Genomic DNA, 239828 nt, shown 5'->3' on the forward strand with positions numbered 1-239828 from the left:
CACCCTGTTTCGTGTTAGGTGGTTGTGTTCCTTTTTGTCTGATGACTCCCACTGAGGTCTTTGTCACAGCTTTGCTCTTGGGGATCTCAGTGGGGCAGTAGTGAGAACACAGGTGGAGAAGGGGCAGGAGGAGGAACCAGGTCCTTATGTCACTTAGCATAATGTCCTGCAGGTTCATCCATGTTGTCACCCATGGCAGGATTAATCTTCTTCTTCTTTTTTTTTTTTGAGACAGAATCTCTGCCGCCCAGGCTGGAGTGCAGTGGCTCGGCTTACTGCAACCTCCTCCTCCCAAGTTCACTGGGGTAGACGGGGCAGGAGAGGGAGCAAGGGAAGAATAAGAAAGGCATGCGCGCGCGCGCGCGCACGTGTGTGTGTGTGTGTGTGTGTGTGTGTGTGTGATCTGATTGATCCAGTGTGTGTGTGTGTGTGTGTGTGTGATCTGATTGATCCGGCTAGAACTTCCAGTGCGATGTTGATTAGAGTGGTCTTCCTGATCTTAAAGGAAAAACTTTCAGCTTTGCACCATTGAGTATGGCGTTAGCTATGGTCTTGTAACATATGGTAAATTTATCGTGTGGTGGTACGTTCCTTCTGTGCCTAATTTGTTGAGAGTTTTTATCAGGAAAATATACTGAATTTTATCAAGTGCTTTTTCTCTGTCTATTGAGATGATCATATGGTTTTTGTCCTTCATTCATTAATGCAGTGTTCACATCTTTGTTTTGGTTTGGTTTTTGATTTTGGGTTTTTTGAGACACAATCTTGCTCTGTTGCCTGGGCTGGAGTGCAGTGGTGCAATCTTGGCTCGCTGCAGCCTCCGCCTCCAGGGTTCAAGTGATTCTCCCACCTCAGCCTCCTGAGTATCTGCGACTACAGGCATGTGCCACCACACCCGATTAATTTTTGTATTTTGGTAGTAGAAACGTTTTTGCCATGTTGGCCAGGCTGATCTCGAACTCCTGACCTCAGGCAGTCTACCCACTTCGGCCTCCCAAAGTGCTGGGATTATACTGCACCAGGTCCACGTTTATTAATTTGTCTATATTGATCCAGCCTTGCGTCCCAGGGATAAATCCCACTTGACCATGAATGATCCTTTCAATGTGCTGTTGAATTTGGTTTGCCAGTATTTTGTACCTATTCTCATCAGAGATATTGTACTGTAATTATCTTTCCTTGTGTCCTGGTCTGGCTTTGCATTCAGGATAATGCTGTAAAATAAGCTTGGAAGTGTTCCTTCTTCTTTATTTTGGAAGAGTTTGGGAAGGATAAGTATTGGTTTTTCTTTAAATGTTTGATGGAATTTCACTGTGAAGCCATGTGGTCCTGGTTTTGTTTTGTTTTTTGTTTGTTTGTTTGTTTTTTGAGACAGAGTCTCAGTCTGTCGCCCAGGCTGGAGTGCAATGGTGCGATCTCGGCTCACTGCAAGCTCCGCCTCCCGGCTTCACGCCATTCTCCTGCCTCAGCCTCCCGAGTAGCTGGGACTACAGGCGCCCGCTGCCACGCCCGGCTAATTTTTTGTATATTTAGTAGAGACGAGGTTTCACCGTGGTCTCTATCTCCTGACCTTGTGATCCGCCCACCTCGGCCTCCCAAAGTGCTGGGATTACAGGCGTGAGCCACCGCGCCGGGCCTTTTGACACTTCTCAAAAGAAGCCATACAAATGGTCAACATATATATGAAAACATGCTCCGCATTACGAATCATCAGGAAAATGCAAACTAAAGCCACCATCGGATATCTCCTCCCACCTGTTAGAATGGCCAGTATGAAAAAGACAAAAGAGAAGTGTGGGCCAGGATGTGAGAAAATGGAACCCTTATGCGCTGTTGGTGGGAATGTAAATTAGCACAGCCATTATGGAGAACAGAATGGAGGTTCCTCAGAAAACCAAAAATAGAATTGCCATATGATCTAGCAATCCCACTGCTGGATGTCTATCCAAAGGAATTGAAGTCAGTATGCTGGCGAGATGCCTGCACCCCCGTGTTCATCGCAGCACTATTCACAATAGCCAAGACATGGAATCAATCTACAGTCCATTCACCTGTCCACCAACAGATGAATGGATTTTTAAAATGTAGTGTATATATACACAATGGCTAAAAAAGGAGGTTGTTGGGAAGCTGAGGTGGGCAGGTCACCTGAGGTCAGGAGTTCAAGACCAGCCTGCCCAGTGTAACAAAGCCCTGTCTCTACTAAAAATGCAAAAATCAGTCAGGCGTGGTGGCAAGTCCCTGTAATCCCAGCTACACAGGAGGCTGAGGCAGGAGAATCGCTTGAACCCGGGTGGTGGAGGTTGCAGTGAGCCGGGATCAAGCACTCCACTCTGTAATACAGCAAGACCCACTCTCAAAAAAGAAAAAAAGAGAAGGCTCACATTATGTATTATCTTATTTTCACACCATTTTTCCAGGTATCAACTCCTCAAACCCTCATGACAGCCTTCCTCTTTTAAAAGCAAGGAAACTGAGGCTCACTGGGGCAAAGCAGCTCACTGGAGAACACCTTACCTGGTAAACACAGGATCCAGGATTCACACCCAGGTGTGTGCAGCCCCCAAAGTCTTGTCTTCTTCTGTCCTGTTTTACCTACTCACAGGTGTGAGCACCTAGGGAATAGGCTGCAAGGAACAACATGGACAGTGCCTACTGTGTGGTCTTGGACAAGTCCCCTTCCCTCTCTGGGCAAAGAGGTTGCTGGTTTGGGATCCGCAGCCCTGGATCCTGTGTTCAGTCCTGTCGGCTGTGCATAGTGTTCTGGGTGATGGGTGCTACATGCCTACCGCTCACTTCTGACCAAATAGCATCAATAATTTAAGCTCTCTTTCTTTTATAACCTGGGAAAATTGGTCCCCTGGCAAGACATGAAAAATAATTTCATGCTCTGTTATCTCCCCTCTCAAGATCGCCCCTGACAAATTGTCTCTTTATTGTCTATTGCTCTAGCATCAGCTCACATTTGGGCTCCCATTTTTTATGGTTGCCAGCCTTAGTCCTGGCTCTGACTGAGGTGGCTCCTAAAAGGATTACCACCAAATTTCAATTTCCTTCCTTCCTTCCTTCCTTCCTTCCTTCCTTCCTTCCTTCCTTCCTTCCTTCCTTCAGCAAGTATTGCCTGCTTTGCCCCAGGGACCTAAGGCTTTCCTATGAGAAGCTCCATAGTCGTTCATACTACAGTGTGAAGGGCTCCTTATTTATTTATCAAATTTTTTTCTCCTGAGACAGAGTCTTGCTCTGTCACCCAGGCTGGAGTGCAGTGGTGCGATCTCGGCTCACTGCAACCTCTGGCTGCCCGGTTCAAGCGATTCTCCTGCCTCAGCCTCCTGAGGAGCTGGGATTACAGGCACACACCTCCACGCCTGGCTAATTTTTGTATTTTTAGTAGAGACGGGGTTTCACCATGTTGGCCAGGCTGGTCTCAAACTCCTGACCTCGTGTTCCGCCTGACTCGGCCTCCCAAAGTGCTGGGATTACAGGCATGAGCCAACATACCCGGCCCCTTACTTAACTCTTTTAAGGGAGCACATGAACCCAGCAGCTTATTGTTTATACCTTTTATTTGTGCCCATTATATCTTTCATCCACCCCTGAAAACCTTGCACAACCTGCAGTGGGCTCAATGGTCCTGCAGGCTGGGTGGTCGCAGGCAAGTTGCTTGAACTCTCAGAGCCTCTAAGCCTCATGTCTCTGCTTTAAAGAGACAACAATTGCATCAATAAGTTACTGTGAGATTTAAGTTATATCACATGTGAAAGGGATAAACACAATATGTATCATCGATATTACTATTATCATCACTATTCTGAGAAAGGTATGCTTGGGTAAAAGGTTTTGGGTGGAGATGAGGGAAGATGTCAAAGCAAAGGGACCGAGAAAGGTACAATGATACTAATAACAATATTAAGAATGATACTAACAATTTCCATCAACCTTTACTGAGAGCTTACCAAGGTTTTTGTGTGTACCCTGGGCACAGACATGTATATAATACATCATTTAAGTTTTTGCAAGCAAAGAGATGAGAATTTCTCCATTAAAAGATGAGGAAACTGAGGTTGCATGCTGGTAAGCCCAGGAGGCAAACTCAAACCCATGATGGCCTCTTCCTGGAGGCTGGTACCAACTCAGCCTTCCTGTCAAAGTCAAACAGTGGCATCTCGGTGGTAGGCACAGTAGAGCCCTCTACATCCAGTGCCTGCTAGGGCCTCAGGGGCTCAGAGTGAGGACACTTCTAGCTGGAAGATGGTGGCCAACCCCAGCCCTCATTCTAGGCCTCAGAGTCCACAGAGATTGACTCCACAGGCCTCTCTAAATTGTCCTCAGCCCTATGTCTGCCTAATCCCCTTTCCCTAGGACTGACTATGGGACCACTTCTTGGACAGTACCCCGACCCCTACAGCAACACTTACAACTTCCAAAGTCCATTTCCTAAAGCCCGTTAGGAAACTAATTCATACTAGGCTGTGAGTGGCTATCGCAGCTAACTCTAGCATTTCCTACCTTATGTTCCACAGACCACTCATAATGCAAGGTGCTCCACAAAAGAGAAATAAAAAGGTCATAATTCTTCCATGGTCAAATAAATTGGAAAACTCTGAATATTCTATTCTCCTTTCCAGAGATTCACAATACATGTTAAACTATTGTAGGTGCTGAGAAGTCCTGCAGTGTGGACACCAACAATACCCAAAACTAATGCACATGATTTTTTTTTCCCAAAGAACAATGTTACAACATCTGTGTAACAGTCTGAAAAATCCTGACTGAGTAGCCATGGAGGTATAGGGGAAATATCTGTACCCCCAGGTGATTATATAAATTCCCCAAGGCAAGGGATTTTATCTTTGTTCCCTATTAGATCCTGGAACCTGTAACAGTGTTTGGTACACAGCAGACGTTTGATACATGTTTAATGAATGACTGAACGAATGAACAAGGCTGTGTCTGAATCCTGGCTTTACATTTAACTTCCTGTATGGCCTTGATCAAGTCCTCACACTGGGTTTCCATTTCCCTATATGTTAAAAAGGGATGAAGGCCGGGTATGGTGGCTCATCCCTGTAATCCCAATACTTTGGGAGGGTGAAGCAGGCGGATTGCTTGAGCTCAGGTGTGCGAGACCAGCCTGGACAACATGGCAAACCCCGGTCTCTACAAAAAACAAAAAAACCTGGGTGTGGTGGCATGTGCCTGTAGTTTAGTCCCAACTGCTTGGGAGGCTGAGGTGGGAGGATTGCTGGAGCCTGGGAGGCAGAGGTTGCAGTGAGCCAAGATTGTGCCACTGCACTCCAGCCTGGGCGACAGAGCGAGACCCTGTTTCAATCTGTCTCTCTCTCTGTCTCTCTCTCTCTCTCTCTCTCTCTCACACACACACACACACACACACACACACACACACACGAGATGAGATAAAATTATGCATTCTCAATATTGTTAAGAATGTTGTTGAAGCCCCAACCCCCAGTACTTCAGTAGGACCCCCAAGAGGTGAAAATTCATCTTGGGAAGCAAAAAAACCATCTTACTCTTTATGTATAAAACACAGATATATATATATGTTGTGTGTGTATATATATATGTTGTATATATTATACACACAGAGTTTGTACAGACATATATTACATACTTTATATTTGTGATACTAAAACTTCATGGGGTGGGGTCAGGTGTGGTGGCTCACACCTGTAATCCCAGCACTTTGGGAAACCAGGGTGGGAAGATCACTTGAGCCCAGGAGTTCAAGACCAGCCTGGGCAACATGATGAGACCCCGTCTCTAAAAACAAAACTTCATGGGAGGAGGTGATTAGGAAAATAACGTCTAAAAAGACTCTCTAGGGGGATGACAAGGAAAGACAAAAGGTTGGGAAACGCTAGACTTGGTGATCTAGAAGGGTCCTTGTTCTAGATCCAAATCTAGAAGGTCTGACGGTCTATGAATGTAACTCTGCAGGAGAGTGTTTGTGGGAATAGCGGAGGGAAGAGTGTTCTAGGAACAGGGAACAGCACAAGCTGAAAACCTCAGATGGGAATGAGCCTGGGTTATGGGCTGGACTGTGTGCCCATCTAGCAGCTGAAATAGCTCAGATGGGAGAGTGTTTGACCGAACTATGTCCCCCTAAAATTCATGTGTTGAAGTCCCAACCCCTAGTACCTTGGAATGTGACTGTATTTGAAGGTAAGGTGTTGAAAGAGGTGATGAAGTTTAAATGAGACCATTAGGGTGGGGCCCTAATCCGACAGGACTGGTGTCCTTATAAAAAGAGGAAGAGGCAGCTGGGATGCATGTGCATAGCAACAAGACCACATGCAGATACAGGAAGAGGCTGGGTATGGTGGCTCACACCTGTAATCCCAGCACTTTGGGGGACTGAGGCAGGCAGATCACCTGAGGTCAGGAGTTCGAGATCAACCTGGCCAACCTGGCAAAACCCTGTCTCTACTAAATATACAAAAATTAGCCAGGCGTGGTGGCACATGCCTGTAATTCCAGCTACTCGGGAGGTTGAAGCAGGAGAATCTCTTGAATCTGGGAGGTGGAGACTGTAATAAGCCATGATCTCACCACTGCACTCCAGCCTGGGCAACAGAGTGAGACTCTATCTCAAAAATAATAAAAATAAAAATAAAAGAAGATGCAGGGAGAAAGGGGTCATCTAAGAGCCAAGGAGAGAGTCCTCAGGAGAAACCAGTCTTGCCAACACCTCGATCTTGGTCTCCAGCCTCAAGAACTATGAGAAACATTTCTGTGGTTTAAGTCACCCAGGCTGTGGTATTGTGTTATAGCAACTGGTGCAGACTCATACACTTGCTGTCTTCTTCTTCTTCTTTGTTTTTTTAAATACAGAGACAGGGTCTTGCTATTTTGCCCAGGTTAGTCTCAAACTCCTGGGCTCAAGTGATTCTCCCACTTCAGCTTCCCAAAGTGCTGGGATTATAAGCATGAGCCACTGCACCTGGCTTTTTGTTGTTGCTGTTGTTCTTTCGGGGTGGTTTTTTTTTTTTTGATACAGTGTCTCTCATTGCCCAGGCTGGAATGCAGTGGCACCATCATGGCTTACTAGAGCCTCAACCCCTCAGGCTTAAGTGATCCTCCCACCTCAGCCTCCCAAGTAGCTCGGGCCACGGGTGCACGCCACCACACCTATCTAATTTTTTAAATTTTTTATGTAGAGATGGGATGTTACTCTGTTGCCCAGGCTGGTCTTGAACTCCTGGGCTCAAAGGATCCTACCACCTTGGCCTCCCAAAATGTTGGGATTACAGATGTGAGCCACCTGGCATCTTTAAAGAATAATCAATACAGGGACATGAGATCAAAATAGGTTGTGGGGAGAGCGGGGAGATGCAGATGGTAACAAGCTTCATAGGACTGGGAATAATATTGGGGTTTTTTGTTGTTGTTTTCTTGGCATGGGATGGGGAGCACGGGAGGACTTGAAGCAGGAGTGTGACAAGATCTGCCTTACATTTCTAGCAAGACCTCTCTGGGTGCTGGGCAGAGAGCAGATCACTCATGGGCAAAGACGAAAGCAGAGGGACCGTGAGAAGGAGAGAGAAGAGGGTGGCTGGGACCAGGATGGCAGCAGTGGGCATGGTGATGAGTGGGTTGGATTCTAGTACGTATTAAGAGTAGAGCTAGTGGCTAGGCGCTGTGGCTCACGTCTGTAATCCCAGCACTTTGGGAGGCCGACGCAGGCAGATCACCTGAGGTCAGGAGTTCGAGACCAGCCTGGCCAACATGGTGAAACCGTGTCTCTACAAAAAAACCCCACAAAAATTAGCTGGGTGTGGTGCACACACCTGTAATCCCAGCTGCTTGGGAGGCTGAGGCAGGAGAATAACTTGAACCCGGGAGGCAGAGGTTGCGGTGAGCCGAGATCGCACCACTGCACTCCAGCCTGGGGACAAAGCAAGACTCCATGTTTAAAAAAAAAAAAAAAGTAGAGCTAGTAGGAATTGGAATTGCCAATGGATTAGAATGTGGAGGGATGAGAGAAAGAGAAGGGTTATGGATCATTCCAGATGTTTAGCCCGAACAACTTGAAAAGTGCAACTTCAGTTATGTTTGGTCTGGTTTTGTTTGAGATGTGTATTAGACATTCACATCGAGGTGTCAAGCAAGTAGTCAGATGTTCAGGGGCAGTCTGAGTAGAGATAGGCACAAGAAGGATCTGCCCCGTAACCCCATGCTTCCAACCCACAACCCCCGTCACAGAATATTTGCAAACAGGTCTGCACTTGTCTGCATTCATTCCCCATTAAACTGAGTGAGAGAAAAAAACTTTATGTGTCATGTTTACCATTGTACATCCCAGGCAAATGATCTGTTGAATAAATGGGATGATACAACAAGGAGTTAAAATTTACTGAGGCACAAATGTTCCTAAACATTCCCCTCCCCTTCCTGAGCCAAATAATGTTATCTTTTCCAGCAGACTGTTCAGGTCCCCACCCTTTCCTGTCCCTATCAGACTGATCAGGGACATTTGTGGGCAGAGGAAGATGGGCCAAGAGAGCCTGGAACAAGAGCTAGAGGGCTCATGAGAGAAGTTTAGACAATCTATAAAATGCAGAGCCAGGAGAAAGTAAGGAGGGGAGGAGAAAAGAGAGATAGAGAAGAGACCAATCCTACCACTCAGTCTGCACGTGGAACAGGGGTTTCTTTGTTTTATAGGCTTTCTTTGGAGCATGGAGGGTGTTACATGAGAGACTCCAGGGTACTGTGTGTGTGAGAGAGAATTGGGAAGAGACAAAAAAGGTATGAGAAGTTTTGCTAACGGAGAGGACTGACTCTCTCCATGAGTGGCTTTGAAAACCACAAGCTAGGAACAATTTATCAAGAAGACATAACAATCATAAATGTATGTACACCTAACAACAGAGCATCACAATTCCTGAAGGAAAAAAAAAAAAAAAACAGAAATCAAAAATAGACAAAACTAAGGGAAGAAACAGATAAATCCAAATAACCAATAGCTCTTTCTATGTAATTCACTAAAATTGATTTTTTAAAAACAGCTGCGGTGAACTATGATTGTGTCATTATACTCCTGCCTGGGCGACAGAATGAGATCCTGTCTCAAAAAAAAAAAAAAAAAATCAGCAAGGATATAGAATAATTGAATCAACACTGTTAACAAATTTGATCTGACATGTACGGAACATTGCACCCAACAACTGCAGAATAGAAATAGTTTTCAAGTGTACTACCAAGCCCATCAAAGATAGACCATGTGGCCAGGAGCAGTGGCTCAGGCCTGTAATCCTAGCACTTTGGGAGGCTGAGGCAGGCAGATGTCCTGAGCTCAGGAGTTCGAGACAAGCTTGGGCAACATGGCAAACCCTGTCTCTACCAAAAGTACAAAAATTACAGGGCGTGGTGGCACGCACCTGTAATCTCAGCTGCTTGTGGGGCTGAGGCAGCAGAATTGCTTGAACCTGGGAGGTCGAGGCTGCGGTGAGACAAGATTGCACCACTGCACTCCAGCCTAAGTGACAGAGTGAAACCTTGTCTCATTAAAAAAAAAAACAAAAACAAAAAATAAAATAAAAATAAAAAGACCATGTGCTGGGCCATAAAATAAGTCTTAATTCATTTCAGAAGACTTAAATCTTACGGAGTATGTTCTCCAACCACACTGGTCTTTAAAAGCACACCAATAACAATAAAACACCTAGAAAATCCTAAAGTATTTGGAATTTAAATAACATCCCTTTAAATAACCTATAGGTCAAAAGAAAAAAAAAATCACAAGTGAAACTAGAAAATATCAAACTGAACAATAATGAAAACACATCAAATTAATATTTATGGGAAGCAGCTAAAGCCATACTTGGAGGGAAATTTATAGCTAAATGACTGTACTGGGTCGGGGAAAGAGAGGCCTAAAATTAATGACCCAAAAGTCTGCCTTAAAAAAAAGCTAGAAAAACTAAGAACAAAGTAGGCCTGAAATAAATAAAAGAAAGGAAATACTGAAACCAAAGAGTAAAACTCAGTGGAATAATGATAGAGAAAACAAGGCTAAAAAAACCGGCTCTTCGAAAAGATTAATAAAATTGAAAAGCACAGCTAATACCGGACTTTCTATTTTTTATTCGTTTGAGTTTTTTGTGCTGACTGTGCATGGACAGGTTCACATGGGTGCTGGGTTCACACGGGTTACAGGGGGAGGCAGAAGGAGAGAGCAGGCCACAGCCTCCAGAGCGCCTCCATTGCAGACAAGCACGCATGCGCTCCTCCGTGCCGCGCCCCTGCTCACTGCTGGATCCTGCGGATGCTCTGCACCTGGAAGGTCTGGGCGTGAGAGCCCCACTCCCGGAAATGCTTGTAGTCACCGGAATGGTGATCGCTTTCCAGCACATACTGAAATCCACGGTAGCCCGGAAACTGGGAGCAAACCCAACTGAAAAAGAGAAAAGGCAGACGGTTACTCTACAGAGACACCAGCATGATGATCGACACAGGGGCAAAGGGATCTATGCACACGCACACAATTCTAGCCATCCTGGCCTTTCTTCAGTGCTCACAATGTGCCATGCTCTCTCCCCTACCACAGGGCCTTTGATCGTGCCATTCCCTTTGCCAGAAGCACCATGCCAGCCCGTCTTTTCCTAGACAAGTTGTATTTGTCCTTCATGGCTCAGCTTAATTATGAGGGCAATCTGACTCGTTCCCCAAATCAGGCCACAGTCCCTTATTATACCTTTGTAGCACTCATGTAATTCGACGGTTTTCAAATTATTTGTAAAATATCAGCCTCCCCTGCCAGCAGGTAAACTCATGAGTGTAGGAACGTGTATGCTTTGTTCATCGTTATCTCCACCTGCCTAAATTTATAAAAGTCTAGCACAGAAGAAGGGGGTCCCTAAATATTTGCTGAATAAAAGAACAAGTGAAAGAATGGGAAGTCTTGTTCTTTCTCCGTTCCCCCTCCTTCCTTATCCAGAGGCACTTCCAAGAAAAAAGCTATCACTTCAGTGCATTGATTTCTTCTTTCTTTCTTTCTTTCTTTCTTTCTTTCTTTCTTTCTTTCTTTCTTTCTTTCTTTCTTTCTTTCTTTCAGGCAGAGTCTCACTCTGTTACCCACACTGGAGTGCAGTGGGGCGACCTCGGCTCACTGCAACCTTTGCCTCCTGGGTTCAAGTAATTCTGCCTCATCCTAGTGACTGGGACTACAGGCATAGCCACCGGGCTAATTTTTTGTATTTTTAGTAGAGACGGGCTTTCACCATGTTGGCCAGGCTGGTCTCGAACTCCTGACCTCAGGTGATCCGCCCACCTCAGCTTCCCAAAGTGCTGGGATTACAGGCGTGAGCCACTGCGTCTGGCCCAATTCATTGCTTTCTACTCTGTTCAGGACAAGGATTGGTGTCTGGTTTTCCAAGCCTCCATTTCCCTTTCTGTAAAAGAGGAAGTGAACTCAAGAATCACAAGGGGTCCCTCTTACTCTAAAATAACATGATTCTTTGGTGGTTCCTGAGAAAACCAAAGCAAAAAAAAAAAAGGGGGGGGGGAAGATGAAAAACCCTACCTCCCATCTTTGCCCCCTGCCTACCAGGAGCCAAGGGGCACCTCAGAAAGTGGCTCTGGCCGGGCGCGGTGGCTCACGCCTGTAATCCCAGCACTTGGGGAGGCCGAGGCGGGCGGATCACAAGGTCAGGAGATCGAGACCACGGCGAAACCCCGTCTCTACTAAAAATACAAAGAATTAGCCGGGCGCGGTGGCGGGCGCCTGTAGTCCCAGCTACTCAGGAGGCTGAGGCAGGAGAATGGCGTAAACCCAGGAGGCGGAGCTTGCAGTGAGCCGAGATCGCGCCACTGCACTCCAGCCTGGGCGACAGAGCGAGACTCCGTCTCAAAAAACAAAAAACAAAAAACAAAAAAACAAACAAAAAAAAGAAAGTGGCTCTGATGTCCTCCCTAAATAAGAATCTCACACCTTAGCCTTCACCTGCCACCTCCTGGGTGGAAAGGAAAGGACCAGTCAATGCTGAGTTTGAAGCTGGATTGTTACCTACCTGCTGATGGACTTTGAGCAGGTTGCTTGAGCCACACCTGTTTCTTTATGGCGGGGGCATTCATTCTCCCTTCTCCTGGCCATAGACCCTGTTGGCTCTGCTCTCAGCCAAGTTGAGAAAATGAGGCTGAATCTAGCAATGACCACGTGACCAAACCTAGCCAATCAGAACACCCCATTCCTGTGCACATGGTGATTGGTTCAGAGTTAGCACAAGACCCAGCTGGACCAATGAGCACCTTTCTTGGAAACTTTAATAGAGTCACTGAGACCGGACACTGTCTTTCCCTATGGCCGGATGTAAAGATGAAGCTCTTTACATTCTCGTCTAAGAATATAGCCACACACAGGCAGGCAGGGCAACAGGTGGGGGGTTGTGGAGGGGAGACAGATACCTGCTGTAGCACCTGGATCCAGTTGCGCTTGAAGCTAATTACAGGGGCCGATAAATATCTTTTGGGCTTAAACCCAGTTTGATCTGCATTTCAATCCCTCAAATTCTGCCCGATACCTCTCTGTGCCTCAGTGTTCTCCTCTGGAATGTGGGCATCAGGGCACAAAAGTCCCCAGCACACAGTTTTCACAGGAGGTACCCCTATCCTTCCCAATATTCCCTCCCCTGCCAGGCAGAGACTTGGATACACTTACGCCCCAGAGTGGACGTGGAAGGACCCTACTTCATTCCCTTCCCACCCCATGGCCTGGAGGGAAGGATAGTCATCGCTCAGCTCTCCTTTCTTGCCCAGGAAGTTCTCTTGCTCGAAGATTGTCAGCCTCGAGTCACGGTGGTTCTACAGGAACAGGAAACACAGTCAGACCACCAGGCTCCCAGTTGGAAACCCAGGAGCCTCTCCTGGCCTCCACACTCCCTGCCCTTGTCTCCCAAATCAACCTTCCTTGCAAACCTTTTGGAAGGGCAATAAGGCAACAGGTACCAGAAACCTTACCATTTGCCCTTCCAGAAATTTCCACAAAGAAAATAATCATGGAATAAATAGGCTGCAAGAATGTTCATCATTAACAGTTTTTTCAAAAACAAACAAACAAAAAGAAATCAACCTTTACGTCCGAAATTGGGGATCCAGTGGTAAGCTGAGGTATTACACTGTGGTTAAGAAAAAGGGTGTAGAGGCCGGGCACGGTGGCTCACGCCTATATTTCCAGCATTTTGGGAGGCCGAGGTGGGCGGATCACCTGAGGTCAGGAGTTCAAGACCAGCCAGACAAATATGGTGAAACCCTGTCTCTACTAAATACAGAAAATTAGTCAAGCGTGGTGGCGCATGCCTGTAATCTCAGCTACTTGGGAGACTGAGGCAGGAGAATCGCTTGAACCTGGGAGGCAGAAGTTGCAGTGAGCCAAGATTGTGATATTGCACTCCAGCCTGGACAACAAAAGCGAAAACTCCATCAAAAAGAAAGACAGACAGAGAGAGAGAGAGAGAGAGAGAGAGAAAGGAAGGGTAGAGATACCATCTCAAATCCTTCCTATCAGGAAGCAGCTGCCACTTACCAACTGATTGAGGTTAGACAGGATTTCTGAGCCTCTGTTCTTGTATCTATAAAATGAAACTAACCATACCCATTTTTCAGGGTTCTTTTGAGAACTAAATGAATTCAGAAGTTGGAAACTGCTGAGAATGAGGGATTGTATCTGTTGCAGCCCACCACGGGTCCCCATATTAGCACAATATCTAGACTGGTTGCAGAGTAAATGAACAAATGGACTTATGCACAAAACGGAATACTAGGGAGCTATGAAAAATGATGGAAGTGAGATTTAATCACCTAGACTGATGATTGTGATATATTTGCTCAGTGAGAAAAGCTAGTTCCCAAGCCTTAGACTCATTATGATTCCATTTTTGTGGCAAAATTATGTGTGCAATATAGATAAGATATATAGATTATATAGATATAGATGTAGATGTTTATCTGGATGTGTATATACATAGAGACATAAATGTATAGGTTGAACATTCCTAACCTAAACATCCGAAATCCAAAATGCTCTAAAATCTAAAACTTTTTGAGTGACGACATGACACTCAAAGAATGCTCACTGGAGTATTTCAGATTTTGGGTTTTTGGATTCAGGCTGCTCAACCGTAGGTATTATAAATATTACAAAATCTGGGGAAAATATTCACAATCCAAAACACTTCTGGTCCCAAGCATTTCAGATAAGGGATAATCAATCCTGACCATACCAGGATTTTCCTTCAGAATTTTGGATGGTAAATATGGTGCCTTATGTCATTTTAAATTAATAAGAGTTGAAAAATAAAATACACTTTTTTTTTTTTTTTTTTTTGAGACAGAGTCTCACTCTGGTGCCCAGGCTGGAGTGCAGTGGTGCGATCTCAGCTCACTGCAACCTCCATCTCCTGGGTTCAAGTCATTCTCTTGCCTCAGCCTCCTGAGTAGCTGGGACTACGGGCATGTACCACCACGCCCAGCTAATTTTTTTGTATTTTTAGTAGAGACGGGGTTTCACCATGTTGGCCAGGCTGATCTTGAACTCCTGGCCTCAAGTGATCCACCCGCCTGGGCCTCCCAAAGTGCTGGGATTGTAGGTGTGAGCCATTGTGCCCGGCCTAAAATATATCTTTCTGAGCCTCAATTTTTTCATCGGTGAGATGGCAATAATAATGCTCACCTCCACCCACACTCCAAAAACAGCAATAAAATGTAAAATTAGGAGCATTGATATCGAATTAGGAGCAAGAAATGAAACCCTTCATCCTCACTGGGCCCTACCATCCCTGGTACCCAACTTCTCTCAGGGTCCCTGAATCACAAAAAAAAAAAAAAAAAAAAAAAAAAAAAAAGGCACAAAGCTGGCAGGGGCTCCTGTCAAAACCAGGGCTGCTGTGAGCAGAGAGTTTAAGGTGGGCTCTGGCCAGATGCTATATGTTCTTCTTCCCAACAACATTGGTACTATTGCCCCATTTCAAGATGAAGAAACTGAGGCCAAGAGAGGAAAGAGACTAACAGCCCTTGTCACACAGCTTGAAGTGGTGACATGAGAATTTCAGCTCTGGGACATTTGATTCCCAAGTGCCCACGTGAGGGGCTCGGGCCTCCCCGGGACGCAGAAGTGGTAGAACTCACAGCACAGGCCACAGGCCGGAAGGAGGTGAGCCTCTCAGAGGGGTAGGCCGTGTTGCCACCCCAGGCATCCCAGCTCGGGTATTCGCCCCGTTCCAGAACGTACTGCTGCCCTTGGAATCCAGCATGCTCGAAGCCCACCCACCTGCAGACAGAGGGTAGAGTGTGCAGGAGGTAAGCGTCCCCTTCACCCTGCATTCTAGACCAGCAGATGGGTATAGAATGGTCACAATCACAACCATTCAGGGGTGATTGTGCCCCCAGGAAACACTTGACAATGCCTGGAGACATTTTTGGTTGTCACGATTAGGAGAGGGGCTTGGAAGGCCATCTATCAGGTAGAGGCCAGGGATGCTGCTAAACATCCCATAATACACAGGCCAGCCTCCACTGCAAAGGATGATCCAGCCAGAAACATCAGTAGTGCCGAAGTTGAGGGACCCGGCTCTAGACCTGACTTGCTGTGTGTCCCATAGGTAGGGAAACTGCTTCACACAGGTGCCCTGACAACATTGCTCCTCTGTTGGTTTCCACAGAGGCCGCAGAGTCAAAGCTGATCACAGACTGACCTCACCTTGGTGGAATTCCCTGTGATCCTGCCAGGGTGTAGGAGACGGGCCGTTTTGTGAGGAGCTACTGCAAGGCCATCTCTTATATTCCTCCCTCTCTTGTGAGAGGCTTCCACGAGGCAGTTCCTCATCTGCCTGTCTGGCCACTCAGACGTGGGGCTTTCCACCTCACCGCCCCACAGGTGACAATAGCAAGCTATCGTTGAAGCATGGAAGCAGTTCTTCAGACACAGGGTTCCCACCATTCCTGCTGCCTGTCATTCGGCCCCCTTTGTTTTGGTGTCATCCCGTAGGACAAGGGACACAGGAAGCTGACACCATGCGCACCTTGCCTTTGCTGTCTGTGTAAGTAATAAACTGTCTGAATCTATCCGAACTCATTATCTGCTTACTGGCTGAGTCTGTCAGCCTGCTGGACATACCCCTAGAAAGTCTCTGTTCCTATCTGACCCCCATTCCCCACCTGCACAAATCAGAAGCTAAAAGAGTATTTACTAAAGCATGAGATGTGTAAAAATCACCCAAGATGACCTCAGGTGGCACTCACAGGCATAGGATTAAGTGACTCCAAATCTCCTATCTACTTTCCAACCTTCTAGAACCTTCTATCCAATATGGTAACTACTGGCCACATCTCCTAGCTACTTTCCAACCTTCTAGAACCTTCTATCCAATATGGTTGCTACTGGCCACATCTCCTTTCTGTCTACTTTCCAACCTTCCAGAAATTTTTTCCAATATGGCAGCTACTGGTCACATCTCCTTTCTATTTACTTTCCAGCCTTCTAGAACCTTCTATCCAATATGGTAGCTACTGGCCACATCTTTCTAACTACTTTCCAACCTTCTAGAGCCTGCTATCCAATATGGTAGCTGCTGGCCATATCTCCTTTCTACTTGCTTTCCAACCTTCTACAACCTTCTATCTAATATGGTAGCTACTGGCCACATGTAGTTAATTAAATTTAAACTTAAATAAATTAAGATTAAATAAAACATTCCGTTTTCTAGTCATGCTGGCTACCTTTCAAAATCCTTAATGGTCACATCTGGCCAGTGGCCCTGAAATGGATGGTGCAGATGTAGAACATCTCCATCATTGCAGACAGGTCCACTGAATGGCACTGGTCTAGAAAGTCTTGGTGTGTTATTATTGTGTCCTTAACACCTCTCTACATCTCACAATCTCTCTCTCTCTCTCTCACTCTCTTTTTTGTTTTTTAATTTTGGTTTTTTGGGTTTTTTTGTTTTGTTTTGTTTTGTTTTGTTTTTTTACAAAAAATGATCGGGCCACATGCTTGGCAACAAGACTGTTTAGCTAAAAATTAATAGCATTAAAACATTATATTCATTTTTATAGTTACCTTCTACTTTTGGTGAGTGATGTTGGCTTTCAATTTATGGCTAGGAGGGACATTTTTAGATCCAACCCTGGATTCTAAGGATCTTCTCCCGCAGAGCTGCCTCATCCAGTGGGCAGGGTCTGGGTAAATGATACCCTCCCACTGTTGGGCCGTGCACAACCTGCATAACCTTACATGGCAGTCCTGCACACTCCTCAGCGCTTCAAGAGGGCACACTAGGAAAAGAGGACCTAGAATAGCTAAAAGTCCTAGCACTCATCTCTAGGTCCCTTCCTGTCCACCCTCTACCCCAACTCAGTATCCCCCTAGACTCACGCTCCACTCAGCACTTTCAAAGATCGCACAGTCTCGAAGCCAAGCTCCAGCACACTGGGGCACTCGGCCGTGAATTCGTGCCGCCGGCCCTGGAAGCCGTCCTCATCCCACACCACCATCTGTGCCAGGAAAAAAAAAAAAAAAAAGAAGGTGGAGATCCGCATCAGAGTCCCATGGAGGGTGAAGGGTTGAGGGCTCACCCCAGGATCTGGCAGGTAAAGCAGGGATTGCAAACTCAGATGCCTCCAGGAGCCAGGCAGGCAAGGACAGTGAGGACTGTGAGACACTAGAGAGCACAGGTGCCAGGTAGATGGGTGGCCTCTTCCCAGTGCCACCAATGGTTGCCCAGTGGGAATGCAAGCCAGACCTTCCAATTTCTCAATACGATCCCTAGATCTGGACTTTTATGTGGTTCTTCTAGGCTTTTAAAGGCTGATGATAAATCCAAAAGCTTTATAAAACAAACACACACACACACAGATGGTCAAAGAAATCATGCCCAAAGACTGCAATCTCTGCCAAAGAGTGTAACAGGTCAACTTTGGGAACCAGAAGACCCAAGTTCACATTCGACCTCCCTGTATGTGACATACAAGTCCCTTCTCGACTCTGAGTCTTGATTGCACCTCTGTGAAATAGGCATTTATAATACCCTCCTCCTAGGATTCGTGGGGACTTGAACCCTCCCCACACCTCCTGGACACGCCCTCCCCATGCCTCTTCCTACCTTCCAGTGTCCCGCTGACTTGGTGCATTGCAGGGTCATCGTGGCCCCTTCCTACAGAAGAGAAGAACATCATAATAGTCCACCCTGTCCCTCTGCTGTCCTCTTTATGTAGATGGCTGGCTTAGACCTGGTCAGGATCCACATGGGGAGTCTAGGAGTGACTGGGCTAGGGGCAATGCATGGCTTTGGCCTGTCCCTCTCCTGTCCTTTCCATCTGTCACCAGTGCCATCTTCCATCCTATCCCCATCTCAAAACTCACCCTTGCTGGGTCTCATTGACTCTAAGCCCCACTCTGTATTCTCTTATCTGCTTGTTATGGGAAAATTTCTGTGGCTGTTGGTGGGTAGGTACATCACCCCAGCAAGTGCTAAAATGACAGTCCTTCCAAAGACAACGCCTAGCTCAAAGAAGTAGCTCTAATGGTGGAAATTTAGGCAACAGGGCTACAGGAATAATTTTGTTTTTAAATGAGGGAAGCAGGTGCTGGTCTTGATGGTTGGGGCTCATCATTGGTTAGGTGAGGATGGCATTCAGGATGACACAGTGACATCCCTAGGACTGGGGACCTGGGCTCCTCACCTCCCAGGATGCTCACTCAGAACTCTGATCCCATCCCTCCTCCAAACCTGGGACTTACCGAGATAGGCCCAGGGAACATGTCAGATCTGAGACCAGCCGAGGTCAGGCTCTTATAGGCAGGGAGGGAAGAGGGGCCCCTGGGAGACAAAGCCCTGACTCAGCAACTGGGCCACAGAAACAAAAGCCAGCCCTGGCTGAAGAGCCAATGGCAAGCTGTCAGCAGCTCTGGCTTTAGCAGGGAGGGAATGGACCAGATCACCACCCCCAGGGATCAGCCACCAAGAAGCAGAGAGGTGGAATATTGGCCCTCATTAGCCCCGCAAGGTTCCTGACTAGACCAGGAGAATGAACACTAGACGAGGAGTCCAGAAGCATCCTTCCTAGCTATGTGAGCTTGAGCAAGTCATTTCCCCTCAATTTCTGCCTATAAAATGCAGCAGAAACAAACTATATCACAGAGTTGTTGTGAGGTTACATAACACACCTGGCACAGAGTAAACATTCAGGAAATGTCTATTCCTTTCCTCCTCTCATTCCCCTTTCTCTTCCAGTTGAAGCAATCAGGATAGGCTGCCTGTTGGAGGAGGCATTTGAACTAGACTCTGAAGGATGAAGAAGATATGTACAGAGTTAGACAGAAGCAGAGGCATTCTAAGAAAAGTTCAGAGGTGGGAACTTGGGGCACGTGTACAAGAAAGAGCTGGTACGGCCGGGCGCGGTGGCTCAAGCCTGTAATCCCAGCACTTTGGGAGGCCGAGACGGGCGGATCACGAGGTCAGGAGATCGAGACCATCCTGGCTAATATGGTGAAACCCCGTCTCTACTAAAAAATACAAAAAACTAGCCGGGCAAGGTGGTGGGTGCCTGTAGTCCCAGCTACTCGGGAGGCTGAGGCAGGAGAATGGCGTAAACCCGGGAGGCGGAGCTTGCAGTGAGCTGAGATGCGGCCACTGCACTCCAGCCTGGGCGACAAAGCGAGACTCCGTCTCAAAAAAAAAAAAAAAAAAAAAAAAAAAAAAAAGAAAGAGCTGGTAGCCCAATTGGCCTGGAGCTCAGGGGACCTGAAGGGAAGTGAGGCAGGAGAAGAGGTCTAGGCCAGGGCCTGCCAAGTCCACAAAGCCCGAAGATGAATCCAGATGGCTCTGTGGGCAGCATAAAGGAGCTGTTAGTTGCAAACATGCTTTGCAAACTGTAGCACACTTGCCAAATATCCAGGACTTGTACAATTTGCTGTGTGCCTCTTGTCCCTAAACCCTGCCCTCTGAATTGGCCTATGAGGGGCCTCTTACAGCATAGGAAAAGAGCATGACTGGAAACCAGATCATCTGAGATGAAATCCAGCCCTGCTGCTTTTACCATCTGGGTAACCTGGAGGATATCTGAGTCCTGCTCATGACCTGTAAAGTGGCCACACCAGTTTCCTTTTAAGAAGGTGAAATGCAGCTCTATCAAATGCATGACTTTGGGCCAGGCGTGGTGGCTCATGCCTGTAATCCCAGCACTTGGGGAAGTCAAGGTGGGTGGATCACCTGAGGTCAGGAGTTCAAGACCAGGCTGGCCAACATGGTGAAACCCCGTCTCTACTAAAAATACAAAAATTAGCTGGGAGCAGTGGCAGGTGCCTGTAATCCCAGCTACTAGGGAGGCTGAGGCAGGCGAATTACCTGAACCTGGGAGGCAGGGGTTGCAGTGAGCCAAGATCACACCATTGCACTCGAGCCTGGGTGACAGAGCAAGACTCCGTCTCAAAAAAAAAAAAAAAAAAAAAAAAAAAAAAGGAATGCATGACTTTGACAAAGTGTTGGCATGAAAATTAAAGGTTAAGAATGCAACCTCTACAGCCAAACTGCCTGGGTTTGCATCCCACTCTTGCTGGCTGGGTAACTTTAGGCATGTTACTTAATCTCTCTGAGTCTCAGTTTACTTGTGTATCAAATGGGTGTAACAAGATAAGTTACGGCTAGCCTAAGAGACAGGGGTATTGTGAGGATAAATGTGAACTGCATGTGAACAGCAGCTGGAATTGCTCCTGCAACATAAAAAATTACCGTATTTCCATCATCTTCATCATCATCATTGCTAATAATAAAGATGATTACTATTAATTATTGATCAAAAAAGCAGGAGTACATAGGTTTTAAGAGCCTGGGTTCATGAGTAAAGAAGATGTGAGTTCCAAGTTCATTTTGCATTTCCATTTTTATGAGAAAGTGAGCTGAGAGAGAGGAAGGAAAGGGAGTTGCTTCAGTTTCCTTATCTGTAATTGGGGTTAGTCCTAAAACTTCATCCGTATACTGAGGAGTATAGGAAAATGCAAAAAAAAAAAAGAAAAGAAAAAGAAAAAAAGAAAAGAAAAGAAATTGGCTCCATAAGACAGGGCAAAAAAGAAAAAGATATAATGAAGGATACAATAATAATAATAATAATGATAAATGGTCTGAGTGGAGCCACCAGCATGGTGAGCCATCCCCCTTCTCTGCCCCCACCCTCTGGCAGACAGCCCATTCCTGGCGGGGGTTTGGGGGGGACACAGAACTGCCCCAGATGACCTGGCTTTGAAGCCTAGACTGGTGGGTGGCCCCCACCACAGGCATCTTGGCCCCAGTTCCAGTGGCTACCCCATCTTGCAGTTCCTGCCCACACCCCACCCACCAAGTCTTGGCCCAGGATGAAAGGCCAAGGAGGGGCTGGGAAGCGAGGGGGTGCTGGGTGGGTGGAGCGACAGAGGCAAAGCTGGCTCCAGGCCAGGGAGAGCTCAAGACAGAGCTGGGTTCCGTGGGGAGCCCAGACCCCCAAAGAAGAGGCAGGAGCCTATCCAGAAGTCCCCTCCATACATCCTGCCTGGGACTGGGGAGTCGACTGCAGATGACCTAGCTGAGCAGCTCCCCAGGCTCCCTCTGACCCCAGCTCTAGTGTGAGTTCCCAACGTGTGACTGCTGAAGTCACTTGTTCCACTTGGGCCTCGGTTTCTCCACTTGTGAAATGAGAGGATTGAGCCCTGTGATTTCTGGTGTCTGTTCCGCCATCCTGAGGCTTGATTGCCCCACCTTGACCTCTGTCTCTCCGTCTCTCGCTCCTTCACTGTCCAAGTCCCTTGCGCCTCCGTGTCTCCGTCTCCACCTCTCTTTGTTACTTCTCTCTATCTGCCTCCCTACTTCTCTCTCTTTGCTTTGGTTTCCCTATCTCCCCTGTACCCTACCTTTTGTTCCAATCCATCAGAACCACCATTTAGTCACCAGCTATTGACTGAGAACCCACTATGTGCTAAGCCCTACCTAGCCAGGCCCAGCTAGGTGCTGGGGCCAGTGGTGAACAAGATGTGGTGGGCATCTGGGGCTTCCCAGGGCAGGAGGCTCTGAGACAGGCAGTCATATTCCTGACCACCAGCACCGTCCCCCGGGTAAGATAACGTGGCCTGGGTAGAGGAAGGGAAGGGGTGTGGCAGGAGGGGTCACTATTGATAAGTCAGGAAAGGATGGGGTCCAATGTGTGTAAAAGGAAGAGACCCAGGTCTCCAATATCCAACCCAGCTGAGCGCAGTGAGACTCGCCCATTCCCACCCCTACCTACAAAGAGGAAGTTAGGCCAGGGGGCCTCAGGCCGAGGTCAAGGCTGGACAGCAGGAGAAGGAAGCACACAGGCCCAGAGCCGGCTGGCCTGTACTGTCGCTGACCTCTCTGTGCCTTTGCTTTCCTCTTCTGTGAAATGGGCATAATGAAAGTACCAAATAAGGCAGATTGTCCTGGGGACTGACCGAGATAGCATGGGTTCAGCCTACAGTAAGCACTCTGTAAAAAACGCTGTCCATATCAAACCCACATCTGCCTTTACAAAATGCTTCTATGCTCGTTGTCACCATCTTTTCTGTGCAGCATCCAATAGGGACACGTGCCCACCTTATAACTGCAGACACAGAGGTCCCCCTAGGGGTAGAGACCTACCAAAAGCCACACAGTGTATAGTGGCTGAGTCAGGATTCAAACTCTGGTCTCCTGCCTCCCAGGGTCTTCCCTTTTCCCTGCCCCATGTTGGCAGCCAGCAGGGACCCTTTTGGGGACCCATTCCCTGGCTGGGGTTATCGAGAGAGGAGTCAGGGTAGGGTTGGAAGGTGAAGCTGCTGTGGCCAGGGTTTCTGCTGTGTGTGCTGGTCTCACAAAGGAAAGTGCTGCTGTCTGCAGTGATCCAGGCGAGGTCGGGGCCCCAGTCCCCCACTCCCTGCCCGGGTCTGCTGAGCCAGCTTCCCCTTTGTGCCACAGACTATAGGGCCTGATGTCTGCCAGACTATAAAATGGGGGGTCGGCCTCTAGTCACCCATAGCACCTGCCTGCCTGCCTGTCCTCCAGCAGGAAGTAGCAAGTCCCCAGGTAAGAGGGAACCCACAGCACAGCTGAGAGCTGAAGGGGAGGGGAAGAGAAAAGGGAGGCAGAGAGAGGGAGGCAGAGATAGCAGTGCCATGAGAGTCAGAGAGGCAGGGCCGCGGAAATAAAGACAGAGAGAAGTGGAGAGAGGAAGAAAGGGATGGAGAAGGGGGGGGGGAGAGAGAGAGAAATAAACAGAGAGAGAAGTAAAGATAATTAAAAAGAACAGATAAAGAGATAAGCAAAGATACAATGAGGGTGAGATAGTGGGGGAGAGAGGAACAGAGGGAGAGAGAGGAACAGACAGGAAGATAGGCAGAAAGAGGGAGCGAAGTAAGAAACAGATAGAGAGGCAGAGAGGGAGGAGAGGAGGAACAGAGGGAAAGGGTGAAGTGGGGAGAGAGAGAGAATGAGAACATCTCCAGGAAGGCATGAGTCCAGCTGCCAGCCCTGGGGGAGTGTTTAAAGCCACAGATGTGGCTCAGATGTCTGGCCTCCCTGGTGAACAGGACACCCCAGAATATGCACAGCCTTCCTGGAGGAGGCTGGGGGAGGGAATCTGCTTATCCCAAATAGTTCCTCCTTACAGAATGGGTTCGGGAATCAGCTCGACCAGAGGGTCTTAATCTGTGCTAGCAGGGGGTCCTCAAATCCCTGAACACTGTCTCCAAAGTTAAAGGGGGCATTATTTTTGTCTGAGGACAAAGTTGGGGTATTCATCAAACATTCAAAGGAGTCCATGACCCCAAAGCAACAAGGAACCACTGGAATTGACCAACACCCTCTCCACGCAACGCCTACCCAGCCAGTCCTCATTTTCAGAATCCTCGACATGCAGTAAATACATCCTCTTGGATCCTCCCGTATGCCCCAGTCCCCGGCCTGTATTTGCACCCATACACCAACCCCCTAGAGAATCCCAGAGGAAGCGGACTAGGAAAGGAGTTGGGAGCATGCATTCATTCCTTCTCTGAACAAACGTTAATTGGGCATCTCCTATGTGCCAGGTGCAGAGCAAGTGTTAGGGATGGATGGTGAATAAAGCAGATTAAGCAAACGGCAGAGCACTTTAAGAACCCAGTTGCTGGCCCCGTTTGCTTGAGTTGAAATCAGAACCCTACCCCTTAGTAGCTTTTGGGCCTGAGCTGGGCCCCTTCCTTCTTCAGCCCCCTGCTGCTCAGGGGGGGATCATGATGGCAGCTACTCCATGGGGTTAGGGTCATGGTCAGACGGGTTAATTAATGTATGTCACAGTGCCTGGCATACCTTAAGTACTCCGAAGTGGGACCTCTTGTTATTAGTGTGGGGAGGCAAATTGAAGTTGTACAAGCAAATCAGTGTGATAAGCAGTGTGGAAAATTGCAGGGGCCTAAGGAAGGACCTAGCGGGGTAATGGAGGGTGGAACAGCTGGTGGAGGGAATCGCATGGTCAAAAGCCTGGAGGAAGGATATATGCGGGATGAGTGGTCCCAGAAGGGAAGATCTTGGCTAGGGAGTGGGGATGGAACGAAAAACTTCCAGGCTTACGTTTCAGAAACAGATAGAGAGGAAACAAGCTTCAAGAAGGATAGAGAGGAAACCAGCTCCGAAGGAGGCTGAAAGCACAGGGTGTGGGGCTGTGAGGGCAGGAGGCAGTTTGGGGGTGTCATCCCTGAAGGCCAGGATTTCTTTACAGACTTTCGCAGGCGGGAACCATGTCTCAGGCTGCAAAGGCCCCGGCCTCGGCCACAGTGGCGGCGAACCCAGGGCCTGATACCAAGGGGAAGGGGGCCCCACCTGCAGGAACATCCCCTAGTCCCGGCACCGCCCTGGCCCCAACAACCGTGCCTATTACCAGTGCCAAGGCGCCGGAACTGCCTCCTGGGAACTACAGGGTAAGGACCTGGGGGTGCGGTGGCTGGGTGCCTTCTCTCCTTCGCTCCCTCCTCCGCCTCCTCCTCCTCCTCCTGCTCTTCCTCTTTCACCTCTTACTCCTCCGCACCTCTTTCTCCTCCTTTTTCTTGGCTGATTTTCTCTCCTTTCTATTTACTCTCCCTTTTCTTCTTCACCTCCCCAGGCTCTCATCCTCTGTCTCTATTCTCTTTTTCCCTCATCTTGGTCTCCTCCTCCCTCCTCCTTCTGGGACACAAGTGGGGCCCAGCCAATCTGGGAGCCCATAAAATAGCCAAGGGTTCTGACATACTTGGAAAAAGTGGGGCTGGGCGCAGTGGCTCATGCCTGTAATCCCAGCACTTTGGGGGGCCGAGGCAGGTGGATCACCTGAGGTCAGGAGTTCGAGACCAGCCTGGCCAACATGGTGAAACCCTGTCTCTACTAAAAATACAAAAATTAGCCAGGTGTGGTGGCGGGCACCTGTAATCCCAGCTACTCGGGAGGCTGAGGCAGGAGAATCACTTGAACCCAGGAGGCGGAGGTTGCAGTGAGCCGAGATCGTGCCACTGCATTCCGGCCTGGGCAACACAGTGAGACTCCATAAAAAAAAAAAAAAAAAGAAGAAGAAGAAGAAGAAAAAAAGCAAAAGGGGACCTGTTGTGGAGATGTGCAATAACAACAACCAAAACATAACACTTCACAGCTGAAGGGACACCTGGCAATCAGGCTACACCTGCACACGCACATGCTTAGAGTTCATCGAAAGCAAGAAAAAAAAAAGGAGAAGAAAAGGAAGTGGGCTGGCTTAGCAGCAGGGAACAAGCTGTCCTTGGAGGCTCAGTGGGGCAGCAGGATGGCCTCAGACCCTCCTGAAAATTGCTCGAGGTGGTCTGGGCTGAAAGAGATCTTGTGGAACAAGGTGTCCAGTCCCCTGGGATTTGGTTTGGTGCGGTTTCAACCTCAGGTGCACAGAAGTAGGCCATTTTGCAACCCCTAGTTCATGACACATTCTCATGTGGTCTGTACGTGGCTGGCTTTTATTTATGTACCTATTTAATCATTAGTTTTATTTAATTTTTAATAATGCAACATGCACCTACAAACCCACCACCCATATAAAAACCAGGACTTGGTTAAAAACTGTCTACCTAACTTTAAGGTGTCTCCCTTGAGCTCATCATTTTCCTCCCCAATTCCAGGAAATACCATCCTATCCTCAACTTGTGTCTCTAATCTGCTTGTTTGCTTTTGTATACAATTTTATACTTTATTCCTTTAAAACTGTATACACACATACACATGTATATTTATTTACTCGTTTTATTTATTTATTTTGAGACCAAGTTATGAGACAGGGTTTTGCCATATTATCCAGGCTGGTCTCGAACTCCTAGCCTCAGCTTCCCCAAGTGCCGGAATTACAGGTGTGAGCCACCACAACTGGCCGATTTATTTGTTTTTAACTGACCAAAATATGCAATGTGATTATTCTGGGTTTTTCTTTGTACTTTTCACTTACTATGAGATCCCTAATATCCATCCGTATTGTTGCCCATGACTGCAGGCCATTCATTCTGGCTGCTGCATGATATTTCAGAGGGTGACCATCTCTTTCCTGCTAAGCACGATTTCAGTGGTTGCCAGCTTTGCTCTCGTGAACAGAATGGCTTGGACTTTCTTATCCCTGTCTCCTGGGGCACACATACAGGAATGTCTCCTGGGTGAACAAGGGTAGAAGTGGAAGTGCTGGGTCATGGTTATATGAACCTCCTCCTCTTACAGCTGGGGAAACTGAGGCTCAAAGAAGGCAGACGATTGCCTCGGTCCATGTGAACGGAAAAGTTGTCCCAACTTGGAACAGCAAGTGGACAAGGAACCAAACACGAGGCTTAGTGAGGAGAGAAGATTAGCTCAAGTTTTCCCCTATGTTGTGGAGGGTTGGATTTGCAAGTGTCCCCTGAGCATCAGCTCTGTGGCAGGTACTGGGGCTGGGGCTGGAGATACAGAAATGGATCAACCTCAGGCCCTGCCCTGGAGGAGCCCTTGGTCTTTGGAGGGGCTGGGTAATGGGAGAGAGGGAGTGCAGAGAGAGAGGGAGACCCCAAAGCAAAACAGCAGTGACTGTGTGGTGGGTTAGTTGTGCTGCTAATGGGGAGAGAGAGCACAGTGGGGGATGCTCAACCAAGGCCGATGGGGGAGGGGGCAATCAGAGAAGGCTTCCTGGAGAAGGTGGCGTCTGAGCCTAAAACAGAATGTCAAGCCTGGAATGAGTTAGCGAACTTCAGTTAGGCTGTGGAAGCTCTAAGCTGGAGATGTGTGGTGGAGAAGGCATTCCAGGTAGGAGGAACAGCATAAAGAAAGTCCCGAAAGGGAGGTTCATAAGTTCCTACTGATGGTGCAGATCTTAGCTTCAGAATTAGGGCATGAGGCCAGGTGCAATGGCTCACACCTGTAATCCCAACACTTCGGGAAGCCAAGGCAGGCCAATCACTTGAGCTCAGGAATTCGAGACTAGCCTGGGCAACATGGCCAAATCCTGTGTCTACAAAAAATAGCTGGGCATGGTGGCGTGTGCTGGTAATCCCAACTACTCGGGAGGCTGAGGTGGAAGGATCGCTTGAGCCTGGGAGGCAGAGGTTGCAGTAAGCCATGATTGTGCCACTGCACTTCAGCTGGGGCGACAGAGTGAGACTCGGATCTAACAACAACAGCAACAACAACAACAACAACAACAACAACAAACAGTAAAGAATTGGGGAATGGGAGGACAGGATCATTTCACAAACCATGGCTCATCATATTTTTACGTGACTCCTGCACTGCCTGCCTTTATTTATATAGATAATGAAGTTTTTACTCCCCCTCACTCTGCCCTCGGCATGGGGGCTTCTCTCCTGCAGCTGGTGGTCTTCGAACAGGAAAACTTCCAGGGCCGTCGGGGAGAATTCTCGGGGGAGTGCTTGAACCTGGGAGACCGTGGCTTCGACCGTGTGCGCAGCATCATTGTCTCCTCGGGACCGTGAGTGCTAGGCGGAGGAGGGGCACACTCTCTGCCACAGTGAAATGACCACACAACAGTAGCTGCCAGTTCTCCAGCATCTGCTCTGTGCCTGCGGCCGTGCGTGCTCCTGGCACATATGTTATTTCCAATCCTCGTATCAAACTCGAGAGGGAGGAATTGTTCTCAATCTCATTTTACAGATGAGGAAACTGAGGCTCAGAGAGGTGATCCAATTAGCATAAGACCACACTGGCAGTAAGCCATGATTCTGGGCTCTGGAGAAACGCTGCTTCTACTGTAGCAAAAACTCTAGCCCATCACTGAGGGCAGAGAGAGGCCAAAGAGTGAAGTGTCCACTCGCTGTCCCCTTTCCTGGGCGTCCAGCTGCCTGGCAGTGATGATAAGCATCTGTGGAGCACCCACCAGGTGCCAGGCACTGACTCGGGACCGCACCTAGATGATTCACAGTGCTGTAGGAGGGAGGGGCTATTCTTATGCCCACTTGACAGATGGGAGGACTGAGGCTCAGAGGGGGTAAGTCTCTTGCCCAAGGTCACCTATCGGTAAGTGGCACAGCCAGGATTCAACTCAGGTTGATTGAGTTCATTCCTAAAGCTCTTAATCACCATGCTTCACTGCCTGTTCCTGTCTCTGTGGGCGTCTCTGGGCCTTAGTGACTCCCATATAAAACAGGGAGCGTCATCCTTGGGCAGAGTGTTTGCCCTATGTCAAGCCTGGTGTGCTGAGGTCACGGTAGAGGGGCAACCCCAGGACAAGATCCACGTGGCTCGTTGGCTCTTGTCTCCCCACTTTGAAAGCCTGCAAGGGTTCCAGTCATCCTGTATTCTGAGCCCATTCTGAGATGGGCTTTGAGGTCAGACAAGCCTGGGTTTGAGTCCTGACTTCCCCTGTTTGCCCTGTGTCCAAGCCTCAGTTTCCTCATCTTTGAAGTGGGGAAAATCATGGCCCTCACCACTCCTCACAGGATTATGTTGAGGTCTGAGGGAGATCATGCAGCTTGGGCCTGTCACCTCGTGGGCACCCAGACACGGCAGGTGATTCTGATGGTCATGTACCCACCTCCCTGCCCTGTGCATTTAGCCAACTTATCCTGGAGCCTACCCAGGACCATCTCTACCTCCTGCACCCACTGCACCCTCCGTGTGGTCAACGCAGCCTCAGCTCCACCCTCAGCGCCAAAAACCCAGCTGGAAGCAGAAGCTACCGGATGTGGCCAGCTTGGGTTTTCAGGCTTTTTTTGGTACCAGTGACTCAAACCCAGAGTATTTCTCCTCAAACAAAGATGCAGCTGGTGTCTGACGTGTGCCTTGGGGCTGTGCCTGATGGGCATGGAAATGGGCCTGTGGTCTGGGGGCCTGGGTCTGTGTGGGTGCTGGCAGGGCCATGGGAAAAAAAGAATGAAGAGGGTGAGGTAGGCATGGGGAAAGTGAGGAGCCCTGCCTGCCTGAAAACCAGGAGACTACAGCCTGACACCTGACACCATCACATGACCTTAGGCTGGGGACTGAACCCCTCTTAGCCTCAGTTTCCATATCTTATAACTTAAAATTCCTGCCCTACCCTCTCTCCTTGCTTGCAGGTTTAAATGAGCCATAGGAGATAAGAAAAGGCATAGATGTAAACATTTAAAATTTAGATCCTCACTGTTCCTGCTCAAGAAGATAGGGGAGATTTTAGGGGGACCTTTGGCATGGTGGCAAGACCACATCAGTGTCTGTTCTTCCATAAGCCTAGACCTCCAGTTCCCTTCTGCATTTAATCATGAACAGTATTAATTTGGAGGCTTACTCTGTGCTGTATCTGTTCCATGCATCCCCTCTTTTAGGCCCTCATAATCTCCCAACAAGGTAGATGCAACAAAGTAGATGTATCATTTCTTCTCTGCTACTAAAGCTTAGCAAGCCTAAGTGCTGCCCAAATTCATGCAGCAAATAATCAGCAAGCTTGGATTAGGACTCAAGTGTGTCTGTTTCTAGGGTCTGTCCTCTTAACTCCTGCATGAAACCACCTTCCAAGGCTCCCTTCTTATTCACCCATGCATCTAGCCACCCATTTATTCATCATCCATCTATTTACCCATGCATCTACCCATTCATCTATCGATCTATCCATACATACATCCATTCTCCATTTATACATACATACCCCCGTATGTTCTCCATCCCCCACCCATCCATCTATAAATCTATCCATCTACCCACCCATCCATCTACCCATCTACCTATCCATCCATTCAACCATCCCTTCATCCATTCCTTTATCCATGCATTCATTCATCCATCCGTCTACCCATCCACCTATCCATCCATTCAACCATCCCTTCATCCACCCATTCATCTGTCCATCCATCCATCCATCCATCCATCCATCCACCTATTCTCCCATTTATTTCTCTTCTACTCCAGACCAGACAGGGCTGAGGCAAATTCAACTCTATTCTGGGAAGACAAATATATCTTTAATTTACCCCAATGTGGTTAACTCATCTCTCAGATAAAGACCTGAGGCTCCTCTGATGTATTCTCCCTCGGCCCACGGTGATAGACCCTCATCCTCATCTCCTTCTGGGGAGAGCAGGGTCCCACTAGCCCCCTGGGAGAAGGTGCTAGTGTCAGTGTCCCCTCATCCCTCTCTTGTTCCCTGAGAACTCTTGAACATACAGGGAGCAAAAGTCAAGGAGTTCCTTAGTCTCAGCTTTCTCATCTATGGAATGGGGATTGTCTTATCCACCCCACCTGCACTGCCATAATCCCTGGTCCCTCTGACACAAGCTCACTTCTTATCCTTAATCAGTCTTCCCTGGGAAAGCCAGGTAAATCTTCCATCTAATTTCAAACCTCTAATTAGTCCTTGTAAGGAACCTAGCACCCTCATATGCATTATCACATTAACTTATCACAGGTATCTGAGGGTAGATATTACCATCATTCCCTTCCTATTGCCCCGTACTAGTTACTGAGTGTCTCCTGAATGCCAGGCCAGTCTTTACCCAGCAAGGATGCAAACACCTGTATCAATTTTTCCCTTACCCCTGTACCTCCAAGATTGTCGTTCATTTAACATATTTCATTTAAAATGATCCTGCTAAACACAAATAAACACATTTTTAAAGAACCTTTAGGCCGGGCGCGGTGGCTCAAGCCTGTAATCCCAGCACTTTGGGAGGCGGAGACGGGCGGATCACAAGGTCAGGAGATCGAGACCAGCCTGGCTAATACGGTGAAACCCCGTCTCTACTAAAAAATACAAAAAACTAGCCGGGTGAGGTGGCGGGCGCCTGTAGTCCCAGCTACTCGGGAGGCTGAGGCAGGAGAATGGCATAGACCCGGGAGGCGGAGCTTGCAGTGAGCTGAGATGCGGCCACTGCACTCCAGCCTGGGCGACAGAGCGAGACTCCGTCCCAAAAAAAAAAAAAAAAAAAAAAAGAACCTTTACCTTTACACCACTTTTTATCAATGGAAGGCTAATATTATTTCCTATAAGTCAAAGGTATCCATACAAAATTAACAATAAACACAAAAGTGGTGTTATTATGTTGCTATTACACCATTGTCTGCTGGAGATTCTGGGCTAGTGGCCTTTTCTCCCTTTGTTACAAAAGAAAAAAAAAGGAGAGATTAGTAAGTGTTAAAAGCACATTAACATCAAACAGAGACTTTCTCCTAGCTGGAGTCAAGTTTAAAATGTCTACGTGTTCCTCGGCTCCAAGTCCTGATAGTACTTGAAGCATGTATGAACCCTACATCTAGAGAAACAGTGTGCTCAGATAATCACACATATTTATCTCACTCAATCCTTCACCAGCTCCAAGAAAATAGGCATATGAGTATAGATGAGAAAAAGGCTCAGAGAGGTAGTTACTTGCCCATAGTCACACAGCCTGTAAGTGTCATAGCCTAAAATCAAACCCAGACATGTTCAGCCCCCTTTGGACTTTCCTACTGGCCTCAAGGCTGCCTTGCCAGGGGAGAGAGAAAGGCAAGTAGGGAGTGGGGGCTTCTACTAACCATTTGTCCCCTGTCTGCCTCATGGTCTTTCTTGTGTCCAGCTGGGTCGCCTTTGAGCAGTCCAACTTGCGCGGGGAGATGTTCATCCTGGAGAAGGGCGAGTACCCTCGCTGGGACACATGGTCGAGCAGCTACCGCAGTGATCGGCTCATGTCCTTCCGGCCCGTCAAGATGGTGAGTGGCTCTCTGGCTGGGGCTGGAGAATCAGCCAGGCGGGGCAGGGCAGGGGTAAGTCTGAGATGTGACAAGGGCAAAAAGGAGATGATGGTGGGTGAGGAGGTGTGGCAGCCTCTGAGTTGTCAAAGGACAGTGGATTCTTGAGCTCATCAATTCATCAGTGTCCTTAACACACTCACTACATACCCAGCTAGGAATCCTGGGCAAATGGTAAACACAAAAGCTTCCAAGTCAGAGCTAAAAACTTCAGCATCTTCCTTGATTCTCTTGACATCCTTGGCTGCACATTTAGACCTTCCTGGGAGCTTTGTTTTTTTTTTTTTTCTGAAGATAGGGTTTTGCTGTGTCCCCCAGGCTGGAGTGCAGTAATGTGATCATAGCTTACTGCAGCCCTGACCTCCAGGCCTCAAGTGATCCTCCCGCCTGGGCCTCCTAAAGTGCTAGGATTACAGCTGTAAGCCACCATGCCAGGCCTGGGGAAGCTTTTCAAATTTCAGTGCCCATTCAAAACACCAAACATGTTGGTTGCAGATCATGCAATGGCTAAGAAGAGGGATATTGCAGCAGGGCATGGTGGCTCACGCCTGTAATCCCAGCACTTTGGGAGGCCGAGGTGGGCGGTTACCCAAGGTCAGGAGTTCAAGACCAGCCTGACCAACATGGCGAAACCCTGTCTTTACTAAAAATACAAAAATTAGCTGGGCGTAGTGTCACATGCTTGTAAATCCCAGCTACTAGGGAGGCTGAGGCAGGAGAGTTGCTTGAACCCAGAGCTAGAGGTTGCAGTGAGCTGAGATCACGCTGTTGCACTCCAGCTGGGATGACAGTGCGAGACTCCATCTCAAAAAAAAAAAAAAAGGAAGAGGGATACTGTAGAAACACAGCTTGAACCTCTTAATAATAAGACAATATACTGAATTAGTTTCTTATAATATTTAACTAAGTCAACTTCCAGAAGATTCAAGGTCAAAATGGTGGTGATATCCCCAAGTGATTCACAGTTTTTTCCAGAATTAAGTTGATGATGAATCATGAACCAGCTACATCTTACTCACCAATGTTAGTTGCTGATGGTAACCGACTTTTGTCTTCCATGACGGGAACATTTATAAGAATTTTCATGAGTGTGCATTTGAGGCTATCAAGTGCCAACCACCAGCTGTTTTGACATCACCAAATTTATCTTAATGGATTATTCAAACAGATCATTCCCAATGCTTTTCACAGAATGTAAGACTGAATTATTTGCCTTCATGATGCACTCTCTGTAAGAATCCACAGATGTCTCTCTCAATCATTGAATGGTTCTTATATGCCAACCTATGTTAAGGGGTTTGTTTGGAAGAATGATCAACCAGGGCATTTCCAGTAGCTTCTAGAAGCTTGCTATTCAACATAATAGGAACTAGCCATATGTGGCCATTGGACATTTGAATTTTGGCTAAATGGAGACGTGTCATAAGTGTAAAATACACAATAAATTTTGAATACATAGTAAAAAAATTTTTAAAGAATGTCAACAATGCATTGATATCATTATATTGGTTACACATTGAAATTATAACATTTTAGGTATATTTATTTAAACAAAGGATGTTATTAGAAAAGTTTAGAAATCTCAAAGCCTAGACCCCACGCCAGACCAATTAGTTCTGAATCTCTGGGGCTGGGACTCCGGCACTGCTGTTTTTTCTATGCCCTCTAAGTAGTCCGTCTGTGCAGCCAGGGCTGAGATCCAATGGTCTAATTCAGGGGTGCCCAATATTTTGGCTTCCCTGGCCCACACTGGAAGAAGAATTGTCTTGGGCTACACATAAAATACACTATCACTAATGACAGCTGATGAGCTTTAAAACGATTGCAAAAAAATCTCATAATGTTTTAAGAAAGTTAATAAATTTGTGTTGGGCCACATTCAAAGCCATCCTGGGCCACATGTGGCCTGCAGGCCGCAGGTTAAACAAGCTTGGTCTAACCCTTCATCTCTCTGCCTTGCCACAGTCCTGGTCCAGGCCACCATCATCTCTGACCTGGTCAGCTTCAGCTCTCTCCGTGCTGGGTTCCCTGACTCCTTTCCAGCCGCCTATCCTGGGAAGTTAGAGGGATCTTTTCAAAATAAAAAAATAAATAAACCTGACCATCTTCTACTTGAAACCAGGCATTTCAGTTGGCCTGTTTCTATTTTCCGTTTTTTTTTTTTTTTTGAGACACAGTCTAACTCTGTCGCCCAGGCTGGAGTGCAGTGGCATGATCTGTCTCACTGCAACTTTCACCTCCCTGGGTCAAGCAATTATCCTGCCTCAGCCTCCCAAGTAGCTGGGATGATAGGTGTGCACCACCACGCCCAGATAATTTTTGTATTTTTTGTAGAGACGGGGTTTCACCATGTTGGCCAGGATGGTCTCAAACTCCTGATCTCAAGTGATCCACCCGCCTGGGCCTCCCAAAGTGCTGGGATTCCAGGCGTGAACCAATGCGCCTAACCAGTTGGCCTGTTTCTGCCAAAAGCTCTGGTTCTAGGCTCTGAGCGCAAAACTATGCATCAAACGGATTAGGTCCCTGTCTTCATGGGACTTAAGCTACCCAGGGAGGCAGCTATCAAATACCTAATCATGGAAATCCATCTACAATTGCAAATTGTGGCGAGTGCTACACAAAGGCGGTGCAATCTAACTAGGAGAGCAGAAGCAGGAACTGGGGGCTCAGGTATTGTTAGAGGTGGGAGTGGTCAGGGCGTGGTCAGGGAAGCCAGCTCCCAAAGTTTGGAAACTAACTCAGCCGTGTGAAGAGCAGATGGTAAAGCCTTCCAGGGAACAGTGTGTGCAAAACTCCTGGAGCAACGATGGACTGGTGGGACCAAGAAAATGAAAGGTGGCCAGCAAAGCTGCAGCAGGGGGAGTGGAGGAGAGAGGGAGGCAAAATGGGAGGGGAGGTGCTGGTGGAGGCCAGGGTTTTGCAGGGTCTCATCAGTGATGGTAAGTTTAGTCTTGACGCCACTAGCAGTGGGAGCCATTGACTAACAACTTTCCCAAGGCCCTCAAGACTGTAACAGTAATAAGTAATTGTTATTACCACTGATTAAGTCCTTTTACCGCTGACTGGTAATTGCATTAAGGGCATTTGTCTTGCCATGTCCCAAAGGGTCCCCTGTGCTTCTATCCCTGCCTGACACCATGCATTTGCCTTCCTGCACCCTGGTCACACAGATATTTTCTTTGCACACTCCCACCCCCCAGCTTTTGTCTATGCCTTCTCTGCCTCAGTGCCTTCCCTCAAACCTCCTTACCTTCTCAGCATTGTGCACTCCTCCTTAACCTCCAAGGCCCCTCTCAAGTGTCACTTCTTCCATGAAGCCTTCCCTGATCTGCTCTCCTTTCCTCTGGAAGAATTAACAAGTTCTTTCTTCATCTATAATCTTCTACTGGAGTCTTTCATAGAAGGATGCACTTACATCCTGGGCTCCTCTTCCTCCTAGTGGTGGTGAATAACAGTAGATAATCACAGCGCCCATTTTTAAGCACCAACTACGTACTGGGTATATTACCTGCCTTTTACATAATCCCTACAACTGTCCTATGCGACAGGCTATGATAACATGCATTTTAAAAGCAAGGAAACTGAGACTCAGAAGTAGAAAATGACTGGCCTAAGGCCACACAGCTGGGAGTTGCTGGGGCTGGGATTTGAACCCAGGTCTGTAGGTTTGAACCTAGACACTGAGGTTGGCATCACTCTGCTATTTCCTGTTCATCTCTTTGGCTTTTCAAACCTTTGGGCCTAAAACAGTGCATGATGACTTTTGAAAAGATAGATGATCCCTGCCCTCAGAAATAACAGACAAACTTTAAAAACAAGACACAGGGTCATGAAAGATTAAAAATAAGTGCAAACCAGAACTGAATCATGTGCCCAAATTCAAGGGTGGGCCTGGTTTTTTATTTGTTTGTTTGTTTGTTTTTTGAGACAGAGTCTTGCTCTGTCACCCAGGCTGGAGTGCAGTGATGCAATCTTGGCTCATTGCAACCTCTGCCTCCCAGGTTCAAGCGATTCTCCTGCCTCAGCCTCCTGAGTAGCTGGGACTACAGGCACGTGCCACCACGCCCGGCTAATTTTGTTTTTTTGTTTGTATTTTTAGTAGAGATGGGGTTTCTCCATGTTGGTCAGGCTGGTCTCAAACTCCTGACCGTGTGATCTGCCCATGTCGGCCTCCCAAAGTGCTAGGATTACAGGCGTGAGCCACCACGCCCTGCCGGGCCTGTTTTACAGTTAGCACTCAACCATGAGTTGAGCAGCCATGACAATCCCACGAACCAATAGTAACCCCGTTCTTTTTTGTTGTTGTTGTTTGAGACAGAGTCTTGCTCTGTCACCCAGGCTAGAGTACAGTGGCGCGATCTTGCCTCACTGCAACCTCTGCCTCCTGGGTTCAAGTGACTCACCTGCCTCAGTCTCCTGAGTAGCTGGGATTACAGGCACCTGTGACTGCACCCGGCTAATTTTTGTATTTTTAGTAGAGATGGGGTTTCACCATGTTGGCCAGGCTGGTCTCAAACTCCTGATCTCAGGTGATCTACCTGCCTCGGCCTCCCAAAGTGCTGGGATTGCAGGTGTGAGCCACCATGCCTGGCAGTAACCCTATTCTGTAGATGAACAAACGGAGGCTCTGAGGGAGGCAGAGTGAAATGTCCAAGATCACCAGTGCATAAATGTCAGAGGCAGGATTTGAACCTAGATCTGTGTTCCACCAATGTTCCACATTTCACCTGGTTTGTAAGAAGCATTTACAAAAGGGCAATTGTTTAAACTCCTGATGGCACAGGGACACTGATTGATTGGGCTTAGGAGTGAAATGTTTCTCTGACAGGTTCTGCCCCTCCCTGGCTGTGTGATGTTGATCGATAAGCTTGACCTCTCTGAGCCTTTTTGTCCCTGACCATAATTTTAAAAATAATAAATTTTTTTTTTTGAGACAGGATCTTGCTCTGTCACCCAAGCTGGAGTACAGTAGCTCACTGCAGCCTCAACCTCATGGGCTCAAGCAATCCTCCTACCTCGGCGTTCCAAGTAGCTGAGACTATAGGCATGTGACACCGTGCCTGGCAAATTAAAAAAAAAAATTTTTTTAGAGATAGGATCTTGCTATGTTGCCCAGGGTGGTCTTGAACCCTTGGCCTCAAGCAATCCTCCCACCTGGGCCTCTCAAAGTGCTGGGATTACAGACATGAGCCATGGCACCCAGCCAATAAATGCATTTATTGAGCACTTGATGTATGCCAGGCATCATGCTCAGCGCTCTATATGGATGCACTCATTTCATCCTCACAAGGACCCTATGACATGGGAGTTGTCATCCCATTTTCCTTATGTCCCCTTCCAGAATAGACAGCAGTGGTCTCTGGAGAGTCCCCCAGCGGCCTGAACAGGTTCAGCTCTCTCCCTCCACACCCCGAAGGCCCCGCTAAGTTTCTTCCTTTTGTCCCATTGGTACTTCACACACCTGACCTGGCCTCTCTTTCCCCAGGACTCCCAGGAGCACAAGATCTCCCTGTTTGAAGGGGCCAACTTCAAGGGCAACACCATAGAGATCCAGGGGGACGACGCGCCCAGTCTCTGGGTCCACGGCTTCAGTGACCGCGTGGGCAGCGTGAAGGTCACCAGTGGAACGTAAGCATCACTCCTGCCAGGTCCACATCCCCTGCTTCAAGCACAGGCAGAAGCAGAGGCTGCTCTCCTTACAGGTTATAACATCAGATTCCTATAGAAGGCCGTGGCCCCTCCCACCGTCTCCCAGTGCTGGTTCCTGGGATTCAGCCAATAGAGCTTTATTCCTCTGGGGAATAGAGTCATACTTTGAGGAATTCCAGGTCAGTGTAAACAAATCAGATCTAAAGAGCTGTTAGATGGAGAAAATAGGAGCTGCTAAACCTAGTCGGGGTTGAAGGGATAATCAACTAAAAGAGCTGGCGCTGATGTGGATAGATGAGGCCGGATGCATCCAGGGACAGGGAATATTCAGGGAAATCAGGACCTTCTGGGAGAATGAACAGAATGAGTTCTGAGCAGTTCATTTGCCTCGTGAGATGGGACCGACCCTGGTACTGACATGATAAGGAACTTGAGTGAGCCTAAACACCTCTCCGCCTCTCAGTCTCGCCAGTTAGGCAATGGGCACACAAAACTCCCTGATCTAAGAGTGCCCTTTCTGCTCTGAACGCTCAGGATCTGAAGCTATCAAAACAGAGCCCCATGACCTTATGTTATGAGAATACATGGAAGGGCCGGATCAAAGGAGTCACTTTATCCATCCCCCTGTCTCCAAATGACCATGCCGGACACCCCTGATCTCCTCTAGGTAAATGTAAGGCTCTGTCTCTCCATTCCCAGACTTGTTCTGAGCTCCTGTAACACCATCAGGGCCATGGCCTTTTTCTTGTTCCTTTCTGCCTCCCTGAAACCTATATCCCTGCCATTCAAGCCATCTGAAATATACTGAGCCTTGTCTGTGAGCCAGGCACTATGCTAGGTACACTGGGGAAAGCAGCAATGAATACAGCCAAGTTCCCACCTTCAAGGAACTTATTTGGCCTAGCAGGGGAAACCCAGATATACCTGTGAGATGGTGTCCAACAATACTAGGTAAAGAATGGGCGGCCGGGCGCGGTGGCTCAAGCCTGTAATCCCAGCACTTTGGGAGGCCGAGACGGGCGGATCACGAGGTCAGGAGATCGAGAGACGATCCCGGCTAACACGGTGAAACCCCGTCTCTACTAAAAAATACAAAAAAATAGCCGGGCGAGGTGGCGGGCGCCTGTAGTCCCAGCTACTCGGGAGGCTGAGGCAGGAGAATGGCGTAAACCCGGGAGGCGGAGCTTGCAGTGAGCTGAGATCCGGCCACTGCACTCCAGCCTGGGTGACAGAGCAAGACTCCGTCTCAAAAAAAAAAAAAAAAAAAAAAAAAAGAATGGGCCAGCCAGGGCAATTGTGTTGCTGGAGGTCAGAGTAGGAGAGAAGGCTTCTAGGATTTGGCTGTGTATGTTGGGGTGGAGGTCAGGTCAAAGGTTTATCTGAAGAGGCTGGAACTTACATCAGGCTTTACAATAGAGGGAGGGGGTCTGGGAGAGGCCTGGAAAGACCCTCTCAGCAAAGATAATGACAGAAGTTAGAAATTAATCACTGAGGCTAACTTCTATTGAGTGCTTACTATATACCAAGGACTGTGCTAACCACTTTAAATGAATAGCTGTTAAATCTGTATAACAAACCAAGGAGGTCGGTGCATTATCATCCCCATTTTACAGACAGTACATTGAGGTTCTGATACCATATCCACCTAGATTCTCACAGCTAGTAAATCAATGGCAGAGCTAGGATTTGAACCCAGGTATGTTTAATACCAGAGTGCGTGTTCCCAGCTGCTACACACTGATGCACTTACCTACAAAGAAAACCAATTTTTTGAAATAACACTTCCTCTCTTTCATTTGCTTCATTGCTAACCAGTCCCTAAGTCCTATTCTTGCTTCCTTGGATTTGTTCTCTGAGCCCTGCATCATCACATTTAATGGGATGTGTATTAATATTCCTACCATGCACAGGCAACATGCTTAGCAAACAACTCGAGGTGCATTCTCCATTTGGCCCCCCGCAACACTCTTAATAAAACCAGGCACGGTGACCATGCTCACTTCCTAGAAAAGGAAACCGAGGCCTATCAGAGAGGCAAAGTCCTTGCCCCAGGGCACAGAGCAGGAAGGGATACAGCCAGGACAGAGGTGAGGGATAGAGAGCAGCAGACTGCAGGGATCAATGAAGAACAGGCCGGTCTGGCGTGGGTCTGGGTGCCAGGCAACGAGGCTGGCTGTCTCCACTCTGTTCTCACTTTCCTCTCAGATGGGTTGGCTATCAGTATCCTGGCTACCGCGGGTACCAGTACCTCCTAGAGCCTGGCGACTTCCGGCACTGGAATGAGTGGGGGGCCTTCCAGCCACAGATGCAGTCCCTGCGTCGCCTGCGTGACAAGCAGTGGCACCTTGAGGGCTGCTTCCCTGTCCTGGCCACAGAGCCCCCTAAATGAGTCCACACCTCACTCTGCTACCTTGCCCCAACCCTTCTTCATGTTCAATTATTTCCCCATTTTTCCCAAGCAAATAAAATTCCCTAAAGTCAAAATGTCTCCTGGATCTGTAAACAGATGTGTGCCTTGAGGTCCCCCACCGTTACTGGGATGTGACTTCCTCGGTCTTAATAATTACAACGATCATAAAAGCAGCAAACACTGAAAAGTTCTTCCTGCCCGTTATGTGAGTCTACCAAATGTGGAGGCCGAAATGAATAAAGCCAAGTTCCTGCTGTCAAGGAGCTTGCTCCGCCCAGCAGGGGAAACCCAGATACACCTGTGAGATGCTAGCCAAGGATACTAGGTAAGACATGGTCCAGTCAGGGCATCTGTGCAGGAGGTCAGAGGAGGCAGGTTGGTTTCGGGGTCCTGAATGGATGTGTTGGGGTGGAGGACAAGCACTTGGCCTTACTCATTGTGAAGACTCATTGTGAAGGAGGTTGGTATTATACTTATTCTCATTTAGCACGTGAGGAAATTGAGGTTCAGAGAGGGGAAGTGATTTTCCCAAGGTCACACAGTTAGCAAGTCAAGACTTGAATTCAGGGTCTCTGGCTCCGGAGCCTGCACTCTTCATGACAAATCTATAGATTTTTTCAAACTCTAGCCCTTTGAGCATCTCCCTCAGGAGTTTTTGTACTGTCTGCATGCCACCTGGTCTACTTTTGACATTATTTTTATTTAAATAGACTTTTTTTTTTCCTTAAATGCACTGATGTGTAAATAAAGCTTTATAATGCTACAAGAAGTGGAAAATCAGTATCATATACATAGAAAGCAATCACATAGGCCAGGCGTGGTGGCTCGCCCCTGTAATCCCAACACTTTGGCAGGCTGAAGTGGGTAGATCACTTGAAGTCAGGAGTTCGAGATCAGCCTGGGCGACATGGCAAAACCCGATCTCTACAAAAAATACCAAAGTTAATCGAGCATGGTGGCATATGCCTGTAGTCCCAGCTACTAGGGAGACTGAGGTGGGAGGATCACTGGAGGCTTCAGCTCAGGAATTCGAGGCTGCAGTGAGTCATGATCATGCCACTGGACTCCAACCTGGGCAGCAGAGTGAGACCCTGTCTAGAATGAAAGAAACAGAGAGAGAGAGAGAGAGAAAGAAAGAGAGAAGGAAGGAAAGGAAAGACAGAGAAAGGAAGGAAGGAAGCAGGCAATCATATAAATAAATCAAATGCAATTTAAAGAAGACCAAGTATCAAATTTCCAGCAGACACCACTGCCTGCAACCTGCTCACTCTTTGACAAAATGGGAGATTAGCCAGTGTTGAAAAGTGTGATAGAGGGCCGGGTGCAGTGGCTCACACCTGTAATCCCAGCACTTTCATTGGCCAAGGTGTGCAGATCACTTGAGGTCAGGAGTTCGAGACCACCCCAGCCAACATGGTGAAACCCTGTTTCTACAAAAAAATATAAAAAATCCAGCCAACATGGTGAAACCCTGTTTCTACAAAAAATATAAAAAATTAGCCGGGTGTGGTGGTGAGCGCCTGTAATCCCAGCTACTTGGGAGGCTGAGGCAGGAAAATCGCTTGAACCGGGAGGTAGAGGTTGCAGTGAGCTGAGATTGTGCCACTGCACTCCAGCCTGGGTGACAGAGCGAGACTCCATCTCAAAAAAAAAAAAAAAAAAAAAATCCCAACCAAAAAAAGAAAAGTGTGAAAGATGTTTGCACCAAACTGAGACTTTTTCCTCCTTGATTTAACCAATAAATGTTGAAAAGAGCATCATTTTCTTGTATCTGATTCAGTGTTACTCAATCCTGGGGCTGGGGTCCATCAAGAATCATCTCATTTGGAAATCTCTGCCAGACACTATTGTTTCCCAGATCAACAGTTAATATTGATTGATGTTATTAATCATTAATCTATGCAGACAGCTTGGTGGAATGGTGTGTGGGGGCTGCTATGGATATCTTCCTGGAGGAGGGAATATCTGAAGGGGGCCTTGAAAGATGGAGCAGGAGCTTGCTCGATGGAGAACAGGGGAGATGATATTCCAGGCAGAGCAAACAGCAGTGTCCCCGCTACCCCATATGGCACCTTTGTGCAAATGATAAAAAGATGCCTCTTCCTCAAGACATTTTGCTGCCATCTGCTAGAAATTATTGGTATAAATCTGGGATGTGTACCATGTGAATGTGATACCCTTGTGTTGTGCACAACGTGCACAGCTGTACTTGGCAGCCCTGGAGCACCATGAACAAAGGCATAGAGGCTGAGAGAGTTGTGGTGGGCCCCAGTGAAGCTTATTGAGGTTGGAACATTAGCTTGGTGGTTGTGTGGGCAGAAGCACAGGGTGGGACCGATACACTCATACGTCAGGAGATAAAGCTGGCAAGAAAGATAGGGCCTCATGACACCCCACCCTGTGGTTTTGGTGAGCTTCAAAGCTGAGACACCATCTCACATAATCTTGCACAGGTCTCACTCACCTTTCCTCGTCTCGCTTTCATTCTCCCCACCTCCACACTCTTGGCCAGCATCTTGGACTAGAAGACAGGGCTGTCTGCGGACCAGGATTCCTGGACAGAAATCAGGAATATAAGGGTATTAACCCTGCTGCACTGTTGGAAGTTGGAAAGAACTAGGCAAATTGCTTCCATTCCCGGGGACTTGTTTTTCCCTTCTATAAAACGACAGCTCAAATATCCATCCAGCCCCAAGATTCTGAGGTTCCAAAGTTTCATGACTCTCTAAGGTTCTGATAATTTATCTCCAAGCTTCTGTGATTCTCTGATTCCAAAGCCAAGCCACATGGATTCTCATTCTAAGTTCTTAAGGTCTGTGAGTAAAGCTCTAAAATTCGACTGCAGTGGAGTCCAGCTTCACAATCATATGAGCCCCCTGAAATTAACTTCCATAGTTCTTCACCTTCAAGGTCCTATTGTTGGTAAGATGCACTATGATTTTATAATTCCAAGAGGAAAAAGAGAAATACTACTGATCAAAATATAACACAATTGTTTTCTGGTCACTCAGAATTTTTATACTTATTGAAAGAATTATTTTCAACTTATTTAGACATAACAGATATTTTTCTGGGTATCAATCTGATAAGTCCTATAAAAGGTAAACATGCTAGAAGTCCATCAGTTAAGTCAGTTCTAAAACCTCTTTGTGGCCAGGCGTAGTGGCTCATGCCTATAATCCCAGCACTTTGGGAGCCCGAGGCAGGTGGATCACTTGAGGTCAGGAGTTTGAGACCAGCCTGGCCAACATGGTGAAGCCCCACCTCTATTAAAAATACAAAAAAATTAGCTGGGCATGGTGGTGCGCACCTGTAATCCCAGTTGCTCTGGAGGCTGAGGCAGGAGAATAGCTTCAACCCAGGAGGCAGAGGTTGCAGTGAGATCATGCCACTGCATGTCAGCTTGGGCTATAGAACAAGATTCTATCCCAAAAATAAAATAAAATAAAATCTCTTTGCATTTATAGTCCAGATTCTGGTCTGGCATGGTGGCTTATACCTATAATCCCAGCATTTTGGAAGGCTAAGGTGGGAGGATCACTTGAGCCCAGGAATTTGAGATCAGCCTGGGCAAGACAGTGAGATCTTATCTCCACAAAAAATAAAAAATAAGCTGGGTGCAGTGGTGCATGCCTGTAGTCCCAGCTACTATGGAGGCTGAGGCAGGAGGATCCCTTGAGCCCAGCAGTTCCAGGTGGCAGTGAGCTATGAATATGCCACCACACTCCAGTCTGGGGAACAGAGCAAGACCCTGTCTCTAAAAACAAAAACAAGGCCATACACGGTGGGTCACGCCTGCAATCCCAGCACTTTGGGAGGCTGAGGTGGGAGGATCACTTGAGCCCAGGAATTCGAGACCAGCCTGGGCAACACAGGGAGACCCTGTATCTACAAAAAATTAAAAACAAAACACAGAGTCCAGATCTTCTGGATCACTTTCATCTCGCAAGCTTTTTTTTTTTTTTTTTTTTTTTTGAGGCGGAGTTTCACTCTTGTTGCCCAGGCTAGAGTGAAATGGCCTGATCTTGGCTCACTGCAACCTCCACCTCCTAGGTTCAAGCGATTCTCCTGCCTCAGTCTCCTGAGTAGCTGGGATTACAGGCATGCACCACCATGACTGGCTAATTTTTTATATTTTTAGTAGAGACGGGGTTTCTCCATGTTGGTCAGGCTGGTCTCAAACTCCCAACCTTAGGTGATCCTCCCGCCTCGGCCTCCCAAAGTGCTGGGATTACAGGTGTAAACCACTGCACCTGGCCTCACAGGCACTTTAAAATGTGCATATTAGCATCACTGAAACAAGATATGTATGCTTGGCAAAATAAACACTAGAAGAAAATAACAAAGTCATTTTATATTTAATGTATTGTTTTGCTAATTAATTTACTAATAAACAAAATGCCTTGTAATAACAATGGAGGACATATAAAATTATAAACAAAAAATAAAGAATAAAGACTAAAAGAAGCAAGTTAAAGAAAATAACATGTAGTAAGGCTGAGAGCGAGTGTGACTTAGGAACCATAAACCTGGTGTTCCTTCTGTGGGTCCTAGTTTCAACATATCTCTCAAAACATAAGCATCTCACCACCTGGAGCAGAATTTCAGAGCTTAAAGATAAGCCACACTTTTGCCTTCAAACCAAAACTAAGGTTTCATTTCATCAGGTGCTCCACCCAAGAAATGATGATGAGTCCACGTCCAATATTGACAGAAACCAGAGAGGCTGGACTTCCCAAGGGGCTATGTTGCCTTCAGCCTTTTTGGGGGCTTCTCCAAGGCAATTTTGACTGCATGGGTTTGGCTCTAAATGCTAGCTTTTTGTTTGTTTGTTTGGTTTTGCTTTTGTTTTTTAGCTAGAGTCTCGCTCTATTGCCCAGCTGGAATGCAGTGGTGTGATCTCAGCCCACCACAACCTCCACCTCACAGGTTCAAGCAGGAGTGTCCCTAAACACTGGCTTTAAAATACAATGCCTGGGGAAATTGGGGACTTCATATTGTTTCAAGGCTAGATAGATCCCAGCCTGTGAATCTTTGAGTCTTGGGCCTTTGGAAAGGCAAAGCATCTTGATTATGAGACAGCAGCTCTCATTCTCATCGACAAGAGGCAACCCATAATCTTTTAGACATTGGAGCATAAGCCCAACGCCGGTAGTGTGTATATGTGGGGTGGAGGCAGGAGGATCACCCAGCAGCATTGAATGCTTTTGTGCCAGCATGCGATGCTGATAGATACACAGCAACTGGGCTCTGGGGAAAAGACATGGTTCTAGGGTGCCCTGCGGAGGTTCTAAAGAGATGAGCCTTGTTAGAGCCACACTGCCACGACAGCCAATCGTCTGGGTCAGGTACTCAGGATCACTGAATGCTTTGTAAAGCCTGGATCCCCAGCTAGAACAATAATATTACACCCTTCCAGAAGGAGAAGAAAACCTGCTCACTTACCTTTACTTCCTGCCCACTGCCGAGCCACTGCCTTCTACCGGTGTACTAGAAAGGGTGAGAGAGACCTGAGTTTGCATTCCAGCTCTGACAATTACCAGCTATTATCCTTGGCCAAATCAAATTACCTGATGGAGCCTCTGTTTCCACATCTGTAAAATGGGAGTAATGATAATAAAACACCAAAAGATTGGAAAGGGTAAATGATCATCTTGAATATAATAATTATAAGGTGTTTAGCACATAGCAAGCACCTGAATAAAGTGTTTTCTGTGGCTGGGCACAGTGGCTCACACCTGTAATCCCAGCACTTTGGGAGCTCAAGGCAGGTGGATCACTTGAGGTCAGGAGTTGGAGACCAGCCTGGCCCACATGAAGAAATGCCATCTCTACTCAAAATACAAAAATTAGCCAGGCATATTGGCATATGCTTGTAATCCTAGATACTCAATAGGCTGAAACAGGAGGATTGCTTGGATCCAGGAGGCAGAGGTTGCAGTGAGCTGAGATCACACCACTGTACTCCAGCCTGGGCAATAGAGTGAGACTCTGTCTTAAAAAAATAAATTAATTAAATTAAATTAAATTAAGTGTTTAAAAATTTTTTTAATTTAAAAAAAAAAAAAAAGTAGAGACAAAGTCTCACCATGTTACCCAGGCTGGTCTCGATCTCCTGGGTTTAAGCTATTCTCCCTTTTCAGCCTCCCAAAGTGCTGGGATTACAGGAGTGAGCCATTGAGCCTGGCCTAAAGTGTAATTACTGATATAGCATCAACATCATCTTCTTGAATGTCAGAGCTGGAAGGAATTTTTGGATCAATGTGTGTTATGCTACATCTATGCTTCCTGCTTTTGACAAATATTGACTGAAGAGCTCTTAAGTACTGGGTTTTGCCTAGATGCTGGGAAGATAGGTTGGGGAGGAAGACAGAAGAGGTATCTGCTCTAGGTGTTCCCGGCTGAAGATGCAGACAGGAGGAATGAATTATTCTGCCTGCCTTCAAAGTCACATCAAATTCCTGGGCTGCATGGTCTGGTGTCTGGTTCACCAGAATGTCCTGAGGGGCAGTTAGCCTTCCTCAAGGAGGTGACAGACAGATTGAGACCTGGGAGGGTTCACTGAGCTAGGGGTGCTGAGAGAAGAAGCCCCAACCTAGACAACAAGACGATCATTCTGATCCTCCTCCTTAGCCTCTCAACTGAGATCTGCCAATTCTGTCTTCCAAACATCTCTGGAACCAAAACGCCCCCTCCATGCCCACATCCCCTCTCTGGGTTCCTGAATTATTTCAACACCCTCCAAACCAGTTTCTGCCTGTTTCTTCTTCATGCAGCAGCCAGATGGATCTCTGCAGAAAGTCAGGCTCACCATGCCCTTCCCTTGCCGAATACCTTCCCTGTCTCTCCATCACCGCAAGAGAAAAGCCCCGACTCCTCCCCACGGCCCACAGAGCTCTGCAGCATCCAGCCCTGCAGACACCTCTGATCTCTTCTCTCACCTCCACCACATCCTGTCCACTCTGCATTTCATGCAAGGCCCCACACTCGCCTCCTTCCTGCTAGGCCTTTGCACCTGCTGGTGCACTCTTCCAAGCATCCCCACCCAAGCCTCTGGCATGTATACACACCCCCGGCCCTCCCTCCCTGGACCAGGTTAACCTCTGTTGCTCCTGCCTCGTCAGTTACAGGTGCTCACTTTACTGTGGAGGCTTGTCAAAGGATCTAGCTTCCCCAGCTTGGACACAGGACCCTTGTCGCCCTGTTAGCTGCTGAATCTGTGCCTAGCACAGAGAGCTCAGGAAATGCCATTGCTAGAATGTTATTAAACAAATGCCTCCATTCAGACCTCTTCCTCTGATCTCCATTTTGTTCATCCACAAAAGGACATTATAAAACATGCTGCTGGTGTTTAATCTATGTGCCTATCAGATCAGTCATATGAAGTCTCTAACACGCACGTAATAAACACTATGTAATATTGTTGTATTGTTTCCAGACCAGTCATGGCTGGCTCCATGGAGGCAGCATTACCAGTCCCAGCATTTTCCGTATGGTAGGCACTATTTATCGGACACATGAATGAATTAATGAGTGACCAATGAATGAACACATGGCTGGCCATGTGCAAATTACTTAATATCTGTGTGCCTTAGTTTGTGTGTGTGTGTGTGTAGTCACCCAGGATGGAGTGCAGTGGTGCGATCTACACTCACTGTAACCTCTGCCTCCTGGGTTCGAGTGATTCTCATGTCTCAGCCTCCCAAGTAGGGGGAATTACAGGTGAGCAACACCATGCCCCGCTCATTTTTTCTTTTCTTTTTTTTTTTTTGAGACCGAGTCTCGCTCGGTCACCCAGGCTGGAGTGCAGTGGTGCCATCTTGGCTCACTGCAACCTCTGCCTCCTGGGTTCAAGTGATTCTCCTGCCTCAGCCTCCTGAGTAGCTGAGGTACACGCCACCATGCCCGGCTAATTTTTGTATTTTTAGTAGAGACAGGGTTTCACCATATTGGTCAGGCTGGTCTTGAATTCCTGACTTGGTGATCCACCCGCCTCAGTCTCCGAAAGTGCTGAGATTACTTTTTTTGTTGTTGTTGTTGCCCAAGCTAGAGTGCAGTGCACTCTCAGCTCACTGCAACCCTTGTCTCCCAGGTTCAAGCGATTCTCCTTTCTCAGCCTCCTGAGTAGCTGGGACTACAGGCGTGTACCACCACACCTGGCTAATTTTTGTATTTCTAGTAAAGACAGGGTTTCGCCATGTTGGCCAGGCTAGTCTTGAACTCCTAGCCTCAAGTGATCCGCCCACCTCGCCTCCCAAAGTGCTGGAATCACAGGTGTGAGCCACCGCGCCTGGCCCAGAAATTTATTTTAAACAGATAATATATACATATGGCAAATAGAAAGTTAAAAGAGAACAAAGAACTAAAGTTCACAGTGAAAAGTAAGCCTGCATGCCTACCCTACATTTTCTTCAGGTATTCAATGCACAAGCATATGATGCATAGATAGGTCTATTATTTTTCCAATTTTACACATGAAGAAGCAGAAGCACTGAAAGGTTACAGAACTTAGACTGCTGAGATTTATCAGTCAGGAGTTTTACTTCATTTGTGTATATCAGGGTTTCACAACCTTTACGCTATTCGGCATGTTTTGCTGTTTTTTTTTGTTGTTGTTGTTGGGGTAGTGGCAGGCCGGGGGTGGAAAGGGTGTCCCATGCACTGCAGGATGTTTAGCAGCATCCCAGGCCTCTACTCACGAGATGCCAGTAGCGCCTCTCCTCTTCCCCAGTTAGGACAACCAAAAATGTCTTCAGAGATTGCCAAATGTCGTGGTGGTGGAGGGATGTCAGAGCAAAATCCCTGATAAATGGATAGAATGTGGTATTTCCACACAAACCTCCTCCAAAATCACTGGTGTGTATGAATATACATCAGACCACTACTTTATTTTTTCTGTGTTTTACACAAACAGTAGCACAAATACACGCCGCTGCGGGTCTACTTTTCTTTTCTTATACCACTTTTTGGTGGTCATTCCACTTCATTGCTTACCGGCAGAAAGGAACTTCTCTTAAATAGAACTGTCCGGGAGAAGTGGTGAGCTGCCCGTCCTAGGGGTAAGCCAGGGGGCAGACAGGGGCTTCCAGGGCGGCGGGGCGAAGCTCCCGGGGCGAGCCTCCGGGAAACTCCCCAGCCAGCCTCTGCTTACCTCGCGGTCCCGAGACGCAGTGGAGGGGACGGGGCGGGGCGGGGCCGCGTCTCGGGCCCGCCCCCGTACGTCACGTCGCCGCGGCCCCGCCCCCGCGCGGGCGCCTCCCCCTTCCCCGGCCGGGGCGGCTGGAGAGCCCGGAGTCGCTGGGTGCGCGGGGCTGCCTGGCAGCGCCTCGCCACGGTAGGTGGCCCTGGGGCGGCGGAGGGGGCGGCCTGGGGCTGCAGCCGGGGGCGCGGGCTCAGGGCCGTGCGGGTCGGCCTCGGGCGCCTGGCAACCCTCCGTCCTGGCGGCTGCCTCCGGGCCCGGCGCGACTGCTCGGGCTCCGGGGCTGGGAGCTGGGATCTGGGAGGCAGGCAGGCGGCGCGGGCGGGCGGTTCTGGGATCCGCACCCGCTCGGCGTCCCGAGCGCTTTCCGCGGGGTGCGGCACCCACCGGGCCCCCGTTACCGCGCTTCCCGCTTCGGACCCAGCGCCTGGGAGACGCTCAGCGTCTGTTGGGGGGGACCTGGCGGGGAGGGCGGCGCGTCCCCGCCTTCGGAGTCTCCAACCCCGCCCAGGCGCGCGGGGACCCCCAGGCGGGCGCCGGGGCGCGTGGAAGTTAACTTGCAGCAGCCGTGGAGTTGCGCGGAGCGTCAGAAGTGGAGGCGTTGGGGGCGGAAATCGTCGGCTGGGGAGGTGGGCGCTGGGAGCACGGGGTTGGGGAGCCCTAGTGAACTTGGAGGTCACTGGTGAGGAGCGGAGAGGAATTTGACCTGAGGATCCCACCCCCGCTCCCAACCTCCCTCCATAACCTATGCTTCTCAGAGTGAGCTGGATGGGAGGTGCCCGGAAAGCCGGGACTGGGAGGGGTAGCGGGGGACGGGGATCGTGGGCTCAGAGGCTGAGCACGCCTGACCTGGCAGAGTCGTTGTTAGGTGGGACAGAGGTCGAGGTCTGGCATTCCCACTTAAAGGCCCGTTCCCTAGGGAAAGAACCATCCACTTTAGCACAGTCATTAGAAAGCACCATGCCTAACATCTTGCCCCCTTCCCCTTTTACAGATGGGGAGACTGAGGCTTGGAGAGGTCACCTGCCCTTGACCCTAGGACCCACAGCTAGGATGTGGCAGAGCTGAAACTCACTCACAGGCCTCCTGACTTAATGTCCTATGGGGATATTGAGGAGGCGGGTTGGTGAACTCCTACTTATCCTACAGAAGCCCCCTCAAGCAGCACCTCCTCCGGGAAGCCTTCCCTGGCATTCTCCTGGTATTGTTGGGTGCTTCCTGTTGAACCCCACAGAGGTAGCCAGCCCTTTTTCTCACTTCCCAACAGACATTCCCTTGCATGTCTGTCTGCCGGACTGGGCTGTGGGTGGACACCTCTCCCTAGCCTCCATCTGATAACCCTTTCACCTCAGCAGGGTGGTCTGATGGCGAGGGTAGTCTTCTGGATTTGAACAGATCTGTGACTCACACCTGGATTTAGTAGTGATGTGGCCCGGGCGACCCATTTTCCTTCCGATTTAGCCTCAGTTTCCATAACTGTAAAACTGGGTTTATGTCATTGTCCTAAAGGAATTGTTGCATCATTTCTGAATCCCCCCACCCCACTGAACCCCAATTGTATTATTATTTACTTAATATATATCTTTGTATCACCTGATTTTTAAAAATCTCGTGCAAACTTTTTATAACAGCTTTGTTGAAATACAGTTCACATACCGTACAATTCACCCTTTTAAATTATATGTTTCCGTAGTTTTTAGGATGTTCAGAGTTGCGCAGCCATCACCACTGTCTAATTTTAAAACATTTTTGTCATGCCCAAAAGAAATGCTGTTTCATGGTCACTCCCCAATCCTTTCTTCCCCTATCCCTTGGGCAACCACTTACTCACTCTCAAATTCTCTGTGAATTTGCCTGTGCTGGACATTTCATATAAATGCAATCATATACTAGGTAGCCTTTTGTATCTGATGCTTTTCACTTCAGAGAATGCATGTATCAGTACTTCATTCCTTTTTGTGGCTGAATAATATTCTATTATGTGGATATACCACATTCTGTCCATTTGTCAGTTGGTGGATGTTTGGGTTGTTTCTAATTTTTGACTGTGATGAATAATACCATGAACATTCATGTACAGGTCTTTGGACATTTTCAGTTCTCTCAGGTATATTTCTAGGAGTGGAATGGTTGGGTCATAAGGTAACTTTAGGTTTTACCTTTAAAATTATTTTAAACTTATTTTATTATTTATTTATTTATTTTGTAGAGATAAGGGGGTCCCACTATGTTGCCCAGGTTGGTCTCGAACACCTGATCTCAAGTGATCCTCCTACCTCAGGCTCCCAAAGTGCTGGGATTATAGGTGTGAGCCACCGCACCCAGGTTTAACCTGTTGAGGACCTGCCAGACTGTTTTTCCAGAACAGCTATACCATTTTATATTCCCACCACCAGTGTATGAGGGTTCCAGTAATCTTAAATACATTTAGTGTTCCCTGCGGCAGTCATAACCCTTGAAATCGCTGGCTTTGATGTGTTAATTACAAACTATTTTCAGGCCAGGTGCGGAGGCTCACGCCTGTAATCCCAGCACTTTGGGAACCCAGGCGGGCAGATCACCTGAAGTCAGGAGTTCGAGAGCAGCCTATCCAACATGGTGAAACCCCGTCTCTGCTAAAAATACAAAAATTAGTCAGGTGTGGTGGCGCGCGCCTGTAATCCCAGCTACTTGGGAGGCTGAGGCAGGGGAATCCCTTGAACCCGGGAGGTGGAGGTTGCAGTGAGCCAAGATCAATCACACCACTGCACTCTGGCCTGAGTGACAGAGCAAGACTGTGAAAATACTGAAGCAAGGGGAGGCAGTGTAGGACCCAGTGGCTTACAGAGCCCACCCCAGGAGCTGGCACACAGTATTAGGAGGGGTGAAAGGAATGTGGAAGCTGATCGGATCTTCCCACCCCAGGGCAGCCTGGAGCCCCTTTGCCAGCTGAGGCTTTGTGGAGGCCAGGGAGACCCTCCATGGCTCTCCTAGACTATAACTGAAGGGGAAGACTTGTCCCTTGACCCCCAAATTAAGTCTGGTCCTGCTCACACTCTACTGGACCCCCCACGCCACTCTGAAGGTGACCTCTCTGGATGGCCACAAGAATGTCCTATGTGAGTTGCTGCTTATCTCAAGAGGGGCCACCCCCCAGGCCTGAAATGAGCAGTCCTGAGTTACAGACGCTTCATCTGTGAACATTCTGCACATACAGACATCTTCCCCCTCCTCTCAGCATCTTCCTCACCCCTAGGACCCTGTGTTTCTTCCTTCACGCTCTTTGCTTCAGCAAGAGGCTGCACCGGAAGAACTCAGGTCAGAACCCAGCATTTTCACAGAGGAAGAGTTCCTTGAAGGTAGTTAGTTGACCCCAGCTCGAACCTGTACTCTGCTGCTTCAGGAACTTAAACCGGCACTTATCTGCATGTTCCAGTTTCCTGACAACTTGGTTCATCTGGGACAGCTGCTGTTTGGGAATGGCGTTAAGACCACGCCTCCCAGCCTCTGTATCTAGCACCTCATGATTTTATTCTTTTTTGCATACTTGCTGTTCCTTGTCCTTTTAAAATCCTGAATTCCTGTGCCTTAAGAAAGCAGCCTAGGCCGGGTGCGTGGCTCATGCTTAGAATCCCAGCACTTTTGGAGGCTGAGGTGGGTGGATTGGTTGAGCCTAGGAGTTTGAGACCAGCCTGAATAATGTAATGAAACTCCATCTCTACAAAAAATACAAAAATTAGCCAGGCATGGTGGTGCGCACCTATATTCCCAGATGGTCGGGAGGCCGAGGCGGAAGGATCGCTTGAGCAGAGGTTGCAGTGAGCTGAGATCGCACCACTGCACTCCGGCCTGGGTGACAGGGCAGGATTGTAGGGTATTAGGTCAGAACACAAAAATCAATTAAATATTTTTTAAAAAGAAAGGAAAAGAAAGCAGCCTGGGGACATGGAGACGGGGTGGGAAGGCTCCCTAGGCAAGGAACTGCCCCTCTCTGGGTCTCAGTGTACCCTACTGAGGAATGGGCATAGACCATTCAGAACTAAGATGTGGTGGCACCTTGGGATCGGTTAGGCTGTTGAAATGTATTATTGATGTAACTTTGTGGGTGTATTTGCAGCAAGAGTGGCAGGTCAGATATAGCTTCACAGCCTGGGGTTGGTGACCAGAATGTACCTTTTTGGAAACATGAGTGTGGCTTGTGTGGCTTTGATGCCCCATGTGGCACCAGGGAAGCTTCTCTGGGTAGCAGCAGCTCCTGCTCCCCGACTTGCTGCCTATTCCTATTGCTTGCAAGTCCCTTTGCTCTTTGAGGACCTGTGTGTACACTGTCTAGGGCCCCTCCAGAGGTCTGGGATGACTGTCCCCTCGCCTGTCACTTCTCAGGTCTCCCCCACCCTGGACTGCAGCCAGGGGAGGATTTGTGGGAATGATTCATTCAGAGCTGCCTGAGATCTTGGCCAAGCCCCAGAAATTGCAGGGAAGGACCTCAGAGGGCAGTGCCCACAGGCCCTAGGGAACGTCTGGGGCTGATGGCCCGGGGAGAAACTTCTTATCCTATGTGCTCAGATGGCAGGCAGCCAGCCCATCTGCCGAGAGACTTTTTGTATCAGTAAGACTTTTGACCCGGGCCTCTGCAGCCAGAAAGCAGGCAAGCAGCCCAGAAAGCAGGCAATGTGATAGGGAGCTAGGGGCACTGGCCTGTATTAGAATCCGGGTGCTCCACATCTTTCTGGGGCTGTTGGCTGTTTCTCTATGCTTTGGTTTTCTCATCTGATGAATACAGTAGGACCTGTCTCCCAGGGGTGTTGGATGGAAGGGAATGGTGGTAAAGCACTTACCCTGGTACCAGGCAAAAGCTGAGGCCCTGGGGTTAAACAGGCTCTTTGGAATTTTGAACGTGTTCCTTTGTGAACCTTAGTTCCTCCATCTGTCAAAAGGCAGCAATTATAAATACAGCCAATATCAACGGGGCTTGCTAGGTGCCAGACACTGTTCTAGGCACTCAGTGTGCTTTAACTCATTTAATTCCCGCAGCAGCCATATGAGGTGAACAGGCTGAGGCACAGAGAGGTGAAGTAATTTGCACAAGGTCACCCAGCTAGGAAGTGGGAGACATACGATTTGGATCCAGAGTCTCTCTTTTTTTTTGAGACAGGGTCTTGCTCTGTTACCTAGGCTGGAGTGCAGTGGCACAATCATAGCTCACTATAACCTTGAACTTCTGGGCTCTAGCGATCATCCCACCTCGGCCTCTCAAGTGCTGGGGTTACGGGCATGAGCCACCACACCCAGCCCAGACTCTGCACTCTGAATTCTCATTCTTATCCCTCCTTGATATTCCATCTAAAGGCCTAGCACATAGAAAATACACAGAAAATATCAGGTGTTGTTATAACTATTCTGAATAAATATTGATCCACTCTCCATCCCACTGTCCACACTCCTTCCCTGATGGACAGAACATGCAGGACTCTTGGCCTGTAAAGTCCAGATTCCCACCCACTCCTCCCTACTCACTCTGTTCCTCCCACTCCCACACACTCATGCACAGCAAAGCATGGAAGCAGCCAAGTCCCAACTCTTCTTCCAAATTGCTGTGTGACATTGGGCAAGGAGCTTCCCCTCTCTGAGCCCCAGTTTCCCTACGTGTTAAATGGGTGAGTTCACCCTGCTGCATGTTTTTTCTTGAGCTCCCGTGCTATGTGTGTGTTTTTAAAACTGAGTCAACATTCAAACATTGCTAGAGAAAAATTCTGATTTCTCATTTCTCTTGGAAACCCAGGAGCTTAGGCCAAACTGGAGTGGCCTGAAGCTGCCCCGTAGGTGGCCTGGGCTCTCCTGGTCACTGTGGTTCCCCCCACTCCCCATTGTCACATACATGTGGCTCTTCAGGGGATCTGAGGATGCCTCAGGCCTGCCTGGTACCACTTGAATAAGCAGTTTCATTGTTTTAAAAACTTTTTTTTTTTTTTTTTGAGACAAAGTCTTGCTTTTGTCACCCAGGCTGAAGTGCAATGGCATGATCTCAGCTCCTTGCAGCCTCCGCCTCCTGGGTTCAAGCTATTCTCCTGCCTCAGCCTCCCAAGTAGCTGGGATTACAGGCACATGCCACCACGCCCAGCTTATTTTTATATTTTTAGTAGAGACGAGTTTTACCATGTTGTCCAGGCTGGTCTCGAACCCCTGACCTCAGGCCATCTACCCGCCTCAGCCTCCCAAAGTGCTGAGATTACAGGCATGAGTCACCACACCCAGCTTTTTTTTTTTTTTTTTTTTTTGAGACAGAGTCTTGCTCTGTCTCCCAAGCTGGAGTGCCGCAGTGCAGTCTCGGCTCACTGCAGCCTCCATCTCTCATGTTCAAGTGATTCTGCCTCAGCCTCCTGAGTAGCTGGGACTACAGGCACCCGCCACCATGCCCGACTAATTTTTGTATTTTTAGTAGACATGGGGTTTCACCACATTGGTCTTGAACTCCTAACCTTGTGATCTGCCTGCCTTGGCCTCCCAAAGTGCTGGGATTACAGGTGTGAGCCATCACGCCTGGCCACATTGTTTTTGTTTTTGTTTTTGTTTTTTCCCGATGTTCTCCAAGAGCCCTTTCAGCTCTGTGTTTCTAGGACATCGGAGGTTGTCTGAGGCCTCCCAGTACCCTGTCTGCCATTTTAAGCCCTCAAGGCTTTTTTTTTTTTTTTTGAGGTGGAGTCTTGTTCTGACACCCAGGCTGGAGTGCAGTGGTATGATCTCAGCTCACTGCAACCTCTGCCTCCTCAGTTCAAGTGATTCTCCTGCCTCAGCCTCCCGAATAGCTGGGGATTACAGGCACCTACCATCATGCCCGGCTAATTTTTGTACTTTTTGATAGAGATGGGGTTTCACCATGTTGGCCAGGCTGGTCTCGAACTCCTCACCTCAAGTGATCCGCCCGCCTCGACCTCCCAAAGTACTGGGATTATAGGTGTGAGCCACTGCACCCGGCCTTTTTTTCTTTTTTCTTTTTCTTTTTATTCCTTTTTGAAATGGAGTCTTGCTCTGTTGCCCATGCTGGAGTGCAGTGGCGTGATCTCGGCTCACTGCAACCTCTGCCTCACAGGCTCAGGCCATCCTCCCACGTCAGCCTCCCAGAGTGCTGGGACTGTAGGTTGGGACTGGAGGTTGTCTCCATTGCATACTCCCTGGGTGAGGAGTTCCTGTCTCTGGGCACTAGGATGCCCGTGCCACCTTACCTGGTACAGGTCCCTACAGTAAGTCCCTTACTATTCCCCACAGTAAGATAATTGTTATTGACCACACCATTTCCCAGAAGCCAAGGCTTGGAAATAGTCACTTTCCTGAGGTCACAGAGGCCTGAGATTCAGCACCAGGACTCAAAGCCCATCTGCCCAACTTCAGAGGCTGCCAGTGGAAGCCATGCCTTGATCCCAGCACTGCACGGATAGCCACTGGGTGACGTCTTCCACTAGAATAAGGACTCATGAGAACCCTCAGCTGGATGTTGGGGTGCAAGATTTAAGAAGCAATGAGGTCCTAGTTGTCCTGGAGTTTATGTTCTGGTGGAGGCATCAGGCAAGAAAAAGTAACCCACATCTCCGACGTGAGATGTCAGCCTATGAAGTTGAGTACTCAGGCCTCTCAGATCTTAACATGTGTACGATCCCCCTGGGGATCTTGTTAAAGTGCAGAGTCTGTGTTTTTGTGAGGGTTTTTTTTGTTTTTTGTTTTGAGACAGAGTTTCAATCTTGTTGCCCAGGCTGGAGTGCAGTGGCGCAATCTCGGCTCACTGCAACCTCTATCTCTCAGGTTCAAGCGATTTTCCTGCCTCAGCCTCCCAAGCAGGTGGGATTACAGATGCCTGCCACCGTGCCCAACTAATTTTTGTATCTTTAGTAGAGACAGGATTTCACTGTGTTGGCCAGGCTGGTCTCAAACTCCTGACCTCAAGTGATCTGCCTGCCTCGGCCTCCCATAGTGCTGGGATTACAGGCATGAGCCACCATGCCCGGCTAAAATGCAGATTCTGATTAGCAGGTTTGGGGCAGAGACTAAGACCGTGTTTCTAAGCAGCTTCCAGGGGCCTCTGATGGTGTTTGTCTAAAGACCACATTTGGAATAGTGAGTGCCTGGGTTAGAAATTGGCAGATTACCACTCATAGGCCACATCCAGTCCACTACCCATATTTGTAAATAAAGTTTTATCGGAACATAGCTATGCTTATTTATTGACATTTTGTCTGTGGCTGCTGTTGTGCAACAAAAGCAGAGTGGAGTAGTTGTGACAGAGACCATAGGGCCCACATTGCTGGCCTTTGAAGAGAAAGTGTGCTAGTCGCTTTTCTAATCATCTTTTGGATCCCTACAAGTTATAAAACTTTGGTAAGTATTAGATGCTAATAAAAATAGTAATGATTGCAGTTAAGATTTGAGGATTTGAGTGCTTTCTGGGTACTTAGCTCTTTATGTTTATTTTTTTCTTAGCTCAATTCTATCATAGGCAATACTACTGTCTCCACTTTACAGGCAAGAAAACGGAATAGAGAGGCTGGGCCATTGGCCCAGAGTTTGTGGACCAGTGAGTAGGTGAGGCCAATTTGAGTCAAGTCGCCTGATTCTTACTGGACAGGAGCTTCTGCCTAGAACTTTTTCCCAGAGCACAGAGAGGGTTTTGTTTAGATTTTCTTCTGTCCCAGAGTGTTCTGATGCCTTCATTTCTTTCTCAATTGATCCTTCTGTTTACTCAACAAATACCTGTGCAGCCTGTGCTGGAAGTTTGGGGACCATGCTGGGTTCTGAGAGGGTGTGGGGACTAGGATGGGGTCCCAGCCCTGCACATTCGGTGGAGTCATCAGGGACGCAGCACCAGAAGCCATGCAGGATGCTAAGCACCTTGGGGGTTACTGGTACAGGTACTGGAGGCAGTCAGGGAAGGCTTCTTGGAGGAAGGGGTGCACATGATGCCAGCAGGAGTTAGCTTTGTAGAGGAGGTCAGGAAAGGTTTTCTGAGGAGAGGGAATCACAAGTGCAAAAGTTTGGAGGTGTGAGACCCTGTGGCCTGGTTTGGTAGAGTTCAGGGCACAGAGACTGTAGTGTGTTTGTGTGTGTGTTGGGGGTTGGGGGAATTGGTGGTGTATAATAAAATTGGAGGTATAATAAAATTGGAGGTCGGCAGGAGTTAAGTCAACAGAGCCTCATTGCTATGCCAAAGGACTTGCATTTTGCCCTGGAGGCTACTGTTGCCTAGTATGAAGCCCTCTGATGACTTTCCGGAGAAAGCCTCCATTAGGTGCTAACGTGTGCTTCTCCCCAGACTCCTTAGACTCCTTTGTTTAACAAAGATCGGACACAGCCGCCTTCTTCGGGGATCCTTCCTTAGGCTGGCGGCCGACTCCAGCCAGGAGGCATAAAAAAGCATTGCTTCCTTTGATTTTATTTTTGCAGTAACTTTTTAATTAGGGCATGTTTTAAATTTAATCCAGCGGATTATAGTTTCCCTTGAAAATATGTTTTAAAAATATTGAATCCATTGAACAAAAATGAGTAAGATTAAAGGGGGTTCTGGATGTAATTAACATTGGGAAGGTAGTCTTCAGCCTCTTGGAATTTGGAGAGCCCTACAACAGGTGAGGGGGTTGGTGGGGGCTGGGCCAGTAGTGACCTCTCTCTTAACATTCCCCTTCTTCCCTGGAACCCCAGGGGTCTTGACTGAAGGGCAGGATGGCTGTGTAGCTAAGATGTGGCTGCGGGGATGTAGGTGTCCATTGATGGTATGGGAGCTGAGGTTCCTGCTCCAGGCTGCTTCTGCTCCTCATCTCTCTCCTTCTCTGTCTGGTGTTCTTCTCCTTCTTTCTCTCTTTCTCCCTCCCTTCTTTCCTTCCTTCCTTCCTTCCTTCCTTCCTTCCTTCCTTCCTTCCTTCCTTCTTTCCTTCTTTCCTTCTTTCCATCTGTCTGTCTTGCTCTGTTGCCCAAGCTGGAGTGCAATGGTGCAATCATAGTTCACTGCAGCCTTGAACTCCTGGGCTCAAGCAATTCTCCTGCCTCAGCCTCTTGAGTAGCACAGGTACAGACCACCACACCTGGTTCATTTTTTATTTTTTGTAGAAACGGGGTCTCACTATGTTGTCCAGGCTGGTCTTGAACTCCTGGGCTCAAGCAATCCACCTGCCTCAGCCTCCCAAAGTGCTGGGATTATAGATGTGAGCTACTGTACCCAACTTGTCTTGGTCTCTATTTTTGTCTCTTCCTGCCTCTCTCTCCCTCCCACCCATACCCCCAACTCACGTCTTTCCCTGTCTCTGTCAGTCCTTCTGTCTTACTCCCATCTTTGCCTCTCCTCTGACTCTGTCTCTATCTCCCTCTGTCTCTGCCTCTCTCTGTTTTTGTCTCTCTCTGTCTTCTTCCGCCCCCACCTGCACCACTTCCCCCTTCCTTCCCGCCGCCGACCCCGAGCACACACACGTGCCAGCACGGTCCTTCCTTTCTCTCATTAGAAACTTTTCATCACACTTGCTTTGGCTGGTGACTGATATCCTGCCACAGAACCATCCAGACCCTTGCAGAGCCCAGGGGCTCCGCCAGAAACCCTTGGAGGTGTGAGAAAGTGGTAGTAGCTACTTCCCATGTGGAAGACAGAGGCCCTGTGAAGTCAGGCACCTGGCAAGGCCACCCTACAAGGCCATGGTTCCTCCTCAACCCACGCCCTTTCCACGCCCCCAGGGCCCTCCCTTCCCCACCCAGCCCCAGGGCCATGGGGAAGAAGTGGAAGTCTGGGCTAGCAGCAGGAGGGCAGATGCTACTTTTGGTTTGATTTGGTTTGGGGTACGGGGGGAGTGTCGGCTACCCTGCCTCTGAGCACTCCTGGAAGCTGCATGCAGTAGGTGCCTTTGCCCTTCATTCTGCTACGTGGTCATTGCTGTGTTCAAGTGCACAGTAGGCCAGCAGTGCATATTTGATGGCTAAGAGTTTTAGGAAGAAAAACAAGATTAGAAATGGAGTCTTGCCTCCAGGCCGGGCACGGTGGCTCACACCTATAATCCCAGCACTCTGGGAGGCCAGTGCGGGCAGATCACTTGCGTGAGCTCAGGGGTTCAAGACCAACCTGAGCAATGTGGTGAAACCCTGTCTCTACAAAAAAGTGCAAAAATCAGCCGGGCATGGTGGCGCATGCTTTATTCCCAGATATTTTGGAGGCTGAGGTGGGAGGATTGCTTGAGCCTGGGAGGTCAAGGCTGCAGTGAGCCAAGATCATGCCATTTTACTCTAGCCTGGGTGACAGAGTGAGACCTTGTCTCAAAAAAAAAAAAAAAGAAAGAAATAGGGTCCAGCTTTTTCTTTTCACAGATGGGGAAACTGAGGCCCAGAGAGTTGAGGTGAGTTGTTCTGGATCATGCAGATAACTTGGAAGTAATGGGGTCTGGGTCTTCCATGCCTCAGAAGCTGGGAGTAGTGCAGGGAGCGTGTTGAGCCGGTGGCTGCTTTGACATCCTTCAGGGGTTGTCGTGTAGACACCCACTTCTGAGAGATGGGAGACTCTGGTTCGAGGCCTGGTTTGCTCTCCTCTGCCTACTGCAGGACTCTGGACAAAATCTTCCTTCTCTGAGGACCTTGGGGTCTCCAAGCATAGTCCCCATGGCACAGTCCTGTGGATTGCAGAGCGTGGTCAGGTTTGTGGGGCAGAGGTTGCTGACCTCACCGTGGATGGAGCGCTTGTTCAACACAGGTTGCTCTACCCCACTTCCGGAATTCTCATTCAGCGTGGTCTCCTTGAGCCCTGATCATTTGCATTTTGTGTAGGTTCCCAAGCGCTGTTCCTGCTGGTCAGAGAACCCATGTCGAGAGCTGGGGTAGTAGAGGTGAAGCAGATGAAGCACATGGCACTAAAACCTGCTGTGAGATATCAGGCAAGGACTCCACCTTTCTGTGCCTTGGCTTCCTGAGCTGTAAAATGGAAATGACAGAGCACTGTCCTCATAGATTAGTTGTAAGGATTAAATGAATGATTGGGAGGTGGAGGCAGGCGGATCACCTAAGGTCAGGAGTTCGAGACCAGCCTGTATAATTGATTTTAATTGAAATTCCTTTCGGTAATTCTTAAAGATAATAATACATTTTGATGTTTATTCATGAACATTACTGATACTCCTTCCTCCAGCTATATAATAATGTTTTCTCTCACTCCTGTGGGTGAGACCTAAGAAATGAAACTCGGCCGGGCATGGTGGCTGATGCCTGTAATCCTAGCACTTTGGGAGGTCTAGACCTCCTCCTGAGGTCAGGAGTTTGAGACCAGCCTGGCCAACATGGTGAAACCCCATCTCTACTAAAAATACAAAATTAGCCAGGCATGGTGGCTCAAGCCTGTAATCCCAGCTACTCAGGAGGCTGAGGCAGGAGAATCACTTGAACCTGGGAGATGGAGGTTGCAGTGAGCCGAGATTGTGCCACTGCATTCCAGCCTGGGTGACAGAGTGAGACTCTGTCTCAAAAAAAAAAAAAATGGCTGGGCATGGTGGCTCAGGCCTCTAATGCCAGCACTTTGGGAGGCCAAGGCGGGTGAATCACAAGGTCAGGAGATCGAGACTATCCTGGCTAACACGGTGAAACCCCATCTCTACTAAAAAAAAAATACAAAAAATTAGCCAGGCGTGGTGGCACACACTTGTAGTCCCAGCTACTCGGGAGGCTGAGGCAGGAGAATCGCTTGAGCCCGGGAGGTGGAAGTTACAGTGAGCCAAGATAGCGCCACTACACTCCAGCCTGGGCAACAGAGCGAGACCTTGTCTCAAAAAAAAAAAAAAAAAAAAAAAGCACAAGTATTTGTAAAGTGTGTAGAAACCCCCCCAGGCACATAGTAAGCACTATATGCATGTTTGCTTTTTATTTTTTATTTTTTTAAGACAGGGTTTTGCTCTGTCACCCAGGCTGGATTGCTGTGATGTGATCATAGCTTGCTGCAGCCTTGAATTCCTGGGCTCAAGTGATCTCACCCGCCCAAGTAGCAGGGACTACAAGTACGCACCACCACGCTTGGCTAATTTAATTTTTTTTTTTTTTTTTGAGACAGGGTCTTGCTATGTTGCCCAGACTGGTCTTGAACTCCTTGTCTCAAGTAATTCTCCCACCTCAGCCTCCCAAAATGCTTGGGATTACAGGCATGAGCCACTGTGCCCGGCTTAGTCTTCCTATTATTGTTGTTGTTATTCTTATTGCCATGATTATTTACTTTCCCCTCCTCCACAGAGACTGTTCTGTTCACAGTGAATTCCTTGCCATTCTCCACATTTCCAGTGTGCTTTCACACTTCTGCCCTCTGCTCGAGCTGTTGCTTCTACTTGGGATGCTTCCTCCAACTTCTGTACGCGTTAAAATGCTGGCATTCTTTTAGACTCAGCTCAGATTCCTTCCTCTGATGTCCGTGATGACATGACTTGCTTCCCCTAACCAAGCTCTTGTTTCTTTTTTTTTTTTTTTTTTTTGAGACAGTCTCGCTCTGTGACCCAGGCTGGAGTGCAGTGGCGCTATCTCAGCTCACAGCAAGCTCCGCCTCCTGGGTTCATGCCATTCTCCTGCCTCAGCTTCCCAAGTATCTGGGACTACAGGCGCCCGCCACCTCGCCCGGCTAATTTTTTGTGTTTTTAGTAGAGATGGGGTTTCACTGTGTTTTCCAGGATGGTTTTGATCTCCCAACCTCGTGATCCGCCTGCCTCGGCCTCCCAAAGTGCTGGGATTACAGGCGTGAGCCACTGCGCCCGGCCCAAGCTCTTGTTTCGTTCTGCAAATTATCCCATTACTTGGATGTCAGTCTCCTGTGCTGACCCACAAGCTCCTATAGATCTGACTTGGGGCTTTGCCGGTACAGAGTCTCCCAGGAATGTTACTTTCAAAGTCCAGCTTTGATGGTGTTTCAAGAAGACCAGCTCCATCGTTGTCAGTGGCAGCTGTCAGAGAAGCCTTCCAAGGCGTACGGGGTGGAGCCCCGTCTGGAACGTGGAATTTCCTTAATTAGTAAGAGTGTGAATTTAGCACTCCACAGCCCCAGGTTCATGTCTGCATTTTGCCATTTGGTGTGATGCAGCCTTGAATGATTTCCTTAATTTTTTTGTGTGTCCTTTGCATCTTCATTTTAAAAGGATACCATCATCACTTACAGCAGTGGGTTTTTGTGAGGATTCAGTGAGGTCTCATTTATGCAGCGAATACTGAGCACCTCCTGTGTGCCTGCTCTATGCTGGATGCTGGGAATCCAGCAGTGAGCAGGAGAGACCCTGTTCCTCCTCCCCTGGGAGAGCTGATGTTTTAGATGGACACAAGGGGAAGTATAGAAATGATAGTGTCGCTGTCTCGGGAGGATGCACCAGGAAGGAGATGGTCTTTGAGAGGCATTCTGTGCATGGTCTTGCAAGTAGGAGGCCCTTAGCAATTGGTATGTGTGATGATTACTGTTATCGCCATAATTATTTGGGAGAGGAGGCAAAAAGGGAAGGGAGGCATTGTGGGAAGAAGGAATAGTATCAGTACGGGGTCAAGAAGGCATTCCGTGTCAAAGTCGTAATAGTCACAGCCAGTGTTTATGGATGCCCTAGTGTGTGTCAGTTACTCTGCTAAGGACTTCCTAGGTGCAAATTCATCTCAACCTCCAGGGAAGTGCTGTTATCCCCATTTTCCAGATGAAAGACATGGGGCATGGGGGAATTGGACCACTTGTCTGGGGAAGTGGAGGAGCGGGAGTCAAACCTAGATTCTTACCTCTGCATCTAAGGTGTGATAGGAAATGAGACTGAGTGAGGACAGGTCCTCGTAGGGAGGGCTCAAATCTTAGAGGTCATGGACTGTGTCCTCGTGCTGGAGTCCCTTAGAGGGTCCCGGGATGGACAGGGTGGGGAAGTTCATGGCACGTCTCATTTTATGGTCCAGAAAGCCAATGGCATGCAGCCCCTCCAAGAGCAGGTAGGAAAGGACGGGTCCTCCCAGCCCCTTTCTGGTTGGGTTCTCCTGGTTGGTGGCGAGTTCCTGGCAGGGCTGGAGTTGTGGTGGGAGGTGATAGGCACAGTGCATCTCGTGGTTGGGAGCCTACATTCTGGGGGGTGAGGATGCTGGTGGGCGCTCCTTCATTGCAAGGATGCAGTTACTCACTGTTGCCTTTTCCTCAGTTCTGTTCTCTGGGACCCTCTCTACTTATGACTGGGCACGAGGGGAGCCCAGGAGAAAAGCAGACAATGAAGATCCAAAGGACTTGTATTTGTTTCTAGCCAGTCGCCTCCCCAGTACCTATGGCTTGCTGGTTCCTGAGCCAACAGGTGCCTCAGGGAGTATCTTTATCTTTTGCGTGTGTGATGGCGTTGGAACCTCACAGTGACCCGGAAGGCAGGCATCAAGAGGAGGCCTGTTGTTGTGGGATGATAGCAACTCTCAAGTCAGACACACTTGAGTTAGAACTCCAGCTGGCTTATGCATGAGCTTTGAGACCTTGGGCCAGACACTTCTCTCTGGTCCTCAGTTTCCTCATCTGTGCAACAGGGATCATAATAGTGATGATTTTGTGGGTGACAGATAATCGTTATGTGGCACCTAATGCATAGAATTGCTCAGTAATTCATAGTAACAAAGATTTTGTTGTTCACCCATTTTACAGATGAGGAAACTGAGGCTCAGAGAAGTTAAGGGACTCTTCCCATGGCATTTTGCTTCCTGGTAATGGCCAGGAAAGTCTGCAGATGGAAATGTTTTCCATAATACCCAGGTCCCCCAAAGCCCTGCACCATTAGGAAAAGGCTGTTCCCCAACTGTGAATCTGCCCCCCAAAACAGTGAACCATGAGATCATGCCCCTTCTCTCTTACGGGTTTCTCCCCGTGATTGTTTAAGTGTTCATACTCTGAGCAGCTCTTAAAGCCTTTGCAATTCTTCCGGTTCTTCCTGCTTCTAGGAGTAAGTGAAAAGGAAGAAGGTATCACAGTCTGTCTAGGAAGGAAACAGAGGAGCAGGCAAATGCTCAGGAAACTGGATTCCTACTATGCGCTACCCCAGAACTGGGGCTGACAAATTCTGCTCTTAAAACCCCCACCTAGAGCCAACTGCTGCCCCTAGTAATATGCCCAAAATATTACCTGGATAAAGGCCTCATGCTTCCTGGATGAACCACAAAAAAAAAAGGTTGAGGCCATCTTGTTGAGGAACATTACATCCAGCAAGTATTTATTTCTTGCTCGCTTTGTTCTTGGTCAAGCCTTTTCACTTTTTGGCTGTGAGCCATTGCAAAACCTCCACAACAAAGAAGTGGAAAGTCATGCAATCAGAAAAGCCATAAACGGCAGTTGGGGCCAGGGGAAGAGGGAAGTTAGCTGAAGACTTCATAAGCAAAAACGTCAGAAAACTTTCTGACATGTTAATAAAGATACTCTAGAGTCACATCTTGTGTGGAAACTCACATCCACATTGTTGGGGCGGAAGTCAGAGTTGGTGACTGGCCCGGGCCATCACCCAAGCCTTCAGATAAGACGGTGGAACTAGGCCAGGCGCCATGGCTCACACCTGTCATCTTAGCACTTTGGGAGGCCGAGGAGGGTGGATCGCTTTAGCCCAGGAGTTTGAGACCAGCCTGGACAACATAGAGAGACCTCATCTTGACAAAAAATAAACAAAATTAGCCGGCGTGGTGGTGTGTACCTGTGGTCCTCTCTACTTTGGGGCCTGAGGTGGGAGGATTGCTTGAGCAGTCCCTGGAGAAAGAAAGTAGAGCCAGGAACTATCATTAATTAAACACTTAACTGGACTCTAATATGGTAGTAAAGCCCTTCCATGTACTTAGCTGCTCTCCCAGTTCACAGATGAGAAAAATGAGGCCCAGAGAGGTTAAGTGATTTACCTGAGGTCACAAAGCTGATAGGTGGGGAATTCAAACTCAGGTGCATCTTTCTGCAAAACCCATTCCTTTTTCACTACTCCCTGATATCTGAGGAAACTTACTATGAGCAAAATGATCTCAAAAAGTAAAATATGAATGCCTCTCAGTGTCAGGCTCTGTGATAAGTGTAGGAAAAAAGAAAGAGAAGAAAAAAACCCACCAGACTGCGGTGCCTCCCAGCCCGTGAGCACTCACAGTGGAATATGGGAAACAGAAGGGCAAACAGCATTTACCATACAGAATGGTGAGTGGTAGACAGAGAGGACTGTGAGACATGGGAGGGTAGAGCTTAATCTAGTCGGGGTATTCAGGGAAGGCTTCCTGGAGAAGGGGATACTTGAGCTGAGGACATAACAAGCAGCCCAAGATAAGATGGGAAGAGGGTATGGATATACCTGTTAGCTAGGACCCTTGAGAGGCAGAAACCATAGCATTGAGCAAAAAGGTAAATTTATTGAATTATGTAAGAAGTGAGCCTCAGGTATGGCTAGATCCAAGGACTCAACTACTTTCAGGGATTTATGTCTCCATCTCTTGGCTCCACCTTCCTAGGTTGGCTTTGCTCTCACGCAGGCTTTGCAGGTGGTGACTAGAGATGGCCCCCACACCTCCAGCCCTGTACCCTACTTGCTTAGCCTCCCCACAGAATTCTGTAAAAGTCTCCAGTTGAGTTTCATTGACCTAGATTGTGTCAAACGTCCGTCTTTGAACCAACACTGCAGCCTGGGAATGAAATGCTGTGATTGGCCAGGCCTAGGTTATATGTCTGCACCAGGGGTCGAAGGTGACTGAGAATGAAAATAAGAAAACCAGGGATGCATGGCACCCTTGGAGCTGATAGAAAGTCCATTGGGCTGGAGAAGGGGTCTGATCATGACACCCCTCTAAGCCACGTGAAGAAATTGCATCCTGAAGACAGTGGGAAGCTTTGGAAGTGTAGTGAAGGCAGGGGGTGACATGCCACCATATGGGGACAGGCAGGGGTGGAAGCGTGATCAGGTGGAGGACAATGGGGACTTGGACTGGGCTGCTGGTGATGGAGAGAAACAGCTGGATCCTGGGGGTCATGAGTGTAACGCACCAGACTCAGTGGTGATTGGATCAGGGGTTCATGTAAATGCACAGGGCTCAGTGGTGATTGGATCAGGGGTTCATGTAAATGCACAGGGCTCAGTGGTGATTGGATCAGGGGTTCATGTAAATGCACAGGACTCAGTGGTGATTGGATCAGGGCTTCATGGGGAGGAAGAGGTTCACCATGATCTTGGGTTTCTGGCTTGTTCCAACAGGCAAGCCTGGAAGAGAAACCAAGCTCAGGAGATCCCATTATGAGTTCAGGTTGATTGTCTTGAGTTTGAAATGCTGTCAGGAATCCAAGTGACGGACTAGTGGAGAACTGGCCATTTCACGGTTGCTATGCTGAGAGGGGCCAGTCAGGATTCTGTGTCCTCAGGAGAAGGGGTGCAGAGTGACAGCTCTATCCAGTAAATATTAATTGAGCACCTACTGAGCTGCAGTGCTCGGTAAGCAGAGCATTCAAGGCCCCCAGACAATGAATGCAGAATATGTAATATCATATGATGTGTTAGAAGGCGGTGAGTGCTGGGGGAGAAAAATCACACAGGGTGAGGGCTTCTGGAGTGCTGTGTTGGTGGGGCAGGTTGCAGCATTAACTGGTTGATCAGAAGAGACCTTGAAGAGGTGAGATGTGAGAGAGAACAGGAGGGTGAGAGAGTGAGCCAAGTGGATGTTTGCGGAAAGGGCATCCAGGCAGCGGGCACAGCCAGGGCACTGGCCCAGAGGAGGGAGTGTGCTTGTGTGTTTGAGGGACAGCAAGGGGGCCACCGTGGCTGGAGAAGAGGCAGGGACCAGTGGGGTTGGGGGCAGAAAGGTAAGGGACAGGGCCAAACCTGTAAGGCAAATGAGGACTGGTTTTTCCTGAGTAAAGTAGGAGCCATGGGAGGGTGCGGAGCAAAGGAGAAGTCAGGAGCAAATGGCCTGACTTCCGTTTTCCTAAGGTCACTGTGGCTGCTTGCTGAAAATCAACTGATAAGACAAGGGCAGAATCAGGGAAGCTGGTGATGAGGTGGCTTGGACCAGAGCGGTAAGAAGTGAACGCCTGAAACAAACGCCTGGCAGTGCGGGTGGTGAGAAATGGCGGATTCTGGCTCTGTTTTAAAGGTGAAGTTAACAGGATTTGCTGCTGGATTGGATTAGGGTGAGAAAGAAGAATCAAAGCTGCCTTCAAGGTTTTTGGCATGAGCATGAAAGGATGGAGCTGCTACCAGCCGCAGGTGGGGTATGCTGGAGAAAGGACCAGATTTAGGGAGGAAGAGAATGGGCACCTACGTCTAAGTGAGGAGAGAGATTTGGGCTGGAGATGACAATTCAGGAGATGTCAGCCTGTGGGGAGCATCCAGGGGTGCTAATATCTCCTGGGCTGGAGGGAGGAGAGAGGGCATGTAACCTAGGCCTAGCCAATCACAGCATTTCATTCCCAGGTTGCAGTGTTGCTTCAAAGATGGACGTTTGGCCCAATCTAGGTCAAAGACAAGTAGCCGAGTGTGACCTCCTGACACCTGTGCCAGAATGGCTGGGTTTGGCCCCGCATAAGAAAAAAACCCTGTAAACTTTTTCATGGATTGTAGAGAAAGAGGAAGACAAGCAGACATCACCTCCTTGGCATCTGATCAAAAGCCACCGTGGCCTGGCTGCTTATTTATTGAGTGTGGGTCTGGGAAGTGTCTGTGCCAGGAGCTGGGGTGTGGGTGGCATGATCAGAGGCTGAAGCTCAATTCCCCTTTAAGTTCCTGGCAGCTGGCACCGAGCCGAGCCCTGGGAGAGCACCGTCCTGCAAGTGTTGATTGAATGAATGAGAAGAGTCTTGTGTGTTCCTCTGCAGCAGCCGAGAAAGGTGTGTGGGGTGGAGTGGGGCGGGTAGCATGCCCCAGCCAGCAACACCATTCCTCAGCATTTGACAAAGTGTGATTCTTTAATTAATTTTCTTTCTTTCTTTTTTCTTTCTTTTTTCCAAGACAGAGTCTTGCTCCGTCACCCAGGCTGGAGTGCAGTGGCACGATCTCGGCCCACTGCAACCTCCGCCTCCCAGGTTCAAGCAGTTCTCCCTGCTTCAGTCTCCTGAGTAGCTGGGATTACAGGTACCCATGACCATGCCCGGCTAATTTTTGTATTTTTTAGTAGAAACAGGATTTTACCATATTGGCTAGGCTGGTCTTAAACTCCTGACCTCAGGTGAACCTCCCGCCTTGGCCTCCCAAAGTGCTGGGATTACAGGCATGAGCCACCGTGCCAGGCCATTAATTTTCTTTTTTTAGGAGACAAAAGTCTCTGTTGCCCAGGCTGGAGTGCAGGGGTGTAACCATGGCTCACTGCAGCCTCCAGCTTTTGGCCTTGAAGTGATCCTCTTGCCTCAGCCTCCCAAAGTACTGGAATTACAGGTGTGAGCCACCAAGCTTGCTGAAAGTGTGATTCTTTAAGACTATTTTTATTCAAGTCTAACATGTTACAGAAAAGTGCATACTTCATAAACATACAGCTCAATGAATTTTCAAAAGACAAGTATGTCCATGTGATCAGCACCTAGGTCAACAGCTGAATGTACACAGCGCCCCTCCCTGCCCCAGGACACCTTGCTCCCCCTCCAGTTACCCCTCCCCCACCAGGGGTAACCACCATCCTGATATCTCCCCCTAGAATTTCACCTGCTTTTGTACTTTATATCCATGGAACTATTACTGGAACGGGGTCCCGATCCAGACCCCAAGAGAGGGTTCTTAGACATTGTGCAAGAAAAAATTCAGGGTGAGGCCGGGCACAGTGGCTCATGCCTGTAATCCCAGCACTTCGGGAGGCCGAGGCGGGCAGATCATGAGGTCAGGAGATCGAGACCATCCTGGCTAACACGGTGAAACCCCGTCTCTACTAAAAATACAAAAAATTAGCCGGGCATGGTGGCGGGTGCCTGTAGTCCCAGCTACTCGGGAGGCTGAGGCAGGAGAATGGCATGAACCCAGGAGGCGGAGCTTGCAGTGAGCCAAGATTGCACCACTGCACTCCAGCCTGGGCAACAGAGCAAGACTCCATCTCAAAAAAAAGAAAGAAAGAATTCAGGGTGAATTCATAACATGAAAGCAAGTTTACTAAGGAAGTAAACAAACAGTAGAATGGCTACTGCATAGACAGAGCAGCCCAGCGGACTGCTGGTTGGCTATATTTATGGTTATTTCTTGATCGTATGCTAAATAAGGGGAAAGGAGTGGGCAGTTCCCGGAACTGAGGGTTCCTCACCTTTTTAGACCATACAGGGTAACTTCTGGCATTGCTATGGCATTTCTAAACTGTCATGGCACTGGTGGTGGGAGTGTCTTTTAGCATGCTCATGCATTATAATTGGCCTATAATGAGCAGTGAGGATGACCAGAGGTCACTTTTGTTGCCATCTTGGTTTTGGCGGGTTTTGTCCGGCTTCTTTATTGCATCCTGTTTTATTAGCGGGGTCTTTATGACCTGTATCTTATGAAACCAGTCCTGCTGCCTTCCTGTCTTTGTGACTAAGAATGCCTGACCTCTTGGGAATGCAGCCCAGCAGGTCTCAGCCTCATTTACCTAGCCCATATTGGAGAGATGGAGTCGCTGTGGTTCCAGTGCCTCTGACAGAACCATATTTTATGGTCTCTCTTGTGCCGACTTCTTTCATGCATCACAGGTGTTATTATTGCCTGAGGTTCTGGTTTGTTCTTTCTCCTGGCTGTGTAGTATATATCTATGTATTTATATTTACTTATTTATCCACTCTATTGCCAATGGGCATTTGGATAGTGTCCAGTTGGGGGCAGTTACGATCGTGCCACCGGGAACATTTTGATATGTGCCCTTTGGTGAACAGTTGAATGCATTTCTCATGATGTGTAATCAGCAGTAGAATTACTGGGTTGTAGAGAAGGTGCACATTCAGTCTTTGTCTCAGGTAAGCCAGAGTTTTCCAAAGGGGTTGTACCAGGTTTCCATCCCGCCAGCAGAGTATGAGAGTTCTGGTTGCATTACATCCTTGCCAACTCTTGGTATCCTTTTCTCTTTTTAGTTAGTTATGTAATGATCCCACAATGTACTTTAAATTTCCTTTTTTTCCCCCGATGGATTTGAGTTTGAGCACCTTTCATATGCTTATTGACCACTTAGATAACCTCTTTTATGAAGTATGTCTTCAGACATTCCCATTTTTCTATTGTGTTGCCTGTCCTTTTGTTTTTATTGATTTCACAGAACTCTTTATATGTTGCAGGCATAATATTTATTTGATATGTATTACAAATGTCTTTTTTCATGCATGACTTCATTTGATCCATAAGAGGAGGAACCAGGAATTTTAAGCCTCGAGGTCACTGGAATCCAGGACAAGCTTCACCTGTGTGGGGCTCAGTTTCCCTCTCTAAATCCTGTGGATATTAGCTCATTGCCTGGTGTATAAATGGAACTGTCGCTGATATTATCACCTTTGCTGGGATGAGGAGGCCCTGAATTAAAATGGGTAAAACTGGCCTTGCATGGCTTTCAGCCTAAGTCGTCCCTGTTTCTCAGGTCTGTATTACCAACTTCCGGGGCAGGCCTTGAAAATACACAGTGAGCAAGGCCCATTTCCTACCCTTGGAGGGGACTGTGCCAGCGGTGAGCGCAGCGGGCTGTGGGAGCCCAGCAGAAACACTAACTGGGCTAAGGCATTGTGGAAGGCTTCCTGGAAGAGGTGAGTCCTCAGGGTGGAGTAAGCCTCTTCTGTTCAGGTTCAGGCTTAGGCACCTTTGTGTATCAGGCACTGGACAGGTACCTGGGAGATGGAAAGAATTGGCTTAGTGTCACCCCTCTCTCACCCCGCAGTAGATCAGTGTTCTTAATGGAGAAGACTGCACCCCCAGGGGACAGTTGGCAATGCCTGGGGACATTTTTGGTTGTCAGGACTCGGGGAGGGGATGCTAGTGGCATCTCCTTGGCAGGGGCCGGGAATGCTGCTAAACATCTTACAATGCATGGGACAGCCCCACCCCACACTGCCATAAAGAGTGATCTGGTCCAAATGTCTGTAGTGCAGAGACTGAGAAACTCCAAAATGAACAATTACAATTCGATGTGAGCGGGGGAAGAGGGGAGAGCAGAGGGATTGGGAGTGTTGTCCTGGCCTTAAGGAGTTTGTTTGTTGGTTTATTTATTTATTTACTTACTTTGAGACGGAGTCTTACTCTGTCACCCAGGCTGGAGCACAGTGGCTCAATCTCGGCCCACTGCAACCTCCGCCTCCCAGGTTCAAGTGATTCTCCTGCCTCAGCCTCCTGAGCAGCTGGGATTACAGGCACCTGCCACCACGCCCAGCTAATTTTTGTAGTTTTTTTTCTTTTCTTTTCTTTTTTTTTTTTTTTTTGAGACAGAGTCTCGCTCTGTCGCCAGTTTGGAGTGCAGTGGCGTGATCTCAGCTCACTGCAACCTCTGCCTCCTGGGTTCAAGTGATTCACCTGCCTCAGCCTCCCAAGTAGCTGGGATTACAGGCGCGTGTCACCATGCCTGGCTAATTTTTGTATTTTTAGTAGAGACGGGGTTTCACTATGTTGGCCAGGATGGTCTCGATCTCTTGACCTCATGATCCGCCTGCCTCAGCCTCCCAAAGTGCTGGGATTGCAGGCATGAACCACCGCGCCCAGCCGAATTTTTGTATTTTTAATAGAGACAGGGTTTCACCACGTTGGCCAGGGTGGTCTCGAACTCCTGACCTCAGGTAATCCACCTGCCTCGGCCTCCCAGGAAAGTGCTGGGATTACAGGCGCGAGCCACCGCGCCTGGCCAGGAGTTTATTAACCTTCATGCCCACCAAGGGAACCACGAACCACATGTGGCTGCAGAGCCCTTGAAATGTGGCTACTGTGGCTAAGGAACTGAATTTCAAGTCTTTATCTATTTTAATTTCAGAACAGATACTCATTCCCATTCTTAGAAAACTTTTAAGAGTGTGTGCAACCATTTGGGTATGTGGATGTACTTTGTTCAACTATCAATTTTATGAAATCTCTGTACAGATTAGCTATTTCTACCGAGAATTTAGCATCCAAATTGAGATGTGCTGAAAGTAGAAATTATACCCCGGGTTTCAAAGACTGAGTACTTAAAAAAAAAAAAAAAAAAAGACTATAAACTATCTCAGTAATGTTTATATTGATTAATGATAATATTTTATATATATTAAGTTAAATAAAAATGTTATTAAATTTACTTCTGTAACGTAGCTACTGGAAAACAGAATTTGAAGTGTGTCTCACACTGTATGTCTATTGGGTGGCGCTGTTACAGACTACAGGAAGGAGCTAGAATTCTGTGGAAGGTTTTAGGCAGGGGCTGACATCCTCTGGCCAACATGACAAGAGGGGATTCCAGAGAACAGGGCAAGTCTGGCCACAGGGAGACTGCGTGGCCTGGGAGACCTGAGCCACAGCTGCCAAGAGAAGCCCTGATTCCCCAGAGAGGAGGTGCCCGCTGCCAGTCCACAGGTGAGCAACAAGAATGGATTCAGAAGAGGGAGGAGCCTTTTGGAGAGGCAGGCCCATAGCAAGGCTGACTGATCCTTCAAAGGCGCCTCCCAGCTAAAAGCCAGCAGGAAAGAGACCTTGGCCACCAAAGGTCTGCCAGCTCCTGGTGGTCACCACTCCAGACACCTGCCAGCTCGAGCCGCACCCTCGCCTCCACCCTGGCTGCTTCCTGTACCGCTCTCAGGTTTGAAACCTCATCTCTTGCTGCTTGGCTCTGTGCGCTACTACTTACCAGCTGTGTCACCTAGAGCAAGTGGCTCTCCTTCTCTGGGGGCTGCCAGCTTTGCACGGCCTGGCCCATGTGGCAGCTAGAGCTCAGGAAAGATCAGAGATGCCCACAGGTGACAGATCTTCCTGGGCTGGGTGTTTTGGAGGTGGCATGATGCAGTCTCAGTGGGGGCTGTGCGGACAGTATTCTCTGTTTGCAGATGGCTTCCCCTCTCCACTCTGTGTGTTATGTCCTCATTTCACTGCTGAGAAAGTGGAGGCTCAGAGAGGTGAAGCAGCTTTCCCAGGGTCACACAGCTCCACAGAGGCAGAATTCAGATGAGTAATGCTGACTTTACAGGTCATTTTTACAGGGAGGAAACTGAGGCTAAGATGTGCAACTGGTGAGAGCAAAGTTGGAGTCTCATCTGGTTTCTTGGCCCGGGAGCACTTTCCCTCCTCTGCTTAGCCCTCCGGCGTTACCTGTTATTCATGACAGGGCAAGGCTTGTGCTGTGCCCAGTCTGGTCCTCCGTCCTGCATGACTGGCCACGAAGGGGCACAGGAACAGCCTCGCCAGTGGCGCTCACAGATTTCCAGCCCACGAAGCCTGCTGCCTCCCTCAGGAACTCTGCTTCCTCTGCTGGGTGAGCTGTAATCTTTCCTCCTTCCTGCTCCAAGCAGCTGCTGAGAGCGAGAGTGGTTCATCAGGAAGCTGGTATGAAGACACGCAGGCTGTGGCTAGCTCCTAAAAGTCAGAACTGGGAGAGGCCTAGATACCTCCTTCAGCCTCAGTCTCCATAGCTGGAAAATGGGAGGAATCATCAGCTTGGCAAAAACGGCAACCTCCGGCAACACGAAGTTGGTGCAGAAGGGGAACATGCAGACGGCTGGCAGGAGGGTCTTTGGGAGGGCACTTCGGCAGTATCTGCTGAAATATAAAGGGAGAGTGGCCCCTGAGGCCGCCAACCCCCTATAGCTAGCTACCTAGAGCTGTGCTTCTCAAATCGTACTGTGCATGGAAACGCCTGGGGTCTGGTTAAAATGCCGGTTCGGTACCTTCTAAGGCATGGGACTAGCAGGCTCCCAGGTGGCCTTGCTGCTTGCAAGACCCTGGTAAGGCCCTAGGGCACCTTTCATGCATGGGCACAAGGAGGCAGGGTCCTTTGTGAGGGTATGCCATTGCAAGAAGACGAAAGCAGCTTACATGTCTGTCAGAAGGCCTTGGCTAACTGAACGGTGGGCTGTTCCTGCTGGGATGCTCTGGAACAATTAAGAAGAGGGAGGGAGAGCCGGGCGCGGTGGCTTACGCCTGTAATCCCAGCACTTTAGGAGGCCAAGGCGGGCGGATTACAAGGTCAGGAGATCAAGACCATCCTGGCTAACATGGTGAAACCCCGTCTCTACTAAAAAATACAAAAAAATTAGCCAGGCATGGTGGCAGGTGCCTGTAGTCCCAGCTACTTGGGAGGCTGAGGCAGGAGAATGGTGTGAACCTGGGAGGCGGAGCTTGCAGTGAGCTGAGATCATGCCACTGCACCCCAGCCTGGGCGACAGAGTGAGACTCCGTCTCAAAAAAAAAAAAAAAAAAGAGGGAGGGAGGGTGGGAGGGAGGTCCATCAAGGTGCTGCACGTTGATGTGTCTTGTCTTCTGCAAGGATATCAGTGCCCTCTGGAAGCTGGGGCTTTGTCTTGTTTACTGATTTGGCCCTGGTGCTAGAACACAGTAGGTGTTCAAGCAATGTTTACTGGATGGTAGTGCAAACATGCTGACACGGAAAGACCTCGTGTTGAGTGAACCCAGCCCGTTTCAGGAGGCTATGTAGAATCCAGGGCTTCTTAACCTTGGCATGACTGACATTTGGGACTGGATGATTCTTTGTGCTGGGGGCTACCTGGGCATTGTAAGATGTTTAGCAGCATCCGTGGGCTCCACCCATGAGATGATCCCTAACTGTAACAACCAAAACTATCTCTGGACATTACCAGTGGTTCCCTGAATGGCAAAATCTCCCCTGGTCCCAGCACTTTGGGAGGCTGAGGCGGGCACATCACTTGAGGTCGAGAGTTTGCGACCAGCCTGACCAACATGGTAAAACCCTGTCTCTACTAAAAGTACAAAATTAGCTGGGCATGGTGGCGCATGTCTGTAATCCCAGCTACTTGGGAAACTGAGGCAGGAGAATTGCTTAAACTTGGGAGGCGGAGTTTGCTGTGAACTGAGATAGCCCCATTGCCCTCCAGCCTGGGTGACAGGGTGAGAGTCAGTCTCAAAAAAAAAAAAAAAAGAAAAAAGAAAAAGCAAGTGTGGATGGCTCCCCTCCAAACTAATCAATAGCAGTTACCTCTCAGGAAAGGGGGAAGAACATGGGATTGGATCTTTTATTCCAAAGAGACTGATGCCTTCTCTCTCCAGTTTTTAATATGGCAATTATACCTGTGAGTTGAGCAATTAAGTGCATCTTAAAAGTAGAAAGGTACATGGACTGGCTTGTACAGCTGTGAGGATTTAGTGAAGTTACACACCTGGAGCGTTCAGCATGGTGTCTGGCTCATGGTGGGGGTGCCACCAAAGGACACCATTGTTGTTTTATTGTGTTGCATCTCTCCAGCAGCCCCTAAGCATACAGAAGCAGATAAGACCTTCTTGCATATGGGCAGACTGGAGCTCAGAGAGGGAAAGGGACTTGCCCAAGGTCACACAGCAAAGGAGGAGCTAGGCTTGCCTTCATGACTCTAAAGTAGGAACAGTTTCTCCTCTACCATCCTGTGACCCCTGCCGGGCCTCTGGGCCTCCTGGTCTTTGTATCTGTGGATTGAGGCTGTGTGAGCTGCTTCAAGTCCCCCAGCTTGTTGACTGCTTGGTGTTCACCAGCCCGGCTGGCACCCAGGAAGCAGACAAGGCTGGAGATGTCAGGGGGTGAAGCCTGTGGGAGTTGTGCTCTGGCTTTGTCCAGCAGCACTGGGAGGACTGCCAGGGATTTGGAGCTGGCGAGGAAGGACCTTGGCAGAGATGTCCCCTGTGGGTGGGTACTGGACTGGCTGCCAGCCCTATGCAGCTTCAAAGTCGTGCTGCTCACCCACTGCTCAAACACCTGCCATGGCTCCCTAGTACCTAAGCCTAAATTTTCCTTCCTGTGCCTGCTGGGATAGCATTCCATGTCCTACAAAGGACTCTCCATGAGATTGCTAGATTCCAGATACTAATAATAGTAATAATGATAATAGGACCTAGAGTACCTGCTGTTTGCTAGGCGTGAAACTGAGTGCTTCACATGCAGTATCTTATTTAATCCTTACAACAGTCATAGGGCACTGCTGTAATATGATTCTCATTTTACAAAGGAGGAAACTGATGCCCACAGAGGTTAAGTGTCTTTTGCCCAAGGTCATGTAGCTCTGTAGCCAGCATCTGTAGCCTGACTCCAGAGCCACACTTTAACCAGGAGGCCGTCACACCTAATCTTGTTAGAAGAGCAAGCCAGCATGATGCCAGCAGAGAAGGCCTCTGGGTGCATGGGAAGAACCCAGCCAGGTGTTCAGGCCTGGCTGTGCCATTAACTTACTGTGTGACCTTGGCCACACTCTCCTTTCTGAGCTTGCCCAGGCTTTCTCTGAGGCCACTGCTGGCTCTGCATTCCAGAGCTCAAGGATCCAAAGTTATGCATCAAATCTAGAAATCATCTTCTCTTATTTTATATCGTATTACAGCGTTGATATGTATATGATACATATACATTGATATAATATGCTCCTATGCCTGGTCTGTCACACTGTGGATTTCCTCAGAGGCTCCTAGAAGGCCCTGCTGTCCAGGCTAGGAGGTTTCTGGGGGCCACAAGCTCCCTGGCTCCTGGGCGAAGGTGTGAATAGATCCATGCTGTTAAATGGGGGTTTGCAGAAACCGGGGTTTGACCTGGGAGAGCCCTAGGCAGCAGGGGATGATCAAGTGAACAAGATAATATTTTAATGCAAAATTTGAAAAATCAAAACTAACGGATGAACCTGGAACAGAGCGTGCTAAGTGGAAAAAGCTGGTCATTAAAGAGCAGGCTTTGTGTGAATCCGTTTTTATGAAATGTTCAGAACAGGCGAACTGGTAGAGACGGAAAGTAGTGTAGTGGTCTCCTGGGGCCGGGAGGAGAACGGCATTAGAGTTTGACACCTAAGGATACGAGGTTTGTCTTTGGGTGATGAAAATATTGCAAAATTGACTGTGACTATATGAAAACTCTGTGAGTGTACTACTCTGAATATGCTAGAAACCTGTGAATACACTAAACTCTGTGATTATACTAACGACCATTGAACTGTACACTTTATTTATTTATTTATTTATTTATTTATTTATTTTTTGAGACGGAGTCTCGATCTGTTGTCCAGGCTAGAGTGCAGTGGCGCGATCTCGGCTCACTGCAACCGCTGCCTCCCAAGTTCAAGTGATTCTCCTGCCTCAGCCTCCTGAGTAGCTGGGATGACAGGCACCTGCCACTGCACCCTGTGAATTTTTGTATTTTTAGTAGAGATGGGGTTTTACCATGTTGGCTAGGCTGATCTCGAACTCCTAACCTCAGGTGATCCACCCACCTCGGCCTCCCATAGTGTTGGGATTACAGGCGTGAGCCACTGCGGCCGGCGCATGAACTGTACGCTTTAAATAGGTGAGTTACATGATATGTGCATTGTCCCTCAGTAAAGCTGTTATAAAACAATCTAAATGCAAAAATATCCATGAAAAACAACATATAAAAATTGTAAATAATGTCAGGATCAGTATTACTGATTTTTTTCTTTCTGCCTTGGCTCCAGTATGTCTTAGCACAGCACAACATCATTTGTCCTATTTATTTAAACATTTTTTTGTTTGTTTGTCATGGATTTTCTCCCACTAATCTAAAAAAGATTGCATTGAAACACTATTGATCTTGGTTACTGCGCTTTTTGGCACCTCCTTGAGTTTTTGTGCTCAAGGACGATGCCTTGCTTACCTCACCCTGTTCCCGCCCTGCCAGGCGAGCCTTTTGCTCTCCCTAGGGTGGCCCCACCACTCTGTCCCTTCCTTCTCTGTGTCTCCCCATCTGACAGGCGAGACCAGCAAGCCCACCCCGAGAGAAGTTATGATTTGTCCGTCCAGCCGGTGAGTCATGTGTGAGGACGAGAGTAGGGGGATCTCTCCATGTCACATCCGCCTGCTGCCCACATTGTCTCCTTTGCTGCTGTCTCCCTTCTCTCCTCCCATCTCCCTCCTTTTTTTTTTTTTTTTTTTTTTTTGAGGCCAGGCGCAGTGGCTCATGCCTGTAATCCCAGCGCTTTGGGAGGCCGAGGCAGGCAGATCACTTGAGGTCAGGAGTTGGAGACCAGCCTAGTCAACGTGATGAAACCCTGTCTCTACTAAAAATACAAAAAATTAGCCGGTGTTGTGGCAAGTGCCTGTAATCCCAGCTACTCAGGAGGCTGAGGCAGGACAATCACTTGAACCCGGGAGACGGTAGTTGCAGTGAGCTGAGATCGCTCCATTGCACTCCAGTCTGGGCGACAGAGGGAGACTCTGTCTCCAAAAAATATTTTTTTTGAGACGAAGTTTCCCTCTGTCAACCAGGCCAGAGTACAGTGGTGTGATCACGGCTCACTGTAGCCTTGACCTCCTGGGCCCAAGTGATCCTCTGGCCTCAGCCTCCCAAGTAGTTGGGACTACAGGAGCATGCCACCACACCTGGCTAACTTTTAATTTTTTGTAGAGACAGAGCCTTACTACGTTGCCCAGGCTGGTCTTCAACTCCAGAGCTCAAGCAACCCTCCCTCCTCAGCCTCCCGAAGTGCTGAGATTACAGACATGGGCCACCATGCCTGGCCCCATCTCATTTCTTTGAGATGGCTCCCTGGGTCCCCCAGCAGCTATCACCTGGCCTCCAGCCCTTGTCTTTTAAGGCATCCTATACCAAAGAGAGCCTGCGTCCCTCCCAGGTCACAAACCAGACCAATGCTCACAATTTCCCACTGTTCCCAGGATAACTCCAAGCTCCTTACCTGGCATTCAAAGCCTGGCACAGTTTAGGGCTTGCCAGTCTTCTTTCCCCACTTTTCCTCCCCACCACTGCTGATTTCTCATCAGTAGATTCAGACGGGAGCCACAGTTATTGAAGAGCTACAAGGCATTAGCCACAGCCCTCTCGTCTTTCCCTTGTTTAAGCCCCTATCTCACGTAATCCTCATAGCAGCACTGCTAGTAAGAATTATTGGGTCCACTTTACAGATGAGGAAACTCAGGCCCAGAGAGTGGAGGTGATGTTGCCAAGGGTCTGGGGCAGACGCAGGTGCACACCCGGGCTGGCTGGCGGCGTGGGACTCTGTCCACCTGCCTGTGCCTCCCCTCATCCGCTGCGGATGTTTGCTTTCCCTCAGGGCCATGTGTACAGTGTCTGTGCCAGGGTCACCCCCACTTTGGTCCCCGATGGCCTTCACACTGCTAACTTAGTAGCCAAGGTCACATGCCAGCGTGTGATGCCAGCATGGAGAGGAGCCTTGGTTCTTTTATAACAGTTGTCATCTCCTACCTACTTATATTTGGGTCTTGCTATGTTGATAGCCGCAGGCTGGGTCTCAAATTCCTGGGCTCAAGCTGCCTTCCTGCTTCAGCTTTGTGAGCAGCTGGGATCACAGGCGTGAGCCGCTGCTCCTGGCCACTTTTACTTCTTAAAATAAAATCAGAACATGCAAACCATGCTCCACAATATGCCGTCAAGTGTTTCTGGTACAAATCTCTGCTGCTCTTATGTTTGATGGTGGAGCGAGGAAACGGGCAGGAATGGGAGGGAAGATGAGTCTAGACCCCTCTGAGGCAGGACCACGGCTCCTTGGCCCCAACAGCCATAGATTTGTGTTCATAATGGAGCTAGATGCTGGCAGCGATTCTTAATTGGGGTCCCAGGCTGCATTGGAGGGCCTAGGAATTTGGATGGGGTAAAACATTACACCTTTATTGACCCTAGTTTAACATCTCCTCCAGGTGACAACATAGGTGATAAATTACAGTAGTAGTGGCAGCACTTGCATCACCAATAGAAACTACACTTTTTTTTTGAGATGGAGTTTCACTCTCATCGCTCAGGCTGGAGTACAGTGACGTGATCTCGGCTCACTGCAACCTCTGCCTCCCGGGTTCAAGTGATTCTCCTGCTTCAGCCTACCAAGTAGCTGGGATTACAGGCACCTGCCACCATGCCTGGCTAATTTTTTTTGTATTTTTAGTAGAGATGGAGTTTCACCATGTTGGCCAGGCTGGTCTTGAACTCCTGACCTCAGGTGATCCGCCCACCTCAGTCTCCCAAGTGCTGGGATTACAGGCATGAGCCACTGTGCCTGGCCCATGTTTTTATATCACATTTTAGGTGCCATAGATGTGTCTATTTATCACTGCATGCAGCTGACAGTGGTTATTCTGTCTGCTACTAGGTCTTGTTATTGATTGCTTTAATAAAAGGAGCAGATAGGTTACAGATAGTATTTCACAGCCTTTTTTGTAATCACATTCTTAGCCAAATGTTACTATACTGGTTTCCTTTTCATCCTCTATATTTTATTGTATTCCACTAAAAAGCATTATTCCGGGAAGGGCCCATAGATTTCACCAGATGGTTGAAGGGATCCATGGCACAAAATGGTGGAAGAACCCATTAGATCTGGGTTCGAGTCCTGATGCTGCCCCACACCTGCTGTGTGAGTGTGAGCAGCCCGTTCCTGGCAGTGATTCTTAATTGGGGTCCCAGGCTGCATTCGGGGGCCTAGGAATTTGGATGGGGGGAAACATTACATCTTTATTGACCCTAGTTTAACATCTCCTCCAGGTGACAACATAGGTGATAAACTACAGTAGTCGTGGAGCTGCCAGGTGCAGCAGGGTGGATCACCTGAGGCCAGGAGTTCGAGACCAGCCCATTCCCCCTCTGGATTTCTTATTCATGATCCAGCCAGAGAGGGGCTTTCTTCCCCATAGGGTTGCCGTGGGAGGCCAGCAGTGGGAGTGGATGCCGCTTTGTGGTGGTGCCTGTCTGTTGGGTGTTATTAGGTCTTCTGGACAGGACGTGGCACCGGGTGCTCCAGCATGCCCTGAACGTGCTCCCACCGCCTCTTGCACACCCCAGTCTGTCTGGGCATCCATCCCACTGGGTTGCTTGTCTGCCGGCTCAATGGCCGTGACACTCATGGGCAGGCTGTGTCTGTCCTAGTAAATAATGGTACAGAATTGTAGCTGATGCCTCGGGGCTCACACTCTTTGTCAGCCTCACGACAGCTCCAGGAGGTAGATGCCATTTTCAGATTTATTTTGGAAATATTAAACTTTATAACAGGTGAGTGAGGCTGAGAGACAAGAGGTCACTGGCTCAAGGCCGCTGGTGAGTGACCACAGCAAGATTGCACCCTGCGTCTGTCCAACTTTAGGTCTACACTCCTGACCCCCGCACTCCACGGCGATTGTATTCCTGAGCCTGGCCCAGGTGGGAAGCCAGTAAACAGTTAGGCTGGTGCAAAAGTAATTACGGTCTTTGATACTACTTTCAGTGGCAAAAACTGCATTACTTTTGCACCAGCCTACTAGAACACTGAGCTTAGTACCCTAGGGGCAAGGGGCGGCAGCACGTGTTAAAATGCAGATGCCCTCAGCTCCACCTTGTCTCTTCCAAATCAGAATATTTGAGGGCAGGCCCCAGGGAATCTGCCTTTTAACAGTTTTGGGCTATTCAGAAGCACACCAAAGTTTAACCACCACCCTAAAGGGAAGGAATAACAGTCAGGTAGTAACAAAGCTCTGTTCTGAGTGCTCTATGTGAGTTTATTTATTTGTTTTGAGAGAGTCTTGCTGTGTCACCTAGGCTGGAGTGCAGTGGCGCCACCATCTTGGCTCACTGCAACCTCCTCCTCCTGGGTTCAAGCAATTCTTATGCTTCAGTCTCCCAAGTAGCTGGGATTACAGGCATTCACCACCACGCCTGGCTAATTTCTATATTTTTAGCAGAGACGGGGTTTCACCATGTTGGCCAGGCTGGTCTCGAACTCCTGACCCCAGGTGATCCGCCCGCCTCAGCCTCCCAAAGTGCTGGGATTACAGGCATGAGCCACTGCAAGTTTATTTCATCTGCACAAGTGCTAATGGCCTCCCCATTTCATAGATGAGGAAAGTGAGGCACAAAGTAGTTAGATAACACCTCCCCACTGACCCCCAACCCAGGGCTGCATTGCTAGGAATCAGCCAGGTGTGGAGGATTCCTGCCCCTGTGTTCAGTCCCCCACCTCTGACAGCTTCTGGGCAGAGGAGTGGAGACGGGATCCCATGGCAGCTGGGGGTGAGGGCTCAGGAAGCACCGGTCCCTGCAAGATCACGCTGGCCCTTTTCTGTTTGCCTTCTTTACCAGGCAGGGGCCCTCTGTGTTTCTGGGCAGGAAGTCCAGAGCAGGGGCTGTGCCAGGTGCCGAGGGCAAGACTGGGAGATGGTCCAGGAGTCTGAGCCAGGCACTACTCTGAGCAGCTGTCTGACCTGGGGCACATAGCTTCCCCATCTGTGTATGGGGTGGGGTGGAGATTTGGAAGAGGTAGTTAAGAGCTTGGGTTCTGGCATCAGAGGGACCTGAGTTCCAGATCAGACTCAGCCAATTCAATAAGCACTTCACCTCTCTCAGCCTCAGTTTCTCCTTCTGTAAAACGTGGCTAATCGTCATAGTGCCTACCCTCCAAGGCTGTCATTAGGGTCAAAATATATAGTTGGCTCTCTGTCTTCATGGGTCCTGCATGCGAGGATTCAGCCAACAGTGATCGAAAATATTCGGGAAAAAATGGGTGGTTGCATCTGTACTGAACATGAACAGGACTTTTTTTGTCCTGTGATTGTTCTCTAAACAATACGGTGTAACAACTACCTACATAGCATTTACATCGTATTAGGTAGTATAATTGATCTAGCACTGATTTAAAGTATATGGGAGGATACGTGTAGGTTATATGCAAATATTACATCATTTTATATAAGCGACTTGAACATCCTGTATCTTGGTATTCGAGATGGATTCTGTAATCAATCCCCTATGATACCAAGGGGCGACTGTATATAAAACTTCCAGCCAGGTACAGTGGCTCATGCCTATAATCCAAGCACTTTGGGAGACTGAGGTGGGAGGATTAAACTCAGACCAGCCTGGGCAACATAGTGGGACCCCCTCTCCACAAAAATAAAAAATTAACTGGGCGTGGTGGCACTTGCCTGTAGTCCCTGCTACTTGGCAGGCTGGGGCAGGCAGATCATTTGAGACCAGGAGTTTCAAGGCTGCAGTGAACAATGATCATGCCGCTACACTCCAGCCTTGGAGACAGAAGGAGATCCTGTCTCTTTAAAAAAAAAAAAAAAAGACTGCCAGGCATACACAAGCCTCTCTGCTAGTCCTTACGTGGCAACAGACAGGATGCTGGATGATTCCCCATGCATGAGTGTGCACTTCTTTTTCTTTTCAATCAACTGTTTGTTTTCCCGAATTGTACATTTTTCTCTTACCAAAGGCTGGCCACCTGGGTCCTCCCACAGTCCCTACTGAGATAAGTCCCAGAACCAAACTGGCTTCCACCTCGGCTCACTGTATTTGTGCTCTGTGAGTTTGCCCAGGTTGCACTGAGGGCAGGTGCTGCTGAGCGTGTCTTTTTTTTTTTTTTTTAAGTTAGACGGAGTTTCGCTCTTGTCACCTAGGCTGGAGTGCAATGGCATAATCTCAGCTCACTGCGACCTCTGCCTCCCGGGTTCAAGCACTTCTCCTGCCTCAGCCTCTCGAGGAGCTGGGACTACAGGCACCTGCCACCACACCCGGCTAATTTTTGTATTTTTAGTAGAGATGGAGTATCACCATGTTGGCCAGGCTGGTCTCGAACTCCTGACCTTAGGTAATCCGCCTGTCTTGGCCTCCCAAAGTGCTGGGATTACAGGCATGAGCCACTGCGCTTGACTGATAGTGTCTTTTCGTGATATAGATAAGGGGGCTGGCAAACTATGCCCACGGGACAAATCTAGCTCACCGCCTGTTTTTGTAACTAGTCTTATCGGAACATAGCCACATGTCTTCATGTATGTGTCATCTTGGTTGTTTACATTATAGTTGCAAAGTCGCATTGGAGCTCTTGTGGTCCACGGAGCCAAAAACATGGGTTTTATGACTTCACAGAAGCTTGCCCACCCCCAAGAGAGATGATAAAGCAGGGTCGTCGAACGTTGGGGAAACAGTTTGGGTTCTGGCATCAGATAGCCTGACTTCCAGTTCAGGCTCAATCAGTTACCACCTGTGTGACCTCCAACAAAGCATTTCACCTCTCTAAGCCTCAGTTTCCCCTTCTGTAAAACGTGACTAATAATACTGCCCACCCTCCATGGTTGTCATTGAGCGTCAAAATGTACAGGGCCAACTGTGCATTTTTGACTCTAATGACAAAGAACAGGGGAAAAAAAGTCAGTCCTGACCCCACCTGACTGGACCACACATTCCTTAGTTTGTGTATGTCCCTGCCAGTCTTTATCCATGTGCCGTAATGATTGATCATAACATAAAAAGGCGGCCAGGTGGCCGGGCGCGGTGGCTCAAACCTGTAATCCCAGCACTTTGGGAAGCCGAGGCGGGTGGATCACGAGGTCAGGAGATCGAGACCATCCTGGCTAACACGGTGAAACCCCGTCTCTACTAAAAATACAAAAAATTAGCCGGGTGTGGTGGCGGGTGCCTGTAGTCCCAGCTACTCGGGAGGCTGAGGCAGGAGAATGGCCTGAACCCGGGAGGTGGAGCTTGCAGTGAGCCGAGATCGCTCCACTGCACTCCAGCCTGGGCGACAGAGCGAGACTCCATCTCAAAAAAAAAAAGAAAAAAAAAAAGGCGGCCAGGCGTAGTGGCCCATGCCTGTGATCCCAGCACTTTGAGAGGCCCAGGCAGGAGGATTACTTGAGTCCAGGAGTTTGAGACCAGCTTGGACAATGTATTAAGACCCCGTTTCTACAAAAAAAAAAAAAATTAGCCGGGCGTGGTGGCGCACTAGCTACTTGGGAGGCTGAGATGGGAGAATTCTCTTGAGTCCAGGTGCTTGAGGCTGCAGTGAGCCATGATTGCACCACTGTATTCTAGCTTGGGGGACTGAGCAAGACCCTGTCTCAAAAAAAAAAAAAAAAAAAAAAAGAGAAAAGAAAAGGAAAAAATTAAATGGTAATAGTTTTCTCATGCTGGCTCTGCCTGGCTTGATGGAAGTTACGTAGTTCGCATGGCACTCTTCCAGGTGTTATTCCCATTTCTCAGATGAGAACACTGAGGCTGGCTCAAAGAGCTGCCCCAGATTGACCCAGGACACCCAGCCTCTGAGTGAGGGAGCCAGGATGTGACCCCAAGCCTCATCAGTCCCCACCCCCAGCTAGTCCCTAACAGAGTGCTGAACTGGGCCTCTGAGGGGGAGGCTGGGACAGTGTGTGGGACCCTGCTTTGATGGTTTTAGGTGAAAAAATGCAAAACAAGACAGGGAGGAGAGCACAGGCTCTGGAAAGAGAGAGACTTGGATTTTCCTTCTAGCTCCCCTGCCTACCAACTTGCATGGCCTTGGGCAGGTCTCTTTACATCTCTGAGCCCCTGGAAATGGATGGTTTAATAAGGGAGGGTCAAATAGGGTCAATGGTTAAGACAAAATGCAATGATATATGTAAAACTCTTAGCTCAGTGCCTGGTATATAGTAAGTGCTCTAAGTCTGAACTAATGTTTTTATTTGTTTGTTGTTTTTTTGTTTTTTGTTTTTGTTTTTGTTTAAGGCAGAATCTCTGTCACCCAGATTGGAGTACAGCAGTGTGATCTTGGCTCACTGCAACCTCTGCCCCCCAGGCTCAAGCCATCCTCCCACCTCAGCCTCCCAAGTAGCTGGGACTATAGGTGTATATCATCACACCCAGCTAATTTGTGTAGAGAGTTTCGTCTTATTGTCCAGGATGGTCGCAAACTCCTTTCCTCCAGCAATCCATCCCCCTCAGCCTCCCAAAGTGCCGGGATTATAGGCATGAGCCACTGTGCCTGGCGTGAGCCCCTGTGCCCGGCCCTGTGTGAGCTAGTATTTTTAAGGCTGCATGCCAGCCTCCCTGCCCTTCTTCCCTCTTGAACCACTCTGCATGCTTTTTATGCTCAAGCAGTGTCCAGAGCTTCAGAATTATTTTTCCCCTACTCTCACCCCATTGAAATCTGGAGGGCTTTCTTGGCTGGCTTCCCCCTGTAATAGCTCAGAGGTCCCTGATTCCCAGGGACCCTGCCCAAGAGACCTGCATCTCCCAGCTCTGCAGAAGGTTGGAGCATGGTGGGTGGGAGGTGGTGTGGTCAGCGTGGTCCGGTAGGGTTGGGAATAGCCATGGCAATGGAATGTTGGAAGCTGGTTCCCATGGGGAGGAATCGCAGGGCTGATGGCTGAGCCTGAGCACGTGGGCACTGGGCCCTGCTCCAGGGCCACTCTGTAAGTGCAGTGACCTCCCGAGCCGGCTTTGTGCGCTGCCAGCTCCTTGCTGTTGTCCTCTCCCTGCCCCCCTGCTGCTTTTCTCTTGGGAACCTCCTGATCTGCTGAGCTTGGAGAAATGATGATTTAGAAATTTCGTATAGATTTGAGCCAAAACTCGGTGTGGTCTCAGTGCAAATGTCACCCCCTTCTTTCCTTCTTTAACCCCTGTGGAATGCCTCCACCTCTCATCATGGGCATTTGCTTCTGAGCCTTTATCACTGGTGTCATTGTCTCACACACTGGTTTCTTGGCTCCCCACTGGAATGTCAGCTCTATGAAGGCAGGGACCTTTGTCTGCTGCCTTTGATGTATCCCAGTATGTTGAGCAGGGCCCTGCACATGGTACTTGCTCAGTAAACATTGGTGGAATGAATGAATCTGAGTCTAAGGGGATCTCTTAGATTGATCAGCCCCCTCCCTTCCAGGGGCTTTTCAGGGTCAATGGAAAGAGGGAGCAAAGTCCCCTCCCATGGTCTCCTGCTGCCTGTTTTTGTTGTTGTTGTTGTTTTTTGAGATGGAGTCTTGCTCTGTCACCCAGGCTGGAGTGCAGTGGTGCGATCATGGCTCACTGCAACCTCTGCCTCCCAGGTTCAAGTGATTCTCCTGCCTCAGCCTCCCGAGTAGCTGGGAGCTCCCAGGTGCGTTCCACCACACCCAGCTAATTATAATAATAATAATTATTATTATTATTGTATTTTTAGTAGAGAGGAGATTTCACCGTGTTAGCCAGGATGGTCTTGATCTCCTGACTTTGTGATCCGCCCGCCTCGGCCTCCCAAAGTGCTGGGATTACAGGTGTGAGTCACCACACCTGGTGAAATGAAACCCTGCTGTTTCCAACAACCAGCTGATTCTGGCTTAATCTGAATCTTTTTTTTTTTTTTTTTTTTTGAGATGGAGTTTTGCTCTGTTGCCCAGGCTGGAGTACAGTGGCGCAATCTCGGCTCACTGCAACCTCTGCCTCCCGGGTTCAAGCGATTCCCCTGCCTCAGCCTCCTGAGTAGCTGGGATTACAGCCGCACGCCCCCATGCCCAGCTAATTTTTTGTATTTTAGTACAGATGAGATTTCACTGTGTTGGCCAGGATGGTCTCGATCTCCTGACCTCGTGATCCGCCCGCCTCGGCCTCACAAAGTGCCGGGATTACAGACATGAGCCACTGTGCCTGGCTGCTGCCCCTGTTTTATGAGCCGCATGACACCATGCTAGGGATGACACCTTGAAGACAGAACCACATTCAGAAACTGGCCTTTCCTCTTACTAGTTGTGTGGCTTCTGCTAATCACTCCATCTCTTGGAGCTTCAATTTCTTCACTTCTCAGATGGGGATAAAAATCCCCACCGTACAAGGATTTGCTGAAAACAAGAGCCAGCAGGCAGGTAGCACTTGCTCTGGGCCAGGTGCTGTTCCAACATGCCCTCATTTATTTGTACTTCCCAGCACTCCTACAAGACTAGTTTCTCATTTGCACGGGGCACATTTCCAAGTGCCCTTCTAGGAGGCGTTACAGGTTGCCTATCCCTTTATCTGAAATGCTTGGGACCAGAAAGGTTTTGGATTTCAGATTTTTTTTTTTTCTTTTGAGGCAGGGTCTCCCTCTGACACCCAGGCTGGAGTGCAGTGGCACGATCATGGCTCGCTTTAACCTTGACCTCCTGGGTTCAAGTAATCCTCCTGCCTCAGCATCCCAATTAGCTGGGACTACAGGCAAGCACCACCACACCTGGCTAATTAAAAAAAAGTTTTTTTAGTAGTGATGGGGTCTCAGTTTGTTGCCCAGATTGGTCTCAAACTCCTGGGCTCAAGCGATCCTCCTGCCTCAGCCCTCAAAGTGCTGGGATTACAGGCATGAGCTACCACGCCTAGCTTGAATTTTTTCCGAGTTTGGAATATTTGCATTATTTTGATCAGTTCAGCATCCCTACTCCAAAATACTCTACTGAGCATTTTCTTTCCTTTCTTTCCTTCCTTCCTTTCTCTCTTTCTCTCTCTTTCTTTCTCTCTTTCTCTCTCTTTCTCCCTCTCTCTTTCTCCTTCCTTTTCTTTCTTCTTTTCTTTCCTTTTCCTTTTCTTTCATTTTCCTTTCTTTTCTTTTCCTTTCCCCTTTCCTCTTTCCTTTCCTTTCCCCTTTCCCCTTTCCTTTCCCTTCCCCTCTTCGCTTCCCCTCCCCTCCCCCTCCCCCCCTTCCCTTTCCTTTCAAGATGGGGTCTCGTTGTATTAATAGCCCAGGCTGGTCTTGAACTCCTGAGCTTAAGTGATTCTCCCACCTCGGCTTCCGAAAGTGCTGGGATTACAGGTGTGAACCACCATGCCCACACCTGATGAGCGTTTTCTGTGAGCATCATGTCGGCACTCAACAAGTTTTGGATTTTGGAGCATTTCATATTTTGAAATTCTGCATTAGGGCTACTTGACCTGTATTATCATCCCCATTTTACAGATGAGAAAACCAAGTGTCAGAGAGGCTAAGTGACTTGCCAAGGTCCTTCAGCCAGTAGCCGGTGCAGCAGGATTTTGAACCCAAGCAGTCTGGGCCCATAACATGTATGGTGTACAATTCAAAAAATACTAGTCGCTTTATTATTTTATCATGTGGAAAGACAATAAGATGACACCATCAAGTTATGTTTTTAGGAGAAAAATATCACCTACCATCCGAATACCACCCCTGGTAGCAATGTTTTTTGTTTGTTTGTCTGTTTTAAGGCAGTCTCACTCTGTCATCTAAGCTGGAGTGCAATGGCTTGATCCTAGCTCACTGCAGCCTCAACCTCCTGGGCTCAAGCAATCCCCCCACCTTGGCCTCCAGAGTAGCTGGGACTACAGGCGTGCACCACCCCATGCCTGGTTACCTGGTAGCAGTTGAGTCTTATTTCCTTCTTGGCTTTTTTCTTAAGTGTGGTTTCTATTTGTTGGCGATTTTGCTTTGTGGTAGAGTCGTGTTCACCCTGCACCCACATGGGACTTTCTTAGCTTAAAATGGAGAACATGGCACCACCTGTCTGATGGGGCTCATGTGAGGATGAAACCAGGTAGGGCATGGAAAACCCTTGCTTTGGTGTTAAATACACAGGGGTGCTGTGTATTTAATACATTCCTCCTGCAAAAAAAGGAGGGGCTGGGTGCAGCGGCCCCACACGTGAAGTCCCAGCACTGTGAGAGGCACAGGCAAGAGGATCGCTTGAGCTCAGGAGTTTGAGACCAGCCTGGGCAACATAGCGGGACCCCATCTCTACACAAAAATACAAATATTAGCCAGGCACGGTGGCATGCACCTGTAGTCCTGGATATTTGGGAGGGTGATATGGGAGGATCGCCTGAGCCCAAGGAAGTCAAGGCTGCAGTGAGCCAAGATCATGCCACTGCACTCCAGTCTGGGCTGGACAGAATGAGACCCCCTCTCAACAGCAACCACAAAAGCAACAACAAAAAAAAGGAGAGCTCTTTGACTCCCACCCCTCCCTCTCATTTGCCCTCTAATTAGCACTGCCCAGCAGAACACTCGGCCGTGATGAGAATGTTCTGTGCAGAGGTCAGCAAATTTCTATAAATGTCCAGATAGTAAATGTTTCCAATTTTGTGGTGTTTATGTGGTTTCTGTTGCTGTTGCTCCTCCTCCTCTCTCTCCTCTTCCTCCTCCTTTCACCCTCTTCCCTTGATAAACCTTACAAACCATTCTTAGTTCAAGGGTGCTTTGAAAACAGGCCCTGGGTTGGATTGGGCCATCATTTGCCCGCCCCCTCCTAAATGTGCACTGTCCGGTACAGTAGCCACTGGTCACGTGTGGCTTCTGGGCACTTGTAGTGTGGCTAGTGCAGATGGGAAGCTGGATTATTAATTGTATTTAATGTTACCTAAGGTGAGTTTAAATAGTTATGTGTGGCTGGGAGCTGCATGTTGGATACACAGCTCCAAGTGACTGACAGCCCTGTCCCGTTGCTCTGAAAGGGCCTGTGTTCCCTGGAGGGGGATGGCTGGGCTCACGGGCCGTGGGAGCTGCCTGGCTGGCAGGCCTCTTGGGCTCGCTGGCATTTCAAGAGCTGTCTGAGGGCAGCTGGGCGAGCCATCCTGCCTCTGGAAGAGCTTCCAGCGCCTGCTTCCTAATTGGTTTTATTTATGCCAAGACAGCAGGCCTCACATCATTGGCCGCCCATGTTCCAGGATTGCCGGGGCTTGAGTGTCTGTAGTTTGGGGGTGGCCTGCTGGGGGGGGTCTGGTTGCTGTGGTTACACCTTGGTTCCCTTTTCCATCTGGGTTTAGATGTCCTCATTGGCCTGATATTTCAGGAATAGGAAAATGGTATGGAGAAAAGGAGTGAGTGAATAGGAAGGAATGGAGGACCAAGAAACACAGTCAACAGCCTGCAGCCTGTTTATTGCCATCATGGCATAAATAATAAAAGCTGAGTTTGTTTGCTTGTTTGTTTTCTTTTTTTTTTTTTTTTGAGACATGGTCTTGCTCTGTTGCCCAGACTGTAGTGCAGTGGCACAATCACAGCTCGCTGCAACCTTGACCTCCTGGGCTTAAGCAATCCTCCCATCTCAGCCTCCCAAGTAGCTGGGGCTATAGGCGTGTACCATCACCTGGATAATTTTTTATTTTTTGTAGAGACTGGGTCTCCCCCTGTTGCCGAGGCTGGGTCTCGAACTCCTGGGCTCAAGCGATCCTTCTGCCTCTGCCTTCCAAAGTGCTGGGATCACAGGCATGAGCCACCACGCAAAGCCTGGCTGAGATTTAAAAAGCTGAGATTTCAAAGTGTTGTTACCCTGGTTAAAACCTCCTGTTTACAGAATAGGAGAAGTCCCAGAGGAGGGATGTATATAGTCAAGGAGTTGGCCAACTCCAGAGCTGCATTCCAAATCACCCCTACCTCCTGAAACAGGACTGACAGGCGGGAGGTTTAGCTTCAGACTCAGTATGTGAGTCTGTAAAGTGATTTCTCCTTGTGGGCCTCAGTTGTCCCATCTGTAAAATGGGGAAAGGTATGAATTGGACTAAAAATATTCTCTACCCTAAGTGGTAAGATATATATACACACACACACATATACACACATATGTGTGTGTGTGTGTATAAATATATACACACATACATATGTGTGTGTGTGTACCCACACACACACACACACACACACACATATATATATATATATATATACACCCTGTCCTAAAGCTACAATGATTCCACTTTGGCCTGATTCTGGCTACATGCCAGGACTCATCATGGACACAGCCTCGTTCCTGTAACACGGGAGATTAAGTGTTAGGAAGGTCTGGATGGTGAAACTCTTTTCACCCATTCCTTGGGTAAGTTGCTCTTCCTCTTGGTGTCGTGCTTTCTCATCTGTAAAATTGGGATCATCACACTTTCCTTTTATTGGGGTTTGAATGACACAGGTATTTGCGTGGTAGGCATTTGGTCAGTGTTAGCTGGTGATAGTAGGATGTTGTGTTCAATTCCAGGAGGCAGCATATTCACTGTAGGCTGGGCACATGGCACCATTTGGAATTGTGCAGTCCACAACCTGATCAGCCATACCCAGCCATCTCAGGTGGCAATAGTGGTGTGTCGTGGTGGTGGTGGTTGCTTATTGTTAATATTTACTTTTCCTGGAGTCCAAGGTCCCTAGGCCAAGAGGAGGGGAGAGGCCTGGTTGGCATAAGCCAGGGGCTCCCTAAGGCAGCAATGCCTTAGCTCAGACTTCACCTCACATCTCTCTGCCTGAGAAGTGAGCCAGTTCATTCCCTGTAGGAGCAGGTAAGTTGAGACTCCAGCTGTTGTATCTTGAGCTGAAGCGGCCTCCCCTGCATTCCAGAGTCCTTCTCCCAAATGTCACTGTCTGGTGTTCTTGAGATCCTAAACCCTCACTCTGCCTCTTTGAAGGGGCCAGGGACTTGGCCCCTCTCCACGGTGCCCATCCCTGATGCAATATCTCCTTTGCCTCTCCAGGGCTCTGCCAGCAGACAGCCTTGGCACACAGGCACAAGAGCTGGAGCCCAGAGATGAGAGTGCCCACAGGAGGTAAGTACACCCAGAAGGAATTTCCGCTGGAGTCCTGGCCCCTCCTGAGATCACCCTCCAAAAGTCCCCTCCGTGCCCCCAGCCTCCATGATTGGGCACCTGGGCAAGCTCCCTCGGCTGGTTTTCACCTTTCTATTCAGCCAGCAGGTTGGAAATCTGGTACTAGAAAAAGCTGCATCCCAGCAAGCACCATAGAGAGACGAGCATCTTTGTCTCTTAGGAAGACGATTCTCCAGGGGATAGGAGAGAGAAGGCTGAGTCTCGAAGTGGGCGTGGGACTTGCCCAGTGTCACGGAGCAGATGCAAGGCATAGCCAGAACCCAGACCCTCTTGTGTCCCGTTCTGCTGACATTAGTGTTTTGGGTATGCTTTCTCAGCACCCCACAGGAGTTCCCTGGCCTTCCGAATAGCTTCCTTGAGAAAAGGGTATTATTATTCCTTTTTTGGAGAAGAAAATAGAAGCTCAGAGAAGTGATATCTTTTGTCCAGATCACCAGCTGGCAAGTGGCAGAAGCGAGATTTGAACCTGGCAGTGTAGTACTCCAAGTTGGAAGCCCTCACCCATCATCCTCAAGAGGATGCCAGGACGCCTCCCTTGCCAGGGTCCAGCAGTGTGATGAGGGGGTCGGGCAGGCCTAGTTCCCTGGGCTGGGCCCTCTAGCTCCTCCCAGAGTGGGATCCCTAGCTCTGGGTAACCAGGAAGCTATACTTTCTGCTTTGTGGGTTCCAGGCTGCTTTCTGTGTCCCAAGTCACCCTGCTTTTTCTTTTTAAGCCGTCCTGCAGGTCGTCGCTATCTTCTGCTCACTTCTGCCTTGCCTGCTTTGAGCTCTTTTCTTCAGCCTTGACCTGGTCTGATCAAGGACTGCCACTCTGGCCGTGCAACCTTGGACAAGCTGCTTCATCTCTTTGAGCTTAGATATTGCAGGGAAAATGCTTTAGCAGAGTTTATGCTCCATAAATGCAAACACCTTTGCTGAACATAAAATGCTGAAGCTGGCCGGGTGCATTGGCTCACACCTGTAATCCCAGCACTTTGGGAGGCCGAGGCGGGCAGATCACCTGAGGTCAGGAGTTCGAGACCAACCTGGCTAACATGGTGAAACCCCAACTCTACTAAAAATACAAAAAAAAATTAGCCAAGGTGGGGACGCTGTCACTGAAATCCTAATAACTGACAGAATTCTAGTCACAGGTCTCGGGAGAATTTCACTGAGCTTCTGATGAAGAGAAGGGGTCATTGCAGGAATTTCTGAATGGCTTCATGTCCTGTTCAGCCTGCCTCCCCCCAGGAAGTAGCCCTGAAATAGCTTTCCCCATTGCAGACCCTGAATCGAGGGTACACATGAAGCCCCACCCTCTTCAGCAGAACTTCATCAGCACGTTTTTCTGAAGAGAAGGAAATTAACCAAGGCACAGAGAGGCCGGTGACCCCAGCCTGAGATCCATCTCTGCTTTGTCAGCTGCTTCTCACATTTCCACAGCAGCCTCTGAGGTCAGTGGATCCACCCTGATTTTGCAGCTGAAGAGACTGTGGCTAAGATGGGGGAAGTGACTCTCCCAAGCCACACGGCCAGGAAGCCCTAGTCTCTTAGCAGTTTCCATCCCAGGCCTGAGACTGTGTTCCCTCCCCTTTGATGGTTATTTTCTACCTGCTATAGCCTGAGAGGGCCCAGGCAGCCCAAGCCCTTGCAGGTGGATAGGCCCAGCCGCAGACTGGGTCCTTGGGTGGTTTTGGGTGGAACCTCACATCCAAAGAGGCGTGCTGTCTTCCCACGGGCTTCCACCAGACCCTCCATTCACTAAGTCACTCTCAGTTCCCCAATCATGCTGCGTCCTTTCCTGCCTGTGGCTCTGCACTGGCTATTCCCTTTGCTGGGAACGTCCTTCTTTCCCTTCTCCACCTGCCTGTTTCCTACCCACTGCTCAAAATTCTGCATGAAGGCTACCTCCTGCAGGAGGCCTTCCCTCACCTAGGCAGGTAGAACCCATCAGTCTCTCAGGCACACGTCCATAGTAAGAGTAGACTTGGGAGGCTGAGGTTCCCAGCACATAGCGGGTGCCCATTACATGTTGGAATAAGTAAATAACCAATGATTATGGTAGAACTCACTAATCTTCTTGGGCCAGATGGGGTAGCTCATGCCTGTAATCCCATCATTTTGGGAGGCTGAGGTGGGAGGATCACTTGAGGCCAGTAGTTTGAGACCAGCCTGGGTCACAGAGTGAGACTCTTTCTCTACAGAAAAAAAAAAAAAAAAGAAAGAAAGAAAGAAAAGAAAAGAAATTGCTATTATTCTTTCCATTGCTTCCTATGTGCTGGGCACCTCCTTAAATATTTTCCATATTGAGGGTTGCTTACTACTCATAACAGCCCTTTGAGGTTGACACTCTTAGGCCCATTTTCTAGATGAGGCTCAGAGGAGTCCCTTGCCCAGGCTCATTCAGCCAGGAAGTGGCAGAGCTGGGATTTGAACCCGGCTTACCTGACTCCTTGAATGACCAGAGACTTCAGCCCTCACTTTGCTTCTGGAAAGAGGTAAGGGGGCAGTCAGGGAAACTAAGCCTCGGAAACACAGCAAGGGTGAGGCAGAGAACGGCTGGGGCAATCTGAGATGGGCTGAGTGTCCCTCCAGGGCCAGGGTCTGCACCGTCTGCATTGGGCTCAGGTTGCAAAATCAGGGGATTTGGGGGGTGATCTGGGAAGGAAGGCAGATCTGTCACTGAGGGATGTGACAGAGGGTGTGGCCTCGCTTTTTAAAATGAGCCCTTACCTGAAAAATTGCCACTGAAGTCTGATCTTCTTTATCAGCAACTCCTGGGAGGAGCGAGGAGCCCAGGCTCAGGAGCAGCATTCTGTCCTAAGTTGTCCTCTCCCTTCCTTCCCCAATCATCCTTAAAGGTCCAGCACCCCTGAGCCTACCCAGGACACGGGCAGGAGCCTCCTGCATGGCCTCCTGATCTCCATCCTCACCCCTCAGGGGCTGTCTATAGAGTGAGTCCAGCTCCTTCCCTTGTTCCTGAGGACCTGCCTGGCCTTGCCCCATCTTTCCCTCTCCCCCTCTAGCCCCAGTAGCCTCTTCTCAGTTTTTTTTTTTTTTCCTTTTTTTTTTTAAATTTTTTTGAGACAGGGTCTTGCTCTGTTGCCTAGGTTGGAGTGCAGTGGCCCAGTCATAGCTCACTGCAGCCTTGACTTCCCAGGCTCAAGTGATCCTCCCATCTCAGCCTCTCAAGTAGCCAGGACTGCAGGCAGGCACTACCATGCCCACAGAGACAAGGTCTCACTAAGTTGCCCAGGCTGGTCTCAAGCTCCTGGCCTGAAGTGATCTTCCCACTTTGGCCTTCCAAAATGCTGAGATTACAGGTGTGAGCCGCCACTCTCAGCCTCAAGTTCTTGAAGACCTCACACTCTTTCTCATCTGAGGGCCTTTGCACTCTCTGTTCTCTCTGCTTGTAACACCCTCCCCACATGCAAAGACATGGCCGGCTCCTTCTCATCCTGGTCTTGGCTTGGATACCACCTCCTTCAGGAAGCCTCCCCTGACTACCTTCCTCCTTCCCCTCCTTGGTTCCTCTCACAGTGTCCTGTTCATTTCTTTGAAACAGTTATCACAGTTTGTCCATACCTTGTGTATTATCTGCTTCTTCTGCTGGGACCTAAGCTCCTTGAGGTCAGAGTCCTGGCTGTCTTGTCCATTGTCCTGTTTCCAGCACCAAACACAGTGCCTGGCACTTTAGTGAATGAAGAATAAATGATGGAATGATGATCCTGGAAGAAGTGTAGACCAGGATATGCTCAGCCTTCTCCTGAAAAAATGTTTTCCTTGGAGGCAGAGTGGTGATTTAAAGCAGAGCTGGCTGGTCTGGGTTGGAACCGTGGACCCTGGTTTGGCTGCTTCCCAGCTGGGCAACCGAGCAACTTTTCTGTACCTTAGTTTCTTCTCTCTACAATGATGATTTCATAGCACTTAATCTGTGCCAGGCTCGGCTCATTCAGGCTCTGCTCATTTTGAGACAGGGTCTTGCTCTGTGGCCTAGGTTGGAGTACGGTGGCCCAATCATAGCTTACTGCAGCCTTGACTTCCCAGGCTCAAGTGATCCTCCCATCTCAGCCTCTCAAGTAGCCTCTCAAGGCGCATTCCAGAAATATTTATTGAGCAACTACTAGGTGTCGGGCACTGTGCTAAGAGTTGAGGGGTACAGCAGTGAACAAAACCAGCAAAACTCCCTGCCCTCATAGAGCAGACCTGCTGGAATCTGACATTATATATTTTGATAGTAAATTTTATAATAATGATCACTGTCTCCATTGATCCAATGAAACAGCTGAGGGATTAAGGAACCTGCCAAGGTCCCACAGCTAGGAAGTGGAGAGAAGGATTTGAACTTAGGCTGCCAGGCTGTAGCATCCCTTGGGCTGATAACAGTACCTCCCTTCCTAAGGTTGTTGGAAGATCCCATGAGTTAAGATAGGTAAAGTGGCTGGACACTGTGTCTCACCCCTGTAATCCCAGCACTTTGGAAGGCCGAGGTGGAAGGATTGCTTGAAGCGAGACCCTGTTTCTAAAAATTAGCCAGGTGTGGTGGTGTGTGCCTGTAGTCTCAGGTACTTGGGAGGCTGAGGCAGAGGACTGCTTGAGCCCAGGAGTCCGAGGCCGCAGTGAGCTGTGATCTCACCACTCAGTGCACTCCAGCATTAAAAAAAAAAAAAAAAAAAAGACCGGATGGCTCATGCCAGTAATCTCATCACTTTGGGTAGGAGGTAGGAGGAGGTAGGAGGATCACCCAAGCCCACGAATTCAAGAGCAGCCTGGGCAACATGGTGAGACCCCCGTCTCTTTAAAAAAACAAAAAAATTTTTTAAAGTGCCCAGTAGGGTGCCAGGCACACAGCTAGTGTTTATGAAAGTTGCCCTCTGCATTCATGTCAGCAGTTTGCAGTTATAGGGCTTCGCAGTTACTGGAGAGCTCACAGCTCATAGACCTTCCTGACTATGCATGTCCCCCTCTTTCCCCAGATGTGAGCCTGGCGGGCTGCCAGCTAACCTGTCGCTGAAGCCCCAGAAGCGGGTCCTCAGGCCGGGCCTGCCCCGCCTCCGGCCCAGCATGCGCCTGTCGGTGCGGAGGGTGCTGCTGGCAGCTGGCTGTGCCCTGGTCCTAGTGCTGGCGGTTCAGCTGGGGCAGCAGGTGCTAGAGTGCCGGGCGGTGCTGGCGGGCCTGCGGAGCCCCCGGGGGGCCATGCGGCCGGAGCAGGAGGAGCTGGTGATGGTGGGCACCAACCACGTGGAATACCGCTACGGCAAGGCCATGCCGCTCATCTTCGTGGGCGGCGTGCCACGCAGTGGCACCACGTTGATGCGCGCCATGCTGGACGCCCACCCCGAGGTGCGCTGCGGCGAGGAGACCCGCATCATCCCGCGCGTGCTGGCCATGCGCCAGGCCTGGTCCAAGTCTGGCCGTGAGAAGCTGCGGCTGGACGAGGCGGGGGTGACGGATGAGGTGCTGGACGCCGCCATGCAGGCCTTCATCCTGGAGGTGATTGCCAAGCACGGAGAGCCGGCCCGCGTGCTCTGCAACAAGGACCCATTTACGCTCAAGTCCTCGGTCTACTTGTCGCGACTGTTCCCCAACTCCAAATTCCTGCTGATGGTGCGGGATGGCCGAGCCTCCGTGCACTCCATGATCACGCGCAAAGTCACCATCGCGGGCTTCGACCTCAGCAGCTACCGCGACTGCCTCACCAAGTGGAACAAGGCCATCGAGGTGATGTACGCCCAGTGCATGGAGGTGGGCAAGGACAAGTGCCTGCCTGTGTACTACGAGCAGCTGGTGCTGCACCCCAGGCGCTCACTCAAGCTTATCCTCGACTTCCTTGGCATCGCCTGGAGCGACGCTGTCCTCCACCATGAAGACCTCATTGGCAAGCCGGGTGGTGTCTCCCTGTCCAAGTGAGTGGAGCCCCTGATGCTTCCACTCAGACTCCGGCCCTGGAGTCAGAGGCACCAGGCGAGAAAATCAGCACTGCCTCTCCTGAGCTGTGTGGCCTTGGGCAAGTCACTATCTCTCTCTGAGCCTCTGTTTCATTATCCCAAAAAATGACAATGACCCCTCTCCTTTCTGAGAGAATCTGCAGACTTCGTGGGCTGTTTGTTTTTTGAGACACTGTCTTGGTCTGTTGCCCGGCTGGAGTGCAGTGGTGCAGTCAGCTCACTACAGCCTCCACCTCCCTGTTCAAGTGATCCCACCTCATCTTCCTGAGTAGCTGGGACTACAGGCATGCGTCACCAAGCTGGGCTAATTTTTGTATTTTTGGTAGAGATGGGGTTTTGCCATGTTGCCCAGGCTGGTCTCAAACTCCTGGCCTCAAGCAATCCTTCCACCTCAGCCTCCCAGAGTCCTGGGTTTACAGGCATGAGCCACCATGCCCAGCCTGGAATCTGCAAACTTTGAATATGCTTTGTAGTAAGGCAATAGTGGGTAAAGGCTAAGAGCTCAGGTTCCGGTACAAGGATGTCTGGGTTCAAACCTCAGCTCTGCCACTTCCTAGCTGTGTGACCCTGGGCAAGCGACTCAACCCCTGTGCTTCCATTGCTTCATCTGTAACATGGAAATATAATTTTCCCACTTTATAGATACCTGTGGGCATCAAATAGGTTAATACATGTTAGATGCTATTATTACTATTTTAGTGTTGGTCCTGCTGTTATTGATGGACTACTCATCATCCTCACCATTGTCATTTAATGAGTGCCTACTGTATGGCAAGTATTGGGTTAAGCCCCCAATAAGTTTATCTCCTTTAATCCTTACACCAACCTGAAGACATAGGAACACCTCTTAGCCCCATTTCATAGACTGAAAAACTGAATCTCACAGAGGAGCAGTTACTGGCCTCAGGCTACACAGCTAACAAAGCATGGTGCTGGGATTGGAACCCAGGTCTATTTTTTGGGGGTTTTTTTGTTTTTGTTTTTTTGAGACAGGGTTTTATTCTGTTGCCCAGGCTGGAGTGCAGCGGCACGATCCCAGCTCACTGCAGCCTCGGCCTTTTGGGCTCAAGCTATCTCCCGCCTCAGTCTTCTGAGTAGTTGGGACTACAGGCGAGCACCTCCACACCTAGCTCATTTTTTTTTTCTAGTAGAGATGAGATCTCAGTAAGTCTTCCAGGCTGGTCTCCAACTCCTAAGCTCAAGCCATCCTCCTGTCTTGACCTCCCAAGTGCTGGGATTACAGGTGCCTGACCTATTGTGTTCTTAAACTCTCCATGTCCAGAACTCCTCCCATCCTCCCCTTCACTCCCTCTCATCCTTTCCTTTCCTTCCTCCCTCTGTCCCTTCCTCCCTGCCTTCTTCCATTGGAAAAGCTGCTGTCCCTATCCTGAGACCCAGAGCACTTTGAACAATGCTGGAGCAGAGTATGTAGTCTCTGCGCTTTCCCATCCTGATCAGGCTCTGGATATCCTGAGAGCTCAGCCAAAGGATGGTTCTTCCCCATGGCTGGTCCTGCTGGGCCCCTGCCAGACCCAGAGCAGAGCTAGAGTCTCGCAGCTGCTCTCCCCTTGCAATGAAGTTCCTACATGCCAGGTACCCCAGCCAGTTGATGCTGGAGCTAGGATTTTATAAATTATTATGACAAAAATATTAGGTTACCAAAGTAATACATCTTTACTGTAGAAAATTAGAAAAGATACACCAAAGAAGAAAGGAGAAACAAGCCGTGATCTCACCACCCAGATCTTCATGCGTGGCCTGCTGCACCATTTTCAGGGCCTATTGATGAAACTGGAGTCCAATGAAACATACTCCTCTGTAGCCTTTTTCCATGGTGGTATGGGAGCCCTTGCCAGTGGTAGCCAGCACTCTTCGGCAGCAGCATTTGTTGTTGTTGTTGTCATCACAGAGTCTCGCTCTGTCACCCAGGCTGGAATGTAGTGGCGTGATCTCAGCTCACTGCAACCTCCACCTCCCGGGTTCAAGCAGTTCTCCCTGCCTCAGCCTCCAGAATAGCTGGGATTACAGGCACCCGCCACCACACCCTGCTAATTTTTATATTTTTAGTAGAGATGGGGTTTTGCCATGTTGACCAGGCTGGTCTCGAACCCCAGACCTCAGGTGATCTGCCTGCCTCGGCCTCCCCAAGTGCTGGGATTACAGGCGTGAGCCACCGCGCCTGGCCTGCAGCATCATTTTGAATAGCTGTGCAACAGGCTGCTACAGGGATTGCCATATTCAACTTCACATTCCCTATTGTTGGACACTTCATTTATTTCCAGTTTTACTGATGTGTATCAAGCATTGCCCTCATTCATGTTCTGGGATGTGTCCCCCTCATTTCTGCGCCATAAAGTCCTAGAGACACAAGGATTTTTGCAAAAGCCATGCACATACTCAAGATTTTTGACATATTGGATAGAGTTAAGATTTAAATCCAGGTTTGCAGCCTCTGAATCTGTGTTCTACCCACCAGTCCACACCCTTTCACCTTCCCCCATTCTCTTCACCTCACGCCCAGTCTGGTCTTCCTTTTGCTGCCTCATTCTGTTCTTCTTTCCCAAGTCACCTCTTAGTTGGGATGAAAGCATTTAGAACTAGGCCCTTGATCCTGGGGGTTCCCCACCATTCATCCTGTCAGGCCCCTGAGTTATAATTGGTAAGATCCACGTCATTCCGGTGGCTTGGGAAGAGTTTAGGAAGCAGGTTGAAGATGATGGTTATTCCATGGTAGCAGCAAAAAGTTGGAAACAACCAAAATGTCTGTCTTTAGGGGAATGGAAAAATAAGTGATGGAGGAAGGCTACACAGCTGGCAAAAAGAATGGGATATTGAGTGGCGAAAAAAACTATAGTGTATTTGTTTTACAGCTGCAGACGTGTGTGTGTGTGAGAGAGAGAGAGAGAGAAAGAGCAAGCACGAGACAGCGTGCTAACCCTTATTAAGAATTTACAATGTGTTGACTGGGCACAGTGGCTCATGTCTGGAATCCCAGCACTTTGGGAGGCTGAGGTGGGCAGATCACTTGAGGTCAGGAGTTTGAGACCAACCTGGCCAACATGGTGAAACCCCGTCTATACTAAAAATACAGAAATTAACTGGGCATGGTGGTGCACGCCTGTAGTTCCAGCTACTTGGGAGACTGAGGCAGGAGAATCGTTTGAACCCAGGAGGCAGAGGTTGCAGTGAGCCGAGATCGTGCCACTGCACTCCAGCCTGGGCAACACAGTGAGACTCCGTCTCAAAAAAGAAAAAAGAACTTAGAATGTGCCCATGCTTTTCTAAGCACTTTCTTTGTATTAACTCATTTACTCTTCAGAGCACCCCAGTGAGGTAGGTACTGTTATCACTGCCAATTACAGAAGAGGAAATTGAGGCACAGAGAGGTGAAGTAACTTTCCCAAGGCCACACAGCTGGGGAACAGCTGGCATTTGAACCCAGGCAGTCTGGCTCCCTGGTCTGCTCTTAACCACCCTACAGGAAAAGGTTACCGAGAGTGGTGTGCTCCACAGTGCAAAGGCTGAGTACCTGTAGGAAGCTGATGGACTGGCAGTGATGAACACATTGGCTTTTAGCTTTATCATTAGTGTTTTATTACTTTTTTTAGGGACAAAATTTTTTTTTTTTTTGAGACAGGGTCTTGCTGTGTTGCCCAGTCTGGAGTGCAGTGGTACAATCACAGCTCAGGCTCACTGCTTCCTCAACCTCCCGGGCTCAAGCAATTCTCCCATCTCAGCCTCCTGAGCAGCTGGGACTACAGGCACTTGTTACCATGCCCAGCTTATTTTTGTAATGGGGTTTCACCATGTTGCCCAAGTTGGTGTCAAACTCCTGAGCTCAAGCGATCCTTCTGCCTTGGCCTCCTGAAGTGCTGGGATCACAGGTGCGAGCCATTGTGCCTGACCTAAACTGTTGTTATTTTTTAAGCTGGAGAAGTCAAGAAAGCAGAATGTATGTATCCATGGTGTATACTGCTAGTACTTTCTTCTGACTTCTCATTGCATGCTGTGTTCCCATTGTACAGAGGAGGTATGAGGAGGCAAAAATGACTCACCTGCTGTCTCACAGTTGATGGGGCAGAGCTAGGTAGAGGCCAAGTTTCTCCAGTGTTTCCTGCTGCCCCAGTGTGGCTGAGCAGGGAACCCGCTCAGGCACCATCTGGGTCTGCCCTGCCCTCTCCAGCCTCTTCTCTCTCCCCAGGATTGAGCGGTCCACGGACCAGGTCATCAAGCCTGTTAACCTGGAAGCACTCTCCAAGTGGACTGGCCACATCCCTGGGGATGTGGTGCGGGACATGGCCCAGATCGCCCCCATGCTGGCTCAGCTCGGCTACGACCCTTATGCAAACCCCCCCAACTACGGCAACCCTGACCCCATTGTCGTCAATAACACACAGCGGGTGAGTGTGCACCTGTACTTGCGGAAGTGTGCTCTTGGGGATCTGGGGTTTTTGCAGATGTGGAAGCTCCAGCCACCTGAGGAAATGTTCAGTCTCTCGATTCCTGGTCATCTGATTTGTTTCTATCTGATGGACACAGTGAACTGCATGATTGCTTGGATTTCCGTTTTGCTTGGGCTACAGGGAAGCTCAAAGTCAACTGGTAGCCTATCTCTCATACTCTAACAGCAGGCCAGCTTGTACACTAATTTCATCTTATTTCTCTAATTTTATTTACACTTTTACCCCTATTTCCCTGGCTATTTGTTTATCTGTTTGTAAAGCACCTCAAGTCTTTGTTGAGAGGGGATATAAATAAATAAGATATTGGTCCCTTTCTTGCCTGATAAGGTTGAATGTTGATTTCTCAGACAAATGTGAGTTTGGGGCTGTTTACATTACGTTTAAAATTATCCTTGGTTAAGGTGGTGAAGGGAAATGACTTTTTTTGTTTTGTGTTGTTTTGTTTGAGACATGGTCTTGCTCTGTTGCCCAAGCTGGGTGCATTGGTGCAGTTATAGCTACTGCAGCCCCATACTTCTGGGCTTAAGCCATCCTTTCACCCCAGGCTCCTGAGTAGCTAGGACTACAGGTGCACACCATCATGCACAGCTAATTTTATTTTTTATAAAGGCGGGGTCTCGCTGTGTTGCCCAGGCTGGTCTAGAACTCCTGACCGTAAGGGATCCCCCTGCTTCACTCTCCCAAAGTGCTGAGATTACAGGTTTGAGCCTCCAGTGACTGACAAAATGCTTTTGAAGTGTTAAAGTAGGCTAATACCCACTGGGTAAAAGAACAGTTAGCACGTTGATGGCCTTATGTATACATTGCCGTTACAGCTTCTAGTTTACTTGAAGTGCTGTGTTCTAACTTCCTTATAGGCAAATATTTGAAAATGGGACCGAGGCCTGAGGAAGAGCTTTCAGAGCCCTTACATCATTAAGACCCAGAGTCTTTAAGCTAAGCTCAGCATTTCTGAGCATGTGCTGATTTTAGGAAGTGAACAGTTCTTGTATTGAATCACAATGGAAAAAAGTTAATCGTCTCTTAGTTCCGTAACCCTTCAGTTGGCTCAATGAGAAAGTTTCTGTTTGGTGCTAGTAAGTCATTAGCGCCTGCCTCTCCAACACTCGCTCATCTCTCTTTAACAAAGAGAATTTACTAACACTGAACTTTGGGGGCTGTGCCCTTGTAATTGAAGGGTAAGCTTTGTCTGTGGGTCTCGTGAGTTCCTCTTCCTCTTGACATTAGTTGATTTTGCAGACATCTATTTACGGAAATACTCAGAGATTCAATGTACGTACCCAGCCAACACTTGACAGGTGAATGGCTGCAACCCAGATGTGGTTTGTTTTTTTTATTATAAATATTATTATTGATTTTTATTTTGTTATTATTCCTTCATAATAGTAATCTTTAAAGCCTACTTACGTGTTTTACATACTTTTATCTACCTATGGGTTGTACATGTATTATCATAATAAAAAAATTAATTAACTGGATTAAAAAGAAGGTGGTAGTGATCTCACAATCCAGCCCCAGGTGCTTCTCAGAAGCAGAGGCGAGGACCGGCTGGGGACACTGCAGTAGTGGGCTGGGGTGTTGCTTACTTCACCGTTCTCAGCCAAGGGCCCAGCAGTGGCTCCTCTGGGGTCTCCTTAAAAGGTGGCTGGCTGCCTCTGGCTTGCCCCAAGCTATGGGTCAGAAGTTCCTAGAGTAAGGCGTGACTTTATGTATTTTATAAAACATAAATAATTTTCATGAGCACTGGTGGTTAACATCAACTGTTTGGAGCTTTTTGTGTTTGTTTATGTAAAATAGAAGCTGTCTCTCACTCTCATCCCAAGAGGTTTCTTGCCTGGGGCGGCCAACACGTCTTGGCAAGTGCTAGACCCCTGGTTTAGTTTTTGCCATAGCTTGGCTGTTACTGCGAAGATAAGTCCTCTCACTAAGCCCTGTGAGTGTGCATGCATGCCTGTGTGCTTCTGTGTGTGCTGTGGACCCTGTGTGTTCCAATAATGGATCCTGGGACTCAGTAAACGCAGTGGCTAAAAGGACATCTATGCTGATGAAATCGTCTCTGCCGGCACCGCCCATATGGTAGCCACTAGCCATGTGTGGCCACTGATCCTGTAAAGGGAGGCTAGTCCAAAGTGAGAGGTACCGTTAGTGTAAAATACACACTAGATTTTTGAAGACTTAGGACAAAAAAACAAGGATGTAATGTTTCTCATTAGTCACTTTTATGTAAATTACATATTGAGATGTTCATATATTAGATAGGCTGGACATGATGGCTCATGTCTATAATCCTAGCACTTTTGGAGGCCAAGGCAGGCAGATGGCTTGAGCCTAGGAGTTTGAGACCATCCTGGGTAACACGGTGAAACCTCATCTCTACTAAAAATACAGAAAATTAGCTGGACATGGTGGTGCGTGCCTGTAGTCACAGCTACTCAGGAGGCTGAGGTGGGAGAATCACCTGAGGCTGGGAAGTGGAGGCTGCAGTGAGCCGTGATTGCACTACTGCACTCCAGCCTGGGCTATAGGAGTGAGACTCTGTCTCAAAAAAAAAAAAAAAAAGCTATATCAAATTAAATAAAAGATATTATTAGAATTAATTTCCCTTGTTTCATTTTATTTTTAAACATGACTACTAGCGGAAAGGCCTGAAATGTTCTGGTTCTAACTTCAGGGCCTTTGCTCTGTTGCCTCTGCCTGGAGGGCTTTTTCTTCTGAGCTCAGCCTACCTATTTTTCCTTGTCCTTTGGGTCTCAACTCAAAGGTTATCTATTTCAAGAGGCCCTTTTTATTTTTATTTATATTTTCTTAGAGACAGGGTCTCGCTCTGTCACTCAGGCTGGAGTGGAGTGATGTGATCATGCTTCACCGCAGCGTCAACCTCCCGGGCTCAACCAATCCTGCAACCAAGGCTGCAGTAGCTCCAGAGTAGCTGGGACTATAAGTGCATGCCACCACGCCCAGCTAATTTTTAATTTTTGTAGACATGGGGTTTTGCTGTGTTTCCCAGGCTGGTCTCAAACTCCTAGACTCAGGTGATCCTCCTGCCTTGGCCTCCAGCAGTGCTGGGATTACAGGCGTGAGTCACTGCACCTGACATGAGTCCCTTCTTGACCATCCACTCAAAAGAAGCCCCCTGGTTACTCCTAATCACACCTCTTGACTGTACTTTCTTCACAACAGTTCCCATGGTTTGCTATGTCCTTGTTTATTTGTGTTTATTGATTCTTGTGTGTTCATCTGGTGCCTCCTCTAGAACGGTAGCTCTAGGGAAACAGGAATTTCAATTATTGGTTAACATTGTGTCAACCAGACACAATACATAGAATAATGCCTGGAAGAAGAGGAGCTTAATCAATGTTTGATGGATGGAGGGATGGATGGGTCGGTGGTGAGGTGGATGGGTGGATGACTAGATGTGCTGGGAATGACAAAATTTTATTTTTTGGTCATTTTCATAGTAGTGATACTTCTTTTTCTCTTCCTTAGGTCTTGAAAGGGGACTATAAAACACCAGCCAATCTGAAAGGATATTTTCAGGTTAGAAACCCCAAGGAGAATTCCGAATTCTGTCTTTCTCAGCTATACCTCCAGCTGGCTGTATACCCTTGGATGTGTCACTTCTCTACTCTGGTTAATGGTTTTCCCATTTTAAAAACGGGGATGCGGGCTGGCTGCCTGTAATCCCACCACTTTGGGAGGCTGAGGCAGGTGGATCACAAGGTCAGGAGTTCAAGACCAGCCTGACCAACATGGTGAAACCCCATCTCTACTAAAAATACAAAAATTATCCAGGCGTGGTGGCACACACCTGTAATCTCAGCTACTCGGGAGGCTAAGGCAGGAGAATCGCTTGAAGCCAGGAGGCAGAGGTTGCAGTGAGCTGAGATCACGCCACTGCACTCTCTAGCCTGGGCAACAGAGCGAGACTCCATCTCAAGAAAAAAAAAAGTGGGGGGTGCTGTGGTGATGTGGGCTGGACTAGAGGGTCTCTAAGCACTGATCCGGCTGGGGCCACATCTCAGTGGCCCTTCTGTCAGGGAGCAGCCTTTCACTACATCTTCTGGCTTGAATGCAGTTGGAGGGACTTTGTGGGGACTTTTTTCTTGGGCTTTCTTTCTTTTCTTTCCTTTTTTTTTTTTTTTTTTTTTTTGAGACTGGAATGCAGTGGTGTGATCATGGCACGCTGCAGCCTCCTTCTGGGTTCAAGCAATCCTCCCACCTCAGCCTCCCAGGTAGCTGGGACTACAGACACACACCACCATGCCCGGTTAATTTTTGTGTTTTTTTTTGTAGAGACGGGGTTTTGGCATGTTGCCTAAGCTTGAGTTGTATTATTTATAATAAACAGGTAGCAGTTAGTAAAGTGTGCTCCTGTGTCCTTTGAGCTGTTCTAGTGAATTATCAAATCAGAGTGGGGGTTGTGGGAACCTCCAGATCTGTAGTTGGCTGGGAAGAAGTGTGGATAGCCTGCGCGCCCCATTGCAGCTGGCATCTAAAGTAGGGCAGTTTGGGAACTGAGCCCTTAATCTATGGCAGCTGATGCTAACTAAGTCTGGGAGTCGGTGTCAGAACTGAACTGAATTGTTGAACGCCCAGTTGGTATCCAGATAATCAGAATTGGTCACTGATATTGGAAAACACCCATAAGCCAATATCTGAAAGATTAAAACTAGGTCTGCCACACAAAGCTCTGGATAGAAAAGGCTTCCCAGCAGAGGGAACCGTGAACACCTGAAAGCGGGGAGGGTGGCCGAAACCTCTGGAATGCATATGCACTTTTGCATTTGTTGCAATTATATTTTTGTTTGTTTCTATCCCAATGTGATTTACAGGAATGTTCATTACCATTTTAATGTTCAAGCTGCCTTGTTTTGCTTTCTTAATATTTTCCTATCTTTTGAGTTTCACCGGCACCATTTTGGACAGCTACGTAGCGTTCTGTGGAATGCATGTGTTACCATTTACTAAACAGCTTCTTCAAGACCATTTCCAGTTTTTACGACATCCAGAAAGACATTATGTGCACAGTGGAGGACAGTAGGGAGATGAGGGTTGGAAATAGAGGCTTGACACAACTTACCTGCAAGGCAGCCCTCCTGAGCGTGGGGGTATGCCGTTCCTTCGTATTTTGTTCCTAAAAGCAACAAAAACCAGTCCCAGGTCAGCTAGACATCTTGCATACGTCATACACTGCAGGGAAGTATAAACTGCCCTAACCCTTTTTGTTTGTTTGTTTTTTGTTTTTTGTTTTTGAGATGGAGTTTTCCTCTTGTTGCCCAGGCTGGAGTGCAGTGGTGCAGTCTCGGCTCACTGCAGCCTCTGCCTCCCAGGTTCAAGCCATTCTTCTGCCTCAGCCTCTCAAGTAGCTGGGATTATGGGCACTGGCCACCATGCCCGGCTAATTTTTGTATTTTTAGTAGAGAAGGGGTTTCTCCATGTTGGCCAATCTGGTCTCGAACTCCTGACCTCAAGTGATCCACCCACCTCGGCCTGCCAAAGCTCTGGGATTACAGGTGTGAGCCACGGCACCCAGCCAAGATACCCTTATTCTTTCAGAGATTCCAAGGGTTTGGGGAGCTGTGTGCCAGGAACTGGGGACACTGACCAAATATTTATTATTACACCACAGCTGAAATGCCATCGTGTAGAGTCCTTTCCTGGCCACCGTTTTTGAAATAGCACAGATACTGATCACTCATAGCAGCCTGTCACATTGCACGGGTTTGACATTATCTTGCATCTGTGCATGTTCAATACACTTTTTCTCCAACTTGAATGTAAGTTCTGTGATCCTAGGTTTGGGTCTGTCACACTCACCATGCTATCCCAGCACATGGCACATAGTAGATGTACAGTAAATACTCCATGAGTAAGCATGTGCATGCCTCAGTGATGCTGAGGGGTGACCCTCAAGACAGTGAGGCATCCCCCACCTGGCTGTGACCCCTTCCTCTGTGTATTGTCTTTCTCCAGGTGAACCAGAACAGCACCTCCTCCCACTTAGGAAGCTCGTGATTTCCAGGTAAGCCTGTGGACTTCACTGGGGGTTCCCGCTGCTTCTGGGTGGCCCCAGAGCCACTTTTCTGAAAAGCCACTTTTCTGTCCTTCCAGAGCCTCCCTGGGGGAGTCATGTCCACTAGGGTGGGCTGACCCAGCCCCATCAGAGGTTTCCATGGTGACAGACTGGGGATGCTATTTATAGAATCAAGGCTTAGTCTTCTAGCTCTGGATCAAGGACAGGGAGAGGGATTAACGCTGAACCAACCAGAAAAAGGTTTGTCTGACACTGGGGACGGGGCAGGAAGGACCCCTATGATGGGGGACGGGGAGATTCCGGAACCATTTCTGCACAGAATGCTGTCTGCCAGTCTGGCTTCTACAAACAGCATCAGCGTTGGGCCACAGCAATTAATGTTCTAATAACAGTCACAAGCAGTTATGTTCTAAGAATAACCCCCATGGCCATTGGGCCAGGTACTGGTCCTGTGTTACTCATTTAACCCTCAGCATCCTTGGGAGGCAGATGACATGATCATTCCATTTTACAGAAGAGAAAACCAAAGCACAGAGAAGGGCTTTGACTTGCCCAAGGCTACACAGCCATCAAGGGACAGACTTCCTCCCAGGTTTGCTTCTAGTGAATGATTTTAAGTGCACATTTATCCATCCATATTCTACTAAGGGGTGGGGAAAGGGAATTTTTGAACTTGGCAATTCAAAGATTTAAGAACTCCAGGTTTAACTTCCTTCAGCCCCTGTTTTCTTCATCTGGAGAATGGGGATTCATCATTGCCCACCTCTGAGGTTGGCCATAAGATGGCGTGAGCTGGCCCAGGTGGGAGTGCTTGGAAACTGTGAAGTGCTGGGCCCTCGCTGTGGACTTGGGCACTGGAGTTAAGGCTGCATGAGTGAGCTCGCTTCCTTCTGTCCCCCAGCCTCTATGATCAGGTTCAAGAAAACCTCGAGAGAGGTTATTTTACATTGAAACACAGCTTCCAGCTTGGACTCTTATTTTTAGTCTCTTCATCTATTTTTAAACAATTGGCATGTGTTTTAGTTTTTCTTTCAATTTACTTTGCTCCAATCTGCAAGGTCTCTGTCATTATCAGGGTTCCCATCTTGAGTTGCACTAAGATCCCAGAGTTTTTGTTTTTTGGGTTTTTTTTTTTGAGACAGTCTCACCCTGTTGCCCAGGCTGGACTGTAGTAGCACGATCTCGGCTCACTGCAATCTCCACCTTCTGGGGTTCAAGTGAGTCTCATGCCTCAGCCTTCCAAGTAGCTGGGATTACAAGTGTGCGCCACCACACCCAGCTAATTTTTGTATTTTTAGTAGAGATGGGGTTTCACCATGTTGGCCAGGCTGGTCTCGAACTCCTGGTCTCAAGTGATCTGCCTGCCTCAGCCTCCCAAAGTGCTGGGATTACAGGCATGAGCCACTGCGCCCACCCAAGATCCCATAGTTCTATTCCAAAAAAGAACCCTGTCATGAAAAACAGCTTTCCTCCCTATCATTAGTAGACTCCTGGACCTTCTCATTGACAAAGGCAGATTTGTTACTTGTTTTACTGTTTAAATGAGATACCATATACACGGCGCTTTAGCTGATCCTGGATACAGAGTTGGTCTTGAACTAACATGAATCCTGCCCTTGCCTCCAAGAATTCATCAGTATTTATCACATAATCACTGTCATTTGCTCTGTATCCATAAGAAAAGTGTATATTTGAGGTCAAGTGGATGCAAGATGAGATGTGGGGAAGAACCCAGGAAACGTTTTTAAATTTAAACTCTCGCTGGCCATCTGGGATGCATTCGTAAAACCTTACATGCTTATGCGAATGGATGAAGACAGTATGTTCTGCAATCACATGTATAAATATAAATGATCTATTTCAGAATTGTTACTCTGAGTCTAACACAGTCTTCCCCCCTTTCAGATCTCTGCAAATGAACTTCATTGCCAAGAAGAGAAGAAACTGCATTTAAGTGGAAATCGGACCTCTAATCCAAGCATATTGCTTGCTATTAATCGCCAAAACAGGACTGCTGATGAGGAATGTATTTGCATATGTTTGCAAAAGCTGAATCATTGAAAATGTACCTTGAAACTCTCTATCTTTGGACACGCCAGGGTAGAGAACGAAGGGTATGGAAGTAGTCCGGCTTTTGAAACTTAGGTATTTTATATTTTTCCCCTCAAGAACTTTTTTTTAAGAGAAAGATTTGCCATCCTCCTTAATTTGCAGGACTGCCTTGGTGGCTTTGTTTGCTGGGACAAGGCCCACAAACTGTGCCTCTCCTATTGACCCTTACTTTGAATTCAAAGAATCTATTTAAGAATTTAATATATGAGGCTTTCTTTGATTCCTCCTCAGTTCTACCTAGTTTCACAGAGAAAAAAAAATACTCTTTGAATAAAGTGAACAGGGGCTCATTTGTTTATGCCTTACTTTACTGAATGAATAGGGTTTTTTTTTTTTTTCTTTCCATACTGGATTTTGTCAGGGAGATTTGTGATGAGCAAAAAGCTGGGGAATATAGGTGCATGTAAGGCACAGCCGAATTCTTGTGTTGGGATCCCCAAGGCCACCCCCAGAATCGATGATTGGCTAGAACTCAGAATTCAGAAGAGCTATTATCCTCATGGTTATGGTTTATTACAGCAAAAGGATGCACATTAGAATCAGCAAAACAGGCTGGGCGCAGTGGCTCATGCCTGCAATCACAGCACTTTGGGAGGCAGAGGCAGGAGGATCACCTGAGGTCAGGAGTTCAAGACCAGCCTGGCCAACACGGTGAAACTCCGTCTCTACTAAAAATACAAAAATTAGCTGGGTGTGGTGGCGTGCACCTGTAATCCCAGCCACTCAGGAGGCTGAGGCAGGAGAATCGCCTGAACCTGGGAGGTGGAGGTTGCAGTGAGCTGAGATCATGCCATTTTATTCCAGCCTGAGTGACAGAGCAAGACGCCATCTCAAAATAAAATCAGCAAGAGAAAAAGGGGCACAGGGCAGAGTCCAGGAGAGACCAGCCTCAAGCTTCCAGTTGTCCTCTCCCAGTAGAGTCTTACAGACACGCTTAATTTTCCCAGCAATGATATGTGACACCACATACTAAATATTACCAGCCAGAAAGCTCACCCTAGCCTTGGGGTCTAGGTTTTTATTGCATGTCATCACATGGGGCAATCACATGACTTTTTTAGTTATGTAATCACCAGCCGCTCCAGAGGTCAAAATGATACAGCATGGCCCAAGGTCCCCACCGTAAACCACATTATGAGCACAAACTATCTGGCCTGGTATGGCCCAAGGCCTGAGGTATATAAAGACACCCCTATTTGGGAGGATATTCGAAGGACTTAGAGGTTATCTCTCAGGAGCCCATTAAGGCCAGTTTTTTCTTTGAGATGTGCTGGGTTTGGATACTTCAAGCCTGCTGAGTTAACCCTTTATAGCAGTCACCAAATGCTGAGGGACGAACTAGGCCTACAATAAGTTTGTATCTTTAAGGGTTAAGGTGTTTTGCCCATACCTCCTTGCCTTATATCTCATGATAATATGAGGCTTTTGGAAGGCAGTGACTTATTGTGGCTTGGAGCATGGGTTTTTGGAGTCAGTCTGACCTCCTGGCTGTATGGCTTGAGACTTCGTCTCTTCATCTATAAAATGGGGAAGTTAAAAGTTCGTTGTGTGTGTGTGTGTCTGTATGTGTTCAGACAGAATCTCGCTCTGTCACTCAGGCTAGAGTACAGTGGCGTGATTATAGCTCACTGCAGCCTTGGTCTCCTAGGGTCATGTGATCCTCCCAGCTTAGCCTCCTGAGTAGCTGGGACTACAGGCATGTGCCACCACACCTGGCTACTTTTTATTTTTATTTTTACTTTATCTTTTTTTTTTTTTTGTAGAGACGAGGTCTTTCTATGCTGTCCAGGCTGAACTTCATGGTTTTATTGGGGATGGCTAATGGATGACGGTGGTGGTGGTCCTTGGTACCAGATAAGCCCTCAGTGTGAAGCAGCTCTTATCTCTCCTTGTCTTGAGACTGCTCTGGAATGGTAATTAGGCTTTTTTGAAGGTGTGACCCTTTTTGTTCATTTCTTCAGCAGTTACTTACTATTTTTAAAATTTTTGACACACAGTCTCTGATAAATGATCATTCACCAATCACCGATTACTCTCCTTGCTCTGTTAAGTGTGACACTGTCCCTTTGAGAATCTGGTGACAGCTGTGCATCCCCTCCCCCACACACACCAAAAAAAAAATTTATGTCTGGTTCCAGGAATTACCTTTTATGAGAAGTCCATCCATGAAGACCCTGGATATTCAGAGAGCTTCCTGGGAAAACACTGAAAGAAAATAAAGAGGCTGGGCCTGGTGGCTCATGCTTGTAATCCCAGCACTTTGGGAGGCCAAGGTGGGCAGATAACCTGAGGTCAGGAGTTCGAGACCAGCCTGGCCAATGTGGCAAAACTCCATCTACCAAAAATACAAAAATTAGCTGGACGTGGTGGTGCATGCCTGTAGTTGCAGCTACTTGAGAGTCTGAGGCAGGAGAATTGCTTGAACCCAGGAGTCAGAGGTTGCAGTGAGCCAAGATCACACTATTGCACTCCAGCCTGGGCAACAGAGCAAGACTCCATCTCAAAAATAAATAAAATAAAATAAATAAAATTTCTGTCTCGAGCCCCCAAGTGGTAGCACTGGGTCTTGTTCCCTGAAAAAAACTAGGCTCAGAATCCACTCTCATTTCATCTCCTCTGATTTGATCTGAAAAGATTTTGTTTAGAGTACTACATGAATATATTGTAAAACATGGGACAATCAGAATTCATGGTAAGAAGGCAAGGGGCTCTATTTGTACCTCCTCTCAATATCTCCTTTCTTCCCTAAAGGTAATGCTACCATTTTCTGTTTGTACATAGTCTTCCAGACTTTAAATTTTTGAACATATAAATATTATCATCTTAAAGATATATGGAAAAAACCATTTTGAGTAGGTTATTCCAAAATGTAATTTAACAGATTGTTCTGCAGGATTGTTTGTTTGTTTGTTTGTTTTGGAGACAGAGTCCCGCTTTGTTGCTCAGGCTGCAGTGCAGTGGCACAAACACAGCTCACTGCAACCTCTAACTCCTGGGCTCCAGCAATCCTTTCACCTCAGCCTCCTGAGTGGCTGGACCATGACACGGGGCTAACTTTCTATTTTTTGTAAAGAGGGGAATTACTGTGTTGCCCAGGCTGGTCTCAAACTCCTGGGCTCAAGCAATCCTGCCTCAGCCTCTCAAAGTGTTGGGATTACAGGCGTGAGCCACCGCACCTGGCTCCTGGAGCGTTTCTGAAGTGAACATGTGCTGATCTAACACCATGCCTTTTACCAGCTGCCTGTTCTAGAGCAAACCATCTTTTTTTTTTTTTTTTTTGAGACGGAGTCTCGCTCTGTCCCCCAGGCTGGAGTGCAGTGGCGCAATCTCAGCTCACTGCAAGCTCCTCCCAGGTTCACGCCATTCTCCTACCTCATCCTCCTGAGTAGCTGGGACCACAGGTGTCCGCCACCACGCCCGGTTAATTTTTGTATTTTTAAGAGACGGGGTTTCACCATGTCAGCCAGGATGGTCTTGATCTCCTGACCTCGTGATCCGCCCGCCTCGGCCTCCCAAAGTGCTGGGATTACAGGCATGAGCCACCATGCCCGGCTGAGCAAATCATGTTTTTTGAGCATTCCACTTTGGCTAGGCCCTTAGGCTGTTAGCAGTTTTCATTGCTACTAGCAAAGCTGCAGTGGACGTTCTCCTGCACATATAACCTCTTGGTGCCACTGTATGAGTGAGTCTCTGCAAAATGAGAAGTAGAATTGCTAGGGTGAAAGGCACACATATTAACTTTTTTGATTAATTCCACCCATGTACCCTGATTTGGGCAGAATTTTAATCTTACTGTGAAATCAGGGCTTTGTTCTAGAGTCTTTCTTGGGGGTTCCATGGAGCAGTGGGTCAGCCGTCACTTGTACCCTGGCGTATCCTCTGTCCAGCTTGGGCAGCATGCATCATCCATTCTGATTCCTTAATTTGCCATATGTGAAAGCATGGTAATCTATACATTACTTGGGTGCTATTACTGTATATAACTAGCTTTGGAGTCAGAACTAGTGTCTCATCCTGGCTCTACCACTTTCCAACTGTGTGACTATGGCCAAGTGACTCCACTTCTCTGAGCCTCAGTTTTCCTCTTCTGTAAAATGGGGGTAAACAGATAAGAACTGTAGGGGGATCTCAGGGGATGGTTAAGAGAAATCCATGAGATAAGCAAACACATTATCTAGTTTAGTAAAGCTAAGCAATGAAGACTTACAGCCCCATGGTGAAGGCTTAATAAATGGTAGCTATACTATCCTGGCTAACATGGTGAAACCCCGTCTCTACTAAAAATACAAAAAACTAGCCGGGCGTGGTGGCGGGCGCCTGTAGTCTCAGCTACTTGGGAGGCTGAGGCGGGAGAATGGCGTGAACCCAGGAGGCGGAGCTTGCAGTGAGCCGAGATCACGCCACTGCACTCCAGCCTGGGAGACACAGCGAGACTCCGTCTCAAAAAAAAAATAAAAAAAAATAAAATAAAATTAAAAAAATGGTAGCTATAATGATTACTATTACTATTGTGAAATAAAAGATAGGTTGTGATGAACCAACCATATCTTCTCATCAGGATTTATGTTTGTCCAACTGAGAGCCAGCCATTTGTAGTCTTGACCTGGGGTTGGAGAATGGTCTTCTGCACATGTGCCAGATGGACTGAATTAGATCTTCACCCTCGTTAGCAGCCGCCAACCTGGTTGAGCCATCCAGGGCCTCAAAAGCACGTGGCAATTTTTCATTAGGGGGAAAAAAAAACTCTTAACCTATGTCTACCCAAAGAATAAATCCTTTACCCCTCCAGGGTAAGGGATGGACAGCTGATGGAATTACAGACCCAGGAAGCTTATGGTCACCAGTCATTGGGTAGCAGAGGACATCTAGTCTCATTCATTGTTCCACTTGTCTCTTGCGGCACAACCAAGCAGCCCCGAGCTGAGTGACTTAAAGCAACTTGTTTGGTTTTTTTGAGACAGAGTTTCACTCTTGTCACCCAGGCTGGAGCGCAATGGTGTGATCTTGGTTCACTGCAACCTCCACCTCCTGGATTCAAGCAATTCTCCTGCCTCAGCCTTCAGAGTAGCTGAGACTACAGGCGCCTGCCACCACACCCAGCTAATTTTTGTATTTTTAGTAAAGATGGGGTTTCACCATGTTGGCCAGGCTGGTCTCAAACTCCTGACCTCAGATGATTCACCTGCCTCGGCATCCCAAAGTGCTGGGATTACAGGCGTGAACCACCACGCCTGGCCACAACTTGTTAAATCTCAGTTCTAGCCAGGTGCAGTGGCTCATGCCTGTAATCCCAGTATGTTGGGAGGCCAAGGCAGGAGGATCACTTGAGCACAGAAATTCCAGACCAGCCTGCACAACATGGTGAAACCCTGGTCTCTAGAAAAAAAAAAAAAAAGATAGCTGGGCATGGTGGCATGTGCCTGTAGTCCCAGCTACTGGGGAGGCTGAGGTAGGATCACTGGAGCCTGGGAAGTGGAGGTTGCAGTGAGCTGTGATTGCACTACTGCACTCCATCCTGGGGGACAGAGTGAAACCCTGTCTCAAAACAACAACAACAAAAAAAAACACCTCTCAGTTTTGGGAATTAACTAGAGTGAGCTGGTGGTTCTCTAGTCAGATGGCAGCTGAAGGTTTCTTCATTCATTTGTCTGGTACCTGGGCTGGGATGGTTGGAGCGTCTAGAGACTTAATGGGATATCTGTTATCCATGTAGTCTCTCTGCATGGCTAGACGGGGCTTCTTCAGGACATGGCCATCTCAGGGTGGTTAAACTTCATACATGGTGTTGGCTTCCCCCTGAACAAATGTCTCAAGAGTCCAGGAGTTCAAGACCAGCCTTAGCAAAATAATGAGAACTTGTCTCTACAAAAAGTTTTAAAAATTAGCTCGAGCTGGGCATGATGGCTCATGCCTGTAATCCCAGCACTTTGGGAGGCTGAGGTGGGCGTATCACCTGAGGTCAGGAGTTCGAGATCAGCCTGGCCAACATGGTAAAAATCCATCTCTACTAAAAATACAAAAAAAAAAAACAAAAAACCAAAACAAAACAAAAAAAACAACTAGCCGGGTGCCAGTGCGATGGCTTACACCTGTAATCCCAGCACTTTGGGAGACCAAGGCGGGTGGATCATTTTGAGGTCAGGAGTTCAGGACCAGCCTGGCCAACATGGTGAAATCTCTCTACTAAAAGTACAAAAAAAATAGCCAGGTGGTAGTGGCGCATGCCAGTAATCCCAGCTACTCAGGAGGCTAAGGCAGGAGAATCGCCTGAGCCTGGGAGGCAGAAGTTGTGGTGGTTAGCTAAGATTCTCCAATCTGGGTGACAGACTGAGATCCTGTCTCAAAACAAAACAAAAGATTAGCCAGGTGTGGTGTCTCACGCTTGTAATCCCAGCTGTTCGGGAGGCTGAGGCAGGAGAATCACTTGAGCCTGGAAGGCAGAGGTTGCAGTGAGCCGAGATTGTGCCACTGCACTCCAGCCTGAGTGATAGAGTGATACTCCATCTCAAAAAAAGATATATTAGCTGGGCATGGTGGCAAGCACCTGTAGTCCCAGCTAATTGGGTGGCTCATGTGGGAGGACCACTTAAGCCCAGCAGGACAAGGCTGCAGTGAGCCTTGATTGTGCCACTGCCTGCACTCCAGCCTGGGTTGACAGAGCTAGACCCTGTCTCAAAAAGCAAAAAACAAACCACCACCACAACAGAAAACCCATCAACAATTGTCCACAGTTATCCTTAAAAAACAATTGATCAGCCTCAATCATGGGTCAGCAAATGGCTTTCAGATCTCTGGGATACACTGATGTCACCAGAACGTTCCCTTATCTTCATTTTGGGGTAGAAAATGAAAACATTTCTTTCATTTACTATTTAAATTAAGAGGCTGGGTCACCCAAAAACTCAGGCTTCTTTGAGGGTTTCCCCAGCCTCTTCCTTGGGACCAGGGACAACTGCCCTACCAACGGAAGTGTTCCAGGCCTCTCCGGACCCCACATCTGGGCCCAGAACCAGGAGGACACCTCTTACCCCTATCCTCAAAATTGGCCTCATTCTGTGTTCTAAACCAACACTGCTCAGGATAATTAACAGTAAGAATTCCATTCCTGCTGGACGTGGTGGCTCACACCTGTAATGCCAGCACTTTGGGAGACCTAGGTGGGCGGATCACCAGAGGTTGGGAGTTTGAGACCAGCCTGACCAATATGGAGAAACCCTGTCTCTACTAAAAACACAAAATTAACTGGGCATGGTGGCACATACCTGTAATCCCAGCTACTCAGGAGGCTGACCAGGAGAATCCTTGAACCCGGGAAGCGGTGGTTGCAGTGAGCCGAGATTATACCATTGCACTCCAACCTGGGCAACAAGAGCGAAACTCCATCTCAAAAAAGAAAAAAAAAAAAATTCGATTTCTTCAGACAGAACCCCTGCCTCCACCCATCAGTCCCTTCTCCAGTCCTTTCATCAATTTGGAGTTTTTTTTGATACTGAGTCTTGCTCTATCACGGCTGGAGTGCAGTGGCGAGATCTCGGGTCACTGCAGCCTCCACCTCCTGGATTCAAGCACCTCTCCTGGCTCAGTCCCCTGAGTAGCTGGACTACAGGCATATGCCACGACGCCCAGCTAATTTTTGTATTTTTGATAGAGACGGGGTTTCGCCATCTTGGTCAGGCTGGTCTTGAACCTCTGACTGCAGGTGATCCACCCACCTCAGCCTCCCAAAGTACTGGGATTACAGGCATGAGCCACCACACCCTGCCAAGTCTGGATTATTTTGATCTAACCTTGCTTCCATTTCCAAACAATAGCTGCTTTTTTTTTTTTTAATGGGTTGTTTATTAACTTTTTATTTTGAAATAATTATAGACTCATGTGAAGTTGAAAAAGTAGTGCAAAGGGTTCCATGTATCCTTCACCTGGCTTCCCCCAATGCTGATCTTATGCAACTGTAGTGCAATAGCAAAACCAGGAAATTAGCATTAGTAAAAACGGTTCAGTAGACTACAAACCGTATTCAGTTTTCGCCATGTTTACATGCACTCATTTGTGCGTGCTTATGGATTTAGCTAAAGTTCAAAACCATGCATTTCAGGGTTTTATTTCCTTCTTTTAGCAACAGAACCCTCCATATACCCCTTATATGCCCATAGAGACAAATCAAATCACATGTAAAAACTCAATCTGTAAAGCAAACATGGGCTGGGTGAGGTGTCTCACGCCTATAATCCCAACACTTTGGGAGGCCAAGGTGGATCACTTGAGGCCAGGAGTTCAAGACCAGCCTGGGCAACATAGCGAGACCTCATCACTACAAAAAGATCTTAAAAAATTAGCTGAGTTTGGCTACTATAGCCTGTAGTCCAAGCTACTTGAAAGGCTGAGGCAGGAGGATTACTTAAGCCTAGGAGGTTGAGGCTGCAGTGAGCTATGATTATGCCACTGCACTCCAGCCTGGAAGACAGAGCAAGACCCTGTTCCCCCTCTCCCCCAGCAAAAAAGTGGGTATTTTAATGAGGACCCCATCCCTGCACCAAAAAACAAAACAAAACAAAACAAAAGGGCCATTTTGATGAGGACCCCATCCCTGTCCCAAGCATCAACTATTTCTCTCTGAAGTACTTTTATCATTGTTAAGGTTTTGTATTTATTTTCCTGCTGGGTTGATTCAAATTGATTTTATTCAACAGGCTACAAACTGCATGAGTGCAGGAATCATTGTTTTTCATTGTTTACCATTTATTCCCAGTCTACCATGCCCAGCATGTTAAGGTTGTAGAAGCCAGCTTCCAAGATGGCCCCCAGTGAACCTGGCCTCCTGGTATTCACCCCCACTTTGGCATGTTTTTCCTTTGTGCACTGAATAGGGTTAGGGTTCCAGATTAAATACAGGATGGTAGTTAAATTTGAATTTCAGATAATTTTTTAGTATTTTGCAATATTTTACGATACATACAAATACTGTTATTCATTGTTTTATCTAAACTTCAAGTTTAATTGGGCATCCTATATTTTTATTTACTACATCTGGCAACCCTATATAGGGCTGAATGTGTAACCAATAAGATATTGCAAAAATGGGCCAGGCGCAGCCAGGTGCAGTGGCTCAGGCCTGTAATCCCAGTACTTTGGGAGGCCGAGGCAGGTGGATCACGAGGTCAAGAGATCGAGACCATCCTGGCCAACATGGTGAGACCCCATCTCTACTAAAAATATAAAAATTAGCTGGGCATGGTGACGCACACCTGTAGTCCCAGCTACTCGGGAGGCTGAGACAGGAGAACTGCTTGAACCCGGGAGGTGGAGGTTGCAGTGAGCTGAGATTGTGCCACTGCACTCCAGCCCAGTGACAAAGCGAGACTCCGTCTGAAATAAAGAAAAGAAATGGGCCAGGCGTGATGCCCCATGCCTGTGATCCCAGCACTTTGGGAGGCTGAGGCAGGTGGATCGCCTGAGGTCAGGAGTTCGAGAGCAGCCTGACCAATATGGTGAAACCCCGTCTCTAATAAAGTGGCATGTGCCTGTAGTCCCAGCTACTCAGGAGGCTGAGACAGGAGAATTGCCTGAACCTGGGAGGCAGAAGTTGCAGTGAGCCGAGATCATTCCAGCCTTAGTGACAAAGCAAAACTCAGTCTAAAAAAAAAAAAAAAAAAATGCAGGAATGACAGTGTGACTCCAAAACTAGGCCATAAAAGACCCTGTGGCTTCTGCCTTGTTCTCTCTTGCTTTGCTTATTTTGAGGGAAGCTAGCCACTATGTCATAAGGACACTTGGTAGCCATATGTAGAGGCTCACATGGCAAGAAACTGAAACCTGCCAACAACCAGCACCAGTTTGCCAGCTATGTGAGAGAAGCACCTTGGAAGTTAGTCATTGAGCCCTGGTCAAGCCTTCAGATGACTGCAACCCCATGAACGACCCTGAGTCAGAACCACCCAGCTAAACCACTCTCAAGTTCCTACCAAAAGAGATTATGTGAGATAATGTTTACTGGTGTTGCAAGCCGCTACATTTGGAGGTAACTGTTACACTGCAATAGATAACACATAGGTACTCATTAAATATTTGTTCATGACTAAATGAATAAATGACTGATGAAGGCTGTGGTTTCTCCCCTTACTGTGTTTTGCGGATATGTGATTTACAGATAACACCCCAAGCCTATGGAACCTCATGTTCCAGCTTTCTATATAAGGATAGTCTTCACGAATTCTTGAAAGATAAATAGGGTAGAAACCATCTGTAAGAAACATTTAGAGGGAAACCAAATTGCTAATCTCAGCTGATCTGGGTTCTCAATTCTGCCAAGTTCAGGACACCATATATATATTTTGGGACAAGATGCAAAATAAGAATAAGCCATGTGCAACTGTATAATGTCACTGTCCTAGAAAAAGTACATGTGCTAGTCTTTAAATATATCAGCTTTGAAATGCCACTTATGGATTGTTTCTATGGTACCAACCTATTTAAAGTCGTAACTGAGCGAGGATTTTTTTTCCCCAAATCTTTTGTAGGCAATATGGAAAGTGTGCTGTATGGCATAGGCTGTAGAAATAAGAGGATAGGAATGTGGACTCTGGGGTTATAACAAACTACCTTACAAGGTTGATGAATCAAAGCGATGATGTCTGAAGAGTTTGGCTCTGTGGCCCTGAACACACAGGAATCATGATGTGTGACCCTATGCATGCTTTTGCAAAGAAAGCACCTGCCTGGGTGTTTGAGCTCCTGGGTTTCAGGCCTGGCCCTGTCCTTAAACTCACTGTGTGGTGCTGGCACCTCCCCTCTGCCAGGGCCTCCCCCACCGCCTCAGCTGTGAAAGAAGAGGTATAGACCCATGAGTGTTGCAGAGCCCTGCCAGACTCCTCCTGCCCAAGGAGCCTTGTTGCTTGGTAACCCCTTCTGCGAAGGCCACATGTCTAAGCACCTCATTGGGAATGCAGAAATGAGTGTGGATGTTCCCAAATCTCAAAGCAATGTTTTTGTTTTTTCCCCCCTGGGAAATGACATGGGATCACGATAGATATGAGACCTTGAACCTAAAGCTCTGGCTGCCTTGTAAAACTTTTCCTTGTTTTTCAAAGTGTGGGCATTTGATCCCAGAAATCCTGAAAAACCATGAATTTTTGAGACTGAAAGGGGTATGACATTGGGTTTTTAAAAATGAAGGCTGGCGCAGTGGCTCACGCCTGTAATCCCAGCACTTTGGGAGGCCAAGGCAGGCGGATCACGAGGTCAGGAGTTCGAAACCAGCCTGGCCAACATGTTGAAAACCCATCTCTAATAAAAATACAAAAAGTAGCAAGGCATGGTGGTGCACACCTGTAATTCCAGCTACTCGGGAGGCTGAGGCAAGAGAATTGCTTGAACCCAGGAGGCATATGTTGCAGCGAGCTGAGATCATGCCACTGCACTCCAGCCTGGGTGACACAGTGAGACTCTGGGGGGAAAAAAAATAAAACAAATAAAAAAACAAATATTAGCTGGGTGTGGTGGCATAACGCCAGCTACTCGAGAGGCTGAGGTGAGGCATGAGAATCACTACAGCTGCACCTGTAATGCCAGCTACTCGTGAGGCTGAGGCATGAGAATCACTACAGCTGCGCCTGTAATGCTAGCTACTCGTGAGGCTGAGGCATGAGAATCACTTGACCTTGGCACTTTCTAAGATTACAGTTTTGTATAAAGCATGTCTCTTTATGCGGGTTTGTCTAATGTATCCTCATGATTACATCCACCTCATGATTACCTCATGACTCTGATCACTAAATCAGAGCCTGCACTCTTAACTACCCCATGAAAGTCCACAACGTTCCCTTCTTCAGAAGCCACAGAGTGAGTTCCACTTGGTGACATAAATCCACTAGCATCAGTCCCTCATGATCAAAGTAATTGCAGCTCCATAAAATCTGCTGTAAAGCCATAAACATAGCTACAGAAAAGCCAAGCTTATATATGCTTTTGACTTTTGAGCCACAAACAGATTTATACATTCAGGCACAGGCTAAAAACACTTTTTTCCCCCTTTGTTTCCCTTACTCTGCTCCTGGCGGGCCTTGTAGTCTGTTAGACCCTCTCTCCTGGCCTTAAATGCTAAAACCACATATCTTTCTTTTTCTGTTTCTTTCCTGAGTATATACTATGTGTCAGGCACAACGATTCTACATGTCACTAGGAATACAGAGATCATTAAGACACAGACACCATTCCTAAGCAGCCCACATTTAACTGGGTACACAAAAATCGTTGTTTTAATTCTTTTTTTTTTTTTTTTTTTTTTTTTTTTTTGAGACGGAGTCTCGCTCTGTCACCCAGGCTGGAGTGCAGTGGCCGGATCTCAGCTCACTGCAAGCCCCGCCTCCCAGGTTCACGCCATTCTCCTGCCTCAGCCACCCGAGTAGCTGGGACTACAGGCGCCCGCCACCTCGCCCGGCTAGTTTTTTGTATTTCTTAATAGAGACGAGGTTTCACCGTGTTAGCCAGGATGGTCTCGATCTCCTGACCTTGTGATCCGCCCGTCTCGGCCTCCCAAAGTGCTGGGATTACAGGCTTGAGCCACCGCGCCCGGCCTGTTTTAATTCTTAACAACTACTTGACGGTAGACTTAAGTATATGACTCCAAGTCCCGTGCTCTTTTTACATTCCAAGAATTGCCTCTTGGATCTTTTCATCACATAGAGCAGAGAGAGAAAAATTAAGCAAAAATTAACAGCTAACACTTTTTGAGCACCTACTGTTACCAGGTACGGTTTTCATTGCCTACAGTTTTATCTTATTGAATCCTTAACCATTTTGCCGAAGAGAAAACAGGCTTAGACGTAATGACTTGCCCAAGGTCCACAGCTGCTAAATTGCAGAGTCAAGGTTGGAACTCCAGAGCCTGTGGACACTTAAATGTCTACACGGAGTCCCTGGGCTAGTGAGGGCTTCCCAGGGAGGGCCCATGACTGTTCTGCTCATTGTATCACATTGGCCTAGCAGCACAGGTGAGGGGCACTCACTATATTTTAATTCGATCAGTGAATACATGAATGAATTTACCAGCCTGCTGGAAACGAAGAGAATGGAAACATCTCCTGGAGAGAATACTTGGGAAGTCTAGAGTTTGCCCATTCATTCCTTCATTCCCTCTTAAACTCCTTCATAAAGGCCACTGCCCTGTGCCCACGACAGCGTCAGAGACACAGGAGTCACAGTCTTGACCTTCATTATTCCCATTTGAATGTTGTGTCCCAGGCCCCTTATTGTCTCACAGTATTTACCACAACTACCCTATGGGCTAATCCTACATCTCTTATTTTACAGATTTACACTCTCAGTGGCAAAGTCTCCTTAGGCCAAGGTGGCTCAGCGGATTCCACATCAGTCATCACAGGCTGAGCGTCGGACTACAAAGCAGGCGCAGCACCGAGGCCGACTCCACGGGAAAACCACTCCCCAGCCATTCTAGACCTTGCAAATCCACCCCTCCTCTCTAAGATCCCAGCCGGCCGCTCTACAGCCATACCCGCCGTAGCGTTCCACGCTGCCGCGGCAGCCAGTAGGACATCCGCTGTCGACTAACGTCATTTCCGGCGCGCCAGCCACGCTGCATCCGGGTTCTGGCGTAGGAGCGGCGGTCTTCTCGCGCGGATTGTGAAGCTGAGTTTTGGTACGCTGGACCCTCGGAGAGGTGAGCGAGGCTGGCTACGAGGGGACTCAGCGCCAGTGGGAGTAGGGGCGAAGGTTCGGGGAAGGCGAGCTGCGGTCCAAGCCGTTGGGGTGTGGGGAGGGGAATCCATTTCGTAGACAGCTCTGCCGAGGCACGGAGAGGGGCGGTGCTGCTTGGGGTCTACTGGAATTTAGGGCTTGGGTTCAGTTAAGAACCTGAGCCTCCTTCGCCAAACCTAGACAGCAAGAGAGAGACAAGCCCGAGGCCTGACTTCTAGCTCTCCTGAGTTTGAGCCCTATGAGCAGTGGAACCTAAGGTAAGTGACTAACTTCTCTGAATCTCCTTTTTCTTATCTGAAACATGAAAACTAACGGTACCTACTTTGCAGAAGTGTCTTGATGCGGACAGTTGATAATCGGTCTCAAGCGACCAGCATGTACCTAGCATCTACTGATGAGGGCTTCATAACTTGTGACTACTCACTCAGGGCTTATTACCACCTACTATGCCCACGGAGGCAGTGGTATTATTTAACCTTATGTATTTGAGAGTCCCCACCTTTTCCGAAAACCCTTCTGTCTTAAACACTCCTGGAAGAGGTTGGGACCAGCTGCATCCAAACAGTGCACCAGTGAGTAGAAGAGGGCAGAGATAACGTTTTGCCAGAGGTGACCAGAGTTGGACACTGCCTGTGGAAGTAGTGAACTCCGTGTGCCTTAAGGCCGCTTTCAGCAAGACAAGAATCACAATTGCTCTCACCTGTTGAATGTATTATTGTGTAGTGCACCATGCTTGGCGCTTCGCGTGCATTTAATTCTCATACACTGAGTATCTGATAGAGTTGAATTTGAACTCAGGCTTCGATTTTAGCGTGCCAGATTTTAGAATCACTTTGCTAAGTTTACACCCTAGTGCCATAATAGTAATGATGATTGTGATGGTTAATACTGAGTGTTAACTTGATTGGATTAAAGGATAGGAAGTATTGATCCTGGGTGTGACTATGTGGGTGTTGCCAAAGGAGATTAACATTTGAGTCCGTGGGTGGGGAAAGGCAGACCCACCCTCAATCTGTGTGGGCATAATCTAATCAGCTGCCAGCACGGCAGGAATATAAGCAGGCAGAAAAATGTGAAAGGAGAGACTGGTCTAGCCTCCCAACCTACATCTTTCTCCATGCTGGATGCTTCCTGCCTTCCAACATTGGACTCCAAGTTCTTCAGCTTTGGAAATTGACTGGCTCTCCTTGCTCCTCAGCCTGCAGACAGCCTATTGTGACACCTTGTGATAGTGTGAGTTAATACTTAATAAGCTCCCCTTTATATATATATGTCTATTCCATTAGTTCTCTTCCTCTAGAAAACCCTAATACAATGATTAACCTAATCATGGGACTAAAGTAGAAGCTGTCGTTTCTTGAGCACTTATTTTGAACTCATTGAATTTGCCTTATAAGCATTCTCTAAGGTTGGTATAGTAGTTTATCCCAATTTAAGAAATACAGCTGAATTTGCTCACCCAGCTACCATGAGGTAGATTCTCTATATCAATCCCTGGCCATCTGACTATTAAAATAGTGTTCATAATTACTACAGTCTTTCAGCTCATCAGAAGAAATTCATGTGAGGAAAACTGAAAATGTTGTTTCATCAAGTAATGTATTTCAAAAAGCATGTTCTAAAAAAAATCACTCCTAGGACCACCAAGGATCCAGATATAATTCTTTCCTCAGTAATAGAAAAAAGAATCTGGGATCTAAGAAGATAGCCACTCATTTTCTAAGGCAATAGTGTACAAAATAACCTATTTAGTTATTTTTGTGTGGTTTGTGTATGTGTGAATATGTGTGATATTTATGATATTGGCTAGGACAAGGAAATATATACTTTTAAAGAATCATAGATGGTTGGGACTAGTATTTTGTTCACCTGTTTTAGTACTGATTGTTTTCTAAAAGTAGGTTTTTAATATTTTCTTTATTGAATAGTAATGCCAATTTTAATGGACTTTGAATTCAGAGAAAGTTCTGAAGGCAGCAAGGAATAGAGACTCACAAGGAATCCTCCTACTGCTGCCCCCAGAACTTATGGCCTGTGCCCTTTTTGTCTCTTTCTTTAGCGACTGGCCATGTCATTGTCCCACTTGTACCGGGATGGGGAAGGCCGCATTGATGATGATGATGACGAGCGGGAGAACTTTGAGATCACTGACTGGGATCTCCAGAATGAGTTCAACCCCAACCGACAGCGCCACTGGCAGACCAAGGAAGAAGCCACCTACGGGGTGTGGGCAGAGCGAGACTCGGATGATGAGAGGCCCAGCTTTGGAGGCAAACGGTACTGCCTGGCATGGGGGCTGCTTCACCTTGCTTTAGGGAAGAGGGGGAAGATGGGCAGGGAGTGGAGGAGATACCGTGATAACTATACTTGTCTCCTGGCCTTGTTGAGACTGTTAGCTGTGACATCATCTCGAGAGGTCTGGTTTCCTCTTTAGGCTAGAGTGCTGCTCTTTCACTTTTTTATTTATTTTATTTTATTTTATTTTATTTTATTCTATTTATTTATTTATTTATTTATTTATTTATTTATTTGAGACACTGTTTCACTCTGTTGCCCAGGCTGGAGTGCAGTGACATAATCTTGGCTCGCTGCAACCTCCACCTTCCGGATTCAAGTGATTCTCATGCCTCAGCCTCCCGAGTAGCTGGAATTATTGGCACACGCAACCACCTCCAGCTAATTTTTGTATTATTAGTAGAGACGGGGTTTTGCCTTGTTAGCCAGGCTGGTCTTGAACTGCTGACCTCAAGTGACCCACCCGCCTCAGCCTCCCCAAGTGCTGGGATTACAGGCGTGAGCCACCATGCCTGGCCTCACTGATTTAATTATCAGTGTTTATTGAGTGATTACTATGTATTAGGCCTGTGCTGTAGACCCATTCTTGCCTTCCTGGAGCCCAGACTGTAGAAGATGGAAATAGGCATTTGAAACTTGTAACTGTGATATAGGACACGAGGGACATGAGGACATGAGGGAGAACACATTTTAGGGCATTTCACCTATTCTGAGAGGTCAAGGAAGATTTCTATGGAGAAAATTGACGCTTAAGCAAGCTGATATGACTGACAGTAGAAGGTAACTAGGGTGGTAGAAGAGGTCTTAATATGCAAAGGCCTTTGATGGGAAGCATCATGGTATCCACAAGGATATGAAAGGCTTGGGGGCTGGAGCAGAGAGGGGGAAGGGTAGCATAGTGTGTGTGATAGAGGGGGTGTGATGTGGGGCTGGGTTACGTTTTGAGAAGACCCTTTTGCTGGTGTGCTCAATAGGCATGGAGCCACAGTGGAAGACTGAGGAGGCCAAGCCAGTGGTCCCTGCGCAGGTAGTGGAGTAGTGGAGGTACTGGTCTAGGATAGTGGTGGGCGATGTGGATTCAGGCTGTGTGTCTCCTCCCCAGCACAAGGTTATATGTGCCCTGGCTGAACCTCACTCGACCAGGGTGTGCCAGGTTGGGGTTTTTTTCCTCCGATGAATGGCCCCACCTGTGGCCTCTAGGCTCCATCCTATTGAGAGTGTGCCTTTTTCTTTTTCTTTTTTTTTTTTTGAGATGGAGTCTCGCTGTTTCGCCAGGCTGGTGTACAGTGGTGCGATCTCGGCTCACTGCAACCTCCGCCTCCTGGGTTCAAGCGATTCTCCTGCCTCAGCCTCCTGAGTAGCTGGGACTACAGGCGCCCGCCATCATGCCCAGCTAATTTTTTTTTTTTTTTTTTTTTGAGACGGAGTCTCGCTCTGTCGCCCAGCCCAGGCTGGAGTGCAGTGGCGCGATCTCGGCTCACTGCAAGCTCCGCCTCCCGGGTTCACGCCATTCTCCTGCCTCAGCCTCCCGAGTAGCTGGGACTACAGGCGCCCACAACCGCGCCCGGCTAATTTTTTGTATTTTTAGTAGAGACGAGGTTTCACTGTGGTCTCGATCTCCTGACCTTGTGATCCGCCCGCCTCGGCCTCCCAAAGTGCTGGGATTACAGGCGTGAGCCACCGCGCCCGGCCCTTATGCCCAGCTAATTTTTGTATTTTTAGGAGAAACGGGGTTTCACCATGTTGGCCAGGATGGTCTTGATCTCTTGACTTCATGATCCACCTGCCTCAGCCTCCGAAAGTGCTGGGATTACAGGCATGAGCCACCACACCCAGCTGAGAATGTGCCTTTTTCAAAGGAGGCTGGGGGAGAAAGAGTATAGAGATTAGTTCAAACTGCTCATCCACAAGGGTGTCTGAAAGTGGATGACAAATAGATCAGGGATCAAAAATTGCATAATCATAATAATAGCAGCTAACATCTCTTGGCTGCTTACTTGTTCTGGCTATTTCACAAGCCTAGATTAATTTTCCTTATGAGAAAGGTACCATTATTATTCCTATTTTACAGATTAAGTGACTGAGGCTAATGGTCATACAGCTAGGCAGAGGCTAAGCTAGAATTGGAACCTGGACCTATCTGACTCTAGAGTTGGGGATCTGAATCACTAAGTTATGTTACATTTTTAGGAATAAAGTCCCTAAATTCTGTTGTTGCCATGAGGATGTTGAATTACTAGGTTGGTCATTTTACAAGGCATCACTTTATTTGCTGTATTCCCAGGTTGTTTTTTTTTTTCTTCAAAACACAGTCTCTGTCACCCAAGCTGGAGTGTACAGTGGCATGACCTCAGCTCACTACAACCTTTGTGTCCTGGGTTCAAGTGTTTCTCATGCCTCAGCCTCCCGAGTAGCTTGGGATTACAGGCGTGCGCCACCACACCCAGCTAATGTTTTGTATTTTTATTAGAGATGGGATTTTGCCATGTTGGCCAGGCCGGTCTTGAACTCCTGGCCTCAAGCCTACCAAACTGCTGAGATTCCAGGTGTGAGCCACTGTACCCAGCTCCAGGGTTTTTTGTTGTAATTTTTTCTTTTTTAAACCACACAGTACAAATATATCAATTTTATTTTATACAAAAAGGATCTGAGGTTAATGGCTTAATGTAAATGCTTGAAGCAGTCAGAGTTTAAATCAATATATTTCATTTTACAGAGTTAATTTCTTATTTCTTAAGGGACTTTAGTGTAATTTTCTTTTTTTCTTTTCTTTTGAGACATGGTCTTACTCTTTTGCCCAGGCTGGGGCACAGTGACATGATTATAGCTCACTGCAGCTTCAACTTCCTGGGCTCAAGCAATCCTCCCATCTCAGCTTCCCGTGTAGTTGGGACCAAAGGCTTGCACAACCATGCCTGGCTAATTTTTATTTATTTTTTTATAGAGACAAAGCCTTAGTATGTTGCCCTGGCTGGAAATTTTCACATTCAATAAATTTAATGGATAGGAGCTTTTTCTGAGTTTGATTAATATAATTGTTATATGCTTTACGTTCGTATAATCTTTCAGTGGGTTTTATTTATTTATGATTATCCATCAAAATTTCTCTCTGCTCCTGTTGGATTTTTGTACTTGCAATAGTTTTCAAAACAAATGCTTTTTATGATAAATTAATTTTTTAAAATGTAGGAAAACTGTATTATCACATCATATTTTGGATTTATAATCAACCCTACATTGATGTGATAACTCTTCAGCTGTAGAGGAATATGTCAGATAAAATGTTAAATGTGACTACAGGAAGCCAAATCTGGGGTCCTTTAGATATTTTGACACATTAAAAAATGTGTTACTTTTTTAAAAAACCTTCCATGAAGTTCATTCTAAGGAGTTTTCAAGCACGTAGTTTCTGCAAAGGGATTGCTGCAGAGAGAAGAGTTATTTACCAACCCCGTGGGGCTTTGTTTCTGTGCCTGCAGGGCCCGTGACTACTCTGCGCCGGTCAACTTCATCAGTGCAGGACTCAAGAAAGGGGCAGCGGAGGAGGCAGAGTTGGAAGATTCTGATGATGAAGAGAGACCTGTTAAGCAGGACGACTTTCCTAAGGATTTTGGACCAAGGAAGTTAAAAACGGTAGAGTCTTTATTGCAGGATTGTGACTCCAGTAATATCCTTCAAATGTCATTGTGGCCCAAGCATTTTCTAGCCAGGGAGAAACTTATCTGGAATGCATTTTGTGAGTATCTCCTTTTGGTGGCAGGCTTCTGTGAGTTGTGAAGTGCGTAGTGTAGTCTCTTCCTTCCTGACACGTATCACACACATTTTTGGTTCTTGTGACCCTTTTCATAGTGCTGTGTAACTTAGACCATTTTCCTGTTGGCCAAGCTTTCTTAGATTTTTCTTCTTTTTGTTTTTCCATTAACTAAGCTTTGATTTTTCTTCTTTGCAGGGTGGCAATTTTAAGCCCAGCCAGAAAGGTTTTGCAGGAGGAACCAAATCTTTCATGGACTTCGGCAGCTGGGAAAGACACACAAAAGGAATTGGACAGAAGCTTCTTCAGAAGATGGGCTACGTCCCTGGACGGGGCCTCGGGAAGAATGCACAAGGTATTGCACTTTGGTCGTCTTGTGTGATGGAGGGCAGGCAGAGGAAAGGAGAGGGGCATTGGGAGAGGAGGTTTGCTTTTCCCTTTTAAAAGCACTTTCACTCTCTCTAGCCTGGTTTGCCAGCACAAGACATTTGCACTCCTAAGCTACCTTGCTTTATCAAAGCTCAAGTTAAATAAGTAATTGTTTCAACAAGAAGAAAAGGGTTAGGGTGTAAAATAGGCTGCAAACAGGTTGGAGACAGGCTTTTTTTCTGGTCCTGACCAGCTACTCAGGAGGCTGAGGCAGGGGAATCGCTTGAACCCAGGAGGTGGGGGTTGCGGTGAGCCGAGATCACACCACTGCACTCCAGCCTGGGCAATAGAGTGAGACTCAGTCTCTAAATAAATAAATAAATAAATAGAATAAATAAAGACAAAAATGAATTAGTTGCTAATATTTAAAAAACAGACAATTTCACCTAAAATTCTAGATTTTGCCTGGCAGTAGTTAGTTGAGGCAAGTGAGAGCTGCTCCTGGGACAATGGACATGGTCTTCTCTTGGAGGCAGTCTCCACGGCCCCCTGTTGTCTTCCACCCCAACCCACAGGAACTTTTCTTGGTCCCGAAGTCATTTGAGTTTGCCATCCCTACTCACAAGGGTTTTAGTTTTGCAGAAACGGTTATTTGTCCTTCAGGAATATCAGTAAAACATTGTGTTTAGCTTTTTTAATAATTAGAGCCATATGGCTGTAAAATTGGCTGAGCAAATCCTTCATTGGTTACTTCCATCTTCGTCTAGTAGCCCAGTCTCCTCCTGTCTTCTCATGGCCAGCCTCACTGAGACACAGCCCCTGTCACACTCTTATCTTCTTGAGACCAAAGCCTCTCAAACCAAACACTTGGATTCTTCCTACAAGAACATTTCCCCTTCTTCTTGAGCTATATCCTATGCATGATTGCCAAGTAGATATAATCAAATGTGTCCTCCATATTCAAATTTGAGTCTCTAAATAATAATATTACTTTTTGAGACACAGTTTCACTCTTGTCGCTCAGACTGGAGTTCTATGGCACGATCTTGACTCACCTGCAACCGCCGCCTCCTGGTTCAAGCGATTTTCCTGCCTCAGCCTCCCGAGTAGCAGGGATTACAGGCAGCTGCCACCACACCCAGCTAATTTTTGTATTTTTGGTAGAGACGGGGTTTTACCATGTTGGCCAGGCTGGTCTCGAACTCCTGACCTCAAGTGATCCACCCTCCTTGGCCTCCCAAAGTGCTGGGATTATAGGTGTGAGCCACTGCGCCCGGCCTCTAAATAATTATTAAAGTGAAATCCAGGTTATGTGTTGAAAACATTAGGTACATGAAAAATACATGAACTTAAGCAAGGATACGCTGAATGAGAATGAGGGGACAGCTTTTTTCCTTTTTTTGATACAAGGTCTCACTCTGTTACCTAGGGTGGAGTGCAGTGGCATGGCATGATCATAGCCTACTGCCGTCTCAACCTCCTGGGCTCAAGCCTGCCGAGTAGCTGGGACGACAGGCACACTCTGCTATGCCTGGCTAATTTTTTCTTTTTTTGTAGATGGGGTCTTACTATGTTGCCCAGGCTGGTTCAAGACCTTGGCCTCCCAAAGTGCTAGGATTACAAGCATGAGCCACCATGCCTGGCCCAGGGATAGCTCTTATTTGAGACTTCAGCTGTACTAAATGGAAGGGAGGCAGGGATGGAAAATTTGGAGGGGGGGCAACATCTTCATTGAAATGTTGTGGTCCTATTCGTAAACTCTTTTATGAGAAAAGCAACATTTATTTCTAGGGCTTAAACTTGTTATAAAAAAGTTAAACATAGGAGATAGGAACTCCTAAGTAAAATACATGAGTCTTATATTAAATTACAGCTTCACTTCAGTCAGAGTCAATATAGTATCTGAATTATTGCATTTTCCCTAATAGAGGCTTCCAAAGAAGTGAAGTGTAGAATTTAGTATGCTGGAGTTCTCGGTTATAAATGTAGTGTTCTGTTTTCTTGTCCACTGAAACAATCCAAGTAGAAATGGAAATCTATTTGGGATATAAATAAACCAGTCAGCAGACTGTTCTGTGGTAGCATAAATGCTCATAAGTTTCAAATCACAAGGGACAAGAGTAGTGTTCTGAGGGCAGAGAATAGCTCTCCTTGAGTAGCGTGTTATTTTGTGGAAGGAGCAAGAAACTGTCATTTCACTGAGTGGCTGATTCACATACATGAATTGCTGTGATCATAAGACTGTCTTTTTTTTATCTTTTGCTGAAATTCCTCAGGTATCATTAACCCAATCGAAGCCAAGCAGAGAAAGGGAAAAGGTGCTGTGGGGGCTTATGGATCCGAGCGCACCACGCAGTCAATGCAAGACTTCCCTGTGGTTGACTCAGAGGAAGAAGCTGAAGAGGTAACTGGAAGTCAGGAGACATGGGTGGGTGGTGTCCTGTCCATTTCTAATGGCTGTTCATTTATCCCTTCATTCTGTTAGTCCTCAGATGTTTATTGTACACGTACCATATGCCAGGTGCTGGGCTGAAGGCTAGGTGCACCATGATGAGAGGGCGCACGGTGGACAGAGAGTAAACAAGCAGCTATGGTGTGGAAGTGGCAGTTGAAATGGCAGAAGGTGCTAGGACCTGCCTAGACAGAAAATAAGGTTGGGGGTTGGGAGGTGGTGTTGACCTACTTTTATAAATAGGCTGGTCAGGGAAACCTTTGAGGAAAGGAAACATTTCAGTTGAGACTTGGCAGAAGGGTGAGCTGAGAAGCCTGAGGACACTGAGAGGCTCTGAGCTTGCCGGTTAAGAAACCATAAAGGAAGCCGTTGTGGTGGGAGGGTGGTACACAAAGCAGAGGGGAAGGAAGTGCATTCAGAGGGGTGGGCGGGCCACAAGATGGGCCTTGACAGCCATTTTTAGGTGCTTGGGTTTCATCCCAAGTGCAGCAGGGAGCCATCTGCTGGCAGCTGTGTGTCCCTTTTCCCCAGTGATAGAAGGGGCCAGCTTTGTTGATTGAAGTATTACTCTTTTCCCATTTGAATTTATGGGGGAAAGCAGGATGCTGCAAAGAAACACGTTACTCTTCTTGTCACTGACCTTTTGATGACACAGTCATTTGATAATGTGGGATTGACCACTCTGAGTCAGGGGTTCTCAGACTTAGAAGCCTACAGGTGCCAGGCACACCACAGAAGCAAGTAAGATGAGCCAGATGCTAGACAATAAAGAGTGGTGGGGACTGTGGCACAGAGGTGAGGCCTTAGCCTGTCTAGAAGGTAAATCTTTATTCAGCTCTAGGTGATTGTTGCTTATGAGGATGTGGGCTTAGTATTGCCTGATCCTCTGATTTTCCCAAAGTAGCCAGATGTGTAGATACTTTTAGAGAAAAAAATGACAAGTCTTAACCAGTATGAGAAAAACATAATGACAACTCCAAAACCAACTTCTGTGGGCTGGATTCTACTACCATCACGCTAAGAAAGTTTACAAATTTGCGTTGGGCCGCATTCAAAGCCGTCCTGGGCTGCGGGTTGGACAAGCTTGCCGTAGCTCCTCCTGTAGCTACGGCAGGTACATTTTGCAGACCCTGATTATAAGAGATACCTTTGCTTTGAGAGTTAGGACCTGCTTATTTATCTTCATTTTAAAGTGAGAAACAAGATTTTGTGTACTTAAAAAAGCGTTTACATTGCATTTCTAAGTTTTATATGAGGTACATTTAAACTAGTATAGTGCCTGCCCATAGTAGATGCTCAATACATGTTGTTTCCTTTATTTTTGTTTCTCCCTCCCGTCTGGTGCACCTGCCTTCTGAACCTCATTATTTGTAAGAGGGTAAATGGGGTCAAGGAGTTATCATTAGATAGTTTTGGTGTCATGCAGGTGCATCCTTTCCTTCCTTCATATAGAACCTGGAAATAAATCTAAGACAGTGAATGGTGACATCTGTTAATGGTCTTAGCTGTCTCACCTGTTGTAAAAAGTGGTTTGCTGCATCTGACTGTATCCTTCTGGTTCAGGAGTTTCAGAAGGAGCTGAGCCAGTGGAGGAAAGACCCAAGTGGAAGCAAGAAGAAGCCCAAATACTCTTACAAGACCGTGGAAGAGTTGAAGGCCAAGGGCAGGATTAGCAAGAAGCTCACTGCTCCCCAGAAGGAGCTTTCTCAAGTCAAGGTATGGGGACCTTTGGACACCTGGTACAGGAGCCACACCCCAGAATTAATCACTGAACATGTTCTAGGGTTTTTTGGATCTTCTAGCTAGGCTTTTTTTTTTTTTCTTGTACCTTGCTTTTCTCACTTATTTTATAGGAGTGTAATGAATACTATTAATATCATGTTCCTATTCATTACACTCCCATATTTAGTAATAGTTACCAAGTTCCTTCTCTGCCAGGCACTCTTCACGGCACTACACTGGTAAACCAAATGATGTTCCTGTGTTTCTGGAGCTTACATCAGTGAATTCAGTAACATTCTTATTATTAAAAACTCACTGTGAAGATTTATAATGAGTGTAGAATTCCAGAGGGTGGCTGTCCTATATTGCTTGATCCTACCTCCGTTGTTAGGCATTTAGCTTTTATCTGGTTTAGTTTGGATTTTTGACTGGTTAGTTTGTATATAAAACTTCGTCTTTGTTTGAGACATTTTTTTAAGGATAGAGATGTACATGTGCAATCACCATGTTAAATACAAAAGTACTTAAGACATTCAAATACTCAGAAGGTTGTATTAACTCTGTCTGACCAGGAGGGCAGGAGAGAGTTCCCAGGGCTCCTTAGTCAGCATTGAGTATTTTCTTTTTTTAAGATACATTCAATTTTCACTCACTGTTACGTGCATATAGTGTATTACGTTTTCCATTACTTTTCCAAGTAGTCAAAGAACAATGGTGACAGTTGCCTGTTGTCATTTGCTGTAGGATATATAGTGTGTCATAGACCTCAAAGCCTTTAGTGGGGTTCTCAAACGTGTGCTGTTATATTATCTGGACGACCTGATAAGAAATACGGGCGTCTAGGTGCCTCCCAGGAATTTTGAGTCTAAACTGAACCTCAAGACTTTTTTTTTTTTTCCTCCTCCAGTGATTCTAATGCTGGTGGTTCATGGATCACACACTTACTTAAAAAGTGGTGATGAATCATTCTGCTTCAGAAGTGCAGTCCATATTCACATTTCCTGTTTTCCTAAAATATTGGAATTAGCTCATTGCCTAGGTTGCCTTTGTTCAATTAGCCTTTTGTATGTTTTATTTTGTTTTAAAATTAAAAGCCTGGGCGCGGTGGCTCACCCCTGTAATTCCAGCACTTTGGGAGGCCAAGGCGGATGGATCAGGAGGTCAGGAGATCGAGACCTTCCTGGCTAACACGGTGAAACCCCATCTCTACTAAAAATACAAAAAATTAGCCGGGCGTGGTGGCGGGCGCCTGTAGTCCCAGCTATTCGGGAGGCTGAGGCAGGAGAATGGCATGAACCCGGGAGGCGGAGCTTGCAGTGAGCTGAGATCGTGCCACTGTACTCCAGCCTGGGCACCAGAGCAAGACTGCATCTCAAAAAATAAAAAAGTTTAAAAAATTAAATTAAAAAAAAAACTGTTATTATAATAGCAGTGTGTAGTACATTTTAGAAAGTTAGGAAATAGGGAGAAATATAGGAAATATTTTCCATCCTTCCAAGATTACCAAATGTTAACATCTTGTTATACATCCTAGATCTTTTTCTATGCTTATGTGCATTTTTTAAATCAAAATGTGATATTCTGATTGTGTTACCTTCTTTGATCAGTACAGCTTCTACTTTTCCATTAAAATAAATTTTCACATCTACTAATACTCAGTCCCTATTTAAATTTCATGTTTCCCTAAAAAGTCTTCTCCATCTGGCTTGCTCAAAGTGATCCAACCTAGAACTGCTTGCTGCATCTGATTTTGTCCCTGGAGTCTCCTTTAGGCTAGGACAGTGCGGATCCCACTTTACAACACTGCCCTTCTCCAGCTCTGTTGAATAATGTGGTTTCTACACACTTCCCTGTCATGGGGCCTTCCCCTGGGCTTAGCTGTGTGTTTAACAGTGCCACAGTGGTGTTAACCTTCGTCCTTCTACGTTTTCCAAGGTCATAGACATGACAGGCCGGGAGCAAAAGGTCTACTACAGCTACAGTCAGATCAGCCACAAGCACAACGTTCCCGATGATGGGCTGCCGCTGCAGTCCCAACAGCTGCCACAGTCTGGCAAAGAGGCCAAGGCCCCGGGCTTTGCGCTGCCCGAGCTGGAGCACAACCTGCAGCTGCTCATTGACCTCACGGAGCAGGAGATCATCCAGAATGACCGGCAGCTACAGTATGAGCGGGACATGGTGGTCAACCTCTTCCACGAGCTGGAGAAGATGACCGAGGTCCTGGACCATGAGGAGCGGGTCATCTCCAACCTCAGCAAGGTCCTGGAGATGGTGGAGGAGTGCGAGCGGCGGATGCAGCCCGACTGCAGCAACCCCCTCACCCTGGACGAGTGTGCCCGCATCTTTGAAACCCTGCAGGACAAGTACTATGAGGAGTACAGGATGTCCGACCGTGTGGACCTCGCCGTGGCCATCGTCTATCCACTCATGAAGGAGTACTTCAAGGAGTGGGATCCCCTCAAAGTGAGTTGTTGGGAAAATCAACTTATCCCTGCCTCTTGGTTGGGCTTACCCTTGCTTGATGAGTTGGTCCAGTGGGCAGGGAGGGCTGGAAAGCCTGCTGCCCTCAGCTGCTCTGCCTTTCTCCTCAGGACTGCACTTACGGCACCGAGATAATCTCCAAGTGGAAAAGCCTCCTGGAGAATGACCAGCTCTTGTCTCACGGCGGACAGGACCTCTCGGCAGATGCCTTTCACAGGTACCACAGGGCAGGGCTCTGTGCTCCAGCTCCTTTCTCCTGGGGGGTTGGGAAGGACTGCTGAAGGTGGGGGAAGGCAGCAGTGCTAGCCTTGATTAATTCTCTGCTCATGCTGACACCGCTTTAGGAATTTAAATTCATTTGGCCATGAATTTATTTTATTTTTTATTTTATTTTTTTTGAAATGTTTTATTTCCACAGGGTTTTGGGGAACAAGTAGTATTTGGTTACATGAGTAAGTTCTTTGGTGGTGATTCGTGAGATTTTGGTGTACCCATCTCCTGAGCAGTATACATTGAACCCAATTTGTAGTCTTTTTTTTGTGAGACGGAGTTTTACTCTTTCGCCACGCTAGAGTGCAGTGGTGTGATCTCAGCTCACTGCAACCTCCAGCTGCCTGGTTCAAGCAATTCTGCCTCAGCCTCCCGAGTAGCTGGGATCACAGGCATGCACCACCACACCCAGCTAATGTTTGTATTTTTAGTAGAGACAGGGTTTCACCATGTTGGCCAGGATGATCTCCATCCCCTGATCTCGTGATCCACCCGCCTTGGCCTCCCAAAGTGCTGGGATTACAGGCGTGAGCCACCGTGCCTGGCTTAATTTGTAGTCTTTTATCCCTCACCCCGTTCACCCTTTCCCCAAGTCCCCAAAGTCCATTGTGTCATTCTTACGCCTTTGCATCCTCATAGCTTAGCTTCCGCTTATGAGTGAAAACACAAGATGTTTGGTTTTCCATTCTTGAGTTACTTCACTTAGAATAGTAGTCTCCAATTCCAACCAGGTTGCTGCGAATGCCATTAATTCATTCCTTTTTATGGCTGAGTCATATTCCATTATATATATATGTACCAGTTTCTTTATCTACTTGTTGATTGGTGGGCATTTGGGTTGGTTCCACATTTTTGCAGTTGTGAATTGTGCTACTGTAAACTTGTGTGAGCAAATATCTTTTTCATAAAATGATTTCTTTTGTGTTTTTTTTTTGAGATGAAGTCTCGCTTTGTTGCCAGGCTGGAGTACAGTGGCGTGATCTTGGCTCACTGCAACCTCTGCCTCCGGGGTTCAAGCAATTCTCCTGCCTCAGCCTCCCAAGTAGCTGGGACTACGGGCATGCACCACCACGCCCAGCTAACTTTTGTATTTTTAGTAGGCACGGGGTTTCACCATGATGGCCAGGATAGTCTCAATCTCTTGACCTCATGATCCGCCTGCCTTGGCCTCCCAAAGTGCTGGGTTTACAGGCGTGAGCCACCGCACCCAGCCATGACTTCTTTTCTTCTGGGTAGATACCCAGTAGTGGGATTGCTGGATCAAATGGTGGTTGTACTTTTAGTTTTCTAAGGAATCTCCACACTGTTTTCCATAGTGGTTGTACAATTACATTTGGCCATGAATTCAGCTGACACTTGTCAAATGTCTGTTGAATATCATGCTTGTGCTAGGTGCTGGGCTTACCCTAGTACAGCAGACAGCCTCTGTCTTTAGTACAGCAGAAAAGGCAGATGGGAAATAAGGTAGTGAACAAATAAAGGCAGGATGCACACCAGGTACAGTGATAGAAAACTGCAGGAGCGACCTCCTTGGAATGGGGGTTAGGACAGAGGTCTTAGAGGTGACATTGAAACTGTGATCAGAGGGTGAGAGATGTCAGCTCATGAATAGAAGCCTATAGGTGGGAAAGCACTTGATACCTAGGAAGAGACCCTTGTGACCCTAAAGCAGCTCTGCCAGGTGGGCGGGCACTGCCTACGAGACCAAGGCCTCAGTTCGAGAGGAGAGTCACGAGAACAAGGAAGAAGCAGGCTCAGGTCTGGCCAGCATGGTGACTGGCCTGATGGTTTCCTCTGATCGGATTTCCATGCTGTTGCATTTTTATTTCTGATTCTAGAGAGGTGGGCGGTGGTGGTGTTCTTTGAAACCAATCAGTGTAATTAACCAGCCTGTCCTCTGCCTTTCTCCCATAGGTTGATATGGGAAGTCTGGATGCCTTTTGTTCGAAATATTGTCACTCAGTGGCAGCCAAGGAACTGTGACCCGATGGTGGACTTTTTGGATAGTTGGGTGCACATCATTCCTGTGTGGATCTTAGATAACATACTGGACCAACTCATCTTCCCCAAGCTGCAAAAGGAGGTGGGGTGAGAGTCACAGGAACAACTGTCATCACTAACCACAGGGACTTGTTCAGTCTATGTCTTCATTATCTCAGTGCTGTTAAAACGCCTGGAATTAACAGAATTTGTCAACACAACTGTTGACCTAGAGTGTTAATTCCAGCCTTTTTCTCAGCACTTTTCCCCCCAAGCCACCCTCAGGAGGGAATTCATTTTCTTGATTTCTTCACTAAAATTAGAATTATGCTATTTCTGAGAGGTAATCAAATGAATGGGCATATTTGTTTGGCGATGTACAAAGGACCATGGGCCTTGGAGAGCATGGGGCCTCCTCCAGGGGCAGCTCTTGCCTTTAACCACACGGGTGTTATGTGACTGCCCAATAGGCGACATGAACTGTTTCTTCTGTTTCTTCTCCCCACATTGCAGGTGGAAAACTGGAACCCGCTCACAGACACTGTTCCCATCCACTCTTGGATCCACCCATGGTTGCCCCTTATGCAGGCACGGCTGGAGCCGCTCTATTCCCCCATCCGTAGCAAGCTGTCCAGTGCCCTGCAGAAGTGGCACCCCAGTGACTCCTCTGCCAAGCTTATCCTCCAGCCCTGGAAGGATGTCTTCACTCCTGGCTCCTGGGAAGCATTCATGGTCAAAAACATAGTGCCCAAGCTGGGTAAGGATATGGGGAAAATGCAGTCCAGGCCCAGCAGCTTTGGTGCCCTGGTTTCTGTGGTCAGTGGTGATTTAAAGCATAGCCTTTGTATTCATGAAAGTGCTTAGTACACAATATTCCTTGCTGTTCAGAGGCTGAACATAAATGTAACTTGGGTCCTTTCCGCTGTTTGTTTACAACAGCGACTAATAGTTGACAGTAACAACATCGGACTCTGTGCCTTGTGGTTTTCCTGATTGGCTTTGGCTTCTGGTAACAGGACAGCCATTGGAGTTCTGAAATTTTTGTGGTATTTTATTCTAAATTATTAGGGAGTTATTTCTGGTTTAGCAAAAAAAACACACATATATATATATAATTTTTTTTAAGAATTGCTATGTCAGGAGCTTAAATTTGACCTTTAAAGCAGATTAAAGCCTGAGCAACATGGTTAAACCCCGTCTCTACCAAAAATACAAAAACTAGCCAGGTGTGGTGGCATGTGCCTGTGGTCCCAGCTACTAGGGAGGATGGCTTGAACCTGGGAGGCAGAGGTTGCAGTGAGCTGAGATCTGCCATTGCACTCCAGCCTGGGCAACGGTGAGACCCTGTCTCAAAAAAAAAAAAAAAAAAAAAACCGCCAGGAGCCGTGACTCATGCCTGTAATCCCAGCACTTTGGGAGGCTGAGGTGGCAGATCACCTGAGATCAGGAGTTTGAGACCAGCCTGGGCAACATGGCAAAACCCTGTCTCTAATAAAAACACAAAAATTAGCCGGCCGCGGTGGTGCACACCTGTACTCCCAGCTACTTAGGAGGCTGAGGCACAAGAGTCACTTGAACCCAGGAGGTGGAGGTTGTTGTGACCTGAGAGGAAAACGGACATTATCTTTGCTCTTTGTGCTTCTGTGGCTTTGCCAGTACTAAAGCTGTGCCTTATAGACCGGGTTTCTCTTCCAGGGATGTGTCTTGGTGAGCTAGTCATTAACCCCCACCAGCAGCACATGGATGCATTCTATTGGGTGATCGACTGGGAAGGGATGATCTCTGTCTCTAGTCTGGTGGGACTTCTTGAAAAGCACTTCTTCCCCAAGTGGCTTCAGGTACACTGTTTTGCTTGGCTTTCTGGGGGAGGGAACTGAGTGGGGATTAAGTTAATTTTCTGCCGAGGCCTGACTGTAGGTACAATTCCATAATAAAAATGAATTACATGGTAGGGTAGGAATGAGTTAGGTCATCTTAATAGTGGCCACCATTTATTGGACATTTGCTACGTATCAGAAGCTGTTCCAAGCACTTTATTTGCTTTATCTCAGCTCCTCGCAGCAACCCTATGGGGTAGGGGCTATGGTATCCCTGTCGTGTAGACATGGAAGCGGAGCTCAGAGAGTTTACATGCAAGGGCACTTTAGCTACCAGGCTGACTCCAAAATCCATATTCGTAAGTCCTAGACTGTTTAGCTACTATAAATCCCTGTAAAGTGGTGTCACTAGCCTGCAGGACCAGGATCAAAACAAAACAAATGGCCCCTTCGGAAATCTTGCCTTCATTTGTTGCCACCATGGATGCAAGTAATTTTTCTTTTTGGCAGGTGCTGTGCTCTTGGCTCAGTAACAGCCCAAATTATGAGGAGATCACCAAGTGGTACCTGGGTTGGAAGTCTATGTTCTCAGACCAAGTGCTGGCACATCCATCTGTCAAGGACAAATTTAACGAGGCACTTGATATCATGAACCGGGCGGTGTCCTCCAATGTTGGTAAGTGAGGATTCCCATTTTGGATGTCCTGGCCCTGAGTTTCAGATTTTACACATGTAAATGACACAGAATCAGAGTTTTCTGGTTCCTGTAGGCAGCCTAAACCTTAGGTCGCACTTTTGCCCATAGCAACAGACTCTCACCCTGCTGATTGGGGTACATGGTCAGCTGGCACCCACTGCCCAGGTCTACCATGACTGAGAGGGGCATCTTCCCTAAGGAGACTGACTTAAGCTGGATTCAGATGTCAGTCTAACCCCAGGCCCCGCCCTCTTAACCACTGTGCTGTGTGGCCTTTTAAGGCTCATTCAGCCCTGAACCCGCTGCCCAGGTCACACATCTTACAGTGTGGAGTTGGGTACACGGTCTTACACTTGGTGATTGCTCAGCCTTCATCAGCCCCATTTGACCTGTTAAACAGTAAGATCTACTTCATAGGCTAAAAGGGGGATTGAGTTCATGCTTGTTTGCAGCCTTCAATAGGTGGTGTCTGTGTTGTCAAAAACCGGCAGTTCACTCTTCATGTACTATATCTATTCCCAAGTTCTAGGCAAGTCATTCTGCCTAGATCATAAGTAAATGAAAGTATGTTTATGTTTCTACATTTGGGAGCCTATTTCAACCAGTCGTGTGCTCCAGTGTTGCTCATTAGCCGATTCACAGCATTGAAATGGGATCATCTAGTCTGTTTCACAGATAAGCCCAGTGAGGCTAAGAGCCTGTTCAAGGTCACATAGTTAAAGGGTGGCAGTTAGAACTAGAATTTCTATTTCCTGAGTCTTTAATTCTTGTTATTTAATAGTTAGCCTAGGCCAGGCGCCGTGGCTCATGCCTCTAATCCCAACACTATGGCAGGCCGAGGCGGGTCAATCACGAGGTCAGGAGTTTGAGACCAGCCTGAACAACATGGTGAAACCCCATCTGTACTAAAAATGCAGAAATTAGCCGGGCGTGGTGGCACATGCCTGTAACACCAGCTACTCAGGAGGCTGAGGCAGAAGAATCACTTGAACCTGGGAGGCGGAGGTTGTAGTGAGTGGTGGAGATCACAAGCACTGCATTCCAGCCTAGGCGACAAGAGAGAGACTCGGTCTCAAAAAAAAAAAAAAAAAAAAAGAAAAGAAAAGAAAAAAAGAAAAAATAGCCTATTCTGTGAAAACAGAGATTAAGTAATAAGGCAAATATACTTCTCTGCTTCCGTAATTATCAAGTTCTTTCTAAAAACTCTTCCTTAGCTACCCCTGGCCTCATGTTTCCAAAACTCTTCCCTGTATATACCCCTCAGTGAGCACTTAGCATTTATGGTCTTGTATTATCCTTAAACACCAATTTCAGCTCCTCAAATATACGTGAACTCCTTTCAGGATGTGGGGCCTGTGTGGGTAGGTTAAAAATAAAGCCAGTGTGGGCCTATATTTTCAAGGTACTAAAAGCTGCCTCTTTGGTGGTATGAAGTGGAAACTCTACAGGGCAAGGTGGAAACAGGAGAGTGGCTGAGGACTCTGCTGTTTCCAGCTCTGAAAGAAGAAATCCCTTGCAGATACTTCATTTTTAAATGTTGAATATTTAATAATCTCTTTGGTTACTAGATACTAGCCAGAAACCTTCTGAACAGTTTTTATGTGATACTGGCCAGTTGTCTAAACTTCCTCCAAAGTTGTATCTTTGAGGCAGAACTGCCCTTCAGTGAGTCACAAACACTCTGGCACACCCAGACCTGGGCCAAGTCAGCGTCAACTTCCATACACCTGGAAACACCTCTCCTCACTGCCCTGTCCTCCTGTATCTCTCAGGTGCCTACATGCAGCCAGGCGCGCGGGAGAACATTGCCTATCTCACCCACACGGAGCGGAGGAAGGACTTCCAGTACGAGGCCATGCAGGAGAGGCGGGAGGCTGAGAACATGGCCCAGAGGGGCATTGGCGTGGCCGCCAGCTCTGTGCCCATGAACTTTAAGGACCTCATTGAGACCAAGGCTGAGGAGCACAACATTGTCTTCATGCCCGTCATTGGGAAGCGACACGAAGGGAAGCAGCTCTACACCTTTGGCCGCATTGTGATCTACATCGACCGGGGAGTGGTCTTTGTCCAGGGCGAGAAGACATGGGTGCCCACCTCACTGCAGAGCCTGATCGACATGGCCAAGTGAACTGTGGCAGGCCCAGAGCCAGCCAGAGACTTGCCCCTGAGAGGGATGTGTTGTGAATAAACGGTATTTTAGATCACCTTCAAAAGCGTAACTTCTTTACTCGGGAGCTACTCCACATTGGGCCAGGTCACGAGGGAAGCATGTAAAGCGGGACAATGCCACTTAGCAGTGCAGGAATCTTTATACCAAGTCCTCATGGGGGGTATTGTCCTCAAAACAAGACAGCCAAGTTGATGTTCTTTCCTGGCAAAGGAGTTCTCTGTAGTTCCTCCATGGCAGCCTTCCCTTTAGTCTCCGGTGGCAGCTTCTACCTCAGCCAACACTGAGTACCTCACAGTGAGTTCAGTCAGTAGTGGAAGGATCTTCTGTCTTGTTCCTGATGATTTCAAGGTCCTCACAGTCCTGATAATCTGGTTCTTCCTGAAACTCCCAAATATCTGTGGAGAGCTGTTCTAGCTTTTGCATGGGGAACCAGTGGACAGAGGTGTCATTAAATATGTCCATGTATTGTGAAGTCTGAGGAAACTCAAGCTCCTCCAGTCCTTTTAAAATCTGAGCAGAAAAATTCAAGTGTGAAAACTTTAGCTAGTCACAGTAATCCCCACTCTTCTGGGAGAAATTTCCATTTTACTTGTCATCCCCACTTTCCTTTTTAAAAAAATAACAAATAGGATATTTCAGTTTAAATGCTTTTGCACAATGAATTGGGCACCCCAAGGACAGTGGGTATCATGGACTGTGATACTGAGAATAAAAATAAAGGAAATAAGGAAAAAACTAAGAGATGCATTAAAGAGTCATAGCTTTCTGGAACACAGACCCATGGAGAGAGCTGACAGTACACTAGCGCCACTTAGCCCCTGAGTTTCCTCCTACGCCTGTAAAGATAGAATTCTTCACAGTTTCACACCCTTTTCCATCCCAGCCCCTTTATTCAGATAGATACCTTTGCAATGTAGGGATAATTTTTCTGCAGAATCCTTGCCAACAGCCTAGAAATTTAAAAAAAAAAAAAAAAAAAAAAAAAAAAAACATGATTAGGAGGTATGAGGATAGTTTCATTCAACTTAAGACACAGAAGGGCAAGACGATTGAAGTATAGGAAGAATTCAGGAAAAAACTCGAGATGTGGAGTAAACCAGTTAAATAGTTGAAAATGCGGGCCAGGCGCGGGTAATCCCAGCACTTCGGGAGACTGAGGCGGGGTGGATCATTTGGGGTCAGGAGTTCAAGACCAGCCTGGTCAACATGGTAAAACCCCAACTCTACTAAAAATATAAAAATTAGCCGGGTGTCCTGGTGCACATCTGTAATCCCAGCTACTCATTAGGCTGAGGCAGGAGAATCGCTTGAACCCAGGAGACCGAGGTTGCAGTGAGCTGAGATCACACCACTGTACTCCAGCCTGGGGGACAGAGTAAGACTCCATCTCAAAAGAAAAAAAAAAAAAAAGCAAATACTCCAGTAATTGTGCCCATTTCATCAAGAGAAATGACTGAGCAGACTCCTAAGGACTGTGAAACAGAATGAGGATGTGGAGCTGTAGGCAGAGGAATCAAATAGCTTTTCCCTGTTTTCAAAACCATTTCTGTGTATCACAATGGAAGGGAGGAATTCGTGGCAAAAAGACTCCTTAACTTGCTTCATAGCTTGAATCAGGGTTTTGTTTTTTGTTTTTTGTTTTTTTTTGAGACGGAGTCTCGCTCTGTCGCCCAGGCTGGAGCGCAGTGGCCGGATCTCAGCTCACTGCAAGCTCCGCCTCCCGGGTTCACGCCATTCTCCTGCCTCAGCCTCCTGAGTAGCTGGGACCACAGGCACCCGCCACCTCGCCCGGCTAGTTTTTTTTTTTTTTTTTTTTTTTTTGTATTTTTTAGTAGAGATGAGGTTTCACCGTGTTAGCCAGGATGGTCTCGATCTCCTGACCTCGTGATCCACCCGTCCCGGCCTCCCAAAGTGCTGGGATTACAGGCGTGAGCCATCGCGCCCGGCCGAATCAGGGTTTTTTTTTTTTGGCGGAGTCTCGCTCTGTGGCCCAGGCTGGAGTGCAGTGGCCGGATCTCAGCTCACTGCAAGCTCCGCCTCCCGGGTTCACGCCATTCTCCTGCCTCAGCCTCCCGAGTAGCTGGGACTACAGGCGCCCGCTACCTCGCCCTGCTAGATTTTTTTTTGTATTTTTTTTAGTAGAGAAGGGGTTTCACTGTGTTAGCCAGGATGGTCTCGATCTCCTGACCTCGTGATCCGCCCGTCTCGGCCTCCCAAAGTGCTGGGATTACAGGCTTGAGCCACCGCGCCCGGCCCGAATCAGGGTTTGACATCTCCTGTATTTAAGCCTTCATCCCGTTCCCTATGGAAAAGCATTTCCCCAGTATGGAATCATCAAGGAAACGTTTTCTGTGTATAGGTCAATCTGAGGTATGGGCTTCACCTCAGGGCCTGACAGAATCTCAGCATTCTCAGACTTACCTCTCCTCAAGTCCTTTGAAACTGTTCCCAACGATGACCATCTTAGAAAGGGCATCTACTGACCAATTACTCCATAAAAGATTGTTGTACAAGGCCGTCCCACAATGGAGCATGTAAAAGATGGTAGGTTCCCCGCGAATACTCCGTTTCCCTTCCTGGGGATACGATATTCACAGGTGTCAACATGCTCACAACCTATTATTTACAGTAAGGTGAGGGAGAGGTAAGGATGGGGTTAATCATGAGACAAACTAAAGGATCAAATGGAAAAAAGCTCATTTTGTGGAACAGTTAAACTCCAATATGAAATCTATACAGTTACAGAACTAGAGTCAGGAAATCATGATGTCCCGAAAGAACTCACGTTTACTTAACAAATGTGTGTCTCATGAACACAAAGTCTCATGAACACTAACAGAGGGGCTTCCTGGGTCTATGACGGCAAGGACAGGAGGGATAGTGATGTTACTTACCCCATGTATTTCCCCCATGTTCGGTAATCCACACTTCCCGTGTCACTTCCTGCAGATCTATATAACTAAGTCCTCTTCCAATGTCCCTGAGGCACAATCACCCCTCCTGAGAACCACTACTCTACGGCCAAATTCTAGCAGGGAACATAAGGGCCTTTGACCCTTGCCCACCTCTGGCCTGCCTCTCCTCTTCTTGCAGCTTCGCTTGTGTTAATAACAAACTGGCAGTGGTTTCCTGAACAGCCAGCACTGCACAGCTACCTGCAATCCTGGTTCTGTCCCACTAGCAAACTCCTGGTAGACCTTCAAAGCCCAGCTCAGACCCAGGAATCCTTCCTCCATCCCTCCAAACACCTCTCTTGTCTCAGCTCCTAGTACAAGGTTCTGCCTCACTATTTCACTCCTCATTCACTTGTTTACAGGTCACTTGCCCTGATGTGACCACGGGCTCCCTGAACACTGGGACTGGCTCCCATTTTTTTTGGTATCCCCAAAGCTTCCTGCCTAGCACAGAGCAGGCACCCAGAAAGATGATCTGAACTGACTGACAGTGTTTTAGGACCTTGCCAATATCAGGGAATGACTCTTCTCTCAACTGAGCCAAATTTTCACATAAGCAATAAGATGGCAGTTTCAGGACACACACAGGAATCAAATGATTCTAATCCCCAAGACAATGTAAAACCGAAATCGGAAGGATTTGCTCATACTGGCTTTGGCCCTGTGCTTGAGAGATGCATTTCTTTATTCCACAGGTCTCAGAAATGTCAAATCCCAGCTATATTGGGGCGTGCAAATGTGAGCAGAGAATTAATCCACAACTCACAGCCAGGTGCTATGGGTTTGACTGGGTTATAGCATCAAAGAGGAATGCTGCAACCCCTTTTATTACCTCCCTGGGACAGGGTAAAATCCAACCAGAAAGACGTCGCTTGAGGCACCTAGATTTTTATTTTTCAATAGCAACAGCAAATACCAAGTTAGCATAATTTCCAGACAAATAATTCTCACAAAAGTGGTTCAGACCTAACGTGTTCTGGTTCATGCCATCTGTGTAATTTTTTTCTGATGGGCACAACACAAGCCAAAATTTAGGTAACTGATTGGCTGGTTACATCGTTCAGGCACTACAAAAGTGAGCAGGCAGTAAGAGAGGAATGGCTGCCACTGCAAAGAATGCTGGTGTTCACAGGCAGAGCCTGGGGTGAGTCTGGTCAGGATTTTTATACTCCTGTCTGCTCCCCTTTAAACCACTTACCTCATTCTCACTGAGAACAGTCACACCAAGGGTGTTCAGTACTTCAATTTCAAGTTGGCTAAACAGAGGGTCATATACCCAACAGTGACTTCTGGGAATCTAGAAGGGAAGAATGAGTTGTTTACTTCAACCCAAACATCTGTGTGCACCCATGTATAAGACCAGAGGAGGAGGAGATGAAAATGAATCCAAAAATGTACCTGGCACTTTTCCAACAAAAGCAGCAAAAACGTTAGCTGGTTTCTAGCTATGATGCAGGTGGCAAAGTTCCCAATGCCGTAACACACACACTTCAAATGGCACGTTCCTGTGACCAGGGTCTCTCTTGGGATAGAATCAGGGGCCACATCTGACTCATCTGGCAATGAGTCAAGATGCAGGTTTCCAAAGATGTCAGAAAGAGACCCCACAGGGGCCTTCAGCTGTTCCAGATGTTTTGTGAGACATCTATTGATGGTTTCTGAAAGAGCAGGCCCCCAAATGCAGTTAGAGGGCATGCTCTGACCCTGTGAACCAAATCATCCGCAAAAGAAGTTCACAGATTTGGGGAGAAAGAGATCAGGGCAGTAAAAGGTTTCAATTCTTCAGAGAGAGAAGCTGCCGGTCTCATTCCCAAACATGCCTGGACATATAGTCACAGTCACCAACTGACAGGCTGTCCTGGCCCCTGGACTCCCATGGTCCAAAACCAAAGAGCATGTTGCAAGCAGAAATTGGGTTTCACTCAAGGGCAGTTTCCATCTAAAACTATAATGTGAACTCATTCTAATTTAACAAGAGGCTCCTAGTAAATGTAGACTATGCTCTGAAATGCGTACTTTTAAAGTTGTAACAGACCAGGTGCGATGGCTCATGCCTGTAATCCTACCACTTTGGGAGGCCGAGGTGGGTGGATCACCTGACGTCAGGAATTGAAAGAGCAGCCCGGCCAACGTGGTAAAACCCCGTCTCTACTAAAAATACAAAAAATTAGTCGGGCGTACTGGCGCATGCCTGTAGTCCCAGCTACTTGGGAGGCTGAGGCAGAAGAATCGCTTGAACCAGGGAGGTGGAGATTGCAGTGAGCCAAGATCACACGGCTGCATTCCAGCCTGGGCAACAGAGGAAGACTCCATCTCAAAAAAATAAAGTTATACTCTGTTTAAGTCTTCTCATGTAGAGGTAGGTTCTCTTGTCTCTCCTTTTATTGTACTGGTACTGAATTTAGCAAAACAAAAAAAAGCCATGCATTCCAACAATAAGATACCAATTTTTCACTTAAGAAACCAGCAAAGGGTCGGGCATAGTGGCTCACACCTATAATCCCAGCACCTTGGGAGGCCGAGGTGGGCAGATCACTTGAGATCAGGAGTTCAAGACCAGTCTGGCCAATATGGTGAAACCCCATCTCTACAAAAATATAAAAATTAGCCAGGGGTAGTGGCGCACACCTGTAGTCCCAGTTACTCAGGAGGCTGAGGCAGTAGGATTGTCTGAACCCAGGAGGTGGAGATTGCAGTGAGCTGAGATCACACTCCTGCTCTCCAGCCTGGGTGACACAGTGAGACTCTGTCTCAAAAGAAAAAAAAAAAAGCAAGCAAGCAAGCAGCAAAGATATCTTTAAATAAGACCCCAGGCCAGGAAAAACGGGCTCTTCAGGTCAGTTTTGATAAAAGAATTGGTGAAAACTTTTTGGATAACCTGACAATAGATATCAAGTTGGTCACCATCTTTCATTTAATTCCACTTCTGGGAATATATCCTAAGAAGATCACCCTAAGTTTGGTAAAAGCTGTATGCATAAAATCGCTCATTGCAAAATTATGTATAATAACTTAAAAAGGCTGGTTGTGGTGGCTCATGCCTATAATCCCAGTGCTTTGGGAAGCTATAGGTGGGAGGATCACTTGAGCTCAGGAGTTAGAGGCTGCAGTGAACTATGATTGCACCATTGTAGTCCAGTCTGGGTGAAGAGTAAGACCCTGTCCTAAAATAATAACTGAAAACCAAAGGAAGAAAACTCAATGTCCCACAATAAAAATGTTATCTATGGTATGTCCACTCCATGCATAAATATTATGTGGCCACCCACACACTATGTTTAGGAAGAGATTATCACTGCATGAGGAAAAGGCTACATTGTAATATCACGGAAAAGGAACAGGATAAATATAAATTTCAGCAATAATAATGACAATATTTATTGCCTTGTATACAGCAGGCAAGCATTTAACTAAACAGCTTCAATTCCCAAAACTACAGGATATACACATTATCCCCATTTCACAGATAAAGAAACTGAGGGTCAGAATTAAGTGCCAAAAGACACACAGATAGAAGCGGCAGGGTGGGGGGATTTAGAACCCAGCAAGTTATCCCTCTGTGAAGCAAAATGTCCTCAAATGAGGACAGATCCTCTTTTCTGCCCCATAATCCCTACCCTTGGCCAGGTCATACCCACCTAGTGCTGAACTCCAGAAATCAGAGATAAACAGGTCCTTCCTGTTGAGAAAAAAAAATGGCACAGTCATGTCCCATCCATTTCAGGGCTGCCCCAACAGTAACTTTCCTGATCATGACCTGAATGCATAGAGAATGAGGTGCCCTGCAATGCAGGGCCCACCCTTACCAAGTGATAAGAGGGGAATATATGTTGAATATGTCCAGAGCCAGAGCACATACTGCTGGGGCTCAGAGACTGCAGGAGAGAGGATGCTGGAGGAGGTCCCTGATTCCCAGAGAGAGGTCTGGGTTTATTCTCGCTCTACAACAGAGCTTAGTATAGAATTGCAGCTCCATAAATGGTTGTTAAATGCTCAGAATTAGCCTTTCTGAGCTTTAGTTTCCTCATCTCTAAAATGGGGATAAAAATCATTCCCGCCACAGAGGAGTTTAGAAGCATAAAATGGGTTAACATTCTTAGCACAGTGTCTGACACACAGCAGGTGCTCAACAAATGGTATTTGTTATTATAAATAGTTCTAAGGGGAAAGTAAAGAGACAAAACCAAGTGTCTGGGCTTTCTTTATTCAAGTCAACTGGTTTTACAGACCCAGAGCAAAACAAAGTCAACAGTGAATTAAAATGAACTGGATTTGAACTGACAAGCCACAGCCAGAGACAGTGATTATGGGTTCAGAAAGGGGTACAGAGAATTGGAAGTCGGCCCTGAGGCCGCTGCACGTTTCTCACAGAGGGTAAAGGAGAGAGTTCTGACGTATGCAGGAATGTTTTATGAACTGGTAAATGCGTACATAGATAAACGCGTAAAATGCTGGCCCAATCTCAGAGCGATGGTGATTGCACCACACCTAGGTGTTGGGAGAAGCAGGGAGCTCCTGGGGAATACTGAAGCAGTTGAGGAAATCGTGACGATGTCAAGGGATATGAAAAATGCCTTGAGTTCTCCAAGCCCCCAGCCACATTCACTCTTACTGGCACCCTCTGAGAGCTTAAAAAGAATCGCAGGTGCTTTTTATTCAGGCTGAGCCAAATGGTCAACAACTTTCTCTTCGGAGGTAAACTCTGGGACATTGCTGCCTCTTGACCCTAATTCTAGTGGAGAGGAGCACACAAAATTAATCTAATATCTGCCCTTGTGATGGCCCTTCAGATGCTGAAGTGCTAACTAAAGCTGTTATGTATTGAGCCTAAAAAGAACTGCAAATAAAGGTAATAATACCAAATAACATTAATAGGTAACATTTGTGGAGTGCTTCCTCTGCATTAGGCACTCTCTGTGTACTTTCTAAGGTATGGAGCAAGGTATGTGAGAATCTGAGCTGGGATAAGCAACCAGCATAATGGAGAGCTGGAAGCACTGGTTTTTGTCACAAAGACCTGGGTTTGAAATCTGGTTCCACACATTTTCTTTGTCTGAGAATCACTGAGCTACCAGGGTCCTAGCGTGCCTGCAATGTTTAACATAAAGTGTGCAGAATGATTAAGCTAGTGTCAGGCACATAGCAGTTGCCTGATGATAGCAATCACGTGTTCGTGTTGCTTCCCTTATGTTGCCACCACCAGTAATACCAACATCGGCATAATATTAATAGCAAACATTGGCACAGTGCTTATCACGTGCCAGAAAATGGTTTCCGTTTACTAATTCATTGAACCCTCAAAACAAACCTACGTATGTACTATTTTCATCCCCATCTCACAGATGAGAAAACTGAGGCACAGAGATTACAAATTGTCCAAGGTCACGCAACTGTAACCGTAATAACAGGGAAGGCAACCTTTAACTGAGCGCTTACTATAATCCAGATCTTTAATGAGCTCGTTACCTACGTTAAATCTTCACAATAACTCCTTAAAGGGTGTGGCTTATATCGCCATTCTACAGATGGGGAGACTGTGGCTCAGAATTGTCCACGGGCGCAAAGATTCCATCAGGGCCCACCCCGCACTCACTCAGCCTCCCAGATGCGACGAAGCACGACTCCGCTGTCAGACTCGAACTCCGCCTTGGGACTCCGGGGCGCCGCCTCCCTCCGCCGCGGCCGTCGAGCCGCCGAGCGCCTCTTCCGCGGAGCCGCGGCCTGCCAGGATTCCAGCGCGGTAGCTGTGGCCGCAGCCATTGGTCCCTGACGTCAGCGGCGCGCGGCTCACTCGGCACGTCATCACCGCGCGCCGGCTCGCCAGGAGCAGGAGGAGGCGGTAGGCGGGGCGGCGCATGACCTAAGGCCTCTCTGCCGCGCGCGCAGGTACGGGGCCGGAGTTGCAGGTGTCCAACTGCCGCCCACATTTCTGTTCCAGAGTCCCGAACCCCGAGCACTGGGATGCCTGGCTACTCCGGTGGGTGGGCGGCACTCGGAGGCGCGGGGATACAGAGGGGCGGGCCCCCAGTCTAGAGCGTGACCTGACCCCGCCTGATCTTTAGGCCTTCGCCCACCATTTCCCAGTCCCCTGGAGGTGGGGCCAGACGCCGCACAGCCCCCGTGCTGTTACCCGTCGCTGCCTGCGCCCCGGGTGCTGTGGCCAGCAGCTTCCTGGCCCTTCTCCAGCCATTAGCGTCCGTTTTCCAGCCCTGCTGCTCCACTGAGGCCCCTTCCCACAGCACTATCACCAGCCCCTCCCCCAGGTTGTTACTATCACTTCCCAGGCTACCAGAGCCTTTTATGCTTACATTCCGACGTCTGTCCCTACGCCAGGGCCATTAGTGGTCTCTTCTGGACCTTTCAGAGATAAGAGAGGACCTCGGTAGTGGAGGGCCGTCCTCTGGAAAGAAGGGATGGGGAGTTTTAGGCTGCTGTCTTGGTTCCAGGAACAGAGATACCCCTTCCACAGGCACCCAAATATGCTCCATAGAGTACAAAGAGTATAGTCCTATGGAGGCCCAATCCAAAATATCTAGAGATGAGAAGAGAGAGAGATTTTACAGGCCGTCAAATATTCAAGACTTTAACAGACTGTATTTGTGTACCCATAGATTGCAGAATGGTGAGCAAGCATTTGAGACCATGTTGCTAGGGCATTAAGCTTAGATAAAGTGACAGTAGGAATGAGACAGTAGTTTTGAAGTGACCAAGAGGTTGTCACGTGGAAGAATTAGACCTTGTTTTGTGTTTTCCTGCGGAGTGTTATCCAGGGTAGCGAGTGGGAGGCAGGTGTAAAATATAGAACACTGATTTCAGTTTGTTGGAAGGAGAAATGTAACGTAGAGAACCACGTATTTCGGGAGGATGTAAAGCAGAGACAGCCAAGTTAATTTTTGGAAAAGAGTGCAGGAGAGTAGAGTAAATGATGCCAGGGTTCCTTCCGACTCTGAAATTCCATGATACACTGAGCTGTCTTTCTCTCGTGGAAGTTTGAAAGCCATTTGATAAAGTTCTCTTCATTTTTTAGAAACTTGCCCCGCTCTGGAATTCTGCATGTTCAGTTTACTTTTGGACTGTCAAGATGATAGTTCCTTAATTTGGGTTCCATTATTAGCACAGCAACTGGTTTATTTGTATAGCTGTCCACACCTGGAGCATTTTCACCCTATCCTTTGATTTTATCTTCTGTGAAGCTTGTGGTGTGTTTCCCTTAACTGTTCAAGAGACTAAAGCCCTTACTCTGAAGTCTCTGCAGCCCTGCCTCTTTGATTTTGAAGTATCATTGTCACCCTTACAGAAAGCTCTTTTGCTATATACCATTCGTTAAATCCTGCTAGGTCACATGCTCTCTCACGAGTTTCTGAAATATCTATTCCTTGTGTTTATTTCAGAGCCAAGGCACTGATGTTTGAACTGGAAACTTCAAAACTTTTAATAGAATCTTCACGATGGGTTTGAGCTGGACAAGCTAGAAATTTCTTTAGAACCCCAGCTCTAGCATGCATCTCCCACGTTTGGCTTTCCTAGAGAGGAGCTTGAAGTGATGGTTCTGTAGACAGCCACAGTGACACTCAGGAAACCAGATGAATGAATTTGACTTTTCTGCTAGGACTCTCTTTGTTATAGTTTCTCCCTGAGTTGTAAGAGGCATAGAAATATACAAGAAACTGAAGAACCTGCGAGGAAGGGAAGTGGTACTTTCCATGCTGAGTGAAAACTAACCAAGTGGCAGTGGTGACTGAAAACACTGAAACCTGCCACATCCAGATTCGCTGGATTGGGAGATAAAGGAAAGGTAACAGCTGGGGAGAAAGAACTGATACTGGAAAAGAAAACCTAAATGAAGAGGATGAGGATGACTGCAAAGTAGATGGCCGCCTCCACCTCCACAGAGACCAAGTCAGCCTCGTGGTGAGTAGCAGGGCCTGCCATGGCATAGCTTTCGCTGGGCTGTTAGATAGATTTTTGGGGTTAACATAACAAAATACCACTTTCCTCAGAGCAGCTGAATCAAGCACATGAGCCATTTCTCTCCGAAGCTAACGTGTTCTAACCTTGCAAGCCTCTTCCAGTGTTTGAATGAGTCTGGCATTGCTGGGAGATTGTAGAAAAGATAAGCCACAGCCTGATCGTGCAGCCAGCTTTGATGATAATGTGGGTATTGTAGTCTTTAATTTGCAGAGATGAGGTATGGTTGCAGTTGAGAATTACACCGTGTGGAAAGGTTTGGCCAGATTGGGTATTGAAGGGTATTACTCAATGTCTGTCTGAAACCCAGTTCCCTTCTCAACCCTAAATGCGTTAATCCTTTCCCATAATTAAGTTTAGCAAACATCAGTTGTGGAGGAGATGAAGGTGAAAAGCAGGTTTAACTAGAATTAGTAGGATTTAGTGACTGATTATTTATGTGGAAGTCAAAAAGATGGTGCAGTTCAAGATGACACTCAAGTTTTCTTTTGTGTGCCCACACAAGCAGGGATGCTTTCACCCAGAGAACGTGGGGACAGGGGAGGATGGGGTGCACATGGAGTTTCTGAGTTGGCTTTGAAACTTTTTTGAGGCCTTTTGATCTGAGCTTACTCTGCAGCCAATTGTACATCCAGCCCTAGGTATTGGGAAAGTGGACAGTGCCAGAGACCAACTTGGTGCTTTATTTATTTATTTATTTTTGAGACAGAGTCTTGCTCTGTCGTCCAGGCCAGAGTGCAGTGGCATGATCTCAGGTCACTGTAGCCTCAAACCCCAGGCTCAAGTGATCCTCCTACCTCAGTGTACCAAATAACTGGGACCACAGGCTCACTCCACCATGCCTGGCTAATTTTGTCTATTTTTTGTGGAGATGGGGTTTCACCGTGTTGTCCAGGCTAATCTTGAACTCCTGAGCTCAAGCAATCCTCCTGCCTAGGCCTCTCAAAGTGCTGGGATTATAGGTGTGAGCCACTGTGCCCAGCCAAGTTGGTGCTTTTTCATCAGGAAGGCAAGGTGGGAGCCATGGAGGGAGGCCTCAGAGAGGGCATAGATCCAGGGGAGAAGAGAGCAGATGACAGATTGGTCCCATTGCTTCTTTATGTTACAGTCTCATAAATGTGTTCTCAGAAACTTAGAAATAAAACAGGTCCAGCCAGGCGCGGTGGCTCACACGTGTAATTCCAGCACTCTGAGAGGCCAAGGCAGGATTGTTTGAGTCCAGGAATTTGAGACCAGCCTGGGCAATATAGTGAGAGTCATTTCTACAAAAATTTTTTTTAAAAGTAGCTGAGCATAGTGGCACACTCCTGTAGTCCCAGCTACTTGGGAGGCTGAGGCGGTAGGATGGCTTGAGTCTGGGAGGTCGAGCACTGAACCACAATCGCACCACTGCACTCCAGCTTACAGGGCTACAAAGTGAGACCCTGTAAAAACAAAACAAAATTGAGGCCCAGCCTTTGAAGTGTTTGTTTTATGGTCTTAAAGAGGTAATCAGATAATAACATTAAGTAATATACTGCAGTGTAGTCTGTAAGAGTCTTTGAGGAAGAACAGAGGGTCATGGAAATTCAGAAGAAAGAGATTATCTCTGGGCCGAGGGAATCAGGAGACGGTTAATGAGGAAGTGTGCTTGAGTGATACTTGGTGAGGTTTGGCATGGTAGAGAGGAGTTCACAGTTTCTCTGTAAATTCACAGGCCCCGTTTTCTCCCTGTTACGGACTTATGGACTCACTATCCTGCATTGAAACTGCGTATTTGCTCAGCAACCACCAAACTCACTGTGGGCCCTCAGTCGGTGTTTAAGTGAATGCATGAATTCCTGGTAGAAGGGCTGTTTCTGGAAATCTTTATGCTCAGCACTTACGAGGAGTGCATCTAATACATCCCTAACTTATTTTGTTATCAGAGCCTTAAAAGACAGTGTATCAGACCATGTGGTTGTATAGTTAAGGTTCAGTGTTTCAAATAAGAGCAGTCATTGTGGGCGCCTCATTTTTTTTCTAGCTGCTTATGTCTTCTCTGGCAGATGGTCTAACGGCTGGATAGAGGCATATTTTTAGTTTGAATTTCCTGCGCTTACAGAACGTTTTTATCTAATTTGTAGCTACTGGGGTTCTTTCTTCTCTGGGGCCACCTGAAGGCTTTCAAACACAGTAATGAGCCCTCCTCAGGCTGGGAAATAGGAAGCTATGTTTTAAATGCCGTGATCACTGGATGAAAGGAAACATGGCTCCATTCTGTTCTCTTGCCAGGTGGAATTATTTTTTTCTTTATGATGGTTCCAAGGTAAAGGAAGAAGGCGACCCAACAAGAGCTGGCATTTGTTATTTTTATCCTTCCCAGGTAAGCCACACAGCATTTTATTGTTCAGTGGGGATCCCAGTGCCTCCAAGTGATAACTTTTCAAAAGTATAGGGTTTACATTAGGACAGTTTGGCTAATCCAGATAATGACATTTCTACTGTCTTATTCTTAGTTGTACTATTTCTTGTTGTTCTGGTCTTAAAATTTCCAGGCAGCTCAGCACTTTCATTGTCTTTAGCTTTCTATTTCCATCATGATTTTTGTCTGCCTCCCTCTACCCCCAATTTTTTGATCAGCTCAGTTTTTAAAAGTTAGTATTCAGCTGGGCACGGTGGCATATATCTGCAATCCCAGCTCTTTGGGAGGCTGAGGTGGGTGGATCACCTGAGGTCAGGAGTTCGAGACCAGCCTGGCCAGCATGGTGAAACTCTGTCTCTACTAAAAATCCAAAAATTAGCCGGGCGTGGTGGTGTGCTCCTGTAATCCCAACCACTTGGGAGGCTGAGGCACGAGAATCACTTGAATCCGGGAGGCGGAGGTTGGAGTGAGCAGAGACTGCACCATTGTACTCCAGCCTGGGCAACAAGAGTGAAACTCCATCTCAAAAAAAAAAAAAAGTTTGTATTCAAACATATACAAAAACAGAGAGGCAAGTATCATGAACCCTCATGTGCCATTAGTAACTTCAACAATTATCAATACTTTGCCTTTTTTTTTTTTTTTTTTTTTTTTAAGACGAGTCTCACTCTGTTGCCCAGGCTGGAGTGCAGTGGCACGATCTCAGCTCACTGCAAGCTCTACATCCCGGGTTCACAGCATTCTCCTGCCTCAGCCTTCTGAGTAGCTGGGACTATAGGCGCCTGCCACCACGCCCGGCTAATTTTTGAATTTTTAGTAGAGACGGGATTTCACCATGTTAACCAGGATGGTCTCAGTCTCCTGACCTCGTGATCCACCCGCTTCAGCCTCCCAAAGTGCTGGGATTAAAGGCTTGAGCCACCGCGCTCGGCAATACTTTGCCCATTTTATATGACCTATCTTAACCTCCTCTTCTCTCTCTCTCTTTTTTTTTTCCTGGAGCAAATTCTAGGTGTTGCATCATCTCACCAGTATCAAGCAACATCTCTAACTAAAAAGGACATTATTTTAAACATTACCATACCTAACAAAAGTTACAGTAATTAGCAACAGTAATTCCTTCATATTACCTGATACCCAGACTATATTCAGATTTTGCCTAATATATTGTCTTGGATGTTACTTACTCTGCTCCTCCTTCCTTCCATCCACGTATCCTTCCATCCTTCCATCTCTTTCTCTTTTTCCTAATAAGGATCCAAACAGCATCCACATATTCTATTTGGTTATTTTGTATTTTAAGTCCTTTTAATAACAGTCCTCACCCAGCCACTCATCTTTTCTCCCCTCCTCCATGCCATTGAATTATTGAAGAAACCAGGTCATACGTGTAGTAGAGTGTTAGAATGTCCCACACTCTAGATTTGGCTGCTTTGTTTCTCATGGTGGTGTCATTTAATGTCTCCTATCCACTGTATTTCCTTTACATTAGTAGTAAGATCTAGAGCCTTGGTTAGGTTCAAGCTCAGTTTTCTAGGTAAGAATTCTTCATGGGTGCTGTGTACATTTCCTGTGCATCCCATACTGTCTGGCTGTCCTGTGCTTTGGTTAAGACTAAGGTTGATTAGGAGATTCTGTATTTTCCCTCCTGTGACCGTGCTCTGACATAGATAGTTGGGGTTAATCTGGGTCACTCTGGCCACTCTGTGTAGGGGATTTGAGTAGGAGTGAAAGGCTCATGCTTCTGCTAAGCATATGCCTATAATCCTAGCAACAGAGATGCAGTTCTGTGCAGTCATCTCATGTGTTCCTGCTGGGTGTTCTCTTAGGGTTCAGTCATCTCAGGCAGGGGTTGGCAAACTTTGTAAAGGGCCAGACAGTAAATATTTTAGGCTTTGCAAGGCACGTAAGGTCTCAATCACATATTCTTCTTTGTTGTAACCTTTAAAAAGTTTAAGAACCATTCTTAGCTTACAGGCCATGGGAAAACAGGCAACAGACTGGATTTGGCTTGCAGACTTCAGTATGCTGTAAGAAATGATGCAAGAGTTCAAGAATTTCAGCTTCCTATCTGGAATGTGCTCCTTTCCCACAGACCCTGCTTGACCAACAGGAGTTGCTTTGTGGACAGATTGCTGGAGTCATCCGCTGTGTTTCTGACATTTCTGACTCTCCTCCTACTCTTGTTCGTCTGAGAAAACTGAAGTTTGCCATAAAAGTTGATGGAGATTACCTTTGGGTAAGTTGAATAGACAGAATCAGTGCAGAAGTGTTGCAATGATAAGTTTAGGAAGTTATGCTGTTTCTGAGTCTTGAATTTAGAATTATCCCCCCAACCACCGCATCCATGTACCGTGTTTAGTAATCACCCTCACTTCCTGTGGTACTCTCTGCATCTGCCCATTATTGTTGAGTGCTCTCCAAAACATTTCTAACATATCCTGCAATGCACGTGGCTGGTTTCTCCTTCCTTTCAAAGACTTAGGCCAACTTGTGGAAATTCTGTTTACTCTGTGTTGTAAATTGAGTTTTTATCGTCATCTTTTCTTCTCCATACTCTCTACACTTACTGGGTAAGTGACCCAGAAAAAACACTGATAGATATGTGTTAGGTTTCAGAGAACCCATTTAAAAAAATAAAAGAGAGTATTGCTTGAGTCCAGGAGTTCAGTATCAGCCTGAGCAACATAGTAAGACCCCACTTTACCAAAAAAATTTAAAAATTAACAAGGTGTGATGGCTCATGCCTGTGGTCTTAGCTACTCAGGAGGCTGTGGAGAGGATTGCTTGAGCTTAGGAGTTTCAGGCTGCAGTGAGCCATGATTGCCATGCACTCTAGCCTAGGCAACAGAGTGAGACCCTGTCTTAAAAAAAATAAATAAATAAAAATCATTCCTTTACATTCTAATAGTAGCATATAATCTAAAGTGCTGTTTCTCATGGCTACATTTATTTTAAGGTTTCCTCAGGTAAAGGGATGCTTAAGTGTGGGATGCTGTATTCAACTTTGTAGGTATTATTTCCAACATTTTGTTATGAAAATTTTTTAACATACTGAACAGTTGAATTTTACAGTGAATACTCATATACCTCCTTAATTCTACAATTAGCGTTTTATTATAGTTGTTTTATTACCTATCTATTCATTCCTTAACCCTCCCATTAATTCAAATTATTTTTATTTTATATTGTTGAGACAGGGTCTCAATCTTGTCCAGGCTGGAGTGCTGAGGTGCAACCTTGGTTTACTGCAGCCTCCGCCTCCCAGACTCAAATGATCCTCCCACCTCAGCCTCCTGAGTTGCTAGGACCACAGGCATGCACCACCATGCCCAGCTAATTTTTTTATTTTTTATTTTTTATTTTTTTATTATTATTATTTTTTGAGATGGAGTCTCGCTCTGTCACCCAGGCTGGAGTGCAGTGGCCGGATCTCAACTCACTGCAAGCTCCGCCTCCCGGGTTTACGCCATTCTCCTGCCTCAGCCTCCCAAGTAGCGCCCGCCACCTTGCCCGGCTAGTTTTTTGTATTTTTTAGTAGAGACGGGGTTTCACCGTGTTAGCCAGGATGGTCTCGAACTCCTGACCTCGTGATCCATCCGTTTCGGCCTCCCAAAGTGCTGGGATTACAGGCTTGAGCCACTGCGCCCGGCCGCCCGGCTAATTTTTTAAATTTTTTCTGGAGGCAGGGTTTCACCATGTTGCCCAGGCTGGTCTTGAACTCCTGAGCTCAAGGAATCCTCCCACCTTAGCCTCCCAGAGTGCTGGAATTACAGGCGCAAGACACTGTAACCCAGCCCCAAATTATTTTGTTACAATTTTCTAAGTAAGTTGCACACATTAGTGTACTGTCCACACAGATACTCTATCATGCATATCATCAACTAAAATATAGTGTTTGGGGCCGAGCGCTATGGCTCATGCCTGTAATCCCAGCACTTTGGGAGGCTGAGGCGGGCGGATCACCTGAGGTCAGGAGTTCAAGACCAACCTGACCAACGTGGAGAAACCCTGTCTCTACTAAAAATACAAAATTAGCCAGGCATGGTGGCACATGCCTGTAATCCCAGCTACTCGGGAGGCTGAGGCAGGAGACTCGCTTGAACCTGGGAGGCAGAGGTTGCAGTGAGCCATGATTGCACCACTGCACTCCAGCCTGGGCAACAAGAGTGAAACTCCATTTCAAAAAAAAAAAAAATTAATGTTTGTTTGTGGTTACATGCTTTACAGGCTTTAATGTCTTGCCGCTTAACATTTGTGAAATTCGTTCATGTTGTTGCATCTGTCGGTGTTCATTCCATTTTATTAAACAGTATTCTGTTGTCTGAATAAATCACAATCTAGTCTTCTTTTGATGGACATCTGAACTGTGTCCTGTTGGGGACATTAAGGATAAGGCTTCTAGGAGCATTCCTATACAAGTATTTTGGTGAACACATGTTTTCATCTCTCCTGGGTGAATATCCAGTCCTGGAATTGCTGGGTCATAGAGTAGGTGTATGTTGGATTTTATAGGAAACTGTTAGACCTTTTCCTTTAGTGGTTGTACCATTTTACATTCCTACCAACAGTGTATGAGAATTCCAGTTACTCCACATCCTCGTCAGCATTGAGATTGACAGTCTGTTCATCTTAGCCATTCCGCTGGATGTGCAGTGGTATGTTATTGTGGTTTTAATCTTCACTTCCCTAATGACTAATGATACTGAGGCCTTTTCATGTGCTTAATGACCACTTGAATTTGTGAAGTGTCCAAAGCCCTGCCCATTTTTTAAATTAGGTTTTATTTTTTTAATTGTAGTTCTTTTTATATCCTAGATACCAGTTCTTTGTCGGATACATCTTTTTAAAATAATTTCTCGGCCGGGCGCGGTGGCTCAAGCCTGTAATCCCAGCACTTTGGGAGGCCGAGACGGGCGGATCACGAGGTCAGGAGTTCGAGACCATCCTGGCTAACACGGTGAAACCCCGTCTCTACTAAAAAATACAAAAAACTAGCCGGGCGAGGTGGTGGGCGCCTGTAGTCCCGGCTACTCGGGAGGCTGAGGCAGGAGAATGGCGTAAAAACCCGGGAGGCGGAGCTTGCAGTGAGTTGAGATCCGGCCACTGCACTCCACCCTGGGCGACATAGCGAGACTCCGTCTCAAAAAAAAAAAAAATAATAATAATAATAATAATTTCTCCCAGTTTGTGGCATGCCTGTTAATTTTCTTGATGTCTTTTGATGAGCAGAAATTTTGCATTTTAATGAAGTCTAACTTACCAATTTTATCTTTTTATGGTTATTGCTTTCTGTGTCCTGCCTGAAAAAACCACTGCCTACTCCATTGGAGGAGATAGTCTCCCTTTTTTATTTTTGTAAGAATTTTATGGTTTTAGCTTTTAAATTTAGATCTGTAATCCACTTTGGGTTAATATTTGTGAATGGTGTGAGTAGAGGTCAAGGATCTTTTTTTTTTTTTTCCACCTGGATAACCAGTTCTTCCAGCATCATTGTTGAAAACATTTTCCTTTCCCTGTTGGATTTCCCTTTGGTTCCTTTACCAGAGATCAGATGACCATTTAAGTGTGGGTCTATTTCTGGACTCTCTTTGGCTTTTCCACAGATCTGTTTGAAGGTTATGTGTGAGTACCACACTGTCTTGACTTCTATAGCTTTATAGTAAGTCTCGAAACCAGATAGTATAAGTCCTCCAACCTTCTTATTTTCTCAAGATAGCTTTGGATATTTCAGGTTCTTTGTGTTTTCATTGTACAATCAGTTTGTCGGTTTCTGAAGAAAAGCTGGTGGGATTATGATTGGAATTGCATTCAGTCTGTTTATCAATTGTAAGAATTGAACACTTCTTACATGCCAGACTGTTGTAAGGTCTTGGATTACATCTGGGAACAAAGCAAAGATCCTTGTGCTACTGTAGCTTACATTCAGAGGAAATTTTTGTTTATTTGTTTTCTGTCAGGGTTTATTAGTTTAAATATCTGATGATTCCCTTAGGACAGATTCCTAGAGGTAGAATTATTACATCAAGTAATAGGAACTTTTTCAGACTCTTTAAACGTATGACCAGATTACTTTCTAACTCAGCAAGCACTTTTTTTTTTTTTTTTTTTTTGAGACGGAGCCTTGCTCTGTTGCCAGGCTGTGCAGTGGCGCCATCTCAGCTCACTGCAACCTCTGCCTCCCAGGTTCAAGCGATTCTTCTGCCTCAGCCTCCCGAGTAGCTGGGACTACAGGCGCACACCACCACGCCCAGTATTTTTAGTAGAGACGGGGTTTCACCATGTTGGCCAGGATAGTCTAGATCTCTTGACCTTGTGATCCACCTGCCTCAACCTCCCAAAGTACTGGGATTACAGGCATGAGCCACCGCACCCGGCCAAGTATTTATCTCCTGTAGAACTAACCACTACACTCAGCATTTTGGAGATCTAGAGCTGGGAAGATTGCAGCCAGTTCTTGCTCTTAAAGCACTCCATCCAGCTGGAGAGACATGATGGCCATTCAAGAAGGAGTTTGAGTCCTGTCCATTGTTTGTAATGGAATCCAGATTAAACATCCACTGTCCAAATAACAGTCCTAACAATGCAAGGGTCAGAAGAAAGGTCAGCGTTATTGGCTCGAGTTAATAGAACAGACCTCATGGAGATACTGAAATATGTGGTGGGCACTGAAGGTTATGAGTAAGTTCTGGGGAAATGAACAATAAGGAAGAGGACATTTGAGATTGCGCAACAAGAATTGAGGTACAGAACTTATTTGTCTGTGGAGATTAACTTGGCCAGAATGGAGGATGTGGACTCAGGCATAATAGAAGATCAATTTCAATGGGCCAGTGAAGTCAGGTAATTGAGAGCCCTGGATGCCAGGATTCTGGGCTTGGACTCAAAGAGAAGGAAAATGCTTGTCTTCTGGTTTCTCTCTTTACAGGTGCTGGGCTGTGCTGTGGAGCTCCCTGATGTCAGCTGCAAGAGGTTTCTGGATCAGCTAATTGGATTCTTTAATTTTTACAATGGACCTGTTTCGCTAGCTTATGAGGTACGAGTATGGGGTTGAGGAGTCTTATATTGGGCCTCTTTATAAAAACCGATATTGCCAGAATGCAGCACTTACTCTGGGGTCTGTTATACTTCCTATAAACACATTGTGTCTGGGGACAAGGTCAGGGGCTCTCGGAGCCCCCTCATATGCCTTTGGGCCTAGTGGCATAGGTCACATTTATTCCAAATGTTTATCCCCTTCTCGTCTCTGGGATGTTTAGAAAGCACAGACCCTGCTTGCCACCCCCACCTGGCAGGTGGATCCGTGATTGGGTAGGTTTAAAACAGGTCCTCCCTTCTGGTCAGTTTCCTGTGTGAGGAACAATTTTTGAGGTAGCTGGGACTCTGGCCAAAGAGTCTGTCCCTCAAAATCTCAGATATTGACCTGAGGCTCTTTCTGTTTTAGAACTGTTCTCAGGAAGAACTGAGCACGGAGTGGGACAGCTTCATTGAACAAATTCTGAAAAACACCAGTGATCTGCATAAGATTTTCAATTCCCTCTGGAACTTGGACCAAACTAAAGTAACATTTTCATCCTCCTCATTCATTTTATATGTAAGATTAGGACTTCTGGATACTTTTTAATATTCCCAAAGTGAACTGTATCTGGAAAAGTGAGTAGAATGTCACTTCTCAGGCAGGGCCATGACAAGGCATGTCACTTCTCAGCCTCATTTCCCTTTTCCAGAGAATGGTGTCAGCATACCTGCCTTCTAGAACTGTTTTGATGGTCAAGTGAAACCGTACCTCAAATGACACCAAGTAAATGCTCAGTAAAGGGAATTACTGTTTTGTTCATGCCTCAGAAGTGTTGAACTCAGTAATCTGAAGGCCTTCTCTCTTCTCTCTTGATATTCTTATCATATGATCTAGTTATTCTCAGCATCAAAAATGCCCAGCATGAACATTTCAAACACATGGTTGCTGTCTTTGAGAGATAGTGGTTGGGAACTATTTTTGTATCTCTGAGCCACTCCGTTTGCAGTTAACACTCAGTGAACCCGAGGCTGCTTGTGTGGCTGGCCTGACCACCTGTGCTGCCCCATTAGGAGGCAGCTACCTGGGCCCTGACTCACAACCCTTTCCTGTGTCTCACTGCAATAGTAAATAGTGTCCCTGTAGCAGGGGTGTAGTGCTGTGATTCAGCCTTCACAGAGCATGACTCCACCAGACATGGGGAAGGGTTTTCCCTGCTCCAGTCTGGAAAACTTCCTGCAGCTGGCCCCAAAACTTTATAGAATGGCTGGCTGGGACGGAGCACAGTCTTGAGGCTAGGAAGAATAAATTTCTTAATGTGTCAGCAGCTCCGGAGGCTCCATTAACACCAGTTCTAACAGCTGGTGGATACTTGCTGGTTCTAGCTGGCAGGTGGAAGTCTGAGGAGGCTGCTGGCTATTGCTGGCTCTTCCTGACCAGGTCCAGATGCTTTTCTTGTATTTTTGGGGACTTCTAGGCCACTGACTCCATACAAGGAATGTGGAACTGAGGCGTATTTCCCCGAGTGAAAGAGCATGATGTTTTCATTTTTTGTGATGGAATAGAGTCATGGAACCTAGTCAGACATCAGGCCACCTGTATCGCCATGGGGATTGTGCTTCAGAAGGAAGGTGGAGGATAGGGTAGGTGGGTTTCGCCTGGTACCATGACGTGTATTTATAGGATACACCCTCTTCTGCTGCTGCCATCAGGTCTTAGCATTGTCAGTGTAGATAGTCAGGGTCTCCCAGGCCATCTACTCTGACCCCTTTGGCAGTTTGGTGGGCATCTTGCTCTTTCTGTGTGTTTGTGCCCACCGGTACATATATGCATATATTGATTTTGTTTATTTTTGCTATCTCCTTAAATAGGATGACATGGTTTCTGAATGCATATAGTACATATGCCATATTTGCTGCACCTTCTAGCTTCTGGACAGGCCTCCTTGTTGTAAGAATTTGGCATTTAGTGGTATCAGCAGTTCTGGGTATAGAGAGGTAGAATAGTCCCAAGCCATGGCACAGGTTTTACTGTGTGACGCATTCTCCTTTTCCAGGCTTTGAGCTACACCCTGTCCAGCTGTTCTGTACAACCCTTTCCCCTTTTCTCCCTTCCTGATTGTGAGCATGCTGATGGGTGGGCATGATGCCTCTTGCCCTGCACAGGTGGAGCCCCTGTTGTTGCTGAAGGCAGCCCGCATTCTGCAGACCTGCCAGCGCTCGCCTCACATTCTCGCTGGCTGTATCCTCTATAAAGGACTGTGAGTAACTCCAGACCCCTCTCCTCCAGCCCCATTCCCCTGCTGCACAACTGACCATCAGCCACCTCCAGATCATGGTGGGGAGCTCAGTCTCTGGCCAGTTCCAAATGGGCTGGTTTTGTCTAATATCGGGTAGTTTAGAAAGACAGGTGTGTACTGGTCTTTGAGCAAAGCTGAGAAATTGGAAATAGTTGTGTTCAGAAAAGAGTTGAGAATATACAAGGAATCCCTATAATTCTCAGTATAGGACATGCTGGAATAGTTGTCAGTCTGCAAAATGCTGATGCAGAGTCCCCAGCTTTGCCAGCAGCCAGCACTGTAAGTCAAGAGGCATGGAAGGGGCTTGGTGTGGCCCTCATCCTGCTGTGGCCCTCCTCCCGCTGCCCAGAGGCCCTGGTGTGCTTACCTCGGCTCAGCTCTGCAAAGCAGCCTTACAGGCCCTTATGCAGCTGCCTTCCAGCCTCTTGGCTGGGCCTGTGTCTTGGTTGGCCTCTGAGAATTCACTGTACTTCTTCATGTAGTTGGAGGGCCTCTTCATGAGTCTGAGTGCCCAAGAGCCACTCTAGGTCATCTAAGGCCTCTCTCCTCATGGAGGGTTTGTTCTCACAGCCCAGGGCAGGCAGGGCCATTGTGCTGTGCCCAGAGCTTCCTGAGGAGCAGGCAACTGCTGTGTAACTGGAGAAGCACTAGGGCTCTTGCAGGGGCCCTTGGGCCAGCAAGGCTGGTCCCTAGGTCCTGCCTTCTTTTGCCAGCCATGTGGCCTTGGGCAAGTTGCTTAGCCTCAATTTTCTCTTCTGGGAAATAGACATCCCTTGTGAAGAATGAAATAAGATGACAGATGCGGAAGAACCGAGCATAGACCCTGGTGCACTTTGCACTCTTCTTCCTTGCTCTGGTTCTTATCATGATGGTTCGGAATCAGCTGTGGGACTTCCAAGTTCGTCAGCGACATACCCACCAAAGAGAGTATTTTTTCCCCTTTTCTCATTTTGCGTTTCTTAAATATATATATTTGTCTTCTCTTTTTTGTAGGGATGAGGTCTTGCTGTGTTGCCCAGGCTGGTCTCAAACGCCTGGCTTCAAGCGATCCTCAGCTTCCCAAAGTGCTTGGATTATAGGCATGAGCCACTGCACCCAGCCTGTATTTAAATTATATAGCTAATACATGAATACATTTTCACTGTAAACAAATCAATCAATAGAGGAACACACAGAGCACAATTTAACCCCCCCCCTTTTTCTTCCTCACTGTTTTTTTGTTTGTTTGTTTGTTTTTGAGACACAGTTTTGCTCTGCTACCCAGGCTGTAGTGCAGTGGCATAAACACAGCTAACTACAGCCTCGACTTCTTGGACTCAAGTGATCCTCCCACCTCAGCCTGGGGCAACAAGCACATGCTACCACACCTGGTTAATTTTTCTTACTTTTTTTTTTTTTGTAGAGATGGGGTCTCACTATGTTGCTCGTGGAGGTCTCAAACTCCTAAGCTTAAGTTATTCTCTGACCTCAGGCTCCCAAAGTGCTGTGATTACAGGAGTAAGCCACTGTGCCCAGCCTCTCCCTCATTCTTAACCTGTCGTCATCATTGGCAGTTTGGTGGGCATCTTGCTCTTTGTGTGTGTTTGTGCCTACCAGTACATATCTGCATATGTTGATTTTGTTTATTTTTGCTATCTCCTTAAATAGGATCACATGGTTTCTCAATGCATATAGTGAAGATTTATTTATCAGTTCATATGGGTCCACCTCATTCTTATGCGGGCTGCACACTTTTTGGGATTCTGGCTGTGTTGTGCTTTACTCTCTTGTTGATGAACATTCTGGTGGTTTACTCATTTTTTAATTGTTTTTGCCATTCTCCGTGTAATGAATATTCTTACACATACATCTTGGTACAAGCTGAGTCAAAGTGTTTGGATATTTTAAATGTTGGCAGGAACTACCAGAGTGCCCTCTGTAAGGGTTTTACCAGTTGAAACTCCCACCAGCCAAGTCCCCAAGATCCTCGTCAACACAGGCTGTTAGGCACCTTTAAAATTCAGTGTTTTGGTGTATTTCTTCTCATGGTGTTCTTGTTCTGTGTGTGACCTCCTAGGATTGTCAGCACTCAGCTCCCGCCCTCCCTCACTGCCAAGGTTCTGCTTCACCGAACAGCACCTCAGGAGCAGGTATTGTAAAGTCCACCCACCTGACTGGATGGCATCCCCCAGAGCACCGGTCACTGAGCCTGAGGATGGAGGGATCAGGAGCAGAGGCCGCAGAGCAGTTGTTTCTCTCGGGCTTGTCAGGACCCCGAGTCCTCCTCAATAATGAAGCCATTGGCGAGGCTGAAAGAAAATGTTTCCTTTTTTTTTTTTTTTTTTTTTTTTTTGAGACGGAGTCTCACGCTCTTGCCCAGGCTGGAGTGCAGTGGCGCGATCTCGGCTCACTGCAAGCTCTGCCTCCCGGGTTCCCGCCATTCTCCTGCCTCAGCCTCCTGAGTAGCTGGGACTACAGGCGCCCGCCACCGCGCCCGGCTAATTTTTTGTATTTTTAGTAGAGACGGGGTTTCACTGTGGTCTCGATCTCCTGACCTTGTGATCCGCCCGCCTCGGCCTCCCAAAGTGCTGGGATTACAGGCTTGAGCCACCGCGCCCGGCCGAAAATGTTTTCTTCCACAAGCTAGGCTTGGGTAGTTTTTTTTTCCTTCAAACCAAGTAAATCTGTGAGAATTCAACTTTCCATAAGAATTTGATACCTCTTTATGTCAGGGAGATGTTAAGACTTTTCAGAGACAGACTGTAAAGGGTGTGTCTTTAGAAAGATTTAGGGGGCCGGGCACAGTGGCTCACGCCTATAATCCCAGCACTTTGGGTGGCTGAGGCGGGAAGATCACTTGAGGTCAGGAGTTCAAGACCAGCCTGGCCAACATGATAAAACCTCATCTCTATTTAAAATACAAAAATTAGCTGGGTGTGGTGGTGCACACCTGTAATCCCAGCTACTCGGGAGGCTGAGGCAGGAGAATGGCTTGAACCCGGCAGGCGGAGGTTGAGGTAAGCCAAGATCTTACCACTGCACTCCAGCCTGGGTAGCAAGAGTGAGACTCTCTCAAAAAATAAAAATAAAAAAAATAAGGAAAACAAACTCTTCTAAAATACTTCCATTTTATATTTATTTAATTGTTTTTATATTGAAAAAAAAAGTCATGCATGCTCATTGAGAATAAAATTGCCCATGATTGAACTGTACGGGGATAACCACTGCCAGCGTCTGGCATATTTCCTTCCAGTCCTTTTTTTCTTTTGTGTATGAAGCTGTGGTTTCCAGTGTATCGTGAGGCTCTCTTTTTACACTTATTAGATGAGCAGGCCTGTGAAATGCTGGTGGGGCTCTAGTCAGCCTCCTCATCCACTGTTGCTGTAGGTGTCAATTTGAGCAGCCTTTCTGGGAAACACTTTGATAATGAGAACGTTAAGGATGCCTTTTATTTTTTCCTAATAATTTGACTTCTAGGAATATATCAAGGAAATAATGTAATTGCTGAAAAACATTTATACTCAAAACTTGATCACAACAAGCTTTATGAAAGTGAAAAATCAGACAAAACTTGAATGCTTAAGGTAGGAGTTGGCAAACTATGGCCTGTGGGCCACCTGCCTACAGTTGAAGTTTTATTTTGGCTGCTTTTGAGCTATAATAGCAGCGCTGAGTAGGTGGGACAGAGCCCATATGCCCTGCAAAGCCAAAAATATTTACTGTGTTGTCTTTTACACAGAAAGTTTACTAATTACTGGTGTAAGGTAGGTAAATGATTAATTTACTCATATCACTTAAACCTTCATAAAATTTTAATCAGCTGCTTAAAATGGCCAAAGATGTTTTAATGGCAGGAATTGCATGTTACTGTTTTAAGCAGAAATATGGTATTTTATATATTGTGGTCTCAAAAGTATAAAAAATGCATAGGCTTAAGGAAAAAATACCCAATATTAATCGTACTAGCTTGCGGGTATGTGATTTTTTTTTTTGTTTCAACGCTTTGTCTAGAGTAAACTGAGGTTAGGCTTAGTAATCTAAAGCATGATTTTTTTAAAAATCACGAGAAAAAGAACACCATATAATTCTAAGATTGAAAGTCATTTTGGCTAGAAGAGCAGTTCTTGTTTGGTTTGGTTTGGTTTTGGTGGGTTCTTTTGGAACCCTCAGATTGAGATGAGAGATGTTTTCATTTTTGAGAAAAATCATCAGGTTTCAGGCCTCGATTGTGAACCAGAACAAACGAGAGATCTGGTATAGCATTTTGTTTAGGTCACATCTTTATAGTGAGAGTCACAGTACTTTGAGGTTTTTTTTTTTTTCTTTTTTTTTTGAGACGAAGTCTCGCTCTGTCGCCCAGACTGGAGTGCAGTGGCGCGATCTCGGCTCACTGCAAGCTCCGCCTCCCGGGTTCACGCCATTCTCCTGCCTCAGCCTCTGGAGTAGCTGGGACTACAGGCGCCCGCCAACTCGCCCGGCTAATTTCTTTTTGTATTTTTAGTAGAGACGGGGTTTCACTGTGTTAGCCAGGATGGTCTCGATCTCCTGACCTCGTGATCCGCCTGCCTCGGCCTCCCAAAGTGCTGGGATTACAGGCTTGAGCCACCGCGCCCGGCCGACGTTTTTATTATAATGGAATTTATGTGAATTCTACACTGGGGCTGTGGCAGATGTGACTGTATTCTAGAATGAGTTCCCCAGAGGTGTGAAAGAGAACACGAATCTTCAATTTTATTCCCAGAAGGGAGAGTCTGAGAAAATCAGAACATAGAGTGTGACGTGAGTTTGGGTGGAGCTGCTGCCTTGAAGCCTGTGCGGGCCTAGGTTCTTGCTTCATCCCAGCCATAGTGGGAGCCAGCAGCTTGGGGGAGCTTCTGTTCCATCTGCTTGGCTCTTAGCATGTGGTTGGGACAAGCTTTCTGGGCCTGGCTAAGTTTTATGAACAGATGGCACAGCAAATTCCTGATGGTTAGGTCAAGAGGAGAATGTGGTGCCCAGCGCCAACTTCTGTGTGTGTTTGTTTTCAGAGACTCCGTATGGGAGGGGATGCCCCGCAGGAACATGGTAAGTAGTGAGGCACATGGTTGCCTCTTGAGAACGGCGGTCTTTTATACTACCTGTCCCTTACAAGATGTGATGGGCCGAGCCATCTGCATGTTTGTTTCCTCTGCTCATAAGATTAGGAAAATGGACGTAACAGAGCTTCAAGAATCGAGTTACCCGCCAGAACCAGAACCTAACAGTAAAGCTATGATTTTAGGCATGCCTGTCAAATTCCTGCTTTCAGACCCTCCTTAACTTCATATTGTGAGACTGCTCGGTCAAGTGCCAGGGGATTGTGGTTGGGAGAGGGTAAAGATAAACAGCGACTGACAGAAAGACCTTTTGCAGGATGTGGAGGCATCCTCAGGAGAGTTACTTCAATTTATTCTGAAGCCTAAGTTGGAGCAGATCCCTTTCTTAGCTTATATCTTCTTTAAAAGTGCTTTTCAACCTTTCTCTCCTGAACATCTTCCTTCTCCAAAGCTGGGAGTCATGTTGCCTGCAGGGACTCTTTACTTATTGGGCCCAGGAATTTGAGCTACAGTTTGGTAACCTGTGTCCTGGGCTGTGGAATGCCTTCACAGCACCCCTTTCAGAACTGGTGTGTGGGTTGGATGCATCTCAGAGCCAGTGTGTGGGTCGGGTGCATCTCGGAGCCGGTGCGTGGGTCGGATGCATCTCGGAGCCGGTGCGTGGGTCGGAGGCATCTCGGAGCCGGTGCGTGGGTCGGAGGCATCTCGGAGCCGGTGTGTGCGTTGGATGCATCACGCCAGTGCAATCATTGCCCCTCTGCCCTCTCGCCTCGGGGGAAAGCCCTGTTCACGTTGCTTTGCAATTCCAGGAGCATCATTGCCCCCGAATGTCCAGATTATCCCTGTTTTTGTGACCAAAGAGGAAGCCATTAGTCTCCATGAGTTCCCGGTGGAACAGATGACAAGGTAAGGGAGTGCACAGAGGGTTATCCTTACACCACACCTGAGGGACCCCATTGCATGATTTGTTAAAAAACAAACCTCTGATACATCCCACGCTTCCTTAATTCCATCTCCCCCACGCCCTGTCTTGTAAGGGAGCATCTGGATCTTGAGTTCGTTAAGAAACAGAGTGGCATAGTGAGATGATAGTGGCTTTCACATCCCAGATCTCTTACTTACCAGCTATGGGACCTTGGGCAAGTCCATTCCCTGCCTGAGCCTCAGTTTTTTCATCTGAAAGGTAGACACAATAGTATCCCTTTCGTGAGTTCATCATGACAGTTGAAAATAGTATATGTACACGGCTGGGCGCGGTGGCTCAAGCCTGTAATCCCAGCCCTTTGGGAGGCCGAGACGGGCAGATCACTAGGTCAGGAGATCGAGACCATCCTGGCTAACACGGTGAAACCCCGTCTCTACTAAAAAATACAAAAAACTAGCCGGGCGTGGTGGCGGGCGCCTGTAGTCCCAGCTACTCCGGAGGCTGGGGCAGGAGAATGGCATGAACCCGGGAGGCGGAGCTTACAGTGAGCTGAGATCTGGCCACTACACTCCAGCCTGGGCGACAGAGCCAGACTCCGTCTCAAAAAAAAAAAAAAAAGAAAAAAGAAAAGAGTATATGTACAGCACCTAGTATAGGGCCTGATGCATAGGAGACCTTCCAAATGTGGGTCAGTCTTATTCAGTGGGCTCTGCCATTTTCAGTAGGTGAGCCTGGTGTCACTGCGTGAAGCCCGGAGGACCAGATGTTTCTGTATTTTTACTCCTGTGATTTAACTCCAGTGGCCTCTTAGGCTCTGTGGCCTCAGGCACTACCTTGTCCTTGATGCCTGTGCTTTAGTCCTCACTATGGAAGGGCACTTGCTCTTCAGTCTGTCGACGTGCCCCTTCCTCACATCTCTCATTTGCCAGGTCTCCAGCATCTCCAGCAGGATTCCAGGATGGTTCAGCCCAGCACCATCCAAAGGGTGGGAGTACATCTGCCCTGAAAGAAAACGCCACCGGCCATGTGGAATCCATGGCCTCGACCACCCAAGAGCCCGCATCCCCTGACGAAGCTTGTCCAGATGGCAGGAAGGAGAACGGATGCTTGTCTGGCCATGATCTGGAGAGCATCAGGCCCACAGGACTGCACAGCACTGCTAGGGACGAGGTTCTTGGCCTTAGCTGCTCCCTGGGGAAGGAACTAGTCTTTCTCCAAGAGGAACTTGACTTGTCTGAAATCCACATTCTAGAGGCTCAGGAAGTAGACACGTCCTCAGGTCATTTTGCCTTCCTACATGTGCCTGTCCCAGATGGCAGGGCTCCTAACTGCAAGGCATCTCTCAGCGCCTCCAGCAGCCTGAATCCCACGCCTCCTGAGGACATAGCCATCAGCAGCCTGCACTCTCCCTCCGCTCCTGAGATGCTCACCCAGCCTGGAGCCCAAGAGCAGCTCGAAGACCGTCCTGGCTATAGTAGCCAAGTCCCCATTCCCAGAGCAGACGCTCTCCCCAGAAGGACCCGCAGGCGCTTGTCACTGCCTCGCTTAGATCCGGGGCAGAGAGGAAACAAGCTTTCCACAGGAGAACAAGGCCTGGATCAAGATGTTGATGGGTTCTGTGAAAGCCACGCAGCCCCCGGTCTGGAATGCAGTTCAGGCTCAGCAAACTGTCAGGGTGCTGGCCCCTCTGCAGATGGAATCAACTCCGGGCTGACACCAGCAGAGTCCTGCGTGGAGCTCGTGAGGATGAACCTCTACACTCACTGCGTCAAAGGGCTGGTGCTGTCCCTGCTGGCCGAGGAGCCGCTGCTGGGAGACAGCGCAGCCATAGAGGAAGTGGTGAGTGTCCTCAGACTTTCCCCTGCCCCTCTGCGGCCTCTGCTGATCTCCTGTGCTTCCCTCACAGCACTGTGCCAACACCCAGGGAAGGGATAAAGGCTCAGCCCTCAGTTGTGTGACCCTGGGCAAAACGTTCTTGTTTAGAAAATGGAGGTAGCACCTGCCTCTGTGGGTTTTTGTTGGGGGTAAGAGTGAGTCAAGCACATAGCACTGGTGGCATATTGGCATCCAACAGGTATTGGTTCTCTTCTTGCACTGCTTCTAGTTTTGCAGAGTGCAGGCCTTGGAGGAAGGGAAGGCCTGAGATGGAATCCTGGCTCTTGTCCTCTAGCTGTGTGAACTCGCCCACAGACCTTTGTCCCCCTGAGCCTCGGCTAACTCCTCAGTCATACAGGGGTGGTGGTAGATCCTCCTGTTCCAGATGCAGTGAGATAATGCAGGCAGAGGCTGCACGCACACATGCACAGTCACTGGTGTGCCACCCCTACTCATGGCTTCATTTCCTAGCATGGACAGCTCTAGGTTCCATGTCGGCTGGAAACTCCTCTGCAGTATGTCACAGCCTGGGTTGGAAGTTCCCTGGAAACCCTGTGTTTCCCTCCATAGCCCCAGCATCGTACCTGATCTGAAACTCCCTCCTAGAAGGCTGGGACATCTGAAATCCTAACTGGCTCTGGAGGGCTCTTAAACTATTCCAGCCCCTTCCTCGCTTAGAGGCTTAGAGTGGTAAACTGACCTTCCCCGGGGCCCACGCTGGAGATTCGGTTGCTATAGTAACAGCCTTGCTTTAGTAGGCAAGGAAAGTGGTAGCAACAAGAACAGCAGGTTGAAATTGCTGGAGGGCAAATGGTGTCTTGGGGCTTTCCTTGTTTTTATTCTTAAAACGTATATTATTCTAAGCTGATCTTAGTAGCATGCAGGGCTTGTGACCCTCCATAAATAAGCTAGTCACCTTGGAACACAGAAGAAGAGATAAGACTGCACAGCAGCTTCCTTGCACAGAACTCCTAGCAAGAGAGTGCTCTCTGGAGCTGTCAGGCTTCTCTATCCCCTTTCCACAGACACTGGATCACCGAGTTACAGCTCATTTGCTTCCTGTATCCCCATTCACCATAGCTGTGAGTGACTATCCACCTCCTTCTTATAACAGTGCAGGGAGTTCTGGCTGCAGTGTTACCCGCCTCATCTCCCTGCCGATGCCTTGGTTTTCATGCTCTATTCTGCACAGTGTTGAGCCTTAGAAATGTCATTTTGAAGGGCCCAGTGTTTGAATGCAATAAAGTGGATATAATACCTTTCTTTTTACCTTCCCCACAGAAAGGAAAAAATAGCACAGGCTGCTCTTTGAGGAGATGTATTCTGCACCAACTATATGCGAAATACTTTGCATCTCTTATTTTAGCCAAGCCTTAGAACAGTTCTGGGAGGTAGGCATTGTAACTCCCCTTTGCCAGTAAGAAAACAGCCTCATTGAGATGAAAAGACCTCATGCAAGTGGCAGGTCCAGAGTTCTTGCTGGTTTCTGGTTCCCTGCCCCGGCCTCTCTGTCCCCCCACTGCCCTGCCCTTGCTGTGATAGCTGGGAAGCTGAAGAAAGAGGGTCAGTGTCCTGCCTTCTGTGGCTCGTGCTCTGTGGCATTATCTCCTGGTTTGTCAAAGTCTATCCATGCTGTTATGACATCAGCCTCCATGGGCTTCCGTGGAAAGCAGGGTTTGGTGCTGGCTAGGCCCCAGGAAATAGACTGCAGTTTTATGGAAGAAGAAAAGCTAATCTTTTCTTTTCTTTTTTTTTTTTTTGAGATAGAGTTTCGCTCTTGTTGCCCAGGCTGGAGTGCAGTGGCATGATCTCAGCTCACTGCAACCTCCGCCTCCCGGGTTCAAGTGATTCTTCTACCTCAGCCTCCTGAGTAGCTGGGATTACAGGCATGCGCCACCAGGCCCAGCTAATTTTGTATTTTTAGTAGAGACGGGGTTTCTCCAGGTTGATCAGGCTGGTCTCAAACTCCTGACCTCAGGTAATTTGCCCGCCTCGGCCTCCCAAAGTGCTGGGATTATAGGCATGATTGCGCCCAGCCCTGAAAAGCTAATCTTTTCTAGTATGGAGTGACTAACTTTGATCAGCCCACTGGTTTGAGAGTGGGTTTGTTAATCAGACCCAGAGGATTTCTGTTTTATAATCAAGAGAGGTGTTTGATTGCCTTTCCAGACGAGCCTTGAAAATACTTTACCTGATTTCCCTGTAGCCCCTCTGCTACTGTCTAGAAAAACCAAATACCCCCAGTTATGTTGAGCACACCCCTTTTGCAAGGGCTCCTTAATGATGTTACATACTCCCTAGCTGCCCTCGTGTCATTTGGCTGTCTTGTCTTTGGCTGGATCAACTTCCACAGGAAGTAGGGGTGGGGTGAGGGGCAACAGGGCTTGGGATGGTGGAAGGAGCTGTGGGTGGAGCAGCCAGGAGAGTTGGCATTGGGGCTGGAATTCCCTCAGAGGGAGCGAAATAGGCTCACACCAGGGGGCAGCATAGAGCCGATGATAGTTCATTACTCAAAACCCAAGATAATCTCATTGACCTTCAAACAGTGATCAGATTAATTATTTATTACTACAGTAGGACATTGAGCTTCTATGTACAGTAGATGAGGCTTGAAGTTAGTGTGAGAGTGTTGCCATAAAACATTTTATGAGAAAACACCTTCCCCCAAGTAGGAAACCGGTACCTCTAAGGGAACGTGTGTGCCACATATTACTCCTGCACGCTGTGTCACACGCTGACATTTGTGCCACTTGCTTTCGTGTGCAGTAGAAGTTAGAGGACCCAGGAATTAGCCTCAGCTCTGCTTCGCCTAGGGCCGTTGTGAGGATCACATTATGTAGCAGTATATATCGGGGGCTGGCAAACGTTTTATGTAAAGGACCAGAAAGCAAATATTTTCAGCTTTGCACAGCTTTTCAGCTCTGCTGTTGTAGTACAAAAACAGCCATAGACAGTATATAAATGGTATGGCTGTATTCTGGTAATTATTTATGGACATGGCATTGGAACCTCATATAATTTGTACATGTTACAATATTATTCTTTTGACTTTTTTCCCCAACCATGTAAAAAATATAAAAACCATTAAGTCTCAGGCTGTACAAAAACAGGCAACAGACTGGATTTAGTTTATAGGGGGGAGTTTGCCGACCCCTGGTATATGTGAAGGCACTTGGCTATCAGTAAAAAATTATCCACATGTCATCTGACATAGCATCTTGTGATTAACTGTGTGTTTCTTGTTAAGTGATCCTATCTTGAGTGCAAGTTAGGCAGAAGATTCTGGAAGCAGAGCTCAGTGCCTGTGGGGAAACAGTTTTCTGCACGGCTCACTCTCTGTTCCTGTTGTTTCTTCCTCTGGACACCAGCTCAGCATGGAAGGGATGACTGTTAGCAGGTTCTCGAGGTCCAAAAACTTTCAGTGAGGCTGTGGTTTGACTTCATGGTGAATGCTTGTGCGTGCCCATGCGTGTGTCGGTGCATGCACACACACACACATCTGTTCAAATAAGAGGCTCTGTGTTAAACTCAGTGTTGGTCAGGCTGTCTCAGTGATCTGAACATGAGATACTATGCTTGTCTTTCCTGAGTACCTATCTTTTTACATAACTCTGCACCCTTGATTTAAACCAAATAGCTCATAAGTTGGCAGTGCTTGGCATTATATGTGTTCATTTAGTCATTCATTTAGTGGATTCATTTACTGAGCACCTACTAGGAGTCAGGCAGTCTACTAAGCACTGAGGATACAAAACTGAGCGCATAGTAGAAAATAACTTTATATGTCACACCTATGGACTTGAAATATCATTTCTGAGACATTCGTACAGGAAAACTGATTTAACACCCCAAAATAACATGTAAGCTTCATGACATTTTCTTCAGAAGCATTCTGTTTGCATCTCTATACTTTTTATGTGCACTTTTTTTCTTACATAGCTGTTGAGAAATAGTCCACAAATTATCTGTGATCTCTAAAGAGATACCATTTCTTTTGTATGATTATTTTCATTTCCTGGACTCTGTAAAAAGGCCCTGCCTCAGGATAGCACTTTAGAGTTTATGAAGGACTTTTGGATGTGTCATTTCATTTAAGTCACTTGGCAGTCCTGTACTGTTCCCATTTTGCAGATGAATAGAAAAATGAGGCGCAGAAAATTTGGTAACTTGCTCCTGGTCATTTGACTAAAAAGAGGCTGAACTTGGGATGTTTTTTACCTGGGAACTGCAAATGCTGGGGGACAGTCGCCTTCTTTCTTGTGGCTGAAGCAGGCCCAGGAAACCCCGTTTCAGACCAAGCCCATTACGATGGGCCTGGCGTACTAAGTCAAGCCCTCAGTGGAGCTTGAAGAACGCCGCACAGCCATTGAAGAATTATATGATAGAATATTTAAAGATGAGAAAAGCAGTTCGTGCTTTGTTGTTAGGTTAAAAAAACTATCAGTCATTATTTATGATTTGATCTCGTTTTTACTTTACAGAAAAAGAGTTACACAAAACAATATAGTCCAGTGTTTTCAATTGTACTTAAACTTCATCTCCTTGGAGGTTTGTAAAAATACAGGTACTTGAACCCACCTCCTTGACAGTCATCCTCAACTGTGTACCTCCTCTGAACCATCAAGTGCAGAAAGCTGTTTGACTGACACTTAGTCCTTCTAAGAAAGCCAGGACTAGGCTATCAGTGCTAGATGTTGCAGAGAGAAGTTACCTTGTTACATCCGGTGAGGGACTTCTCTACCTGGGGCCAGTGAGAAACACTGGATGGTCCCAGGCTATTTGTAATGTGAAATCATGCAGCCTGGGGAGGAAAGCCATGGTTAAAATAAGATACACCACAGTGGGAACAGTAGCTATTACTGGATGGTGAAAAGATGAGTAATTTTTCTTATTAGTTTATTTTTTTACTCATCTCTTTTCTGTCTCCTACAATATAATCATTAATTAAAAAAACATTAGAACATAAGGGTGAAAGAAAAATGTTGGTGAGAGTCCATTTTGCTGGATCAAGTAAGCAGTAAGATACTCCATGAATGATTTTTTTGTTTGTTTGTTTTGTTTTTTGAGACAGAGTCTCCCTCTGTCACCCAGGCTGGAGTGCGGTGGTACGGTCTCGGCTCACTGCAGCCTTGAACTCCTGGCTCAAGTGATCCTCCCGCTTTGGTCTCGCAAAGCACTGGGATTACAGGTGTGAGCCACCATACCTGGCTGGAGGATTATTTTTTAACTAAGTCTGTGGTTAACTAGCCCTCAGAAGGCTTGCTGAGGTCAGCCCTACAAGCCCATGACCCTCTCCCCATTTGCAGTACCACAGCAGCCTGGCGTCACTGAATGGGCTGGAAGTCCACCTAAAAGAGACGCTGCCCAGGGGTGAGACAGCCTCCACGAGCAGCACCTACAACTTCACACATTACGACCGCATTCAGAGCTTGCTGATGGGTAAGAACCAGGCAAGGGGCCCAGGGCGATGGGGATGCCAGATTCTAGAGACGGGTGGAGGTGAGAACTCGAGCCCCAGCATCGTGATGACACGGCTGTGCACAGAGTTGTCGGACCTGCATTCAGGGCTCTCTCTCACCGGGAGCCCACTCCCACTGAGTGTGGCGTTCACTGGGCAGACGCTTGTCTGCTCATGTGTCTGTTTCTGGTGTTTCCCAGTGTTTTGAGAGAAGTTCATGTTCACATAACTGGGATAGGTTTGTCTCAGAATGTTGAGATCCACACGCAGAAACCGGGTGCTGCATCGCATGGCGGCAGCAGCAGAAGCCCAGCGCCCCAGGCCTTTGTCTCTGCCCCGGTTAGCCACACTCATAGCCTTGAGCCGTGCTCAGTCCCCGTGTTCAGTACCAGGCTTCAGGGGGTGGGAGGGCGGAGGGTAACTGTCTGCTCTTCACAACTCTGTGTCCTCTTCTGGAAGCAAACCTGCCGCAGGTGACCACCCCGCAGGATCGCCGCTTCCTCCAGGCCGTCAGCCTGATGCATAGTGAGTTTGCCCAGCTGCCCGCGCTTTATGAAATGACCGTCAGGTGAGCCTCCCTGAGTCGATCCCCCACTACTCTCCACGGTCCTGCTCACGGGAACCACCTGTGGGGCCCAGGCAGCGCCTTATTCCTAAGTAGATGAAGAACTTTCTAGTTACTCTCCTTAAGGCCTTCCTTTGTTCCTATTGCCGCCGTTATCCACTGTTGTGCGGTCACGTGCCATGGACTTTCTGCTTCCCTTCCTACTTTAGACGCTTGGGGTCCAGCAGTGAAGGAACCTGAGGTCCTCGCCATCATGGAGCTACATCCATTACTAGGGATGGCGGCTCCATCTCCTTGCCAGAAACAATGTTGAAATATTGTCGTCTTTCTAATTAAAAAGTCATATGGCTGGGCACAGTGGCTCACACCTGTAATCTCAGCACTTTGGGAGGCAGGCGGATCACTTGAGGTCAGGGTTCAAGACCAACCTGGTCAACCTGGTGAAACCCTGTCTCTACTAAAAATACAAAAAATTAGCTGGGCAGGGTGGTGGGTGCCTGTAATCCCAGCTACTCAGGAAGCTGAGGCGGGAGAATCACTTGAACCCAGGGGACAGAGGTTACAGTGAGCCAAGATAATACCATTGCACTCCAGCCTGGGTGACAGAGTGAGACTGCATCTCAAAAAAAAAAAAATAAAGTAATACATGCTGATGATACAGTCATGCGGAATGCTTGGAAATCTATCACGTAAAACATTTTCCTCTCCCCTCACCCCATCACACACCAAGAAATAACCACATTTTACAGTTTGGCATGTATTGCTCCAGGTTTTATTGGTTTTTGGTTTTTATTTTTTGTACATATAGATTAATTGTATTTTTAATTATTTTAAGTTTTCTAGAAAATAGGATCCTACTAATGTACAATTTTACAGTTGTCTTTTTTCACATTATGGCATAGCTTGAACATCTCCATGCCAGGAGAAATATAGATCTATTGATGATTATTGTAATTTACAGTATTTAACCAACCGAATTTGTTTTTTTCTTTCTACATGCTTCTCTTATGAAACTGGAAAGGGAGTTTGGGCTTTAGAGATCACTTTATAAAATCCATGGGAGGCTGGGACCTGAGAATTTGGTTGACAACTGGTAACAGAAAATAAAGCAAGGTAGCAGGTCAAGGGCAGTGCTGGCAATGTGTATATTAGTCCACGTAGCCCTTGGAACCATATGGTCAAGGGCATTATTTTTTATTTATTTATTTTGAGACAGTCTCACTCTGTCGCCAGGCTGGAGTGCAGTGGCTCAATCTCGGCTCATTGCAACCTCTGCCTCCCGGTTTGAGACGAGTCTCCTGCCTCAGCCTCCTAAGTAGCTGGGACTACAGGCGCCCGTCACCATGCCCAGCTAATTTTTGTATTTTTAGTAGGGATAGGGTTTCACCATGTTGGCCAGGATAGTCTTGATCTTTTGACCTCATGATCCGCCCACCTCGCCCTTCCAAAGTGCTGGGATTACAGGTGTGAGCCACTGCGCCCAGCTTCAAGGGCATTTTTTAAATTCTCATTTTACAGATGAGAAAATTGAAGCACAAATAGGATAAGCAGCTTGCTCAGGGTTGTATTCTTCTTAAGTGGCAGGGCCAGGATTTGAAGCATGTTCTCCAACTGTTCAAGCACAGGTATGACCTTTCCACACAGGTTTCAGTGTCACGGCAGTGTGGTCCAGTGCGAGGGGCATGGGTCACGGTGGACTGACAGGGAGCTGGGTGGGTGATTAGGATGGTTCCGATGCCCTGTCACCCGCCACACTTGAGTGGCAGGTGTTCTGCTGCCTCACACTGTTTCCAGCCAATATCTCAATAGATCTTTCTGTCAGAAATGTGTCTTCTCTGGCTTTAATTCACAGCTGCCCCAGGCTGGCCACCCAGAGGTGACTTGCATCTACAGTCACTGGTTTGGGAACTGGCTGTGTTGGGGGGTGTGTGTCTGTTTTGTGGGAGGTGGAAACAAAATGTCAGCATCTGCTACACCAACCACCTTGTGGCTTTGCAGTATGTCACCTTTCTTGGAGCTGAGAGGGGTTTAGTGTTGAGATATGTAGCCCAAGGCATTTGTTGAGAGATTATTTTAATAATAGTAATAGAAACAACAGCTACCATTTCTTAACCACTCACCATGTGTTAAGCACTCACTTAATCTCATTCTTAAAAAAAAAAAAAAACATACACACACAACTTCCCTGAGGGCACATACTGTTACAAATCCACTGTACAGATGAAAAAGCTGGGACTCAGAAATGTTGACTAGCAGCCCAGGACACACCCTAGGAAGTAACAGGGCTGGGATCAGCACCTGAGTGTGTGACTCCAGATCCATGCTCGTTACCACCTGGCCTCGGAGCCCTCCCACAGGGCTATGAGAAGAGATTTTCCTGCTGGGCCAGTGGGTGCACCCACTAGAGACACTGAAGCTTGGAATAGGGTGGGATTTTTCTCCCTTCTTACAAGGAAGGAGAGAATTGAGTGAGGGGAGCCTTAGTAGTCCCTGACTCCACCCTTTTTCACTAGATTTGGGGGAAACTGAGGCTCATAGGATAGTTGGAGAGGCAGGATCCAGAAACCAGGGGGTTTACCTTGGCCTGAAGTTGGCTCCTCCCAGGTGGCTCTGCCTCTGTGTGGTGCCCTCATCCCTCCCTCTGTGTCCACAGGCTTCCTGTCACTTCATGTCACATCCCACTCCTGTCCTTCACTCCCCCTCAGTCTATCCAGCTGCCCCCAGTGTGGAGAGCAGACTAGACTCCTTTCTCAGACACTGCCATTGCCTTGTCATAGAGGCAGGGCAGCCCCAGCTACTCACTTTGAGCCTCAGGGTCCTTGTCTGTGAAATGGGACTAAACCACCGCTGCAGAGCTTATGTGAGGGGCAAAGCAGAGACTGTATGCAGAGCACATTGCATAGCGCAGTATATCAACAAGCCGGCACTCCACAGTTCCTTTATGCAGCACTTATGACTCCCGTCTCTGTGGCTGCTGCCACCGTGGATGGTCCCACCACGGACTCTTCCAGCATCTAGTGAGCTGAAAGGAAGGAAAGATGGTATTGGCACTGAAGCCTGAAACTCCGCTGAATAAATAGAATCCCGTTCCATGACAGCTGCACATGCCACATTGGGCGTCCTGGGTCCTCCGTGACAAGAACCTCACCGAGGTCTCTGTGTGGTCTATTAGCAGCAGCAGCATCGGACCATAGTCTTCTTTCTTCTTCCAACAGAAACGCCTCCACGGCCGTGTACGCCTGTTGCAACCCCATCCAGGAGACGTATTTCCAGCAGCTGGCACCTGCAGCACGGAGCTCTGGCTTCCCAAACCCTCAGGATGGCGCCTTCAACCTCTCTGGCAAAGCCAAGCAGAAGTTGCTGAAGCACGGGGTGAACTTGCTCTGAGCTGCGCCCAGGAGGTGACTGGGAAGGAGAAAACCAGCAAAGGAAGTTCTGCCTTTTATAATCGAAAAGGCCCCTCTATTTTATTTTTCTTGAAAACATTCCCTTTTTTAGGAACGTAATGATATTTGAGTTTTTGTTACTCCTTTTGCAGATAGGGATGTGTTTGCGGGCAGGGGTTAGTTCTTTAGGTCAGGAGACCTAGAGCACTTGATAAAGAACTGTATTTCATCGGTGGCCTTGGGGCCGGGATAGGCTTGGCTCCCTCTCTGCCACACTGAGCCTGAGGTATTTCATATCTCCTGCTCCTGTTCCATCCCAGCTTGAACTGGTGCCACAAGATTCCGGGTTGGCATTTTTTCTAGAACCTGATCGTCCACTAGCCCAGAGTGTGTGTTCAACCCCGACACCAGGTGGGTGGTAGGCGGTGTGACTGCACAGTGAGGAGCCGGGTCTGTGAGCAGGCGGACTCCACGCCCACGTCGCAGGTAGGTTTCTCCAGTGCGGTCCTGCTGGGAGGTCCAGATCATTCCTGCAGGGAAGCAACAGCACACGGAGACCGCCTGGTTGAATTCTGTTGGAACTCTACTCAAACCTAGTAGAGGGTGTCTTCTTTGGACCCACAATGGGGGCAAGCCTTAATAATACGGAAGGGAGTTTGGGCTTTTGAGATCCCTTTATAAAAGCCCTGGGGGCTGAGCCCTGAGAATTCAGTGACAGCAGGACCAACCTGCGCTGCCTTTGACTACAAGTGGCCTGCGCGGCTGGTTCCTCTTGAGTGAGTGTCCCTAAATAGGAGTTTACAAGATGTCTGAGGGTAAAAGCAACTGTGCTTTTCAGTGGTGGCTGCGTGAAAGGGAATGACATTCATTTGTGTGTTCCTGGACTTGTGTGGTACTTAAAACCTCAGTTCTATTACATTATAGTCAGACTTTTTTTTGATAGTATGAGACAGATTGCAGGATGAAAATACTTGTCAAAATCTTAACTGAATGTTTACTGGAAGTACTTGAGATTCCATTTGAAAGTTGTATGGTTAATAATTTCATGTCAGTGAACTGATATCTGATGTTTATGATATGGTGTCTTTTTCTTGAAACAAGCTTCCAAGGACTAAAAATAAAATAGCCAAAAAACACTATTGAGTTCTGCGTAATTAAGTGGCAGCATTTTTTGTGGCAAAGGTAAGGGTTAAGATTGTGTGTGTGTGTGTGTGTGTGTGTGTGTGTGTGTAACGTGGGCACATCCCTCTTTCCCTTCCCTGAGTTCAGTGTGGCTGGGTAAGGACCGTCTGTTTGCAGGGGTGCCAGGCTGCTGCCTGCCGCTCCAGGGAGCAGCAGCTGCAGCTGATCCAATACACCAAGCCTGTGTCACCCTCTTCTGTCACCTCTCTCCAGGATCCCTCCTGTCTCTTGGATCCCATCTGCCTAGATGGAAGAGGATCCTATCTGAAGCTAGGATAAATGTTGTCTTACTTCTCTACTATGTTCTCCCAGAAAAAAATTCATTGCAGGTTCTCTGCTGTGGTTGCTGCAGCTCCAGGAAGCCCCCGCAATGTCTCGCCTTATCTTTGACCAGTGGTCCCCAGTACCCGGCCAGAGAAGACAACTTTATAATGCCATTTGTGTTGTGAAAATTCTTCCACTGACCCAAAATGGAACCATACAAAGCCTATTCCTGTATATGGAAAAGTCTCATCCACCTGGATTAACTCAGAAAAAGTAAAGTCCTGAAACTTGACTTTGCAGGTGAGCCCCTTTCTTTCCTCCTTTGATCTTGCTTAGTTTCTGCAGTGGAGGTTCTGCTCAGAGCCCTAGGGCACTGGCAGCTGCAGCTGTCATCTCTAAAGCTTGGTAACTGTGGCCCAGAGGCTGCAGAAAAGAAACACTTAGCCTGCTGTTTTCCTGTTCTCATATTTCAGAGGTTTCAGGGGGTCGCTTAGGACACCGTTTATCCCACAGCCCCAGGCCCATCCCCTCAAAATTAGTGCTCCCAGAGTACAGGCCCAGCGACGGATGGCCAAGCAGCATGTTCTTGCTGGAGTGGGCACCACAACCTCCTATGGCCACGTTTCCCAGGGGAAGGCAGTGTTTGCAGGACAGCCTGCCCACCCTGGACTCCTACTTGACACCGAGTGCCACTGTCAGTCATCCAGGACCACAGATTCTAGTGGCTCTTCAGGGCAGAAAAGCCTCTGTTTTGGCTCCGTCTGTGCCATCCATCTGCCACCTGTGAACTGGAAGAATAAAGGTCCCATGAGTGATTAATAGTGGTGTATTAGTCCGTTCTCACACTGCTAATAAAGACATACCCGAGACTGGGTCATTTATAAAGGAAAGAGGTGTAACTGACTCACAGTTCCGCAGCGCTGGAGAGACCTTGGGAAACTTACGATCACGGCAGAAGGGGAACCAAACACATCCTTCTTCGCATGGTGGCAGCAAGGAGAAGTGCAAAGTGAAGTAGGGGGAAAGCTCCTTACAAAACCGTCAGATCTCGTGAGAACTCACTATCACAAGAACAGCATGGAAGTAACCACCCCCGTGCTTCAATTACCTCCCACCAAGTCCCTCCCATGACATGTGGGGATTATGAGAGCTACAAGATGAAATTTGGGTGGGGACACAGCCAAACCATATCAAGTGGCAGTCAGATTCCTCCTGGGAAAGGACCCCCAGAGGGGACGTTTGAGCTAATCAAACTGTCTCCTCCCCTGGAGGGAAGCAGCTAGACTTCTGGGCCCTTGTCACTTCCACAGATAGAGGGTGGTAGCAAGTGGAGCCCAGGGGCTTTGTTGGAGTCGCCTTCCATGGTGTCTGCCTTGCATATTTAACCCCCTTGGTGGTCCTTTCCAATGTGGCTAAGATGTACTTCCCATGCTGCCCAGTTACTGCGCTCTTAACACCCCACCCTGCTCCGAGTGGGTGAGTAGCAGCAGCAGGGCTTTCTCTGGTGTGGGCCTGCCTGCCACAGGCCACTTCCCTGTGTGTGCCGTGAGCTGAATGGTGGCCCCCGAAGATCAGGTCCCAATCCCCAGAACCTGTGAATGTTGCCTTGTTGGATCAGATGTTTGCAGGTGTGGTTGAGTGAAGGATCTTGAGACGAAGAGATGATCCTGGCTTACCCCGTGGCCTCTAAATACCCTCACAAGTGTGCTTTTAGGAGAGGGGCAAGGGGAGGTTACTCACACGGAGAAGAAGGCCGTGTGAAGATGGCAAAGGCTGGAGTGATGCGGCCGCCAGTCAAGGAATGCCAGCAGCCACCCGGTGCCAGAAAAGGCAAGAAGTGGATTCCGCCGTAGAGTGTGCAGAGGGCCTGTGACTGTCAACATGCTGAATTCAGTCCCGTGAAACTGATTTCGGACTTTGGCCTCCAGAACCGTGAGAGCATGGGTTTGTGTTGTAAGCCTCCGGGTGTGTGGTCATTTGTTACAGCAGCCACAGGAAACAAATCCATCCTCCTGCAAACTCGCCTTCTCCTTGTGATGCCCAGTTCCCTCCCTCTCAGTAGCGCCAAGCCACAGAGCACGGGTAGGGCATGAGAAGAGCTGGGGCCCCACACGAGGTTGCCGTGGTGCGGGGCACAGGGGAGCCTTTAAGCAGGGGAGTGGGACGGGCGCGGTGTCACGCCTGTATAATTCCAGCATTTTGGGAGGCCAGAGCGGGTGGATCACTTGAACTCAGGAGTTCAAGGCCAGCCTGGCCAACATGACGAAATCCCCTCTCTATTAAAAATACAAAAATTAGCCAGGTGTGGTGGCGCGTGCCTGTAATCCCAGCTACTCGGGAGGCTGAAGCAGGAGAATCGCTTGAACCTAGGAGGTGGAGGTTGCAGTGAGCTGAGCTGAGATTCATTGCACTCCAACCTGGGCGACAGTGAGGCTCTGACCCCCCTCAAAGAAAAGGAAGAAAAATGCAGGGGACTGACTTGAGCTGATTCTTGTGAGGAAGGTCACTAGCTCCTGAGTAGGGGATGAACTGGGCAAGAGTGGAGACCACCAGGAGGCTGTGGTCATCCAGGTGGGAAGGGGAATGGCTGAAGCAGAGAGGAGGCCAGATAATGGGCAGACACACATGGGCACAGATTAGGTTTGGGGCAGGGAGGGACAGCTCCAGTGGAGAAGGCAGCCAAGGAGATAGATTCCTGCCCTGAAGGAGCTGGCGGAGGGAGTGGCAGGAAACCCACACTAATACTCAGCCTGTGTTCCCGACACACACACGCCTGTCCCAACCCCTGAACCCACCGCTGCCCCTGGGAAAAGGGCAGTGGGTGTGGGAAAGCACTTGTCCCCTGCTTTGCTTCTTGATTCTGCTGCCACCCAGCTCTCTGTGAGGAGACGGGGGAGGGCAGGTGTCAGACCCACGCTCGGCATCCTAGCTTAGAAATAAAACCTACTCTAGATCTTTCTTTCTTCAACATATTTGTTGAGTTTGGGAAGCTTACAGTGAAGATTCTAAGGGCTTCAAGGTGAAAATAGGACACCTTTTCTGTTGATCCAGGATTTAAATGTCCAAACCTGAAATTAGCTGTACTTCCCCTGAGAATAAAACCCAGAGAGTGCTTTGGAATCCTGTCAAGAGCTGGGAGGTGTTTTATGATTGCCTGTATATGCTGAGGTCCAAGCTGAGAGTTGGAACCCTTCTCCCCTGCCCTGCCTCGCTATTGGCTGGGCCAAGCACCCCAAGGAAAGGCCTTGGGGCCCTGGCCACCGAACCCATGGGGAGGAGAGGGAGACAAGTCCTCTGCCAAGTGTGCTGCTAAAAGCCACCTTGTTCATCCTTCCTCCCCACCCAGGCTGGGCCGGCTCCTATGGCTGTGGCAGGAGCACATGGGCTTTGGTGTCAGACAGGTGGGTTCAAATTGCAGCTCTGCAACTTATTGCTGGACATCAGGGCAAGTTGCTTTTCTGTCTCTGAGCCCCAGTGTCCTCTTCTTTAAAACAGGAAAAGGAAATGTATGTAAGGACTTGGCCTATCATGGGCCCTCAGCAAATGGAGGGCCCTGTTGAGTGTTCTGAGAAGGCACGTGGCCTCCTAGGACAGGGAGAAGGACCTGGGGGCCGGAGGGGTGTGGTCCTTCTGCATGCTGAGGAAGTGAGGCCTGGATGTGTGTCCAGACTACAGAAGATGCGCTGTGCTGTGGGCCTGGATACTCAGCTTCCAATTCCCGCTCACCCTCCAGCTGGCCGCGTGACCTTGTTCATGTCAACTGCCTGCTCTGAGCCTGTTTTCTCATGTATTAAATGTGCAGTTGACAAGGATATGATAGGGGAAGGAACCTCATAGGGTGCACAATACTCTCCATGCTCAAAGAAGCAGGTGCCCTCACCTTGAACTTAGGGGTGGCTAATGTGTGGGAAGCGGGGAGAGATGGGGAAGGGCAGGTACCCAGAAGTGAGAAGCAATGTGTGTGCCTGGGAAAGAGGCGGAGAGTAAACCAATCCCTGTGTGTGCTGCCTCCTGCCTCCTAAAGCTGCAATCTGCTTGAGTATTTTCCCTGCCATCTGTCAGCAGTTCTAAAATATGTGGCCTGATTCTGTCCTGTTCCCTGTGTTTACATCTGGTTAGCAAGACTCGGCTGGGGAGTTAAATGTTATGGAAGGTTGCTGGCAGCAGGCATGATGGTCCTTAAAAACCTCATTTTGCCGGGCGCGGTGGCTCACGCCTGTAATCCCAACACTTTGGGAGGCCAAGGCAGGCGGATCACAAGGTCAGGAGATCGAGACCATCCTGGCTAACACGGTGAAACCCCATCTCTACTAAAAATACAAAAAATTAGCCAGGCGTGGCGGCGGGCGCCTGTAGTCCCAGCTACTCAGAGAGGCTGAGGCAGGAGAATGGCGTGAACCCAGGAGGCGGAGCTTGCAGTGAACCAAGATTGCGCCACTGCACTCCAGCCTGGGTGACAGAGCGAGACTCCGTCTCAAAAAAAAAAACAAAACAAAACAAAACAAAAAACACCTCATCTTGTGCTTAGCCTCTGCTACTCATATTTATATCCTGACAATGTATATGGAGTACCTCTCCCATCCACCCAGACCACGACATAATAGCATCTGACCAAAACCTCACTTGACACTCACAGAGTGGATTAGGACTTTTGGTGGCAAGGGATAGAAACCACAACTCAAACTTGGCTTACGAATAAAAAGCATGTTTATTGGCTCATGTAACAGAAAAGTCCAGAGGTAGAGCTGGTTTCCAGCAGAGCTGTGTTGAGGACTCATGTGATCTCCACAGCGCAGGCCCCACTTGCCTCTGTGGGTTTCTCTCTTGGCTTCTTTCCCTTCACCCCACCCACCCAATAAAAAGTGGCCTTTCTTTCGCAGTGGTCCCAGAAAAAGAACTTGGATCACGTGCCCAGCCCTGACCCAATCTCTCAGTAGCGCAGAGTTTGGAAGACTGATTGGTCGGATCTGGATCATGGGCCCAGCTCTGGAGACCCAAGGACTAAGCCTGGGGATGTTATGGGTCTTGCAAGAGGCTCATACTGTTGGCAGGACAGGGTTAAAAGCAGTGGCTGCCGGCCAGGCATGGTGGCTCATGCCGGCAATCCCAGCACTTTGGGGGGCAGAGGTGGGCTGATCACTTGAGGTCAGGAGTTCGAGATCAGCCTGGCCAACATGGTAAAACTCTGTCTCTATTAAAAATACAAAAACTAGCCAGGCATGGAAGCAGGCGCCTGTAAGTCCAGCTAGTCGCAAGGCTGAGGCAGGAGAATCACCAGAAGGTGGAGGTTGCAGTGAGCCGAGATTGTGCCACTGCACTCCAGCCTGGGCAACAGAGTGAGACTCTATCTCAAAAGCACAAAAACAGTCAACAAAAAACAGTGGCTGTCCTCTAGAGACCAAGGTTAGGTGGCCTGCCCGGTGTTACACAGGGGCATAGCTCAGACTTTAACCTCCAGGCTGCGTGGTTTCAAAGGCCTTACCCTTCTTGCTACTCACAGCAGCGACCCTCAGCCCGAACTACACATTATAATCGTAACCAGAAGTGAGTTTAAAACAAAGACCCATGCCTGGACCCCACTCTCAGAACAATGAAAAAAGATGCTTTGGGAGTGGGGTGTGGACTTTGGGGTTTCCCACAAGTTCCCAGGTGACTGCATCGTGCAGCCACAGTCAAGGACCAGCACACCAGGATCACTCCTCTACCCTACAGCATGCTACAGAGCACTCAAGGTTAGAAGTTCAGTGGCTGTCACCAAGGACAGAACCCAGACAATCTGGGTGACTCTAGGGGCTGATGAGCAAGTACCTGGGAGAAATGGTTTGGGATCAGAAGACCCGGGGTGTGACCTTGTACAAATAGTAATTGGTCTGGCCTCGAGTACACGGGAACAGAGGGAGCTTGAGGCCAATCCAGGCTGTCTCCAGTGGAAGTCAGGATTTCCCGTTTGCAACCAGCTGGCTACCCTTTCTCACTTTGAGCCTCCAGAGCTACAAGATGTAAATTAGTTTAGCAATTGCCTAGTTGGCAATGCACACTTGGGGAGGGTGAGAAACATCGCAATCCCAGGTGAGTGGTGCTCTTCCCTTCCGCTCGCTGTGGCAGCCCGGCCAGGACTGCTGGCTGGAACCCCGCTTGCAGGCGAAAACACGCGACAGCCTGGCTGCTTCTAGGGCTCCTGGCTGGGAGACCCCCTGTCTCCCTCTCTTCTAAAGGGAAAAACATGAAAAACGTAGCTACTGAGGGCCATGTTTCTTCCCCTGTGATTAGACACAGGCAATTGAAAGTAGCCACTGGCTTCTCTGGCCACACCCACTGCTGTCCCGATGTATTTTCCCATCTCTTCCGCCTGGCAACCTTCCTCTTCACCTGTTTCTCTACTCCGCTGTGGCTGAAAGGGAAACAGTGTTGTTGGGTGCCCTTTATATGCCAGGTACTGCACATAGCCACAGAGGAGAAACTGAGGCTGCGAGAGGCTGAGGGACTTGCTCAAGATCCCGAGGGTACAAACTCCTGGCACGGAGTCCTAGATCCTCAGCTTCTCGGAAGCCAGAGTCCTCGTTCTTTGCCCAGTTTGACATCTATTGCTCATTAACGTACCCTAGATGTGCTCTTGTTGTCCCCACCCCGCTAGTCCCATTACTTTGGGACATTTTGCTTCATTCACTATCCACAATCAGTTCTATTGACCCACCTGTCTCTGTGACATGACTCAAAACACAAAAGCCTCAAAGTCACTTGCCCTCTTCTGCCTGGCAAGTCTTTGTTTTTTGTTTTGCTTTTTTTTTTTTTTTTTGGACAGTGTCTTGTTCTGTCATGTTGGCTGGAGTGCACTGGCGCGATCTAGGCTCACTGCAGCCCCCGCCTCCCAGGTTCAAGTGATCCTCCCACCTCAGCCTCTCAAGTAGCTTGGACTACAGGTGTGCACCACCACACTCAGCTAGCTTCTTTGTTTGGTAGAGACAATGCCTCACTATGTTACTCAGGCTGGTCTCAAACTCCTCGGCTCAAGCGATCCTCCCCGCTCAGCTTCCCAAAGTGCTAGGATTACAGGCGTGAGCCACCGAGCCTGGCCTGTCTTTCTTTACAACAGATGACCTCATCACTTCACTCTGGTTTTCAGCAAGATCCTTTATTTATCTTCTGTTCCTCAACCACGTCACATGAATGCAGGTAGCTAGGTACCTGCGTGGGCTGTTGGTTTTGTAAACGCAGAGCAGAGTAGTCAGGATGTGTATAAATCATGCACCTCAGTGATTCTTTAACAAGATACTTAATGAGTAAAAAAACTTCAGGTGTGTTTGAAATGTCTGCCTTTTCCTGCATTCTCGTCCCTGACAAATATCTGTGTAGACATTTTACTCAAATGTAGACATGTGCTCTTTGCACACTTCCTAGTACCTGCCTGGTGCATTTCAATTGTGTTTTCTTTGGATGGTTGTACCTCTTAGAAGCTGTTGTTTTCCATTTGGGTCTAAACACTGGACCTGCACCTGCGACCAGCTGTATATTCCAAATCACTCCTCGGCTTTATAAATCTGACACTGCCCATAATATATTATTCAGAAAAGGCATCTCTAGTGTGGCTGGCTGGCTATGCTTTCACACATCAGCTAACACAGGCTATTTCTAGACTGAGTGCTTCAAACTGGTCTCCTGGGACCTTTTCCTTCAGGAAGAGATCCACATGTTCTTCACAGGAGACCAGAAAACCAGCACGATGGCCACGGGTCCTCTGGGCGTGTAGGTCTTCTCTGTCTCCTCACTAGCACACACTGGCTTGGGCCATCATCATGCAGTGCACACCTTTGTGCTGTGACAAAGACACAGGGCCAACTCTTCCACTATTTCTGAGTCTAGTGTTTGAACATTTATGTACAGACAAAAAAACAAAAAACAAAACAAAAAAAAACCATAGGCAACAGAACTCCAAAGCAAAACAGAAACTTTGGTCAGATCTATTATTCCAGTTTTGCCAGAGAAAGGCTTTCCCCGAATGTCACTGGGTGAGTGAGGTCTTATCCCCCTACAGCTCCTATCAGCCAACCTGGTGGCCTTAACGTTCATCATCGTGGACTCAAAACAGCTAAAACTGGGAATTTTCCAGGCCCAGTTTGGCAGTAGGGCTTCTGTAGGCAGTGAGGTAAGTGGATCACACGTTCCGTGGCTGATCTGTGTGAGCCGAAGCTTGGCACTGGGGGACACCAGCTTCAGCTTTGCAGGAAAGCCGTGTTTAAAGAGTAGCCTCCAGTCCTGCCGGCCCAATGCTTTTGCCATCAGGGACCTGACAAGGTTTAGGGTGAGGTGAGCGATGGTGACAGTATCCCTGGGCTGGACGCTGTGCGCCATCCTGACCGTGTCTGGCAGCCTCTCCACCCAGCTATGAAGCCAGTCAGGTGCGGGAGCTGCAGACTGTCCCTCTGCCCTCGGGCGGCTGAAGGGCCCCCTGTGTGCCAGCATCAGAGGCCAAGTTCTCCAGCTCTCTGGTTTGCAGTTTTTAGTTTAGTTTTTTTGTCTTTTTGTTTTTTTTAAGATGACCACAAGAAGTTTTACATTATTACATTCAGACAAATAACCATTTAGTTACTCTTATTTCGGAGCACTGAAAAAAAACAAGTAGGAACAGAAGACAGACTTACAAGGGCTCTAAGTCTCTGGTCACAGAATCAAAGGAATGCGCTGTTAGGCCAGAAAAGGAATCTCTGAAGCAAATGATTGGAAGGAAAAAAAAAATCTAAGGAAATACAAGCTGAAAAGTTTCCATTTACAATAACCAAAGGAAAGAGGGACCCGACATGATATAAAATCCCAAAGAAGAGCTCTCCGCTGAGGCAGGTTTCTGAGCATGGAATCATCACACCGGTAGGGACTGGACCGGACCACAGTCTGCCCAGACCCCACCTCGGCCCCTCTTGCCGACTCCAGCACGGGTAATGCTCTCATCGTCCTGGAGCAAAGATGAAATCAAGGGCCTGCCGTTCGGCCGCTGCGACGTTTGGATGCCACAAATCCACCATGAAAACCACCCGAGGGCCATCCTCTGCTGAACCTGGGGGGAAGGAGGGGTGAGAGGAGAGGTTCAAACCACCCTGGAGCCAGGACCCAGGGTCCAGGCAGGGCTGGACCCTACGTGCTCAGCTTTGGGGCAGGGACCCATCCTGTCCCTCGGCTCGGATCGGATCACCTCCTCTCTCACTGAGAACATAAACCTGGCTTCGTGGGCTTCTGAGCAAGGTGGACAAAAGGAAATGGGGAGCTGGAGGGATCTTTATGTGGGAATTTTTAGGGCAATGAAACTCTTGTGTATGATACTGTCAGGGCAGGTCCGTGTCATCATCCATTTGTCAAAACCCACAGAATGAATGGACAACACCAAGAGTGAACCTTAATGTCAACGATGAACTTTAGGTAATAACAACGCGTCAATACTGTGTGTGTGTATGTGTTACGGGGTGATACGAAGGGGCCTCCTTGGTACTTTCTGCCTGATTTTTCTGGAAACATAAAACTTCTCTAAAAAATAAAGTCTATTCATTGAAAAACAAAATAATAAGGAAGCGGGAAAGGCAGCCACTCACCTTCGTGGAACGCAGCATGCAGGAAAGAGTCATCAAACAGAAGGCAGCGCCCTTCTGCCCAGCACTGGGGCTCTCCCCCCACCACCAGCTCACAGCCATTTGGAGTTTTCAGACCTTGTAGGAAAACCAGAGAAAGGAAAGTGAAGGCAGGCAAGATTCAGGGAAGGCCAGGAGGCAGGGGGTGATTTGCCTTAGTGAGAGTTTTTGACTTCTAAAGCACCTGACCTGCCTCAGCCCCTCTGGAGCCCGTGCTATGGTCTGAAGGCTTGTGTCCCACAAAATTCCTATGTTGAAACCTGACCCCCGAGGTGATGGTGTTAGGAGGTGGGGCCTTTGGAAAGTGATCAGATCACGAAGGCGGGGGCGTAATAAATGGGAGTAGCACCCTTATAAAACAGGCCCCAGGGAGCTTCTTTACCTCCTTTCACATCTTTTTTTTTTTTTTTTTTGAGATGGAGTCTCTGTTGCCCAGGCTGGAGTGCAGTGGTGTGATCTCGGCTCACTGCAACCTCCGTCTCCCGGGTTCAAGCGATTCTCCTGCCTCAGCCTCCGGAGTAGCTGGGAGGCACTGGATTAGCTTACAGGCACCCGCCACCTCACCCGGCTAATTTTTTTTGTTTGTTTTGTTTTGTTTGAGACAGAATCTCAAACTGTCTGGAGTGCAGTGGTGTGATCCTGGCTCACTGGAACCTCTGCCGCCCGGGTTCAAGCGATTCTCCTGCCTCAGCCTCCCAAGTAGCTGGGATTACAGGCACCTGCCACTGTGCCAGGCTAATTTTTGTAGTTTTAGTAGAGTCGGGGTTTCACCATCTTGGTCAGGCTGGTCTTGAACTCCTGACCTTGTGATCCACCCACCTCGGCCTCCCAAAGTGCTGGGATTACAGGCATGAGCCACTGCGCCCTGCCAAGTTTTTGTATTTTAAATAGAAATGGGGTTTCACCATGTTGGCCAGGCTGGCCTCGAACTCCTGACTTCAAGTGATTCACCTGCCTCGGTCTCTCAAAGTGCTGGAATTACAGGCATGAGCCACAGCACCCGGCCTGACATCTTTTTTTTTTTTTTTTTTAGATACAAGGTCTTGTTCTGTTGCCCAGGCTAAAATGCAATGGTTCCACCATAGTTCACTGCAGCCTCCACCTCCTAGGCTCTAGAGATCCTCCAGCCTCACCCTTTCGAGTAGCTGAGACTATAGGTGTGCACCATCATGCCCAATTAATTTAAAATTTTTTTTTGTAAAGATGGGGTTTTGTTATGTTGTCCAGGCTGGTCTTGAACACCTGGCCTCAAGCTATCCTCCCACCAAAGTGTTGGGATTACAGGCAAGAGCCACTGCTCCTGGCCATCTCCTTGCACCAGGTGAGGTCACGGTGAGAAGGTGTCATTTCTGAACCAGAAGCAGGCCCTCACCAGACACCAAATCTGCTGGCACCTTAATCTTGGGCTTCCAGCCTCAGAACTGTGAGTTCTACATTTCTGTTGTTTATAAGCCACCATCTAGATCCTCACTGCGCTCTTGGCAAAAATTCATTCCTTCGTTGGCTTCATCTATTCTGGGTCATGGCTTCCTTTGATGAAAGTCACAGACTGACATTTGTACTACACTTTGAAGCCCAACCAGGGGACCCCCAGAAATCGAGGGAGGTTGCATTTAGAACCCTGCCTTACCCAGTAACTGTGTTTACTGTAGTCTCACCTCTAGGACTATCTCAGTTACGATTAAAGAATCAAAGGCTCAGTGTTCTCCTCTTTGGGTTCTAGCCTTTTAATCCATTTTGAGGCTGGAGGATGGCGTGCTCTTTGTCTGCCCTCATTCTGGGAAACTGGAGGACACTTCTAAGGTAATGGCTGAGGTTCAAGAGGAAACAGACTGGAACATTTGTAAGAAGCCGTATGTTCGGCCAGGCATGGTGGCTCACACCTGTAATCCCAGCACTTTGGGAGACTGAGGGGCAGGCAGATCACCTGAGGCCAGGAGTTCGAGACCAGTCTGGTCTCAAACATGGTGAAACCGTCTCTCTACTAATAATCCAAAATGAGCCGGGTGTGGTGGCAGACGCCTGTAATCCCAGCTACTTGGGAGACTGAGGCATGAGAATTGCTTGAACCCAGGAGGCAAAGGTTGCAGTGAGCTGAGATTGCGCCACCGCCCTCAGCCTGGGCGAATCGCACCACTGCACTCCAGCCTGGGCAACAGAGTGAGACTCTGTCTCAAAAATAAAAAAAAAATTAAAAAGAAGCTGTATGCTTCCAAGGCCAGTGGGGTCTGGTTGGAACACTGCCATGTGTGACCCTCAGTCACACTTTCCAACACAAGGGTCTGCAGAAGCACTTGGCCCCCATCGCTACCTTGATGTCCAGAAAAGAAGGGGCCATCATGGCTGTCTGGTGATTTCAGAATGGGTCCGGTCAGCCCGACAGCTCTGAGGAAGGCCTACCCAGGGGGAAGCAGAGTCCTGGAAGAGGAGCTGGGATGGGTGGTGGTCTCGTCTGTCTTCAGTGACTCACTGTGACCACAATGACCCTGGGCAAGTTGGCATTCCCCTGACTGAATGTCCTTTAGCACAAAAATGAAATAGCTTTCCTTCCAGCAGCCAGAGTATTTTAATGTATTCTTTGAACCAGAAATAATGGTTCCAGGAAGTACGTTCAGAGTAATAATTCAAATAAAGAGGCCACATGGCGGAGAGAGAAGGACAGAGGACTTGGGGACAGATGAATGGTTGCGACCCTTATGTGCTGTGTGACTTTGGGTAAGTCACTCAGCCTCTCTGAGCCATACCCTCTTCATCTGTAAAAAGGGGACATTAGCATACTGAACCTTCCAGGGCTGCTATGAGATTTTATCCTTGTTACCAATAACTGAAGACCTACTGTGTCTTCCTACTCAGCTTTGTGCTAAATACACACTTTACAGGCATCGCTTCACCCACTTTCCAGATGGGGTAACTGAGAAGTTAAATGACCTGCTAAAAAGTTACCATTTAGTGTTGCTGAGTCAGCCTGGCTCCAAAGAACAGGCTGTTATAAAACTGGACATGATGATATAAATGCTAGTTGTTATACTATTAACAGAAGAATTAAAGTGATTGTGGATTTTTCTTTATTATTACTCTTTTTTGAGATGGAGTCTCGCTCTGTCACCCAGGCTGGAGTGCAGTGGCACGATCTCAGCTCACTGCAGCCTCTGCCCCTCAGGTTCAAGCGATTCTCCTGCCTCAGCTTCCCGAGTAGCTGGGATTACAAGTGTGCACTACCGTGCTCCGCTAATTTTTGTATTTTTAGTAGAGATGGGGTTTCACCATACTGGCCGGGCTGGTCTCGAACTTCTGGCCTCAAGAGATCCACCTGACTCGGCCTCCCAAAGTGCTGGGATTACAGGCTTTAGCCACTGTGCCTGGACTGATTTTCTTGTAGTTAATATGTGTGATGGTTAATACTGAGTGGCAACTTGATCGGATTGAAGGATACAAAGTATTAATCCTGGGTGCGTCTATGTGGGTGTTGCCAAAAGAGATTAACATCTGAGTCAGTGGGCTGGGGAAGGCAGATCCACCCTTAATCTGGTAGGCACCATCTAATCAGCTTCCAGCAAATATAAAGCAGGCAGAAAAACATAAAAAAGTGAGACTGGCCTAGCCTCCCAGCCTATATCTTTCTCCAGTGCTCGAAGCTTCCTGTCCTCAAACATCAGACTGCAAGTTCTTCAGTTTTGGGACTCGGACTGGCTCTCCTTGCTCCTCAGCTTGCAAACAGCCTATTGTGGAACCTTGTGATCGTGTGAGTTAATACTTAATAAACTCCCCTTTACATATATATATAATATACATAATATATATATTTATATATATCCCATATATACACATATATAATATACATATATACACACACATATATACACTATTGAGAGTTGAAACATATTAGGGTCCTCTTAAAGGGACAGAACTAATAGGATACGTATATACACACACATAATATATACATATATACATATACATATATATGTGTATATCTGTATATATGTGATATGTGTATATATTATATATATTATGTGTATGTGTATGTGTGTGTATATATCCTATTAGTTCTGTCCCTCTAAGAGGACCCTAATATGTTTCAACTCTCAATGCACCTTTCATTAAATCAGCTGAGACTGCTCATCCTGACAGAAGCCATGATTTCCCGCTACGGTTAACAGCAGCTGGAGGAGTTAGGGCTGTAAAGACGCCCAGATGGAGGGCCTCACAGGCTATGTTTTCCTTTTGTGTGTGCCCCTACTGACTGGTTCAGGTGGCGAAGGCCTTTAGGAATGGGCAATTCTCTGCAGGGACAGCCACCCCGGGGTTTCAGAAGGAAGCTCCCCTTTCTCTGGGCCACGAAATGATTCATCACCACACGCCATGGTGCAATAGAAAAATGGCCTGGCCTGCTGGCTCCACACCCCCCTGCTTCTTGTTCTCCGCCTCCCCTTCATTCTGCTCCTGCCCCCATTCCTGCCTGTTGCCCACAAACCAGCTTAGTTGGCAGAAGAGCTCAATTCTTCCCTAAACAGATCATTCCAGTGGCTCTTGGGGACAGTGACAGGCCCCACACATGGCCTCAGATAGTACCATATGCTCTTCTATGCTCCGTGTTTGCTGCTCTGTCCCTAGCGAGCCCTGCAGGAGGCAGGAAGGTTAGAGAAAGGGCTCTGTCCACCGGCGGCCCCCACTCTTCAGGCGGCCGGCAACCGGGCACTCAGGGTGGGCAAGGGGAACAGGAGTTGATCTACTGTTACCAGCCAGCTAGACCACCTAGAAATCTGATGACATGCAGAAAAGAAACACAAGAGTCTAATTGTGCTTCTTTAGCTAGAATTTGCTGAACATACTCATGCATTTTCATGAAGTGTCTGCCTCCCTGGTAACATCTGCCTGGTGAGTTTCAGAGGAGTTTCAGAGGCGGTTTTCTGGAAGTTGGTGGCAGTGCAGTTGGAATAGCCCAGCATTGTGTATGATGCTGAGTGGGGGGTGGGCCTGAAGCTGTCCTGTGGTCCCATATGAAGTCAGGACCGGGTGATGCCACCTCTAGAAGTAGCTCACAGCAGAGCTCAGCAAATATGTCTCGAACAAATGGGCTGTGTTAGTGAGGAGCAGTGGCTGGGGCTTCAGTGTTTCGCAGGGACAATTCCATCAGTCACAGCTCAGGCAGAAGGCAGAAGAGGAGAAAGCACTGGCGTTTCAAGAGCACAGTTCTGGAACCGCAGGTGCCTCCACCTTCAGCCAGGTAACCAGCAGAGGTGTGGCCACCAGGTACGCACCAGGCTTATCCTGCTTCTGACCTCATTCTCTGGACTCCCTCTCTGTCAACACACACGGTCATGTAAATCCGACACACCTTTGTTTCCCTCCTGGGTGGATATTAATGTGGGCAAGACAGTGTAAAGAAGGAAACGCTGAGAAAACCCAACCAGGGAGCTTGCCTTGGCCATGGAGAACAAGCCACACCACAGTGGGACGTCTTCTAAGAAGGTTTCCTGCCATCTACGGGAACATGGAGGGCCTACTTTTTCTGGCAAGTACCTAGCTGGGCTGAGAAGGAAATGACCAGCCACAGGCCACAGTGTGAGCCAGTGTGGGCATCATGTTTTACACACACACACACACACACACACACACACACTCTCATGCATGCATACTGTACAGATAAACAACAAGCATTAATCTACAGGAAGCAGACCCCAGATTTTCCTTGCTACCATCGCTTCCTACTCACACCTGTTTGAAATTCTACCACATCAGTCCCCAAATGCCCTTCCCTGATGTCATTCTGAAGTTTTAAAACAGTACATAAAGGCAAACCTTTCAAAAGAAGAGCATCACTCCCCATTGCCCACGGCCTCCATTCTCAAGCCTGGCATCAAGGGCCTCTGAGGTTTGCTCCCACCTGACCTGTCCAACCTCAGCCCACACTACTGGCCTCCCCAGCAAGCCTAGACCCGGCTTCCCTTAGCCCCAGGGGACGACTCCACTCCCTCGCTCCACCCTGGTGGCACCTGATTCCTGTGTGGGGATCCTCCAGCATCAGACCCACCTCCCCAGGACACCCCTCGCACGGCAGTTTTGTTAGTGACCATCACCTGGATTATCATCCCATCACTTAGATTAGTTTACTGTCCACTGCCCTCTACCTGCCACACGTTTTACGCATATTACTTCCCACTCCTCAAAACAGCCCGCAAGTGGGAATCGTGATCTCTGTTTTAGAAGAAAATGAAGGCTGAAGGAAGTTCAGAGTCCTGCCCAAGGTCACTCAGCAAACGGGGCGAGGCCAGGACCTGAGTCCAGATCTGTTTGCTTCCAGAGCCTGTTCCTTTCCCACTGTTTCCTGGGGGTAGGGGCCATGTCTTAGGGATCATTTTTCACACGGTCCAACACAGTCCTTGATAACAGCTACTAGCTCCCATTCATCAAATGCTGTCATGTGCCAGGCACCCTGCCAAGGGGCCATGTAAGATGCCACTCATTGAATCCTCTCAACAATCCTGTGAAGTAAGTAACATCTCCCCATTTTACAGAGGAAGAACTGAGGCAGAGAGAGACTCAGTGTCCTGCTCGAAGTCTCATGGCTGACCGCTGACCGGGAATTCAGGCCCACTCCCCCAGAGCCTCCACCCAGTCCACCCTTTACTCTTGAAATTCCTACCATGTCAATTGCTCAAATCTAGTTATATTTCTTTCTTTGCTTTCTTTCCTTCTTTTTTTTTTTTTTAACGCAGTGACATCCTCCATCCAAACCACATCTTACTCAGAATCTCCACACAGACAGCAGGAGAAGCAGAGCTGGTAAGGGTGAAGAGGGCTCGGGGCCTCCAGCTCCGGCTCCTTCCCAGGCAACCCTGAGGCTCCTCTGCAGAATATGGTTATGAAACTCCTGCTCCAACCCATGCACCAGGTTCCTCCGCTGCTCTTCCTTCCTCCCTTCTGAAGCTGAGGCAGCGTTGCGAACTTTCTAAAGCTGGACGCTGCTGAGGCTCTCTGCACACTCTAGTCTGGGATGCTAACCAGTGATGCCACCATCCCACAGACCAGCTTTTTATTGCCACTCACCAGGAATAAGGCATTCTGTGGAACTAATATCTCCATGACCAAGTTGTTTTAAGCCTACTTTTATTGAATACTTGCTCTATTTTAGGCTCTGTGTGCATACATACATACTTTACAATACACGTTATCTGATTTCATCCTCAGATCTTTTTACCTCCACTTCCCAAATGATGAAATTGAGGCTCAGAGAGGTGAAGTGACTTGCCTAAAATAGCACAGCTCGTGGTGGGGCCAAGATGCAAAGGCCATCTAACTCCAGACTTTGTTTGCAAAACCACAGTCACACACACAGTACACACACGACCAATTTTCTCAGAATCAGAGTAAAAGAAGCTTAGCACTAAGGACCATTTCATCCTTGATGACTGCAAAGGGGCTTAAGTATCTTTCACAGCCTCCTGGACAGCATTATGAACCTCGGTAATCATTTTAACAAGTCTTTGGCTCTAGAACGACATTGTCCCCATACGGTAGCCACTAGCCATATGTGTCACTGCTATTTAAATTAAAATTTAGTTCCTCAGTTACAGGAGCCACATTTCAAGCACTCAGTCACATGTGTCTAGTGGCTACCATTTTGGACAATGAAGATGGAGAACATTTCTGTCACTGCAGAAAGTTCTTTGCACAGAGCTGCTGTCAGAAATTAGGTTTGCACCAATCACAAGATTTCTTTTTGACTCAATCTCTGCTGTCAAAATTGTTTACATGCAATTCAGTTTTTGCTCAAAATGAACAATGCGAAAAGGCACAATTCTGACCATTTGAGCTTTCGCGATGTTTTGATTGCCATGAGTGAGAGAGGCAGAGCTTGCAAATGTGCATGCCGGGAGACCCCCGTCCCTGCAACATACCTAAATGGCATCGGATGCGGATGTTGGTGGGTCCATAGTGCTCCGTTATCACAGTCCCAGGGCTCAGCACAGAGATGCACGCGTTCCCAAAAACATTGTTCCCAATACAGGTCCGAAGGCTTCCGAGCAAGCGGTACGTCCGTGGACACTTCCTACAGTTCCTGGGAACACAAACCCCCTGATTGACCAAGTAAAAGGTGAACCACTCCCCGCTGGGGGTGCTGTTCATTTTCCATCCTTGCGGGAGGCTGCAGTTTGAGAAAGCTTTGTAGAGGGTCTCAAACTCGCACAGGATGGTCTGGAAGTTCCGTTCCAGCACTTCCACGTCATGTTTCTGTGCATCCCGGGAGAAATAGGGCGTGGTGGGCAGGTCGGGTAGGAAGAAGACCTCGGGCTTCTGGATGGAGGGCCGGCTGTTGAGGTACCGGCCCTGCTCGCGGATGCCTTTGTGGATGCGGCCCATGCCGGACCAGGAGTAGCGCTTGGCGTACTCCTGCAGGTTGTGGTACAGCTTCTGGTTGAGGCCCTCGTTGTGGGTGCAGCGCATGCACTCGGGGGACTGGCAGTACACATAGCCATTCTGCAGCCCGTTGGCATCGGCGGCCTGCATGAGGGAGTTGACGGAGACGTAGGGCCGGGGCTGCTCCCTGCCCACGTGATAACAGTACCACACGAACAGGACCAGGAGGCAGGCCACAGTGATGACAGCAGTGGTGTCGCAGTCCCGCACGGACTGGATGCCGGTGGCGATGCAGTCCCTCAGGCCATCCAGCGACCAGCTCCAGGCCACCAGCCACTCGAGCGACATCTTGGGGCAGTCCTTACTGGGGATGTGAAGCAAGGTCAGACAATCAGTCCTCGGGGCTCCCAAGGGCGCCCACACCATGCAGGTTAGAGTGGGGGGGAAGGAGCGACTGGGGCAGGGGGAGGCATGGCTGCCACCAATCCTCAGATCCTGCCAGGGGCGGCATTGATGAATGACAAGGTCGGCCGTGCCCACTGCTCCACTTCTGGCAAAAGTCACTGCAGTGGGGTGGAAGAGGCTGGTTTTTGTCACATTATCAAGGGCTGTCGGTCCCTGTGAAAGTCTTTGTTTAGGAAAACCAAACCTGGGATGGAAAAAAAAAAAAAATCAGCATAAATTTTACACCTGGAAAAGTCCTCAAATGAAATGTAAAGTGTTAGATCATTCTGTAGGATCCCAGTTAGTGCGGGTCACACTTTGCAATCGTGTGTATTGCCTCCCCATTCTACGGCCACTCCCATTTCCCAAAAGGCCAGTAGCATTTCATCTGCGTCAAGTACTGCTTATAATTACAGCGGTCCCATCTGCTTTGTGCTCTCCATAGGAGGGTGCTATTATCCCCATTTTACAGATGAGAAAACTGAGGCCCAGAGAAGCAACGTAACTCGTAAGAGTTACACAGCCAGGGCGGGGACTCAAACACCATCTGACTTCAAGGCCCATGTCTATCCATTTGGCTGCACTATTTCATCATAGGTATTTAATCAATGCGTATACTCCTGTAATTGCTGTACCTTTAATTCCAAAGAATCCTGGATTCAAAAGCATCTTAAAAATGGCAAAGGGACTTAAAAACTGCATATTCTCCATTTCGCTTTCTCTTTGCAAGCATTTCATCATCCTTATTTCATTCTGCTGCCCTTCTGACAGAGGTTGGGCTAATACCAAGTTGGAAGAGGAAGTGGGCACTCTGAGGTCATGCCTGCGGCAGACAAAGGGCGTTTTTTGTCTACCCACTTGGAGACTACCTACTGGCCTCACCCACAGGGTCATGAAAGGAAAACGAGGGAGGTAGAATGAAAATAAAAGCCCTTCCAGGTCTCTGCCTCAGTTTCCCACAGCCGACAGCATCTCCAAAACAGCCAGAAATGCTTTGCTACTTACCCAGCTGGGGGTTAGGGTCAGGGCCCAGAACCCTCATGGTCCTAATAACCTAAGAGGGGCTGAATGTCATGCTGCCTAAGTCTCTAAAACCCCAGCCGTGTTTCCCAGCATTCTCCAAAACCTTTTGTTCATCCTGCTTCTTCTGATACAATGAGAACAGCCAGGTCTCTGCTTCTACAAGTCTGATACTCAAGGAGCACAACGTAGAATATTCCTTTTGTACTCTACGCTCTCACTTCTCTCTCAGAAATATAGGAAGGCAGCTTAAAAAATGGAAAAGTTGTCCCCTCCCTTTTCCCAGGGGACTAAATTTGGCCTGAAAATTCTTGCAGCGTCGTAACAGAGAGGAGCCAAATTAGAGATGGGCCCAGCTGAGGATTCATCCCAACCTTGGGCAGATCACTTCTCCTAAGCCTCAGTTTTTCTTTCTTTCTTTTTTTTTTTGACGGAGTTTCACTTTTATTGCCCAGGCTGGAGTGCAATGGCACAATCTCGGCTCACCGCAACCTCTGCCTCCCAGGTTCAAGCGATTCTCCTGCCTCAGCCTCCCGAGTAGCTGGGATTACAGGCATGCACCACCACACCTAGCTAATTTTGTATTTTTAGTAGAGATGGGGTTTCTCCATGTTGGTCAGGCTGGTCTTGAAATCCTGACCTCAGGTGATCCGTCCACCTTGGCCTCCCAAAGTGCTGGGATTACAGGCATGAGCCACCATGCCCGGCCGCCTCAGTTTCTTTATCCGCGAAATGGGGTTCCTGTTCATCTCACTGGATGAAGATGAATGATGGTGGATGGACAACGATCAAGTCATAATGAGCACCCAATATATGCAGGCGACGGCTAGGATGGGTGGCATCCCATAACGAGTAGCCGGCATTCCAAAGGTGGGGCATGGGAGAAAGTTATCGCAAGACTCAGAATTTCAACAGTTAAAGATAAATCCTCTTGTTGCCCCATGTGTCAAGTGGATTTTTTGTCCCCAGACTTGCTAAGCTAAAAATGAAAGGGAAGCCTTAGGTGCTCATTAACTGCCTACTTGCTTCTTCCCAGTTTCGGTTGAATAATCACTTGACTATAATGTTTAGTAAGTCAAAAACACACATGCTGAATATTCATGGAAATTTTTTATGTTTCTAGGAAAAATACAAGAGTGGGGAGGTTAGAAGCTAAATTGTTGTTGTTTTTTCTTTCCCACACGTTCTCAATTTCTTCTCAGATTGAGGAGACAAGGAAAAGGCTATGACTCACTAGAGGTTAAGAAATCCCTTCAGCCCCCTGTTTCTCTCCTTGTTAGACCATAAACTGGCAGCTGTTACCTCTTTAGGAAAACGAAAGAAAATCCAGATGAAAGATGTTTTGTTTGCAAGCCACCTCCCAAACAGAACCCCGGAGTTCCTGAAATTCAGTGTGAAACGATCATCTATGTGACGCCAAGCACTTTCACTAAAAGGATTTCCCCCACCACTGAGCTAAACCCCTAACTGGAACTTTTCAACCGGGTTTGTCAGGAGGAGAGATTTTTATCTTAAATGTTCTAAGAGTGAGATGGTGACAATTTAACAAGCAACTGTAAAGTGTGAGTTCCCATCAGCCCTGCTAATCACTTAAGTCAAGCAAAATGCAGACACAGAAAACGGTGGATGACGGAGAAACCTCTCCACTGGACACCCCAGCCCTTACTCTCTTCTCAGGAAAGCCTCCTTCTGTACAGACCCAGCCATGAGCCCTCCCCAAGGCCGAGCTGTAAGCAAAAGAATGTAAAAGATTCTGAACCCCAGCTTCAGACCCTCCTCCCGAGATCATAAATAGCACTGAGAGCTCAAGTGAGGACTTTGCATAACTGTCAGTCACTTTTAGTCAAAATATGCCTATAGGCCCCTGCACCCAGAGGTGGATTTACAGGCTCAAAGCTGAACTGTGACAATAAAAGAAACACTTACATGTGTAGAGTGACTGGCAGTTTATTAAGCACTGCTTCAAACGTTTGATCCTCACAGCTACCCAGTGACAACTCCCCATCTCCCCAGTGGGGAGGGGAGAGACTCCCCTGACAGCTCCTTGCCCAGTGACCACAGTAGCTTCCAGCTTCCTTCACGCATTTGTTCACTGTCATCTGTGTTATTTCTGTCCTCATCAGGGATGGGGACATCTCACCGCAGCTCTGCACTTTAATAATATGCAACCCCAGACCTTCCAGCTCAGTTGGCTCTGGGGAATTGACTTCAAATCCATGGCCAGTTGGAGAGCAAGTCCAATCCAAGACAACTTCTGACACCATGAACACCTGGGAGAGCCGGTCTCAGACCTGACCTGGTCAACCTACTTCAGATGTCCATTCCCAGAGGCTACCCAATGCCAAAGAGTGTCTGCTCACCCTCAGGATGAGGCCAAGTCAACCTGGAAGCCCCCCAGTGAGCAGCACAGCCCTGGGCAAGGTGTGTGATGCATGTCACCCTCTCCACTCAGGGGCCAGAGATATGCCCTGGGGCCAGCCCTTCCCAGTGCAGACCTGGGGATCTTCCCTTTCTTGGACAGCTTCTCAGCACCCACCTGCCCTGGATAGTGGGAAAGAGGGGAGGGATGAAGATGGGTTAACACAGATGGTGACCACCAGGAGTTCAGGAGAGGAGGGGGATGGGACGATGGAAAGGTGAGTGTTGCCAGGAAAAGTGGGCGATCAGCTCAAGATTGTGGAAGGAGGTTTATGGCGCCTGATAATTCGTGGGACAGGGGAGGAGGGTCACCACGTGAAATATGGGAAGCGGGTGATGCTGAGGTCTGGGGGAGGGGGACAGGAGGTGAGGAAAGAGGGGTCACAGGGAAGGAGGCAAATGGAGGAAGGGACCACGATGGGGCAGGGAGGAGGAGAAGCAGGAGGTCTAGGGAGGGTGATGCTCGGCTCCGAGGCGGCTGCACTCAGCACGTACGAGCGCTGGCCTCGGCCGGGCCAGGATGCGGGCGCCCGGGTCCCGGAGCATCCTCGGCGGGGGCGGCGGCGGCGGCGGCGCCGGGAAGGGAGGGCCGCGGGCCTGCAGCTGCCCGGCTCCCGCCTCCAACCCCCGTCCCGGGGTCGGCCCGGCCGCGCCGCCCTCCCGCCCCAGCAGCCCCAGCAGACGAAGCTTACCTGCGCCCGGGCGCGCGGGCGGCTGTCGGGACCCAGGAGACGCCGCCGCCCGAGGGCGCGGACCTGCGGACGCCCCCTGCCCGGTGCCACCGCCCGGCCGCTTCCCAGCCCACGCCGCTGGAGTCCGAGCCGGAGCACCAGCCGGAGCCCAAGCCGCGCCGGTGCCCCCGCCGGTGCAGACGCCGCGCTGCGCTCCGCGGGGCCGCGAAGACCACAACTCCCACAATGCCTCGCGCGCTGGCCGGCGGGGGAGGGGGCGCCAGAGGGGCGGGGCCAGCGGGGCGGGGCCGGGGACCCCCCTGCACCCGGCACCTGCGCTCGCCCTGCGGGAGACGACCCGAGGCCCGGCCCGCCGCCGCTCCGGAGGGTCCTGGCACTGCGCCCCGAGACGCAGCGCCCGCCCAGCCCGAGGGTGCGCGCAGGCGGCGACAAGTGTGCAGTCATTCATTAAGAAAGGCTCGCGTCGCTTCCTCCGCTCTTTCGTTTTTCGCTCTTTCTCTGTTCTCCCTCCCTCTGTCTTTCTGTTCCTCTCTGAGTCGCCCTCGTCTCCATTTCCTCCTTTTCATTCTCTTTCACTTCCCCGCGACCTCACTTCCTCTCGCCCTAACGCCTTCTTTCCTTTATTGATGGACTCAACATGGACTTCTGAGGCCCTCAGGCACTTGGAATGAAACCGCAAGTCAAACCAGATTCTTAGTCTCATGGAAAACTCATTCGCTCAGTACAGTAATGATGGGCCAGCCTGGGTCCCCTTCCCTGCCTGCTGCGCTGAGCGTGCGCGGTGAGCGCTCAGGCCCGTCCTGCCCTCAGTGAGCCACCGTCTAGCGGGTCCTGCTCTCAGTGAGCCACCGTCTAGCGGGAGGGAACCCTCACCCCCGGGTAGGGTTTAAGAGGGGAAGCACAGGTAGGATGGTTGTCTGACTAGGGGACTGATGAGCTGCGAATGGAGGCCCCAAGGAGGTTGCTTGGAGGAGGTGACGTTTGAGCTAAGACCTGGGGGAGACAAGCTAACAGTGGCTACGGGATGTGTTAGGGGCGCCAGGGAAACTGCATGGGTGGGTTCTGGGAGCATAGAGTGGGATGGCCCGCCCACAATCCATCTGTCTCTGTCCCAGACCCACCTCTCCTGTGTCCCAGAATTTATCTCTAACATGGCCCAGAAGCCACCTCATGACTGTCCCAGAATTCATTTCTCCTCCTTATCCCAGAACCCACCTGGTCCCTGACCCAGAACCCACCTCCTCCCTGTCCCAGAACCCACCTCCAGCCTGTCTCAGAACCCACCTCCTCCCTGTTCCAGAAGCCACCTTCACGCTGTTCCAGAACGTACCTACTTCCTGTTCCAGAACCCACCACCTGCCTGTACCAGGACCCACCTCCACCCTGTCCCAGGACCCACCTCCTCCCTGTTCCAGAAGCCACCTCCACCCTGTTCCAGAACCCAAATCCTACCTGTCCCAGAGCCCACCTCCTCCCTATCCAAGGACCCACCTCCACCCTGTCCCAGGACCCACCTCCACCCTGTCCCAGAACCCACCTCCTCCCTGTACCAGGACCCATCTCCATCCTGTCCCAGAACCCACCTCCACCCTGTCCCAGAACCCACCTCCTCCCTGTTCCAGAAGCCACCTCCACCCTGTTCCAGAACCCAAATCCTACCTGTCCCAGAGCCCACCTCCTCCCTATCCAAGGACCCACCTCCACCCTGTCCCAGGACCCACCTCCACCCTGTCCCAGAACCCACCTCCTCCCTGTACCAGGACCCATCTCCATCCTGTCCCAGAACCCACCTCCTCCCTGTTCCAGAAGCCACCATCTCCCTGTTCCAGAACTTACCTCCTTTCTGTTCCAGAACCCACCTCCACCCTGTTCCAGAACCCAAATCCTACCTGTCCCAGAACCCACCTCCTCCCTATCCAAGGACCCACCTCCTCCCTGTCCCAGGACCCACCTCCCACCTCCACCCTGTCCCAGGACCCACCTCCTCCCTGTCCCAGGACCCACCTCCTCCCTGTACCAGAACCCACCTCCTCCCTGTCCCAGGACCCACCTCCTCCCTGTACCAGAACCCACCTCCTCCCTGTACCAGAACCCACCTCTACCCTGTCCCAGGACCCACCTCCTCCCTGTACCAGAACCCACCTCCTCCCTGTACCAGAACCCACCTCCTCCCTGTCCCAGGACCCACCTCCTCCCTGTACCAGAACCCACCTCCTCCCTGTCCCAGGACCCACCTCCACCCTGTCCCAGGACCCACCTCCCACCTCCACCCTGTCCCAGGACCCACCTCCACCCTGTCCCAGGACCCACCTCCTCCCTGTCCCACATCGTACCTCCTCCCTGTTCCAGAACCCGACTCCATCCTGTGTCAGAACCCACCTCTACCCTGTCCCAGAACCGGCCTCCTCTCTGAGACAGAACATACTTCCTCCCTGTTTCAGAACTCACCTCCAACCTGTCCCAGGACCCACCTCCTCCCTGTGCTCTAGAATCCACCTTTTCCCTGTGCCAGAACCCACCTCCACCCTGTTCCAGAACCCACCTCCTCCCTGTCCCACAACCCACCTCCACCCTGTTCAGGACCCACCTCCACCCTGTTCAGAACCCACCTCCTCTCTGTCCCACAACCCACCTCCACCCTGTTCAGAACCCACCTCCACCCTGTTCCAGAACCCAAATCCTACCTGTCCCAGAACCCACCTCCTCCCTATCCAAGGACCCACCTCCTCCCTGTCCCAGGACCCACCTCCCACCTCCACCCTGTCCCAGGACCCACCTCCACCCTGTCCCAGGACCCACCTCCTCCCTGTACCAGAACCCACCTCCTCCCTCTACCAGGACCCACCTCCTCCCTGTACCAGAACCCACCTCCTCCCTGTTCCAGAACCCACCTCCTCCCTGTTCCAGAAGCCACCATCTCCCTGTTCCAGAACTTACCTCCTTTCTGTTCCAGAACCCACCTCCACCCTGTTCCAGAACCCACTTCCCCCCTGTTCCACAACCCACCTCCACCCTGTTCCAGAACCCACCTCCTCCCTGTCCCACAACCCACCTCCACCCTGTTCAGAACCCACCTCCTCCCTGTCCCACAACCCACCTCCACCCTGTTCAGAACCCACCTCCACCCTGTTCAGAACCCACCTCCCCCCTGTTCAGAATCCACCTCCCCCCTGTTCAGAACCCACCTCCTCTCTGTCCCACAACCCACCTCCACCCTGTTCAGAACCCACCTCCACCCTGTTCCAGAACCCACCTCCCCCCTGTTCAGAACCCACCTCCCCCCTGTTCAGAACCCACCTCCCCCCGTTCAGAATCCACCTCCACCCTGTTCAGAACCCACCTCCACCCTGTCCCACAACCCACCTCCCCCCTGTCCCGTAACCCACCTCCCCCCTGTTCAGAACCCACCTCCCCCCTGTCCCACAACCCACCTCCTCCCTGTCCCACAACCCACCTCCTCCCGTTCCACAACCCACCTCCCCCCGTTCCACAACCCACCTTCCCCCTGTTCCACAACCCACCTCCCCCCTGTTCCACAACCCACCTCCTCCCTGTTCCACAACCCACCTCCACCCTGTTCCACAACCCACCTCCTCCCTGTTCCACAACCCACCTCCCCCCTGTTCCACAACCCACCTCCCCCCTGTTCCGGAACCCACCTCCCCCCTGTTCCGGAACCCACCTCCTCCCTGTCCCGGAATCCACCTCCACCCTGTCCCGGAACCCACCTCGTCCCTGTCCTAGAACCCATCTTCTCCCTGTCCCAGAACCCACCTGCTCCCTGTCCCAAGACCCACCTCCATGCTGTCCCAGGACCCACCTCCTCCCTGTTCCAGGACCCACCTCCTCCATGTTGCAGAACATACGTCCTACCCTGTCCCAGAACCCACCTCCTCCCTGTCCCAGAACCCATCTCCACCATGTCCCAGAACCCACCTCTCATCTCTGTCCCAAAATCCACCTGGTCCCTGACCTGAGAATCTGCCTCTACTATGATAACCTAGCATCTACTCCTCCCTGTTCCAGAACCCAGTTTGTCATGTCCAAGAATCCACTTCTTCCATGTCCCAGAATACACCTCTCCCATGTCCCAAAATGCACGTCTTCCATGTCTTAGACTCTACTTCATCTCTGTCATTTCTCCCCTTTTCTCAACTCCAAAAGAGGAAGCATGTTTTTTCTCTTTTATTCTACTAAAATAAACCGAAACACATACATTGGGAAACCATAATATGCACAGATTTGCTCAAAGTGTGGATAATCAACACAGGCATCAAATTTAGAAACATTAAATGGGATGTCTGTCTTCACTGTCAGCCTAAGAGTGGTTGAGCCTGGGTGGGGTGGAGAAAATGGGGTGGGGGGTATTTGACTCATCTCACATTCAGAAAGTTGCTCAAACTTAGAATTCTCCAAAGGCACTCATACATTCAGTCAAAGCATTATCCTGGCAGATTTGGGGGGAAAAAAAGAAGATATTTTTATATTGTACATGTAAATGTGTGTTCCATTCCTGCACCATCTTATCTGTACCGTATTATGAATTAATATTGTCTATTAATCCTATAATTGTCCTTGAGCAGTGCAATTATATGATATCTGTAGACCACTGCTCTGCATTTGTTAGTATTTATTTGTTCAATGGCAACATTACCATACACGCAGTTTTGTTATCCCCGCTTACTATTTCTTCATCTTTTTAATTAGCTGGGAGTCTCAATAAATGGAAATGACCTGGGCCTCTGTCAACCCCTGGGAGACCCTAGTAGGTGAATTCTGCAGAAAAGGGTATCCATGCCTTTCAGAGGGGGATTTTGGGTGAGAGCTGCAGATAAATTGTCACTGTGCTCATGGACGGGCTAAGAAGAGGACCAAGGGCATCTGAATTGCCTGCCTTCAGCTTGGCTGGCACCTGCATCCTCCTGCTCTCGCTGCCTTCTTTAGGGCAGTCATCCTACCCACTCTGAGACTATCATTACACCGTCTCATACACTCACGGGGTCCACCCAACTCCCTCCTCCTACAGATGGGAGCCCAGAGAGAAAACATGCCTTGCTCAATCAAGGTAGCAGCAAGTCAGTGGAAAACATGCGTGCGGTCAGCCATGGTGGCTAACGCCTGTAATCCCAGCACTTTGGGAGGCCGAGGCCGGTGGATCACCTGAGGTCAGAAGTCCTAGACCATCCTGATCAACATGGTGAAACCCTGTCTCTACTAAAAGTACAAAAATTTTTGTATTAATTTTTGTATTAATTAACTACAGGTGTGGTGGTGCACGCCTGTAGTCCCAGCTACTCTGGAGGCTGAGGCAGGAGAATTGCTTGAACCCAGGAGGCAGAGGTTGCAGTGAGTTGAGATTGCACTACTGCATTCCAGCCTGGGTGACAGAGCAAAACTCTCTGAAGGAAGAGAGAAAGAGAGAGGGAGGGAGGGAGGGAGGAAAGGAAGGGAGGGAGGGAGGGAAGGAAGGGAGGGAGGGAAGAAGGGAGGGAGGGAAGGAAGGAAATGTGCTTGCTTGGTTGCTTGGTGCATTAAAGAAACTGGTATGGTCACTTTGGAGAGCAATTCGGTAGTATTCCTTAAAACAACAACAAATGAGTATACACTGAAACCAACAATTTTGCTATGCTATATCTAACCTAGAGGGATTCTGGGATGGATGAAAGAATAGTTGTTTTTTCATATTACATAATACTGTGAAACTATTAAAAGCAGGAGCTAGATGTATATATAGCAATGTGGATAAATCTCCTAGACAAATAATAGGGCAAAAAAAAAAAAAAGCAGAATTAGGATTGTGGTATAATTTTATCTACATAACACGCACATGTACACATGTGGGTATGCACATGTACACATGTGGGTATACACATGTATTTATATAAAAGCAGGGAAAGCACTAGAAGAACACACTGGTATGTTCTCCTGTATAAAATGCAAAATAATTACATGTTTGTAAATGCAAATAGTATCCCTCAGAGGAAGTATACCAAATTCATAAGAGTTGTAACTTCAGGGGGGACCAAGAAGGAACAAGGAATTGGGAGCAGTAGGCAAGGGAAACTTCAGCATTTTTTGTGATGTTTTAATTTATTATTTTCAAAGGTGTTTAAATACTGCTGGAACAATATGCAGAAAGTTACCACGACCGCTTCACTCTCCTATCCCTCAACCCCTTGGTTTTCTTTAGTTAAGACAGCCATTATAACAAATTTCTTATTCATCTTTTCAGGAATACGATTTGCATTTGCAAATATTTGAAAATAGCTTAACTTTTAAGTTTTAAGGAGTAAGTTTAACTTTTAAAAAATAAGTATTAGTATGTTATTTGTGATATTAAAATGGTTTTTAAAGCCGGGCATGGTGGCTCACACCTGTAATCTCAGCTATTTGGGAGAATGAGGTGGGAGGATTATTTGAGACCAGAATTTCAAGACCACCCTGGGCAACATAGTAAGAGCTTGTCTTAAAAAAAATTTTAAATAAAAGAAAAATTTTATTCACATTAAATATTATTTTTCAAGAATGTAGAATGTTCAACACCAGAAAGTATTTTAATAGAATTCATTCTATTAGCAAAGTAAAGGAGAAGAATGACACCATGATTGCAACAGATGCAGAAAAAGCATTTGACAGAAGTCGAACATCCATTTATGTTAAAACTCCTAGAAAACTGGGATATAAGAAAACTTTAGGCTGGGCACGGTAGCTCACACCTGTCATCCCAGCACTTTGGGAGCCCGAGGTGGGTGGATCACCTGAGGCCAGGAGTTCGAGACCAGCCTGGCCAACATCGTGAAACCTCATTTCTACTAAAAATAGAACAACAACAACAAAATTAATTGGGCATGGAGGTGGGTGCCTGTAATCTAAGCTACTCAGGAGGCTGAGGCAGGAGAATTGCTTGAACCTGGGTGGCAGAGGCTTCAGTGAGCCCAGGTCACACTATTGCACTCCAGCCTGGGCAACAAGAACAAAACTCCATCTCAATAAAAAAAGAAAGAAAGAAAAAGAAAGAAAACTTAAAAAATTGGATAAAAGGTATCTGTCAAAACCTACCATGCTACAGGTTAATATTCTTCATAAGCATAGACACATGCATCATTAACAAAATAATAACTAATCAAGTCAAGCAACATTAGGAAACATAACATGTCTGTATAATGAAGAATTTAGCTTGTCTTTATCCGCAGTTCTAAACCCCCAAACCTTTAGAATTTCCTGAATAATAAGTGTGTCTTTATTATTTGTGCATTTGTGGTAGACCCCTCAAGCCCTACTTGATAGTTTGTGCTAATGAGATAACTCAGGATGGGGGCTGGCCACACCAGAAAGACCAATCATGTGATTAGAGAGTTGAGACTTTGAGCTAAATGGTATCATCTGCAGGGAAGGGAGGGGGACTACAGATTGAGTTCAATGGTATAGCTGGTGATTCAGTCAATCATATCTACATAATGAAACCACAATAAAAATTCTGGACACTGAAGCTTGGGTAAGCTTTCCTGGTTGGCCATACTTTTAGAGTATTGTCACACTTTAATGCCCAGAGATCAATGTGTCCTTTATGTTTCAAGCCCTCTCAAACTTTGTTCTATGTGTGTCTTCTTTTGGCTGGTTCCAATTTTTATGCTTTGCTGTAATAAAACTGTAATTGTAAGTATATTGCTTTCCTGAGTTCTGTGACTCATTTTTCTGAATGAAACCTGAGGAAGTCTTCCGGGATGCTCAAACTTGTCACCAGCTAGTATGAAATGAGGATGGCCCTAGGTACCCCTAGAGTTGCTGCTGGTATCTGAAGTGAGGGCAGTCTTGTGGAGAACTCTGCCCTCTTATTTGCAGCTTGGCACTCATTGCAACATCCTATGGCCAAGTGGAGCTTATCTCAGGAATGCAAGGTTGGTTTAACATTTGAAAATTAATTATTATAGTTTACCTTATTGACAGAATTTCTTTTAAAAACCCCTATGATCCCTTTTGGCTTTCTGAGCAGTACCATGGTGATTGGCAAGAACAAGCGCCTTATGAAAGGTGGCAAAAAGGGAGCCAAGAAGAAAGTGGTTGATCTATTTTCTAAGGAAGATTTGTACAATGTGAGAAAGCACCTGCTATGTTCAATATAAGAAATATAGGAAAGACGCTAGTCACCAGGACCCAAGGAACCAAAATTGCATCCAATGGCCTCAAGGGTCCTGTGTTTGAAGTGAGTTTTGCTGATTTGCAGAACGGTGAAGTTGCATTTAGAAAATTCAAACTGATTATAGAAGATGTTCAGGGCAAAAGCTGCCTGACTAACTTCCATGACATGGATCTTATCCGTGACAAAATATGTTCCATGGTGAAAAAATGGCAGACAGTGATTGAAGCTCATGTTGATGTCAAGACTACCAATGGTTAGTTGCTTTGTCTGTTCTGTGTTGGTTTTACTAAAAAATGCAACAATCAAATATGGAAGATTTCTTATGCTTAGCATCAACAGATCCACTAAATCTGGAAGATCATAGAAATCATGGCCTGAGAGGTGCAGACAAATGACCTGAAAGAAGTGGTCAATAAATTGACTCCAGACAGCATTAGAAAAGACATAGAAAAGGTTTGCCAATCTATTTATCCTCTCCATGATGTTTTCATTAGAAAAGTAAAAATGCTGGCTGGGCGCAGTGGCTCACGCCTGTAATCTCAACACTTTGGGAGGCCGAGGCGGGTGAATCACGAGGGTCAAGAGATCGAGACCATCCTGGCCAACATGGTGAAACCATCTCTACTAAAAATACAAAAATTAGCCAGGCATGGTGGCACATGCCTGTAGTCCCAGCTACTCGGGAGGCTGAGGCAGGAGACTTACTTGAACCCGGGAGGCAGAGGTTGCAGTCAGCCAAGATTGTGCCACTGAACTGCAACCTGGTGACAGAGCAAGACTCTGTCTAAAAAAAAAAAAGAAGAGTAAAGTAAAAATGCTGAAGAAGCCCAAATATGAATCGGGAAAACTCATGGAGCTTCATGGTGAAGGAAGTAGTTCTGGAAAAGCCACTGGGGACGAGATAGGTGCTAAAAGATGAGCAAGCTGATGGATATGAACCACCAGTCCAGTCCAAGAATCTGTTTAAAGTTTGGACTTATAATAAGTGGGAAATAAAAAGTCCTATTTGTGAAAAAAGAATTTGACAAAATTCAACACCCATTCATGATTAACAACTCTCAGCAAACTAGGAATGGAAGGGAAATGACAACCTGATAAAAAAAACTATGATATGCATTATGAGAAAGTTTCTGAAAGTGTAGTAAGACAATTGTTTTGTGAAACTTTTGTTTTACTTTGTGTTTGTGTGTGTGTGTGTGTGTTGCACTGGGTCCTAGAGAAGTTTTCAGAGTAGATAAATGCACAAGAATGTTCGTTGCAACATTTTGTGAAAAATTTCAGGCAGCATTCGTGAAAAGGAAAATGCACACACACATTCATACAGCAGGCCGGGTGCAGTGGCTCACGCCTGTAATCCCAGCACTTTGGGAAGCTGAGGTGGGCAGATCGTCTGAGGTCAGGAGTTCGAGACCAGCCTGACCAACATGGAGAAACCCCATCTCTACTAAAAATACAAAATTAGCCGGGCATGGTGGCGCGTGGCTGTAATCCCAGCTACTCAGGAGGCTGAGGCAGGACAACTGCTTGAACCCGGAGGCAGAGGTTGCGGTGACCTGAGATCATGTCATTGCACTCCAGCATGGGCAACAAGAGCGAAACTCCGTCTTATAAAAAAAAAAATTCCTACAACACAATATGATGTAGTAGTTAAAGTGTATGAGCCAGAGTTAAATGCATCAAGATGGATAAATCTCCAAAACACAATGTTGAGCTAAAAGAGCAAATTGCAGATTGATGTTTGTAACATCATATTTTGTGTGTGTGTGTGATAGGGTCTTGCTCTGTTGCCTAGGCTGGAGTGCAGTGACATGATCTTGGCTCATTGCACCCTCAACCTTCTGGGCTCACCTCAGCCTCCTGAGTAGCTGGAACTATAGGCACGTGCTACCATGCCTGGCTAATTTTTTGATCTTATGTAGAGATGGGATTTTGCTGTGTTGCTCATACTGGCTTTAAGCTCCTAGGCTCAAGCCATCCTCCTGCCTCTGCCTCCAAAAATGTTGGGATTATAGGCACGAGCCACTGCATCTGGCTGTATAATCCACTAGGGGAAAATGTATATATTAATATATATTTATAGGAAAAATCTTTCATGGGGATGATCAATACAAATTCAGTGTGGTGGTTATTTCTGAGGAGGAAGGAAGGAGGAAAGGAGAATGAGATTTGGGAGGAGCACATGAAGGGGCTTTAACAATATTTGTAATATTTTACTCCTTTAAAAATAACCAAAGCAAAATGTTAAGATCTGATAAAGTTGAGTGATGAGTACATAAAGATTTGTTCTACTTTTCTTTAGGAATGTTTGAAATATGAGATTATAAATTATAAGAAGGCAATTTGACACAGTAAAAGTAACCCTTTGTTTTTGAAAGTTTGAGTTGTGAGTTTCCAACACAGCTTGAGCTACTTGGAGATTCGCAAGTGCAGCTGCTTCAAGTGTGTTTCGAGAGGTTCCTGGTAGTCCCCGACGTGGGCAACGAGAGAGGGGCAGAGAAAATGCCCAGGTTTCCCAGTTCTTCCCTCTGATCTGCTTGACCTTTCCCAGCTTTATATATTGGCCTCTGTATTTGGAAGCTATTATAAAAGATCCTAGGACTAAAATAACTTTGTAAACCACTGCCCTAGGCTACCCCAAATAAAAGTTGGGAAGTTTTGCTCCGGGAAATATGGAGTTAAACCTGAGTCACAAATTCTAGGGAATAAGTTTGCCTAGAATATTATTTCCCTAGAATAAATTAAAGGGAATAGCCCTCCAAATGGGTTTATCACATTGGATGATTTAATTTGGTTGGTTGACACATACACATGAGTAATTCTATCTGTCCAGAAAGCAGAGCCACACACACGTGTTAGAAGATGATGAATGTGTTCCAAGAACAAATCGAAATCACCTTGAACTGATCCAATAAAGTGCTGCTAACATCTATTTAGCATTTGAACAGACGATGAACTTCCTGCTTACGGAGCAAGTAGGTAGAGCTAGACATGAGCCTGCTGTTTGTGAAGCCTGGGGAAAAGCTTGCTTTTATACACTGGGGAAAGTGAATTAATTAGAACCTCTTCCCAAAGCCATCACCTGTTTCCACCACTGCCTTCCACTGGGTCACCCTGCACTTGTTCCACCTCATGACCTTTATCGGGATGCCTCCAGTCATTCCATGTTCTCTAGGAGCTTTGGAATAGCTTTGGCTAGGCAAGGAAACTAGGTGTGAGAGCCTGTATGTCTCCCAGATGGGAAAACAGAAAGGAGAAGCGTGGCCAGATTCCAATAAGAGATTTGAGAGAATCAACCCTCTATAAAACCTGGAATAGAATTCAACACCTAAGTGAACTAGATCTTGTTTTGACAACACACGTCATTTCCCACCTCCATGAGCCTTTCTTGGTGGTAACAGATTATGACCAGTAATAGGTTTCCATTTCTGCACCCAGTTGGGGGTGATATTAAGATTACTTAACAATCTGTACAACATGGTGCCAACCATCAGAACGGATGCTGGCTATAAAAAACAGACATGGCCATGTCATTACTTCCTGATTCATACACCAGCCCCAGTCTGAGTGATACAGAAATCTAATCTTCAAGAAATTTCTGGTGGGTTGCATCTGAGTCCAAGAGCAGCTATACCTTAAAGCTTCCAGCTATAATGGAGAAGCTTCCTCCTGTTCTGAATCTACTTTTAAAAAATGTTCCCAACAGAGGGGAGGTGAACTACCTGTCAGCTACTTCTAAATGCTGAGAAGTCAACTGGAAGGCTATTCATTTATTCAACACATAATTATTGAGCATATACTATGCTAAGCCCACTGAACATACGGCAGTGATTGTATACCAGCAGCCTCTGCGTTAAATCCAACACAAAGATATGCTTAGTGTGACCTGCACGGAGTTTTAAAAATTGCCAACATTCAAAAATTAGGAGACACCATATAAAAATCTAGATTTTCAGCTTCTCTTGGAAAACAGCAATATCTGGTCACCGTGGGTCAGATTTCTGCAAAACAGCAAATTGGCTGGTGTGTGGTTTGCGGCAGTACTCACCCAGTCCCTCTTGCCCTCCAGCTTCAGTGATAATTGTCACTTGCCATTCTCATCCTCTTTGCACTGTGTATGTGAGTACGTGTATGAGTGTGTGTGTGTTTGTGTGTGTGTGTGAATGTTTATAGTAAGGAAATATTTCTCTGCTTCCACGTCTCTGTCAAAAGGGGAAAAACAAAAGCCAGACCAAGAGGGCAGAATGATTTTTATTAGTCTTGGCCCCGTCTCTTGTTTCTGTTACCTGTCATGTTCCAAAGACACTTGAGTTTGCAGCTCCTGGAACACCATGATGCCAAAAAAAAAAAAAAAAAAAAAAAAAAAAAAAAAAAAAAAAAAGAGTCTGCCTCAGGGAGTTTGCAGTTTGCAGGAGAAAGGATTAAACTTGACAACCTATAATAATCCCTCGCCCAGGACCCAGTAGCAGGCAGAGGGAAGGAAGAAACTGCAAGTACAAAGTCTTATCTGTGTGAATAAGCTTGGCTTCAAGCATGGCAAAAGGCCCGTTGTGGCTGGGACAGATGAGAGGGAGCGTGGAGGGAGAGGAATTTGGAGAGCCAACTCAGACCTTTTAAGTCATGGTAAGGAACTTGGGTTTTATTCTAAGTGGCATGACGTAGATTCTGCTCACCCCTCCTTAACAAGGCTTGGATCTTGTTACTTCATGTAGCTACGGTAACAGCAATGGCAGGAGAGAGGAGAGGCAGGTGAGGTTTGCATCTACCTAAACTATTAGTATCGCTCAGGTGTCCAGCAGTGGGGAGATGGTGTGCTCCCACATTGGGTGTTTTGAAGAGGGCTTGCTACTTATTCACTTATTTATTTATTTTTAGAGATCAGGTCTCGCTCTGCCACCCAGGCTGGAATGCAGTGGTGCAATTATGGCCCACTGCAGCCTTCAACTCCTGGCCTCAAGTGATTCTTCAGCCTCAGCCTCCTGAGTAGCTGGGACCACAGGTGTGCGCTATCATACCTGGCTCATTTTTAAATTTTTTTTGTAGAAATGGAGTCTTGCTATGTTGCCCAGGCTGGTCTTGAACTCCTAGACTCAAGTGATCCTCCTGCCTGTCCTCCCAAAGTGTTGTGATTATAGGCGTGAACCACCGCACCCAGCCTGAAGAGAGTTTAATAAAGGAATTGAGCAGGGTTGAAGAAAACTCCAAGGAGGATATGGTACCCCAGACTAGTAACAGACTAGTAACAGACTAGTAACAGACTAGTAACAGACTAGTAACAGGGGAAGACTAGGAACAGGGGAGTTGTTATCCCCTTGGGCCTGAATGGGCAAAGGAAGGCTACCAGAACCTGGAGAGACCCATATTGTTTAGAGAGGGCTGGATTATTCTCATAAAGCACATAGTCAGCTTGTGATGACTCCACAAAGAGAAAGCCAGGAGAAATGACCTCACTCTCCTCCCACCTTTTTATTTCCTGCCAGGACTGCCTATAGGGTACACCTCTCTCTGAAAGCCAGAGAGAGGGCACTCATTGATGGGGTCTACACAGTTAGCCTCCAGGAACCTAGGACAGAGAGGAGGTGGCCATAGAGTGGCTTTTGGAAGGGCATGAGATACTCTATTCACCATCCAGGACACAGGACAAGAAAATAGCATCCATATTTGTAGTAGTAGGGATAAGATTCAGGTGTGGTGTCTGTAGATAATATTATCCAATTCCTCCAACTTCTGGGGAGAATAACCTCCCGGTTTCAGGAAGCCCAGGGGCCAAAGCAAGGAGAGCCTTTGGGATCTGGCAAAGGATCTGAATAGAGAAGCTATTCAGATGCCAACTCAGGGCTGCCAAGATGGTGCACGAAGCACCTTCGATTGGTAGGGTGTCCCTCGAGAGATGTTCCTCATCTGCTATTACTGGAATTTGCAACTCCTGTAAAAAGCTGCCTGGGGCATGAGTCACCCAGTCGCTGTCCAAACCACTGCCTCTGCAGCACACCATCCCATTCCCCGATTCTCCTCTCTCTTTCTGCAGCTGCAATCCGAGAGGCATTTGTTCCCTCCAGGGAGGGGCCCCAGGACCTGAAGCCAGCATCCTTTCCTGGCCAGCTGCCTTTGCACACTGCAGGTAGTCCGAGTTTTCTGGGTTCCAGGGAGAAAGAAGCCTGTCTGAAGAGCCCAGACAGTACGTCTCCTCATCACCTGGTACATACCTAGCGGGAAAAGGTGAGCACCAATAGGCCGTAACTGGGAGTCACCTGGATCAATGTTACAAGCTCAAGCATGATAAATGAATTTAGGACAGCTCCATGGAGCTAAGTTTTCTTTGCATTTCTTTTTGTTTGTTTGTTTTGTTTCAGCCTAAGACAGCATCCAATTCTTTGCATTTCTTAATAATTAGTTTGATCTGAATGCATCTGCTAGTTTTGCAGAAGCCTCAATCAGATGCATTAGGGGTCAGTTCAGTTTTTTGGTTTGTTTTTCTTGCAAGCTTCCTTTTCGTTCTCTTTTTGTCTGTATTTTTCTCCTCCCTTACACCTGTCTAAGGTAGTTATGTATCATCCCTGCCAGATTCTATCTAGTTGTGTCAGCAGTGGAGTGGGAGGGTGTTCAGGTCATGATGTGACTGTTATAAACTCAACCTACTGGCTGACACACATGACCTACCTAGAACTGAGAGGCTGTGTACTCAATGTTCCTCCGAGTCTTTTGCTGGCAAAGTCATCATGATTTCTGTTAACCCAAGAGGCACTGTTCGGAATTTTTGCCTTTACAAACTCTCACTTCACTTGGTGGAAGAAAACAAGGAGCTTTAGGCTCAAATGTAGGTTTGAATCCCTGTTTTACCCATCACTGGCTATGCAGCCTTAGACACGGGTTACTGAAGCTCTCTGAGCCTCCGTTGTCCATCTGTAACAATCGGCTTATTACCAACCTCACAGTATCGTCGTAGCAATCAAATGAGATAATGTAAGCAAACCACTTATACACGGTCTGACTTGGGAGCAGCCAACAATTTTAGTTTCCTCCGGTGCTCAGCCTCCTTAGCCACCAAAGCACACCCATTTTAACCATTTTTATTCAAGCTACTGACTCCAGGATCTTGCTTGACCGCAAGAAGAGTTAGCATGAACATGAAGAACTGTATCGTTATTCACAGCTTCCATTACTCCTTGTAGCTCCCTTAACCCAGGCAACACAGTGCCCTCACCAAACCTTCTGCCAGGTTGTGTCATATGAAGAGTGTGATGTGTGATGCGCATGTTGATTTGGGAGGTGGTAGATTCAGAGCAACGAGCTGGAAATGCAGGAGGTGGGTGGGCAGAGGTCATGGAATGTAAGGGTATGCCAGGGACTCAGGGGACTGGAGAGGGGCTGTGAAAAACTGTGGGACTGCTGAGAATCCTAGGGAATGAAATTTAAGCCTCTCTAATGGGACCATGCAGGGGATATTGGACAGGTTTGCCTGGCACACAAGAGGCCCTCAGTTAATATTGGTGAATGAATACATTTGGAGGATTGGTGAATGGGCAAACCATTGGTGGTCTCAGGGGACTTAGAAGAATTGGGTTCCTGCTCAAATGCCCCTTATCAGAGAAGCATTCTTTGACATGCGCAACAGTACTCCATCAGGCCTTTCTCACAGTGCTTATTATCATATTGCATATTTATTATTTATTTATTTTTTCTTGAGACAGAGTCTTGCTCTGTCATCCAGGCTGGAGTGCAATGGCATGATCTCAGCTCAGGGCAACTGCTGCCTCCTAGGTTCAAGTGATTCTCCTGCCTCAGCCTCCCAAGTAGCTGGGATATAGGCACACGCCACCATGCCTGGCTTATTTTTGTATTTTTAGTAGCGATGGGGTTTTGCCATATTGGCCAGGCTGGTCTCAAACTCCTGACCTCAGGTGATCCACCCGCCTTGGCCTCCGAAACTGTTGGGATTACAGGTGTGAGTCACCACGCCCAGCCATATTGCATATTTATTATACACTTATTTGTTTACTGTTTGTCATATCCACTAGCATATAAGCCCTATGAGGGCAGGGATGTGGTCTCTTTGGGTCTCTCCTGTATCTTCAGGGACTAGAGTAAAGCTTGGCGCTGAGACACAGTAGATTTGTTTGTTTATTTATTTATTTATTTTGAGAGAGGGTTTCACTCTGTAACCCAGGCTAGAGTGCAGTGGTGCGCTGATTGCTTACTCTAGCCTTTACCTCCCTAGGCTCAAGTGATCCTCTTACCTCAGCCTCCTGAGTAGCTGGAAGGCTACTTGGCATCCCAGCTAATAAAAAAAATTAGCAGGGCTAATATTTGTAGAGCTGGGGTTTCACCACATTGCCCAGGCTGGTCTTAAACTCCTGGGCTCAAGCAATCCACCTGCCTTGGCCTCCCAGAGTGCTAGGCTTACAGGCGGGAGCCACCATGCCCAACCTTCAGTAAGTGTATTTAAGTAAGTGATTGCAGACGGGAGAGCTCTTATAGAGGTGGGTGGGAATGAGAGCGCCTGGGAGAAGGACTTGCAGTGCTTCTCAAACTTCAGTTGCCTGAGACTCACCTGTGGTTGGGTTGAAACTCCTGACCTACTCAATCAGAATCTGAATCAGGAACATGGAGGCCTGCATTTATCAGCTGCTCTGGTAGTTCGAATGCAGATGTTTTGAGGACCACATTAAGAAATACTTGCCTCACCGGGCACAGTAGCTCATGCCTGTAATCCCAGCACTTTGGGAGGCCGAGGTGGGCGGATCACGAGGTCAGGAGATCGAGACCATCCTGGCTAACACAGTGAAGCCCCGTCTCTACTAAAAATACAAAAAATTAACAGGGCATGGTGACGGGCACCTGTAGTCCCAGCTACTCGGGAGGCTGAAGCAAGATAATGGCATGAACCCAGGAGGCAGAGCTTGCAGTGAGCCAAGATCACGCCACTGCACTCCAGCCTGGGCAACAGAGCAAGACTCTGTCTCAAACAAACAAAACAAAATAAAACAAAAAAAATACTTGCTTTATAGAAATGGATGGATTCCCCCCAACAATATATCTCCCTTCTGGAATGGACTTTTCCTCTCTACTTATCTCCAAATCACTTTGCAACCTCCAGGCACTCGATCTAAGAGCTCTTCACAGCTTTATAGATCACCTTGGTGAAGGCCACCCAGGATAACTTGATGAAAAGGAAGAGACAGATTTCTCCAAAACACTCCATTCAAAAATGATGCTCCAAGTCTCCCAAAACACTCCTTCCTAAATGCCCCACTTGCTTTCACATTATAAAAATATTTATTTATTTATTTTTACTTTTAGCCCGTTAGTGTCCATTATCTAACAGTCTCTAGTCTCTTATTTCTAAATGATCCTTTGTGTTTGGATTGCTCATTTTAGCAAGTAACCTCAAAGAATGAAGATTGCAACTTCTATGTTCTATCTTCTCTTAGTGCCAGCTGTTCAAGAGGATGCTCGCTTAATGCTCTTAACTCCTGTACCAATTAACAGCCACAGCAGGGCTCTGAGTAGGAGCTTGAAACACCAAAATGAGGACAAGTGCAATACTAATAATAACAGTTTGTTGGAAATAACAGCTTCCAAGTTTCTCCCTTTCCATAACACCAATGACTTGAAGTAAGGAAAGAGGAATTTACCTTTTCTCTTTTTTTGAGACAGAGTCTCCACCCGGGCTGGAGTGCAGTAGCACAATCATGGCTCCCTGCAGCCTTCACCTGGGCTCAAGTGATCCTTCCGCCTCAGCTTCCCAAGTGTCTGGGGTTATAGGCACACGCCACAATGCCTGGCTAATGTTTTATTTTTTGTAGAGATGAGGTCCCACTGTGTCACCCAGGCTGGTTTCAAACTCCTGGCCTGAAGTTATCCTCCCACTTCAGCCTCCCAAAGTACTGAAATTACAGGCATGAGTCACTGTGCCAGGCAAAAAAGGAATTTTTATATTGCTATGTGACTTTCACTTTTTCTTCCCTACTCTTTTGCTTTCTTTGCTAACCCCTCAGCATTCTCTGGCTCTAAAGGAAATTATTCATGTAGACTTAAGAATATGTTTACAGTATGGATTTCTAGGTTAACACAGAGAGATTTTGCAGGATGAACAAAAAGGGATGCTAACAATTTTGCTGTTGCTGACTCACCTTACATTTAAAGCATAAATTGTGGCTCACGCCTATAGTCCTAGCACCTTGGGAAGCTGAGGTGGGAGGACTGCTTGAGCCCAGGAGTTCAAGATCAGCCTGAGCAACATAGGGAGACCCCATCTGTACCAAAAATAGAAAAATTAGCCAGGCATGGTGGTGTGCACCTGTAGTCCCAGCTGCTTAAGAGACTGAGGTGCAAGGATCGATTAAGCCTGGGAGTTTCAGGCTGCAGTGAGCCATAATCATGCCGCTGTATTCCAGCCTGGATGACAGAGCAAAACTCTGTCAAAAAAATTAATAAAGAGGCATATGTTGGCAGGACAGATGGATCTTGCCCTCTGAATTTGTAGAAATGTTATTTTACTCCTGTGCCCGTCACTGATGATAAAAGCAGTGGTGGAAGAATGAAGGCTAGGACTGACTTGATTAGCACCTATTGCCGGTGGTGGTGGTGGTGATAATGATAATGCATATCTGTGCATGTATGTTGCAGTAAATAGTCTCATCTTTTATTAAAATGCTTCTGATGATTCTTCAGTCCTTACTTCCAGCCCTAAATCTGAAATCCTGCCATCTTTTCCTTTTCAGTTACTGACCCTGCCATTCTCCCAGAGCCCTTGTTTTGAATATTAGAAGCCAACTTTGATCCCTTTCACTCATAAATCCTTGCTACATCCCGTGCAGTCTGCCTCCCTTGTCTTTCTCACATGCATCTCTTTCCCATTCTCTTTGCTACCATGGTAATTCCAATCTGCACAATTCCCCAATCCGTACCCTCTTCCCCATTCATCCTACATATCCTTCATGGTTTAAGCCTCCTAAATCAATAACTTGGTTTCAATGGCTATCAGTTAATCCATGGAAAAGATATACAAACCCATCAGCCTGGTTGTCAAGACCTTCCACAAGAAAGCCCCTATCTGGCTAAGCATATCCCCTATACACTGACATTTTCATGCTTCAGGTATTTGCTCAGGCTGTGTCTATGTCCAGGAATGCCTTCCTTTGGTGTTGTGTGTCTGTAAAGATCTTTTTTCACTATTTGAAGCCTCATGAAGTGCCTATAAATCAACCCTTTGGTTTAGCCAATCTTTACTGAGTATTTTAGGCACAGTGCTAGGTACTAGGGAAGACAAATAAATAAATCATGGTCCCTGCTCTCGGAGGAGTTCACAGCCTGATAGGGAAGAGGGACGGAAGAGCAGATAATTCAATAAAGCTAATAGTTGCAAGGATTCAGATTTCTGTGGAGTACTGAGAAGGGGCACCTGACTTAGACCTTTCTGTGGGATGGAAATGGTAAGAGGATGGGGAAGTTGATATTTGGGCCAAGTCTTAAGGGGTGGGCAAAAGTTAGGTGAAGATTGTAGGGCAAGGCATGAGCCAAAGATGGAGATGGAACCAACATAAAGAGGTGGGGTACTGAGCAAGCCACAGCTCCACGAAGAGTCACAGCCAGTTGCCCAGTCACATGGGACATATCTGAGCAGGCTGTAGAGAAACACCGTGCCTCAGAACAGTTCATCAAAGAGAGGAAGAGAGATGTATTTTTCCCTTGTTTCCTCTTGACTCTCGTTAATTAAAGTTTATTTCATGGAGCATTAAGTCTCCACACTTAAACTAGCATTTCTGGGGAGCTGCTGGGAAGGCCAGATCCCAGGCTCTGTTGCATGGTGCTTCATCTAAATCTAGACATCATGAGCAGAGTCAAGTCTCCATGAGGCTGGTGTGGTGAGGAACTTGGGTGTCCAGCTGCTATGGCCCCTGCCATGGTGAATGCAATGAAGATTGTGCCTGACCCCAGCCTTATCTCAGGGAAGGCAAGAAGGTCAGCACTGGGGCAGTGGAGGTTTTGGCTGTAATAATGGTGTCTGGGCTTTCCAAGAGGGGGAGCATCAATTGTGACTGATAAGTCCACCCCTGGAGCTCCTTAGCTATACTTATGGCTTTTTATGATATCCAGCTTTCATGCTGTAATATTCGGCCTCAAGTTTTGGAAGACAGGGCTACTACATGGAGGGTGGATCTGAGGAGGGCAGGATCAGGAGCAGAGAGATTAGGTAGGATGCCACTGCAATAGTCTTAGCAAGCATCTCAACTGGGACAATGATCATGGCAATGAAAAGGAGGAAGAGAACTTGAGAAACATTTAGGAGTTAAACAAAATTTGGCGATTGATGGATGTGGGGGTTAAGGGAGAAGAAGGAATCCAGGTTGAGTCCCAGCTTTCTACCTTGGGTAACTGGAGGAAGGATAGTGATTCCAGCATCTGAAATGGAGAAGTCAGATGTTTTCCATTAACTACTGGAATCATGGATAAAAACCAAAAGGTTAAGGTCATAGTTTTCTAACGGCTCAAATGAAGTTTACCAGAAAAATAAAGGCCAGAATGGGACCTTTGTCAGAATAGTGAAGTTTTTATATCATAACAGAGAAACAAAAATTGTAGTTTCTCTATTTTTTTGAATCTATTTTTTCAAAATAAATTGAGTGTCCTCTTTAGAAGCTCTCTTTTAAAATTTCGTTTTATGTTAATCTGACAGCTGTTAGAAGATGCTATTATCTTTCGTTTTGCATTACTGCCTTACAGAATAGATTTAAAAAATAGATATACTGTATAATCACACAAGTCGAGGAGCTCTTTTTTAGCCCTGAGAGTGGGAGGTAGATTGGCATGCGAGAGATGCTGGGTTCATTCTGTAAGCGTATTCGCAGTCATGTTGTTGCATTGACCTGTCAAAATTTAAACTCTGAGAAGAGCGAACTGGTTTCTTGCCCATAATAAAATCATGTCTGAAGTCATGAGCTTGCAGATCAGCAGGTCTACTTCACCCGATAGCTGCCCAGAGCTTGGTTTTAAAAGGACAGAAACATCCAGACAGGATGTTGGGATCTAGAAATAGTGTCAAGCCGTTCTTGTGATGGTTTGTTTTCCTTTGACCTCTTTGCAAAGTTGGGCTATTGTTTCTCTTTCACATCAGGTCTTAGAAAATATACGGCAAGGTAGTTCTGGACATCTTGACTTGAAATTTCCAGCAGCTCTTCCAGCAAGTGCTTTTTTGTCTCCATGGAAACCAACAATGTTTTGAAGAGGCGGTGACAGGTTGAGCACATAGGAGCTACCATGGGGAGTGCATGTCAGTCTATCGGTGAAAGTCAATGGCAAAATACCCACAGTTCTGGGGCTTTCTCTGGCACACCCAACTTGACCTTCCAAAGGAAGAGAAGCAGAATGATGAAGATGAAGTCATTCTTCCCCCCCAGCATTTCAAGCCTGTACACCGGTTCCTCTTTACGTCACCAATTCATTCTTCCAATTCATCTTCAGCACTCCCACTTTTAAGCCACCAGTGGGGCAGATGCGGTGACTGACGCCTGTGTGAATCTTGTGATCACAGTGCTAGGGAGATGGCTCTGGCAAGGGGAGGCTACTTTTCCATTGGCTGATATTTCCTTGCTTGTGGGATTCATTCCCAGGAACCCTAGCTTTTCTTACTAGTAAATTTCAGGTTGGGGCAGTTGCTTTAAGAATTCATGGTTTTCACATATGCATGTGTGGGGGAGAGAGGAGCATGCATTTTTCACAAACCCTGGGATTCTTCTGGATTTGGGGAGACATTCCTGACTGATCCATAGAGACATGACCCACCTGCAAAAATCCAATTACATGGAGCACTATTAACAGGGGAGCAGTACTGACCTTCCACTCCAGCTTCCTAATCAGCTGGTAATAATACGTTTTTATGGGAACAAATATATGTAGGGTGGGTGTGGGGGCTCATGCCTGTAATCCCAATGCTTTGGGAGGCCGAGGCAAGTGGATTGCTTGAATACAGGAGTTTGAGACCAGCCTGGGCAGCATAGCAAAACCTTGTCTCTGCAAAAAAAAAAACAAAAAAAAAACACAAAAAAAAAACAAACAAAAAAAAACAACAGGGGTCCAGACACGGTGGCTCATGCCTGTAATCCTAGCATTTTGGGAGGCCAAGGCGGGAGGATTGCCTAAGCTCAAGAGTTTGAGATCAGCCTGGGTAACACGGTGAAACCCCATCTTTAGTAAAAAAATACAAAAAATTAGCCAGGCATGGTGGTGCACACCTATAGTCCCAGCTACTCTAGGGGCTGAGGCAGGAGAATCGCTTGAACCTGGGAGGTGGAGGCTGCAATGAGCCGAGATTGTGACACTGCACTCCAGCCTGGCGACAAAGCGAGACTCCATCTCAAAAATAAATACACAAATAAATAAATAAATAAACTGGGCATGGTGGTGTGTGCTTGTAGTCCCAGCTACTCGGGAGGCTGAGGCAGGAGGATCCTTTGAGTCCAGGAGGTCGAAGCTGTAGTGAGCTGTGATTGTGCCACTGCACTCCAGCCTGGGCAGCAGAGTGAGACTGTGTCTCAAGAAAGAAAAAGGAACAAAGGAAGGGAGGGAGGGAGGAAGGAAGGAAAGAAAGGAGGAAGGAAGGAAAGAAAGAAGGAAGGAAGGAAGGAAGGGAGGAAGGGAGGGAGGGAGGGAGGGAATGAGGGAGGGAGGAGGGAGGAAGGAAGGAAAGAAGGAAGAAAGGAAAGAAGCAAAGAAGTGTAATTTTCAATAAGATTCAGCAAAAACACTTTGCTGCTCTCACAAATGCAAAAGGAGAAACTGTTGTATTTCTTTTTCTCATGCTTTTACAAGCCATTTGACCACAGAAGAGGCACTCTTATTTGTCTCATCATACACTCTCATCTTAGAACTTGCAGGAGATGCCACATCCGCCCTTGGTCTTGACCACTCATATGCACCTGTGTCCCTTGCCTTGAGGGCTTTCTCCATTTGTTGACACCGGGGAAAGGCCCGAAAGCATCTGGGATTAACATCCTCTCACAGCAGCCCTCATACAATGACTGCTGAGAGCTGGAACACAAATATTCCTACTCCTTCACCATTTGGAACAGGAAGACCAAAGTGTGTATTCTCCATTGGCCCTCTGGGGTCCCCAGAGGGATGGAACTCCAGTCGCCCACAGGACTAACTTGCTCAATGTACTTTTTTACTGACTCTTGCCTGTCTTATTTCCCTACTTTCCTACAAATATTTCCTGGGCGGGCTTCTTTTTTTTTTTTTTTTTTTTTTTTTTTTTTTTTTTGAGACAGAGTCTCGCTCTGTCGCCCGGGCTGGAGTGCAGTGGCCGGATCTCAGCTCACTGCAAGCTGCGCCTCCCGGGTTCACGCCATTCTCCTGCCTCAGCCTCCCGAGTAGCTGGGACTACAGGCGCCCACCACCGCGCCGGGCTAATTTTTTGTATTTTTTAGTAGAGACGGGGTTTCACCGTGTTAACCAGGATGGTCTCGATCTCCTGACCTCGTGATCCGCCCGTCTCGGCCTCCCAAAGTGCTGGGATTACAGGCTTGAGCCACCGCGCCCGGCCTCCTGGGCGGGCTTCTTATGTATTTATTGTTATTTCATTTTCCCATCAACTTTTTTTAATTGAGTTGAAATTCACATAAAATGAACCTTTGCAAAGTAAACAGTTCAATGACATTTAGTATAGGCGCAATGTTGTTCAACCCCACTTCTAATTCCAAAATATTTTCATTACCTCAAAAGAATACCCTATACCCATTAAACAGTTACTCCTCCTTCTTTCCTACCCTGCCCCCCCCACCCCGCCCCCAGTCCCTGGCAACCACCAATCTGCTTCCTGTCTCTATGGATTTGCCTGTTCTGGATATTTCATACTGATGGAAGCATACGATACGTGATCTTTTGTGTCTGGCTTCTTTCACTTAGGATAATGTTTTCAAGGTTCATCTGTGTTACAGCATGTATCAATATTTCATCTTTTTTATGGCTGCATAATATTCCATTGTATAGACCACAATTTATTTATTCTTTTATCCATTAATGGACATTTGGGTTGTTTCCACCTCTTGGCTGAAGAATCCTGCTTTGAACATCCATGTACAAGTATTTGTTTGAGCACCTGTTTTTTAAATTCCTTTGAGAATATACTTAAAAGTGGAATTGTAGCATCACATGGCAATTCCATTAACTTCTTGAAGAATCGCTCAACTGTTTCCACAGCAGCTATACAAGGATTGCAGTTTCTCCCCATCTTTGCCAGTACTTGCCATCTTCTGTTTCTGTTTTTGATTTTATTATGGCATACTAGTGGGTGTGAAGTGGTAACCTCTGTTTCTGTTTGCATTTCTCTAATTATTAATGATGGTAAGCATATTTTTTCTTTATTTTTATAGACAGGGTCTTGCTCTGTCGCCTAGGCTGGAGTGCACATGACCATAGCTCACTGCAGCCTCAAACTCCTGGGCTTAAGTGATCCTTCCACCTCAGCCTCCTAAGTAGCTGGGATTACAGTCATGCACCACCACACCTTGCTAATTTAATTAATTAATTATTATTTTTTTTTTTTGGTAGGGACAAGGTCTCACTATGTTGCCCAGGCTTGTCTCAAACTCCTGGGCTCAAGTAATTGTCCTGCCTTGGCCTCTCAAACTGTTGGGATTATAGTTATGAGCCGTCACACCCAGCCTAAGTATCTGCTTACTTATTTCTTTTTATTTTGAAAAGTTCCAAACACATTGAAAAGTTAAAAAAAAAAAAAAAGGACACAGAACACCTCCTGTGTATACCCTCCACTTCTAATTGCGCATTTCCTGCAAACTAGAAGTTTTGTGTAGAGGCTTGAATAGGTTCAGGTGAAACTTTTCAACTTGGCATCTTTAATAATATTAGCAGGTGAGAGTACTGAGCGTTTTCTATGGGCCAATGGTCTCACACCGATATTCTCACGGAATCTCATAATGACTCTGGGTAGAGGATGCAGTGGTTGCTTCTACCTCCCTAGAATCCACAGCGCTCTTTCCTGGTAATGACATTTTGATTTTCCTCACAGAAATCACTCATCCTTTGTCGATCCACCTGCTCAGATGAGGCTGACCTCAACTTCCAACCCCAGAGGTACATGTGACTGAGGCATTACAACTAGAGATGCCTTGATTGGCCAGGGAGAGGCACGTGATCCATGTTGGGCCAATAAGAGCCAGCCTCTGAGCTACCGTAGATCATTGAATAGAAGGTACGTCTTTGTAGGACTCACTGTTCTTTTACATATGCTGAAGACGGTGCTGCCAAGTAGTTATAAAATAGTATCAATTGTAAGATAAATCCTAATTTCAGAAATGTTCATATGTGAAAGGAAAGAAACTGTCTTAGATTGCTGGACTGGAGGTCATCTCACCTTCCCTGGAGAAGAGTCTGTCTGAAGAGTTGAGTAGTGTTTACCTTCACCCCCTATTTATTTTATTTTATTTTTTTTAAGAGATGAGATCTCTGTGTTGCCCAGGCTAGAGTGCAGTGGCTATTCACAGGCTCAGTCATGACACATTCAGCCTCATATTCCTAGCTTCAAGTGATTCTCCCACTTCAGCCTCCCAATAGCTGGGACTACAGGCTACAGGCACCTGCCACCGTGCCCAGCTTCCTGGTTAACCCTCCACACCTTTCTGCCCCTTCTCCAGTGCCCCACAGTCATGCACTGGGAAGCTACTGGTTGGAGCTCTGGATGCTTAAGAAACAGACCCCCAGATCCCCACCAAGGCTTGCTGAAAATGCCCTGTACTCACTTACCCATCTGCCTTGACAACCAGGGTGTTCTGGTTCTTTGAATTTGTAGGACTGCATGGACTCCACTCCAGTGAGGGACCAGCACAAAAGGCAGTTACACAGCTTCCAGAGGCAGCTGTATGATGGGTGACAATTCCACTGGGAGTGACCATGGTGGTTAGGGCACTCAGAGGTGGGGTGGGGAGTACCAGGAACCAGCATTCCCCCCACTCAAAGTCTCCAGGTATTGGGCCGAGGAATTGGACTGTTGAAAGAGTGACCACTTACTTATCTGCGTAACGTTGGATGAGTTAGCCAGCCTCTCTGAGCCGCAGCCAGTTTGTCATTTACAGGGTTGCAGAGAAGATTAAATGAGATCATCTTTACAGAGCTTATCACAATGCCAAGCACATTGCAAGTACTGAACACTTGTTAGCTGTCACTCTGCCCAAGGTTAGCCAGCCCTTAAGTGTTCTGGCCAGGCTTGAACCCAGGGATGTCTGGCTCAACTGCTGAGCTCTTAACACCTCTTCAGGATCTTTTCACAGCCTTACCCTATTCTCCCTTCCCCTGACTCTTGTCACTCTCTGAAGCTCACAGCTAAATTGTAACAAAAGAGGAATCTGTGGCTAATGGCTCAGCAGGATTAGGAAGAACTGCTGGGTACATCCGCTGCGCATGTTGACAGATTCCAGAAAACAAAATTGTTATCAACTCAACGCACTTTGGTGTTCGTGGTGGGCAGCACTTCACTTGGAGGATTGGTTGTGAGGCAACTCCCACGGAGGGCTTCCAGGGGTTCCCATACCCTTGTGCTATGTGTCTTTCAAAAACACAAAGTTTATTCTGCTTCAGGCAGCAGAGACGGAAATAAAAGAAAAAATAATCACAAAGTTTAGGAATGAGGTTTGTTTTTTCCAGACACTGCTATTCCCTGAGGCCATTCTATGGTCTTTTTATCTGAATCTCAAAGGTCAAAAGATTTTTTTTTTTTTTTTAAGCAGAGGTGGATGCAGGAGAAATCTAGCTATGAGGATGTGCGTGGCAGGTTTCAAGGCAGCCCACGACGTGAGTGGCCTGACAACTTGGTCCCTGCAAGAGGAGGCTGGTGTGGGGGTGATGTGGCGGGGGTGGGATACAGACAGAGACCAGGAGAGAAACAGAAAGTGAGAAAAAGAGACAGAGAGAAAGAAACAGAGCCACACAGAAACACACACACGCACGCACGCACACACACACACACACAGAGAGAGAGAGAGAAATAGAACATAAGAAAAGAGAGAACAGGAGAACAGAAACACAGAGAGAAGCAGGTATGGAACTAGAAGAGACAGAAAGACAAAGAGACAGAGAATCAGGAGACAGTGGCTAAGAGAGGCAGGACCCCAGGTCCTCTGGGATTTAGCCAAAGGCACTGCCCACAGCTTGGCCTTCTGTTGACTTCATTCATTCATTCAAAAAATATTTAAGACTGCTAGACTTGAGTGGCAACAAAGGCCTCCATTTCTCAAGCATTTTCCATGTACCAGGCACCGTGCTAAACATTTTACCTGTATTATCTCATTTTGTTCTCACTAGTAACTATACAGAGTAGTTACCATTATTATAGATTCATTTTACAGATTGGGAAACTGATGCCTCTGGCTAAAGTCCCAGGGATACTAAGTGATAGAGCCAGGTCTGCCTGCCTAGATCTCTCACTGTGCCATTAGGCCATTCCCATCACTATTGCTCTCCTTCCTTCCTTCCTTCCTTCCTTCCTTCCTTCCTTCCTTCCTTCCTTCCTTCCTTCGTTCCTTGTCCCCCTCCCCCTCCCCCCTTCCTCCTCCTCCTCCTCTTCTTCTTCTTCCTTTTCTTCCTCTTCTTCTCTTCCTCTTCTTCCTTCTCTTCCTCCTCCTCCTCCTTCTTCTTTTTGTTTTCTGACACAGAGTCTCTCTTTGTCACTTACACTGGAGTGCAATGGCATGATCTTGGCTCACTGCAACCTCTGTCTCCCAGGCTCAAGCAATTCTCCCGCCTCAGCATCCCAAGTAGCTGGGATTACAGGGGCCCGCCACCACGCTCGGCTAATTTTTTGTATTTTTAGTGGAGATGGGGTTTTGCTGTGTTGGCCAGGCTGGTCTCCAACTCCTGACCTCAGGTGATCCACCCGCCTCGGCCTCCCAAAGTACTGGGATTACAGGCATGAGCCACTGCTCCTGGCTCACTATTGCTCTTCTAAACGGGACAGGAGACAGAAAGTGAGGCTCAGCAGGTAGGGAAGGAGCATCTGCTTCAGGAATTCTTCTTGTAGGCAGGGAGATCACAGGGAGCTGAATTAAAACAGTAAGAAGGCTGTTCCACATAAACATAGGGCTTTTAACACAGTGGAAGGATGGGCAGAATTGGCAGGGAACAATAAATCATGCCCCTAAAAGCACAACCTGCCTGTGTCCTGAGAAGACGAGGATTAGAAGAGTTCAAAAATTCACAAACTGATGGCAATTAGAATATCAGGTATAAGGAGCTACAAGTCTTGAGAATTTGTTTCTTTTTTTAACAAGGTACTAACTCACCATATCAAGTGGCTTTGCAGTGAGCACTGCTTGCTTGGTGTGTGGAGTCCTTTAGAACAGGGATTTTTAGTCTGAGGATGTGGGTGGACTCTGGTTTGTTGGGAGTCTCCTGAGTTTGGATAGAGCTTTCCTGGTTTGGTTCTCTGGAAGCAGACCCTGAGTCATGGATTCTTCTAGAAGTGGTTCATTTGGAGGTGATACCAGGATGCACCAGAAAAGGCACAAAGAAGTGAGGCTCGGAAAGGAAGAAAGCCAATAAAAGGCATGTTACTGAGCGCCGTGGACAACCGAGGCCCTGATCTCCCTGGGAACTCTGGGGACAGCGCAGAACATGCCTCAAAGGTGTCCTTCCTAAGGAAAGGGGGAACTGGGTATTTACCCCTCAACCCCATCCCTCTTTAGCTGAGGTCTGCTTCCAGGCATATCCCTCTGGCAGTTTCAGATACCTTATGAGCCACCAACATAGACTATTTGATTCCTACCTGTGGGTCTTGAATCCTTACAGATCTCATTGTTAGAGGTAGGAAAACTGCTTGTATGTTACATCAATATGATAATTTTTCAGATGAAGTATAGGTGTTTTGTGAGTATGACTGAATTCATTTTTTTTGTTTTGTGTTTTTTAGACGGAGTCTGGCTCTGTCGCCCAGGCTGGAGTGCAGTGGCCGGATCTCAGCTCACGGCAAGCTCCGCCTCCCGGGTTTAGGCCATTCTCCTGCCTCAGCCTCCCAAGTAGCTGGGACTACAGGCACCCGCCTCGTCGCCCGGCTAGTTGTTTGTATTTTTTAGTAGAGACGGGGTTTCACTGTATCAGCCAGGATGGTCTCGATCTCCTGACCTTGTGATCCGCCCGTCTCGGCCTCCCAAAGTGCTGGGATTACAGGCTTGAGCCACCGCGCCCGGCCACGACTGAATTCTTAATAGCTCTCTATATATGTGAAGTTGGGGTGGAGTGGGGAGACAGGATGTATTTTTTCTTTCTTTCTTTCTTTCTTTCTTTCTTTCTTTCTTTCTTTCTTTTAGACAAGATCTTACTCTGTGGCCCACGCTGAAGTGCAGTGGCACGATCATGGTTCACTATAGCCTTGACCTCCTGGGCTCAGGAGATCCTCCTGCCTCAGCCTCCCAAGTAGCTGGGACCACAGGTGCACACCACCACACTCGGCTAATTTTTAAATTATGTATATAGATGGGGTCTCCCTATGTTGCCTAGGCTGGTCTCAAACTCCCAGACTCAAGGGATCCTCCTGCCTTAGCTTTCCAAAGTGCTAAGATTACAGGCATGGGCCACAGCGCCTGGCCGATAGGATGTATTTTCTTCATTACCTGAGATATAAATAGTTTTCTATTACCAAGACCTCTTTTAATTTCAAGGGACAGAAACCCAACTCAAATTGGCTTCATCCCAAAGAGAATGTTTGGTTCATATGATTGCAAAGGTGAGAGGTGGGTAGGTCTCACTTGCAGTTCAGCTGAATCTAGGAACTCCAACAACATCACCAGGGATCTGTCTTTTTCTCTTTCTAGGCTCTTTTTACTTTCTCTTGTTTTCATTTGC

The 239828-nt window shown here is 47.7% G+C and overlaps 7 protein-coding genes, 2 long non-coding RNA genes and 1 pseudogene across 45 annotated transcripts; 5 read left to right on the top strand and 5 right to left on the bottom strand.

The window, feature by feature from the left end:
* Positions 1-10084: 10084 nt before the first annotated feature.
* CRYBA4 (crystallin beta A4) lies at positions 10085-49400 on the bottom strand. 5 transcript variants are annotated; one of them, XM_077948804.1, is made up of 10 exons: positions 49219-49397; positions 45670-45714; positions 42689-42778; positions 35416-35600; positions 31953-32186; positions 18114-18164; positions 17387-17505; positions 15142-15283; positions 12677-12819; positions 10087-10414 (listed from the first exon to the last, which is right to left on the bottom strand). In XM_077948804.1, the coding sequence occupies exons 5-10, from the start codon at positions 31953-31955 to the stop codon at positions 10267-10269; spliced, it is 606 nt and encodes a 201-aa protein (XP_077804930.1). In that variant the 5' UTR covers positions 31956-32186; positions 35416-35600; positions 42689-42778; positions 45670-45714; positions 49219-49397; the 3' UTR covers positions 10087-10266.
* CRYBB1 (crystallin beta B1) lies at positions 22921-40414 on the top strand. Its single transcript, XM_002798318.4, has 6 exons — positions 22921-23057; positions 24727-24925; positions 27824-27942; positions 31994-32126; positions 37651-37793; positions 40020-40414. Exons 2-6 carry the CDS (start codon positions 24746-24748, stop codon positions 40201-40203), a joined length of 759 nt encoding a protein of 252 aa, XP_002798364.2. The 5' UTR covers positions 22921-23057; positions 24727-24745; the 3' UTR covers positions 40204-40414.
* A 105-nt stretch (positions 49401-49505) lies between the features above and the next one.
* Positions 49506-112535, top strand: TPST2 (tyrosylprotein sulfotransferase 2). 21 transcript variants are annotated; one of them, XM_077950269.1, is made up of 11 exons: positions 49506-49558; positions 69103-69209; positions 93578-93649; positions 94973-95142; positions 96058-96186; positions 96550-96642; positions 98665-99594; positions 103838-104036; positions 107586-107636; positions 110073-110121; positions 112039-112535. In XM_077950269.1, exons 5-10 carry the CDS (start codon positions 96146-96148, stop codon positions 110112-110114), a joined length of 1356 nt encoding a protein of 451 aa, XP_077806395.1. In that variant the 5' UTR covers positions 49506-49558; positions 69103-69209; positions 93578-93649; positions 94973-95142; positions 96058-96145; the 3' UTR covers positions 110115-110121; positions 112039-112535. The 21 variants fall into 21 exon arrangements, with proteins under 21 accessions (XP_077806395.1, XP_077806394.1, XP_077806404.1 ...); XM_077950268.1 differs by lacking the exon at positions 69103-69209 and adding an exon at positions 71894-72056; XM_077950278.1 differs by lacking the exons at positions 96058-96186; positions 96550-96642 and adding an exon at positions 71894-72056.
* On the bottom strand, positions 71590-75018 carry LOC144331869 (uncharacterized). Its single transcript, XR_013399437.1, has 2 exons — positions 74114-75018; positions 71590-72137 (listed from the first exon to the last, which is right to left on the bottom strand). It is a non-coding gene; the product is annotated as an uncharacterized LOC144331869 (long non-coding RNA).
* On the bottom strand, positions 101287-125841 carry LOC107000616 (uncharacterized). The gene is made up of 5 exons (XR_001447732.2): positions 125756-125841; positions 119508-119603; positions 114391-114450; positions 109180-109233; positions 101287-101566 (listed from the first exon to the last, which is right to left on the bottom strand). It is a non-coding gene; the product is annotated as an uncharacterized LOC107000616 (long non-coding RNA).
* TFIP11 (tuftelin interacting protein 11) lies at positions 125830-146005 on the top strand. 5 transcript variants are annotated; one of them, XM_077948691.1, is made up of 15 exons: positions 125830-125920; positions 126139-126215; positions 127115-127191; positions 128018-128235; positions 131733-131886; positions 132203-132359; positions 134650-134777; positions 136389-136541; positions 138483-139010; positions 139139-139245; positions 141213-141381; positions 141792-142035; positions 142974-143116; positions 143606-143771; positions 145565-146005. In XM_077948691.1, the coding sequence occupies exons 4-15, from the start codon at positions 128027-128029 to the stop codon at positions 145918-145920; spliced, it is 2514 nt and encodes an 837-aa protein (XP_077804817.1). In that variant the 5' UTR covers positions 125830-125920; positions 126139-126215; positions 127115-127191; positions 128018-128026; the 3' UTR covers positions 145921-146005.
* Positions 135639-154700, bottom strand: SRRD (SRR1 domain containing). 3 transcript variants are annotated; one of them, XM_077950286.1, is made up of 7 exons: positions 154510-154700; positions 152555-152595; positions 150315-150574; positions 150115-150213; positions 148384-148538; positions 146867-146912; positions 135639-139284 (listed from the first exon to the last, which is right to left on the bottom strand). In XM_077950286.1, exons 1-7 carry the CDS (start codon positions 154674-154676, stop codon positions 139240-139242), a joined length of 813 nt encoding a protein of 270 aa, XP_077806412.1. In that variant the 5' UTR covers positions 154677-154700; the 3' UTR covers positions 135639-139239. The 3 variants fall into 3 exon arrangements, with proteins under 3 accessions (XP_077806412.1, XP_015005454.3, XP_077806413.1); XM_015149968.3 differs by lacking the exon at positions 135639-139284 and adding an exon at positions 145320-146472; XM_077950287.1 differs by lacking the exon at positions 135639-139284 and adding an exon at positions 146002-146568.
* Positions 154701-154773: 73 nt separating this feature from the next.
* HPS4 (HPS4 biogenesis of lysosomal organelles complex 3 subunit 2) lies at positions 154774-186980 on the top strand. 7 transcript variants are annotated; one of them, XM_015149965.3, is made up of 14 exons: positions 154774-154893; positions 156308-156827; positions 159138-159228; positions 161363-161506; positions 166196-166303; positions 166712-166828; positions 168448-168542; positions 170638-170710; positions 173588-173624; positions 174445-174541; positions 175490-176399; positions 181742-181874; positions 182353-182461; positions 185674-186980. In XM_015149965.3, the coding sequence occupies exons 2-14, from the start codon at positions 156787-156789 to the stop codon at positions 185843-185845; spliced, it is 2127 nt and encodes a 708-aa protein (XP_015005451.3). In that variant the 5' UTR covers positions 154774-154893; positions 156308-156786; the 3' UTR covers positions 185846-186980. The 7 variants fall into 7 exon arrangements, with proteins under 7 accessions (XP_015005451.3, XP_015005452.3, XP_028683737.2 ...); XM_015149966.3 differs by having other exon boundaries at positions 154774-154802; XM_028827904.2 differs by lacking the exon at positions 166712-166828.
* Positions 186981-194403: 7423 nt separating this feature from the next.
* ASPHD2 (aspartate beta-hydroxylase domain containing 2) lies at positions 194404-210058 on the bottom strand. Its single transcript, XM_015149964.3, has 4 exons — positions 209840-210058; positions 204806-205914; positions 196869-196982; positions 194404-196339 (listed from the first exon to the last, which is right to left on the bottom strand). The coding sequence occupies exons 2-4, from the start codon at positions 205689-205691 to the stop codon at positions 196230-196232; spliced, it is 1110 nt and encodes a 369-aa protein (XP_015005450.1). The 5' UTR covers positions 205692-205914; positions 209840-210058; the 3' UTR covers positions 194404-196229.
* A 7778-nt stretch (positions 210059-217836) lies between these two features.
* Positions 217837-219004, top strand: LOC715020 (small ribosomal subunit protein eS1 pseudogene; annotated as a pseudogene).
* Positions 219005-239828: the final 20824 nt, after the last annotated feature.

This window comes from Macaca mulatta, chromosome 10 (genome assembly GCF_049350105.2).
Source record: "Macaca mulatta isolate MMU2019108-1 chromosome 10, T2T-MMU8v2.0, whole genome shotgun sequence".
Lineage (NCBI taxonomy): Eukaryota > Metazoa > Chordata > Mammalia > Primates > Cercopithecidae > Macaca > Macaca mulatta.

Excerpts from the sequence above, each read along its gene's own strand:
- CRYBB1 (XM_002798318.4), top strand. The coding sequence starts at position 24,746 with ATGTCTCAGGCTGCAAAGGCCCCGGCCTCGGCCACAGTGGCGGCGAAC. Across the intron at positions 24,926-27,823 it reads TGCCTCCTGGGAACTACAGG|CTGGTGGTCTTCGAACAGGA; the intron begins GTAAGGACCTGG and ends TCTCTCCTGCAG. Across the intron at positions 32,127-37,650 it reads CCTTCCGGCCCGTCAAGATG|GACTCCCAGGAGCACAAGAT; the intron begins GTGAGTGGCTCT and ends CTCTTTCCCCAG.
- SRRD (XM_015149968.3), bottom strand. The coding sequence starts at position 154,676 with ATGGCTGCGGCCACAGCTACCGCGCTGGAATCCTGGCAGGCCGCGGCT. Across the intron at positions 146,913-148,383 it reads TTCAAAGGACTTGAGGAGAG|GCTGTTGGCAAGGATTCTGC; the intron begins GTAAGTCTGAGA and ends TTAAATTTCTAG. Across the intron at positions 146,473-146,866 it reads ATTATCCCTACATTGCAAAG|ATTTTAAAAGGACTGGAGGA; the intron begins GTATCTATCTGA and ends TTTTCTGCTCAG.
- TPST2 (XM_077950266.1), top strand. The coding sequence starts at position 69,164 with ATGAATGAGAAGAGTCTTGTGTGTTCCTCTGCAGCAGCCGAGAAAG. Across the intron at positions 72,057-93,577 it reads TGGAAGGCTTCCTGGAAGAG|GGCTCTGCCAGCAGACAGCC; the intron begins GTGAGTCCTCAG and ends TTGCCTCTCCAG. Across the intron at positions 104,037-107,585 it reads TCGTCAATAACACACAGCGG|GTCTTGAAAGGGGACTATAA; the intron begins GTGAGTGTGCAC and ends TCTCTTCCTTAG.
- TFIP11 (XM_077948691.1), top strand. The coding sequence starts at position 128,027 with ATGTCATTGTCCCACTTGTACCGGGATGGGGAAGGCCGCATTGATGAT. Across the intron at positions 143,117-143,605 it reads TCTTCCCCAAGTGGCTTCAG|GTGCTGTGCTCTTGGCTCAG; the intron begins GTACACTGTTTT and ends TCTTTTTGGCAG. Across the intron at positions 143,772-145,564 it reads GGCGGTGTCCTCCAATGTTG|GTGCCTACATGCAGCCAGGC; the intron begins GTAAGTGAGGAT and ends TGTATCTCTCAG.
- ASPHD2 (XM_015149964.3), bottom strand. The coding sequence starts at position 205,691 with ATGGTGTGGGCGCCCTTGGGAGCCCCGAGGACTGATTGTCTGACCTTG. Across the intron at positions 196,983-204,805 it reads CCGCATCCGATGCCATTTAG|GTCTGAAAACTCCAAATGGC; the intron begins GTATGTTGCAGG and ends TTTTCCTACAAG. Across the intron at positions 196,340-196,868 it reads GCATGCTGCGTTCCACGAAG|GTTCAGCAGAGGATGGCCCT; the intron begins GTGAGTGGCTGC and ends CCTTCCCCCCAG.
- HPS4 (XM_015149965.3), top strand. The coding sequence starts at position 156,787 with ATGGCCGCCTCCACCTCCACAGAGACCAAGTCAGCCTCGTG. Across the intron at positions 161,507-166,195 it reads TTGATGGAGATTACCTTTGG|GTGCTGGGCTGTGCTGTGGA; the intron begins GTAAGTTGAATA and ends CTCTCTTTACAG. Across the intron at positions 182,462-185,673 it reads CTTTATGAAATGACCGTCAG|AAACGCCTCCACGGCCGTGT; the intron begins GTGAGCCTCCCT and ends TTCTTCCAACAG.
- CRYBA4 (XM_077948802.1), bottom strand. Across the intron at positions 17,506-18,113 it reads AGTCAGCGGGACACTGGAAG|ATGGTGGTGTGGGATGAGGA; the intron begins GTAGGAAGAGGC and ends TTCCTGGCACAG. Across the intron at positions 10,415-12,676 it reads TTCCACGTCCACTCTGGGGC|TTGGGTTTGCTCCCAGTTTC; the intron begins GTAAGTGTATCC and ends TCTCTTTTTCAG.